Here is a 288,358-nt window from a genome sequence, read left to right as displayed (position 1 = left end):
GTTTTGGAATATGTTCTCCAGTTTGCCAGTCCCGGTGGTGGCGCTAATGCAGTCCTCATAACCTGCATCAGATGTAAATGAGGAAGAAAATTGTGACGAACAGCGCATTTGTTAACACCTAAACGCTGTCCGTAAGATGGCAACTGATCAGTTATTCATGCTTCATATGTCATATGTTAGAAACAGTCACATCTTGCTCTGTTGCTTTTTTCTTTCTTGCACTTTCCTTCCCAGCTCTTGCCTAATTGCATTCCACCTACATATTTTCCTTCTTATAAAACTCCTGCACTCTTCATTACTGTCTTTTTCTGCCGTTTTAACTTTTATCACCGCCTTTCTCCCTCTTTTTTTTCTTACTGAAGAGGAGAGTGCACTTTAAAGAGTAAACGACTGTAACTCTCCAGTGCAGGTTATTGCGGTGGTTATTACCATATGATTATTAGTGATGGACAATTGGCCTCAAAGATGTTTCATTATGAAAGAGCTTGCTGGGCTCTCATTAGCACTCTCATTCTAAGAGCTACTGCTCAAGCCAGCGCTGCTCTGGGGAATTACATTTCGATCACTGAGTCGAGAGTTAACAAGGCAACATTAAAGGAATGCGAAGGTGCAACCACCAAAAAGAAACAAATTAGCAACCTCTAAGAGTGTCAGAGACACGCTAGTCATAGACATGAATAATAATAACTGTGACAGATCTAAGGGCTTTTACATTAACTTACAGTATAGTTTGGTTTATCTGCACAGTCCTTGCTTGGAAAGGATAGCAGGACCTATGATGCTGCAGGCATTTGTTTTTCTTTCTCTATGACAGGAGCATCCATCAAAAATGTAATTTCATTTCTTTTTAGCTCCTGATAAAGTTGCTGACTTGTGCCAGTCCCTCCTATAGGATCAATAGCTGTTTATACAAATAACGTAGGGAAGCACAGCACACCAGTCGCATTGCTGGAGGTGACTCTGTCCAAGGGCAGCAACACGAGTTTACTGTGGCAGCCTTCTGGTAGGCCGTTTACATTCGGTGCTGTGGATACTCTTCTATTAACCACATAAAGCTTGAAGAATTACAAGCTGGTACAAGCGGGCTGACGACAGAGGTTATTACATACACCGACTCAATAATTGAATGCAGTAATTGTTTACACATAAACCCGGCAGAATTACAGGACTTTTAAGGTGTCACCTAAACAATTTATCAGGGTGGTACAAGGCGACTGAGAAAATTACAAGTCAGTTAAACACTTATTGACCTTTACTCTTTGATACTCTCTTTGCATTATGTCACACGTCAGAGCTATCAGTGATGGAGGCTAATTACTTCTGGAATGACAAAATTTCAATCTTTAACATATCACTTATATTCATTACAAAACATCAGAAACAAAGCAAAAAATACTCCGTCATGTGCTAAGAGAATCTACAGTTTCAGCAGCCCAATGTCACAACTTCATCTCATCCTTTCCTTGAATAAAGCCACCTTATTTCTTGCTGTTCAAACAGTGCTATAATTACCACAAATATGTCGCTTTAAAACATTTGAAGAGACAAACAGAGCATAAAAGAGAAATACTTCCAACATGAGAAAAAAACATAAAACAAACAGAGAAAGGCGGGGTGAGGAGAGACAGCGTTTAAAACTGTGAGGTGAAAGCGATGGTGACAGAACAAAAAGAAAAAGGACAAGTAAACAAACCAAAGACTTTACACACGTTACTATAAGCTTTATTTTATCTGCATTATCAAAGCTGCTCTTCAGTGTAAGAGCGACTGTGGGGTTTTGAATAGAAGTCCTATATAGCTCACCTGAGAACACTGAAGTGCCAAACAGCCACTTGGAACTTCAGTGTTCAGTTTTCATTTTTGGGGCATCAAATGTTGGAGGTTTTTTTCTTAATTCTTGTGGAGTTTACATTATTTTAATCAGTATCATTTTCTTCTCTCTTGAAACCATCTGACTAATCGTAATATCTACTGATGCTATCACAATTCCAGCTACTTAGCTATCGTGTTCTACACTGATGGACTGTGAATTGCAGGAACCAAAGTTCTTCTCGGATTCTCAGAGGCAGAACGTTCTTCTTTTTATATTTGCACTACAGAAATTAAAGACCCTTGAAGTTTCAGAAACCTCCTTTTTCTTTAGCTCAAAGGTAAGTACTCACTGACACAAGAAAAAGATTTTATTTTATGGCCCAAATAGGATGTGTTGACCCCTGGCGGTTTTTATTTCCACAAAGTAAGTCATTTTCTTTTTTCTCTAATGTACATCATTCATATAGTAGAATAGACTATTTCTTCATTTATCAGAATCTTCTCCCCTTAGTCAAGAATAGTGAATATTTAACCATTGTAGAGTCAGATCATGCCCCTGTACTTTTAGACCTCGCCTTTTAGACCAATCAGAACGCCCGCCCTGGATATTAGACAGGACTCTCCTGGCAGAGGAGGGTTTCTGTGAAATGATATAAACAAAATAGATGACTTTCTAATTTTTAACCAGAAAGATAATGTTTCACCTTCTCTCTTATGGGAGACACTAAAGGCTGTAATCGAATGAGAAATCATCTCATATTCGTTTAGAAAAAACAAAATTAATCGAATTAGGCAAGAGGAACTAATTAAAACTATTTCTATGGTAGATGCTCAGTACTCTGTCTCTCCCTCTCCTGAGCTTTATAAAAGGAAGCTAGACCTCCAAATACAATATAATTTGCTATCAACCGAAAAAACTGAATGTCTTCTGTTAAAGTCACGAGGTTATGTATATGAGCATGGCGACAAAGCCGGACGTTTATTAGCACATCAACTTAAATGCCGCTCAGCCGCACAACAAATCCCACAAATACGAAAAGATGATGGTGAGTTAACAATTGACCCCGAAGAAATTAAAGAAACTTTCACTGCGTTATATTCAAATCTTTATACATCTGAGATTACAAATGACTGCTCTGATATGGAGCATTTCTTTAGCAATCTTCAGGTTCCTCTTGTAACAGTGGCCCATAGGAATGAAGCTGAACTTCCACTCAATCATGCAGAAGTGACTACTGCACTAAGGGCGATGCAAAATGGCAAGGCACTGGGCCCTGATGGGTATCCTATTGAGTTCTTTAAAAAATTCTCTGACCAACTAACGACAATCTTACTTAATGTGTTTAATGATTCTTTGTCTTGTGGGTCACTTCCACAGACAATGACTGAAGCATCTATTTTCCTCCTGCTGAAATCAGGTAAAGACAGCACAGAGCTTGGTTCATACCGTCCCATCTCACTCCTAAACTATGATGTAAAAATCTTGGCTAAGGCTCTTGCCCTACATCTAGAAAATACAATCCATGACGTAATATCTGCTGACCAAACCGGTTTTATTCCAGGACGTCACTCATTTACGACTCCCGCCAGACTAGACTCTGAATTTGCTCTTTGGCAGAGACGAGACATCCACAATTTTTCTGACATGAACATAGACGGTGTCTTGGCAAGTTTTCAGGATTTGTCACAAAAATTTGACCTCCCTCGGTCCAGCTTATTGAGATACTTTCAAGTTTGCCACTTCCATTCCAGCACTATAACCCCAACTTTCCAAATATAACACCATTTACTGGTGTTGATGATCTGTTGAAACTGACATTTAAGCCTAAAGGTCTTATCTCAAGAATTAGCAATTGTATAGTCTCCTTTAAGAATATAACAATGGCAAAGATCAGAGCGGCCTGGGAGAATGAGCTGGGGGTGGACTTAGAGGAGGAAACCTGGGAGAGCGCTCTTTTAAGAGTAAACAACAGCACTTCTTGTGCCAAATTAAACATCATACAGTTCAAGATTCTTCTCCACATTCATTACTCTAAGACGAGACTGGCCAAAATATGCAAGCTGTGAGAGATGTAGAAATTCTTCTGCAGATTTAACACATATGTTTTGGTCATGTCCAACTTTAAAAGCCTACTGGTCAACGATTTTCAAAACACTGTCTGAGGCATTGAATGTTGAGCTTCAACCCAATGTAGTTATGGGTATATTTGGTGCTATAGACAGAGGACATAGAACATTAAGGAAAAGCTACAATAACATAATTGCTTTCACTACACTGCTTGTGCGCAAAAGGATATTATTGCATTGGAAGTCACAAAAGCCACCCAAAGTGGCAAAATAAAGTATACTCTCAAGGGGTCGAAGGAGAGATTCTTTGCCGTTTGGGATACATTGCTAAAATATTTAGAGAAAATTAAAACCATACCCATGTGATACTCGCTTGGCAGCTACCGTATACCCTTACTGTTGTAATGGCAATTAATTTTGTGTAAACTATTGCCTTTTAAGTGCATATCTTTAAATATGGTGAATTTTGATGTACCTCATTTAATTTTTTTTTTCTTTTTTTTTTTTCTTTCTCTCTGGATTGGTGTCCAATATGTTCTTGGGGTGGGGTACACATATAAAAAGGAGCATTGTGACTTTGTTACATGTATATCTTTGTATTACATTCTTGACGCTCAATAAAAAAATATTAAAAAAGAAAAGAAAAAAGATTTCAGTCTTCTACGTATACAGAGATGGATCTAAATACAGGAATATATTACTGCAGTCCGGCAATCCAGCATGTTAAAAAATATCTGTGTGAACATTTAGCTGTGTTTATGTAATGGAGAAAACACAATGTGATACAGAATCACATGACCATATGTGAAACGTTGTCTGGTGTAACAGCAAAATAGTATGACAGTGTTACACTCATTGGACGGCACTAAACAAAACATAGCAAATCCCTTTTCCACATTCATTTATGTATGGCTTAATAAGGTTTTCTGTCTGTTACCCTGCCACCTCTTTGTCATGATCAAATCAAGGCAATCTCTAAAGTGTTGGAGCTGATGTTAAGAAATGCTAACATTGGCAACGTAAATGGAAAGAAAAGAAAAATTCCTAGGAGGTATGTAGTTTGTAGTATGTAGCAGGGTTTTTCCCTAAGGGAGGACATTTAGATGATCACAGTTAAACATGGCAACAGATTTTCTTGAGACTTGGATCAACAAAATCACCCTTTTTTACTTTTCATTCAAATGTTTTTGCAAGTAGAGAAAAGAAAATCTGTACTATGTGAATATGTCATGAAAACAGCATCCCTACTGTACTGTACGTTCACTTTCCTCATTGCGATCACAATAAACGGTAAAAGTAAAAAGGTAAAGTATGTTTCATTTAAGAGCTGTATTTTCAAGCTTTACTATTCACCACAGCAGTTTGGCACTCCTCTACAAAACCTCCCACATATTTTCTCTGAAATGTTTTCCAGTTCAGCAGATAGAAAACAATTCCACCTGCAAGAGAACTCCATGCCCCCTCTCCCACCTTTACCACAACACCATCATCACCCCCTGCTTCTGTTCTCCTTCCTCCCCCTCTCTCCTTTTCACAGTTCAAGCACATCGGCAAGCTGCTGAGAAACAACCCTGGGGTTTGTGGTTCTCCACTCAATATTTCCTCATCAGAAAAAAATGGCAGACCAACAGAAATGGGATTAAAGCGCAGCGACAGACATTAAGCACTAAGTTGGTTGAGGGACCAAAGAATATATTAATATATTTCCACCTTAAAACTTCAGCCTATTGCCTACCCATCAGGTACAGTAGTATACAAGGGTGCTTATATGTATTTACCCGCTACCTTTCTCCAGAATTTCTATCACAGACTACAAGGATGTGTGATTAATTAATAGCATTGATTGAGTTGAGATTCTTTGCACCTTAGCAAGGTCACGATGCACAGTTGGCACACAACACACTTCTGCGCTTCTGGAGAATCGTGGATGACTCAATATACTGTAAGGGTATAGCAGCTGGGTGAAAACATAATATCACAAGGCAGGGAACACAGGGGGAGAAAAACAGTGTCATGAAGAGAAAACATGCAGCACAAAGCCTGGAAACTTGGACTGACACACAGCACAAGCTCACAGACAACACAAGATGTAGCAAAGAAAAGGAATGCAAAAAGCAACACACAACTGCATATTATACAGCTACACTAATCAGTTCACCTGATAAGTAAGCAAGCATGCTCACATTTTAACAAGGCCTTACAGCAAGAATGCGTATGCACATCTACATTCATAAAACATTAAGCCAGATTTTATTTATTTAATTATTGAACATATTCCTTTTAACAAGAAAGGCATACAGAACCTCGAGGAATTTATGGAGCAGTTTTAAGCTTTGTTGAGGACAATAAAAGAAAGCAAGAGAACAGAACCCGATGAAAGAGAGAGGGCAGCTGAAGCTAAAATGACACATCTAGAGAATTCTTGACTCTGCTCTTCTGGTGCTGTGATAAACCAATTTCACTGTCTTATTCAGCTCTGAGTCCTTATCCAAACCCAGACACTGTGTCTGTAAGGTATTGAACACGCAACACTGAATGAAACCCCATTTTACCCCGTATGTGTCATTTCATATTCCATACAAAGCTACTGATTTTGTTCAGAAGTTAAAGCAACCATGGAAATTGTCTCTCATGCTTTATTGATTCGATAACATGCTAAAAAATGAATAATTAGTTAAGCACACGACATGCACATTAACATGCCAGGCTGCAGCAACACCTTCACGTTAACCTCTTGTCAGTTGCTACATTCTGCATGTAGACCCTTACATAAGAACTGTCTTCAACTGCCGCTGATCGCATAAGTGACCTCGTGCAATGGCTCGATAATTGTACAGGCTGCAGATTGTCTGCTAGGTCCAGTTAGGGAGATGGCGTCCCACTTTCAGTAAGTGATGAGAGTGGGAAAATAGAATGCTTGATTACCCCTGACACCACTCAAACTGCGCTCCTACCAGCGAAGGGCACTGGGGCCCTGTGGTCAAATATAGGACACAATTATGATCTAATTTTGAAGTCTTTGTCTTACCTCTGAAATGATGGACATGTAAATAATTATATACATATATGGTCAGGCTGGAAATGTGAATGAGCCTCTCTGACCTCCAGCACCTGTCCCATCAGCCCCATCATAGCCCGTGGAACATCGCCATTAGCATCGGTGTCATCAATGCTTTTAATCATTATCATTACAGTCAATCATCAATACTCCACAGTCTACATTCCCAACATCATTAGCATTATCTCAAGCCCCGAATGTTAGTTTCCATTTTAGATTATTGTTTCTTCTGTGAATTGGTAAATCACAATTACTCTAACAATAATTATTTACTCTCACTACTTTACTATTCAGATGGAAGTGCTAAACATACAGTGAAGGCCATAACAGCCCTGAACAAAACACTCTCTGGAGGACACACTACTGATGGTTTTTCTAATGTGTAATGAATAAAATACACTGAGTGCTACAGTTGTCCCCGAGGCCATTGAAACCCTCTAAGAAGCCCCGCTTCCTCCCCACTGCTGCAATCTCAGACCCAAAAAGAGACGCATACGTTTTATAACTAACAGCACCTGTCTAAGTCGGTAGCCATGACAATGCATCACCCAAATGAAATTCGCTATAATTGAAAACATTGCCTTTGTTCTGTGAAGCGTAAAGACTCCTGTCAACAAACAATATGCAAACACAAATAAACAGTGCTGTTTCCTGACCCGCAGTGAACACATGAATACGTACAGAGAGACAAGCACGCACAAGAAATGAAAAAGAACCATTACACCCCCGTCCTCTGAAAAAAAAGGAGGAATAGGTCGGACTAGATGTTTTGGGGCTTTAAGCTTTAAGTGCTTTCTGTTCTTTGATATCAAAATGTAATTACCTTTTGAAGCTTTGCCTCCCTCTTTTCACTGATGGATGGTAGAGAAACAGACTCAAATGTGTGTTTCATGTTTTTTTCTTTCTGTACTGACACGCCAATTATCAAGGAAGTTTGTATAAAACCTCAAACACCTGAGCACTTATTCCTACGGAACTGATTTTACCTCCAAACACTTTGATATCTAACATTTTTCTTCAACTTAAAATATAACTGAAACTCCATTATTATATGCAATAACTTCATTCCACTTTAGCTTCACAAAAGTGGCACATCTGCTGCACTTTAGCACTAGATATGAAGCCAAAAAGAAATATCCACTCACAAAGTACTAAAGACATGTTTGTTGTCTGCAGAAATATTTATCTTTCTGTCTTTTTTTAAAATTTATATTTCTATAAAAACTGTGATGAAATATATCTCCAATGCTTTATAGCAAAGATTTAAACTTTTTTAGTGCTGAGCAATTCATGGCTTGTCAGGCTCAGGTTGAATGGGCTGCTTATTGAGCCTGTTAGTTCTATATGAGTTAATGAGTGTTTCATTTTTAATAACACAACATTGCTAAGAATTGCTTAATATCACATTTTAAACTTACAAGATTAGAATTTACAGTACCCAAACACCAAAGCTATTACTCTCATTGCCATAAATCTGCTGCCTTCAAGCTTTTCAATTTTTTTTTAACCAAATTTAAGATATGATAATATTTATTGCTGTTTAATTGCAGTGATTTCTTTGCTTTTTGTTTGCAGACTTTTTAAGGATAATATTTAATGAATGTAAAAACAAAGCATTTGAGAGAGTCTGTTTAAGATTATTGTGAGTTAGGATATAAATTTTAGATTTGAGGCTAAATACTTTAGACTAAATCTAAAGCTGATTCAGTGTAAAAGTTTACAAAGCCTCTTACTTTCCTTGATATCAAATGTGAAATGTGTCCATTTGTCTATTCTTCTCTTCCTCTAAAGCACTGACAGGTTTTTATGAGAAACAGGGAACATGAGATCTCCCCTTTCTCACCCTGTTTGTCGGGGGCAGATCAACCTTGTGCCACAAGAAGATTACTTCTGATTGGTTCACTTCATTTGGTCCCGCTTTTTTTACACAATTTAGTTGGTATTCTGAAGTTCATCCTCATGCATTAGTTTTTAGTTAGTTTAGTTATTTATTTTTCTTTTAAATACACATAACTACCTCATATGTTACACAACTTTTTCTAGCCACACTGGCACACTAGGAATGGCGGTTTCTTTAACAATTTGCTCATTCGCCAAACAGCTCAACTGGAATATTCCAACAACTATGGAAAGGATTGCAACATCTTTGACAGACATTCATCTTCCCCCTCTGTACTCTACTATAGATTTTAGTTCTAGCACCAGCACACATTCAAAAGTTTAATCTATCTAATAAGTTAGCTTAAAATTAGCGTGCTAAGGTTACTTAAAAGCCTAATTAAACCCTCTACCAGCTGCTAGCATGCCTAGCACCAGATCCAAGGAAGTTACTAAGTATAGCAGGTTTCAGTACTCTTTGACTTAAACTCACTTTTACTTAAAGTTAAAAAAAAAAAAAATCAATTTCTAAAACTTTCCAGCATGCATAACTGCAGCTGGTATCAGCATAAGATCTCCACTGGTTCAAAGGTATGACCAATGTGGGCGAATGAATTTATTAAAAAATATGCATTTCAAGTTGACAGATATGAGAGTCCAACTCATAGATGGTGGAGTTTGTGGTGATGCAGATGAAAGGCCACGACACCCCCTTAGGCACAGGAAGAAAAAAAAAGCATTAGGAACTGAGTTTATCCCATCTAGTTTATGATGTTTTCTCTGTTTAAGGGGTGGTTGAACAACAAGGGTAAAGGCCAGGGAAGGTTGATGTCATATGCAACAACAGAGGATAATTTCCTTGATAGTGAAGGCCAAATTTTAATACTTGCAGCACTGTTAAACTATAAACTGTTACGTTTTCATGGTTCTGACAGCTGTGGTTGTAAATACTGTGGAGAGAATATTTTTTGTATAATGCACAAAAACACACAGAGGAACACATCTGAGAATAAAGTAATTAAAAGCATGAAAAAACTGTTTAATAAAAGCACATTCATATAAGAAAACATAGAGCATTTCTGGAGAAATTCTTTCACCTTGGCATGCATTTTATTGGAGCGCTCAAGACTCATGAACAAGATTAGTGAAAAATGAAACGAAAGCAACATTTCCTGCTCATAAAGTGTGTCTGCTGTAATCAGCATTTTGTGAGAGTTTAAACATGAAAGAAGTTCTATGTAGGCTTAATAAGAAGCCACGTAAGAAAAGGTTTTAACCAATCATCAACTGTGTAACTAGTAAAGATAAGCAGATTTAACCAAATGAGTTTTTGACCGACTGAGTTTTTCTTGAGCTTGTGCAAAATAATTACTGCAAGCCAGTGTTTTCCAAGGCTGAACATTTTCTTGTTGTCATAATTAATCACTTAAATGAACTCTTAGAGATTTTCTGGAGCAGAACTAATGGTTACACAACGGGGTTATTGAATTTTCATTCCATTTTAAGACTTGGCATTTCCCCTATTCTGATTAACTGTAATTACAAGATATTCTCATTCATCTACCGTAAAAGCAACAAAGAACAGTGGCAACACTAAGAGATAAGGATCGGAATTATACCATTTAAGGCTAAATGTACCACAGCTTTGGTATAGATTAATCCCTTAATTAACATAATTAATAATTAATGATATTTGATTTCTTTGTACTCATTAAATGAATATCTTTGATTTGACTCCTTCCAATTCTCCATTTTTAAAGGTAATCTATAAATATGGAAATTTGGCAGATTCTTAAAATTGTTTGCGGTGGGTTTTTTATGTTAATATCAGGCAATGTTTATGGTTTCAGCAGAGTCAACCTCTGGTCATTAGGCAAAAAAACTGCCGGAGGCTGCTGGCTGTTGCTGGGTGAAATCAGTTGCAAAAAAGATGCCGAACCAAAAACCTCCTTGTGATTCCTCTTGGTTTTGCATCCCACTTTTGCCAAGTTTCACTGCAGCTCACTGGTTAGTTAGTGAGTGTTTGACTGGGGTTTAGCAATCAATTGCAAAGTTGCCTTTGCTATAGGAACTAGTTACAACCAGCTAATTTTTCTCTAGCGACTGGTAATCGCCAAGAGGTCACCAGCTGGTCTCTAGGCTTGTGTAACTTGGGTCTCACACACAGGTTAAATAACAAACTCAGAACAGATGTGTTTATTATAAGATCGTCTTTGTAAAAGGTTAGGTAGCAGTAGTAAAGGTCTTCAAAAGTAGGAGGAAAAATTGTGGCTTTATTTTATACCGACAGAAAACATATAATTAAAACATATACTTAAAAAAGGTAGACTCGAAGATAAAAATGTTACAAGTGGATTTAGAAAAGAATTTAAGTTAAATGGTTAAATTGTGAATGGGTAAACCCCTTCATATTTGTAGTCAGAAGGGACCAGCAGGATGACAGGACTCAACTTTTAGTGTGGACAACAGCACAGTAGGGATTTTGACAGTTTCAGCCAGCTGTGCGGTACTTATCAACTATTCAATACCAGTCCTTGACAGCCCTACATCCCCTGCACACGAATACAGATAACATACACATAGCACACACAAAACAGCAATCACCTGTAACAACATCTCCTTGAACAGAAAGCAACCCAGTGCTGCAGCAAAACCACATAGCATTTTCTGACTCTTACACCGCATGACTTTTATTTCCCTATATTTCAAGATGCTATAGTGCAGTTACTCACCATGATTTCTCTCACTACAGTCCTCTATTGCTTAAGTTCACAGAAACTTTGTTTTACAGGCCTTTTCCTATGCCAACTTTATGATGAGAACATAATTAAACTCTCAATCAGCATGTTTTAAATGCCACAGAACCACTGACAGTGCCAGGATATTAATGAAATGTGAGCATCTACTATCTAAGAACAGTGACCAACTACTTTAATCGCTTTAATTCCAGTCTGCTGATAGAAAACTACGTACAAACTTCATCCTCAGTCTTTATCCACAAGATCATCTAACAGCTATAACCAACAGACCAGACTTCAAACAACAAGAATTAGTGGTTCTGTAGTGTAGGTGTGGGGCACAGAAATCTACAAAGCTGCTCTTTGCTTTCTGCACTTCCTAAAACGGTAGGATGAAAACAACACTGCCCAAATTAAGACAAAGTGCAAACCTGCCTATAGAGGAAAGATGAGAACTTTGACACTTGAGTTTTTAAAAAAAGAACAGCTCCAGAGAAGCAGGCAGGAAGAACAAGCAGAGAAGCAGAGAGGGCTGGGAGTAAAATGCCTCCAGGACAGAGCCCTTACTCATCATTGCAACACTAAGACAAAAAGCACACGAGTTGGAAAACCGAAGAATGGCAAGATGAGCGGAAGAGGGCACCTCGTGGTCTCCCACACCCATCAGCTAGCAGTGGGAAGCGGGGTTGCATGTGGTTAGTCCAGGGGGACCATCATGCACAGGTCAGATCGATGTATGCCCTTGCTGCAGATCAGAGCTTGACAACTCCCCTTGGTGATGGCATTTCTGAGTGAATAGCAATTTCCCACCTCCACACAAGTGAATAACATCAAAAGTGGTAGAACTCAAAAGCTTTGTTGTAAATGTGGTTGAGCAGAATATAATAATAATAAAAAAGGAAAAAACAACAACAACAAAGAAGTAAATGAACTGCAATTTGTGAATTTGCCTGCTGAGAGAAAATGAGACAAACACACATCACATATTTTCCCAATTTCTAACTTCACAACGCTATCATGTCACACACATGTATTTGCCCATGTCAGGTGGACAATACTGTCACTGCAGTGTACAGTTGTGTGCTTGTGGTTGAACAAGGCTACAAAAATTTGTTTTTGAGCAAGTAACAAACAGTCCTGTATTGTGGCTTGGTACAAAATATCAAAGACATCATAAGTTTGTAATCAACTATTAATCAAATACACACACACACACACTGAACATGGGGAAGAAGTATATAACATTCAAACATAACTAACTTAAAAAATATAACCTTCTGTTCAATCTCTGATTCCAAGGCCACATCTGTTGCTATGTTTAGAGACCACTATGACTCAAATACGACGGCCTTCTCATTTGACAACAGGAAATTCACTTTACAAACAGAAGAACCCCCCACTAATGTCCTGACTTTGAAGTAAAAGGAAGTTTTCTCAGAACTGACTCGGAAAAAACCCCAAAACACAGCATGTGATGCCATCTGTCAGACACATTCAGTCATTGTATAATTATTCTATTACAGCTTAAAGTTCTTCTCTACTTGATGACATTCTTTTGTATCCTGTGTCATCTGAAATTAAACCCTTGTGAGTTTTGAAAAATAATTTTTTTTCACAAAAATTTGCAGTGGATCAATTTATTCATCTTACAGTTTCCAAGCCACCTCTATAGTCTGCATTAAAATTAAATTACACCTAATATTCGATGGAGTAGATGGGGTTGTGCTCACAACTAAGCAATGTGATTATCATAATAGAAATATCTGCTCTCACAGTCATCATACAGGGCTAAGATTTTTTGTTAAACTGTCTGAAACTAAGCAGCAATCCGAAGTAGGTGTGGAAAATATTGCCTCAAAATTGTATCTTAATATTTCAAAGAAATTTGAGATCATGATAGAAAAGACAATACTGAATGTTTTATTGATGACTGCAGCTTGCAGAAAGCAATTCAAACACTGAGCTACTACGACTACCTAATTCATAGTGTGAATCTATTTCCACAAGCTGCCAGCAACAGCAGCATTACAGTGCAATCACAGTGACATGGCATAACAACTTAGATGTAAGAACAAATGTAGTCTGGGTAGTTTTTCTTTGACTTTTAAGTAAAAGTGTAACATCATAACCCAAAAAAGTAACTTAACCGTGTAACACAGCCTTTGTAAAATTATAGTGCAGCAATTAAATTCAATTTTATTTATAGACTGCCAAATCACAACAACAGTTGCCTAAGTGCACTTTATATTGTAAGGTAGGCCCTACAATAAAACATTCAAATCTACATACATTCAATACATTCAAGTCATGGGGCACAGAGTTACTGTGGGTTGAGAGTGAAATTGGGGCGACTGTGGCTCTAAGAGTTGGCAGTTCGTCTTGTAACTGGAAGGTTGCCGGTTTGAGCCCCGGCTCGGACAGTCTCGGTCGTTGTGTCCTTGGGCAAGACACTTCACCTACCGCCTACTGGTGATGGCCAGAGGAGCCGATGGCGCGATATGGCAGCCTCGCTTCTGTCAGTCTGCCCCAGGGCAGCTGTGGCTACAACTGTAGCTTGCCTCCACCAGTGTGTGAATGTGAGAGTGAATGAATAGTGGAAATGTACAGCGCTTTGAGGGCCCCGAAAAGTGCTATATAAATGCAATCCCTTATTATTATTAAATGAATGTGAATTAATATGATTTTCATAGAGAATATATATATCTATAAAAAGACCTTTAGTTCACTTAAATTAAACTCTGATATTTTTTAATGTTAATCACTGATAAAAAAAAAAATGTGGGCTGGAGGCATGAAGTGTTGCTGGCTTCTGAAGAAGCACGTTATTAACTGAAACTTGGATCACCAACAATTATAGTCCATAAAAAGACATGACGGAAATGGCATTAATCTAGCATCAAATACTTTACCCTGAGAATTTCTGGGAAATGATCCGCTAAACTTGACATACATGAATTGAACTATGTCTTATGTGGATTGACAGAACATGAATGCCTTACCATATGGTACAAGGTATAATAGGATGTCTGTAAAGGTTGAAAGAATACAGGACGCCTTGTGAGAAGAAAACATGCCAGGTGGTATTTTAGGCCCAATTATCCATATGTTTGGGACAGGTGACCTTTCCAAAACAGTACAGTGTCTGAATGTCCAGGTAACAACAGCTACCAGCCATCAAAAACAGTTTATTGAAGTGTTTATTCTTAGCCTTTCTCCAAAGGTTAGACTGAGCTGTCGTACTCACTGGCCATCAGATTTCAATTTGTGTCATAAATAGGCCCACAAAGAAAGAAAATGTATCAAAAAAGGCAGTTGGGTCATGAGCTTAAGCAATAATTTCATTACACTCTTTGTATGTCAGAAAAAATATTGACTTATCATCATCTACCCATGATATTTGCAATCCCAGTTTTTTCACTTCTATTCCAAACCAGACTTTTGCGACATTTAATACTGTGGTGGTTCATCTGGGTTACAGTGACAATCACCTCATAATGGGACACCAGTCCTAAAACTGAACAGAGCTACCTGTCATTAAATAGCATATGGCCCCTTTTGGCAAGTAAAATACCATACAACTGAGCTCCAGTATCACAGTACAGTGGCACAGTACAACCTGATAGTTTGGAGATTCTATGTATCTGTAGAGAGACAAACAAGTAGGAAAAAAATCTGAAATTAGAAGCAGCCAAGAATATTAAAATCAGTGCATCTCTAGAAGTACACGTTTTCATTTATTTTCCCCATTTATATATTAATTAGAGCAGGGCGATATGACCAAAAATATTTATCATGATATACATTTGAAAATTTGAGATAACGATATAACTGACGATATAATTGACAATAGACAAATTACTTTACAACTCCACAACTTTATTAGTGCAAAAAAAACCCCATCAATGTATTTTCACTTAAACAAACAGCTGTTTTCTATGTGCATTAAAGCTATATGAAAATGTAACAGTGCAAATGCAAATCCTTTCTGACAGTTTAACCAAAAGGCATTTCCAGTGAAAATTGGCCGACATATCCTCAGCATAATCATGTATAATATCCACAAAACTTAAAAAGAGGTTATACACACACAATACGGTAATATTGTGTTGAAGCGCAGTATGTATCACTCCGCGAGGCTCCTGCCTACAATAGCCGTAATGCTCCGACAATCCATCAAGCGGTGCGGGTTCGTAGCTTAGCAAAGTCGTACTAAAACATTTGACAGATTTTCGAGCGCCGTGTACGACATAAAATCGTTTTGAGGTCAGTAAACACAGCCAGAATTCATACATAAGGCACACGGGATTATAAGGGGCATTGTCGATTTTCAGAAAAATCAAAGGATTTATTTTAAGTGTGCCGTATTTTCCAAAAAACACGGTAATAACGACGGCCTGCTAGCATGCTCTACCAAAAATAGTGCTTTGTTGTTTATCTGATGGACGAAAGCCAAACCAGTTCCACACCACTGAAGTTTTCGCATTTTTACAAACCAATTCTGGTTCTTCCGTTTCTTTTAACGATCCGCTTTCGCCCTCCCCATTCTCCGTCGCCGCCATGCTTTTTCCGCCATGTGCGTATGAAACTGCGCATGCGCCTTTTACCCATATTCTATCGCAATATTTCATTTTCTTATCGTTGCCCAACATTATACCGGTATTACCGTGAACGGTATGATATGGCCCAGCCCTAATGTTAATGATACACAGATGAAGTGATTCCACAACTTGAAATAACAACTGCCTAAAAGCCTAATAGACAAAAACATACATTTACACAAAACTACCTTTCTTTTTTCTACAGCACCAGTTCCACATCTCCAACAGAACAAAAAGATAAAGTGTAAATGACTTTAAATCAGAAGAAAAATGGTTTTAGCAACTGGAATGCATTTGACTGCTTTCAGAACCTCAGTTTCCAATGAAATTAAAATGTGTAGAAAACTCCACTTATAGTTAATACTATAAGTTATGTTTCTATTTAAAGCCTCCCAAGTTTTTATTGAGATTAGCTGGAATTGGTGTCTAGAGAAAAAAAAGGCTGGATCAGCGCATCCTTTAGGCGTAAAATTGTAGAAGGAGATGGAACTGTAAAGCATAGCTAGATAAAACAGCCTATTACATATATCAGTTTCAACAACGACAAAGGATGCCTCAGGGTTAAAATCATAAAGGCACGACACTTTCCCTATCCCAAGCTACAGTAGTTGAGATTCAGAAAAAACTGTTCAGAAAACACAGTTTGTCTTGCTTAATTAAACCATCTGGAATGCAAAGGGAACAAACTTATCACAAGACTGTAAGCATTTATTTTATTTAGCAATTCATAATTTTAAAAGAAATTAAACTTTGAGAAGTCAAACAGTCAAAGAACACTATAAAAACAGCTGGACTTCATTTAATGCCCCTGATCACGTTTCTTTAACTCAGCTTTCAGGTTACACATTCTCTGATGTGCTCACACAGTTTGTTTTTTTTTGTCTTGTGTAAGCTATATGGAGAGAGGGCTAACTTGATCAAAGCTTACCACCTTTGCTGAGCCCTCATTTTTGCATGAATAAGGAAGGGTCACAGGGGTAAAAAGCAGAGATTTTGGAGATTGGTAGCGTACTGTTAGGGTACCAGACTCCCTTCGCCCCAGCCCTCATTTTAGAAACATTGGCTAAAGGTTAATGCTCCACTACCTGTAGAGGAGGGGGAGGGGGAAGAAAATAAAACAGGGAGATCACATCTTTCATGTCTGAAAGATGTGATCTAACAGGACTGGGTCTGGAAGATGAAGCACAAAAAAATGCAATGATGGGAGGAACACTGTCTAGTGATCATCTAAAAAATGTCGCAGTGTTGCACCTTCACACTCGTATTTCTTCTTTTTCTGTTTTTTAAAGGTGTTTAATAAGTCATATCTGATGAATTAGTGGAGTGAATTCTAGTGGGAAAATTTAACCAAACACCATTTATCAACTTTATTATTGGCTATTTATTATTGGCTTTAAGATACATATATGGAATTGTATGAGGCATAAGGTCCTCCAGTTTTAGATTTGCTTATAGTAGATCTGCAAACACAAGCAAAAGCAGAGTCAATTTGGCTTATTAGAGTTAACGGTCCCTTGATTTGCAGACAAATTCCTTTTGATAAACTGCATTCTGGAACATAGGTGTGCACAGGAGTGTGTCCTATTCAAAAATGTATCACACTGATGCACACACAACTCACATTTGTCACCTGCCCTCTCACTGCCCCTATTCTGTTTTCCCACCATGACAGTCAAATCAAATTCAGCCACCTGCTTCACACCTGTTCCTCTTATCCGTAACAGGTTTCTATTAGCTTTGGATGCTGGCTGCCAAGACCACTGACTGCAGACCTTTAACAGTGTGTTGTTTTCTTTTAAATTACCATTAAAACATTTCTGTGTCAGTATGAGCCCTTCTTTCCACCACAGACTGTAAATAAAAGAGAAAATAGCTACAATGATTTAACCCACTGGTTAATAGTTTCACTGTGAAACCTCAAGCTGAGTGTCTTTGCTAAATGGACTGGTACTGATATAGCACTTTTCTACTCAAGGCACTCAAGGCGTTTTCTTACCAGAAACCTCATTCAACCATTCACACATTCATACAAATGCTTTTCTATTCTTAACATTCACACACTGAAGGATACATCAGGGCAACTTAGGACTCAGTATCTTACTCAACACTTCAACAAGCAGAATAGAGGAGTTGGGGATCCACCCACCAATTTTTAATTAGCAGACAACTTGTTTTGCAACTACACCTGGCGAATGAGGGTTAGATTTAACCTACATAATATATAAATTCACATTAAAAAGACATTTAAATTATCTAATTTAAATAGTTATTTTAAATTAGGAATATTATAGGAAATTCTAAATTTCTTTTGGCCAGAACCTCAAAGAAATTCAGAAATTCCTTCACAAATACTGACAAACTTTCTGCAGAACACAGATTTCACTGTAAAATGAGAAAGATGTGTTGTAACCTTGGTTTTATAACAATATATATTTAGAATACAACCAGCTGGTAACCATTTGAGACATGTTCCACACGAGTTGCTCTCATCAGCGCAGCTTGACTGCATTTATAAATTTAACACCAAACATTCGCCAACTGTTCTGTGAATGCTTCCTGTCAGTCTGAGCTGGGCCACAATTACTTGGAGACAGGTTGAATACCATCAACTTATGTAATCACCTTATGATTGAAACTGGTCATCCAGAGGTTGCTTGAGCAACATTTACATCTTCAGTGCCATGATATTAACAATGTCAAAGGCTTTCCAAATATATTTAATGACTAATCCTTAGTGCACTCAGTGGATATGGGCACTAAAGTACTGAAGTCTGGCAAAATTTGTTAATTATCTTTGAAAAAGGACATCAAGTTTTATAGGTAATAAAACTGTCAAGGAACAAACACTGCAATGTGTGGTCAATGATGAAGAAGAATGTCTAATGACTGCCTTGGCTCTGTTCTTTGTTGCTTAATATCAATGCTTCTCCCATAATTCAACAGTAAAGCCTCAATAAAGGAAGTACAATGAGGAAAGAGTCAGTTAGTTCAGAAACAGACTGATTTCCCATCTGGGTTGATAATCATCAGCTACACTGTACTGTGGTTCAAAGCTGAAGGATAACCCCACCAATACAGCAGCCTTAGCTATGTCTGAAAAGAATGACAAATTTGATGTTGAACACCACGCGTTATGCAACATCTGCTTGAATTGCAGAGATATGAAGGCAGACAGGGGAAAGACGGCAGTTGCAGGCATGTTGACTTTATATGTAAAAGTTTCAATTCGCAAGTGCCAGTTTATCGTCTAGGGAATAAATGATGATGATGACAAAGGGTTTTTTTTTTGGAAAACATAATGATGATTGTTTCAGTTCATTTTATTTATGCTAGCATTCACTACCCAGCATTGCTGGTGTCTTATTAATCTGCTTTAAAGTAATGCTACATTTTTAGCAGAAATGTATTTTAAACTGTTCTCTCCAACAAAAAAAGGCAAACAAATTAAATTCAATTATCTGCTAAAGGATGTTGAGTAGAAAGAAAGCACTGAAAATAAAGGACTGTAAAAGGACCCAACACAAAGATGTCTTGTCTTGGGTCTTGGGTGACAATTTGTGTCTGCAACATTATTATTCCAAGAAGACTGTGGTAACTAGAAAAATCGAAGCACCGGTGATTTGTTTGAATACTATTATTTCTATATGACAGGCCTTTTTTAAAAAATTGACAGTGCTCTCCCAGTATAAAAAGTATATGTAACACAATGTTTATTTGCTTCAATTTAGTCATTCTTGTATGACAGGAACAGTGGGTCAGAAAACTCTAATGAGCATATTTTGGTGAACACCCATGTAGGGAATTTGGATGGAACTGGTTCATAATTTATGCCTGAAAGTGCCAAGTGACCACTGTAATGGTGAGTTAGAAAGGATCTTTCTAACTTACATGTCTCTGTGTGTCATTACTGGTTGGCTAGGTTTGTGTGATTGATTGAGCGAATGGTGTGTGTGTGTGTGTGTGTGTGTGTGTGTGTGTGCGTGTGCGTATGCATAGCTGGGCCTGGGTCTGGGGTTTCCTGAGCCTTGGCCCCTGTGATCCCTACCGCCCCCTTTATACCGGGTCTTGGGTGTCGGAAGTCCTGGGACCCTGATCTTGGCTCAAACCAGGGTGGCTGACCTCTAGTGGGGTCGGCTGCCCATTGGCGCTGGTCATCTGGGACTCCCACCTCTTGACTGTAGGCACCCCATCTAGGGCCTCTTTCCTTCTCCTGTTGGGATGGTTTGTTCAGATATTGCTGAGATGTGTGGCCTTAGGTCTCCAGTACTCTTGGGGGCCTGTGAATGGTCTGGTTCTCCTGGGTCCATCTCTGTCTGCCTCTGGCTCCTGGGGGGCATCATTGCGGTTTCCCACCCTCATTTTTACAGTACATTTCGTGACAAAGACACACACTTTACACTCTCTCTCTGTCTGTTTCTCACACTCATACCCACGCACACACACACACACACACCACAAGAAGACTGTGATGTGTGTGGTGTAGGGCTGGGTCATATCATACCGTTCATGGTAATACCGGTACAATGTTAGGCAACGATAAGAAAATAAAATATCGCGATAGAAAATGGGTAAAACGCGCATGCGCAGGGCCTTTGTTTTCATACGCACATGGCCAAAAAAGCATGGCGGCAACGGAGAATGAGAAAGGGGAAAGCGGATCGTTGAGTGAAACTGATGAAATAGAATTGGTTTGTAAAAATGGTGCAACTTTAGTGATGTGGAACTGGTTTGGTGTTTGTCCGTCAGATACCCACCAAAGCACATTTTTTTGTAGAACATGCAAGCGGGCCATCGTTATTGCCGTATTTGTTGGACTCAGTGTTGCCAACTTAGCGACTTTGTCGCTATATTTAGCGAGTTTTCAGAACCCCTTAGCAACTTTTTTTCTAAAAAGCGACTAGCGACAAATCTGGCTACTTTTTCTGGTGTTATTGGAGACTTATTTATGACAATTTTTTTGACGTGAAAGCACGTATTGCTCTTACTCTCAACAAGCAGCGGTGCTTTGGCACGGTGCACCTCACCTGTGCCAAACCGCTCACGGGCGGAGGATAGTCCTCCCCCAGCTGCTATTAGGCAGGAGATGTTCACACCTATGTGTCCAAACTGCAAATGAATCGTGCATGAGCGAAGCCGCTGCCCCCACACTAACTGTAACGCAGTCAGTTCTTCTTTTACTGTTATGCTGTTTTGTGGATCACAAGGTTTAAAACTACTTAATGCCTTAAGTCCAAGCCCGGATAAAGGAGCAGGGTTGGAATTGTGACATTAAAAAAACAATAATTGCTAAAAAAAAATGAAATTTGTATTTCTAAATAAATTCTAAATGCATTTAGGACGTTTTTTACTCACTTTATGTCTCTTGCACGATGTTATTTCTCTCTCCAACAACCTAGGTTACAATTACATTACCAATTATGCAAATTAGGCAATGAGGTTATTTAGCGACTTCTAGCAACTTTTAGGACAGCCAATAGCGATTTTCCTTACTGTCGAGTTGGCAACACTGCGGCATCACTGAGAGTTAAAAACTGTCTAAATTCTTTCATCTTTAATAAAACGATCAGCATTGCTGCTTTACCAGGTGTGACAATTAAGTTTAACATCCAGGCATCCATGAAAACAGAATTTATTACATTTAACAGAGTTAGCAGGAAGTTAGCGGAAGTTAGCTCGCTAGTTTTGCTAGTTACCTAAGCATGATATAGCATGTTCTAACTGAGAGATTTCTGACAAAATTCAAATGTACAGCTCTGCTATCAATTCAACATAAAAGAAGACAGAAAACTAAACAGCAGTGACGTTTGTAGGGTTACGGAAGTTGGGCTAGCTGGTATATAATGATGTGCTACGTGATTGCTTGCGACACAGCTATGTTAGTATAACATAAACAGTGGAGCTGTAGGATGAACGCTAACACTTTTCTATTTGTACTCTGTCCTTTTATTACACCCCCCCCCCCCCCCCCTTCTCTCTCTCCCACCTGTCCTGCCTTATACATCGTTGTCTGTGAAGGTTCTCAGTCATCCAGGTCATCGTAGTCAAAGGAGCTTGCAAAGAAAAGCGTCTGGACTTCTTTAAGTTACTTGAAGAGGCTTCCGAGAGGCTTCTTCAGTTCTACGGAGAACTGAAGAAGCCTCTCGGATGAGAGGTGTATACGTCTTCAAGTAACTTAAAGAAGTCCAGACGCTTTTCTTTGCAAGCTCCTTTGACTTATACATCGTTATACTGTATAACACATATAATGTAATAACTTTAAATAACACAAACAGAAATGAAGAAATTAACAGGACAGACTACAAAAAAGAAAAAAAAGAATGAGTCTTTCAATAGAAACTTACTTAGATGTCCCATTTTAATATAGTTAGTATTTGGCAGTTGCTAAATCCTAACAGCTTAAATATTAACATCACTTTTTCCACTTTTTGCTGGTAAAGACTGTTACTTGACTCATCGAGTAACTTGAATAACTTTATTATCAAAAATCCTCAAATTAATCCACAACTCCATAGCGCTAAGTGATCACCATTGGAACATTAACATTTCCACACATTCGAGATTAAAAGTAGACCTGCTGTAGAAGCATATCTAGGAGCAAACATGTGACTAAAAAGTATTACAAAACTTTTCAGTCCAAAGAATGGCCTCTACTTCTTTTCCTCTTTATTGGTCCTTGACCTTGATGGAAAATGTCATGAGGTGAGTACTCATAAAGAAAAGTGAACTTCAGTGCTCACAGAATCTAAGTGCCACAGATCTAGATACAGCTAATAATGTGACAGGGGATGCTGTTGACTTGGGTCTGCTGTGGTGAAACTACAATGTTCTCTAAACTGTGAAAATAATACATTTTTAACCACAGCTAGTTTTTTTTTTTTTTATAAATACAAAATTAATGTATTAGCTTGTGAAATGAAATCTTTGCCACACTGAGACTACTTGCTCCCACTGTTCACTCTTATATTTGCTTCCTGGCAAAGAGCTGAGCCACTGTAATTCGTGCCTTTTTTAAGGTTTCTGTGACTAAAGTCAATTTTTTAAATAAAAGTCCTAAAGGCTGGCAATACACCAACGGACATAATTATGCAATCTAAGTTTTAATATAGCTCATAAAGCTGATTTAGAAAGGTTTTTTTTAATGTTCTTCATCAAAGGCAACAACTCTATGATAAGCACTGTAATGTTCTGTCATGTTTCGGCTGTGTGGCAGGCAGGAATTGGACCCAAACGCGGGACAGAACTTGAACTCAAAAGCACAGCTTTATTGCTGGAAAGCAGATCACAAACAATACAAAACTAAACTGGGAAAAGCTAATTATAATGTACACCAGGAGACACGGGGAGAATCACACACAGCATGAGGGAGATCGCGACACTGAGGCTACGTCCACACGTACACGGGTATTTTTGAAAACAGAGATTTTCCGTTTTCATTTTTTTTTAAAAATCCCATCCACACGTAAAAGTCAAAAACAAAGGAAAACGCTGCTAGGAACATGCCAAAGCAGCAAGTGGCGCTATATTCCTATCCGTGTAGAAATGTTGGCCAATCAGAAGTCAGCCTGGGTGGGAAAGAGTAAACAAAGATGGCGCATAGCAGAACTGAGTCCTATATGTGGTGGGGCAGTAACTGTATGTGTATATGTAAGCATTTAAACACTACAGAGAGTAAAATTAACAGTAATGTTATTTTGTGTAGGGCCGCCATTGTAGAAATTCATTTGACCGAAACAATAACCTGGCGCACAGTGTGACGTCAAAAAATGCGCACACCTTTGACGCTGCGTTTTCTCAGTTTTTCTCGTCCACGCGTAAACGCAAAAACTGAGTTTTCAAAAATATCCACCCTGGCAGGAGCTTTTAAAAATCTCAGTTTTCAGTGACCGAAAACGTCGTTTACGTGTGGACGAAAAGTGTAAACGCATAGAAAAATCTGCGTTTTCAAAAATACTCAGGTGCGTGTGGACGTAGCCTGACACAGAGAAACACAGGGCTTAAATACACTGGAGAAAAAACGAGGGGAATGAGACACAGAAGGAGAGCACAGCTGGGGAAAATCAGAACTGATGAGACAAGGAAACAAAGTAGGATACACTCACATGAGACACAGACCTTCAAAGTAAAACAGGAAGTAGCACAGACGCAGCCTTGACTAGGGGAGACAGAGCAACTAAGAAACACAGAACAACAACAAAGAGACACAGAGGGCAGCTACTAAATACTCAGAAAACTAAACAGAATACAAGAAAGCCAAACTAAGACGCTAGACTATAGAATAAACTGGGGCAACAAAGAGAACTAAGATCATAATACAAAAACTCAGAGACACAAGAAACTCAAAGCACTGGGTCACCGACCCAGGACCGTGACATGTTCATTGTTCACCTGTGGGTTTATTATTGAAGGCTGAGTGCATAATATCAAGTTAGCCCACGAAACTCAAAACTTAATATTAGTATTTACATTATCTGCACCACTTAACAGTTATGTTCATTTGTCATCATTTGCTTTCATGAACAGTATGATAGTGTGTCACTATGAACTGCAGGGCAGACCATGCCATAAAGGATGGTCCAGTGTTAATAGTTAATAAAGCAGTGAAACACTTTTCCTTACTATTTGTTATAAAAATTGAACAGCTCTTAATATCACTAATATCCCTTCACTCTTATTTTGCTTTGCTATCTTCTCAAGCAAAACTGACTTCACCTTTGAATTGGAGGAATGAGGTGCAAATGCTTTTGAAATCAGTGGCACCTATAGCCACATTAGGCCTGCAACCTCCACCCGTCTCTTGGCTTCCTTCACTAGAAGAACCACAAAATACAATCTTTACAACCTTATACAACCTATTCCTATGTAAATATATTCATTTTACATTATTGTTAATTTTATATGGCAATGGACATGCAGTATTAGGTTATAGCAAATACAGATGTGAGGATGAGTACAAAATATATTCAATTACTCACAGCATTTAGCAATTTATCTCACTTCAATGAAGAATTAGAATAAAGCATATTAAGCACAAAGAGAAGGATTCCTGGGCATTACAGTACTTGCACAGCTTTAACGCCAACAACAAGACTGTCTTGTAAAATATGCATTTCTGTCCATCCCACTTTCAGATATTTCCCAGAAGCAGCTAATGGGCGGCATTAATGAAACAACACAATAGAAAGAACAATGGACATGCAAAAATGCCTTTATCTGTCAGGTTGAAAAGAGAAGAGTGGAAATAATATGAAATGACAGGATGTCAAAGCAGGTTTTTCACCAGCATAATGAAACTTACACTTCTAAGTGTATATTATATTATATTATATTATATTATATTATATTATATTATGCAGTCCAAGAGCTGAATTGGAGTATGCCCAACCTTGGGACAAGATCTTTTTGGAGAAGCAACTGAATTAAACCACAACAGAGGCCGGAGTTACTGAGTCGGCCAACAGGGAATACATAAGACCAAGATGGTTACCAATAAGTCAACCTTCCAAGAAAAACAATAAAGCAAAGGGATCGTCCACCAACAAATCAATCACAGATGGTTGCACAGATGAGTTGCTGTATATATGGGTGGCTGTACCTGGGCAGCCCAACCAAGTAATATCTCTCTGTGTGTCTATAATATACTATATTACATTATATTGAGTGCTGGGCCATATACCAGATGTACCAGTATATTGGTTATGATTTCATTTGTAGTGAGAACTTTTCAGATGTCTCTATACCAGTATACAGGCAAAATGCTTGCCCCGATCGTCCAAGGAGTTTAAATGTATTATTAAATGCATTATATTTATCACAATGCAATTGGGTTACCCAAGTCTGCACATATCATGCAGCTCAACACAAAGGAATCCACTTAGTGCAGTAATTCAAAGTATACTTTGTTACTATAATGTGGTAAACGATAGCTATGGTTATTGATTAGATTAAAGCAGTCACATTAGATTATGGGCTGTATACCATCTAGGTGAAATTGCAAAGAGTGAACAAAATCCCTTTGAGATGGGCTATAACATCACCCACTTCTGTTCTGTCTTGGGAGTGTTCTCCATTAGCCTTGAAAACAAACCCACTGTTCCTGTAGGTTATCATATACCTTGTAGGTCAGCAGAGAGAGCTGAATGTCAGGAGCATATCACTCCACTATGTACGGGATACAACAAACACAGTACTCAGCTGGCAGTGAAGAAACAGACCAAATCCAACCTAAAAGAATACACATACACTTGCACTCAGATGATGAGCTTAAAGCTTAAAAAGATCTTAGATTGTAGGATCTTTTCTAAAGGTCAAAATCATTCTGTGGTTTGTCTCACACTTGCTTGGGGATTCAAATATATTTTCGGCTCAATTTATTTTCAGCCACAACCTGGGTTTACTGTGCAAAACATCTTACATCTTGTGGTGCCAAAAGGGGAAAAAAGGGACGTTTTGTCACATTCACATTCTCGCTTTTATTTTTCTTTGCTGTATTGAATCTGATTGTTGGCATTCATTGGTTGAGACTAGGGAGGCTCGTGTTATCGACTGACTATGGATCAGGACCACTCCAGCCTGTAGGCTATTAGGAGAGCCAGCAGTTCAGACTCCTGCCCCGTCGTTCCTTAATTGGTCCCCTCAGAAGCTTGGCGCACACAAACTTCACAATCACGCTGGAAGATTACACTAAAGAAAAAGAGATTCCCTGTGTGCAAGCTGCTTGGCATCGATTAGCTCATTCGCACTTCTGTTTCTTCAGAATTTCTTTTTTATCTCGTTTCTTTTCACCTAAGATTACAATCAGCTGGTCTGGTCTTTGAGTAAACCATACAAATCGAGATAAAGAGTAGTAGAGAAGACAATGGTTGGAACAAATGGGAGATGACTCAGGACTGCCTACTTGGTAATTGGGTTTTATCTCCTCATTTTATCAGGCCTTGTTTTGGATTACAGCTATACAACACACACATACACAGGAAAAGAGAAGTATACCTAGACATTAGCAAATCTCAAGATAACAAGTGGGAGAATGTGGCCATTGCTGGACTCTCATTATAGTACTTCACAGAAGACAAGCTCGACTGTTTTCTGTTGAAAAATGCAGTTTTTATCCACTGTGGTCTCTAAGTATTGGCTACAGTCAGTAAACACAATGCACAGAAAAAATATCAAGAGAAGATGCTACTGCACAATAGCTCATCTTTTCCATTTCCCCCATTCTAATTCGCGGCATGTCGGTTTCAACCTGACATTTCAATTTCGAATGCTTCTACAATTCTAAAATATGGCTGTTGTCAGTACATGTGTATGCACAGGTTGAAGACCATGACAGGCTGACAATTCCAAGAGTCATTCAGCAGAAACACTGTAGATATCTCACCTTCTAAGACGGAGGGTTTCACATCTATTTCGAATGTGACTTTTGACAACAAAGTTGTCAAAAAGTAATATACGCAAACACAAAGAGGCATTATTGAATATGCAGCCACTTTACAAAACACCTGAATCACCACATTTAATGTGGACAACACAATAAATGTGGTGACATATTTTTTTTAAGTTTTCCAATAGGTTATTGAAAAATCTATATTCAAGCAAACCTCTGTTGGACCTTTATCCCTCTCAGATGATGCAAAACAGTTTAAATATGGAAGTGAGTGCTGCAGGATGATGTGTGTCCATCACCAAGCTATACTGTGGAAAATATCAGGAAACAACAGCATCCATTATTCTAAGAAATTGTAGGATAATAAGGTTATTTTATAATACTTTGGGGAGGACTGTGGGGTTTTATAGGTGAAGGCATACAATAAGATGTTCTTGGTGTCTTGGTAAATGGTAAATGGACTGGTTCTTATATAGCGCTTTTCTACTCTTTCTGAGCACTCAAAGCGCTGTACACAACTTTTACATTCACCCATTCACACCCATTCGCACAAGCACATTTTTCTAAGTGCTTTCTAAGGTAACATTCACACACACATTCATACTCCGATGGATGCATCGGAGAGCAATTTGGGGTTAGTATCTTGCCCAAGGATATTTGGCATGCAGACTAGGGGAAGCCAGGGATCGAACCACCAACCTTCCGATCAGTAGATGACCTGCTCTACCACCTGAGCTACAGCCACCCGCCAGTCTTCAGGGAAATGCTGTGACTTGGTCTTAAATTAATAATAATTATTTAATCTGAGATGCTTTATGCTAAATGCTATATAAAGGCACTGTGGCTTTATACTATATGTTCTGTTTTGTCTTCAGCTTTGGGGCTAAGTTGGTCTAAACCGGCTAAGGTGAAATGAAGCAGAAACTGGTAACACGATTTATTGATTCTGTTGTCTGTGAGCTGAAACAAAAGTAGCTTTTAAACGAATGTAACCACATCGATGCACAGAATAGACGTTATCTGTCTTAATGACAAAGGGGAGTCCTTGGCTGAAGGGGAACCTCATCAAAGTTACACATGCATAACCTTGCAACCACATTGACGGCGCAGAGGAAAACACACACCCTTCATGTATGAATGAACATTTAAGTGGTTCAAGTCATTCACCAATGTAAAGAATTCATATTTTGTTTAAAAATTCTTAATGACTTTCCATTTAAATAATAATCAAACAGCACAAGCTTCACATTTAAATTAATTATAAATATAACATATTCAATATGACCACAGGAGGTCATGTGGCTATGAATTCACTACAAAGACTATGTTACTGTAATGCTATTTGTCCATGGTATGTTGTGAAAACAATTATTATCAAGAAAATAAGAGCAATACTCTTGTTCACAGAACAACACCAACACAAGTGCTACTTTGAATGCTGATGGTTGAAAGAGGAGTGGATAAAGAGCATAAAGAGTGCCATTTTACCTCAGAACAGATGAGGATAATAAGGAGCAAGAACGGACAGTGTCTGCCATGGAAGTCATGAACAGCTGACTAGTATTTTGTATTTATAGTCCATAATTTCATTGTACATGTACAGTGACAATAAAGGCCTATTCTATTCTATTCTATTCTATTCTATTCTTCTAAGACAGTGCTAGTCTAAATGATTTTAGAGCCCATGGTAAGAGTAGGACTAATTTCAAGATCCGTATATAGTCATATATCGTTTGGCTGATGCTTCCCCTTACACATGCATCCCCTTTTACATCTGTGACTATTCTGATTAAACTATTAGCATTTACTTCCATTTTTCCTTTCACTGGGTTCCTCACCGGTTGATATAGATTTGCATTTTTACCTAGCAGCTCATGTTTGCATGCCCTCTGCTTTATATCTATGAAACACAAGAGCAAATGCAGTTATGCATTATCCTGTTTTATGTTTAGTTATTCAGTTATGAATAATCAATGAATTTCCTCAATACCTTTAAGTTAGTGATGGTCACATGGATCTTCAAGGTAACCCTTTTAAGCCACATTTAATAAAGAGTCACAGTCAACTCAACAGCACATTGTGGTAACTTAAACACAGAGCATGAATCTTGCAATGACTGCAAAGAAAGCAAGTTTTTTTCATAAGAAAAAGGCTATGAGGAGTCCTCTTACTTGGTCTGAAGTTTGCTTGAGTGTTGCTGATGATGTGTTTGCTCACTGTTGGGTATAATCCATTCCAAGTATACTGTATTCGCATTACATTTCTCTGTATTGTAGTATTGTAATGCAACGCATTACTGTACTAAACTCAGTAATCATATTACAGTTACAATATGTTATTACTTGTGTTACAAAGATTACAAAAGTAATAACATCAGATTATCTGCCTGAAGTGCAGATAATAACATGCTATCTGCACGTCAGGCAGATAGAATTTAAAAAAAGATAAACAATCCATTTTTCTTCTTGAGCTTTTTGCTACAATATGCTGAGACTTTCAGTATGTCTGCATGGAAGAAGAAAATGGTGGTGCGAACTGGAGATGGACATTACCTTTATTTGTATTGCAAGGACAGGATTGCTATGGTAAAGTGCAAAATTGCATCCAGAACAGAAACAATAGTTTTGGCTTTATGTAGACATCTGTACAGAATGCTAACACAAAGCTAGCAAAGAAGAGTGATGTTATAGTTGAGTGTATTCTAAGCCTGACAGTCAGACATCTTTAATATACAGCTTCATCTGTATTTAATTCTTCTTACATCGCTTTGAAGTCTCCATGGACTGATTTTCAACTGCTTTGTGTTATTGGTTTTGTGTTCATATGTGTCCTAAACAAGATCTTATGCATGTCCCTTTTAGGATAGGGTAATATCAGTGTGTGGGCCTGTCGCCTCAGGTTAATACTGTGGGGTTTTTTTTATTATTTTATTTTTGCTTTTAAATTATTAGGTTTATATTGTTAAAAAGCAATTATGTGGCATTACATTTCAGGTCATTTTACAGAGTTACAGAGTGATGCAAGAGGAATGTAACCAGTTGTGTAACAAAATTACATTTTCCAGTGAGTAATTAAGTAACGTAGAGTGTTACTTTTAAGAAAACTAGCAAGTAATATGTAATTCATCACTTTTTTTGACTAATTACCTCAACACATGTATCGGTTACATGGTTCAAATCATGCTTGTGAATGAAAGGGGTTGTGTCTTTATTTATTTTTTTGTTATTTTTTTGAAACGGTAATGCTGTTACTGTAATATTATCCAAACACATACACAGCAGATAACTGCCAACGTCAATTATGTTGCTTATCTCACAGCTAGCACAGCTGTAAGAGTCTAAGAGGATAGAGAGACATGAACGTCACAGAAGGTTTGGTGAACTCTGAACTTATAATTACTGAAGCTGTGGATAAACCTGCTTTTCATTGCTATAAATAAATAAAAACAAAACAGTAAGCCAAGATAAACAGTTATATAAAAAGCAGATGCAATGAGGCACAGTGTGGTTTTAAATATCTCCTCTACATCCTCCGCTTAGGGTTTCTCTGTATTATTGTAGGGTCTTTACCTTACAATCTAAAGTGGCTTGAGGCAACTGCTGTTGTGATTTGGCACTATATGAATAAAATTGAATTGAATTGAATAGCAGTTTGTGTGCCTCCTGTCTGAACCAATAAAACCTTCTGACCCAATGCATGTCCAAAGATAAACTGCAGACCAACTGCACTTCAACACATTGAAATCGATATTCAAGACAAGATAGCAGCAGTGGATCTGTCTTGAACATATGGATGGATGGAACACAATATGTTCAAAAATGAAAAAAAAAGGAAAGAACAAAGGTATAGGAACAGTCTCAAGTGACTGATGTTAGGGGCAAGTTTGAACCAAGAAAGGGCTTTTTTCTGTAGAGAGATGTTCTCCAGGAGCTCTGGGTTCTCCATCAAAAACACAGGCATCTATTTGAGGATGCAGAGCCATCAAATTAATCAGAAGCTTCATTTATTTTGTTTTATGTTTATTTGATGTTAAATTGTACAAACAACTGACACACGCATACACGTGTTTCGTAAGTCTCGCTACTACACTAATATTGTTATTATTGCTCTGGGAAACAGAGTTAGAGTTGTTTAAAAGCTTAGTTTGCTTAAGAAATAATTATCTCTTACTATTTTGGGAACAGAAGTTACCAATTATAGGTTATCATAGCAATAAGCTGCGATTTTGAGTTGTAGTTGCTATTCATTGTTTGTTTTTTTTTGACTGATGAGACAGCCTGTTTGCACAGTTCACTATAATTTTCGGTTTCATACGCTTTAGATTAGCAATTGTCAAAGAGTGTTTGATAATCTTCTCTTTTGTCACCAGGTATGAAAAACATGAAGGCACAAAGGCAGTTGTCATCCAGCTTTGCGTTTTATTTTATCAATGACAGAGCTTTGTTGGTTTTAAAACATACAGTCACACATGACTTCAGAGAGGTATTATGTCAGCTTCATATGCTCAGAGGGACTCTTAAACCCCATCCTGTTTCTGTGACACTCATAAAAGCACCAAAGGGCCCTTGAGGATGCATATGAATTCAAAAAGGGAACACAAGACATAAGAAATGTGGATGAACCGGTCTGTCTTGCAACGGTCAACCAACTTTTCAAAAAGTACTGTGTTCATAAAAGAGAAGGGACAAAGACAAAACAAAAAACAAGATCCAGAACATTTAAACATAGTTCATCTTAAATGCCATCAGTTTGGAAAAAGCATGGCATTTAAGAACTCTTTCGTCTTGCAAACTTTTTTGTCTACGCAAGTGCATAACTGTGGTTCAGTTGTGCATTACGCAACCTCCCCCACACACCACCACCAACAAAAAAAAGACAAACTTACTGGTCTAAAGCACAACCATTTAATATAATGGGGGGCAAGATATCTTTTGTGAGGAACAAAGGAACCTTAATTGGTTGTGATCCGCAGGTTTATCTCTATGGAATTCCTACAATTTCCTTTTTTTTTGGATACGTTTCCAGTATGTTTCACATCAATCAGTTATGTCATTCATAATATGATAGACTATGGTGAGGGTCCTTTTTAGACTGGGGGGCCTTTCAAAAATTGCTGATGTAATGGTTAAAATCATGATGACTTCTGCATGTAAAAAAAAATGTACACATACCAAACAGACATTCTGTAAACACACACTATACCAGTACTTTATTACCGAGTCATTAAATATGTATTTGCTTCTGATTATGCTTGAAATTATTTTATCATGGAGAGCAGAGATAGGCGCTCGGTGTTACTGACAAACTGATGTGGCAGTTACTGATAACATGAGATACTCAGATATTCTGCACTGTAAACCTCGCGTCTGTGTTTCTCTCTCCCTCTTCTTTTTTCATCTTACATGCCCTGCTCTCTTACGTTACCTCTGCAGTCCTGGCTCCTTCCTCCTTCAGTCAGGTGAGTTGAGAAATGATAGCAGAACCAAAACATTTGTCACAGCTATAAACAACTGAAACTAAATTACACCGAAAGGAATTGCAAGGGAGGAGTGGACAACAAGAAAACGCTGAAGGGTCTGGGTATTTACAAAAACACAAGCACTTTAGAGGAAACAACAGTGCTACCCATAGGTATAAACTGTGAGCTACAAGGGAGAGAAAGAGAAAGAGAGGTTAAGAGAGAGTGTTTGGCATTGAAGTGAATGGTGTACGGTATGAATCTAACATTTGTGCCAGTGCCCTTGAGTTAAACAGTAAGACATTCAATGGTGCATTGTGGATGGGCAGTTATCTCCAAGGCCTCCTTTTCAGTATTATTTCAAAACACGAGGAAGCAATACGCGCTTTTATCGAAGAGTAAGTGTAAAGGTTGTGGATACAAGGCTGAGGGCAAACCTGCAGGAGGGAAGTGAAATAGCAATATTTGGCACCATGTTATTCTTCCCACCTGTGAGCACATAAAACATACATATGGGCATAATGCAGTGGGTTTATGGGAAAACACAAGCTGTATAAGCTATGCTTGAGGATTCGACAGCTATCAGTACCTGTCAGTACTGGGTTTATGTGGTTTAATGGATAAATAGTGGTTTGGCTGACTTTTACAAATCTATTCTTTAGTCTGTCCTCTCTTTTTACTATTACACCACAAAAACTGAGAAGCCGTACAAAATGTAAATAAAAATATACAAAAATGCTTTTCATGCTGTCAAATTTATAAACCTTAATATGTTAAAACAGTAAAAAGAAAAAATATGGCAAATATTTCAGAAAAAATTGGGGTGTCACTCTAGATTAAAATTAATAGGGATTCATTTGTTCTTCTCGGGATCTCTGTGGCTATTGGTGTTTTTGTCCACAGTTCTTTATTCCTGAACCTCTCTGGTCACTGGATAACATAAGTAACAATACTGTTTAATAAATAATGATTATAAAAATATATAAGCTCACAAAAAGCCGGCTAGACACTTAAGTAGACCTCACCAATATATAGCCAAGCAAATATTATCATCTGACATTAACTGTAAAGCAATCCCTCTGTAGCCGCATTTGTAATATGTCCCGTCTGTCCAGCAGAGAGCATTCTGCAACTTTCCTGTTGCATTTGGAGCACCATAAACACAACTAGCAGATGATCAAAATAGGGCAGAGCATAAACTAAATGAGTAAATGCACAACTACACATAACAAATATCAAGGAAATCTGTTCATGTTTTGTGTGTTTAAAAAAAAATCCCAAACAATAAATTGAAATCTTTGCTGAGACAATTAGCGGTCTTTGCACTCTACTGTAGTAATAAGGAAGAGCTCTACACAACCATGGTTGAATTGAATAGATATATAATGTTCCAGCAACCAGTTTATAATATAGTGTTTTTTTATTGTTTTTTATTTTTTATTTTTTGCTTTTTTAGCCAACAAAAAGGACTCTGTTCCAATCAAAGATCTGCAGGAAATATTATATCTAAAAGTTTTCAAAATCCCAGGATCCCATAAAAAAAGAATAGCTATCTTACAGTTAGGGCTTTGTCCAAGCAGCCAAAACACGGTCAATATTTCCACATATTTGATTTTGCAGCTTTCTATATTCCCTGTAGAGAATATTTCTTTTGGCTCTTTGACTGCATGAGCTCAGCTCCTTCGGAATGTGGAGAATAAATGACAGAAGATGGGGTTGATAGGTTGGGGAGAGAAATGGGTTCCCCTTAAATAATGCAGTAGTGAAACTGGGAATATGACCACCATGCGATCTCCAGCAGAATAAAAACAACAGTGGATACTAGCCCAGCTGGGCTCGTGAATTCATATCATGTGTAATGTCAGTTACGTGAAAGCCAGAGCTTGAGCAAGATTCTGGCAGTCATTTTTGTGATAAATTAAACATGGCAGAGATGACTCCATTGCCTTTTATCCACCTCCCCATTTCAATTCCCCTCCCTCTCTGTATCTCTGTTTCTCTCTTAAGTTTTTTCACTTACTCAATGCTCAAGCCCAGATGCATTTTTAGTAGCACAACGAGTTGCATGGTCAACTCACAGAAGCTTGATCAATGAATTTATGAAAGACAACAAACATGCTCCTAATATTATACATATAGCATAAGCTTTTTGTTGCACAAAGGTTATAACAGCACTGTAGTTATCCAACCAACCTGATTAGTCTTGCTTTGGGTTGAGAAGTTACAGTGCAATGCACATTTACGACCCTACCTAATATAGCCCATTTGGACCTGAGATGTTGAGAGATGTTTTAAAAGAAGCTGCTGAATCTTGTCCAATTCATTCCTATCCTTAGGTCATGCTTTTCACAGAAACCTGCCTTTCTGCTGTTTGTTTTTGTTTTAATGTCTTACCTTGTCACACAGTTACAAGAAAAGGTTTGTGAACCCTCTGGAATTATCAGGTTCTTTGATTACTTAAATTTTGTCTGAGCTACATGTTAGCCTAGACAAAATAGGCTTGTAACACAATTGTCAACTATTCCAGTTTTCATTTGTTAGGTAGATATTCATTTTTCACTTTTGGAATTCAATCTTTTTTTTCAATGCAGACTGTGCCAGCTTGTACACCTAACATCCCTCTCCCCCACAGAATCCATCATCACGCTTCAGATCCCATCACTGTTGCCAACTAAACGACTCTGTTACTAGATGTAGCCACTTTTCACAGCCCTTCAGCAAAAATCTATGGACAGTACTGCCATGCAAATGATGGTCTTCTCTCACCGTATGCAGTGATATGAATTCACAAGCTCAGCTAGGCTGGTATCTCTCTCTGTTCTTCTGCTTTGTTAAAAGACTAAGAGAATTGAAAGACTTTAAATGCAAATACAAACTGACTGAACTAATAGTGGCATCAAGATAGTGGTGTTTTACAGGATTGATACAATACTTATCATCATCAGTGTTATCAACAATGCTTTATGTAGTCTTTTTTTAAGAAATACATTAGGTAGAAGTTACATAAAATGATATTTATTTTCCAGAGATGCAGTAATTGCTATTTATTGTTGCTGTTTTTGGCGGCACTCTCAATATATAAAATTAATACTTCACTGAAAACAGATGTTAAATGACAAACTAAATAATATTCCTGAAATAAAAATACTGACTGAATTTTAAAAATAATACACAGGGGTTAGGGGTGCATGAATATGCCCAAAAGGACTATCACAATTACTGAGATCACAATCATGTCATTGTCACTGATACATAATTGATTTTGGTGACATCAACATTTTATTGCAGAGTCCCAACAGCTGTGAGATCCCTCTCTACTTTCCCTGCGTTTTGCATAAAGCACAGGTTTTGCCACAGTGGAAAAAAATATGCACGACGGCATAGCACATCTTTTGTCCATTATGTTATTTGAACAAATATATTTAGCCAAATTGAATGTGATTCCTGTGGTGATTTCAGTGATTTCACTCACCCGCTTCACAGGCTCATTCTGAGTTATACAATTTATGTTAGCAACCACTGTATTGTTTTTCTTTGCTTTCATGCAATCATCATATTGCAAGTTGTGGTGTATTTTCAGATAGCTGAATAAGTTTGTTGTGATGGTTTACAGTGCACACAGCTCTACAGCATTCTTTGCATATGAGTTGTTCTTGGTGAACATCACTTCCCTAAATTTGAAGTCTCTCTAAAGAACTGATGATGATCTGCTTCTAGAGACAAGCTCTTTGCCTTCCCCTGTGACAGACAGCTGATTTTTGTTTTGATGGGCTATAGTATATCAGTGCGGTCAAGTGCACTCAGGAAAGTTCTCGCTGAGTGGTGCAGGGAACAGCTGTGATTGGCACATGTAGACATGGTTATTAGGCAGTGATTTTAGGGAGCACTTGATTGCTTTGTGTTCTACTGGCAGAAAATGCATTTTCAATATCTTTCAATCATGTTCGTTTAATTTTGTGAAGCCAAAATCACAATACTAGCAGTATTAGTAAAAAAGTAGAGGTGCCATTACCAATTATTGATTTAATATTTGAATGTTAGCCTAAATAATACGTTCACAGTAACATGGGAATTTTGTCTCAAAATTGAGACTAACAGAAACTTTTCTTCTGAAAAACTGAAATGAGTTGTTGCCAAACGGTGTACCTACTGATGGGCTGTGAGGCAAGTCCAGACAGGGATACGTTTTTATTGCAAACTGTAAGCTATACACCTACACAAAAAGCTATGAATAGACTGTTTTACTGTAAGTATGGGTGCCCTAAAATAATAATTTAAAGAACTTCTGTCACAGAGAAAACCAGTGTATTTGTAGAGCATTACAGATTAAAGCAATGTGATTGACAGCAAAGAGGTTAACAAGAGGGGAAATGGATCAGTTTCATTTGTATAGCAAACCATACATACCCATCACACCACATGACTGACCACAGAAAAAAGGAGGGGAAAGGCTGTCAGTAGACAGTACTGCTAAAGCTACCTGTCTTATAACTTCCGTTGCACCTGAGTAAATCACCTGTCAGGAGAAGTTGACCACTGCTAATATAGTAAGCAGCAAGCTAAAGCAGAAGTAGGACTGGCCTTTTTCACCAGTGTACTGTAAGCCAGGTTTTAAATACAAAAGCTAAAATCATTAACCTAGCTAGTGCAACTTAATATTTTATTAGCCTGCTGATGTTATTCTATGCATAAGAAAACAGCTAAAAACACAGACAAAAAAATCAATGCTGTGACTTAAAAGTCATGATTATGGATTATTATGGAGGAACTGGTGGAACATCATGTGCAATAAATGCACCTTGAAATTTTGACGCCCACTGGTGTGACAGTAAAAAAGAAAATCCAAAACCACTAATTCAGATGTTATGCATAAAGATTTGACAATCGTGAACCCGTCATTTAAAACTAGGCTACTTCATTATTAATAGCTATACATAAAGTGCATTATGCTATAGCCTAAAGTAATTGCTATACCAATGATTTGCTAATTGGCTGTGTTTAGGTGGTTTTCTATGCTTTATTTAATGCTTTTATATGCTATAGTATGTGTCATTGTTATACTATTTGTATGCATTTATATGCTATTGTATGTTGTCCACTTTGTGCTCTGTAAATCTGTCATATTTATGTGATTTTCATCAAATTGATGCTGTTTTTGTTGGGGAGCAATTTTCAGCCGCAAATATATTCGATGCATCTAGAGTACAGAAATATATATGTAGAGTGCCCATGTTCATTATAATGAAGAACCCACTCCAACCCACTGCAGCCATGTCGCACAGATATGATATTAATTCTTTTTAGACAACAATAGAGCTCTTATTCACAGGGGAATAAGCTTGTTATGGCCACTGACTTTCTTCTGGCCTCCTTTTAAAAGAGATCTCTCTCTTATTATATTTCACGCCTGTCTGCTACGCCCCTCTCTGAGCGCCTGAATCACCCACACCTGAAATCCATCTGATCATCAGTGAAGGTGGATATCAAGCCACAGAACCAGCCTTCCTTGGCACTTGACCACTGAACCTCTTGTTCAAGTGGTGTTGTTTGGCACTGCTGGAATTGTTTTTGATAGTATCTTTGTGCGACCCTGCTCAGCTCACCCTTTGTCTTCCTTACTAGCTGTCAGAAGTGTTTTCCTCAATTAGACTTGATAAGGTTAAAGAAGCTTTGTGGGGGTTATCACTCCCACGGCCTACCTGTCCCCCAAAGCAGTCAACCTAGGAGAAACACTGAACACGTCTGTAATGTTCACTGGTGCTGCTCAACATTTTATCAGCAGCATTTCCTCGCTGAATCCCCCTGCAGGCACGGACTGCAAGGTTCCTCTTTTGGGTTAAGGTCTTTTTTTTTGTTGTCACTTGGTGTTCTCGGCACGTTAAGAATAAAATTGCTTGTTGAATACAAGTGATTTATCCCATCATTGAATGCATTTGGATGACTGTGTTTTAACTTGGCATCTAACTGATAAATAATATCTACTTATAGGGGACTCTCTACACGTATGTGGCTATGGAAGGGAAATTTAGTGTCAACACATGTGAGTAACGTGTCATTTATATTTTATCTTGTGAAAAGTAATCTTGCTTTTACATTATTTAACCAGTTGTGTTTGTGTGTGTGTGTGTGTGTGTGTGTGTGTGTGTGTGTGTGTGTGTGGAGACTGCCTTTCCATAGCACTTAATTTCATGTCTGAATAAAGTATTTGACTGCAGACATCAATATTATTGTATGATATAAATATTTTTAAAGCCCAAGTGAAAGCCATTTCAAATCCGAAAGATATATTACGAAATACGTCCATGCAGCCTTTAAAAAATGTGTAGGGCAGACACAAGCACATTCTCCTTTCATGCACTAACATTATTATTGTTTTTCTATCCAAGCATATTAGGTCAAGCCTTTGAAAAAAATCATGTAACGCTTCACATGGAAATGTAGCCATGGTAGCTGGTTCTATAAATACAATTTACGGTCAGTCTCGAAAGGTTATCTCAAACACATTTCTGCCTTAGTTTAAACCTACTTTTCTTTAAAAGATCGGTAAAACCCGCTGATCCTTACATGCAAAGTTGCCCTTAAGATACTTTGGCTTAATATAATATTTATGCTATGTAAATTTCCAAGTTGAAGCTGATTTCAAAACTTGGGATGCAAAAATAAAAACCTTGGGGCTAGTTAACTAATTGACTTGCAAATGCACCTTTGTTACATATGAGATAAATGGATGTCAATAGGTCAGGATGGATTTGGCGGAAGCAAAAAAGATTCTCTGATTATCTATTCTCCGACCAAAGACAGCATATAACATGTGCATAACCACAGGTTTCATTAGTGTTGTCAGTTAAGTAAAACAGTTTTCTGTATTATCATTAAGTCAATGAACATTCAAATCTGCTGGCTAAATAGAACACGTCACATCATGAGTAACCAGCTTACTGATGATCAGACATTCTGAATCTGGTAGTGACAAATAACTGATAAATTCAGATGTTTACTTTCATGTGATATAATGTCATAAAAGACAGGCCTGTCTTATGTAGGGGAAACACCAAAAACACATGTAATCTAGATCTGACAAAATGTTCAAAGGAGCTGAAGCTGCATCTGTTGTTTATAGCTTTTTGCAGGAGTCTACTTGCAACCTCATAAGGTTAAAAAAAAAAACCCAACCCTCTGATCATCCAGTTGCAGAGAAGTGGACATAAAAATGGCTAGAGCTAGCCCCAAATTGGGTTTTTGAAGTACAGTACTTATTCCCAGTTACACTGTATGCGCACAAATAATGAGCCTTTTACCCTTTTTTTTTTTTTGCATGCCTGTCAACATTCGAACAAAAAGCAGTTACTGTCAGAAGATATGCATGTGCGTGCACAGCCGTCAAAGAATCAACTCAGTCTATTAGCAAGTTTGGGGGGGGGGGGGGGGGGGGTATTTTATTGTTTCAAGTAAAGCAAGAAAAATGAGGAAGCCCACCAAGCTATCAGCTTCTCTAGTTTTACCAGTATGCTATCAACATGGCATCATAATTTGCACATTGCGAAACATAACCCCCCCACCCCCCACCCCCACCTCACCTCACCAGCAATCATAATTAAACAAAATGCCATGATTTAACAAATAATGTTAAGCATTGTCCTGTCTCTCAATTTCAGTACGCCAAAGCATAGGAGTGGAAAACTCCTATGCTCCATTACCATACAATCACCCAGCAAACAACAATGGTGCACATGGGCACCAATGTTAATATATTCAAAAGTATATAATTGCTAGAAAGCCCACTTGAAATGTGAATAATGTGTCATTTATACCATACCTTGTGCATAATTTAGTCACTAAACAGCACGTTTGTATATTATAGACAATATAATCAGTATTTAAAGTGTGAGCAGTTTTATTACAGTCTGTTTTCATTCACAGTGAGTGTCATCATGAGCAACAGAAAGAATGAATGAATGGTAAGCTTTTTGGAGAAGCCTCAGAAGAAGAAAAGTAAGATGAGAGCAGTAAGAAAATGAGTGACAGGACAGGACTATGTCGTGCTGAAGGATATGAGTCGGTGTTCTTGAGGTAAAAGTCACTGCCATTGAATTAAGACATTGTTATTAATTGCTATTAAACCACTTATAACTAGTCCATCACAATACTGACTTTGTCTAAATGAGATGGGTTTAACATTAAAAATATAACAAATTTCCCACGCGTGGGACTAATAAAGGTTATGTTATGTTATCTTATAAATAAAATAAACAAAAAACACGCCGAGACTCTCAAACATTTCTTGAGTGAAATCAAAGTGAACCAGAACCCAGTCATTTTAACTGTACTCCAGAGAGAATATCCTTAAGGAAGCAAATTTAGATTAGTAATAAGCATTTTGTTGCACTAGAAGAAACTGACGTTAAACCTATTAAAGCAGCATTTATAAACAAATCTTAGCCAGTCTGTTGCGCACGACAAAAAAAAAAAGAAGAAAAAACTTGTTCTAATTTAATTTGAATTTATGTGATTTATAAAGGTGTCTGAAGCTTTATTGTTTGTTTGTTTGTCAAGCAAACATAAATTGCTAACACTACCTGGACATGAAAAAAAGATTACTTTAAAAAAAAAAATCCTAAACAAGTAGAGTCAGCATCAGAAACACAGTCTGTCGGGGCACACACCTTTTTATTGAGTTTATTCGGGAGGACTGAGACGCCCCCAAAAGCATTGAGCTCTTCAAAAAGTGTCTCGGTGTTGAGCTTACCTCTCGCTAATGTGGTCGGCGCCTGCGAACCAAGAAGCACAAAGATGAAAAAACTCAGGTAGCATCCTCCCGAGAACTGTCCCATCACTGCTCTGCTTGTCTCCCTCCCCGTCGGGTCTGGGGGCACCGGCCTCGGGTCTCGTGCATTTGTCGTTTGCACGAGACTCCTTTTAACACGTTTCCGTGTCCTGATGAAAACCTCTGTCCAGGTGGGCTAGTACGTGTCCGCCAAAGAGGACCGTCTCCTAACGGAATCGCAGTGCGGAAGGAAGAGATGGAAAGCGGTGCGGAGCTTTCAGCACTCGCCACTCAGCTGCGCGAGAGTGGAATAATTAGACTGAGCGCGCGCGAGCCAACAGCTTTCGCTGTTTCAGAGCGCGAGAGAGGGAGAGAGAGAGAGAGAGAGAGAGAAAAAAAAAGTGAGTACGAGGTCTTGTTGAAACCCCGGTGGACCTGTTAGGGCTTGACAAAACGTGTGCGTGTGTGCACGTGCACACAGACAGTTGTTTGTGCTCGCGCCTGTATTGACCAGATGTAATGACCAATTACCTCTGTCCTGTTTCTGACGTTTCTAGAGGCCTTCGAACCTGTAGTTCTGGACGACAGTGTGGTCATTAAAATCGACACCGGTGTGTTGCATCTCTTGCCAATGGCATTGTCTGGAAAATTACAATTTTCTAATTACTGCCGTTAACATATGACCATATGGTTTACAATTGGTGTCAATTAAGTGGACGTTTTCTCACTTTACTCTCATTCCACCCAAGTTCTATTGGAGTGATAGTTCTCACTTTTCAAAATGACATGTGGAATGGGGCGCGAAATATTTAAGTAATGTAAATAATATACCCGCTCTAATTTTCAGAGAACATTTGCAAAGCATTGCTTTTGATATTGCACTATTACTGAAGCCTTCATCCGTACTGTAAGTAGCCATTTAGCTGGGATATGGTTGTAATGGAAATACTCTGATCCATTTGTAAGCAAAAGTAGTGCTGTTCTCTAAGAAAATACTCCAACTGTGGATCTCGAATTAAACACTACTTAAGTGAAAGTGCATATCATCAGCAAATTCTACAATAAATATAGAAGTACCGACTAATTGGCTTTTGTCAGAGTTGTATTATTTTGTGTTATACAATTACAGAAACATTAGCATTTAAATAGGATTTTAATGGTATAGTTGGCTGAGGTGAAAATAATTCTTGCTATTGGATAGATATTCTCATTAAAGGTTTTTGAAATTTGAATTTGTAAAGTAAGTCATTATAGCTGTCAGATAAATGTAGTGGAGAACAATGTAGGCAATTTCTCATTGAAATGGTTCTGCAGAAGTATAAAGTAGCATGAAATTAAAACAGTAAAGTGCCTCAGAACTTCTCAATTACAATTCTCTAATATGCATAGCTACTTTTCATCACTCTACATTTTATGCAGTTGGGTAGTTTAACTGATATCAGTCCATAATGATTTGATACATCTTCAAAGAATATTTAACTGAGAAGTATGTCTTGAAGTTGTATGTAAGATTAATTTAATGGCATAAGAATACTAAAGTGCAATAAATCCATAAGAAAAGTACTGAAGTAGAAGTATAAAGTAATCAAAAGTTAATATTCATTTATTAAGTTGCCTTAAATTTGTGTCTAAATACAGGATTATATAAAAACCCACATTCGTAAACTACTGCTGGCGTTTACTGAGAATACTGTGAGGATATGGTGATGAGCCTGTCTATTGTCACGAGATGATGGCAGCCTTCTAATCACTTAAAAAAAGTCTAAAATATTCTGTTTCGCAATATCAGTTTCAATTTGTAGCAAATGCTGGGATCTCTCATTCAAACTGTGTATCTGTTTTTATTTAAATCACCACAGGTTGACCTCGGCTGTTACCCTATTGAACCAAAATGTAGTGGCTAATTTCCCCAAGTCATAGCGAGAGGTCAGCCAGTCATGCAAGGTTAACTGCTTGATAATATAAAGAGCTATAAACTGTGCATTAAATATTTGGTGTGGCTTTAAGAGTACCGAGTAATCAGAAAGCCCAAGAAAAAAAAAAGAAACAGAAAAAAGAAAACATAGACAATAGAAATGCTCTAACTGAATGGATATGTCTGGTTTACAGTTTTGAAAACAGCTGTTGTAAAATGACACACTGACTTGCTGCACTGTAACGCTTCCATATAATATGTTGTTGTAATTACTCACTGAGAGATGACAGAAGTGCTAAGATCCTTTTACTGCACTCATAACTGATATGTCTACATGTCCTAAGAAGCTTCTGGTGATTGACAATAAAATAATAACATAACTGGATGTCCCTTGACAGCTCTATAAGGCTTTGAACTGTGCTATATTGTCCCTAAAGTGTTCATAGGAAATAAAGAAGGCTCAATGCTCTTTGTGGGTAATATTATTTTGGGTGGCATTTTCTGACTACTAAAACAACAGCTTTTGTCTACTAAGAGATATCCAGAAGCTATAGATATGGACAGTTTCTGTGTAGTACAGATACGTGTCCCACTGTCAAAAACAGTTAACAGCTCATAACAAAGTAATTAAAAAAACGCAATAAATAATCAAACTGTCTTCCACGATGAAAAGATGCTGTTTTAACTTTCTTTAAAAACATTATTGTTACAATTAGTAATTATTACAGAATTACAAGAGCTTACTATAAATCAAGTAAATATTATCCTCCCCCTGAAGGTAGACAGTATGTAATCTGTCCAGTTTGCTTGTCTGTCTTGTTTGTTACACAGCATCCACAGTTTTCAAGATATAATTTTAATATTTTGTCTGATACCAATAACAGCTCGAGCTGATTTAATTTTGGTGAAAATTGGGTGAGGGTCAAGGTCCATGGCAAATGTGTAAATCATTAAAAACTTTATACTGCCCCATTTTTTTATGGATTGGTTCAAACTACACAACAATATACTGAGCCAGGCCATGGGGGTCCAAGGTCAATTTTGAACTTGAAACATTTTTTTAAGAAACCATAATGAGTAATATATCAAATGAAAGAGTATGGAGAGAGCTGTAGAACATACTCTTTTTTCCCAATGCAACACCCTATGGCATCACAGTGATAACCAGACAATTTTGCAAAATCACACACTGCATGAATATATCTTAAAATCTCAAGTTTTTACAACTTATAGAAGCCAAAGATTTCTGCCAGTTCTGCTCCAGTCATTTGGGTCAAGACAAAAAAATTATATACAGCATTTTAGTATGTAATGCTTAAAGGTCATAGGTCAAAGGTTAGGGTTATAAGAATGAGGAAAAGGCTTTTGTTTTCATTGGATTATTTACAAACTTTAAACCAATATATTTGTCATGGGGGAGACACAGTTTCTTTGTCTGAGTTAACCTTATTATCTTCAGTAAAAATTATATGACTTCACGAAGACACAAAAAGATTATTATTCTACACTAGATTTCCATATTACCAATGCTGACATCAGCACAAATGATCTATGAAAACAATACAGATGTCATTATTGGGGATGCCAATATTACCAATGCTGACACCATGAAACATCAAAGTTTTAGAGTAGCCATTTAGAGTTGTACTCTCTAAGTCTTCTTAAATTATATAAGAAAATGCAAAGTGGACACTTTCATAAGTAAACTGCCTAGTCTTAAAGTACCTATAAAAAATAAGATAATGTTTAGAGAAAATGTACTGTAACTTAAATTGAATGTGTTCTTTTCCATTTGGGTTATGTGAGAGGTTGTTGCACCATCCTGCAAAAGCAATAATGGATAAACATCCATAAGGTCATAAGTAGGTTTTCTGCATATTAAATTCAGTTTGTATTAAGAAACCCCTCACTGTGTTTTGCCTGGGTGTTCTGGTCAGAGCATTTATAGCCTTTAAGCACATCCGCTCACTGAGTGGAATATTTGTTTTCATGGAAGACCTGTATATTAGAAGCAGATTGTTTTCTTGATGGGGCATTTCTTCCTCACTTCTGCAGAGGTATACCACTGTAAGAGATGGTTGAAGGTGCTTTGAGCAGGAGTGTCTGTAGAGAAATGCTTTCAACCTTCAGTCATAACCCTACATGTCCGACATTCCTGAAGCTCAACAGCTCTGCTTGAACCACGCTGTACAATGTGTGAGCCAATACTGAAATAATAGCCTTGACTTTTCAATTCACCACTGCCTTTTGTTGTTTAGAGGCTGTAAGGACGTGGATGGCTAAAAGGTTCAATTATGTTACAAAAGCAAAGGGAGAAAACCAAAGTATTTGGTCTGTTTTTCTATCCAATTCAACAGAAAAGTGCTTAGTATTCATAAATCAGTCACTGCGGTCTATAATGGAAAAGCCGAGATAAAAGCATAGCATTATTTATTGAACAAATCACTCATATGGTGAATGGTTACACTAAATACATTTTGTGCTTTTTTGTTTAGTGCTAAATGTTTATATAGCATTTTGCTCAATCAAAGACAGAATTATTGAATATTTCATTTGAGTGGAAAAAGCAAGTTGCATGTTAAGGTGAATTACTTATCCATATACTGAACAATATATATCAGCAGCATATTGCAAATATAGATGCTAAATAATGCAAATCTAATGTAAAGCCAAAACAACTCAGTTTTGTTTTTTATGGGATTTTCTTATGGTTTCCCCTCATTCGTGAGAGAGAAGCAGGCATGTACAATATCAGAAGATTAGACAGGTACCAGATCGCCTTATATCTGGATACAGTCTCAGGAACAAGTGCATGCTCATAAAGCCCTGTTTGGGCAGCGTAAAGAAGCTGTTATTAATTTTGTGAACAGATGCAAGGGATGAACACACTCAGTGAAGCTGTGTAAAAAGGTATACATTACTGCTATATATGTTGCAGGAAGATGACCAAGAAAATCTGGCCTCCCCTCATAACAACAGTATGATTTTCAACAGGACATGATGGTATGGAAAAAAGAATTGAGACCACCTTATGGTGGATAAATCATGTTCTTCAATGTGAATATATTCCCAAAATGTATGCTACTCCAAACATGTTGGAGTGCCATATAACTGAGGCTGCACTGACATTTTTTAGGGCATTTAAAATTGAACCTACCACTTTAATCACTCGACTAACTGAAAGACTCTGGGTGCTTTTCATTAGTCTAACTGATGCTTCCTCTCGTCTTCTCTCCTCCTGCGACCCGGAAATCGTTCCCTCTGTGCTATGTAGGATTTTCCAGTTCCTTAATTACACTTTGAGGAGACCCGGAGCAAAAAGAGAGGAGCCTTCTGCAGGAGCTTATTAAGTCAAGTAAGTGTTAGTCCCCATTTTTTTCAGAACTATGTGGTGGTTTACTATGTGCCCAGAAAATCATGACACATAACATTAATCCTTATATAAATTAGAAGATTCACAAGAAATGTTAAATGATGGTAAAAATCCCAACAATAAGCATATAGAAAAAAGGTCTGTTAGTTTGAACGTCTACATGATGTTATTGATTGGAAGAGATGCAAAAAAAAAAGGAAGAGACGCAAGTGAAGGAATCAGGAAGACATTTTTGCATAATCAAAGTACCCTTGATATGTGGCAGTGATGTGTGAATTTCTTTCACTAGAAGTATGTTTTTTTGTTCACAAAATAACTGATACGTTACGTTTGTTATGACAAATTTACAGTTTAAGGATTTTCCACTTTTTAAGCTACGGATCAGTTCATAGATTACAGCCTAGTGCCAAATCTGTAGACTAATGTTTGTGTCGATTAATTAAATCATCATTATGCTCAAGAAGCCAGTTTAAAAACTATGAAGCCTTTTCAGAAAGCTAGGCTAAGAGAAATTCAGGGTTATCATCCATCTTTATTATTATACCATGTTGATTTTTCCTGACTTGACTAATGAGCTGACAACACAGCCACACACAGCAAAAGTGTGTAGATGCCATTTGCATTAGAGGATTACGGCGTCATAATTAGTCTTCTTGAAACTAGAGAAAGATTAGGCTTAATAAGGTTTCTAACACCTAAGATATCATTGCTAAAGCTTGATTTAGACTTGTATGTCCTAACGTAACCGTAACCCCTCTTGACCCTACACTTTAACTTTCATTGCATTGACCTGACATGTAATTTTCTCGGGAGGTGCATGTCCGGCTATGTGGAAGGTTTTTAGTTACTTCATAAGCTATGATGTAAATTTCCTGCAGAACTCAGTCCGTTTCATCTCCTGTGGCACAGGAAGGCTAAAATGAGTGAGTGAGTCAACAAGTAGTATACTACGAATAAAATAATCTAGCTGATGCTTGTTTTTTCTTAACATAATGAAGAAATATTAAAGTATCTCACAAGTCTCAAAAAGGCAGATATAAACAATTCAGTGGTCAACATAAAGTGTTTAACCCAAAGTGTAGCCCTTCACAGCAATCACAACATTATTTTATTTGTATATTAATAAAAAAAAAAACCCACAAGCTTCGGTCTTTACATTATATTTCACAAATGTTGCTAATAAAGTGCTCAGTGAGTGTCCGAATATATGAACGCAGAGAACAATAAAAACTCTTATTATTTATATTATTTTTATCAGTCTGGTAAACAGTTCTGTTCTGTTCTATCCACATTAAGTTTTGAAAAATATAACTTTTAAAGTCTGCATTAGTGTTGCATAGCCGACACCTACAGCTTAGAGAACAAAACTTTCTTAAAGTTAATCCTCCCACTCAGCGGCTTTGTGTAGTTTGTTTTATTTTTCAAGTTTTTTTGCCTGAAGGCCAGTGCTGCAAAAAGAAGCAAGGACGTATTGGTTAAATGTTTCTATTGTGTCTTCTTCATAATCACTTTGTGTTTCGAAGGACACGGCGGTCACATTAACCTGCTGCGCATTTGCCGTTTGCTGTCTCAAAACAAATTTCTATCCCTATACTCACCCTTCAGGACAAAAAAGAAATGTCTGGGTTATTTTATTAGTGACAAATATTTACATCAGCTATGTCAACTGTTATTTTATTAAAAAAGGGTCCCCAAGTTTGAGGAAACTATTGACATTTTGGGTTAGATAGTAAGGCTCTTTACACCCTTGCTATATAAATGTAAATGACAGAAACATGATGATTAAAAGTGGTTATCTTTCTCTTTGCAATATTCTTAAGGCTAATTTAAAGCTTGGATGGAATAAAAATTGCTTGGTGAGGCTGGTTTTAACCTCGCTGGTAAGCTGCTGGTTGCTGAATCAAATCCCTGTCAAGATACTGGCATCCCTTCTCTCTAAGGTGGCTTTTTAATATATTATCCAAAACTAAGCACAACTCGGCAAAAGTAAAACAAACAAACACTGATAACAAATTTGTCCCAGTCCATATGCAGCACATGTAGGACAGCCTGCAGAGAAATCTTCACGTCTACTGGGAGAAGAATTCACATTATTTTATGACCAGTTTGCAGATAATATATTTCAATAGGAACTTTTGTTTCAGCAGCACTTGAAACTCATCACCTTGGCAACCAAAAAGCAAAGCTTTGAAATTAATGGCAAGGAGGAGGCAGGATGGATGTAACACAGTTAAAAAAGCTCTTTTCAGCTGCCACCTTATTCACAGCAGGTCCACATGGTTGATTTAGCAGATTTTACCATGGATGCCCTTCCTGATGCAACCCCCAAGGGCTTTGAGCTTCCACCCAGAACTGAAAAAGGGATCTTTTGCATGTTAGCCGAATGTGTAAACCACAACCATTGGAATCAATGGATTTAACACAGGTAAGAACCTTCTTCTTTTTTTTTTTTCAAAAACAAGTCATGCAATTAGCACTGATCTATATTTAGGTTAACCAAGTGAGAGCACAAGTTACAGGTGAACCAGAGCTATACAGGGATTTAGAGAATGACAATAACAAAAACAACATATAGAATCATTTGGGCATCAAGTACGCTTGGGACTGTGTGTGTGTGTGTGTGTGTGTGTTGTTTAAACATCTTTGTGAGGACCAAATAATTGGCATGCCACTATACTTGTAGGGACCAAATGCCAGTCCTCACAAATCTGAAGCCATTTTTGAGGCTCAAAATGTGGTTTTCAGGTTAGTGTTACAATTAGCTTATGGTTAGGTTTAGGGTAATGGTTTAAGTCAGGGTAAGGGGCTACGAAGTATTATGTCAATTTAATGTCTTCACTAACATGTGAAAATGAGTGTGTGTGTGTGTGTTGCCTACCCCTACGTCACAGTTGAGACAAAGACAAAAATCAAACATTGTTCATTGGAAGAACAAAAACTCAAACTTCTTTTTGCCTCTGCCCATAGCTAAATGTGACCTAAGTGCTGGATGATGCTAAACTGCTAGAACATCTAGTCAAAACCCTTCACAATAAGATGCAACATAGTCTACCAGCTATGTGACAAGCTATCAAGGCCAAACAGATAGCTACTGTTAACTTAAGAGGCTGGCATACTATAAATATACATATATGAAGCAGCTGGTCTGCACTTTGTAAAATACCAACAGTATTATGAAAATACATAACAAAAGTTACTTTTTCAAAAGTGAATATATATTTATAAACCCATTTGCTATAAGGCATATGGTGTGATAAAGAGAATAACTCTATTTTAGGTTTGTTATTTAGGTCACTGTGCAGGCCATATGCCAGGCTGTTTAATGTTAACTGTTGCAGCGGTCCTTTCATGGCTATAGCAATTATCACCATGGCAATAGAGGAAGTGAAGTAACAATTGCTGCAGTTACAGTTGCGCACATTTCTTTTTAAACTGTCATTTAAATCATGAAGACTTCTGGTGGGCTGTTTAGATATAGTGGGATTTCATACAGTATGCATGTGTCATACTTAATTGGATGTAGTGTAACTTCATGAAGGTCATTAAGATGTCAAGGATTTTTCTTCCTCAAGAGCAAACAGCACACTTTGACAAGGGCTTAATCAGCTTCCTGAAGATGGATATGTGCACGGTATTCCTCATCACTGTGTAGCTCTTCCTTCTCATACACAATATTATATACAAACGTGGAAATATTTGTATGTAAAATAAACTCTCCACAGTGGACTAGTTCAGCTGCCTGTTTTTTTTTTTGTTTTGTTTTTTTGGCAAGACAAAAAACATTCACTTCAATGCATTGAACATCAAGAGGACGTGCAGTAATCAGAAGGAAAAACAAAAACGCATTTAGCTTATGAGTTTATGACAATGTTTCTTTCACTTTCACACTCTTTTTGATGCTGATGTCTCCCTGAACCTATTTCCTGTAAATGGTAGGATGGTAGTTTAGGAATCAGTCCTGTAGGTATTATGGGATAGACAGTATATGTGGCCATTCAGGTTTTGTTTAGAAAATGAGTTAAATAAAAATAAAGATTGTGTTCTTCCACTGAGTTTAGAGGTACAAACCTTTGTTCTCCTTTTAAGCAAAAACAAGTACATGCCACTTACTAAGAGGCAGGATTCATGTGCACAAGGAGCAGACTCGAGTCTTCTGTGTGCATGAGTGTCTGTGTTTGTGGTAGTGTGTGGTAAATGAAGCAGGACACACCAGAGACAACAAAGAGTCACTGCCCTCAAGCTGTGGGCTCAAACTTTAGAGAGCCATTCCAGTGGCAGTACCAGGGGCCCATGGAGCTAATCAGACCCCTGGGACAAACTTCTCAGGCAACAATTTTTTGTTGTTGATACTTGGAGATTCTCTGTGCAAAAGGACAAAGAGGGATATGACTGAAGGTCTCTTCCTCCCCCTGCTAATCATTCGCCTTTGGCTGGATCTTAGGTCCAGGACAGGGCTGAATTAATTAATTGGTGTATGTGAGAATCTGACTAAAAATTGATTTTTATTGCCAGTAGCTTCTGTGAATTCAGTGTGTTATCAAATGCAACATGCAACTGTATGAAATCCAGACACAGTTAGGCACCTACGTTTTTGAATGATGACATAATGTGGTTAACGAAAGTATCGCAGGATTTCCCAGCTTTTTTGTACATGGCTAATAACGGGATGAAAATCCTTTGCAGCCAATGGCTGTCTGAAGTCTAGAACCCATGGACATCACCAAGTACTATGTTTCCTCCCTTGAGATGGTCTACTAGGCCTTTAGTGCAGTCTCCTTCAGTGATTCTGGGTTTCTCTGCCGGTTTTGTCTTCAGTAAATAAAAAACATGCTCTGTTGGTTTGAGATCAGGTGACTGACTTAAAGATTGGAGAATATCCAATTTCTTTGCCTTGAGAAACTACTGAGTTGCTTTTCCAGTTTGCTTTTAGTGACTATCCTTTTGCAGTATGAAACAGTAAAGCAGCATTTGGCTGAATCTGAGCAGAGCGTTTAGCCCTGTATACTTACTGCTGAAGACATGAATATGCCATAACATTACCTCCATCATATCTGACAGATGATATGTTGATATCTTATGGTTCATATTATGACCTGTCGTCACTTAATTCTGTTACAAGTTGACCTTAGTTTCAAGATACTTTTTCCGAAATTGTGCAGACTCTTTTAGATCATTTCTGGTAGTTTGACTTAGTCTTCCTGTTTTTTTTTAGTATAAAGGTTTGCTTCTTGTTGTAAACACAAAGGCATTGATTTGATTGTAGAGTTTAACAATGACATCCCCACCTCCCTAAGAGCAATTATCTACTTCACTGTCTTCCACGGTTTTCTGGGCTTTCTGGTGTTGTTGATCTGGGCATTGCATTCCGTCTTTTCAAGAATCATCTAAAGTGATGATTTATTTCAGTGTTTCAGTCTTTGGTGACCTCCTTTAGTTACATTAACATCTCTTTAACCCTCTTTTTTAAGATATTGTAGTGAAAAGCTGCCAAATGCAAATTCGCCACTTGGAATCAATTCCAGATCTTTTATCTGCTTAATTTTTCACAGAATAATGAGGAAACAGGTCTCACTCAACCAAGAAACTGATTTTCAGTCAATTGAAAATGGGGGACTATGTATAAAAATAGCCATAATACTAAAACACTTAATGCACTCCTTTTGTTAAACCTTGAATTAAAGTTGAAAAGCTTCTCTCCAATCACTTATTGAATACTTAATTTAGGATACACTGTTGTGATGTACAAATGCAAAATTACAAACCTATGCCATTGTCCAAATACTTACAGAACTTACACAACTGTAAGTGCCTGCTATGTCCAGGAAAGACATTACTAAAAAAAAAATATCTGGAAATTGTCTTTATTCAGTGTTTGTGCTCAGAAATTGCACAACTATACAAAAAGACCCAGGCTCCTGAGACATGGACTTTGAGGGGCGTGTTCCAGCTGAACATGTCAGGGCTGAGGGCACAAGGGCATAAAAAGGCATAAGGGCTTTAAATTGGTCTTTCCAAACTTTTTTTTCCACTCAATTTCTTGGTCTGCATATCTGCAGACATTCTCATCCTTAGGGACTTGTTCATAATAAAATTACTAGCCTTCTATACTGACCCATACTGTATAATGTATGCACAAGAATAGGTTAGGGAATAAAACTGTTCAGAAATGTATCTGTACATGACAGTATGTGGCTATTTGCTGACGTGGTTATTCATAATATGCGGTTATTTATGGCGAGTTTAACCATTAGCTTAGCATTCTTGCAAATGAGACTCTAAAACATTCTGGTGTTGTGTCTCTATAGCTATTTTTTTTCTTTCTTTTTTTTCCTAACGGTAATTCGCCGTTTCCAAGTAATATGTATTGTGATATGACAATATTATGTCCCATTCCTCCCTTTGTTATACAATTTTGAGCCTTTGTGAAGTCACACAGCTGAGATTTCCATTAAGTCTGTGAGGGTTCAGCGATTAGACCTTAGGGTGGAGATTGGGATTGCACTGTGCTCTCAAGCAACAATTTCTACTGTTGACACTTAGAGATTCTTGACACAGAAGGGCACAGTGATATAGTCGATTTCAAGGTCTTTCTCTTCCTTGCTCTTCAACTATATGTGAGTGCCGAGTGAAGCAGTACATCATTATAGAGTATATATGCTAATATATTGCAGTTTTAGCCATAAACTGCTTCTGGAATAAGGCTTAACATTTTATGAATGTAGGTCTAATAGAAAGAAAAGAAAGAAATGCAACGAGGGTAATCAAGTACATGCTGGATATCATATTTAATATTTATCAATATGTAGACCACCGCACTCCCGTATAATTTCATAACAAAGTAATGACCCTGGTAGTGCTGGTTTACATAAACCAAACCCTGATTTTGACACATTTAGTACTGCTGAAATGTAATTTGTCCGTTTTGTAGACGAATTTGTCAGAATAAACTGGGGATATTTAATCTTACATGTTGATTTTATATCATATTGTATTATTATTAATATATTATTGAATTCGATGTGATTTTTGAAGAAATTATTTGAATACTAGTCATGAAAAACAGCTAAGTCTATTTTTCATTAATTGTGCAAATTATCTTATAGATCAAAGCACCCTATCATTTTGATGCAGATATCCTATAAAAAATACTGAATTAATAAAGATTGAAATTAGTCATGAATACGCAATTCAGCCACAAACATGTTGAAATTCCAAAAGCTACGATGCCTGAAAAAGGTACATAATCTCTTAGTTTGTATCACTGTAAGATCACCTCTAAATAAGACGAATATAGCTTAATTTCTATTTGCCTTAAAAGTCGGCATTCAGAAAATTCAAAGTGCACAGTATATCAAGCCCACTGTGAGAGAAAAACCACGTTCTTTCAACAGAGTAATGCTTCTCACTCTAGGATGTGATTGGGAAAAAAATCTATTCAAGTCAGACTGCAGAGATATGTTGCTTCTTATGTTTTATGGAAATCAAATTGACTAACTGAATTCCCGCAAAGCCCCTCCAGTAATCTTGCCCTGAAGCTTCTGACATTCATGCAAAGGTGAAGACAAACTGTCTTTGGTGATTGGTGCAATATTGCCCCAGGGTTTAGAGCTACAGCCAATCAGCATGCTTGAAATATAGGTAGGCTCCAGAGCCAGATTTTTTTTTCTCTGTCAAGTGTCTGTCAAGGTTCACAGGAAGCAAGAGAAGAGTAAATAGAAGAGGTTTAAACCAGAACGTGAATCATGTCCAAATCTTATAATCAATAATTGTCTGTCCTTAGGAGCAGTCTTACAAAATATATCAATATAGTCTATCCATATAAGTACAAATATTAAAAAATGTGTGGTTATTAATGCAGGTCTGTTTGACCATTTCTTTAAGGAGTCGCTACAGTGAATCATCTGCCTCCATCTCACACTGTTCCTATCCTCTTTTGCCACACACTGCATGTCGTCCTTCACTACATCCAAGAATGTTAACTCATTTGTCTCTACCCAACATCAGCATAGTTTCCACCAGCACCCTGCTGGTTAACAGCACTGGCCCAGTCATTGTTAACCCAGGGGCTCCACTGAACTGATATGGAAATCTCATTCTTGATGATCCTCATATGTGATTTGGCACAGACTTTTTGAAGAATGTCTTTCCTGGCAAAACCCTTCCGATTTATCTGGACTTGGGAATAGTGCTAGGAGTACACTGACTTGTGTCCACCCTGTGGCTGGATAATGATAATACAGGTTCATGTAAGGCTATAATGCAGTAAGTGAAACATAGTACTTTATATATTTATATTTAATATTGTGCAATACATGTGTTTTCTTTCAAGTGGTATTAAAGTTAGGACCTTAATTAAATACTTGTATATACCTGTGCTCACTGAGTTCAAATACATCTCAGTAATGAAAGGCTATTTTAAACTACTTTAGTTTGTTTAAGATAATAATGTAATAATGGAAGTACACATGTGCATGTATATGGCAAAACTTGCATCTAAAACTGCTATTTTTTTTAATATTTTTATGATGTTCTTTGTACATTGATGTGCTTTGAACACTGATGTACTTTGATGCACATTGTTAGATTTGGGTAGTTTTAGGTTTAACTTTGTTAGCTGAAGTACTATTAAAGTAGTTTAAAAAATCTGGGAAAACTGCCAACTGTGCTACTGGCAGTGTACATGTTGAAACAGCATGATGATACTCAGAACAAAGTTCAGATTATGTATCACATCCTCTGAGACCAATTATCTGTTTCTCCTTCTTAACCACAAAGCTTTCAATCCGTCTCATTTCAAAACAAGCACAATGAATTGTGTGCGGTTATGATTTAATATGTGTGTCAGCATGTAAGATTCTGTTTTTGAAATGGAAAATCTATAAATGGTGGCAGTAAATTATCAAAGAACAAAATATTCATCATGGTATGCTTCACTCCCTTAAAGTCAGATGAACATGTGACTGTATAGCTTGTTGACTTAACATTTCTACCATCGGTACTTACAACAAAGAACGTGCTATTCACAAAGAGCCTCTGACTCTTCGAAATCACTGAGTGAATCACTGAAGTATGCATACTTCTTGTCTTTGCCATTTTTTGTTGATGTCAACGAGCGAGTCATAATTTAAAAAATGGCTTTCCAACCGGCAGTTTGTAACAATCATTCCTGAGTTGTGAAAAGTTGTGAAAAAGTAAGGCAAGTACATTGCAAGGTCTTAAATTGGTGCTTGACAGCTCAGGTGTTTTGCTTGTCTGCCACTGTGAATTGTACCTCTGGGAGGCCGAATGACACCCTTTACCCTTGTTCCACCATCGACCTTGAGTGGAAAACCAGAGGAAGGATTGGGATTGGCTCTCGCCTAAACTTGAATAGTCATCTGTCCTACTCAATCAGTCAGCCATTCTCACTTAAAAGAAGGGCAAAATGCTGCTTGAAAACATGCTGCGGTAAAACACAGGTGTCAGTGTAGAGAAGCTGATCTGGGTGAAAATACCAGAGAGTAACAAAAAGCCTCTGCCCTTGTTAGACGCACTATCCCTGGAGAGATAAATGGAGGGCCATTTGTTTTGAGCACATGTTGAGATTTGAAGTTATGGTTATGTTGGCCAACAATGACAGTGGGTGATAGGTTTTACAAAGAAGTATTCAGTAATGCAGAGATGAAGGTGGCAATTTAAGACTGAACAAGAATTTATCAGCACAGCAGTGATGTTCAAGTCTGGTCTGTACTCTTTTAAAGCCACATGTCACAGCCACAGTGATGCAGCAGCCTTTACTATTAATATGAATATAAAGCCAATGGTAATAAGACTGGTGGTTATTACACATAACCTACAGGTTTTTTTTTTCACCTGTATAATAAAATTCACCAATAACACGTGCAACTTTAAAGGCACAAATTTTTCGTTTTGCCTTTAAGTCTTTTGTCTTGATTTTACAGCCTGGAAATTATTATTATTTTTTCTATTTAATCTAATCGCTCATGTCCTTTAGAGTCACTTATGTATTAGACGACAGTAGAGACTTTCTTACCCTTGCCTGCACAGAGATCATTCATATTGTATTTGTATTTCTTTCAACAATATAGTAATGCAAATTATCAACATCCATAGCTGGGTAAAGAAAGGCCAAAAACAAATTGCAGAATAAAAGCTAGGCTTTAGCACTCTTAAATGTATTACATTTCAAAGACACTTAATTAGCTGAAACAGGTTTGCCACTTTAATTACTTTAGTTGGGTTTTTTTTTCAACTGAGTGTAAGTAGTTTTATCTAGGAGCAAAAACGCATAAGTATTCTCCAACTGTATGCATGTGATTAAGGTTTGCACAGCTGTAATTGCAACATAGCGACTACCTGGATGGATATGAAACACACCTTCTTGGTTGAAAGTACAAATTACTCTTCAGGTGATGATCAGCAATTCCCTGATAGGTTTATGAAAATAAATATGATATGAAAATATCTAGACTAGTATGAGGGCCCCAAGCCAGTACCCACCCTAGAGGCAGATACACTGCATAACAGCGGGCAATAGACCAGTGTTATCATGGCGGGTTGTGACTCTGATAGTGGGGATACCTTTGATCATGGTCCAATGTCCCAGAGAGGTCAGCGCTAGCCACTGCAGCATGCAGTTGGCTAAATACACCCAGGGAAAAATTTCTGACTGTGTCAAATTTAAAGCCGAGTGTGGTGTGACTACTGACAGACTCTACATCTCCAAACTGAATGCAGAGTGAAATGTTTACTTACCTAAGCAACAATTATGCTTCTGTGAATAAGGGCAAAAGAAAGGTGGAGGTAAAAACATGCCAAACACTGTGTTTGAGATTCCATCAAAAAGGAAATATCTAGCTGAGTTGTGTAAGCAGAGGCCTTGTTTTTATGATGTGTCCTCCTGCTTTTATAATGAGTCACTCTGTAGGCACCTTTTGCCCTAATGACTAAATGTCCACAGGCTTAACAGACATGCTATGGCCTGAAATGGTATGACTATGAATGGGAAAGAGTGTTGATGGCATCAAAACAGGCTTTGTGCTAGGTAAGTCTCTCAGTCTATACGTTCAAGGATAAGATGTGTTTAATAAAGCTTTTTCTATTTCTTGCAAATATCTTTTTTTCTGTTACCTCAGGTCTGGTTGCTCCCTCCATGCTTATTTGGGTAGGTTTAAAACAACAAAAAAAGTTGTAAATGCTTTTGGTCGCATGCTTGTAACCCTTTGTTTAACACTGCTCTTCAATGTGGGTAATTTCCTCAGGCAAAGTCTACAGAAATGCACATGCAAAGCGTGCCTCAAAACGTCTGTCAGCAAGCTGTGCACCTCACAATTTGACATAAGGACAAGAGTAAGCCATCACAGTGTCTCAGCAGGGATGCTCATCAAAGTCCTTGAAGCTACGCGTGTGGACACTGGGAGTGGGCCCAGATGCAACATATCTTGTGGATCTAGGGCTCACAGTTGTTTGTTTGCACATTTCCAGATTTTCCCAACCAGTGTTAATCTCTTTGACTCCTGATGGCCATGGGACATGTGGCTCTGTGTGCAAATAACACTGAATCATAATGATTCACTTCCTTTCTGGAATGATGAGCAGCACAGTAGTCTTCTGTGTGTGCTTGTTGAAAAACTGGAAAAAAAGGAATTAAGGAGTAAAGAATAAAACCAAGACGTCTATTATCTTTTACTTGACATACTCTACTGTGATAATGAAGCTCCTTTAATTTTCTCGCCAAATTGTCACATGTCTAAGGAGTAATTAACATAAATTTCTGCTCATAAACACACTTGGCTTGATCCACATGCTTCCAGCTGAGCACCTGTATGTTTAATTCATTGAGTCTTCTAGATGTCTCAAAAGTCTTTTATTTTTTTCGACTGCAGTTGGTTATACAAAGACAATGATCCCACATTTTCTCAGCAGACTGGAAATATGCAGAACAAAAGCAAGGCTGTCTGGATTTATAAAAGCTTTATCAGAGTCTAAACCACCAGATCCACAAATTAGCAGCTGAATGATGCAGGTGACACATTGTTTTTGATTTCTATGTGTCATTTTCCCTTTAATAGAAAGAAATAAAAACCAGACAGGCAAAGGTAGACATTCACAGAAAATCTTAAATGGAATAATTCACAGCATGAACACACATATAAATGAAACGTCAGCTACAGAAATATTCATTATTAAACTCGCTCTCTGCAAAGTGTGAAGAAGTGCTCATACATGAATAAACAAAATTGTATTAAAATGCTAGCAAAAATGAATATATTATAGATTCTTTAGTTTGGTGAATGACAAAGCACTGCTACTTTTTACTACAGCAAACTGTATGGAATTATCTGCTGTATGATTTATGAAACTAATGACAAATAGATATTTGTTTTACCTAAAAAAAAATATGCTCCTTAATTTGAATATAATTTTATTGTCAGGTAACTGGTAATTACAGTATGTAAGAATCCAATCTGTAATATAATCCCAATTGACAATATATAGCTTCCTAATCAGTCACTCCAAGAAGGCCCAGGGTAAAAAATAATCTTTTTGGTATTAAAGTAAACATAAACAAAGTGATCTAGTAATGCTGGTGTCAAACCACCTCCTTATTAAGAAATAATAATGCATACAGAATAACCTTGAGAAAGCCTAACATGACAATCAGCCAGAGTGATGGATGAACTGAGCCGGATGAGCTGTTGAGGAAGTGCACGGTATAAATGCATTCCCCACCAGCTGAAGTTATTTGCTCTCGCATTCACTCAGTTATACAGTGAGCCAGTACGGGGAGCTGAGTCTTAAATCAATCCATTAGATCCATCCATCATCTCCGTATCTCAGTGGGAGACGAACACTGATGGATCTGCTCACATCGACTGGCATTCCACCTTAAAAATGGGGCTTGCTCCTGTGGCTTGCATATACTCCGGAGTGAACATTGTACTGTGTGTGTGTGGGAGACAGATGGAAAAAGGAGAGAAAGCAGCATGTGTAGTTTTCAAAGTGTGTGCCTCTATCAGTCACTTTTCTACTTAGTCAGAGCAAGAAAAGGTATGATCAAAACAATGCTGACATACTGTTCATACAGCAGTGGAAGCAAATCCCTAATCACTCCTTATCATTATGTTTCTTTGACTTGTTGACAGAGACTACATGACTTTTTGCCAGATCCTGTTAGTATTTCCTTGAAGTGAGAAACTTTTGGCAGGTTGGATTAAGTGCACGTCATTTGCAGTACTGTTTGTGAACAACTCTATTTACAAGCTGAATTTACTCATTCAGACATTTCAGTGTATGGATATTTACCAGCTTCTGTAATATACTGTAGCATTCATGGTTTTTTTGGTATGTGTCAATGTTATTCAACAGCTAAGTGCATTCATCCATCTATTCATCCATCCATCCTTTTCCATTTAGTCGCAATAGTGTGTTTTTCTCTGGAGGATCCTGAGAAGCTTCAGATGTATAGCTGTTTCTGGATCTGCCCCAAGGTGTTCTCCCAGCTGGTTGGGTTCAGTAAACGTCAAAAGAATCAGTGCCAAAACCTTCTTTCCATCTTTTTCAACACACAAGGACCAGTGACATTACAAATGCCCCACCTCATTGGCTTAAGACGGTGTGTATATATAATTTTTTTTTGCACCTAAGCAATGTACAACAAAAGTAGAGCACTACAGCACAAGGCTTGTTTTGTTTTGGGTGTTTTTAGCTTAAAACTACTGCTGCAGCATAATCATAGAGAGAGCTTGGTCAGTGTGCTGCATATGGGTTATCTAGTGAATCACAAATACACAGTACTGACAGTGCAGTGTTTACATGTTGGATTGTTCAGTCAGTTGGTGGGGATGCTCTGACTTTTGAGTTGATCTGGCATTCCAGTTGAATATTGTAAACTTGGAATTTGTAAATCCTGATTTCTGGCTTCAAATTGAACGGACCATCAGACTGATCCAACTTCATACAAACATACAATACGTACAAAAGAAACCTAACTATAGTGATGCGACATTCTGTGGAAGATTTCCTGGTTAGCTGGTACCCACCGCTAACCAAAAAAGGGACTGGTATGTTTATGATGCAGTCCTACTCCATTTGAGCATCATGTTAAATCCAGAATTGAATTCAAAATCCTTCTCCTCACATACAAGGTCTTAAATAATCAGGCCCCATCTTATCTTAATGACCTTGTAGTACCATATCAACCCAACAGAGCACTTTGCTCTTGCACTGCAGGCCTACTTGTTGTTCCTAGAGTATTTAAAAGTAGAATGGGAGACAGAGTCTTTACTTTTCAGGCCCCTCTTCTGTGGAACCAGCTTCCACTTTGGATTTGGTAGACAGACACTATCTCTACTTTCAAGATTAGGCTTAAAACTTTCCTTTTTTGATTAAGCATATAGTTACGGCTGTATCAGGTGACCCTAAATCCTCCCTTAGTTATGCTGCTTTGGGATTCCCGTGATGCACTGAGTATTTATTCTTCAGTCACCTTTCTCACTCACTATGTGTTAATAGACCTCTCTGCATTTAATCATACTTGTTATTAATCTCTGGCTCGCTTCCACAGCATGTCTTTATCCTGTCTTCCTCCCATCTCACCAACCGGTCACAGCAGATTGCCGCCTCTCCCTGAGCCTGGTTCTGCCGAAGGTTTCTTCCGGTTTTTCCTTCCCACTGTCGCCATAGTGCTTGCTCATAGGGGGTCATATGATTGTTGGGTTTTTCTCTGTATGTATCATTGTAGGGTCTACCTTACAATATAAAGCACCTTGAGAAGGCTGTTGTTGTGATTTGGTGCTATATAAATAAAATTGAATTGAATTGAATTTTTCCTCATGAGTTTTGTAAATAAATTATCATATATATATATACCATGGTGTAATTATTGGTGCTTAGGTGTGAATCCTGCCAACCTGTGCTATCCAGAACATTCAAATCCTTCAACATCACTGACTACTGAGATGTAACTTTGATTGCAGTTACTTAATTATTAGTTCCAAATCAACAGTCTAGGGTACTTTATGAAGCTTACTGAACTTTGAACTTGTCTAGATTTCCCATGGATTTTGCTGATTCTAACTCTTAGTTGATTGTTTTATTGTTTTCCTCCATTCAAAGGTGATGCCAGATTATTAAGTTAACTTATATTCACAAAGCTGATAAACAGATCCAACAGAAGTCTCAATATTAATGTTGGTGCTGCCCTTATGAGCCACAGTAACAACTTACAGTAAGTCATGGAAGTCAATACCCTTTACACGGGGTAGCTAAGAAGTATTTAAAAAGGTAAAGTACCAAAATGGACTTGTATGAGAATTGGAGCAAAGCGCTTCTGGCGAATTCTATTTATTTCAGGTCTGCAACCTCCTTGAAGACTTGATTTAAGCTTGACAGAGGGAGTGTGTTTGTGTGTCAGCAAATGCACTGGGTTTACACTTTAAGCATGAGCGCTTTCCCTTTGTCGCTGCAGTATAGGAGTGTTTTGATTGCTTACTACACACCAGCCCCGAGATCCATCATTGTATTTCCTGTCTGTAGCCCTGCATGAGAAAATAATCAGCAGCTATCACCTGTCACTGACTTTAATCTATGCACTGTAGTGAAGTATCAGAAGAAGTACCAAAGATTTAACTTGGACTGACATGTAACTCTAGTATACTGAGTCTGTACAGGGTGTGAATCTACTTGCCATGCTGTCGTAGGCTTTTTTGCCCACACTTTGTGACATTAAAGTCTTGTATTGGAAATGGTTTAAATGTGTTTTCTCCATGTCAATCAGCACTGAATCCCACGTCATGACAAAGCAAAACCAAAATGTAATTTTTCTTTGCCTGACAGCACACTAGTATTCACTGCTGCTATTTCACTAACAAAAACTGAATAGAAGCTACCACTGTAGCCTGCTGAGAGTGTGAAATGGGATGATGAGACAGCAAGTAGTTTTTGGGTACTAGCAGATGCCCAAATACCACCGCTGGTTGAAATCTTCATAAAAAGAATCTTTAAATAATACAAAATAATATAAAGTGAAATTTAGGGACTGTTTTATGTAGATTCCTCAACGAGTCTTGATTCAGTTCACTACCTCATGATTTTCTTTTGCGATTTCATTTGTCTCCAAAAGGTTCATGCACATTTCTTAGGGTTTCAATTTAGGTCCACACGTTTTCCCACCAAGTTTGGTTTTTATAGGTCCCAACCTCTGCATTGGAAGTCAGATATCTCTTTTGAACACTGATTTGTGTATGCAATGACCACTTTAAGAATAAAATCCAGGAACATTTGGTAAGGCTGTTACTTATTTATATGAAATCTGACACCTGAGAGTGGATATAAGGCTAAACACAACAATGAAGTTGAAGTGCAGACTGTACAAAAAGGCTTGCATAGCCACAACAACATTTGGTATTAGTATTTTGAAGCCTCACATTTAGCATTGGATTTGGGTGAGGTTAGCATTAGAGACCACACACTCCATATACTGAAGCCATTACTGAAGTTAGAAGTTGGATCTTCACACAGGCTTTTATAAAGACTTGTATTATTGTAGAGTATACCTCACAATATAAAGCGCCTTGAGGCGACTGTTGTTGTGATTTGGCGCTATATAAATAAAATTGAATTGAATTGAATTATAAAGCCGGACTTACTTTTTTCAACTGAACATTTCCCCCCTGCAGGCCATTGAAATAAAGCAAGTTTAGGGTTTTTCCACAAGATGCTCTGCAGTGACTAACCTTGAAAACTACATAGAAATCTTCTGCTGCACTAAAGGATCCCAGGAACACGAAGACAGAAGAAGGAGTTTAAAAATACAAATTGGCTGGGAAAATTAAACAGTCCTAGAGGAGACTTATACTTTGAGAAACAGTAATTTTCTAAGAATATAGCCTAGACAATGGCAAAGAAACAACTCTGAGAGTGTCCATGAGTGGCCCATCCAGGGCCCTTACTGGAAGCAAACATCTCTGGAGAGACCCTGAAATGGCTTTTCAATGATTGTCCTCATCTAATTTAACAGAAGATATGTAGTTGTTCATGTGTGCAAACCTCATCCTGTCAAGGCAAGGACAGGCAAATCTGGGACTGCTGCCAAGGTGCTTCAACCAAGGACCAACTAAAGGATCTGAATTAATATTATGCTTCAGTTTTTTTTTTTTTTGCTTTGCGAGTATGAGCCATCATATGGCAACTGAATTGAGACTGCATTAATTTAAATGAAATGAAATTAGAGTCTAGACTGCATGCAGCACTTTTCCATCACCAAATAGACTAACCAGAGCTAGATTTAGCAAAATCTGAGCAATTTCTAAATTACATGAATGTTGGGGAGAGGACCCACAGGCAGGACTGAGAGGCATATTTAATGATCAAAAGGTGAGCCATCAATGCCCATGCAAGCAAAAGAATCAAAGGTACACAAAATGTAAATAGGGAAAGTAAAACAGAATATGAAGTAAAAATATATGCACAAAGAATAACGTGAGAATAAATTTATAACTAGGGGAAACCCAGGGATATTTCAAAAAACACAGGGGTGATTGGGGATTAGGTACAGGTGGAAATAAGATCGACGTGAAAACAAGTAGGCAAGGCAGACAATCACAAAGGAGAGAAAGCAGGAAGTTTTAGAAAACTAACTAGGGAGTAAAACAGAAAGTAATCAGAGGGAAGTAACTAACATTAAGACTGACACTAAACATGATGACACAGAAGGGAAGATAACTTAGAAACACAATGAAGCACAATGAAATCAACAAATGTAAGAAGGAAAAGCCACCAAATATACCACATATACTCAGTAGCAGGCTTGTTGTTTCACAAGTGCTCTCTAATGATTGTGGCATGTTTTAACTTTAGTTCAGCACACTGGGAAAATACATACATGTCATTTAAATGAGAATTGGAATCTATGAAAAAGCAGTGCAAAATGTAAATAGTGTATTTTATTTTATTTTATTGTATTTATTTATTTATTTTTTTAGCATTTTACAGCACCTCATTTAATGTCACAAAATGGAAACATGCCACCTGGCTGTGGTGATGGCATAATTCGCAAAGGTTAGTCTATTACTGTATGCTTGATCGGCCTACTGGAACATAAATGTGATCAGCTTAGAAATTCTATTGCTAACCAAAAATAAAATCAAATAAAATCAAATAAAACAAAATAAATTTCTTCAAAAAAGCCTTTCTCTGTCCAGTACTATACACTGCAGATTAAAAGGCTTAAATGGCTCGGTAGTATCAGTGATGTGTGGTGCCTCCTCAGGCTAATTAAGAAATACTTACACTTTAGTATTATATTAAACAAATTAAGATAGCAAATTTTCTGCTAAGGTTCTTCCACATGTCCCGTGGGCTCTATAAAGTTGGCTGCATCAAATGCTGCATTGGTCTCCATGTTACTTAACACTTGTGATGGGGAACTGATGGGGTTAAGTGTTAAACTTCCTCTCCTGATGTACTTTATGAAGGAGCTGGGAAAGGAACCAGCTGTCCTGTGAGCAGTGGAACATCTGCTTTACCAGCTACTGTAAGCACTCAATCTCAAATTAAAACTTCCACTTTTTCTATCATTTAAATCCGAAATATATCGATTTATCAATTCAGGTAACGTGTCTGTGAAGGTTCTCAGTCATCCAGGTCATTGTAGTCAAAGGAGCTTGCAAAGAAAAGCGTCTCGACTTCTTTAAGTTACTTGAAGACGTTTCACCTCTCATCCGAGAAGCTTCTTCAGTTCTAAGGTCAAATGGTGGAGAGTCCCAGATATAAACCTAGTGGGAGTTTCCCCCCACAGAGGGACAAAAGGACCCCCTGATGATCCTCTAATCGCCTGAGCCAAGGTGTGGAACTGGGTGTGGGTCCCAATCAGCCAGAGTTTCGGGTGAGTTCATTGTGAAACCTGGCCCCACCTTATCATGCGAATTCCTGAGGTCAGATGGCCCAGGATGTCAGTGGGCGTTAAGGCGTCTGGGAGAGTTGGTGTCGTAAACCACCGCCTCTGTTCAAAGATGGTCGCTCACAGTGGACATAGATGGCTTCTTTCACTCCTCTTTCAAACCATCTGTCCTCTCTGTCCAAAATGTGAACATTGGCATCCTCGAAAGAGTGTCCTTTATCCTTAAGATGCAGATGGACAGCTGAATCTTGTCCTGTGGAGGTGGCTCTTCTGTGTTGTGCCATGCGCTTGTGAAGTGGCTGTTTGGTCTCTCCAATGTAGAGGTCTGAGCATTCCTCGCTGCACTGTACGGCATACACCACATTGTTAAGTCTGTGTTTTGGCGTTTTGTCTTTCGGGTGAACCAGTTTTTGTCTGAGTGTGTTGCTGGGTCTGAAGTACACCGGGATGTCATGCTTGGAGAAAACCCTCCTGAGTTTCTCTGATACACCGGCTACATAGGGGATGACAATGTTGTTGCGTCTGTCCTTCTTATCCTCCCTCGCTGGTGTCTGATCTTCTTTTCTGTGCCTCTTTGCTGACTTTAAGAATGCCCATTTAGGATAGCCGCACGTTTTGAGTGCTTCCTTTACATGTGTGTGTTCCTTCTTTTAATTCAGGTAACAACACCATTTCGTCATCGCTTGCAGTGCTGCAGCAACATATGACATTATCGCTGTTTGCTTGTAATGCTATTAGAAAAGTAGCTGAGTCCAAGATGTATGATAAGCCAGCTACTTACTATGATAGGAGCTGTACAGTAAGTGACCCACAGAGCTGAAGCTCAGGCTAAGGACGAAAGATAATGATCAGTCAGCACAGAGACCGCTCCCTGTTGCCTCAGCAGATCTACCTTTCATCAGTCTTTGTTGGGCACCAGCTGTAATGGAAAAATTGAATTGGTGCTCGCTTTAAATCAATACATGACACTGGAAACCAGTGCTGCTACCAGGTCCAGTGAGGGCCACATTACTACATGTATATATTTTAAAAAAACAATAATGCAGCAAAATTGTAAAACTTACAGTAAGTGCATAAATTAATGCATGAAATAGCATCTAATACTTATGCTGTCAGCCAATCTATATTAATGGGTGGCTATATTAAAAAGAACTAGTTTTAAAACCTGCAGCGTCAAACCGGTTTAGTGAGTTCAAGCCATGCGCACTAAGTCATTCAGGCATGTCATAACCAATGGCATAGTTTTGAAGAATGTACCAACCTATCACAACAAGCCTTTTGGCAAAAACAGAGATTTCAAACTTCATGTAATTGAAGTAGAAGTACTTTTACATTACTGCAAATGTTACTCAATACTTGTGTTAAAAGTAAAGACTTGTGTTAGTATAAAAGTAGACAATGTATAAATCCACTGATTTCTCAAAGCTTGTCCTAACAACCAACAGCCATGAGACAGCCATCCTCTTTTATGAGGATACCCATCACTCTGAAAATGAAAGCACCTGATGTCCATGAAACAGAAGCAGACTATGTTATGAATGTAGACCATCAGTGGCACTTCACAGAAACAGTGGAGGTTAATTTAAGATCATAAAAACTTTTAAAGACAACACTGGGATTATTAGAATGGTACATTTAAAAGGCGGAGGGAGATTTAGCAGCGTACTGGTCCTTATGTAGTGAAACTTTACCCGCAATGTGCAAAGCCATGTTTAGAGGGATGAAAAGTAAGACCCTCTCCAACTGTCAAGCACGGGGGTGGATCACTTGCTGTATACTTTGTGTTTGTATTTCAGTGGCATACAGAGTATTTCAGTGTTAGAGAGAAAAATAGAGTCAATTAAATTACGGCAAATTCTGAAAGCAAACACGTTCATTTTTGATGAAAAAACACATTAGTTCCACAGTGTACTACCATAAGAGGCACAAGTGGAAATTTTTGAGTTGGCCCTTACTGTCCCCTGACCTAAAAAATCTGTGGGTGCTCTTCAAAAGAACAGTGCATGCAGGACAGCCCGAGAGTCTCACAGGAGCTAAAAAGCTTTTTGCAGAGAGAATTGGTGAAAATCCCCTAAAAGACAACTGAATTTTCTCAGTGGCTTTAAAGAGCATTCCCAAATTGTACTTGAAAAAGGGGATGTACGATGCCCAAACCTCTGCTTTTCTGTTATTATGAGGCTATAAAGTGTGCAAATGCCCAAGTAAGATTGTTTAAAATATATTTCAAAAGAAATATGTCCCCTTTAAGATTACTCCTCATCTTTTACTCTCTCAGCTATTCTCAGAAATTTTGCCCCAAGTGTACAATCGTTTGCATGCCACTGTAATAGTATGCTGGCTTGTTCTTTCCGGCTTCCTTGCATATTGCTCCCTCTTGACTCTATGCATTCAGAGGTCATTCAGCCAGTCCCCTGCTGCTTGGCCTTGTATCTTGCCAAGCTCCACTCTCAGCGTCCTTGGCAATGCACCTTTCCCAGGAGATTGTACCCGCTCACCCAGCTTATATACTGCCAGAGGAGAAGCTGGAATGGGAATGGAAGAGTCAGTGTACCATCAAAATGATTTTGAAGCAGTTATTTTAATGTATTTGAAGGATTTGGCATCTAATAAAAACATAATCTTACAGCTTTTATTTTTGTATGTCATGCTTTTAATTGACCCAATAGCTTTATAGGCCACAAAAAATGCGCATGAAAAGCTTGTATGTTTAAAATTAAAAACGAAGGCCTTCTCTGTGGCAGATTATTTTCTTTAAAAGCAGGACAGTGGATTACATATCTCAATAAGAGTAAAATTATGGGTGTAAAAAAATACCCAGCTGCAACTCAGTGATCTCAGATGTACACAAAACTCTAGACTTATTATAATATATGCGTAATCTTGTAGACATTAGACAGAGTTTAAATGAACAAAGAAGTAAAATACTTCAAAATCACATAAGCTATAGCCTAAATAAGTACATAATGAGAACAGTAAACAAGCTAGAGTCTATTCAAAATTGAATCATAATGGTATGCAGACAGGAATGCCACAGGCTTGAAAGATAATTGTAGATACATGGAAGATTGCCTGCTTCCCAAGGTAAGATATGTGGGTGAGTTGAATTTTTCCTCTCAAGATAGTGGGAGCGAGTGAAAGAGAATCTTCTTTCCTGCGTGTTCATAAATGAGGACAACTTTTTAAAAGTCAAGTGGCAACCTGAGGGGAAAAAAACTGTACTTTACTCAGACTTTCATGCAGCAAGTGCACGTTAGGCTTAAAGCCTTTGAGGATTGTTACAAGTTTTAGACATTTTTATTTAACCCCAAAACACTCCACAGTGCACTGCCTTTACCTTCTCTAATGACTCCCTGTTCGCCCTGCCATTACCTTCTGTTATCAGATAAACTTGGCAGGTCTCAGTGGTAAGTGAGGAATGCTTTGCTCAAACGACCAAAAGGTGCACTAGTGAAACATCTGTTGAGATGGTTTGGAGCTATACTTTGTGTCAGATCATGTCATTGGCAATTATAGCAAATTGCATCAGTACGCTACTGTGCAGTGGCTGATATAAGCTACAGCACTTGACTGCTACAGTGCTTGGAGGCTCCGATGAACATGAACAGCAAGTAATGGCATGATTGGCTGCTGATGGCTAATGCCATAGAATTTCATGGAGGAGACACGTTTCTGGATGAGCTGAGACCATTACCTGGCTTTAGTTTCTCACAGCAGTGCTGCTGGACTCTGGGTAGCAGTTAGCTTTCTAAAAATATATCTGCAATCCCAATAATAAGTGTGGATGGATTTCTAATTAGCTTGAGCTATTGACAGCACAATCTTTTCCTGAATCCAAACCAGTGGTCTTTAGGCCCCAAATTACGGTGGCCCTGAGTGGTCAAACACACTGCAACGTCAGAAAAGAGCAGCAAATAAAAAAAATGGTGCAAAAACACACAAAAGCCAACAAAGGTTGAATAAAAAAAGCTCACAAAACACAGTGAATGTGATTTAGGGGAGACAATAGCATGACTGAACATCAAACATGTATCTACAGTATTATATGATTCATATGATTACAGCACACGTTACCTTGCATCTTTTTCTAAAAACACAACACAAGCGAATCCTCCACAGCTCTTAAGTGCAATCCTTCGCATCTTTCGGTTCCTGTCATTTACGCAGCTCTCCCGTCACATTAGTGTTTCCCGGTGATTTTGTATGTTGAACTTTTACTTTATTCAACTTCTGTTGTGTTTTGTGTGCTTTTGCAGCGATTTTCTATTTGTCAAGTTTCAGTGTGTTTGACCTCTCAGGGCCACTGTACGAAACTTGAAGAATGACGAATGAATGAAGTTTGAAAATAAGACAAATCTGTGTGTGAAAATTTAAGGAATCAAAAAAGGACACCAACAGCAAATCTTCCAAAGGGTAAAATCATCAGCATAACCCCTCCTGACATCTTGCGTTGATTTATTCGCTTTATAAAAGAGGACAACTGTTATAGCTCACCAGGTTGAGCAGGTGACCCATGTGCCAAAAGGCTACCACAGGGGCCTGGGTTTGATTCTGCCCTGTGTTGTGCAGTGCAATGTCCCAAAAATAAATCTAAAAAATAAAAATAAAAGAAGAAAATTGTCTCTCTGCAACTAATAACACCGTAGTGCTGGTATTAAGGTTGTTGGATTGGTTCCCTTATGTGAATTTGCACCGCTACTCATCAACCAGTCATATCACTGCACATAGCTCTAAGCAGCCTGACCTGGTGCAGCATGAAGCTTGTTCACCAGGGGGGGAAATGCTTCCAATTTTTAAGAAATCGTGGTTGAAGTCAAATTCTTCTGACTTACTTCTTTTCAGTTTTGAAGATTTTTTGTAAGCTAATCTAACATTAATCCAGTAAATCGCTTAATTTGTTGACTGCATTATCAAAATAGTTACATTCCTGCTTGGCGCTAGCTTTAGTAATTAGTTGCCTTAACAACTCTGTGTATGGTTAGTGTGACAGACATTTGAATGTTTCACTGGGTGAGACAGATATACGCACAATCATTTTCACAACAAGGGCACCACAAGCAGTGATGTATTTTTATAGAAAATGACTGAGTTACTTTTCATACAGAGATTGTTCCTCAATGATTTGCTGGCCTTAAATTTCATCTCCTATCATCTTGTCATTTCGCCACTGCTCCAACAATGTTTTTATTATTGTTTTCGTATCAATGCAGTCCCTGCTGTCGTGACCTCCCAGTTTGCCTTTGCTTGTTCCACAGCACTGCATTAACCAATGCAGTTTGCCACTGCGCCTGAATTGGTTTAATTAAATCCAGGAGCTTTAACACCGTCATGAATTTCAAAGAGCGAAGGGATACGTGTACACATATGCTGAAAACCTGCACTAGCCTGATCCTGCTAACTAAATGTTTGATCGTCATTGGTATTCAAGCAGCACACACCAGAGGTCCTGAAATTGAATTTTACATTCTTTAATATTGCTATGTTCATCAGCATGCATATTAATCATAAAGTCTGAATCATTGGATGATTTGTCTCTAATGAACTGTACTACACATCTTTTCATCAGCTTTCCTCATTCCTTTTCTCATCTCAGGTGCTCATAAGCTGACATGAGACCACATAATTAATTCACTTAGTGTATAGACGACAAGGCAATCAGTCAATGTGAGAGACACAGTAAGATTAATTCAGCCTTTTTATATTGATGACTGCTAGCTGAATATCGGATACATTAATGAAATTGTTCATAAGCACTGTGGAGGCTACAGTATAATAAATGACCGCAGCACAAGGGAGTGCATATATTATTTCAAAACAGCAGGGAGGAACACATATATGCATACTTTATTGAAACCAAAGCTTGACTTAAAGCTGTGTAGTCTTGCATGCTTCTCCTTCATCACTTCAGTTTTATCCCTCCGCATTCTGAAGTAAAGAAAGAAAAAAAAAAGCAAATTGCTGCTGAGCTGACACCTAGTGAGGCCACACACGGTTATAGTTTTGCTAGCTTACATAACATTTTGCGGCAACCAAAGCAATATAAGGAAAATTGAATTTCATCTGATTGATCTTTGATGCAAGAAAGCACTTCTGTTCATCAAAGCTATATATTGCCCTGTATATGTCACCCTGTAATGTAAACAGAAAGCTGCTGCTGGCATTTTTGGAATTCCATCAAATCCGGGCAGTAGCGAGTGCAATAGGACGTACTGGTTTTCTGCTGTGATAAACAGTAAGGCTTTCGTGATCGGTGGTGAAAGGGGTGTCTGTAGAAAAAAAACAACATTGCCGTTGATATATGATATGTGCTAAGAACCACCATGAATCACCCATGTGATCATATGAAGCTTTCCTGTAAGATCCAGCCTTTGATGTTTGCTCTAATTAATCTACTTCCTGTCTTTGATGTGCCATTTTCATTAAGACCACATATGTTCTTTTCGTTTTCTTATGAAAACTGTTGATACCCTGAGAACGGTATAGGGTCTGTTATTAGTCTTGCCACTAACCCATGTTTGCTTCCTTTTTAATGTAATAGATTATATTAACAGGACGAGTTTTGAGGGAATGGTTATTGTGAACACCTTTCAGTCAGTAAAATATGAATCATTTTTACTATACTTAAACGACTTCAGGCAAGACTGGATAAGCTTACTGTAACTTTAGTTCTCCCTTGACCTTTCCTGTCTGCCATGTTGGTCAACTTGAACTAATGACAATAACTGAAATCTTGCCCCTTGTGGCTTTGATCTCATCTGGAATGTAAACATATGGCATGTTAAGTAATGTGAGTAAGTAATAATGGGCAGAAAATTAGTAAATTGCATAAATACAGAGTTTCAGTTGTTCTTGGATAGATTACCAGTAGTGTGCAAGTATTGAACAACCCATTCATCTTCTAAACAGACTCTCCTTAATCTGCTGCACATCCTTTCTAGCTTGATCTCTCTGTCTAGCCTATTGATAGTATAGAAGTTCATTTCTACTTCTTTATTGCCCAGCCTCACATACAAATCACTGTAAACATTCTCCTTTGAGTTTTACTTCTCACTATACACCAAGCCTCCCAATACTCCTGTCTACTTTCTTAATCTCCCCTAGCTATCTCACTTTTTCTTTGCTAACCTCTTCCTTTGAATACTTTCCTGTGACTCCTTTTTGTACCCTCAGATCTCATTGTCTTCTTTCCTCCGTCCAGAGGATACATCAAATATCTTCTTCTCTCCCTCACAACTTCAGCTGTACTTTCACAATCATCTGGTAACCACTCCCTACCACCTAGAGTCAGTTTCAACTCCTCATGGAATACTGCATAATGTTCTTCCATCTTCAGCTTCCATCATTTAATCCTTCTTTATTTCCAAAGTCATCTGACACACTACAATCTGATGCTTACTAGCTCTATTTTCCCCTACCTTGTAGTCTCCTATCTCTTTCAGCCTGTGACCCTATGTTCCTCAGTTATTGAAGTATGTATTCACTAAAGCCATTTCAATTCTTTCTGCAAGATCCACTATCACCTCCCCTTCTGTGTCCCTCTCCTTACCACCATATATACCAAGCGCCTCCTTATCACCTCTGTTCCCTTTACCTACATCATCCTTGAAGTCCTTTCCAAGCACCACTCCTTACCCCTTAGGAATACTTTCTGCTGCTTAATCAAACTTACTCTAGAATTCTTCTTTGTCTTCTAACTGTCATCTCTTTTGTACGGAGCCCCGCAGGGGACATGGGAGGAAAAAAAAATTAAGACGGACTTTTGCGAGGTCTCGCAAAAGTTTTAGCCGCATTCTTCGAAGCCAACCGGGAGGTCGAGGCACGATGTGCCGGGAGAGCGGTGTTCCTCCCGGCTGTAGTAGGTCTTGCCCTCCCGTTAGCTTCGAGATGGTGGGTGATCTCCGAAAACGTCGGAGCACTTTTGCAAATATATGTGATGTCTTGTAAACCAAGCGGATATCTGACGTTTACACAACTACATTCACGCCTCAAAATATCTTAAAAGTGTATTTTGTGACCCAGAAAGAGTAATATTACAACTAAGTAGCTGCCGCCATTGTTGGAATTTTTTTGGTTGCAAATACAACTTTTGGTTTGCGAGAACCCTTTCGGGATCTCACAAAAGTTTTGCGAGATCTCGCAAAAGTCCGTCTTAATTTTTTTTTCTCCCATGTCCCCTGCGAGGCTCCGTAGGGCTCCGTACTTTTGGGGCATATGCACTGACAGCATTTAACATCACACACCCCGTTTTTCCAGCGTCAAACTCATGATTCTATCTCACACTCCCTTTTCACCTCTACAACACTACTGACATGTTGTTTCTTCAAGTTTACCACTATTCCATTTGGCTTCTTCTCTACACCGGGGTCAAACAGTCTTGTATCCACCCCTTGGCCTTACTTCTTTTTAACTTGATCTCTTGCACACACAATATATCTTCTTTCCGGCTCTCCATCATATGAGCAACATCTCTCACATTATTAGTCGCTATATTTAAAGTCCCTACTCTCACCTCTGCACTCCTGCCTTTTGTTCTCTTTCACTGCTCCCAAACATCCCTTCCATTTCTTCTCTTCCCTTGTCTTAGGCCAGCAGTAGCACAGTTTCCATTGTGGATCAGTTGGGGAACAGGTTAATAATGGCCAGATTAGCAATGACAGTAGGTGGCATTGTTAATCTGGCAGCCAGACTATGGCCAACCAACCCATTTTTATTCTCATCTGAAATTCTTGATGATCTTCATGAGCATGTTTGATTTGGCAAAGAGTTTATGCCAGATGGCATTCCTGACTCAACTCTCCACATTTAGCCAGAGCACTGGCTTGTGGCCTTACTCGTGGCTGGATTGTTACCTCAAAAGACCAAATGCACCTCTCACTGTGTCCAGTCTGTGCCCAGTCTTTGCTGCCCCCCCCCCCCCCCACCCCACACACACTATTATAATTTATATTTAATTGTGTTGTGGTTTGCAGTGTTTTGTGTTGTTTCACTTTAAATTTTCAGCTTTTTCCTTTTACAAATTTAAATAGTTAAAAGTTGAAATGTAAATAGTTGGTTTTTGTATTATATGATTTATTTATTACATTTTATGTGGAGTGAATAAATAAAAGTATATTTACGGTGGCCCCTACAGACAAAGCAGGTACAAACTTCAAAACACGTACGAACTCTGAAGCACATACAAACCCTGAAGCACGTACAAACTCCAAAACACGTACAAAAGACAACAGAAGTGCTCCAGGATGCTAGGCGCAGTGTTGAGCTTTTGTTACCTAGTGGCTACACAAGCCAGCAAGTACCAACGACCGGATTTGGTGTGTGGTAGTAACAGGTTAATGAACTTTTTTTTTTTTTTTTTAATTTTTTTTAAATTATTTGAATATATACGAATGCTTGTGTATAAATACACAAACAATACACATATGCTTTCATGCTTTCAGTTGTGTAATTTAAGTGATCTAGGTAGCTCTGTTTTGGAAGTTCAGCTCATGCTAGAAATGTGTTTTGGCGTTTGTATGTGTTTTGTCTCTAGGGGCCACCGCATATATCTATATATAAACATATATAAATAAAGCCACTTTTTTTTTTACATTAGTAATTCCTTTTGTGCATAATTTTATATTGTTGTTAATAATAAATTATTTAAAGCAACAAAACAACCTGAAGAGCCGGAAATCCCATCACTACAGCTTTAGTGCACCTCAGCATTGATTAACAGATATTCCCTCTCTTGGTGGGTGGATAGCACTGTCTAACAAATCTTTCCAAAATCTGACATGGGTGTTCATTTAAAATTTTATTGACCGTAAAAATGTACATATGAGTCACATCATACATACTGTGTTGTCATTTTGAAAGAGATTACTCCCTACTCTGGGGAGAAATGCTTCATGTTTTCATTTATAATGAACAAAAATTGCATGATTTGCATGACAAATCAAGGCAGCAAAATGCTTCCCACAACATGACACATCCTGCAGCTTTCAGATTCAAGGGTTTATTTTTTCTTGCATTTTTAACTCATTCTTAAATCTTCAGCATAATATGTTGGAATTTGGTCCTAGTGTCATATAGGGTACCTATAGCTTGACATTTTATGTGCAAGACTATATATGAGAACCAAAATGTTCCGGCACAGGGCTCGACCTATAACATTTTGTAGCTAAGCTAATAGTCTGTAGTCTTTGCTTTACTGGGCCCCCTGGTGGGCCAAAAAGGATACTTACAGTGCAGTGCAGTGATAAGAGAAACTAGCTTTGAAATTATTTACAAGTATGTGAAGAGACATATTTATATAACTTTATTTATTTTTATAAAGATTCAATTAAAACTGGTAATCGAAGGTAGTTAGTTTGTGATATTATTCATGACTCTGACCTAAATTGACTGATATATACGCTTTAACACTTTGCATATGAATGGGTAGCATAAGCAGTTTACAGCCATTAATCTGTGTGGTTTATGATTTTTGAATAAGAATTTTAAGAAAATACACTTTCTGTTGTATTTTTTTATTAGAATGAACACTTTTTGATTTGGCCTCATGAAATTTTCCCATTTTTAAGTGGGCAACAGCAGTCTTGACTTTGGGAATGTCTGTTTTATTTTATTTATATTTAAAGCATTACATTATTATGTTATGATATGCAGCAATTTGTAATTTACTTTCAACTAATTTGAGTTTTTTCCTAACTGGGTCCTAAATATGCTAATAGTAACTTTGTATTAACAATAACTAGCAGCTTAGCTTCATGCAAAGAAAGTTTTGATGTTCATCTTTTTAGTTATTCATGTGTGGGTGTGGATGTTAACAATCTTTACACATTATTCAAAAACTCCTGGCAAATGGGATCAAAAATGAACAGTAGTTGTTCTTGGAGTAAGCTCTGTAAAGGGTTAAATTCAATTTTTTTTACCACAGGGAATTTTACTAGCTGTCACTGCATATTACATGGCAGCTGTAAAATTTCCCAGTTATCATATTTTTGCACACTTGATACTATGACAAGTTGTTACTGCGGAAAAACTTCACACAAAGGATTCTGTCTTTTCTGTTTCTCAGTATTACTTATACATCACATATTGTGGCGTCCTGCTGTGTAGGGCTTCAGAACATGAGGAGTGTTTCCTTTGGGATCTGGGAGTTGCAAACGGTTTGTGGCTGGTCAACACCTTGGGCTCTTTGTTGTATCCTTCAAGCTGTTCCTGAACAGTTTTTGTAGTGTGTGAGGCACATTGTTGCTTGGTCTGCAACAATGCCAAGGCTACACATTGCATTTTAATGAGAGATCCAATTCACCTGTCAGTATTTTTTTTTCTTACTGACTTTATAAGTCTTCAGTGTATAAGAAGAGGATAACAAAAATAAGCAGGGATTCATATTGTTTTACTGAAAATGTAATATTTGAAAGAAAGTTACAGTAAAATATTATGAAGATATTATTGACGTAATGTTTTATTATTTGATTTTATTACTGTGGTCAGTAGCTGAACTCGTATGCACGTCTGTGGAAGAGAGAAAATTCAAAAGAAAATAAAATATCCAATCATTGTGATTAGCCTTTATCTTATTGTAGACACAAATAGCAGCATAGCAGTATGATACTTCATATTGAGTAGATTCACAATTTACAGCATCTCTGGGGATTTTTGCTGATCTGAACAATGCAAAACCCTTATAGAGCCAACTACTGTTGACCATATTTATTAATAGAGACTCACCTAATCTACTTGCCTTGAGCTGTTATTTCTCTAATATGTGATGCTATGTGCCAAGTGAAAGATAATGTGGATGATGGCATTGCATGCATGCATGTTTTTTGTGAGTACATATCCCAGCAATATAAACATACATGGACAAACCTTTCTGGGTTAATTGCTGCATTCTTAGTAGTACAGCTATTTCACACAAGAAACTGCAAACATCAGAGTGGTGGTCCTAGCCTGATGCATTTCACAAGATGATGTATGTATAGTTTATGCTCAGAGGCTTCGCTGCATATATTAAGTCACTGGTGTAATATGTGATATGTGCATCTTGTTTTGATGTGTACACTGCGTGATGTTGATGTTAGTCATTAATAAAAAATGGCACCATCTGTTTCCTGCCTGTGCCAATTCTCTGAGCAGGATATCTGTCTACTACAGTACCGAAGTGATGGACAGCTATTCAATAATCAACCTTAGAATAAGCATGTGTTGGCCTGCAGCAGGAAAAGCTTTCTCCCACCATAAGCAGTATATTTACACATTATGTACCTGCAAGATATAGCTGACCTTCATACAGTCAATAGTATAACAGGAGCAGACCTCAACCATACATACACAACTCCGGTCTGCTTGTTTTAACTTCGACTTCAACTCCTTAACACACCCATGAATCGATTGGTCATGATATGCTAAACAGACTGCCTGTGCTGTTGTTTTAGAAGATTGGGGCAGCAGGGTGGGGGAGATATATAGCACTTATCACTATATCAGCAAAGGCATTGCCACAATAATTTTTTTTTTTGAAATAATGTCAAAATTGGTGGCCTTAGTCAAGATAAATGTGTTTATCTCAGCCTTAAAAACACTCAAGTCAAAAAAATGTAAATTAATGATTTATGCATACAATGTGTCCATAATAAGCATTTTTCTCACCAGTGACAGTGTATATATTTTCAATTTTACTCGGTGCAGAAAACATATTTTTCTCAATTGCCTTCACAAAAGATCTGATAAAAATGCAGCCAGAGTCTTGATAAAACTGTTAGTGTTAAACTCTCCATATCATAAAATCTTTTCAAAGATGATGCTGTTTATTTAGTGCTAAATAGTTGATCTTATAAATAAATAGTTAGAGTTTAAAACCAAGTTTCTATGTTTTAAAAGTCCCCCATCTTTTACAGTCGCAACATGGCCTACCTGAAGCTCATGTTATTTATGTGCTCTTGACTGTATTTAAGTGTGCTTTGCTCTCTCTACTCTCCTTACCTTTCCTCTCCTGGACTGTGTGTGTGTGTGTGTGTGTGTGTGTGTGTGTGTGTGTGTGTGTGTGTGTGTGTGTGTGTGTGTGTGTGTGTGTGTGTGTGTGTGTGTGTGTGTGTGTGAGTGGTGAAACAGATGCTCCCACTCACTTAAAGCCCAGCCTAATGACTAAGCAGCTGTAAAGGGTTTCCATGAATTAAATTGTGCATGTATTAGGACACATGTTAGTAAAAACAATGTCATGAAAATAACTAATTGCAGTTCAAAACAAAATATTTTAGGATAACAAAACCCTGTTAAAAACCATGACAACATTTCTGTTCAAGGAGTTAATATCTGGCTTCAGTTCAGGGGAGCGCAAGAGAGCGCTGTTGGAGAAGAGAGTGAGTGTTGACGCTGATTGGTGGTTTGAAGTTGGCACAGAGTCTTTTGGATATTCATTGTCTTGCTTTTTGCATAAGCGAATGAGATCTCAGGAGCATTACTAGGGTGGGGTGGGTGCAGGGGGGAACAGAAGTTTCAAGGCGACACACGTAAAGTGCGGGCAGGCAGGTTGCAAGCAGGTGAGTTCCTTCTTTTGCAGTATTCAAACTCAATGGAGCAGTGGTGGTGGTATGCGCAGACCAGAAGTAAGTAGCGACCTGAACAAACAAGTTTCAAGAACAAGTTTCGAGGTAAGGCTCCATGCAGACTGCACAGTGAAGAGGACAGAAATTGAGTAAACAGACGAATGATTAAGCAAAAACCGCAGAGGCTTAACTGTTACCTTGGTGACAATGACGATCTGGCGAAGAACTGTGGCACAACTCTGCCCTGATACATATCACCTGATTGCTTCATACCAAACATGGGTGGAGCGGGGAATGCCAAGCCAGCCCAGCAACTACACCTGAGAGTGATGACAGAAATTAAAAAAATATAAAAGGCGAAAAGTAAACAAAACCCAGCACAATCTCGTTGAACCATAAGAATGTGATCATAAGCATTCAATATGGAGTGCTCAAAAAAGGTTCAGGTAACATTTGACGATCACAGTATAACTCCAAGTATTTTACACTTCAGGGGTATCAATATGTTTAGCAAGGGGGATAAACCGTTGCGAATCCATTCCACCAGCTTTTGTGGCAACAGGTGCACTGGAGAGCCACAAAATAAATATCCCCAAAAAGGTAATTGTTTTGGGCGTGGTAGCCACAGAACATTACTTTCACTTTATTTGTTTTGATTACTGTCTAGTTTTTCTTTTTGTTAATGTCCTTGTCACTGCTGATAGCATGAAACAGTAATTAGTCCCATTCTACTTGCACGGGAAGTCCAATCCAGTTTGGCACATCACTATGTGACATTGTAAAAACGGTTCACCTTGTCTCTCAGAACAGTCTCAAGAATGCGGAACAGATACTAGAAGATGACTAGAAGAAACTTAATGTGTAACTCCTGCTAAGAAGTTACACATTTCACCATTTCACCATTGCACTCTTGTCCTTTTGTTTCAATAAAAATAAAAAGTTTGTATTTTCCCTCTAAAAAAGCAAAATCAAATCAGCTGATTGTAGCCAATGCTTATTCACCTAGCGTAATTACATAATTTCCTTAACGATTATTAAAGTATTCTGAATCTGTTTCAAATAACTGAAGAACCTTTGCAACACTTTGGGTTCCCGCTGGTGCAAGATAGTGTGTTGGAAGTTCCTGCATAGCAAAGGTATTTATGTCACTGACTGGCCCTCACTCGCCCCAGACCTGACTCTGAGAACATCTGACATCTCTGTGAGGAGATCCTGCAGGACACATCTTGTCTCTCATCAGCAGACATTGTCAAGAGTTCATATAAGCATGTTGGAGACATATATTTTACTGAGTGTTGTTTTATCACTCAACCAAGTGACTTCTTCAGTCTCAGCTGACTGCTGGTTTCCTTGGCCTTATGAACAGTACAGTTGCAGTATGCAAATTATCATGATCGCTAATGTGATTGGAGCCTTTCCCCTGCTCTCTGTGAATGGTTCCCTCTAAATGGTCATGACATTGAGATTAACGTTGTAGCATTTCCTTACCTGGATGCATCAAGACATCAGTGAACCACACTATGACATAAGCTAGACCAGCCTGTAATTTCAATTTGCTTTGAATTTTTGGTATGACTTTTGAATCCAGGCCTCAAAACTTAACCATTGTTTTTGTCCTTTTGTTCTCAGCAAATGACACAATGCATATCAATAAAGATTTTCTCCCCTTATTGTTTTTTGAGTAGTGCATAACTAAACGAATACTTATTACTAAATGTCTATACAGAGGCACATAAAGGACATTTAATGTTCACATCATCCACGTATCCATGTCAGACAGGGTAGAGAAAGGGGCGTATGACTTTTTACTTTCCTCTAGTCTGTATTCCTCCCTCCAGTCTTTATTCCAGGCTAATGACACATGGAGGTTAAGGACCATTAGTCTGCTCTTTGGACTATAGCTGCACCTATTTTAGTGCTACAGCATAGCTTTCTTCAATGGGCCAACCCCACTTTATCACTGCTCACCCAAGACCTTTCCCAGAAGGTCAGGCTTTTCTAATGACTCGTGACTTGAGTCATGAGGAGGAGAAAAAAAGTGAATGGGTAAAATTGCCTGCTGAGAGAGACAGAGCAAGAATGAAAAGAAGGAATGGAAGAAAAAAGAAGGCAAGCAAGGAAAGAGTTTTTGGAGAAGGATATACTGTAGCAACAATTTTATGTCTCGTATGGATTGATGGTTAGACTGATGGTTAGACTGATGGTTAGACTGATGGTTAGACTGATTTAACTGGGGTCCCATTCAGAAAATGTTTTAAATAATCCTAAATAAATATTGACTTGTGACATATTTTATTGTTGACTTACATAAACTCCATCACTGACTACAGAGAGGAAATTGTACATTCAACTCGGGAATTCTTAATCCAGAAATATAAATTAAATATGTTTTGCTCAGTCTAAATCCCTCACCTTTATTAAATCTAGTTGACTTGTGAGTTTATTGCAAATTACTCTTTAATGAGCCAAATGTTTAGTACAATTTGAACTTACTGACCTCCTTAAAGTGTTTTCCCAATGTAGTCTGAGGAATGGACAAAGGGCAATTCTTATAATTCTAAAAAAGTGAGGAATAACGAGTAACACACATAATCTGGCTAAGCTAACAATAACGCCTTTCCATTTTTATAAAACTTTATAAACCACACTCCTGCTGAAATGTAGCAGACCTTGCTACATTTCGATTTCACTGACCAGTGGTTGATTTTTCTTTCTTACAAACATCCCGTAGGGTGTCCACGATACAGCTGAGCCGAGACTCAATTTAATGAGCAGTAAAGTGATTTCACAGCATCAACTCTTCCTATTAGAACAGCATGGTTTAGTTGTAATTGTAAACAAGTAAGCAGGACAAGCAACACTATCTCCATAATTTTGTAATATCTATATAGATATATCTATATAGATATATCTATATAGATATATCTATAGATAGATAGATAGATAGATAGATATGATTGTTTGTGATTTGGTTTTTTATGTTTTATATCATCTTTCGATGAGTGGAAAAAATGGATGCAGTGGTTGATTTGCTTTTGCTTTAGTTGATCTTACTCATTTAATTGTTGCTAAAATTGTATTTGTTGTACAGCCCTACTGTTTCTTTATTTTTATGAAAACATACTGTAAACATATTGTTTATTTGGCTAATTTAAGCTATTGAACCCTGCTTTAGAAAACTGTCACAGATTTAATACTGCCTGTGAAGCTGGATTTAAGAATCATGTTTTTAAAGTTTAAAGTTTTTGGAACATGTTCAGAGCCATCTTGTGCCAGTACAGAGCATGACATCACCGGGTTGGTTAGTTGGTTGCTGCTAATACACTTAGAACAGCTTTTATTAGCTAACTAGTGATAGACCGATAACTCGGTGGAAAACAAGGACACTAAAACTAAAAAGTAGTATAAGGAGGTCCCTTTTTGTACTGCCCCTGGCTGCAACTATGAGTTTAATGTTAACAAAAGGATATACTGTTCACTTTCACTCTCAGGCTCTTAAGGAGTAAGTGGCTCTCCAGTGTTTGCTAGCTCCACCAAAACAGGAGAATCTACCTGTTAGCTATAAAGTTGGGGGTTGTAAAACACCTTACGAATGACTTTTTTCACAGTTTGTCATCGTGTATTAATTAATACTTTCAATTATTTATTAATATGTACTATACAAGAGTAAGTTACAATATTAAAAACAGATGACAAAATGAAGTGAACAGGGTGTGAGACATAGTAGGGAGCTAGCCAACCATCAGCTCTTTGTGTTGATGTGTTGGAGGGGGTTAATATGTTAATATGTCTAATTTAGGTTCTAGAAGTAAGCAGCAAGACAAGAGGCGACAGAGACAGGTGAGCAAGGCACAGACAGGGCGGAGCACAGAAGAAGGTTAAATTATTTATTTCACCATAACTTTATGCATTTTTTTAAATATTAAAAAAAAGCATATTGCAACATTCTACCACTTTTTAAGATAGTGAATCAGTATACGTCTTTATGTTTTAAAATATAATTCATTGATGTTAAAAGATCATCATATGATCATATCATCTGTGCTCTGTTAAAAAGAAAAGCAAAGGAAAAATTGAATCAGTAGAAAAGACACAAAATGTCTCGATAACTTTCTGCTAGTACATTATCTGTTTGTTATAGTAATAATAAATGGTAAAAAGAAAAAGAATAGAAAAAGAATAAAATAAAATGCAATCTTATAAAATCCCTTTATTTTAAAAGTATATATATTTCTGTATCTTTAAGGATTTTTTGTTCTTTTTCCATTTTGGCCTGAGGAGTTGCTTACGAAGGTCCTGTTGCCTTCTCTTTTAAAAGTTTTTCAGACAGGTTTCATAGAGAAGCGATGTCAGGCAGAAACAAAAAACTGAAAGGAATATGTATCCTTACTGAGCCTAAAGAAGCTGGATGGCATAGCTGGGGAGAAGGATGTGTGGTCCTAGCATGCTGCTACCATGAGACAGACCCAGCTAATCAGTGGGAAACTGAAGGATGGATGGAAAACAGGAACTGTTACACAGAAAATAAGTAATGCTGGCCAGGTTTAGCTTATCAGCCACGAGACATTGGACCACAATGTCTCATGGCTGATGCATTTGGGTACAAATGGTTGAACAAATGAAAGATAGATAAGACAAAGAAAAAAAGCGTAAAAGGGAAAAGATACAGTGCCATTGCTGGAATATTACCTTCAGAGGTATAGTATGTAGCAGCTTGATAATGTCAGGCTGTGACTGGAAAGTAATTGCTTTCTAATGAATTTCAGTTTTTCCCTGAAATATCACCTGTTGCCTTTCTGGAAATGATAGCCATTTGATGTGAAGACATGGTTTCACTGAAATAATGCAAAAGTATTGCATACAATTTAAGTAGTCTGTTGTTATGCAGTAAAACAGTAAAAGACTGAAACCACCGACTCAAATTATTTTTCCATTTTACTCCAGCATGCTGCAGTTTTCAAGCATTATCATCCGAACAGTGGGATACGTATAGATAGATGTCTTGAGGGCAAATAAAAATTGTGCATGTTGAGAAAGTTATCATGTCAGTGCAAAAGTTAAGTAAACACCAAAATGTTAAGGCAATATTCACTACTTTTGAAAATAGGTTTAATGACAAAGAGTGAAACAGAGTATGGTCCTGCCATGGTTAGCAGTATGTAGAGCTTTGCTAGCACACATTTTTCAGAAATATGTGAATCTACCAGTACTTGTGTTTATGTTGGTTCTTTAGTGTTCCTAATGCTGCTCATACATGATATACCATATTAAGAACAGTTAAAACTGTCCAGTAAAAAAAAAAATTGTATTTCTTATCATCTATTTTTTTTTTAATCTTGGATATTTCTAAACACTTTGCTGTAGTTACCTTTTCTGCTTAGAACAAGTTTTGAAACAACTAGCTGTCTGCCAGTGTGCTGATGACTGCACACAAACATTATGGCTCTGGATTGGGGCTAAGCTTAGCTTCAAGTCATTTAAAGTTTTAATGTTTGTAATTGTACCACAAATCAGCATTCAGTGCTTGATGAAAAACCTTCAGGTCTAGCAATGTTTTCAGATTTACAAAGGTGATACACTTCTAATTGCTAACTTATTGCATTGCTGCATACCTAAGCTGCTCTGGAACAGGTTGAGGTTGATAGAGAAGATCAGCATGTAGGAGCCCACTGCCTACAGGCTTGTCTTAAACAAATCAGTTCTCTGTAAAATAGTGTTGCCATTCTTGGAAGGGCCCTCATCTCTGTGGGGAGATAGAAAGGGCATCTCACCTACTTCGCATGTTATCAGTCCATTCAGCGAAGTCTTTTTCTTTCCCTGACAAGCATCCATGAAAAGTATAGATCCTTTTTTGTATTTTTGTCTTGTGGCAGTGACCACATTCAAAGCAGTTTTACTGTTATAAGTACTGCTAGAGCTCTTAGCATTAGGATAGACCTTCCACTCTGTAGAGCACTTTTCCTATCACACACTCACACCACTGCTGCTTTGACTCAACAGCTTGTTTTGAATCTTTTTGCATTTTTAAAAAAAATAATATGATAGTTTTCCCTTCCTCTCTAAAATATGTTGCTCTGCAGCTTGTAACCTGTCCCTGTTTGTGATCGACTTGTGACTTCTTTGCTTAAATGCTGCCAGCACCACCTCTCTCATGTGTATGTGCTCATAGCTAAATTTGGCGTATCAAGTTAATAACCAAACCTTCTGTGACAGCTTCGCAGGGTTGCTGATGTTGTGTAAACGGGTAAGAAAATGATTTCTTGGACACTTTGTTAAACCTACTTCACAGTACCCATCGCCAGCCTCTGTACATTGTCGTTAGTTTAACTGCCTCCCTTTGTCCCTTTGTTGGTTTCTCGACAACGTTCTGCACCACCTGTTCCCAATGGCCTAATCACTCTCCCCAGAATATACTCCCCTGTTTCTCTCCATCACTTCCCAGATTGTCTTTGTACTGTGTTATCCAGGTTTTTCACTATTCCCTTGTGTTCCCACAGTGTTGCTGGTATTTTGTTTGAATTCTTACATGTGTACCCCGCCCCCTTGGTTCCCTTTTTGGTGACATCTTGTCTATTTTTGGGTTTTTGCCTCCTACCTGACTGGATTTGTCTATTACAATGACGGCCCTTGTGCATGATGGTTAGGTTTTTTTTTTCTTTTAGCAAGTGTTGCAGCGTGTGCATCTCTGCAGACCCAGCTATGGTTTAATTCCCATAGTCATGTTGTCTGTGTATCAGAAAAGCTATGCAAATGGTGACACACACAGCCCCATAAACTGCACAGTTGCTAGATGCTACAGCTGAAGTTTTTGCTTTGCCCCTATTTGCAGTGTTGATGCTATGCTGTTGGTTATATCATGTTCACTGTACCTCTAGATTTACTGGAAGAATACACATTTTTCTAAAAAAAAAAAAAAGAAAAAGAAAAAGAAAAAAGTCAGACTGCTCATTCAAAACCAGTATACACATACAAAAGTGTCATTTACCCTGTAGCTGCCAAAAATCATTTTAAGACTTTATTCTTTAGTGTAATATAAGAACAATGCAAATATGTTAACAGCTTTTCAAGAAAGTTCATGACACCAAAATTAAAAATTTCTATTAGGTATTAAGTCACTCTTCATTCTGGCCAACCTGGCTGACTTTTAGGGAATTCTGTGTCTTGCAGCAACACAGGTGTTACTCGGGTGGTCCGACTGGAATTGTTTATTTATTTTCTCTTTTCTCATAAACAGCTCTGCAGAGTGAGAATCACTGATGCCTTAAACTCCAAAAATTAAAACCAGCAGTTCATGAAAGCATCAAATTGAAATCTAAAACTCGAAAGGGAGACTTTGAGGTAGCAGTAGAAACAACATGAATTTTCACATGACATTGAGAAGCATTATATTTGAAAAATGGTTATGGGTAAATGAGGAGGATTTTTTCTTCTTTTTTTTTAATGACAAAACTAGCAAAACTTTTTAAGGAAACTTTAAAGCCTTGGAACACCCTGCCTGTCCTTGTGGAGTCATGTTTACAACAACAATGATGATGCTGAAAAGGTTTTTTGTGTGTGGGTGTGCGCATGTACTGAACACACATCATTTTATGCAATGCTTCGGGAGAAAGCTGATTAAAGAGTGAATGAGGAAGCTGATTTCCACCCCACAGCGGGCCAACAATGTGCGGGATTAATCAGGCCCGGCTCCTATCCATGCAGGTTAATTAGGGTTAAATGATAATTAGGACACCATTAAAAAGGCAAACAACCACCGAGGACCCTTAATCCGCACAATGCTGTGCTGTTGCAGTGAGGGTTTGTTTGTGGAGGCCTGTGTGTACAAATGAAAAGGTGTTTTCGTGCATTTTATCGCCGATGTTTGTGTATAAATTGATCAACAAGAATTCGGCCTGCGAATGATTTCACCTGTGAAAATGCACGTGTAATGCATTTGATTTTCTGTGTATCCCTTGCAGTATTTCTGGCTTTTGTGGAGCCATGAACAACGAGTTCAGGTGGAAAAGATCAACGTCACAGTGTAATTCTGCTCAGTAGGTTCTTAAAATATGATATAAAGTATCTTGAAGTCAAAAGTGCATTTAAAATATTGCATGGGGCTCAAATTTAAATTAAAAAAAAAATCTAATGATATTGTTCTTTACACATTATATGAAGTACTACAGCACTGAACTGCTCCTGAAATGCTCACCACTGAGAAAATAGAATTATGGATAATACCCAGAATGCTTAGCTCCACAACTGATGGCATGCAAATGTGTCTGGGATGACCTGGAACATCCTCTTTGTCCCTACTCAGATACAACAATTTGCTCCCATTTTGTGCTTGCAAATGTGACACAAGATGCTGTGGTGAAAAAATTGGAATTGATTGGAGACTTGGCTAAAATGTCTCAGGTTATGACCCCTGAAGCTTAAAAGCATTTTTCTATATTAGTATTCTGCACCTCACACCTCCTACCTCACAGACGATGTAGACTGCAAATAGAATCAACCTGTGTTACTGTCTTTACAGGCTGCTTTTCTTTAAATTACTCTTTTACTATGATATTAATGATAGTATTTGCACCAGAAGAAGTGAACTAAGCTACTTCCCTAATCAAGACAGAGCTCATGTTTGCATATTTTGTGATGAGTTAAAATTGCCGCTCTGAATGTCCTTCTTGCGATTGCCTTCATTGTCCCCCTGTATGCATTTTTTCACATTCATTGCACTTAATGATTAATGTCACCATCGTGCCGCCCGTGGCAGATAGTGGTAGTATTGGCAGTTGTGGTGTGTTAGTCCCCTGTAGGGTCTCCAGATCTCTCGGGCTGGCAACGAACTCTCTCCCTCTGCAGCACTCAGATGTACACTAGGTAAATTTATCAGCGCAAAACACCCTCGGCATGGCTGAGTGAAAGCGGGAGCTTAGCACTGATAGGGTGGTTGTAAAGTAGCTGTGGGCATTTTATTTCAGCGTATTTTTTTATTTTATTTTATTCCTTTCTTGGAAGGTTATATCTGGCGGCCTCCTGTGATCCGACTGCAGCCGGACTGAGTAATTCCTGAGCTGCGATAAGGGCTTGGATAAGCATAATGACGTTTGGAAGTGTGAAGTTTTTGCTCCCTTTAAATGGAGATGGTGATTTTCTCCTCACACCTCTGTGCTTATTTAGAGCCTAGACTATGGCCAGGAATTTCAATAGAGGCTCTTATTCACAGACAGGTTTTTCCTGTATGTGTGTCAGTGTGCGAGTGCATGCGTGCCTGTGTGTGACCTGCATGCGTTTCTGGTTTTACCACCCATAAGGTGCACATCCTTCCTGACAAGAGATGAACAGGCATACCTGTTGTTCTTTGCTGTAGTTGAAGAGTCCTCTTATCTGATTCAGGACTGGAGTATGCATATCTATATATGTTTATGTGTGTCTGTGCATCTGCAAACACATATGTGGCTGAAGGAATCATAATAACAGATATATTACACAACTCTTTTCGTGTTTAAATGCTTTTTTATTTCCAGCGTTAACACTTTACTGTAATATAACTTAAAAATGATACCTTTCCTGGTGTTCTTGGTTACCTCTCACAGCTGGTGATGGGATTTCTAATGTGTATGAAGGATGGATTTCTTCAAGATCGATGTAGCTTCTGAAAAATGAAGCCAATCTGGAAATACTTTAAACCTGTATAGTTTTTTTTTTTTAATGGCCACTGGGGTATGATCCCTCTGATAGCAAGACGCCTTGTCCTGTAGAGGTATATGGGAAAGGTTCAACCCTGACCTCCATAAATGCTTTTCTGGATGACTTTATGATCTTGGTTACTCATTTTGCACCACATTAACTAAACAGCAAATCTGTTTTGTAAATCTTGATCCACACAGAATTTGCTCATTTGTGATTCATAAGTTGTTGGCCAGTGATCATGCACTCTCTGAGTCAAATTCACCCCTTCGTTGTCGCATCTAGTTTTATAACAGGGTCTCAAGAACCTGTGGTTATTTCCATCATTTATAATGTCTATGGGTAAAAAATTAGGTAACTTGGGTTAAATATCTGCAGGTCCAATTCTATGAGTATAGAAAAGCCAACAGCGCTTAGCTCACTTGTGAAAGTTTGGACCACAATCTGAACATGAAAAAAAAAAAAAAGATAAGTGCAGCTATTATATTGTGCAATACAGCCTATTCATGGAATTGTGTTTTCACTGTCATGGAATGCACCAGGAAACGTGGCAGGAAAACACAGACCACACCCACTCTTTTGTTAAACTTTATGCAATTTCTAATTGTACCTCACCATTATAATTTTGTAATCATAGCTAATGATATGCTATGCACTTTGTCTGTTTTCATGGGAAAACATTGCCATTATAGCCTAAATAGTGTTATCTGCTGGGTCTTCAGTTCCTTAAATTCTGGGAGTGCATGAAGACTCACCTTTCCAGCCAACAGAACATTTGGCCTGCTTTACTCATGGGTAAGACGAGGCCATATTCCAATCTGGTCCCTAAATCCTCCCACACCATGACGAGAGTGACCCCAAGTAAAGTTTGCATCTGCAAAGTCAAAGTCACTTAACTTAGGGAGAGGCTAAAAATACATTGGCAAACTCTGGAACACCTTTCACCTTTCTCTTCTTGCTTCCTTCCTCTTCATCCCATAGTGAGACATATGACCACAAAAAGTTCCTTCCATTTAACCTCGTTCCTTGCCAGATGCTGAGCTTGCCCCCAGGTGTAGTCCGTTTCCTGCACCTTTGTCGCAACAATTCTCCTTCAGGTGGTATAGACTCTGAACAGCTTTTACATTCATCTTGGTGTTCAGTTGAGTGGTATCCTCTGGAATTCTGTGGAATTCTGTCAGCTCTCACATGGCTTCTCATTTGGCATTCTCAGCCCATGATCTAATCTTCTAAAGTGCACTGAAAAAATTAATCGGTAATGCTCCTGCATTTATTATTTATCAGAAGGGTTTCTGTTTGGAGTTTTGTTTAACCAATATATTGTATGAATTTTTCCTAAGTAGCCCTTGTAAAAAAAAAAAAATGTAACTCATTGTTTGAAGTGTGTAGAGTGTTGTCCATGTCAGACTCAAATCAGTTGCAACATCTGTGTAACGTTTAAAGTGGACATAATGCACTCCACTAAAGACTAATGTAAACTGTGGAGCCCTCTTATGAACGCTCATAGATTTAAAACTGTCTGTAAGGCTGGATGTAAGAAACAAGTGTTTAAAGTTCAAGTTTATAGAACATGTTTAGTGCCCTTTCCTGCCAGAACAGAATGTGACATCATGTGTTTGGTTGGTTGATTTTGGCTAATACTTACATTAGATTATGTTAGCTAACTAGTGACAAAACCATTAACTCACTGATACAGTTGAAGGGGATCAGTTTTGTTCTGCACCTGGCTGCAGCAATGATTTTTCTGTGAGAAACAAAGGATATACTATCTGTTTATCCTTTCACTGTCTGTCTCTTAAGCAGATTGTTGTTTGGCTAACTGCATTGAAATGGCAAAATCCACCTGTAAACTGTAATGTTAGGGTTTGTAGCACACCTTTTAAATGAGGACAGTAGGGAAGAGAGTCTGATCGAGTCACCAGGTCAACAAGCTTTAAATTAGCCTTTATATATGTAAGGTCATGTCTACTTTAAAGGTAATTGTTTATATTCGAAGTTTTCTGCCGTTGACGCATAATCAAGTAAGGGATTAGCATTACTTATGAAGAAAAGCGACTTTTGCAATGCAAAAAAGCAAAACAAAAGATCCATTTATAAATTTAGGTTTTGATAGGTTTATTGGGGATTTTCCACAGTGTGTGGAGCCTGTTCTACACCTGTCTCTTAATGCAGTGATAGTGCATCATTGTTATAGTGTTATAGTGTGTTAATATGGATCTTTTTCACTCTGTGAGCTGCAACAACGTTGTTTATTTCCCTCCAAGTGACAGCTTTAGCAAAACACTAACCATTAGATTTTCACAGGAGTAGCAGTGGTGTCATTCTCTTCTTCAGTTAGCCTTACGACTAGGGTTGTGGAGGTGTGCTTAGCTTGCTTCTGTGAAATATGAAGTGGAACTCAGAGCATCTTAACAGCTTCAACACTTATCAGCCTGACACAGAGTCATGTGAAAACTTCAATAACGTGCTCTTTGAAATTCTGCTAGCTGACCTGACTGATACAACTGAACTGAGTATTCAGGTAGTAAGCAGCTGTATGCCGACTCTTTATTACTATTATTAATGTTTTGCTTGTTTAGTCAGAACAATAGGAACAGGGAAATATTTGCCAGTAATGACTCGCTTATTAGAGAAAGCAACAAGCTAACCTTTAAATACAAGAGTTACATTATTTGTGAAACAAAGACAGTAATCTGATTAGTTCACAACAAGTTAGAGTTACACTGCTGGTACTGTCTTTGATGAGTGTGTTTAGTAAGTCTGCACTGATGCAGACTTGACTTTGAATGGTTTTATAACCCACTCCCACTTAAGGGTCACTGATTTGAAGCTGCACTTAACCCTTGACATTAAGCTGCAATCAGAGTGGGAGTGTATATGAAGAGGATGCTGGGGTTATATTGGAACTGGGCCTTAAAGTTCACAGTGTGCCTCAGCCAAGAAATTAAAAACAAAACAAAAACAGACTGTAAGAAAGTTGCTCATTCCTTGTTTGAGGGCATTCCAAACTAGCTGCAAGGCAGGCATTATGCAAATATTTCACACAGTGACATAAGTAATAGAAGAAAAGCCTAGACTACACACAATGTGTTTAAGGCAGTTCAGCTGCAGTGTTTTCTGTAAGAGAGTATAACTTGCTTTAGCATGGATTTTGTTACTTTATAGACCTTTCAAACATACACACAAGCTATATAAGAAGCTGAAGGAAAGGAGAAAACTGAACTACAAACTAAACCAAACCAGTTAGTCCATCAGAAGAATATGAATATATACAAAAGAATGAACTTTCTCATCATTCGGGTATTCATTTGAATTAATTACTGAAAACTGTGGCACAGCAGAGATCAAAGACAAATGTGGGGCTTCTGTTTTTGGCACCTTTGCATTTTGCCTATGGAAACCCAATAAATGGCATTTTCTACTTCAAAGTCTTTGGGTGGATGCTGTGTTAGTCTGATGAGTAGAATGCAGCTGCAGCAGCAGTTAGCCATAAAAGCATCAACATGACTCATAAAAGTTTTTTCTAATAGGTAAGTGTATTACAGTCATTCGTACAAACATGCTGTTTACCTAAGTGCAGTGAATCACATTCTGACTGTCATGTTGTGCAGCAATATGACAGTCAGAGACCATAAAAAGTAAATAATATTTGATTACTTCAAGCAGCTATGAGCAAAATAATAGAAGAAGAAGGTAATTGTAGAATACGGATGACTGACATGTGACCTGATAGGAAATACATTAGAGTGGCAACCAGCACCAGGAACATCCAGTGATCAGCTGTTCAGCTTCAAAGCAACGTGTAACAAATGAATCACTACCATTGGGTATACAGCTTAAGAATCACCAGTTAACCTAACCCCATCCATGTCTTTTGGAGGAAGCCAGAGTTCACAGAGAGATCGTGCAAACTCCACACAGAAAGATTCCTGACTTAGAGTCAAACCCCGGACCTTCTTACTGTGATGTGACCGTGCTAACCACCGTGGTGCACCACAATCCATTATTTCCTTAAAAAAACATAAAACAAAAAAAAAATTTGAGAAAGAAACACCCCTTCAATTTAAAGTAGTTTTCTGCCTTGTGCCTTTTTGCAGGGCATTGTGCCTTACTGGAACAGTTGCACAAGAGAAATCACTTGACTTTGATAAAATATGTGGGGCAGTGAAAGAGGAAAAGCAGGGGAGAGGAAACAGAAGCAATTTTATGGTTTAAGTGGGGGGAGGAGAGCTGGAGAACAGCTGAGTGATGTGCACGACTGTGGATGTTTTGCCCCATGTGCACTGATTGAGGTTGAGGTCAAAACACACAGGAATGATTACCAACATGGAAAATAAATCAAACGCCCCTTTCACAGCAACAACTGAGAGTTGCTGGCATTTCGCTCTGTTATTATAATTGCCAGGTCTACTTTAGGTGCACGATCATGCTAAATGATGTTAGGCCTTTAGTGACTCGGAAGCCCCTGGTCAGAGGTAGTGAGTCCTTGCTTGGAATGATACTGAGGAACTTCAAACCATGAATCTGCAACAGGGTGGTGGGGGATACACTAGAAGTGCCAGATATCACTACATGTCTATAAATGAATCCTTTATTGCATCTGCAGCTTACAAAATCCGACCCGTTTCTGCTCATTTTTGTGTAGCCCAGTTAACCTATGCTTGTTAGATTGTTTATTTCAGGATGTGGAGAGGCTTTGGATTTATATTTCATTCATAATAACTACATGAATATTAGATATGCTGTTTTAGAATATATACCATTAAAGATCATATTAAAGATGTGATTTTTTAGATGGTCTTAGTTTGAACCTTTGGGCAGCTGTCATTCATCCCTGTCAACTATTTGTGTTACATGACTTGGGAAGTTAATTGGAGTTGGGGAGGGTTCAAAAGGTTGCTAGAAAACATTGTAGCTACTGACCCTTAGTGGACCTTAATCCTCAGCCTTCTCAGTGAAGGACATGGGGCATTCTCTTCTGTCACACATGAAAGTCAGCTTTTCATTTCGTTGTAATAAGTGAGTAAGTAAGTATGAGTTTCTGATCTTAATCTTGAAGTTTCTGCTGTTCTTGGCAGCGGGTTATTTTTCTTTTTACCTCCTGTAATCTCCGGAAGGACGTTTTGTTTTTGGTAGCACTTCAATGCATGCGTGTCATTCTGTCTGTAAACGAGATAGCTGGAAAAGTTTTGAATTAATTCCGATAAAACTTTGCAGGGGTGTAAGGTGTCGTTACTTAACAATCCATTAAAATTTGGCTTACATCCACCAATGTCTTTATGGTCTTCAGTGATTTGATGGGAGAAAACTGACAAAAAGGCCTTATAAACTACAATTGTTACAAGTGTGCTGTCAGCATATAGAAAGTACAGTGTAAGGATTTAAAAAACCATGTCACATTTGACCCCTGACTTCTCATCAAGGTCAATAGATTGATCTGAAGGTCAAAGTGATAATAATGCTATGGAGAGTTATTTAAAACTATGTTTCTCACTTCCATTGTTTGTACTGACAACATATAGGCATATGGGGAGTGACATATCATGTTAGTTTGGACCTCTGACCTTTTCTTCAAAGTCATATAAGGTCAAATGTTCATAAAATGTCTATTATTATTAACATTTAGGGAATGGTACTGGCATATGGGGATTCAAACTAGCACATTATAGTTTCCATCCAAATATCATGTCACACCTGATCTCTGATTTCACTTTTATATTTCACATCTGCCTTTCTTTCCAGTTGCCAGTATTGCCTAGAGAAAGGGAATGAGCTGCAGTTAGTTAGAAATACAATGCAGTTTAATATATAATAAGCTCAAGTTATTCCTGTCCAGTTATTTACAAATCAATACCTATTATCCATTACCTTTGTATATAATTTTTATATACAAAATACAATATTATTTCCTTTAAAGTAAATACTGCCCAGAGAGTTAGCTGCCTTGGGGTAGGTTTGCATTGTCTGAGTGCTTCCTCTTTTCTGATATAGATTCTTTTTTTTCCTGGAAATTTTGTTGTCGTATGAACCATTTGGCATGGCTCTTTAGAACAAAGCATTGAAGCATTTTCTGCCTTTTCACTAAATTGGACCATAGGTCAAACTGGCTGCATTTGCTGTCTGAATTGGTTTGCTTTGATTCACCTCATTCAGAGCATCCACTCAGAGTGCATTGAATGCCCTGAAGTATTGATTGAATTAGACAAAGAACCCTCATGAGGAGAAAAAAGACAGAATGCAATCATATTCCCATTAGTGGCAGACTGAATGGGAGAAGCGTGTGCTGGCCTTTTCTTCTAGCCTTCCTTGTTCAGCATTAATTACTGTTCATTTCACACATTCTGTTCTTTCTTCCCCACTTTCCTGCAGCCCCCCACCCCACTCATCAGGTTGGTTTCGCTGAGCTACTTTGAATTAAATACTGAATGAGGTGTAAATGGTCAGAATTATTTAATATTGGGCTTCTTGAACCCTTCACTTCAATTTGAAGCAGATTTTAAATTCAAAAGGATGAGATTAATTTGATGGCTGATGTGCACATAAATCAAGCCATGCAGAATAAGAGTGGCTTCAAAAAGCTACTGTAGAGAACTACGATGAGAATTGTGTTCCATGAGTGCTTACGTAAGGCAAGAGAGAATTGCATCCTTTTATTCTGCCAGTGGCACTTTAAGCTTTTGCCTCAGAGCAAACGTCTTTTTGCGTTTTCATCACTGTCACAAACGCTGCAGATTTCACTTAAGCTTCTGTCTTCCCATTTGACTCATATTCCAAATGTTGTAACAGAAGTCTTTGGTTTTCCAGCGTAACCTTGATCAAGCGCTGATGTGCTTGAGATTTATTTAGCTTAGAGTGTTGAGGTGGAAACCTGCCTGGCAAGGACTAAAGGACTGTAAGAAAGTTGCTCATTCCTTGTTTTTAAGGCATTTAAAAAAGAGTCTGTCCACAAATGTGTGGCTTCTATTAAAGAAGAACTTGTGTCCTTCTCTGGCACTGGGGGGGCGGAGGATAGGTTAGATAACCAGGGAATTTTCATTATGCCAAGTTTTATCCATAAAGGGTTTACATACACTGGTATGTTTTGCCAGCAGGAAATAATGATATGCACGCATATTTAGTCTGAATTGTCAGTGCTTTCATGTCCTTGGCTTTTATATATTGCAAAACTAACTGCCAGCTGGCAGCTAGCAAGTACATATATAGAACCTTAAATAGAAATGTTTAGCTTCCTTTAACAATCAGCACGGTGAATGATACCTGATTGTCCCTGTTTACCATTTATTGCAGCTGTACTTACTGTTATTTTAAAGCAAATAAGTGTAATGCAGTTTTGCTAAATTACCACAAAATAAAAATCCACCACTAGGTGGCGATATTTTATTAGAAAGTCTGAGATTAGGCCGCTGCAGTGGAAGGTTCTGGGTTCAGATGTATTTCTGTAAAATTTCTCCCACAGTGGCATCCTTATTATCTAAATGTAAGCATATTTAATATTCGCATACAGAGATGAGTTGGAGAGCAACTTGGGGTTAGTATCCTGCCCAAGGATAATTGACTTGAAGACTAGAGCAGACAGGGATTGAACCACCAACCTTCTAATCAGTAGGTGCCCTGCCACTCCTATGTCTGTGAGGTTCTCTGTCTCGGTGCACCCATCCCGCATCAGAGTATAGCAGGTGGCACTAGCCATGTCACTCTAAATTGGACAAACAGATACAGATCCTACTGTGAGTGGCTCCAGTGAGATTATTGTTTTCACACAATCATGAACTACTCAGATGCTGGTTTAACAAACAGCTTTAAAACCATATATCAAGATCAGTTAGAAAGTAAGACAAACCACACACTGTATACACAGCACAGCCAAAACTAGCTCTCTATAGACATTACTCAAAGGATATAAACTTAAGTAATCTAAACAGAGGCCGAATCATTTCAAACAAAGTACATAAATGGCAGCCTGGTCTCAGACAAAGGAACTGAACTAAACATACCCAGGCACCAGGGCTGGACTGGGACAAAAAATCAGCTCAGTCATTTTGACTAGAGACCTGCCCCCCAGGTATTAAAGCCATAAAGCCTTTGAATGAAAACAAAGGCTGTGGTGACAGTGATGTACACTGTCTTGTTGGTATATGTATGATTTCTATACATTTTACGTCAGATAAAAACTTTGGTTGCAAGATTCAGATGATTATTTAATAAAAGCGAGACATTTTAAATTAGAATAAGAAAGAAAAGTATTTCTTTGTGCCCCCCTCTGCCTGTTAATGCCCTACCCGGCCTCCTGGCAAGACTTTGCTAGACCCGCCCCTGCACAGTTACCAGCTGTCAGCTACAAAGGATCCTGGTGTTATTTGTCTCTCAGAAACAGTTCATAACTCAACTCATTCATGTCACCTAAAAGGTAAACTGTTTGTCCATCATTTGTTCAGCCTTGATGATTCAGTAAGGACATCTCCTGGTTTCATCTTCATGTTTCCCTCTCACAACATATCCAAACCGATATCATGACCAGCAGCTTTTACAGCTGTGACTCCAGCAAACATCAGCTGATACTAGAAATTAATGTTAAATAAATTCTAACAACAGCTGATCAAGCTTAAACGTGCTGCTGTTGTTTAGCGCGGCATCCGCTGGTTTCCTCTTTCTGGCACAAAGTGGGCGATAAACAAACAAGAGAGACGGGACTTCCGTCAGAAAAGTTGATCAGCTGATCATTGATCAGTTTCATGATTGAAGTAGCAACAGGAGAGGGAGGGGGAGAAAATTAGAGAAGAAGCAGCAGCTGTGCGGCGTAAACACAGAATAACTCCAGATTTGTGTCTTTTTCCATCCTAGCTGAAGTACGGGACAAACTGTCGTCTCAAACGAAACGCGTAATATTTTCTCTGAATGCGGGACGATTCCGTTTTTTACAGGACGGTTGGCAACTCTACTAACTAACCTTATGAATAAAATAAGGTTCACTATCAGTAACATCATAGCACCCACCCAGCTGTATAGAAACTGTACGAGTTATTGTAACTCGGGCCGCCTCGGGTCTCTCTTCTTCCGGCCTCCCCGTTCCCTCATCCACCTGCTGGCCTCTGTGGAAGCTCCGCCATAGCCACCACCAAACCACTGAGTTATTTTTATACATCGACCAGCATCTGGCCAATCCACCACCTCTCATTGTTTATGCCGTTACAAAAACAAACAAACAAAAAAAACATCGGCCCATAAAAACGAAAAATCACCACTGGCCCACTGGGCAAAAGGCCAGTCCAGCTATGCCAGGCACTATTTGACCTTATGACCTTCCCTCTCTTCACTGCATTGACAGGTGCATGTCTTCTAACTCTCCTGGTCTCATATACTACATTGAATATTTAAAATGAAATAATAGCGTAGGATAGGAATGTTGTACTTTAGGTTGGGACAGGTAGAATTAGAAAAAACTAAAAAAGATGCAATCTAACATTGCCAGTTTCTGATTTTTTTCACTCAGTGCACTACTCAAAGTTTTCCGTCACGAGCATACGTGTGTGTAAGGCACTAATGATGTGCAACACTCTGATACCACACGATGCTAGGAATGTAACTCAACCAGGCACACTAACTTTCATCAAAGTCTTCAAACATCAACACTGCAGCAGCTATGTACACGACTGTGGTGACTGTTGATCATGGTTACTGTCTGAAAATCTTGCTCCTGACAGGTTGCAAAAACAGAACTCCTGATGGACCGCTGCTTGTTATGGTAATTTTGCAAGCACTCAACTCCATCTATAACCCCTCCTCAACAACTAGAAGACGCTAACGCATCCAGAACAGATTCTTTTTTGACCATCTTTGTGTATCTGTTTTTGTATTTTTGTTTTTAATGAGGTTTACCTTCATTATCATTGCCATGAGGCTTTCCATCTCGGGAATGAAACATCTGCTGTTTGGGCTTTTTGTTTAGCTGACAATTATAGACGCAAAGCTGTTTTGTACAAACATTTCTCATGCTAATCCTTTTACCCATGATCGCACATATATCATTCTTAGTCTATTGGTGCAATATTTTAGTCAGACGCCAAAAATGCCAGTAATAAAATATATGTAAGATTTTATGTTGTTTTCTTTGTTTTTTCTTTTTTTTGTGTGAATTATTTGTCAATCTTCCATAACTTTAACTGTCCGGATGTTTTGTGTGACATTTTTATTGTAAACAACAGCACGATTTGTGACAGACTTTGATAACTGAGGCCTCCATAACAGTAAACTGAGACTTGCATAAGCAAAAGGATGACAGACTTACGATTGCATCATTATTTTGTGCGAGTCGAGAAATGAGAAAAAGCACTAATCTGTGATGTGTCCCGGTTTTACTTTATTTTCTGTAAGACATGCCACTGATGTTTAAATGAAGATGTACAATATGCTAGAAATGAGAAACACTTTCTAAATAATTTAATGTAGTTGTACATTTTTGAAGCCGTGCTATGATGCTGATCTAGATGCATGAGCAACACACACACACACCAAGCGTATCTCACAAAAGCAGTCAATAAGTGATATTGAATTTTGGGGTAGGAAACAATTACTTCTGGAACCTTTGATAAAAAAGAATGTATTTTCTTTTGTCAGTTCATAAGCAAAGATTGTGACCGGCTCATGAATTCACATAGCTTATGCCCAACACAGCACAGGTGGTGTAGGGCAAACAGTCTACACCAGCAAAGAGGTTTTTAGTTAAGAAAACTAAAAACCTCTTCAAATGATGCAATGATGCAAGCATCATTGTCTTGCCTACAGCCTGCTAAGCTAATAATAGTGAATTCCACAAGAGAAGAAAAATAACACACTGGCAAAAAGGAAGATTACTCTTTCCAGCGCTTGAACGTACACTGAGAAACTCAGTAGACAAATGTGTGTCAGGTGGTCTTTAGAAAATGCAACACAAGTCAATTCTCTGAACTTATTTATTCCAATCTGTACTTTAAGTAATTCAGAATTAAAAATATGACTTGCATTTCCACTTTATTAAATGCACCTTGCTAGTACTTTGTTGGACATGTGCTTTGCTTTCTTGCCAGCTACAGATTCATGATGCAAATCTCCAGTTCCGTCACATCTGAAAGGTGCTGTGTTTCACTGAAATCTGGTGAGTGTGTAGGCCATTTGAATACATTGAACTGATGATGATATTCAAACCAGCCTACCTGTTCAAAGTCACTGAAATCACATTTTTATCCTCATTTCGATGCTTGGCTTGAACTTCAGCAGTCATCTTGAACATGTATATAACCCTAAATGCATTGATTTGACTATAAATTTTTTTGTGTCAATGAGCAGCTCAACAGGTGTACATAGTGAAGCGCCCATTGAGTGTACAGAACTCATTTGGAAGCTGAATCACAGTTAAAATGTACAGGGACACTTAGAGGGTGAACAGAGCTACTGTTAGTTTTATTAGTTACACCTGTGTTTAAACCGATATATGGTAAAGTGAGTGCAGTTAAAGCTGTGTGATTAACTGCACGAATAACACAAGCAGTAAGCAGGAAGTGGTCACCATTATGAGACAAATACAGTTAGGGAAAATAGAAAATAAAAACATGATCATGCACAGTAGACAAATAACATGGATTAATACAGTATTGAATTGTGATGTGGTCCTACTGGCGTCATTGATTCGTGTCCTGTAGCTTGCTCTTCCTTTAGCACTTTGCAGATGAATTTTAATCAGAAAAGTTAACATCCAGTTTGAAGCTGTTGTTTCTAACCAGAAATGAGTGGAATTCTTCAAGTGGGGGAGTTCAAGTAACTTGGGTTGCTGATACAAACGCATTTCATGAGCTTTCTTTGAAGGTTTTTTTTTTTTTTAACTTTTGGTGGTGAGGAAGCTCACCCAAGAGATAGAGGTAGGATGAGGAACTCAGTCATTTGGGAGGGGCTCAGAGTAGAGTAGCAGGAGTAGCTGAGGAGGTTCTGGCATTTGTCTACAAAGCCTCCGAGGCACATCTTAGTTGAGGAGTTAGGTTCATGCCCCTGGAGCAGACATAATAGTGAGGCAGCTTTAGAGGGAAGTTTTTTCATCTTTATACTACAGATTCTTTAATTTAATTTAACCTGCAGGTTTTTAATATAGTGGCTTATGCCTAGTGTCTAGCATTTACTGCCATTGTGCTTCTTATTTGGTAATTTATTATTCAAGGTCTATATTACAAGGACAATGTTCTGTCAGGTTCAGACTTTTCTTCCTTTGAGTCTTTAACCCTTTAAAACCGGTTGGAGCAGGCAGGCTCTATTTTTAAATTGCGGTAGCACTGCAACCACATAAGCTAGCGCAATAATCTTTTTTGCATATGAAACCGGAGGAGTTGTACTTACATCTTATGCCATCAGCTTGTCCTAAGTCACAGTTTCCTTCCACATAAAGCTTTGCAAAAACTGCATAAAAAGCGCTTGCAGCAACAAAAACATAATATTCCAGAAACACGCTTTACCGATCCAATCAGCTGTTCATAACACTTCCTATGTTGGAATAGACATCAGAGCAAACTTTCGCATGTCCGCCATTACCTGCCCGAAACCGGACGTGACGTCATTTTTGCGGAAATGTAGTTTTTTACCATCAGGGCCTCAGGAGCCTATACTGGTGTTTATAAAAGTTATGTTTGACTTTATGACTTTCTGTGTCGTTTCTGGGATGCTTAGGACTCATATTGCACTGCTGGAAATAGCTTATTTTGATGCATATGCTGCTTTTTTACAAATTTGCACTATAATATTTATTTTTCGTTTTTCCTGCAGTATATAAAAATTGGTGTATTTCAAAAATAAAACTATGAAGACACTCAAAATAAATTTCCTGTGGTGGGAAACTATTTTGTGCAACTTTTTTGTATTTACAGTTTTGAGAGATTAGCCTCTTAAATTTCTCTAACTAGAAATATATGTTAAAAAGCAAAAACGATTTTCAATTTATTTGTAGTGTATTGCACTTTTTTTTGCAATTTATGTAATTGCTATGCACTTAATGCATACATATTACTAAAATTTGGGCTATAATGGTTGTATTGATGAATAGCAACTTGAAATGCTCCCAAAAATGGCACCACAACATGTAAAAATATAATATAAGCTCTGGCGCACTTGGTTCTATGTTAGGTCTTAAAGGGTTAAGTAACTCCACTAACCACCTCCTATCAGTCACTACCATGACCTGAAAATGTCATATTATAGGAAAATGTGGACCAAGATGCAGACTTCTGAAACAACAAAGAACTAATGCAAACTGAGGGTTCAAAAACACAGAGGTATTAAAGGAGATGGTACAAGACACAGCTAAAACAGATCAAAGAAAAGACGCAAAACTGGGAACAAGTAACAAAAGATGAAAACTACCAAAATAAAACAGAACACAGGAGTCTGGGAATTAATTGTAAACAATAACTATAATTATGAATTTTAAAAGGAGACAGAACTAAAACTGAGAATAAAATCATGGTAAAGAAAACATGAGTAATATGCTAAAATGCAGAACTCAAAATGAGCAGAACAAAGAACAAGCTAAACAGGAAGCAAACACAACAGAACTAAAATAAATAAACAAAACTAAAATGTCAAACTGAAAACGCAGGGTCGAAACACAGGACATAAAAATGTCCAGTGGCACTGTTAGCTGAGTTTTATTGACTAATCATATTTGAGCTGGCTTTCACTGCATGACTATAAACTGTCCCTGTGGAGCACAAAAACCCTAAACTATCATATGATTTATAATCTGCTATATAATCTGTCCTCATACTGCCCCTCTACATGTCTTCCTTCACTACATACCATATCTATACATTACAATGTCTAAATAGAGACAGACAGAGAGACAGAGACTCTGAAGCTGGCTGAACAATATGGCAGGGTCACAGTGTCAATTGCAGTTCATCATAGCTTGTTCAGCATCTCTTTCAGGAGTATTCGCTAAAAAGTACTGATATGAACTCTAGTGAATTCATAAGATAACTGATGAGTAGTTGTAGTTCTCGAGGACATTTGGAACTCTGGCCATTTACAGTCCCATAGTCCATATAAACATGGTATTTCTCCTGGTCACATTGTATTATTACATAAATATGCAATTCTGAAACATTTTTGATTCTGTGTAAAGTAATAAATAAAAATAGAAAGTAATGATTTGTAGATATAATGATTTCAGGATCTGAGGCAGGCTGGGAATTCTTTCTCGCTCTAAGTTTCTCTTTTTCTCTGTTGGGTAGGTGAGTGGATTATCAGGGCCTCCACAGAGTGGAGTGGAGTGAGTGGAGCTGCCCTTATTCCAGGTTTGGTCTCGCACATGTGTAACTCATTTATTCATCAGTGCTGTGTGTCTTCAAAGACAGCTGTCACAGATTGGACTGTTGTCTTCACTGTGGTGGTAAAATGGCTGTGATTATTTGACGTTTGCAAGTTTTACTTAATAACCCTTGTGTCCTGTGTGCTTCCTAGTTTCCTTCCTGGATTTCTTGCCTCACTATCTGATACACCTACCTGCTATCTCATGTGGAGTCTAAGACCCACAGCTTGACTAGTACAGCAGCAGCATTCAGGTTTTGTGATTCTCTTTGCAAACATGGACTTACCTGAAGCTCACCTGCCTGCCCACTCTCCACTGAAGCACTCTCTTCTTTTCCAAACTTCTGCTTGCCTGCCAACTACACTTCTCAAGGTTCAATATTCAGTTTTGACAGGTAAGATCTCGAAGCTTCAAACTGAGGAACTGCATTCCACTACCTCTTCCCCTCTTCACAGGGCCTCTCTGAACACCACTATTGCAGTTAGCCATCACCTGAGAAACCACCTGTCCTTTAGTCGCCCAAATCCTGTTGTAAATTAACCTTACAAACTCTTGCACCTTGATTCTGCTCAGTGGATCTGTTTATCTCAAAAGCATGACAAACAAAAACACATATTTTATTCACAATATAACATAAAAAACATATCAAATGTTTAAAATGACACATTTAGCTATTTCATGAAAAATATGACCTCATTTTGAATCTGATAGTGGCAACAAACGTTTTGATGGGGAAACAAATAGGCTGGAAACATACTTGACGCAACAAAAGATACAGCCAGAGGAGCATTTTGGAAATGTTGTAATCGAGTTACCTGGTAACACATCAGTAACATGATTACGTATTAAAAAGAAATCAAAAGATTCTGGAGAAATCTCTGTGTGCAAAGCACTAGGCTGCAAATCAAAATACCTGTGATCTTTGAGCACTCAAGCAGGGCTGCATGATTGTGTCAAGGAAACTATCTGTGAATACAGTTTGCTGTGCTATTCACACATGCAGGTTTAAACTTTCATGCAGAGAAACCACATGTGGACAAGATCCAGAAAGACTACTGTCTTCTCTGAGCCAAGCTCATTTAAAATAGGCTGACTTATTTTTTGGCCAAAGGAACAAAAATTTGAAATATTTTTTTGAACATATGGATCCTCTGAGCTAAAGAGAAGAACCATCCAACATGTTATCAGTGATCACTTAAAAAAACAGCATGTCTGATGGTATGGGGATGCATTACTGCCTATAGCATTGGCAGCTTGCACATCTGGAAAGATGCTGTCATTGCTGAAAGGTAAACAGGTTGAATCCAATCAATGTTATTCAGTGGAGGCCTAGCATATTTTAACAAGACAACGCTAAATTACATACCAGAACAGATGCTACACAATGGTAAACATGGCCTTTTCCCTTTTTTTCTTTATTTTGAGTCATATTGCAGTCATGAAATTTAGAATTACCTTTTTTTTATAGGTTTAAACATTTAACATATTTTCATGTTCTGTTGTGAATAAAATATGGGGTTATAATCATTAGTTGGAATTGGAGGTATAAATTTTGCTCAAGACAATTCATCCATCCATCCATCCATCCATCTTCTTCCGGTCATCCAGGGCTGGGTCACGGGGGCAGCAGCCCAAGCAGAGAAACCCAGACCTCCCCTTCCCCAGCCACCTCCTCTCCCCAACGTGTCCTGGGTCTGCCCCGGGGCCTCCTCCCGGTGGGACATACCGGAAACACCTCACCCAGGAGGCATCCTTGTCAGATGCCCAAACCACCTCAACTGGCTCCTTTCAATGTGAAGGAGCAGCAGCTCTACTCTCAGCCCCTTCTGAATAGCCAAACTTCTCACCCTAAGGGAGAGGCCAGCCACCCTTCGGAAGAAACACAGTTCCGCAGCTTGTATCCACAATCTTGTTCTTTCAGTCACTACCCACAGCTCGTGACCATAGGTGAGGGTAGGGACATAGATCGCAGAATCACTTGGGGCAGGAACTCGTTCCTGAACCGGAGTGGGCACTACACCCTTTTCCGGCTGAGGACCATGGCCTCAGATTTGGAGGTGCTGATTCTCATTCCAACTGCTTCACACTCGGCTGCGAACCGTTCCAAAGCGAACTGGAGGCCATCACCCGATGAAGCCAACAGAACCACATCATCCGTGAAAAGCAGAGATGAGATTCTGAGACCACCCAGGTGAAAGCCTTCTGCCACTGACTGCGCCTAGAAATTCTGTCCATAAAAATTACGAACAGAATCGGTGACAAAGGGCAGCCCTGGCGGAGCCCATCACCCACCAGGAACGAGTCCGACTTATTGCCGGCTATGCAGACAAAGCTCTTGCAATGGTTGTATAAAGACTGAATGGTCCGTATGGGCCAGACACCCCATACTCCCAGAGCACCCCCCACAGGACACCCCGAGGGACACGGTCGAATGCCTCCTCCAAGTCCACAAAACACATGTAGACTGGTTAGGCAAACTCCCATGCACCCTCAAGTATCCTTGAGAGGATAAAAAGCTGATCCAGTGTTTCACGACCAGGACGAGAACCACATTGTTCCTCCTGTATCCGAGGTTCGACTAACGGACAGACACAGAATGTTTCTGTGCTATAGCTGAAGACACAACTATCTTCACCTTCTTGGTTCAGTGCAAAAAATAAAAAAAAATTAAATCTCGCAGTACTCTTCAGTGTGTGAGAGCTGAGTGCTCTACCCCGATGGACCTTATAATGTGATTTCTCAAATTATAAAAGCTTATAATGTGTCCTCATATTCACTGAGGTCAGTTTAACAAAATAGAGTTTTTCATTTGCTCTGTTTGCTTTCATTAACAGCTTCAGTACTCCACATAATGAGGCCACCTTGAATAGTTTTCAATGCACAGACAATGACTTTGGGTCAGTCTTTTCATTTCAAATGCTTTTTTTTGGTACAAAAGGCTATTTATAGCTTTTCTCTATGTTAAAATACAGGCCACCTAGAACCATAGGAATTATGGAATTTTTTGTGCTGAGAGCTGTCATACTGTGGATACAGTCACATATTTAAATGCATTTGTTTGGACATTTCTCTTTTTATTTTCCTTTTTATGTAGTTTTTCTATTTATGGAAATCATTGTGAATGTACTGTAGCAGTGGTGCCCAAAATTAATTAAAGGCAACACCAAGAAGTTGTTTTATCTCATAGTCATACTGTATTTGTAATGGACTGTTTCTGAATATTTAAACCGATTCCCCCATCAATGGTATGTGCACCTTGCTAAATCTTTAAATTATGCTTTAGATAATCATTTCTCCCTCTCATTTCTCCCAGTCAATCTAGAGATGAACTTCTTTCATCTCTAGATCCACTCATTAATGAAGAGTTTTATTAATTGAAAAACCTCTTGACATGACTCTTTTAGACATCTTGAAAAGCGGTTTTACAGCTTAGTTATTTTAAAAAACGCAATTAAAACTGTTATACTTCTTAGGAAAAGTAAGAAATATAATATAACAGCTTTAATTAGTTTTAAGAAGTGAAAAAGTGGATCATTTGCAAAGGCCAATAGTACGTGGGAACAATTATTATTATTATTATTTTTTTCCAAGAAATGTGTTACAGAGTGCTGCAGTTCTGATCTGAGCTAAATTTGTGCCGTGCTGCTTCCAACACGTTTTTGTTTCTGTGCTATTGTTTTCTATCATCCTCCCCTCAGCGCGCGCATGCGACAGTGATGGCTGACAGTGACGGATTGACATGGACAGATTAAACACTGGCTGTCAGACACTTGCTTTGCTCTGCAGTGGAGCATTTATCCAGAGCTCAGTCTTTCTGCCTCACAGTCAACTCCACAGGTTAGAAAGCATCAAACCTCTAATCGACTTCAGTTAGTGCAGGGACATATTCAAACCATGTTTCATCATTAGAAGGCAGACAGAGATCTGAAAATTAGCTTAATAAAATTAGTTGGATGCAGTTCAGAATGAGGTCATTCTCAGGCCCCGTGTCACCGACTGACAGTCAGTCGACCAGATGTTCAAAGAGAATCGTACATTTATTTTACCTCCAGAACTTTTTTCCTATGAAAAAGTGCTGGGAGAATGCTCCACATGAATAAAAATAAAAGGAAATAGAACTGTATGCGGTGGGCACACATGTAGTCTACAGCGAGGAAGCTTTTACAATTTAAAGGATAACAAGCTGTGCAGTTATCAAAAAATAATGGACCATACTACAGCATGCAGGCAAAGATGAACATTTGAGGAGTGGTAGAAAAATCAGTTAAATGATTGTGTTTCTTTGTCTCCAGGAAAGGAAAGTAGCCTGAAAAGTATACATTATGAGTTTAGATTCTCTCTGCAATGGCACATTATGAATATGAATATGTGTAAAATATATATTCCTACCAGCAAATCAAAGAGAAACTTTGCTGTTGATTTGAAGCACCATTAAAATAGAGAAGATTAATATTATTTTCTAACATCTGTGAAAATGTTGGGGAAAACAGAATTGATTAGCTTAGACTGACATAAAGACTAATAGTAAAAACAGCAGCATATGGTTAAAATGAAAACAAATGAATATTCTCAGTAGTCAGTTGATAATGGCACACTATCTCTCTGGACTTAAATAGTCAGATTCTAGAAATAATTTTGATACCGACACATATCAAATTGCACAATATGGATATACTGTTGCGTGCGGCAATGAAAATGTCCATGTGAAGTATCACACAGCACTCTGTTCATCAGCCAATGCAAAATCTCCCATGGAGTAAATGACTTTCCTAATATATAGCTTCAAGGCAGACTAGAGGAAATTCTGTGGCTAATTCAAGATGCCTGCCAAGCAGCAAAACAATATGGTGAGACATTTGGCTAAGTACAAGGATAATATTGAGCCTTGAAAGTGGCCAACTATTACTAGACACAGTAGCTTCTAGACAGCTTAAACAACCCTAAGCAGTAAGCATTCCCAGCCAGAAGGGAAAGCTGCGATACAGTACCAGTCAAACAAGACTTTTGATTGTTTTAGGCAGCTAAGTGGCTGTGAATGTCATTTTGCTGCTCAATGTACTGTCCCAGAGTGTTTTGCTACCTGCAAATGTCATTGTATTCAGGCTGCTGTTTGCTTTTACACAGGTGTCTGTATGACTGCAAGAGTGACATACAGGCATACGGGTATTTAATAATATGACCACTAGTATGATTTGTAGAGCAAACTGTTAAAATGCTTCTAAAGAGTCAAACTGATTGGCTGTTTTACAATAAAAGTAAACATACTCCTTTTAATTTACATATTAAAAAGATGATGAGAGGAGACCAAAGTGGGGATGTTTGGCCATAATGCACAGCACCACATTTGGCAAAAAACCTGAACACACAATACCGACTGTCAGGCACAGTGGTGGACGGGTGACGATGTGGGTTTGTTTTGCAGCCACAGGACCTGGGCAAATCAGGACCTCAGATGAAATCGGGTCATGTGACAAGATAAACCTGCTAGCAAATCTACAATAGAAAGGCTGAAAAGATAAAAATCAAGGTGCTGCAATGGCATAAAGTCCAAAGCTAAAATGGTGTAGTGATGGGACCTTAAGAGAGCTGTGCATAAATGAATCTACACAAAATGTAATGAACTGAAGAAGAGTAACATTTCTAAAGTTTTGTTTAAATATGTTTACAGACTGACAGGGAGCTCAGGATTTTTTTTATTATTATTTCCAAGATTGCAGATTTTATTATCTATGACATGCTGTGACTTACAGATGCATATGTTTGGTCTTCTTGACGTACGTGTGTGTGTGTGTGTGTGTGTGTGTGTGTGTGACTGAAACTATCAACTCATCAGTATTTGCTGAGGACACAGATTAATAAAGCAGTTGGGTTAGTTTCAGTCCAGGGTATCTGTCAGAAAATTTACAAATCCCAGCTGCTCGGCAGGGGGGTGATTTTGCACTAGCCAGAGAGCAAAAAACATAAAATAAAAAAACAAAAATAAAGCTAAACTGCTTGTTCACTTCTGGCAGGGATGCACTGGTTAAATTAGATTAGATTTATTCTCAATCCTGCTGGTCATAACACAAAATGCAAATTTTAGGCAATTCATTCCTTTTTATGTTATCTGATTATATTAGTTAGAAATTAAATAACTTAATCCCATAACCCTTTCAGTGTCACTAAAGAAAGTTTCTTAGTGATACCACCAAATGTAGTGATTGATAGGCCCAATATATCATTCAGGGCAGGTTAAAGGAAACTTTAGACGCTTTCATGACAACAAATCAATATGCTGGGACACTCAGAACAAGATAATGTACATTAACTTTTAGAAATTATACAGCTGGAAATTCACTACAGATGTTGACAGTTTTGCAGAAAAATAACGTCATAATTAGTATTTTTATTATAAATGTGCAGCCTTGCAGTGGTATGATGTTGACTAGAGGGAATAGCTTTAAAGATAGGGCTCGCAAAAAGACCAGATAGCTGAACACATAGTTCCATCAAAGGAGGAGACACAGAAAATGTAGTTTCCATTATTTTCAGTGTTTTCAACCATGTAATTCTACACCCACATGCATGCAGACTCTCACATTCTTCCACATTCATCTGGCTTTCTTTTTTTTTTAACTCATGCCATTGCACTTAGCTCTTAAATTTTATAAAATGCATTCATATATTCAACTCGCAGAAATGATCATGAGAAATGTGTGAAAGTGCTGCTTATTTATTCAACTTTTAAATAAATAAAGTCAAGGGAGGTGGAAAAAACGTTAATCACAAAATGGCAACGAAGCCATCTCATATAGCAAACATACAGAGCTTCTATTTGTCTAGTTGCTGATGTTTTTCCCTCACATTTTTTTTCTCACATCAATTTAAAACCATGTGTCTTCAAAGGTTTAACAAGTTACAGTATGAGAAAAAGTACGTCTATGTTTGATAAGAGCCAACCCTCATTTGTTTGGACTTTGCTAGAAAGGTGGGGAAAAGGTGCAAACATTTATTGAAACATTGCAAAAATAAATGTAACTAGAGTACGTAAGAAAAAAGATTATACAGTTATAACCAGCCTTGAAAATGTTGTTAAAATTCCCCTTTATTCTTTATTCTTAAACACAGTCAGAAATCTTATAAAAGAGTTCTTGTAATTTCTTCATGTAATTTCTTCATGTAGTCCTTAGAAAGAGTTCTCCAGTTTTCTTGAAGGATAGTCAAAGCTCTTCTTTGAATTCTCTGTCTGCTTCAATAACATTGAGGTCTGAGCTCTGGGGAGGCCAATCCATGACTGATTATGTACCATTGTGTGCTTTTCTATCCCAGTACATTTTAATGTATTGTTTGGGATCATTAACATGCTGAAATATGAAGCCTCTGCCAATCAGAAATCATTATGACTTCCCAGATGGCACTGCCTACTGACAATGATTTGATCAAAAAAAATTTCAGCTTTGGATCAAACCTGTTGGCACTGATTTTTATTCAGTTTCTTGTGTAATGTGGCAAACCTTAGCCTTTTCTCATTGTTTTCCTTTCTTAAGACTGGCTGCTTGACAGCCACCCTTCCACTGAAAGCATTTCTGATGAGGCTTCAGTAAACAGTCGATGGATCAACTGAAGCTTTAGATGTATCTTCTCAGGTCCTGTGCCAGGTCTTTTTTGGATTTCTTTCCTATTTCCAAATTACATGATGTTCCTATACTGTTCACCTGCTGTAGATGGTTTGTTAGACCTGCCACTTCTTCTTTTGTCCTCCTCTTATCCAGTTCACTCAAAAGTTTAAGGATACACAGCAAGCCAAGTTTTTAGCTCTTTGAGAATGACCCTGTTAGTGTATAAATACTAGTTTTTGCCTGTCAAACTGTCTTATCTTTGGCATTATTTATAGATTCGACTAAAGAAATGGGAACAAATGATGTGTTCTTGTAACAGGCTGCTAGCAGCAAAGTACCTGAAGATAAAATTGGTTATTTGCTAAGTTGTCTTTTATGTGTATGCATGCCTTTTTACGCTTTAATAAGTAAATGAAAAATTGAATGATGATAAAAAAAAAACTAAAAAAAAAACATTCCTCTGAAAAAGGTGAGATACAAGGATGGGGCTTGTACCTGATAAACTTTGAAAAACCTTCAGAAAGCCCAGAGAACTATTGCTCAAAACAGCTTTAAAATATACAAGAACGTCTAACTGCATGAAAGCAAAATATAAAGAAAAGTAAATCGAAGTAGTTTGAGACTTTTGCCTAATTCTGTATAAATTAAAAAGAGTTCACTGAAGTCTCTCTATCTTGGTTTATCAAGGCTTTTTTTTAAAAAAAAAAATAAAACATATAAAGTAACAAAATGAGTTCCCTAACGATTAGTTTAAAAGTAAAAACTGTATGAATGTTCAGCCGCCTACAAATGTGCCGTTACACCAACAGTACCTACCTGCAGCTTTTAAGATGCCATACTGTAACATGCATTATCATCATCCTACTCAAAATAGCAATGAGAATGGGCATACTTGTTAGAGCGCATCAACTTACACAGCCAATGCTTGTTTGTCATTTACCTTGTGGGCAGTGCATTTTCATAGGTTCTTTAACACCATTAGAGGAAGACTGTGGGATGTAATGTAGACATGGTTGAATAGCGATATTACAACACTTGTATATTTTGGATTCTGAGTACCACACTAATGTTACAGTGGGAATACTGATTAGCTCAATCCAGGGTTTTAAGCTTGACATTGATGTTATGCTAATGCAGCGCCACTCTCCTGTGCCCAATCACATGGAGCAGTTTCTACCATTAGCCGCCAGTTTCATGTGATCTGTCAATAATGGAGAGCCATTTTATTCAGAGGAAGTGATGGAGGATACCAGGTATAAGCATAGCTGTGAAAATTACACCTATTCCTCTTTGTCTCTTACGTTTGTCTCTCATAACTGCTCCACATAAAGATGCAGGATTACCCTGCAGGACATAACATGATGTTTAACAAAAACGATACATGACCTCTGTATTCTGTACCCAGAACACAAAACAAGATGGATTATGAAACAAGCTCAGGCCTATGAAACATAAATCATCAGCTTGTGTGTTTAATTTTTAAAGTGAAAATGCAGGATTAACCCTGCCTTCACAGTTTTGGTGGTGGTATGTCAATATCATAGAGACAAACAACTCTAATCAGCATGACAGAAGCCTCCCCGAGGTAACCTGAGTGAGCATCACTGTGATTTTTATTTTAAAAATCAATTTATCATGCACGCATGAGGCATCAGCTTAACAAACCCAGCGTTTTAATAAAAGTGGTGGCCTGCTGGCTGGGACATGTTGCTACTTGCATGTCTTTATGGACGGCTGCATGTGTGTCTCTGTGAAAGTGTCTTGATCTGCTATGAAAACAAGACAAGGTTTGAATTTACTTATTACGCATGGGTTTTTATTCAACCAATCGTCTTTCTGACTAAATGACAATGCAAGTATTTTGTGTTGTGAGGATATAATTTTGTTTGATGCTGTAGCTTTTTCTCTTTTTCAGCAAAGTAATTGTACAGCATAATAACTACAAAAAGGAAAAATAAATGAAGCAGCTTTATGATTTTTTTTGTTAAATTGTTGTCAGGATAAATAAATGTTGGCTAAGTAGATCAGTAAATAAAAATGCTAATTGGGGTTATCTTTGGAGTGCTTTCTGCTTTGTGCAAAAACAGCAAGTCAGTGGGATTTTAACTAACCTCCAAGATAAACCTTCAAAGTTCTCTCCTCTGGCCATTTCCATTGCACTAATATGCTGAACCAAGCAACTGATCTAAATGTCTTAATTACTGTGCAACCTGAGATAATGCTTGCATTAGCCTACTTGAGCAGGGATGCACAAATGCAAAGGCACCCACTTATTACGCCTGAATGTTAAAGCAAGGTTAAAACATACCTTAGCGTAAACACCTTTTGTGTATACATGGTGACTGATTATTTCCTGCTTATGTTAGAGTCTGATGCGTGTGTTTATTTATACACGTCCCCTAAAGTCTCAGTGCCGTTGACAGCTGTGAGTATGACTTGTAACGGGCTAGTGAAAAAAGAGCCATTTAGGAAATAGCCTCTCACATCTTATATCCCTCAGGATGCACTGCTTTCCTTTGCAATTATGTATAGATGGACTTACGCTTTAATTATAGTTGGAGATTATTTGCAACTAGGGCAAGGTATCTTGAGAAGCAACCACCGTTTCTTACATAACATAAGAAATGTTATGTTACCTGACTTTATTTTGACATTTTGGGTGACACTAGCTAAATAAAAGTTAGCACAGTCCAAAACTTTGAGGAGATGGCTAAAAAACTGTGCATGGGATTGTTATGGTTTATTTCTCATACTAAGAGAAAGATCTTTAGGACACCCTTAAAGCTGATGCTCAGGCACATTCATTGCTAGATGAGAAGGCAACATGATTTTTTTTTCCAGAAACCGGTAAGGATCTGTTACATTCAGCATGAGCTTTAGTATTGCGAAACAAGTTATTTTTCATCACCCCTGCAATTTAATTAAACTCAGTATAAAGCGCCTATCTCAATTCAAACTGAAGGCAGATTATCATCTGCTCATTTTCAATTGAGGGGTTTTAATCAGAATGTGTACTGTTGCAGTATTTAGGAAACTAGAAATTCGGTAATTAAATGTTGACTTTTCATGTAAACTCTGTGGAAGCGTACAAGGGACTATAAAAAAATGATAATGTAATGCAAATTAAACTCTACAATAGCTTTATAATTTTCCACATGTGTGTTGCTATTATTGTTTGTTTTTTTTTGGGGGGGGGGGGGGGGGGAGTAAAAAGCAAATGTGCTAGAATAATTTACAATTTTATATTCTCATTCTCCATTGGACACCCTATGACACTGACTTGATTAAAAAGTAATCCAGTATTTGGTGGTCAGTATTTAAATGTTAAAGGTAATAATTGACTACTACCAATGAAACATGGCAGCTGACCTGGGACCTCTCTCCATTTACAAAGGACTAAACTGACTAAACATGCACTTTAATTTAGTTAAACATTTTCAATAAAGGTTATTTGTGTCTGTGTGTGTAACTGTGTCAGATTGACATCATATTTATGTCTTTTGCACTGCAGAAACAAGGTCCACTGATCTCCAGGGGTTCAGTTTATGCAGCAGACAACAGAAATGGACCCCACGCTTGCCTTTGTATGTGTGTGTGTTTTGTTTTCTGGGGTTTTTTTTCTGTAGACTTACTTCTCTTTTGAAAAGGCATTTTTGTTTCTAGGTATTCTTTGTGGGCAGGTTAAAATGGGGCACAAACTGTATGCAAAAGATGGATGTAGCCACCACTGTATTATTCACTGAGTGCCAGCAGGAAGCCTAAGCTAATCTGATTGAGGGGTGGACCTGATGCTGCTGGTCACTAGTTTAGCCTCGCTCGTTCAATAATATGAATTAATTTTTTCAACCACAGGAGTCCCCCCCCTTTCTGAACATTAGAAAAATGTAGCTTTAAGCCATTTTTTGCGATCTTCAGGAACTGTTGTCTTCTACTCACAACACATCAGCTCAGTCCTTAGATGTCTAGTAATGTACTCCTGCCAGCTCCAGTACAATGGAACAAAGTGAAAATGTTAGTGAAGAGCATGCAGGTAGCTCACTGCAGATAGCTATGTTCAAAATTCAGGAAAGCAACCATAAATTATTGCAGGTCACACAGTGTTTGCACCCTTATATTTTGCTGTTGTGTTAAGTGAGTGTACTGACTGTATAGGCTTCGTATCTTGTACCTTCGTGTTCTGGGAAGGACCGCCTTTGTTTTAAGAGCTGCCTCAATTCCCCCAGAGATTTTCTTCCATGTCACATGACAGCATTATGTAGTTGCTGCAGTCAGCGGTGCATTCATGATGCAAATCTCCTGCTCCACCACATCTGAAGGGTGCTCTATTGGAATGAAATCTGGTGAGTGTGTTTGCAAAAAGTAAGCACATTGTCATTTTTAGGCAAAACAGCTGGAGATGGTTTAATCTTTGTGACATGGCATGTTATCCTGCTGGAAGCAGCCATCAAAAGATAGTAAACTGGTTAAAAAGTGAAGAACATGCTGAAGAACAAGCAAAAACATTCAGGTAGGCTTTCTGCAGCTCTTGTGCCATTGCCTATCGCGGTTTGGTGTGTTGTGCATTCAGAGACGCTCTTCTGCATCCCTTTGTTGTAACAAGTGGTTATTTCAGGTATTGTTGCCTTCTTATCAGCTTAAAGCAGTGTCGGCTCTCTCAGATCTTTTCCATCAATAAGGAACTTTCACCCAGAGAACTGCTGCTACTGGTCATTTCAGGATTTTCCCACACAATTCTCTGTAAACTCTAGAGATTGTTGTGTGGGAAAATCCCCGTAGATCAGCAGTTTCTTAAAAACTCAGACCAACCTGTTGGGCACCAACAACTATACCACAATAAGTGTCACTTAAATCACTTTTCTTCCCCATTCTGATATGTTAAACTTCAGCAGGTACGTCTACATGCCTTGATGCATTTAGTTGGTGCCGTGTCAATAACCAATTAGATACTTGTATTAACAAGTATGATCAGGTGTACCCAGTAATGGATAGTGGTACAGTTAAACACTACCTGTATATTATAGTTTATATTTAAATTATAGAGTGTGCTTTAGGAAAAAGTTTTACTGATCCAATCCCGTTCTCCACACTTGTGTGTCAAAGACTTTGGGGCACATTCCCTCTAAGTGAGCGAGGATTTGAAGGTGTCAACATGTCTAAATGTTAAGTGCATGGGCTCTGATGTAGATGCATACAATTATACACGCTGTGATTCTAAATATCTGCAGAATTTCTGAAGGGACTTAGCTAGAATTCATATTTAAACTAGTGATGGAATGTATTAATTGTTCTAGTCTCCACAAAATGTACACCACACCAAGCACTGATGGTAGAGAGTTTTTCTGTTACTAACAGCAGCATCTGGTTGCTTACCCTACATTGTTCGTGTAATTTTGATTCAAATCACATGGGCTTCACTTATGTTCATGGCTTCTCTTGCTTTTGCTAGTTTGATCAAAAGAAATAAATAGATTTGAAAAAGCTTTGAAAAATTTTATGCTACAAACAGAGAGTGATCAACAAATAGCTTTTTCGCTCTAATTGCAAAGCTTTGTTTCTAGGTTTGTCGTATTACTCCTTTTCATGCCGTTTTGAGACTTTATGAACTCACACATTCAAGCACTACAGCTGGGCGCACATATGACTTCAATTAAGGCAGTGAAAACTTTAGTGATTAGGCCTTAGGGTGGAGGTTGGGGAGGGAACACTGCCATTAGCTGCTTATTTAACACTGTCTCATTCAGAGTAAAGGTTCAGATCAGAGATAGTTGCATTTTATGTAGTCAATCAGGGGTCTTCTTATTAGCATCAGTTAATTTCTTTGCATCCAGTGCTGGCAACAAGGAGCCTTGTCACACTATAGATTCTAATACAACACCTGTGAAATGACAAAAAGCTGAAAAATTCGCTTTTTATTCTTCAAGATTTGGAGTTAAACATGAGCACTCGTTGTTTTGTTTTGTGTTTTAATGCCTAAGGGATTCAGTATCCTTTTTCAACATGTTTATGCTGAGGTAGTGGTAAAGATCTATCACACAATACAGAAGTTTGCTTGTTTAATGGCAAAATAGTTAGTATATACTGATTCCATCTTTTGAATATCTTCTGGGTCTGTTATGTAAGGTTGATTTGATGTTCAAAGACAACTTTGAAGGAAGTGGTAAAAGGTAAAGAAAGTCTAACTACTGATCTCTTAAATTGCTATCCAGTGAAGAAAAAAACATTTATAAGAACTTTAGGGTTGAAGCACCTCAGCATCTGACAGTTATTGCCTATGTTTACAGTTACAGTGATAGTTATTTCCTATTTCCTCTTTTAGATTAAACACATAAACCCTCATTACTTCACATTTACATTCTTTACTGATGATGCAGGGAAGTCCCACTGATACCTATTTCAGTACACTTGGAAGCCAAAAACATGTTTTACTCCCTTTCTCACTGCAACCCACTGACAGTGAAAATATCAGGAAACAGCACCTTCGGTGAAACGCCAGGCCATTTATTATTCTGCTCTCCGGCTGTGACGGGTCTTTTAATTCCACGAGACCTTTCACTCTGCTTGCAATCAGGCCTCCTTGGTGGGCAGTGTTGGCCTTCTTTGTGGGGTTGCTCTGCAGGTGGAGTCAGATTGTTGTCAGCATCAATAGTCCCACACAAAGCCCACCCATAACATATACATGGCCTCTGAGGTCAGAGAGACACACCCTGGATGAGACAAAATGGAAGGCTCAGCTAGACAGCTGACTCAAGGTCAAGCCTCCGTGGAGCTTTAATATTCTTTTTGAAGTCTTTCTATGACTGGCTGTCTAGAAAAATAACTTAATTTCAGGACTGCTTTTTTTTTATTACTTCACTGCATCTTCTGGTTGTATCTAAAATTTAGATTTAGACACTTCCTCTGTTATATATCTGCACAGATGTTGCTCCCATGGCACATTCCTTATTTTTATGTAGTCAAGTCTCAGTTGAGTATTGTATTTCAAGCCGAACAAATGCTTAACCGTTATAATCTGTTTACAATCCAAAACATCCCAAACCCTCCTAAAGAGCTGACATAGCATACTTAACATTTATTGATCAACTTGATACACAGAGTTTTAACATGCTTTCTGCATGAACATGATATTAAAGTAAATTTAGATTTCCTTTTAGTCTTCTTTGTGCTTGTTAGAGCTTAAAGCTGTAGGTTACCTTTACTGCATTTTTATTTGAGACATCTGACAGTTAATAAATCTGCAGAACTAGCCCAACCAGTTCTCACTCAGATACTTCCAAGGGGTTTGCCATTAAGCAAAGGTATAACTAAGCAGTGGTGATTCTATAGCCTGTTGTGCCTCCCTTACTACCTTCACCATTGTGTTAGCATTTAGTTAGCTTGTTTGGAAACAGCTTTTATCAGTCAACTTGAAAAAAAAAACCCCCATAGTGTTCTGTTAGCTGATTTCCCTGAAATCCCTTCCCTATTCATGTGCTATAAAACAACAGGTAAAACATTACTCCAGAAACTTCAGAGACCATCTTTACTTTGGTAACAATACCAAGTTAGACCTAGCTGACTTCTTTTAGCCTGCTAGCGACACTAACAAATCAACTGGTGGTGTCTTGATTCGGACTCCCAGCCATGGCTAGCCGACCTGGACACACTAGTTATTCAAGTGTATCTCTTCAATACTTAAGGCACTATTTTCAGCATTTAGCTATTAAGTGTTATATTTAATCATCTTTTCTTTCTTCTACTTTCACTCCCACAACGATAACTCCTCTTTGTTTTCATTCAGTGGCTTTAATTGTTGTCATAAGGTTCGCTTCAGGGGAACTCGGTTCTCTCTAAACATCTCTACAAAAACACCACTCGTATAGTTTAAAGTTTTTGAGCCCTATTTGACTCTTGTCTGTTTCCCCAATCAGTTGCTTCCCTTGCAACTGGCAACCGGCTTCAACTACGCATCTGAACTTATTCAGACAGTTTGTGACCAAATCAAAAACCGGTATTTCCAGTAATAGAAACTGATCCATTACCCAAAAGTTTTCCAAGCCTCCTGGTGCATTCCTTAAGAGGCTACCTAGTGCATCAATCATGGAACTGGATGTAGGAATTTCTATTTTCTTTATATCAGTTGCTTCAGTTTATGACTAAGGATTTTTCAGAACAAGTTTGCTAACTTCACTGTGTTCAGACTTGTTATTAGACTAGTCTTTACTTTTTCACCTAATTAGGAGGAAAAAAGGTCATTGTACTGGAGCTTTAAAAGTTTCACTCTGCATAAGGATAAGGACACCTACAGTATTGTATTGTCCCAAGCAACATATGTTATGTTTGTTTTTTGGTGTTGCAGCTGTTACTGGCTAATTTTCCCCTGGTGTTCTGTAAGGTGAAAAAATGTTTCTTAAGCTTCCGATTAAATGTTTAAAATGTTTAGAAGAAAACATATTTAAAGTAACATTGTTGATTTTGCAGCTGTTGTATATTTATATATTCACAAGAAACGAGAAGAAGTTATAGGAAAAGAAGGAAAACTTTATTATCGTCAATAAAAATCTCACTTATTCAAGACAGATTTAATTTGCATCCTTGTCATGAAATACCTGTCATTCAATGAATATTTCCACAAGACTAAGCCTTCTTTTAACTTCCATCAGCATAACAGGCAGTCATTATTATTGATGGCTTGACAGGCACTAAATATCAGCAAAAGGTAAACTGGCAGTTATCTGAAGTGCAGTATTTACTACAATGATGTGTTTGTGAGATGAATGATAATTAGAGGCAGCACTGGAAGCCCCACAGAAAGCAGTGGACGGAAGAATGGAAAGTTTAAAAGAGATGCGCACAGAAGGAGAGGACACTTACCCCTTAACTCGAAACTATGTGGTCTGTAATTGAAAGGATAGTGAGCAAGTCAGCTCTCAATCCCAGTATCTTCTGTCAAAAGGAGCCACACTACAAAGGCTCCCACAGTTCACTCATGCTCACTTCTTCAGTGTCTTTATAACGAGACTGTCCCTCTCTAATACACGTTGGAGCTGTGAAAACAAAGCTCTTATAATTAGATATCGCCAACCCTCATACGATTAGGGTGTGAACGCACCCACATAAGCGCGCCATCACAGAAGTTCTTACCCCCTCCAAGGTAGGAAAAAAAAGTTGCTTTTCTAAATCTTTTTTTAAACCCTCCAATTTAATTTGTGTCACAGAGACCCTTCATCCTAAAAGGACTACTGAAACTGCAAGTACTGAACGCTCAGTACACTTCAGTCTCGCTTGTAAAAGGAATGCTGTGCTTTAAACTGCAAGGATGCAGTTCTTGCAGTGAATAGCCTGATCTGATTGCAGATACCTGTATAGATGCTGTATACCAAATTCCTTTATTTTGCATCATCTTAAGGTAGTAATCTGGACCCAGCACTGTAGTTCACAATGACTGAGTTTAAAAGAAAAAAGCCTTTGAGTAACTTAGTGCTCTTTTTTTTCTTCTTCTTGACTCTTGTGTAATTGTATTTGGCATGTATTTGGTAATTAAAAAAGAAGAAGAAATATGATATTGATTTAAGCATAATGGTAATACTTACAGGACATATACTATATAATACTATATAATACTTAGGGACCCAGATGATTACCTAACACAACAATTCAGGTTCTGGAAGAAGAAAAAACTTAGATAAACCCAAAATAGGTTTAAGACTTTTTCTTTTTGTTTACAGTAGATAGTACACTAGATAATATTGTATTATGTCCAAGGAGCCAGAGCTTCTTGTAATTATAAAGTGGTCTGAGCACTAGCTTTCTGGGCTTTCTGGTGGTATTCAAAAGTTTTTCTTTGGGCATTTGCTGATTCCAAACATTGCCAATGCGGTTAAAGTGCATCTGGCTCGGAAAACACGCAATGGAACACTATCAGTCATGGAATGATAACATAACAAAACAAGCGCCAGCATAAGAAAACAAGCGGTTTGGAATGTGTGAATATCTTTATCCAAAGACAACCTGTCCAGGGTGTAACCCGCCTCTTGTCCTGTGCTAGGCTCTGGCGCCACAATATTTTGTCTCTATCTTCAGGTTTTACACTCTTACATATAAACACGCAGTTACTGTCCCTCCATTTAGAAAGGCAGAGAGCCCAGCATGTGCTCCCGACGAAGGAAAGACCAATTTTGCACTTGTGCAGGTGAAACCAAAGGGAAGATGTGCTTCACCATATTTTCTAGTCTTTGGCTTAGAATGAAGTTGGTTTGGAAACATATTCAACCATGCTTCATCTCCTGCTTTGCGTTTGTGTAGGCGCCACGTGCTAGCAGTGTCCAAGCATTGGGTTTTTTTTCCCCTTTTCATGCCTTGCCCCCCCCCCCCCCCCCCTGCAATGGCTCTGCGCCCGAGGGGCAGCAACAATTTAATCTAAAGTAGAAGAATCTACTTTAAGAATCTTTTCACCAAAATGTATTTATCAGTTTAAAGCAGCACACATCCAACTGACCAAACTCTGGCTCTAAAAAAAAAAAAAAATAGCTTTGCATCTATACCCATTGTCAACAATGTTGCAGATTTAGCTAAAAGGGAATGTAAGACAAGAAACATAGTTTTGAATAGAAGTTTGAGGTCAGTGTAACACACATTCAGTACTAGTGTTCTGGCATATAATGAATCAAATTGTTCTGTACAGCAGCAGGTTTAAAAAGAAAATAAAACCACCTAAATGTTGTGACTCCTGCACTGCAAGAAAGGAATGAATGGCAAGTTCACACAGTGTAAGATCAGTCTGCCTATCTGCTTCATCGCTGCTTTTGTGATGAGTTTGCAAAAAGTTTAGGGTACCAGCTAATAAGCCAGGCAGTAAGTTTTATTTACACATTTAAAGTGAGTTCCAGGCAGGGTAAAAAATCCTTGATTTAAACAGAAACACATATGCCCTTTCAGGCCTGTTAATAAATAGGTGGAGTCCTATGATTTGGTGTCAGACACTGCTCTATAAGCTTTCATATTTGCAAGCTAAATATGCAATATTTAGAATTAGAGAGAAGGAAACTCATTAATCTCCTAACGCTGTTCAGAATGGTGACTAACATTATTAGTCAGATTACACCCTTCGGGGTCTTATGTAGTTCCAACAAAAGGTAATTGAAACAAAACAAGGCAGTGCCGCAAGTAAACCAAATGAAGTCAGAGCAAGTAGGGTCTGAACATCAAAACAAACCTGCAGGTGGTTGGTGTAAAGGAAGTGCAAGAAAGGTACAAGCCATAAAAGATAGACAGATAAGGAAACTTCAAGAAATTCATTTTTTTTAATGAACACAGATCCACTTCTCTATTTTCATTCTCCTCCATTTTATTGTCTCTGAGCAGGGATGTACCCAGAGGAGGAGCAAGGGGTGGCACTGCCCCAGAAACCTGAAATATAATTATATAATTTTATTTTGTACATGAATATTATGTTTTGTACCTTTTATCGTTTACTTTAAAGCTATGTTTACTTTTTCTATTATATAAATCTATTAACACATATCATCACCAGTGTAACTAAATAAAGCTACAGCATTTAGGTGATGCTCAAAGAAATGAATCAGTGATCCAAATGAACGTAACATAATCTCCACCACAACTGTCCACATTCAGTATACTATGAACCTGACTGTCGTCAAGTGAAGACCATGTTATGCTACCATGCCACGTGAAGGAAACACCCCATCAAACAACTTACTCGAGCTCTACTGGAATTATTTACACCATCCAAAGAAGTCAGAATATACAGATTTGTGGAGTGTGGGTAAACTGAATGTAGCTGCAGAGCTCTGGTTGAAAGATTATGCTGATGTCTTCTAACACAGCTTATACTCACCAGCCACTTCATTAGGTTCACATATTTTTCAATGCAAATATCTAATAAGCCAATCACATTTCAGAAACTCTGTCTGCTATAAGTAGATACAGTATTATGCACAGACATAAATGTTGAGTCAAATCAGCAAAGTGCTGCTTTAAACATATATATTAAAGCTTAATGTGTGTAATATATTAGAATGCCATCCATTGCTCCAGTTTCTTCGTGTCCATGTGTGACCTTTTCTTGGGTGTAGTGGTGGGTGAGCTGATATACCAGCTAATAATTGAATACCATCTACAAAGAGAAGTGCAAGAAGAGCAGAGGGAAGAGAAAGAAAGTTCAAAGTTTCTAATAGCACAACCAATAAAGATGCCTGTGTGGATTTCGTTCTATAGTTATGTCGCTGTGGAAATTTTGCTCTGCCTTTGGCCTTTTATGTATCACCATAACTAACCACATTTTTTGTTGTTCTTAAAATCTAAGCCTTTGATCAGTGTTCATTTGACTGCACTTAGGTCTTTCATTTCTACTTGAAGCACAAAATTATTTCCTTCATGCTGTGTGTGACAAAACAAATGTATCAGCTCACTGGAAAAAAATAAAAAGCAAAAGCAAAAGGCAGTCTGACATGAAGCAATACTTGAAAAGTCCCTTGTTTATTTCCATCTAAGGTGGAAGAAACCTTCAAATCAAGCGTTTTTTTACACACCCTATTTTGCTGCAGTTTCTTTTCCCTGGAACTCTGTCACTTTTGTAGGGTTGCTGAGCTAGATGTAGCTTTTTTCCTTTGCACACACAAATACACACACATAAGCACACTTACAGCATTGTAAAATTTATTATTTGTGTACATTGCGAAACTGTCACTACTTGCCTACACATGTTAGCAACTTGATACAAGTTGTTACCTAATTAATAAACTATGTGTAAATAATTACAGAACACAAAGATTTGGTTTGATCCTGGAAGGAGACACAAATCCCTATGGGCTTGTATCAAGAACGGCATCAAGAGTTTAAAAATCTGGATGCCCTGAGCTCCCTGCTGTATGATCCCTTGTGTGAATAAGGGAAGCAAGTTCCTTTAAAAGACTATGTGGTAATATTAACTGTGGTATTCTGCTTTGACTCTTCCAGTATCCATGAGCATTCCTTCACTAAGTCTGCATGGGATTATGCTTTTATAGGTTCACTGATAGGTAGAACATTTTGCAATTAGTAACCTAGAGATTAAACACAGGACAGGAACAATAAGACCAGCCATTTGTGCCCAATTAAATGACGCCTTATCAGTGTGACATGGAGTCCCAATAAAATTTGGCTTGTGGCTCAACTTGTATTTTGTCAGGGGTATATTGTTCCAGATTCCAGGGTAGGCTGAACAGTTGCTAGCTATTGTACTAATTGAATTTAATACAAAAAAGTATAACTAATACAATTAATACAAATACAATAATTATTTCAGAACTTTGCATATGTTGTTGGTATTCATGAAATAGACATGCCATCTAAATTTACAATAACTCTGAAACAAAGATACTTTACCAAGTATCTGGAATTAAGAAACAGACATAATCCATCCATCTATTTATTTTCTTAAATGTGTATCCAGCCAGGGTAAAGCCTATTCCAGGTGACAGTGGGCAAGAGGCAGTAAAACTCATGACCCATCCATTACAGGGCTAACACAGAGTACAGATATGATGGATAATCCAGGATTTGTGGGTTGGTGTTTGACTAAGGTGAAAGCATATACCCCAGCTGCAACAGAAGCATACAAATTTAAATGCTGATTAGTGAAAAAGTTAGAGCATAGTTCACGTCAATGAGAAAGAGGCACAAAGAAAATATAAAAGATCAATGGTGCACTCATGAAAAGTATTGGCATTGGCTACAGTAGACAGTTGTTAGCACTCCAGCAAGGTTCGTTGTATGTTATGACTTCTGTCTTCTCCATGGTAGGGGCTAAACTGAAGGAGTGATTGTGTGGTTGTGTGATTCACAGCTGCCCCCCTGGTGACAGCACATAGCTACATCATGAAAATATTGATCTGCAAAGCTCCGCTAGTACCTATGGACCACCATCTAACCATAGCATGCATTAACCATTCATGCTCAAACCCAGGGTTCAACAACTAAGACAATGCAGGGGTATAAAAATCCAGAAGACAGATGATGATTCATCTTATTAGAGTCTTTCTGATGTTAATAATAATCATATTAACATTATGATAATATATAATATTAATGTTCTTAAAACCTGGATTCAAAATAAGTGACATTTACCCTTTTCTCATCACACAGTGACCACATTATATAAAAACTCTAAAATCAATTGGGAGTTGATTCTCATTCACTGATTTTTTTAAAATGCAGCTGTATTTTGTTTAAACTATTATTTTTAGATCTAAGAATGACTAACATCCAGACCTCTGTCATGTCGTTGCTGGGTACAGTCAAGGCTTTAATTAAATGAAACATTCTCCGCTCTTAAGGAACATGAACACCCAGAGATTATTTTTCACTTTCAGTTTACTTTCTTAGGCACAAACTCTTTCGGTCCATATGCCAATGTATAGGAATTTCTTTTACTTATGTCTTAATCACATTATTTTATTGTATGATGCCTTGGTGCCACTGGATTTAACATGTTCACACCCATACTGTAAGACAAATGGTGGGGGTGTAGTAAGGAAGTTGGGGGAAGCAGACAGCTCCACAGGAAGAGTCTTTTGTCTCTTCGAGGACTCTGGGAGGTAGCAAGGGAGTGTGAACCATAAGGTGTGAAACAGCCGTGTACTGCATTTTGTTCCTGGAGAAGGTATTTAACTGAGAGCCATGCTAGGCTCAGTGAGGTCATGTAGGCTCTCCACAAGGTTGGTTTTCTGTTCTTTGTGTTTGGATTAAAGAATGTTAGCTACTGCTCACCGCTCGTCTGCAGGCTTTATTTAAATGGAAAACTTCCACAACACCAACATGTTACAAAATGGTTTGTATTTGTAAATTGTACACAGGTATGTCATTTAATAAAGTGTAGTGCGTTAAAGAGATGTCTGTGAAGGTTCTCAGTTATCCAGGTCATCGTAGTCAAAGGAGCTTGCAAAGAAAAGCGTCTGGACTTCTTTAAGTTGCTTGAAGACGTTTCACCTCTCATCCGAGAAGCTTCTTCAGATCTAATCTGGGACTGGGACTCCCCACCATTTGACCTTAGAACTGAAGAAGCTTCTCGGATGAGAGGTGAAACGTCTTCAAGCAACTTAAAGAAGTCCAGACGCTTTTCTTTGCAAGCTCCTTTGACTGTGTTAAAGAGAGTGTCTGTTTTTTTGTTGTAATTAGAAGCATAATCCTCATGCTACAGCTACAATATGGCATAATTCGGTAGTCATTTTTTAGGGTGTAAAGCATATTTGTTTGTGGGTTTGATATATTTTTGCTTGATTTTAACATATCAAAAAGATCAGGCCAAATAATACTATTAGTATGACAAGGCCAGATACGATCAGGATTTTACAGTTAAACTCAGTAATGTCCTGCCACAGTGCAGTAAAGCCAATACGCGCTCCTTTTAAGTAACAATAACATGCACATATAGCCACATGGCACAACAGTTGTGACTTCATTATCACTGAATGAAATAAATAAGCGTCCTGTGTTCTTCTTCTAACACATCAGCTGTTACACACAGATTTCAGGTTTACAGACTGTTTGAAGTAACAGAATCCTATGATCCATCAGATACATCAGTACTTTTTTGTTATTAAGATGCCAGTTATTTGCACACAAAAATTAAGTTTTAGTACTCTTGTACAGTGGAAGAGGATATTACAAAGATTTACTTTTTGGCAGGCTATACAAGCTCTCTTCCTCATTGGTGCATTTTAAAGGCTGGTACATCCTCTTTTTTCTCCTCTTATAACTTTATTAGTCTGTCTCCAATAAGACAGAGAGGATTTTCTATCCAGTAAACAATGACTATCATGATGGACTGTTACCAGTGAGTCACACTACAGAAAACAGCTATTAAAGATTGCAACAAAGTGATTTTCTACTTTCTTTTTTGAGAAATATCTCGGTCCACATGAAAAAACAATAAAACAAGATCAGGGGCTGTCAAAAGCAGGACAAAGTAATAGGTAACGTTATAATTTTAACCATATAGAAAAAATGGCCTAACAGAAGCACACATACAAAAATACCATGCACGGTCTGGGGAAAAAAAAGACCTTTTTAAGTTATAAGACAAGACTTCCATTTTCCTGAGTTTGTGAAAATCCTTGGAAGGAATTTTTCATTTTTCAGTGACATAAAAAGCTTTTCACATGCCAAACAGCTTAGAAACAGCTACACTTATCATAATACCTGTGTATAAAAGAACAAGGCCTGTGTGGCCTTTTTTTTCTAACCGTCAGCCTGTGATTGATTATGGTGATATGCTGTATATGTACACCACCTCCTCAGTTTTATGGTGTCTTGATTCATAGAGATGTACCATGCATCCCTGTGTTTTATTACAAATGCAAAGCCTCTGACTCTCTGACTCACCATTGCATTCTTTATGACTTTGTGGGCTTGCCACGACTGACCACTTCCAGAACAGCACTGGTATATAATTCTTTATAAAGTGATAGCAGGTAAACTTCCAATTCACTTTAGTAACCTTTTCTGTTCCAGTACTAATGGTTACCAGATATGATCCTCTTGCCTTTTGATGTGTTTAATGTTCTAACAGATCTGGGGAAAACTAGTTTTTATTACTACCCACTTTAAATATGTAAATTAAAACATGCTCTTTATTTATTGCTGAAGTGAGCAGCACAGTAAAGTAGATGTTGTTGCTGTTTTTAAGAGATATCGTGAATTTGTAAGGGTGCTACCTTCTAAGAGAAATTTGATCTCAATGAGACTTCCCGAATTATTCTTCTTCTTGGTCTTTTAGGGTTGCCACAGCAGATCATCTGTCTCCATCTCACCCTATCCCTAGCATCCTTTTCTGTCACATCAACTCTCTGCATTGTGTCATGATATGCGTGAACAGGAGGGTGGTGTTGTGCGCATAATAAAAAGTGACGGAAAAACCTAAAAGACGGTGTCATGCCTGCTCCCTGAAGTGATATCATAACATGGTGTCAGAAGTGAACTAATAAGGCTATACAAGTGTCGCACACATGGAAGGGCTTAAGCCGCCAGCTGGACTTGATTTGCTGCAGGGGAAAATCTCGGAAAATTGGAGACGGTTTCGGCAAAGGTTCGAGCTGTATCTCGCGGCTACAGGAGGTGCTGGCAAGCCACCCAAGCTACAGTCTTCACTATTTCTTCACATTGCTGGAGAGGAGGCAGTTGAAGTGTACAATACCTTCACGTTTGCGGAAAATAGTGATGAGCATAAGCTAATGAAAATAATATAGAAATCTGAGGAATACTGTGACCCAAAGAAGAACATAACCTATGAAAGATACAAGTTTTTCACGTGTGTGCAAGGGGATATGCCAATTAGCCAGCACATCATGGAGCTAAAGCTAAGGGCCAAGTCATGTGAATTTGGACAATTGCAAGAATTCCTCATCAGAGATCGAGTAGTGTGTGGAATTACATTGGATGCAATGAGAGACAGGCTGTTAAGAGAAGATGATATTACTCTCGAAAAAGTAGTTCAGCTTTGCATTGCAGCTGAAACCACTAAAGCTCAAATCAAGCAAATGCATGAGGAGGATCCCAATGTTCAAGTCTCTGCTCATGAAAGTAAACACGTAGATGTAGTGAAGCATAAGCAGACATGCAAAAAAGACAGACAAAGTAAGATGAAACTGAACGACAAAGACCAAGCAAGCATGTTTAATTGCGAACGATGTGGGACTAAGCATGCATCACGCCAATGCCCTGCTTATGGCAAACAGTGCAAGAACTGCGGGAAAATGAATCACTTTGCCAGAATGTGTAGATCGAGAAAAGTGTACACTGTCGCCGATGAAGCCACGGATTAGCAGGCAAGTCTGTTCATTGGGGCTGTAAATGTAAAAACACAGACACAGGCAGATGAATGGACTGTAGAAATAAAAGTGGGCCACAAACCTGTCAAACTCAAACTTGATACTGGTGCACAAACCAATGTGGTTCCATACAGTCTACTACGAAGAATAGGAAATAAGCAAATACTTAAACCCACAAATGTCAGGTTGTCAAGAGAAAAGAAAAGTTTTGTTTTGGAGTTCATTGTCGTAAAATAAGAAACCAAGCCAATTCTGAAAATTCAAACGTGAAGAAATGGGATTCATCAAGACAGTGATGGCACTGAATAAAAGTGATGAAATGGACATCTTCAAAGAATTTGCTGATGTGTTTGAGGGCATAGGTTGCCTGGAGGGAGAACACACCATTCAAATTAAAGAGAGTGTGGCACCAAAAGTTCATACACCTAGAAAAATCCCTGTCTTGAGAGAAAAACTCAAAGTAGACAGAATGGAAAAAATGGAGGTGATTGCAAAACTTTAAGAGCCCACCCAGTGGGTGAATCCAATTGTCATTGTGGAAAAGGCTACTGGACGACTGAGAGTCTGCCTAGATCAGGGGTAGGCAACTCCAGGCCTCGAGTGCCGGTGTCCTGCAGGTTTTAGATCTTACCCTGGGTCAACACAACTGGATCAAATGATTAGTTCGTTACCAGTTCTCTGGAGAACTTCAAGACATGTTGAAGAGGTAATTTAGCCATTTGAATCAGCTGTGTTGGATCAAGGACACATTTAAAACCTGCAGGACACCGGCACTCGAGGCCTGGAGTTGCCTACCCCTGGCCTAGATCCATGTGATCTCAATACAGCAGTCATGAGAGAGCACTACCAGTTCAGGGCTTGCAAAATTTCAAAATCCCTGGTAGCCCTTCGGGCAGGGACTCTTCAGTTTTTGGTAGCCCAAAATAAATTTAAGTAGCCCGAATAAAAAAGAGAGCAATTTTTTGATTGATGTTTTGTTTCCTGTTTTGTTTCCTTTACAATATTATAAAGGAAACAAAACATTAATCAAAAAATTGTTGAAACACAAATTACAACATTGTATAAAAATTACAATCATCAACTCAAATACTTGGTTCTAATTGAACAGAAATTTCTATGAACTTGTAAGAACTGTGTAGAACATGAATCAGTCTGTGTCAGATCCTGAATTTGAAATTTCCACTGAAGTCACAGGTAAGAGGCAAGTGGAACCAAGATCTAGGCCATTTGCTTTTTGAAGTTTGCAAAGACTGCTAAATTGTGCCAGTGGTAGTTCACTCTTTGCAACATAGTACGCCGTTTTAAACTGATTTTCAGGTTTATTTTTAATATGTTATTTGCAATTGGTGTTTGTTCTGGGAAAGATATTGCAGACTGAGCAATAATGCATTTCTTGCATTTCTCGCATTTCTCATGGGTTCTAATGGGGGCCTTTCTTAAAATGACTGGTCCCAGTAACAAAGGCGCTTGTCGACTCGGAAATCGAGGGAAAACCAACAACACACCCGGCAGAACATTATGTTATTTACACGGGTGCACATAAGTGGTCCGCATGTGCGCAGTCGCTGTCAAAATAAAAGACGCGCACCAGATAAGAAGTTGCAGCGCGCGTTTGCGTCCATATAAAAAGCACTGTTTTTGTCCGCTAGAGTGGGATTTTCACGGCACATTCTGCACCACATTTCTGTGTGTTCATCATTTGTTTGAAGCCAGCTCACCTCCTGCAACCACTTTTCCGAGAATACGCGCTTCTTTTGTGGTTCTGACTCCTTCTGACATTTCTTTGGAGGTGGAGGAACACCAAAGTAATTGCTTAAAGGAGCTTCTTCGACATCTTTAAGAGTTCTAAACAAATGTCTTTCCTCCTCCAGAAAATCTTATGTACACAAACACGCATTACAACTTCTTATCTGGTGCGCGTCTTTTATTTTGACAGCGAATACGCACCTGCGGACCACTTATGTGCAGCCCTGGTTATTTAGCTCGTCATATTGCAGCCACAGAAATTCTTTTGTCCATGAAACCATAAAGCTGCACTTTCTTTTTGCCTTATAGTCTGATTTGTCATAACTTTTCCGTTTTGTGGTAAGCTTTTCTTTGGCTGTCACTTCTTCACCCTGACCTGTCTTATTTGGCTCAGCAGAACTAAAATATATATCCTGCTGCTTTTACACAGGCACTCACATAAAGCTCAGTGATTCTCTGCGCGATCAACCTCTCACATGTTTAAGCTTGCTGCTGGAGATTTCACTTGTCATGTTTGCATAGTAAGCTAACGATTGATAAGACGATGTGAGAGGAATTGGTGCGCAAATTGTCGTCACTCACCAATCAGTGCTGTCGCTCTTTATACACAGTTTGCGCGATTGCAAAGTGAAAGCAAAAAAGAAGCGCAAATTCAAACGCGATTTCAATATGTCACATATTAACAGTGGCTCACCGATGCCAATGACATAATTACCCAGCTACATTTCCGAAAGAATGCAAAAGCATTGACATATATTTTTCCTTCCTATGATAGCCCGACGGGCAGGGCAGAGATAGATTCTGGTAGCCCGACTGGAAAAATCGCTAGCCCCGGGACGTCGGGCTAGCGATTTTGCGAGCCCTGCAGTTGCCAACAGTTGAAGAGATAACGAGTCAACTGTCAAAGGCCAGATACTTCACTGTACTGGACGCAAGCTCAGGACTTTGGCAACTTAAATTGGTTGAAGCCAGCTCTCGTCTCTGTACATTCAACACACCTTTTGGTCATTCCAGAAAGACCCTGGCAGAAGATAGGTGTGGACCTATTCACCTTTGACCAGCAGGAATACCTCCTCTTAGTGGATTACTATTCCAAGTTCATTGAGGCTGAGTGGCTGAAGTCAGACACAAGAAGTGCAACAGTCATCACTCATCTTAAGCCACAATTTGCCAAACACGGAATTCCTGAAACAGTGATTTCAGACAACGGACCACAGTTCAGCTCCCGTGAATTCCAAGACTTTGCAAAAGAGTTGAAGTTTTGTCACAACACAACAAGCCCCCACAATGCACAGTCAAACATGATGGCAGAGAGAGGAGTACAAACAGTGAAACTCTTGTTAAAAAAGGAAAAAGCCGAGAGGAAAGACCCTTATCTGTCGTTAATGAATCCGAGTACACCGTCGGAGGACATTGGAGCGTCACCAGCCCAGCTGCTAATGGGTCGACGCATAAGGACAAGACTTCCAACAACATCACAAAGATTGAAACCCCAAATGGTCACTAAGACAGTGCAGCAGTTGTTGGAAACAAGACAACAGAAACAGAGAGAATACTTTAACCAAGGAACCAGAGTACTTCAGCAACTGCAGGTTGGTGACACTGTCAGAATGTGGCAACACGGTGTATAGAATCAAGCCCAGGTGACAGGTTTATCTGAACATCCAAGATCTTATGCCGTTCAGGTGCCTAATGGACAGACGTATAGGAGGAACAGGTTCCTAAGGCGGTCAAGAGACAATGAAAACGTGACACAGCAAAACATTGCTTGTTTTTTATTGTCCCTGTGTGATAAAACACAGGGACAATGTGAGATGGACATGCAAAGTAAAAATGTCACTCCCACTGAGTTTCCAGGTTCCCCACCCAAAACAGCGAGTGGACGTATTGTTTCCAAGCCCAGAAGGCTTATAGAGAAATGAACATTATGTTTGAACCTAAGGAAGAAAAAAAAACATGGGGAAAAAAATTGTGTTCACCAGAGATGGGCAGTAACGCGTAATCCGATTACTTTTTTCAAGTAACGAGTAAAGTAAGGGATTATTATTGCAAAAAAGGTAATTAGATTACTGTTACTTTCCTGTAAGCATGCTGCATTACTGCATTACTAAAACGGTGATTTTTTTGCGAGAGTGTCTCATGACAATGATGTAAGCGAGTGCGACGTTCGTGGCAACAGCTGTGTGCAGATCAACAATGGATAATATAACGAGTGCGGGAGAGAGTATGAGCGTGCAGCGTTTAAAGCGTGGAAGTACTGACCTTACTTTGAGTTTGATTCCTTAAAAAGTGACAAAAACATTAGCGTTCGCTGTTCACTGCGTGGGAAGAAAACTTATTTTTACAGCGAAAAAACCCCCTAAACTTCCGAGCAAGCACCGACAGTACGCTGCCACGGGAATGTGAAACTCCAGGATCCTTCCACTGACCGCTACGACACACCTGCACCAGGGCAAACCTCCGCCTGCCCTACTCCTGCTATACAGGTGAAAATAGAGCAACAGGACTGCTGAGTCTTTGATTTTATTTATTTTCTGCTGTGTTTTACGTGCATTTATTTGTAAGAGTGAGTGTAAACACAAAAAACTATTTTATTTTATGTGCTGGAATGTGCAGAAAATAGGTTTAAATGTTAAACAAATTTCTTCCAGTCAGAGAATGTTGTATATAATTTAATTTTTGCTTGATGCATAAAGTTAAAAGATTAAAACTAATAAAACTTGTTTCAAAACGAGAATTTTTCATTTGATTACATTTTATATGATGGATTATGCAGAAAAAACAGAATTGGGCTGAAAGATCTATTGTTTTATTATCTATTCAGGTTGTAAATTATTTTTTAAAAAAGTAACTAAGTAACTAATTACTTTTGAAAATAAGTGATCAGTAAGGTAATGGGATTACTTTTGGGGGGAAGTAATCAGTATTTAGTTACTGATTACTTTTTTCAAGTAACTTGACCAACACTGGTGTTCACAAGAGAGAAATGTGAGTATGGCAAGAAGCATTTTTTTCTTTCTTTCCTTTTTTCCCACGGGTCACGGGCCTTGGGTCTTGTTGTGAGTTACTTTGTTGTTTACACCTGTTGTTCGAAAAAAAAAAAAAAAGTGAGATTTAAGATTTGCTCCATCTGGCCCCTAGCTAGAATGACATCATCATAACAGATGGTTTAAAAATGAGTTATGATGGTCAGCACCTTTTCATGTGTGTTTAGTCACCTGTTTCTTATGGATGCGACTGTATTGTTACCCCAATTAGGCAAGCCCTTAGAGACAGATTACCAAAAATAGAAAAAGACTGATATCTGTTCAAATGAAAAGCTTGAAGAATTACTTTATTGGTGTGGTTGGTGGAAAGAACATTCCCATGAGATTCACTAACACACAGATAGTGGGATTGTTATATAAACCTTGTAATGTCTCAGGTGGTTACCATTGTGAGAATTTTTAGTTTGAAAGAACGCCAAGGACAATAAAGGTTAGAGCTATTTATTCAAAATAATACTCCTACAGCTGTTTCACAGATATGTGTATACACACATGCACATGCTCAGGTTAAGTTGTTGAACCAGTGATGTCTATCAGCGCTCAATTACCATCGCTGAAAAAAAAAGCATATTCTGCATGAAAATATCAGTAATGACATTTTTGAAGCCCGGAGAAGAATATCAATGCATCAGATCTTACAAAGGCTTAAACTTCAGAGACGGGTGTTTGACATTTGGACTCCCTCTTTGGCATGACCTTTGCAGCAGTTCACCAAACATATCTAGTGTCAATCTAACCGTTTGCCTCTGAAATTTGAATTCACATTCCTGCTGACTAGCGTGACTGGGAGGAAGCAGCAGAGCAGACAGCAGTGTTTTATAAAGGATGTGACAGCAGAACAAATGCAAGGCTCATCAGTGTAAAAAGTGCAACTGTAGATATAGTAAGGTCTGATGTTATGAAATGGTACTCCAGAGGAAAATTGAATTTTTCCTAAACATTGGTGTCTGTCATGTGTTGATAATGAGGAAGAAACTACAGGCAGAAATGAAAGAAAAAAATGATATATAAGATCAGAAAAAGATAGATCCATCCATCTATTTGTATATGTATATGTATTAAATATTATATGCTATATTCCACTGGTTACTCAATGTTGAATGACTGTTGTAGTGCAGGAAAAGTAACATGAAATGTTGAGCCACAGCTCCACTGTGTGGTGAAATAATAAACCTCCTGTAGTTTTAACTATGCCTTGACAAGACTCCTAAAGAGTAAGCAAAACCTCTGAGAGAGAAAAAAGGTTGAGGTGGATAACAAGCTTCACTTTGCACTTCAGCTAAACTAAACTGTTTGTTAAAGAAGTTCAGAAGAAAAGAACATTTAGCCTGATGTTCACATCACTTTCAAATCAACTTCTATCCAAACAAACATCTTTCTTACAGAGCTATTTACCTTCAGATAAAATCATATTGCATTCTTGGGGAACAGGTTTGTTTGGGGTTATTCCAGCAGCCAAATGCATTGGTGGATGCTCAGACAGGTTAAATACCCATCTTCACAAAATCTTACACAATGCCTCATTGTCTTCATATCACCATTCAATATGACTTTTAGTTGGCATATGTCACCTCAGTTGCCTGTGCAATGTGATAGTTCTGTTGCATCATCATGAGAGGCTATTAAAAAACATGTTTTCATTCCTTAAGTGTACAACAAGTTCTTCAAATGGAATATTGCTGCGCCAAAACCACTGAGTAACTATGTGTTGCGTGCACCTGATTATAATCCTGTTTTATTGTCACACGCAATCATAACTCAGAAAATTCCATTTGTCACACCTCTTTCGGCCCAGAGTGGCAGTAAACAACAGCATGAACGTCTCGTTTTGTTTTTGTTTTGTTTTTTTATTTTAATGATTCATTTTAATATGTCAGATCTTCTTAAATCTAACTCATTTGAATAACTCATTTTGACAGTAGGGACATGTGTTTTTAAGTCCTTTGCTGCACACCAACATTCCAGCTGTACTGTGCATAGTTATTTTACAGTATTCCAGTTATCCGCAGGTCTTGCCAATATTCTGAAAATGCACCAGGAAGTAAGTCTCTCAGTAAATCAAAAATTCAAGTACACAGTTAAAACGTCGTTAGAAAATGAATACCTTTCATAACTTTCTACTAAGTAACACCAAAAGGAAAACAAAAACCGAAAGTGGTTTCATGTTACAACTGTCTCAATTTCCATGAGATTATACACACATAAAAACAAGATTTGCACTCGATGAGTTCAACTAGTTCAACTTCTCCCCTCACCCACGGCCAGTGTATAGCTGCCCCTCAGTGAACCTGGTTATGCCACATGTTTCTTCCACTTTAAAGGGAGATTTCTCTCTCACTTTTGCCAAGTGCTTGCTCATAGGGTGTCATCTGAATGTTGGAATTTTCTCTCTATTTTTGTAGGGCCTTCACCTTACAATATCAAGTGCACTGAGGTGACTGCTGTTGAGATTTGGCAACATGTAAATAAAATTTAATTAATTTGAATTGAGATATCCACATTTTACAACACCAACACAAATCAAGTCCCAAAAGGTTGTTCATCTTGATGTAGTGTTTTCTGAAAACGCTACATCCAAATGAACAGAATCAACATTTTGGGATTTACTTACCTGGATGATTGAGCATGCATCAAGACATTTAAAAATCATGCAGAAAATGCACAAGCCCAATTCTGAAAAAGCTGAAATGACATGTAAAATCTAAAAAAGAAACCAACCAGATTGCAATGATTTGCAAATCTCTGGGCCCATATTTTATTCACAAAAAAAATATATATACAATTTTTAAACTGAAAATGTTTTAATTTGATCGCAGCAATACATTTCAAAAATGTTTTCCACTCTGTAGCATTCCCTCTTCTTTAGACAACATCTGGGAACTGAGGAGGAAGTTGCTGGACTTTTGGCAGAGTCCAAAAGTCCAAAAGTTGCTGGACTTTTGGCAGAGGAAAGTTGCCCCAGTCTCCCCATCCATTCCAATGTATAGAACTCTGGGTGTTCTTTGTCATATTATTTTCCTTGAGATTGGCCAAACTTGGTGAAAGGTCTAGAGAGTATGCCAGCCAGTTGAGCAACCACACAACAAAGAAACTGTGATGTTCTAATACACATTTCGGTTGTGCTTGTACTACCCCACATGCACCCATACACATTTAAAAATGACAGCTATGCACTGTGACAAGTGTCATCTTTATTACAGGTCAAACAGTTCAGGACACAATGAAAAACTGATAAGAGCAGGTTAAGAGGACGAAAATGACGCAATCATGACACAGTAATATTTGAACATTGCTTGCACTAATGCAGGCATGCTTAAAGCATCATTGTTTTATGTGAGAACTTTTGTTTGGGAAAAAAAAGTTTCTCAGTAGAGCTGCAATTAGGTCAGCAGGTTATCGTTCCATTAGACACTGGGAAACTTTAGCTTTAGCAATCATCACACCGCTCAGGGGTATCATATGAAGTTCTGCTTCAGCCAGAGACATTGTCAGAGGAACAGGTAATAGAGATATGGAAAGTACGTAAAGACTGCATCAGCAAGATCTAATATACCAAGTTACTACATTGTTTTGTTTCTTAGTTCATTCTTGATTCTGCAGTTCATTTCAATTGCATTAGAGCTCTGAAGCTTTAAACGGGAAGATCTAAGGGGTATATTATGAAGCATGATGATGAATGGACTAGTGAGAAATGCTGAGCTTGAAGTCAGATGTTTCCATTTTGCGAGGGGGCTCCCTTTTTACTCGGCTGAATGCAGTTCAATTCAGTTTTGTTTATGCTAAACCTATTCACAATAGTCAAACTGCAGGTCTCTCAATATTAGAGAGAAAACACCAACAATCAGACAATTGCCTTTGAGGAAGCACTTGGCGTCAGTGGGAAGGAAAAACTTCCTGTTAACAGGAAGAAACCTCCAGCTGAACTAGGCTCAGGGAGAGGCAGCCATCTGGAACTGGTTGGGGGGAATGAGGGGAAAGAAAAAAGAAAAACAGGAGCATAGGGAGACTGGACAAAAAAAAGGAGACAATTTAATGACATGTAGTAGGACTATATAAGCACATGCAGAGTGAAAAGATGAGAGTGGATCATGGAAAGTTCTCCAGCGGCCTAGTCCTATTGCAGCATAACTAAGAGACAATTCAGGGTCACCTGATCCAGCCCTAACTGCAAGCTTTATCACTAAGCAAGTTTTAAGTCTATAATCTTAAAAGTAGAGAGGGTGACTGCCTTCTGACTCAAAAGTAAATGGTCTGTATTTGTACAGCGCTTTACTTGGTCCTAAGGACCCCAAAGCGCTTTACACTATACACAATCATCCACCCATTCACACACACATTCACACACTGGTGATGGCAAGCTACATTGTAGCCACAGCCGCCCTGGGGTGCACTGACAGAGGCGAGAAAAGGACACAAATAACCCGAGGTAAGTAGTTTAACTGGAGATGGGCCAATAACTGAAAGCTCTCTTCCCTTTGTAGAGAAATTCCACAAGTAAGGCTGAACTACAAAACACTGTACCAGGATGATGTGGTCCTATGAGGTCTCATAAATATGGTGGGGCATGATTATTCAAGATCTTGCATGGGAGGAGAAGGAAGTTCAATTCAATCCTAAATTTGACAACAAGGCAGTGAAGAGAAGCTGATATGTGAGAATTATGGCCTCTCTTTCTAGTCTCAATACTCCTAGTGTTGTGTTTTGGATCAGGTAACTATTAGGGCATCCTGACAATATGACATTGCAAAAATCCACACTAGAAGTAATGATTGCTCTTACTGCTCACCGAAATTCTTCAAATAAACTATTCCTCTGTAAGTAATTCAAACCACTCTTTCTGGGGGGGGGGGGGGGGGGGGGGGGGGGGGGGGGATGAATATTGTATGAATATTTAGGTGATGGTTTAATTACAGAAACCTTGAAAGCCTCTTAACAAAGATAAAGTGATGATCATATTTAAAATCAGTAGTTTAAAGGAAATAATGACTTTAACTTAGCCCATAGAGATCAATATGAGAAAAGTCCAAATAAATATAGGATGCCTTATGATTACTCTGTGTGATGACAAACTCCAGTGGTTACATTTATTTATAACTACATTTGTTAAGTCATTACTACTTTGAACTAAGGAAATTCAAGTTTCAACAGAGCTGTGGTTCTTTGTCAGCTTGGTTGCACTGCTGAAAACAAGCCTCAGGTTATTTCTGTTCTATATGTCTTTCATATTAGTGGAATGCTATTTACCTCCAGCCTATATGCTCTTTGCTTTAAGGTATATTATATTAGTGGTTCAAACTTGTCGGATAGGTTACTCTTTTTCAGAGGAGCCTGTTGTTCCTCTATGTTGTCATACGCAGTGAGCACGCTGCACTATATGCTATATACTGGACCCTAACCAGATCAAGGATGTGATTACAACAGTTAGTACCCTCATTTACAGTTTAAGAGAAGTCACATTAATCTAACAGTCAAATTAAAGCACCTTTAAGGCTGTTGTTTTCAGCATCTACATGAATGTTACAGTTACTATAATTATTTTATCTGAATTGAGCACAAAATCATAGAACCAGTCAAGAAAAACATCATTATAACAAAAAACTAAAACAGTTTTTTGTCTTTTTCCAAAAAGGATGCAAAAGGCTGCCAAAGTCTTTGGGTGACTATTAACTTAGACTAATCTAGAAAGACTGCTGCCACTCCTCCTCATAAGCCTGTGCTTTGAGGGCTTTGACAGTCAGTATGTCTCGAAGGAGTTTATTCGATTCAGTAAAAGGACTAGATGTTGTAGTCCAGGGGTGTCAAACTCAAATACACAGTGGGCCAAAATTCAAAACTGGAAAAAAGTCGCGGGCTAACGTTAATATTTATTGAAAGATATTTATTCCTCCAGATATAAGAATGAATCTTTTCTTATGGACTCAAACACGTTTTGCTGAAAAACTGAATATGGAACAAGCAAAGCTTAATACTAAACAATATATATATTAGCTGTATAATACCAGTAGGCCAGCTCTAAAAGTAATTTTGTATGGCTTCGCGGGCCAAATATAATTAGGCTGCCGGCGGGCACGCCGGTGCAGCCCCCTCTAGTTTCTGCCCGGTGGCTACTGGGTGACCCCTCGCCTGGGTATCCTCAGCCCTTCCCATGAAGGTGGCACGGATGCCCCTCCGGTGGTCCTCCTTGGGCTCTTGCACTCTGGGACCTCTGGATGTCTGGGGCCTGGATCTCCTCCATGCCTGCTTCATGCCCTGAGGGACAGGGCTATGGCTCTCTACATCCTCTTGCAGACCATTACATGGGGAAACCATTTGAATACAAGCGCGCCGATCCACACAGGTGTGCACACAGGTGTTCACTGTTTGTAGACTTAAATCACACCTTTCTTGGCTGCTACTTCAAAGCACATTGTGCGCTGTCTGTCCTGCGTGCTGCACAACAACATTCAATATTTAGTATTTACTGCTGTTTACACTTAGGTAGATTAATGCAATGGTGTTGTGTATAGTATGTTGCTTTGTTTTGTTTTGTTTTTTTTTGCTTGTTTTCTATTCTTTTTCTCTCAACAGGTGATCCCGGAGATATTTTTTTTCCCCCCTTTCTCAATGTCCCTCTCCCCTTCTGTTTTTCTTTTCCTTCCTCTTTCTTTCTCCCTTTCCTATCCCTCACTCATGTCTGTCCCGTCTGTAACAACTGAAAATAAAATAAATAATAAAAACAAAGGTCGATCAAATGGACCAATACGGCAATGCCATGATGATCCATTTGGCAAAATAAATCCATTGGGTATCCTTGTTGGTCTTCAGACAACAATTCTGACGGCTAAAGAACCAAATGGGACAGGCAAAAAAAAACAAAAAAAAACAAAAAACAAAAAAACAAATATAATTAGGCTGCGGGCCAAACTTGGCCCGCAGGCCAGAGTTTGACACCTATGTTGTAGTCCCTACTAACTATTCAGGTTTCTGTAAGCCAAAGTACTAAATCAATATGTGAATTAATTACAAAACCACTTACTAACATAGACGTAGAAGATAACAGATGTAGAAGCCTACATAGAAGATCTCCGTGGTAACTTATGATGAACAAATAATGTGATGCGGAGCAGGTTTTGTTCAGAGTTTGAGTTTAAATCTATTAGAAATTCTTACAGTATACATGCAAGATCTGGGCTATCAACACCTACGCCCTGCCCGCGATCAGGTACCCTGCTGGGATAATAAGCTGGCTAAAGGAGGAGATAGTTGTCATGCGGCGGCTGTGTGAAGGCAAGAGAGGACCCAAATGCACGGCTCTAGACACACGGGGGTGAACTCAAAGGCAGGTCTTTATTAACAGGAACATAAGAAGACATACAAAACTATACTGGGAGAAACTAAAGCTGAGGCGCTGGGAAGACACGGGAAATGCACACAACCTAGAGGGACGACGCAACACGGAACAAAGGGACACTCTGACATAAATACACAGAAGGTAATGAGGGAAGTGGGAACACACGGGGAACACAGCTGAGGACAATTACTCATGACCGAGCGGGGAGGACACGAAACTGAAAATACTGACACCGAGATGTGGACCTTAAACACAACACAGTACACAGAGATGAGCGCAGACAGAGAGAGTCAGAGAACAAGGATGAATACACGAGGGGATGAGGAGAACACAGAACACAAAGGACGGGAACACGGTACCAGAACAAACACCACAATAAAAGCATGGACACAGGGGGAATCCAAATACCAAACCAAACAATCCAATGAACATAAGGAACAAAATACAAAACCACAGGAAAACTGAGAACACTGGGTCAAAATGACCCAGGACCATGACAATAGTAGCCACTGACATCAAGACAATGAAGCTCCTGACCATCCATGGAGGGTTTCACTCCAAATCCAGCACCCTGGGGCTGTACGCTAAGGAAGGAGACCGGGGACTGGTGAGTGTCAGTACCACAGTCCAGAATGAGACAACAAATATCAACAAATATGTCAGGAAGATGGCCCCAACATGTGTTCAGTGAATACCTCACACAGCAGAAACCCAAGAAAGAGGAGGAAGAGGACGAACCATCATGGAAGGACAGGCCCCTGCACATTATGTACCTCCGGCAGATAAGAGGAGGTGGCTGATATCCAGAAATCCTACCAGTGGCTGGACAAAGCTGGACTGAATGACAGCACAGAGGCACTAATCATGGCAGCACAAGAACAAGCTCTGAGTACAAGATCCATAGAGGCTGGCGTCTACCACACCAGGCAAGACCCCAGGTGCAGGCTGTGTAAAGATGCCCCTGAGACTGAGCACTTTACCTCGGCTTCAAGATCCTTTTGCACCAGCATGTGGCAATTTCAGAGTTGCAAGAGTTGTTTTTCTTGCAATACAATGATTCAACACTGGTTGACACAATCATTTCCCCTGACAAAAAACCCCAAGCATTCCTTCCGCGCTAGCCAGATCTGGACAAGATCAACACAAGAGGCAATAAGATGTTGTACTATGTAAAAGGTGATAGAGACACGTTTTTTACTGATACAGTATCACTGATACTGATACACTGATACATATCTATGATATGTCAGATTACATGGAAGCTATTTTAAGAAGACATGAACAAAAGTGTTCTGTGCTGGCTTGCCTTTTTAATGTTCCTCGGGCACAAAGTTTAAAATCACAACTTGACTGAATTAAGATTCAGCAACTGTGGAGCGCATTTCGATAGCAATGGCATAGATTTTGTAAAATAGCAAAAAGCATAAAAGGTACCTGCACAAGGCCAACTAGCCTTTTAATTTCTTTTTTAAAAAAGGTATGGAGGTGAATAATTACCTGATTTCTTCTTTTCTTTCAGTGACAAATAAACTTTTCTGAAACACTGATTCGAGAACAAATTGTTTACAATCACATCTGAATCTGCTTAAGGACATTACCCATTTTATAGCAAGGAGGAAACGTTGCTTAATCGGTCATGGAGTGTATGGCAAGTGAAGAAGAAATACTCCACCCTAGCACAAATCTAAAATCTTCCTTATGTCAGTTTTGAACATCTCTGCAGTCTGCTGATTGTGCAATAAGAAACCTTATAAGGTTTAGTTCCCACAGAGGGAACAAACTCAGGTTTGGCCTGCTTGTAAATGGAGCCTGAATTTGTTCGCTTTGCTGGTTTCTGTTTGTCAGTCTGCGTTAACTGAAGAGAGACTCAGCTTTTTTCTATAGTTTCTTATTACACAAGCAAGGTAACTGGTTTATCTAGATCTTCTTCTGGCATGGTAAGTGGTATGCCATACAGATATGGGCCAGGCCTGGCACTGTTTATGTGATGGCATGCCACATCTGGCCCGATTGTGGTTTGGTGTATGTGGCCCACGCTCATAGAAAACAGGTCTTCTGCTAATCTGGCATCAAGCTGGCCCTTCTGACTGATTGGTGTCATGGCAGGGTGTATGTCAACCAGATGTGGGCCAGGTCTGGCAATGATGGCACTATTTATGTTTCTATTTTCCTATTTTAGTTTGAAGACCCAAATGCCATGTTGCAATTCCATACTCCTATCGTGGCCAACGTTTCAAATGCAAGTTTGACAGGTTTGTGAGTGTACACTTTATCCAAAACCTAGTGACGGTTTACTCATGTTTACCACTGGGTGGACGTAGCTCAGGAGGTCAAGCAGGTCACCTACTGATCGGAAGGTTAGTGGTTCGATCCCTGGCTCATTCAGTCTGCTTGCTAAGAGTGTGAATGTGTATGAATGTAGTTAGGAAGCACTCAGTTTAGAGAAAGTGTATAATTGGGTAAATGTGGCATGTTGTATTGAGTGAGAGTAGGAAAGTTCTATATACAAATCAGTCCATTCACTGTCTGAATAGAGTTTTGTCATGTTACTTTTGCACTATTATGTTCCGGCACATGTTTTTATTACATGGCTTGATTAAGGTACACATTAGGCACATTAGGTTTCAGCTCTGGGGCCCAGCACAGGGCCAGCAGTGTGTCTGCAACTGGCCTTGTGCTGGCCCATGTGTGGGCCACCTCTGGCAAACCAGATCTGGGCCACCAAAGGGTCGTCATTCTTTGCGGTATGTGGGCCATGTGTAAGCACATTGTTTGGGCCAGATCCGGGCCATACCAATTTTGCTATGTGGGTGTGGTTACTGATGCCTCACAGCAAGTAGACCCTGGGTTCAAATCTATGATATCACTGGAGCATTTCTGCGTGGAGTTTGCGTGCTGTCCCTGTGGTGCTTGCTCCCACACTCCAAAGATGTGCAGTTACTAGGGTTGGTGGTTCTAAACTGGCCATAATTAATGCATATTTTTTCTGTTAAATAGTCTAATAAAATGGCTTACTGTACCTTTAAAGTTTTGTATGTGGGAAAACAGGAAGGAAAGCAAGGAAATATGCAAGCGTATAAAATAACAAAGGTATCAGTAGTACTGTTTCAAAACAAGAGAATGTTTAGATACAATAAACAGGCTGGGGAGAAGAAGGATGACCTGTCAGCTTATGTGTCATTTGTGAACTTTAAATTAAAGGTAACTTGTAAGCTTTACTGCATATGTGGCCAGTCTCTATTCACATACATAAAACATGATTAGGCAAAATGGTGACATCCATATTGGCCACTGTATTCAAGACACCAAGGCAACATGGTGGCTTTCACAAACTGGTGCCCACTCCTGTGTATTTTGAATGTATTGTAAGTTAATGAGATCGTATTAATTTGTTGGCAAATGTAATTGTGCAGTATTCTTTTTCTTCTATCAAATAACCTTAAAAATACACAAATCAATACATATTCTTTTTCAAAAACAACTCACTGTACGAGGTTGGTGCCGTAAAAAAAAAGAGGCTAAATCACCTAGAAAGTTGATTCTATTCATCTACTCAGTGTTTCAGTGGGAGAAACGTTTCATCATTCATCCAAGTGACTTCTTCAGTCTCAAGCACCACTGAATGACAATGGGCCATGAGGTCAGTTTCATGATCATTAATATGCAAATTATCATTACCACTGATCAATGATCATGAGTACCAAAGCTGGTAGTTTAATAGTAGTCCCATCTACTTCTGTCCTGCAAGAAGTTATTAACTTAAACCAAGTGGGTGGCGCAGCCCACTGGTGGGGTAAAGAGTTCTGACAGGTGGGGCGCAAGTTACCTGGCAGAAAGGTCATGCGGAACTAATGTTTAAAATTGGAATCACTTTTATGGTGGAAAAATTGAATTTGTGGCAATTACGTTAACACAGTTACATTAATAATATGCGCATCCGCTGAAAAGCTGCAGCTTTGTGTGTAAGTCGACAGCCGTAATAAAGAAGTGTACTGAAAAGTGCAAACATGGTCGGGTCTGTCATGCATCATTTACAGTGGTGCAGAAACGTAGGATTGGGGCACTAAAGACCCGACCACATGTTCGGACTTTTCAGTACACTTCTTTATTGCAGCTGTCGACTTACACACGCGGTTGCAGCTTTTCGGCTACAACCTAAACGCATCATCAACAACAACAACAGCAGGACCTAGTTCATTCTATTTTAAACTCTCACTAAATTAAATATATTTTTTAAATCTCTGTTCACGAGTTTCTAGATTTCTTTTTTTTATAAGACTAAAACTGACTTTATTTTTCCATGTCTGCCAATGTTCATATTCTGTTTAACTTGTTCCATTTTTGCAGAAGTGGTGCAGTCTAATGAAGCAGTCTAGTGACAAAAGTTACAAATAGTTGTTTGAAATCAAAGATGTTTGTTTAAAACAAAAATTACTCAAGGATTCATTGTGGATTCATTGTGAATGAATGTATCTAAATAAAGTTGCAGCCAGGCTTTTCTGTCATTGTTTTGTTTAGATGGGGCGTGAAAATATTTCTTCGTGCCATGTGGGGAATGATGTAAAAAGTTTGAGAACCACTGACTTAAACAGTGTGTGTACTTTTTTCCAGAATTGGCTGCAGCAACTGTAGTACTTTTAAATTGCTGATATTTATTGGCTCTTCTTGTGGAGAAATGCATGCTTAGATCTGTTCATTGTAACTGGTTATGTGTCGCCAACAACACCTATTACTCACTGGTGTGGTAGCATGTAGATTAGTGGTTCTGGTTTTGTTTCATTATGCAAATATACTTTTCATGAGGTTGGGGAAACCTGCAGTGAGAAGACTCTGAAAAAGTCACTTGGATGAGTGAAATGTGAAATGTTTCTCGCACTGAAAATACTACATTTAAATGAAGAGAATCAGCTTTCCTTGCCTGATTGATTTAGCATGCATGATGGGGCTAAAACAGTTTTACACATCATAAGGAAACATTTAAGCAACACTTTCATTTAATAGTATCTGATCTATTTCTATTCTAATAGGAGAACCTATTAACTTACACAGTGCATGTTCTTTTTTCTAGAATTGGCTATAGCAACTGTAGTACTTTTATATTGCTAATTTATTGGCTATTGTGGAGAAATGCATGCCTGGACCTGTACATGTTTGCAATTGGTCATGTGTCGCCAACAACTCCTATTATATTCGTGTGCACACCTCCTACTTTATTAGAGCAAGCCTAAATTCCAGATGAGTTACCAGCTAACCAACATCTTACTCACTGTTGTGTCAGTATGCAAATTTGCAATCAGTTGAGGGAGGTGTGGCAGATTTGAGGCCTGAGACACTGGTTGCTTTCTTTCATTTGTATTTTCAAAATATTGCAGGAGATGAGCCAATGGCAAAAATATGGAGGCAAAATATTCTAGGAGAAAGTGAGCCTTTTTACCTAAAAAAAAGTCCAATGAGGTAAATACGTAGAAATCCAACAGTTTGATGGTCCTGGACGCAACAGGAAGTTAAAAAACGAAAGAATAACTCATGCTAAACAAAACAGAAACAGATAGTAGGAGAAAGATAAGACAGAAAGACTATAATAATAATGTCAATTACAATTATTTATACCAATAATAATAATATCACATGAAATAAAACTCAATGTATACTAGAAAGACAAGTCTAAGACCTGCTAAATAAAAACTTGATGCACTGTATACAGTAACTGGGTTTAATGTAAAGATAAGATGTAGTTTTCAGTAAACATATTCTTCTCTGCTAAAGTTGTTGGAGTCTTGTGCTTGAAAAATAAGAATTATTATTTTTTAAAACTATTTTTGTTATTTTTTGTTGTGTTCTCAGTTATGTTGTTACTTTGCTTTGTTAAAATTCCTGCTTGACAAAAAAATGAAATGAGTCATTGAGTATTTGCTGAGTAGGGATCATTTTATCCTCTTAAATATGTGCTGTACAAATTCGCACCCTTTCAGAATGAGTTGCATTTTAGCTCTATGTTGTGAAACCCCGAAAGGAGTGAAAATGTCAGGATTCATTTGGGTCTGTTCCCATGACCACCCTACACATTATTCAATCTCTTGCAGGTTCATGTAATAAAACATTACATGAACATTACATTTTTTGGTAACACAGATGCCACAATGCCACGCATTACTGTATTAAATCCAGTAAGTACATTAAAGTTATAATTATGTTATTACTTGCTTTACAAAGGCTCTTCCTCTCAGTGGCGTGTCTAGAAAATTTTTGTTGGGGGGGCCAGGTGGGGGCACAGATTTGGAGAACGGTGGCAGATGTAATTGGCAGATAATGTTAAAAACAATTCTACCAACCATTAACCATAATTCAATAACCCTATAAACCTAATAACCGAATGCGCTTTTAACTGTTATTAGAATGAGATTTTAACCACTACGGTGCAAAGTTTTTAGATACTGCGTTGATAAAGTACAAGAGATGCAATCAGTCAGTGTTTATTCAGCAGTCAAGGACAGCAATATTTGCAAAGTATTTTTACTGACATATAGTGCACATATGTTTTGGGCAAAAACATTTTTGAATATTAAAATACGAACATTTTTAACATACAATTGGCAAATTAGCCAATTGTATGGCTAATTAGCCAATTGTATGGCAAATTACAAGTGGCCATATCCTAGAAACATATGGCCAATGCAAAACTTTATCTGCCTGTTAAAAAAAGAAGATAATCTTCTCACAAACTGGTGTTTGATTTTGAAACAGGAAAAAAGTGGGGAAACAAATGAAAAGACTAACATTTGAATAAAACCTGAAAGCAAGTAAATACTTTATATGCTGCTTTATGGTAAACTTTGGTCATATTGATGTATAAAGAACAACACTGGCTGATGATGAAATACAGTCAGCTGGCATGGTGACACTGCCAGTATTAACCTGCAGGGCTGGACTGGGACAAAAAATTGGGCATTTTCACTACAGACCGGCCGACTAGGTATTAAAGCCATAAAGCCTTTGAATGAAAACAGACGCTGTTGTGACAGTGATGTACACTGTCTTTTTGGTATATGTATGATTTCTATACATTTTACGTCAGATAAAAACTTTGTTCGCAAGATTCAGATAATTATTTAATAAAAGCTAAATACTTTAAATGAGAATAAGAAAGAAAAGTATTTCTTTGTGCCCCCCTCTCCCTGTTAATGCCCTACCTGGCCCCCTGGCAACACTTTGCTAGATCCGCCCCCGCACAGCTATCAGCTAGTGATGGGTCGTTCGCGAACGAAATGGCTCTTAGAGCCGACTCTTTGAAGTGAACGACGCGAGCCGGCTCCTTATTGGGAGCCGTGAGGTTTTTTTTTTTCTTTCTCTCACCCTCTCTCTCGCCCTTTTTTCCGCTAAACTCGCGCGCGGCCTGTACCGGCAGAGGGGGGAGGGGCGTTAGTTACACTCGCAGTAGCACAGGATCAGAGCCAGAGAGAAAGAGAGCGAGGGACAACAACGTCACATTAGAAAGGTATAGCAATCATCCACTATTTTCAGTTGCAGATGATAAAGGATTCAGAAATCATGCAGGCCCATATGACAGAGAATGTGCATCTTCTTTTTGTTTTAATATTTTAATTTATATTTAATTGTGTTGTGGTTTGCAGTGTTTTGTGTTGTTTCACGTTAAATTTGTTTAAAAGGAAAAAGCTGAAAATTTAAATAGTTAAAAGTTTGAAATGTAAATAGTTGTTCTTTGTATTATATGATTTATTTATTACATTTTATGTGGAGTGAATAAATAAAGTATATTTATGGTGGACCTTAGAGACAAAGCACGTACAAACTCCAAAACACGTAAAAACTCCAAAATGCGTAAAAACTCAGACGCACCTACAAACCCCGAAGCATGTACAAACTCCAAAACACGTAAAAACTCAGAAGCACGTACAAACTCAGAATCACGTACAAAAGACAACAGAAGTGCTCCAGGATGCTGGGCGCAGTGTTGAGCTTTTGTTACCTAGTGGCTACACAAGCCAGGAAGTATCAACAACCGGATTTGGTGTGTGGTAGTAACAGGTAAATGAATTTTTTTTTTAATTATTTGAATAAATATGAGTGCTTGTCTATAAATACACAAACAATACACATATGCTTTCAATTGTGTAATTTAAGTGATCTGGGTAGCTCTGTTTTGGAAGTTCAGTTCATGCTAGAAATGTGTTTTGGAGTTTGTACGTGCTTTTTGGAGTTTGTATATGCTTTAGAGTTTGTACGTGCTTTGTCTCTAGGGGCCATATATAAACAACCACTTTTTTTAACATTAGTAATTCCTTTTCTGCATAATTTTATATTATTGTTAATGATTAAATAATTAAAGCAACAAAACAACCTGAAGAGCCGGTTCGGAGCCGAAAGAGCCGGCTCTTTTTAGTGAGCCGAGCCGAAAGAGCCGGATCTCTAAAAAGAGCCGGAAATCCCATCACTACTATCAGCTGTCAGCTACTTAGAAAAGGATCCTGGTGTTATTTGTCTCTCAGAAACAGTTCATAACTTCCCTTCAACTCATTCATGTCACCTAAAAGGTAAACCTGTTTCTCCAGCACCTGTTCAGCTCGGATGATTCAGTAAGGACATCTCCTGGTTTCATCTTCATGTTTCCCTCTCACGACATATCCAAACCGACATCATGACCAGCAGCTTTACAGCTGTGGCTCCAGCAAACATCAGCTGATACTAGAAAGTAATATTAAATAAATTCTAACAACAGCTGTTCAAGCTTAAACGTGCTGCTGTTGTTTAGCGTGACATCCGCTGGTTTCCTGTTTCTGGCGCAAAGTGGGCAATAAATACACAAGAGACAAAAGCCGATCAGCTGATCATTGATCAGTTTTCATGACTGAAGTAGCAACAGAAGGGGGGGGGGGGGTGAGAGAAGAGGCAGCTGTGCAGCGTAAAAACAGAATAACTCCAGCTTTGTGTCTTTTTCCATTCTAGCTAAAGTACGGGACAAACTGCGTCTCTTCTCAGCTCAATACCAAACGCGTAATATTTTCTTTGAATGAGGGACCATTCCATTTTTAAGGAGCCGTTGGCAATTCTACTAACTAACCTTATGAATAAAATAAAGTTCACTATCAGTAACATCATAGCAACCGAACAGCTGTATAGAAACGTTATGCTAGCTCACGCAGTAGGAGTTATTTTAACTGACTGTAAAAAGTCAGCACAACGAAAATAAACTCCACCTAAACTTGGTTTATATCTGACCCAGATAGACTGTAGGTCATAACTTCTTACCTGAAGTTCAGTTCACCTGACACTCGGACCGGCGGCTTCCTCGGGTCTCTGCTCCTCCTGCCTCCCCTTCCCTCATCCACCTGTTGCCTCTGTGGAAGCTCCGCCATAGCCACCACCAAAAAACTTTTTACAAATCGGCCAGCATCTGGCCAATCCACCACCTCTCATTGTTCATGCCGTTACAAAAATAAATAAATAAATAAGTCATCAGCCCACCGTGCAAATGTCCGATGGCTAGTCCAGCTATGTTAACTTGTTAATCTTTCGCTAAAAAAATGTTTTCTGCGGTGCTGTCTTTTGTGCTTGGCTGTCCTACCTTTGCTAACATGATGCTCATGGTGCAGAAGCCGGTGCTGCATTCACTTACCCTCGGATATCTGAGCTTCACTGTGAAACCATAATCGTACATTTGATATTTCATTAAATTTTATTGTTTTAGCTTCGGGGTGGCACCTGGGGTGGCCAGTCTGGTTGGGGGGGTGGCCTGTGCCCCCCCAGGCCACCCCGCTGGACACGCCACTGCTTCCTCTGCACCTTAGGCAGATAGAGGAAGACAAAAGAGAGTGACAAAATCTGCAGCATCAGAATCTGTGAGATGCTTTCAGCACTGACGAACGTGTACGTACTATATACGTGCCGTCAGGTGAACGATCCACACTTTGTGTTCACATCTTTGTGCAGAATCCATTTACCTGCTTTCATTTGCTGTTTTAACTGTTTGGTGGTTGTTGAATTTTTTTTTATTTTTTTTTTATTTTTTTTTTGGAGCTTTGACCTGAGATTCTGGCGTTTCTGGCAAAATACCTTTATATTTAAAAATTGATTCAAGATTCAACAAATCAATATCCCATTATTCAAGCTTGAATCAAAAAACAAATTTTTTAAACCCACCCCTAGTTCTGAGGAGTAGAAATTTAGCCAGTATTTTTTACTGTATGAAAGGACAAGCGCTTGTTGGTGAAACGCGAACTCCACCCAGCACAGAAATAGTTGTATTGTGCTGCTAACACATTGTCTCTTTACCAATGTGTTAGCCAATGTGTTTGCCATTGGCTCAGAGCACATGCTAACACGAAGCTAGCGAAGAAATCAGAATGATGGTAAAGCCAGTGCATGCAGACCCCAGCCCAGCAAAGGCAGCGATGGGGAGTCAGGCTTGCAGCGCTTTAGCTTTCATTTCTATCTTTATATGTTTCTACAACAGTTGAATCACTATGGCAATCGCATTAAAGTCTCTTTGGACTGGTTTCATCGTTGCATTGTGTTGTTGGCTTTGTGTTCATACTTAAAAACTAAAAGAAACATCATCTGTTATCATTAGGATAGGGATTTGTGTTGGTATATAGACTGTAAGGTTTACATTGTTAATTGGCAGTTATGTGTAACAGCCCCAGGTGGTAACCGACATTGGTTACCAGTTGTTAATTATAAATAGAACCCTTTTGTGCGTTATTCTGTCAATAGTTAAAAAAGCTTTGAATGAATTCTAATAAAACTTTGTAAGGGTGTAGACAGGGCTCATGTTAACAACCCTTTAAAATATGGCTTACATCCATGTGGGTCTTCAAGGTGAACTCAATGGTTTATTGTGCAACAACTAACAAAAAGCCTTATAACTTTGATTTTGAAACTATGATTCTTACAAATGTGTGTGTCTTATCTACATATAAAAAGCACTGCATAAAGATTTTAAAAATGATGTCACATCTGACGTCTGGCCTCTCCTTTAACATCAATAGATTGATCTGAAGATGTAAGTGATAACAATGATATATAGAGCTATTTAAAACTATGTTTCTTGTTTGTATTGACAACATATGGGCATTTAGAGAATGATATATGGGGATTCTAAATATTACATTATAGTTTGCATCCAAATGCCATGCCACATCTAATCTGTGATTGTACTTTTACATCTGCCTTTCTTTCAAGTTGACCCAAAATGCTTTGTATCTACAACAAAAGTGTCAAGAGAAAGAGAACGAGCTGGTGAGAAGTTAGAAATATACCAATCAAAATATAGTGCTATATAATAACCTCAAGTTATTCATGTCCAGTTTTTACTCCTTCATAATGATGTAATCAAAGTAAACATCTGTCATGCTACCATCACCTGTTTTTTACTGCACTACAACCATCTTAAAATGCATTTAAAAATAGCCATTAAAACAAAACAAATACATACAAAATACAATTCTATCCTATTATAAGTAAATACTAAAGTTTGAGGTACTTTGGCAGGAGCTTTGCACTGTTTGAGTGCTTCTTTTTGTTATTATTATTATTGAGGAAAGAAGACAAAAACCCTAAAGTTGAGCCTTTAAAGTGTAAAGACACGTCCAACCTTTATATACAAAATATAAAGTGAAATAAATCATGCACATGAAATGCAGAGAGAAATGGATATTGGCCAACACCTTGAGATCTCGCTTAACTGCATTTACAGTTGAACGATTGTTCTGTGGAATCATTCTTTTAGATCTGCCAGATAATCATCTGTGGAGTATCTCCAACTGACCTTCTTTTTCTTTTACCTATCTTGACATGCCCTGGCAAAAAAAAATAAAAAAATAATTTACAGGTTGTGTTTTTAAGGGAAGCCACTGTTAATTAAATTAACGGTGTAATCATAACCTACTGTTCTTGCTGGAACAAGACAATATGAATATGTCCTCAGAATCATGCAGCTGAAGCAATATCTCTTGAAAAAATGCCAGTTGTTGGCTTTAAAGATATAGGTCATCTTTTTTTCTTGAATTCTTGTCCAATTTGTCTTTTTATAAACACGTTCTAATAGCTGTCAGACACCAAGGACCTTATACAACGGAGGAGATATGTAATATTTAAGGCTCTTTCTGTCATGGTCCCTGTGCCTGCCCGGCCAGCCCAGTGTGGCCACAAGTGTTTGTTGTTTTACTCTCTCTCTGCTCCCCTCGCCTTGCTCTCTCTCTCTCACTCTCTCCTACCTATCTGCCTGGGCGGAGCTCTGATTGGGCTCCCACGTGTAGCCGCTAAACTGGTGGACCTAACTCTTAACCACCACGTCCGTATATATACAAGCGGAAAAGGGAGTGAGTGGGTCAGCGCTCGGAGAACAGAAACTAAGCCAGCTTTAAACACACCATTTATTTTTAGGGTAAAACACAGTCAGAACCCCCAAATACAGGCTAAAATCCCCGCTACACAATAAAAATAATGTTCGCAACCCGCTAAAAGCCCTGCCGGCAGGAATAACTATACACTAAAAACCAAAACTAAATAAATGGTTTTTTTGTATGATAAAAACTTCCCCCCAGAGTCCTATATTCCCTCTTGTCCAGCCACACACATGCGGGCAAATGTTCCTTAGATGGAGAAGAGACAGGAGAGGAACTCCTCTTCCGGGATGGTAAAACTCGCCAGCAGCCGGCCAGGGAGGAGGCTCCTATCTCCGCCTGACGGTACGCGGCCGTGTAGTCCAGCCGCTCTCCGCACCTGCACACGGCTTCCCTCGCAGCCCCGCCCTGAAACAACAGACACGGGCCAGCAACGTTGTCGGCGCAGCCGCTGTTATCCTCCCCCGGCAAAGCTACGCCTAGCGCCCAACAGTGGGAAAGCGATACTCACAAATGCAGGCAGAGGCGTCCCCCTGCCCTACTGTGGATTTCACGCGTTGCCTCCCACTGTTGCTATTTCGGTCGTCTGGACTGGATCGCCGGGTTATGCTGGCCGATCGTCGGATATCTCGTGACGTCCCACAGGCAGGCCGGTCTTTCTTCACAGGTGCTGGGCTGCACACGTTTTGTTTCCTGCTGCTCGCTTCTCGTGTGTCTCTCCTCTCTCCTCTTTGTGCTCACCATTTCCCTTAAGTCCGTTTGGTGGCTGATAGGCCACCTCGGGAAACGCCCCCACCTCACAGGTGCCTACAATTGTCCGCTTAATACACAGTGGAAAAAATACTACACAACAACACCAAACACGCACTATAAATATGGGGATAAAATCATGCAATAAAAATCTCAATAAAAACATGCAATATCACTATTACAATAAAAACATGCAAATAAAATCGACACTAAACAAAATATAAAAACACAATTTTCCACTGTGTGACATCCCCCCACATTTTACCTGTGACAGTCCCTGTCACACTAGTCAAGCGAGCGGGTGGCTGACCAAAATTAGGCCTCGTCGAGCGGCGCACCTCTGACAACTCTCCCGGCCGCTGGGCTGGAGCGCTAGGCGCAACACCATAAAATGGAGGCTCAACTAGCATCTCTCCTTCACGGCTGACTCCCTGCCTCTCTGAGTGGTAGTCTGCTGCAGGAGTAATGCACAACTTTAGTGCATTCCGATGGAGGACCTTCTCCCCCCCCCCTTTCTCCGGCTGCACCCTATACACTACACCTGTATTGCCAACCTCTTCCACTACCACATAGGGCTCTGAGCTCCAACCTGGGTGCAACTTGCCTTGTCCCTGCCTATTCCTGTCCCTTATCCAAACTCTCTCGCCTGGCACCAATGGCAGGGCCCGCGCACTTCGGTCATAAGCCCTCTTGTTTTGGGTGGCTGCTGCCTTCATCTTCTTCCTAGCCATCTCATAGGCAAAAGATAGTTTCTGGTGATGGTCCTTAACCCACCCTCCCAGGTCGTGGCATGGGGAGTCCCGCTCGACACCTAGGTTTAAATCCACCGGCTGTCTCAAATGCCGCCCAAACATCAGGTACGACGGCGCATACCCTGTGGCACTATGAACAGTATTATTGTATGCTTGTAAGAGCTCTGGGAGATATTCTGGCCACCTCTGTTGTCTCTCTGACTCTAGGGACCGAAGCATGTGCAGCAATGTCTGGTTCATCCTCTCAACCCCACCATTTCCAGCCGGATGGTATGGGGTGGTCTTGCTTTTCGTAATGCCATAGCACTTACACAGCTGGTACATCAGGGCAGACTCAAAACTTCCACCTCTATCTGAGTGTAGCCTGGTCGGGCAACCGAAGGTCTGAATCACGTGAGCCCAAAGAGCATGCACCGCAGTCTGAGCAGTCTGGTCTTTGGTAGGAACTGCCCAGGCGTACCGTGTGAAAAGATCAGTCATCACCAGAATATTCTGGTACCTGTCTGTGGGCCTCCCCAATGTAAGAAAGTCCAGGGCCACAACCTCAAGGGGATACGACACAGTAATGGGATGCAAAGGGGCTCTAGGCCTATTTCTATCTCGCAGGCTACACGCAGCGCACCCTAGCTGGAATTCACGCACCTCCTCTTCCATGCTGGGCCAATAAAAGAAGCGACGTATCCTGGACAGTGTCTTTTCCCCTCCCGCATGCGCCGCTGCCTCATGATACTTCTCCCACACCTCCTTGTGTCTCTCTGCAGGACATAGGATCTGAAGGTACATTTCGTTAGTGTTAGGGTCCCTTACCTCTCTGCACAGAGTACCCTCACAAACCTGCAGCCTTCTCCATTGCTGTAATAACTTCTGTACAGGGCTAGGTAGGGCTCTCCTCGTTGGTGCATCAGGGGGAATTCCCTCTTCCACATACTCCCTCAGGATGCGCAGATCCATGTCCTTCTCCTGCGCCTCCTTCCAGTCATTCATCTGCGGCACCAGCCCCTGTGAATCCAGACGTGGAGCACTCGTGGTGTTTATGTAGGCTGTTTGACAGTCTGTGGGAAACCTAGAGAGAGCATCAGCATTAGCATTCTCTTTTCCAGCCCTGTACTTAACCTCGAAGTCGAAGGATGCCAGCTGTGCCACCCAGCGTTGCTCTGTTGCCCCAAGTCTAGCATTCTGTAAGTGGGCCACGGGATTGTTGTCGGTATACACGACAAACTTGGCACCTGTCAAGTAATCCTTGAACTTCTCAGTGATGGCCCATTTTAGAGCTAAAAGTTCCAGTTTGAAGGAACTATAGTTTTTGTCATTTCGCTCGGTGGGGTGTAGGCTCCTGCTGGCATATGCAATCACCCGTTCCTTGCCATCTTGCACCTGAGCTAACACAGCACCTAAGCCTTGATTACTGGCATCAGTATAAAGTGCAAAGGGCTCCAGGAAATCTGCATAAGCCAGGGGCTCGGTAAGAGCACGTTTCAAACTGTTGAAGGCTTCCTGACATTCAGCAGACCACTGGACCTGCATGCTTGACCTGCTAGAAATTCCCACAAGCAGAGCATTTAAAGGTCGAGCCAACCTCGCAAACCCTGGGACGAATCGCCTGTAATAACCTGCCAGGCCAAGGAAGGTTCTGACCTGACAGGTGGTAGAGGGAACAGGCCAGTTCTGGACAGCTTGGATTTTCTCAGGGTCTGGTCTTACCCCTTGTTGGTCGACAAGATGCCCCAGGAACTTCACCTGACGGTGAAACAGCTTACATTTGTCCAGCCTCAGCTTCAGCCCATGTTGCCACAGCTTCTGCAGGACATTCTCCAACTGCTGTAGATGAGTAGAGAAGTCAGGTGAGTAGATTATTATATCATCCAGATATACCAAAACAGATTCAGAAAGGTGACTACTTAGACACCGCTGCATCAGGCGCTGGAAGGTGGCAGGGGCATTACAGAGTCCAAAAGGCATGCGATCAAACTCAAACAAACCCAGAGGAGTGGTAAATGCAGTTTTCTCCCGATCCTTAGGATCCATTTCCACTTGCCAGTATCCACTGGCAAGATCTAGTGTGGAAAACCACTCAGCTCTGGTCAGACATGTTAAAGTCTCTTCAATTCGGGGGAGTGGGTACGCATCTTTATGAGTCACTGTGTTTAATTTCCTGTAATCTACACAAAATCGCCAACTGCCATCCTTTTTCCTCACCAACACAATGGGGGCTGCCCAGGGACTGCTGCTCTCCCGAATGACACCTTTTTTCAGCATATCTGCTAGAAGTATCTTAATCTCTTTGTACATCAGTGGTGGTAAAGGGCGATACTTTTGTTTAATGGGTGGTGCATCACCTGTGTGGATCTGGTGTTGGACCAAATCAGTTCTTCCGTAATCCTCCTCATTCACAGCAAACACCTTTCGCCACCTCTGCAGCAGGGTCTGGAGCTCGGCCTTCTGCTGGGGGGTCAAGTCTATGCTGTTAATCAGTTGACTCACCTCCTCTTCAGGGATCACAGGCTCTTCGGGCCCAGCGGCTTCAACTACGCCCACCTCGATCACACCATCGGATCCCATTGTCAGGCTAAGGTCACTGTCCGACTCCACATCCTACTCCTCCACCTGATACAACTGGCCCATTTTCTGGTAGCGTCCTATAGTCACTTCGTATGGATTAGGGTTACAGACCCGGATAGGGAGCCTCCCTCCTTTGACTACTGACAGGGTTCGGGCCACCCCCCAGGGTCCAGCATCAGGCAATGCCTCCACTAGTGCCAAGTGTTCTGTCCCACCCTTGCCTTTACACGTCCGGCCCCAGACCATCACTTCACAGTTTGGGGGCACCTTGATTCCCCTGCGGCTAGCAGGTCGAACATAGCCTAGGAAGCCATCAGTCTTGGTGGTGACAGTCTGTTGGCAGACGGCAAATGCCTCTTTCCATGCTCTGCGGGACTTCAGCTTTTGAGGGTGAAAAGCAGACTTGCCTTTGGCAAAAACATCATTCCAGCATGCACTAATAACATTCATACCAATAATTAAAGGGTGCGTGGAACAGTCATTTCTCACAACCACAACCCCTTTTCCTGGTATCTCCACCCCTTCCACCTCAAAATCCATAACCGCATAGCCTGAGTATGGTATCTCAAGTCCATTGGCTGCCTTTAAGGCGAACAACAGAGGTGTGTCAGTTTTATTCACTTCGGGGAAATGGAGATCCATTACCTGCTGCTGCACCAGTGTAATCTGAGAGCCTGTGTCTAATAATGCCGTCATTTTAACTCCTCCCATACACACCTCAATAAGTGGACATTCTCCCACAAAATCTGTACTGGCCCCCTGATTGTTTGGAATGTCCCTTGTCCCCACCGCCTGGGCCTCAGCAGTGGGGTTTATTAGTTTAAAGGTGGTTGCTGGTCTAGTGTGCTCGGACAGAATCTAGCAATATGCCCAGGTTGTTTACAACGATGGCAAATGGGTTCTCCCTCTCGGGTCCAGTTATTAGCATACCCAGAACGTTTTGGCTTAAACCTCGATTTATTAAAAGCTGAGCCGGCTGGGCTTTGCTGTGGCAAGAGCGGTTTAATTTCATTAACAACATCTTTGACAAGATCTCGCATTTGACCCAACAGCATCTGTTCCTGTAAACACTTTTCAGTAGGTGCTTGATTTGGATTGCGCTGTTGTAGCCTGCAGTGCAACTCCCTCAACCTTAAGGTAAAGGACTTTACCGACTCATTTGGTTTTTGTATACAGCTAAAAAACTGCGACCTCAGCACCGCTAGGGAGGTATTGTCACCATATAGAGAATCTAGATATGTGAATATTTTCCTAATCTGGTCTCTATCTCTTTCTTCTAACACGCTTACTTGACGCTTTGCCTCACCGCTTAAAGCCCCAATTAAAATTTCTACTTTCCGGGCCTCAGCTATTTCTTGAGCATTCAATAAACCATGTATTTGTTCTTTCCAGTCTCCATATGAAAGATCTGCTTCAGGACCCTTGTATTTTGGTACCCAAGGGGCACCCGGATACACTGGCATCATCATCTCTATATCTGCACTCCAGGCGCTGAACACTGCTCCCCAAACTTGTATCCTGTCGACAAACGCCAAAATTATGTAGCCGCTAAACTGGTGGACCTAACTCTTAACCACCACGTCCGTATATATACAAGCGGAAAAGGGAGTGAGTGGGTCAGCACTCGGAGAACAGAAACTAAGCCAGCTTTAAACACACCATTTATTTTTAGGGTAAAACACAGTCAGAACCCCCAAATACAGGCTAAAATCCCCGCTACACAATAAAAATAATGTTCGCAACCCGCTAAAAGCCCTGCCGGCAGGAATAACTATACACTAAAAACCAAAACTAAATAAATGGTTTTTTTGTATGATAAAAACTTCCCCCCAGAGTCCTATATTCCCTCTTGTCCAGCCACACACATGCGGGCAAATGTTCCTTAGATGGAGAAGAGACAGGAGAGGAACTCCTCTTCCGGGATGGTAAAACTCGCCAGCAGCCGGCCAGGGAGGAGGCTCCTATCTCCGCCTGACGGTACGCGGCCGTGTAGTCCAGTCGCTCTCCGCACCTGCACACGGCTTCCCTCGCAGCCCCGCCCTGAAACAACAGACACGGGCCAGCAACGTTGTCGGCGCAGCCGCTGTTATCCTCCCCCGGCAAAGCTACGCCTAGCGCCCAACAGTGGGAAAGCGATACTCACAAATGCAGGCAGAGGCGTCCCCCTGCCCTACTGTGGATTTCACGCGTTGCCTCCCACTGTTGCTATTTCGGTCGTCTGGACTGGATCGCCGGGTTATGCTGGCCGATCGTCGGATATCTCGTGACGTCCCACAGGCAGGCCGGTCTTTCTTCACAGGTGCTGGGCTGCACACGTTTTGTTTCCTGCTGCTCGCTTCTCGTGTGTCTCTCCTCTCTCCTCTTTGTGCTCACCATTTCCCTTAAGTCCGTTTGGTGGCTGATAGGCCACCTCGGGAAACGCCCCCACATCACAGGTGCCTACAATTGTCCGCTTAATACACAGTGGAAAAAATACTACACAACAACACCAAACACGCACTATAAATATGGGTGTTGCGGGAATTGCTGTCTTGTGTGTGACTGGGTGCAGTAAGGAGTGTATGTGATGTGTGTGTGAGCATGCGCGTGAAGGAAACGCGGGGAGCGAAAGAGGGAAAAGAGAGAGTGAGTGTGTCATGGGTAGAGAGGGCGACCGGGAGCAGCGTTCTAACGGGCTACAGCCTATGCAGGGTGTTTTCGAAGTGTGCAGTACTGTTATTAAAGCCTCATCTCTTCAGTACTCTCCGGTGCCTCGGCTGATTTCTGTCTGCCTCACTACTCCACGAAAGTGGAGGGAGTTAACCCCGAAGGAGGACAAACTTCGGCCCTGGAGGAAGCATCTCCCCTCGCGTCTCCCGACCACGGTCAGGGGACTGATGGCGAGGAAAGGTTAACACTGGCGACCACGAAGGGACCCTCTCACGTTGTTAAAGGAGTGGTGAGCACTGAGAAAAACCGACAGGCTAAAGCGGCTAACGATAAAGCCGAGTGACCGTAATTACAAGTGCATTAGCCCGTAGCTAAGCTAACTCGCGATGGCCGCTGCTCGCCATTCTCGTGAAAACTACGGACTTGAGACCAATTACTCCAACCCGTTCATATCGCTGACCAGTGTCTCCGAGGGTGCCGCGAGCATTAGGGAAGCTAACAGAGACAGAGCTGTGGCTGAATGTGAACATATGAACCCATTCCTGTGTGCCGAAAGTTGTGCTAACACACACGCTAATGGAGAGGGCGTATTCGCGCCGCCCGGTGGTCCGGCCCGGCCGCAGTTTTCCCGCACGAATCCCTTCGTTGACGCTGAATGCCGCAGCTACGGCCGTGAGAGAAACACAGGCAGCAGCATGAACTATTATCCAGCTCCTACTCCCCAAACGAAAATCCACTATCCAGACTCAAACCCATTTTCCTCCGCTCACATGGACAGTTTTGTACACAGCACACCGGCTCAATTTAACGCAATGTTAAATACACCCATGCAATGTATGCCTTTCAGTAGCCTTAATGAAGCCATAAGCTATGGGCAAACCACTGCACAGCATAAACCCCGCTCGAAACCAGGCAAGACCCGCTGTGTGCCCCGTCAGCCCCCATCTGACAGTGAAGAGGACGGTGACCCTAGAGAGAGAGTCCCCACCCTACATCCGGGCCAATATGACGGCACCACACCGTGGAAGGAATTTCTGCACAGGTTTGAGAGCTGCGCTGAAGCCAACTATTGGTCAGAAAAAACAATGACAACTCAGCTTAAATTCTGCCTAGTTGGAGCAGCAGGGGCTATTATCCACAGAAATCCCCGCTCATCCAAATGGGATTACCGCCGCCTGGTTGACGAACTGGAAACTGCATATGGCCCTTCTTCTGACCATGCAGCTGCTGTTGCTGTAGAACTGAGGCAGCGAGTGCGTAAACCTGGTGAGGCCCTGCATGTTTTCAGAGATGACATTTATGGAAAAGTGGCTGTTGCATATGGTGATAGAGCAGAGATTGAACAAGACTCCATAGCTGTTGAAGTTTTCACCAACGGGCTGGGTGATGCAGAAATAGTACAGAAGTTGCTAGAGAGGCACCCAGCCACACTTGCCTGTGCATACGAAATAGCCCACCGACATGAAACCACTAAAAGGGCTGCGTCTTATGTAACCAGTGCCATGCAGCAAGGAGCCCGTAACGCAGCTGAACGCCGGCCCCGAGCTGCCGTCGTCAGAGAAAAAGACAAAGATGAGAATGTTGCTGAGCATGCACCTGCAGCTAGCCCCACGCCGAATCGTTTTGTCCCACACACACCCTCAACAACACCGAACAATCACAGAAACTTTAAAAGGAGTGGGATTCGCTGTCATAACTGTCAAGGTTGGGGCCATGTCCAAAAACAGTGCCCTTCTCCTCACAAAACCACCAAGGCCTTAACATTGAACAGTAGCCCTTGGGACAGCCCAAAACCCACCGTGCTCCACCTTAAGTGCCAAAGCCAAGAAATGAGTATCCCCATGCGCCTCTACGAAGTGGAGGTAAGTGCTGTTTTGGACAGTGGGGCCCGGAGGAGCGTGCTGCCACTGCCCTACTACAACTCCATCCACCCAGATGTGAGGCCACCACTACAGCCCTCAGTTGTTGAGACCTTACTTGGTGTGGGACCTGGGGACGTGCCGGTGCTAGGTGAAGCCCAGATACCTGTCAATATCAACAATCGACAGGTGAATGTTGATTTCCTGGTGGCAGATATAGAAGGAAATGAGGTGCTGCTTGGGCATCCCTTCCTCACTCAAGCTGAAGCACGTCTTGATTTCGGCAAACGCCGCATCATCCTGTTCGGTGAAGAGGTGCTCTACTACCAAACCGAAGCCAGTACAAAGTCACACGCAGTGAGAATAGCTAGAACTGTGGTGGTGGAACCGGGGCAAGAATATATGGTGAAAAGCAATGTGCATCCTGGTGCAGCAGCTCGAGGTGACATGATGCTTAGTCCCACCAAAGGTTTTGTTGAGAGGCACAAAGTACTTATCGCCAGAGTCCTAGTCAACGCACAGCCTTCTAAAGCTGTCCCACTTCGCCTTTTTAACCTCGGCAATAAAGCAGTAACAATTAAGGCGGGATCCATTGCCGGGCTCCTCCAGCCAGCTGAGGCCGTGGAACCCTCCGTGGTCTCCCCAGCTGCAGACTCTCTGACCAGCCCTCCTGTGGTTCCTCAGCACCTGGAGGAGCTCTATGCCCAGAGCTCCACAGACCTAAATGACTATGAACAGCTCCAACTTAAACGCTTGCTTTGCACTTATGGACATGTGTTTTCTACAGGGCCTGCTGACCTGGGCCGAACCAGCCTTGTGCAGCATGACATCATAACCCGTCCTGGTGCCCCAGTCAAACAAAATCCACGAAGAATGGCAGGGGAAAAGCAGCAAAATGCTGATCAGCAGATCTACGACAGCCTGCGGTCTCGCCCAACGCAGCTGCAGCAGCTGGGCCTCGCCTATCGTTATGGTGCGTAAGAAAGATGGGACATACCGCCTCTGCATTGACTACAGGGCTCTCAACGACCGCACCATAACAGACGCCTACCCGCTGCCCCGCATCCAGGACACGCTGGACACACTCTCAACTGCCAGATGGTTCAGCACATTAGACCTCGCCTCAGGCTACTGGCAGGTTGAGCTGACGCCTAGAGCACGCAGGGCCGCCGCTTTCTGCACTAGGACAGGCCTCTTTGAGTGGAACGTCATGCCATTTGGACTATGCAATGCCCCGGCAACGTTCCAGCGGCTGATGGACCGCGTCCTGGCTGGCATGCAGTGGGAGACCTGCCTGGTCTACTTGGACGACATCATCGTGCTGGCTAAGGACGTGTCGGGGATGCTGCAACAGCTTGGCCAGGTATTCTATAGACTTCAACAAGCTAACTTGAAACTGAAACCTGCCAAATGCTGCCTCTTTCGCCGCGAAGTTGCTTATCTTGGCCATGTGGTATCCGAGCACGGTGTGGCTACCGACCCCAGCAAAGTTCAAAAAGTTCAGATGTGGCCCACACCTACATCCATCCAGGAGGTCAGACGCTTCATCGGCCTGGCCTCATATTATCGCCGGTTCGTGAAAGATTTTGCCTCTATAGCCGAACCCCTACACAACCTGACCAAGAAGAACGCACATTTTCAGTGGCATGCTGAGCACCAAGCAGCTTTCGACAAGCTGAAGTGTTGACCCACCTCTGCCCCTGTTCTCGGCTATCCACTTGACCATGGAGAAATGACACTAGACACTGATGCCAGCGACACTGGCATCGGCGCGGTGCTGTCACAGATGCAACAGGGCGTGGAGCGTGTGCTGGCATATAGCAGTCGTAAGCTATCAAGAACTGAACAAAACTACTGCACCACACGACGTGAACTACTAGCCGTCGTGGATTTCACGTCCCATTTTCGCCAGTACCTCCTTGGACGGCCTTTCAAAGTGCGCACAGACCACAGCAGCCTGCGGTGGCTAACAAAAATGAAAGAGCCAGAGGGACAGTTAGCTCGATGGCTCGAGAAGCTTGCCGAGTACGACTTTGAGATCATCCACCGCCCAGGTCGAGTGCACACCAATGCTGATAGCCTCTCCAGAAGACCCTGTCGCCAGTCCTGTCCATGCAGAGTGCAGGACCCTCCCAAACATCTCGGGGGGACCAGTCATCAGGCAGTCCAATGCGAGTTGGACTCTGACACCAGCTCCCTGTTGCTGAGTCCGGTGAGGGTGGAGGGACAACCGGCTACTACAGCGGTGTGTCTAGTGGGGGTAAGTCATAACACCACTACACCAGAAACAAAGACTTTAGACCAAACTGCTCTTACAAAGTCAGACATTTTATGTCAAAACGCTCCTACCAACACAGACATCTCAGAACAGACAATTCACACTAGAACAGACATATCACACCAGAACATTTCCACTAATACACACACTGTAAAGCTGACTGAGAAAGTATATGTGGCTAAAACCCTTGATACTGCTTCTCTGTTTCACGGCTGGACCATGGGGGAGCTGAGCCAAGCCCAGGACGCTGATGCAGACATTGCACCCATACGCGCCTGGATGGAGGCCAGCAGTGAGCGCCCCCCATGGACTATTGTTTCACCATGCAGCCCAGCCACTAAGACATACTGGGCTCAATGGAAACGGCTCTACTTCAGAGATGGAGTTCTGGTCCGTCGCTTCTACTGCCTTGACGAGACCCAGTTCTATCCACAAATCGTACTGCCACTCAAGCTACAACCACTTGGACCACTGAATGAGACGGAGCGCAGAAACCGATATGTGCTTGTGATACAAGACTACTTTACAAAGTGGACTGAAGCCTTTCCTATCCCAGATGAACGGGCTGCAACCGTTGCCGAGGTCGTTGCATCTGAGTGGGTGTGCCGCTACAGGATACCTCAAGCACTGCACAGTGACCAGGGGCGCAATTTTGAATCTGATGTGTTCCAGGGGGTGTGCAGTTTGTTTGGCATAGACAAGACTCATACAACGCCATTCCGACCCCAGTCAGATGGCCAGGTTGAACGTTTCAATGCCACTCTCCAGAAGATCCTGGCCTCCACAGCAGAGCGTTGCCATTGGGACTGGGACCTGATGATCCCGTACGCTGTCATGGCCTACAGGGCGACCAAACACAGTGCTACAGGTTTCACCCCAAACTTCATGATGTTTGGCCGAGAACTGAGTGAGCCAGTGGACCTTGTCGCAGGTCTACCTCCTGATCCAGACAACCAACCATCAGCTCCAGAGTATGTGCAGCAAATGCGTGAGTGGCTGGAGCTGGCCCACCTCATCGCCAGGGAAGCCCTGGGTGAGTCAGTCAAGCGCGCAAAAAGGCAATATGACAAGAACTGTTGCCACACACAGTATAAGACTGGAGATCCTGTGTGGTATCTCATCAAAGGAACACGTCACATCAAGAACAAGGTCAGAAAGTTCCTCCCATCGTATGAAGGACCATTCTTTGTCCTGGGGCAATTGGATGACCTAGTTTATCGGATCCAGAAGAACCCAAGGTCTAAAGTGAAAGTTGTCCACCATGACCAGCTAAAGCATTATCGCTGCCGCGAGCCCCTGGACAATACCTGGGTCCTTGATCAAGCTCATCAGTGGTCCCCTACAGAGGTCCCACCACCAGCTTTAGAGGATGACCCAGCAGACCGTGATCTGGGTCTGCACAGTCTGTTCTCTACTGCAACTGGCAATGGCCCCAGCTCCTCTCAGCCATCTGTCTCAGTTGTAGCTGATCCCGCTCCGGTTGTGGTTATCCCATCATCCCCTCCCCATGTAGACCATGAGAATGGTGGGGGTGTGGTGGGTGAGCCAGACCACCTGGGCCAGCAGTTTCAGCGACCAACTCGTCGGCGCAGAGCTCCACACCGGTATGGAGTGTGGATCACTTAGCTTGGTTTACTTACCATAGACAGTTCCAAGTAGGACTGAAGATTCAGTTCAAGTTTAAATCGTTTCAGCCTTCTACATTGTTAGCTACAATGGTGTAAGAGAGACCTATATTTTTCATTGTTCCAGTGTTTACATTTTTTTAAAAAAAGTGAGTTATCGGGGTTATCTACATGCACTTATCCATTTGTATTTGTGCCTTCCTAGATGCTAGGATAAGTTAGTTATTCCCGGTCGCCATGTAATAGTTACAATTGTGTAATTTCTTTTCTACTTAACAACACTTGCAATGCTTTATTTTGCACATGTATGTACACCTTACTTAAGTCAATGTCTTTGTCACTGAAGTGAATTAGTTGATACTAAACCTCACCTTATATGCGGTAATGGCTAACACTTTTATCTCCTGTGGGCTCCAAGTGGTAAAGGGGATTGTGTACCAGTTTTATGCATTACAATGCTGGAGTGGAATTATTGTTTAATTGCCATCCAGAGTGGGGGTAGTGTTGCGGGAATTGCTGTCTTGTGTGTGACTGGGTGCAGTAAGGAGTGTATGTGATGTGTGTGTGAGCATGCGCGTGAAGGAAACGCGGGGAGCGAAAGAGGGAAAAGAGAGAGTGAGTGTGTCATGGGTAGAGAGGGCGACCGGGAGCAGCGTTCTAACGGGCTACAGCCTATGCAGGGTGTTTTCGAAGTGTGCAGTACTGTTATTAAAGCCTCATCTCTTCAGTACTCTCCGGTGCCTCGGCTGATTTCTGTCTGCCTCACTACTCCACGAAAGTGGAGGGAGTTAACCCCGAAGGAGGACAAACTTCGGCCCTGGAGGAAGCATCTCCCCTCGCGTCTCCCGACCACGGTCAGGGGACTGATGGCGAGGAAAGGTTAACATGGGGATAAAATCATGCAATAAAAATATCAATAAAAACATGCAATATCACTATTACAATAAAAACATGCAAATAAAATCGACACTAAACAAAATATAAAAACACAATTTTCCACTGTGTGACACACGCACCTGCAGCTGATCTCCGGTAATTTGCAGCTCTTCTTAAGGCAGGGGCTCTGAGCTACTTATCGCTGGAATATTGAGTAACTCTCGTTATTATTGCCTGGCTTCATTGCGATTCTGTTGTTCCCGTTCTTGCCTTCAACTTACCCTCGTTTGTGTTAATAGCTTTACCTGGATCAGCCCTTTTGTGACCCCTGGACGCCGTGAGTGTGAGTGGGCTGCTTGTGTGGAGATTGTTTGGACAAGGAGCGGAGCAAGTGCGAAGAAGTGTGTTTCCCCAGCCTATTGTTCCCCGGAACCCTGGTGTTTCCCCCCCTTCACATGTACATATCGCACCAGTGTGATTAATAAAGTATTGTTGCTTTCTCAGTCTGCGCCTGAGTCCGTTCCACCACCGTGACACTTTCAAGATAGAGTTGGACATTAATTGCTTGAAACTGAAATAAAAAGTAGCGGACAAAATAAACCACAGAAATTAATGTACACAAAAGGTTTATTAATCTCTTTGGGATGGGCATAATAAGGCTGCTGCAATTATAGCAAGGATTATGGCCCAGACTGGATTCACAGTAGCACCACCTACATGACTAAAAAGAAAAGCAAGCCTTGCTATGTCATCACCATCTTGAAATACCTCCAGGCCCTCATCAAGTTATTTTGAATGTGTTAGAATGTTAACTTTAATTTCAGTGGTCAATGAGGCATAACAACAGCATGTATGGAGTCTATACATTTAAAATATTGTGGCTGGGCGTGGTTTACGGTGCTGCTGCAGGGGAGATGGACGCACCTGCACGGGTTCTGCAATCTCACCTCGCTGGCATAAAAGGCTGTGCTGTCTGTCTGTGGGTTGTTGTAGGTGATGTATGTGGCTGAGCTGGATAGCTGCAGCCGCGAATTGTGTGTAAAGCAAGCGAGTGCAAAATAAAGATGCTGAAAAGCATGCAAACATTGTCAGGTCTGCTGAAGTATTATTACAAATATATATATATATATATTTATGAAGCGCCTTGAGGCGACTTTTGTTGTGATTTGGCGCTATATAAATAAAATTGAATTGAATTGAATATAGATATATAGATAGATAAAGGACCTCAGATGTACACGAACTCCTACATACATGCATACACCTGCAATTTGCCTGTTTTGTGTCTCTGGAATGAGTACACTGTTGACAAATCCCTAGTCTGTGAAGCACAATTTCAACAAATAATATTCTGAAGAGGAACTCAAGAGGATTAAAACTTTCACCCATATTCCTTCTTCCAGAATTGCATCGTTATTTCATTTGTGCATTGTGAAAGTGCAGTGTTTTGATAAGGGCAGTCACCACACCCCAACGCTGAACAACGCACAAAGACTGGGAGGCGTCATTGCAGACAGATGATATAATGCTGCATTCCTCTGTGCAAATTCTGAGAAGACATTCGTTATACCTTGTGGTATTCATGCTACATATTTGATTTTAAAGCTCCACCCTTGAGTCCAGTGGTCAATATCCATTTTTTACATTCACCTACATCTTTAGTTTCTTTAGGACTTTTTTCTCATCTTTTTTCTATTTCAAATAAGATTCATTTTAAGAAAAACTCTCGGAAATACTTACTACTTTAAAAATATTTATGTTAAGCATATTCTGAATCATATCCAACACCTGCTGTTGATCAATTTATCATGTTCACACTTACTTTAATACTCCCACAGAGTAAATAGAAGCCCGAGGGAATTTCTTTTTTTTTTTTTTGTCAACTCAACCGGTTTAGACTACTTCGCCAAATTTCACAACACCAAATATAAAATGATGTGTTGAAATAGTATTTGGAAACCCTCCAGAAGTCTCTCATGTTCACTTATGTAGGGATACTGAAAAAAAATGAAAGGGACACTTTTTAATTTCAGGACAGCATTGAGTCAGTTCAACTTCTGGAACACTGATCTGGCCAGTTAAGTAATAGAGGGGGTTGTTAATCAGTTTCAGTTGCTTTGGTGTTAATGAAATTCACAACAGGTGCGCTAGAGGGCCAACAATGAGACAGTTCCCAAAAGCCGGAATGGTTTTACAGATGGAGGTCACTGAAGTTTTTTTCCTCTTCATCTTTTTGGGCTGTTTCTTCAGTAGTTTTGTATTTGGCTACGGTCAGTGTCACTACTAGTAGCATGAAGCGATGCCTGGACCCTACAGAGGTTGCACAGGTAGTCCAACTCCTCCAAGATGCCACATCAATATGTTGTATTACAGGGTTTGTAAGAGCGCTGGACAAGGACTGTAGAGGGTACTTAACCCATTTGCTCCTTTGTGCAACAGGGAACAGAATGAGCTCTGTCAGAGCAAAAAAAAAAAAAAAATCTGATGAGCAGAACGGTGGGGTGAATCTCTCTGACAAAACAATCAAAAACAGTCTCCATGAGGGTGGCCTGAGAGCCCATTTCTTCTGCCGGGCACTGTGCTCACTGCCGGCCACCATGAAGTCTAACTGGCATTTACCACAGAATACCAGAATTGGCAGGTTCACCACTGGTGCCCTGTGCTTTTCACAGATGAGAGCAGGTTCTCCCTGAGCACATGTGACAGACCTGAAAGGGTCTGGTGAAGTCATGGAGAACGTTATGCTGTCTGTAACATTGTTCAGGATGACTGGGTTGGTGGTGTGATCTGTGATTGTCTAGAGATTGTTTGGCTTTGTAAGCATTTTTTATTTGGAGATTATGTCTCCATAATGGGATGGGCATAATGAGGCTGCTGCAATCAGAGGCATATCCACGGAGCGACGCACAGAGCTGATTTCAAATTGAAATCCTTGAAGCCACTGTCAGTCTTTTTGTTGGGGCAGTGGGTGCTTTAAATTTACACCACTAATGAGCCCCCACACTCATCTGGCTTATATCCAACCCATCTGGGACACTATGTTTCAGTCCATCTGATGTTGCACCTCAGATTGTCCAGGACCTTAGTGATGTCCTGGACAGACCTGGGAGGAGATCCCATGGGACACCATCATCGTCTCATTAGGAGCATGCACAAACACTATCAGACATGCATACAAGGCACGTGGGGGCTAGAAAAACTACTGAGTACTATGCAGTGATATTTTTGCAAAATGGACTAGCCTGCTGCATCTTTTTTTTATACCCCCCCCCCCCCACACCACCGTTTTTTGTCTTTGGTTTTTTTTTGGGTTTTTTACTTTAAATTATTAATTTAGTTTCTTTAAATTTTTTTGAGCAGTGTGTTATTGTTCAGGGATTTCCAATAATTTCCCCTGGTTTCCTCATTATTCTACCAATATGTGAGGCATTTGACAGGAGTACACGGTTTTCGGGCGCATGCTAAAGAGCAAGTTGAACTGGTTTGACGATAGGAATCTCAGCACAAAGACGTTAGAGTAAACACCCTCACTGCTAGTTTCTCACATTGTCCCACAGACACTGGAGATAAGTTCATGACTGACACGACAACAGACTAGCAGCAGCGATCTTTGTTTCAAATCATCTGGAGCGAGTACAAACCACTATATTCGAGTAGTAGTAGACAGCTTTTTCTCTGGTCTATTTGGCCAATGAAATAATCTTACCTATCCTTGTTCTCTTAATGGAAACACAGGTGAGTAACAATATTTCTGATAGAATCCTAAAAATAGTCACCGTATAACTGCATTTACTTGATCATTAAAAAAATCATTTTAAAAAGTATTCATCATTTAGTATTTCTCAGTCTCTAGTCACCTTTGTTGTAGAGCTGTTGTGTAGTTGTCAGAGAAAACAATTTTTCACACAAATAACACACAAATAACAAAAGTTCACAGCATAAAATATTTTCTCCTGTTAACTGCATTTCCAGGTACAAGTGAACATGGCACACAATGAATTCAAAGAGGAGCGAACCAAAGAACTGGTGGAGGAGATCACAGAGGAACAATTTCTCAAAGATCTCTACCTTTTTATGAAGAAGAGAGAAACACCAATAGAAAGGATCCCACATCTGGGCTTCAAACAAAGTAAATATTATCTATTACAGCACATTTGGATTCACAGCTCAAGAATGTGTTAATTCACTGTTGTTTAATGTGAGAAAAAAATGATGTCCAAACACTTTAGAAAGTATGTTATATTCTCATTAAAAATATTTTTAATATTTCAAAAAGAAAATGCGTCTGTACAACATGTTTTGATGGAGAACCTACCAATAAATCAGTAGTAGCGACAAGAGTAAAGGAAACATCTGTAAAACTTTGCTTGATTTGCAATTTGCTTCTCTTTGCTTGTAGATGTTTGTAGATGTAACTTTGGGTTAAATTTTGAGCTAGTAATCAAGATATAAATATTTGTTAAATTATTCATCAGGTCATTGAATAAAGACGAATTATTACAATTATCGAATCCAGTTTCTTTAAAATTCATCCATCATGAATGCCTTTTCTTTAAATGCTATGAAGATGCCATGAAGAACATGTTCTTCTTGCTACAGTTTCTTCATTCTGTTTTAAAACAAGTGCTAAAGCAAACCACTGCTATTAGCTTCAGCTCCGAGAAACTGTGATATTTAGTTCTCAGTTATTAAATGTTTTGTGAAAGTAATTTTTTGAAAGGGTTTCTAGTGAAATTAATATTCCTAAATTTGCAACTGTGTCAATTTTATTTTAACATGTATGTCTCTCCTTTTTTCAGTTGATTTATTTGTCATGTTCAAAACTGTCAATGACTTGGGCGGCTACCACCAGGTAATAATCTAATAATCTCGTTATTATGAGAATAATTTTGATGATCATGATGGCTATTATTATTATCATTAATAATAATAATAATAATAATAGTAATATTGTCATTGTAATAGTAAGTTAGTATTATAGTATAGTAGTTTTATATTAAAGGTATTTTCAATTAAGCTTGCAGTAAAAATAATATTGCTAAGATGTCAAAACTCACAGTCACACTTTTGTATTACTCTAGGTGACTGCTCAGCAACTGTGGAAACAGGTTTACAATACACTTGGTGGAAACCCTCGAAGTACAAGCGCAGCCACCTGCACCCGCAGACACTACGAGAAGTAAGTTCCAATTATGCCCGTCCGTCCATCTGGCTGTGAATGGGTGTTGTATTGTCTTTATCTGATCCTTTTTTTTTATTTGTGTAGGCTGCTGCTGCCCTATGAATGCCACGTGAAAGGCATTTCCATCAGGTCCATGCTGCCTCATCATCAGCCAAAGCCATTCCACTTTGTTGCCGGCTACAGTGAAGAAGAAGACGACGGTGTCCAGAGACCAGCGAAACGTAGGCTGGTATCCGTACCAGTGTATCAGGTTGGTATTGTTTTTTACTGACATACACACAAAAAAAATTATAACAAAATTGATTTATTGCTTTGCATTGATTAAAATTATAGAAATATTATTTATTAAATTAAATGAAAAATTATTCCATATTGAACAATTTACTCTTGTTGCTATTTAGAAAACCTTTCATTGTTAGTTAAATATTTTATCTTTAAAACACAATAAATAAATCCTTACATTGAAGGAAATTTATGGGGTTTTTTTTGTTTTGTTTTTTTGAAGAATGGGTTACATAGGAAGTTAAGAACCTCATGGATTGTACTGAAAATATGTAACAGGTGCCAAAGCCTTGTTAAAGTGAAGGCATAAAGAAAATAATGAACAACTATCAGGCTAACAGCAACACCGTGTAATTTTTATCAAGCAGGAATGAGAGTGGAATTACTTTCTTATGTAGCTCCATAACTCCTCTTCAAACACCTGATGAACCGTTGTGTTTCTCCAGCAGAACCCTCATAACCTCCAGACAGACCAACACGGAAATCTCTTCCCTCTGTCTGTCCACTACCCTCCCTACTATCAGTCAAGCCCCACAGTTCTGCCTCCCTACATCCCTATGCCCCCCTCAATATTGGCCACACAACACCCCCCTGCTCCCAAGCCCCAATTCTCTTACAGTCAACCTTGTGTAAACTCAACAGAGAGGGTGAAGGAACCATTAGAGCACTTGCGTTACCTGGCTGAGCGGTACAAGACCTCATCCGGACTGGCTGAGCCCCTGAACCTCAGCATTAAATCATCAGCCCGGGACATCAGCAACAACCCTGTTTCATCATTTGCTCCACCCTCAGCCAGCAAGAACCCAAAGTTTTTGAACAAACCATCCACACTATATGCCCATCATCATACTGGGGCCCCGACAAATGAAGGCTCTGAGACACAAGATGGGGAGTCAAGTGATGGAGTTGCACCCTCTCCTTATACCATGAAAGCACAGGAGGAACAAGTTATTGATGTCGATATTACGGCACCCTCAAGCAGCCCCATATATGACTCTGCTCTGCCACTGGGAACAGAGGCTGCTGCAGTGGCACAAAAACCCTGTTCTCCAAACACAGACCTTGCACTCACGCCAAAAGAAGAGACAAAAGTGATTCCAGAAGTGATGGGGCTCAATCTTAGCCAAATACTGTCCAGTCTCCCTCAAGAGAAGGATGGCAAAATGGAAATTGAGTTACCCCTGTCAGTGTTTCATAAATTGCTCAAGATGTGCAAGTCCTCAGCAATGATGCATGAAAGTAAGGTTCCTCAGCCTACTCAGGAAGGACACCCTGCAGAAAGGAATTGGCCTAACGCAAACACTTTCCCTACCAACCTGACATTTCACACAAATCCCCAACGCCAGAGTTGTGCTGACGATCTAACATTCAGAAATGTGCCAAACCTCAGTCACAACAATAAAATCCAAAACCAATTCATGAGTTACAAGCCTTTGCCTTCAGGTGCCATTTTGAAAAATGCAGTAAACCAGGATGTCTTGTCAGTTGATCAGCAGGATATTAATAAGTCATACAACTCCAAGTCACCCAATTTCTGGGGTGCCCATAAGAGAGAGACCCAGTCATCCATTGAAGTGGAGAGCGACCCTAGTCCCCCCAGGACTCAGCCAGACTTTGCTTATAAATTCTACGCAGGTGTCCAGGGAGGGAAGCAGCAGGCAGAGACGGAGCCTTCAGCTATGCTCATGGTCAATTCCAGCTCTGCTCCTCTCTTTCAGCTCACCACTGAAGAAGTCATGAAGCTGAAAAAAATCATCTCAAACTCATTGTAGAGACCAGTTAAGACAATACCACAAACACACCAACACCATGTTAAAGCTGGCTAATGCTCATATTATAGCTCTATATTTTGAATATACTTCAGGTTAATTTCCAATCAATTTGTATCAGCTGAACACAAAAAAGGAATACAAGCAACGATTCAAATCTGCTTGATTTAAAGATAATCTGCACTATTTTTGTTCTGCACTGAAATGTTGATTGCATTTAACACTTCAGTCGCATTGTTGTGCAATCTTGTTTAAAGCACAGGAAGTAGATTATTTTTTCTATTTGTTAATAGTTGGGTTTTTTACACCAGTTATATTGTGAAATTAATCTGTTGAAACAATAAATTCTTTTTGTAAACCTTTCCCATCTGGAGACAGTTTTATTTTTGTAAGCTATAACTGCAACGCTCTACACATTTACATGTAGTGAACACTATTTTATCCTTTCATTTTGTGAATCATTTCTCTTAATCCTCTTTTTTCACTTGTTTTTAAAGCATGATGCTATATCTGAACTTTACTATCCAAATGTGACATTTACTTGTTCCTTTTTTTTTAACATTTTCGTAGTTGCAGTAGAATAAAAGACGTGTTTTCACTTTAGTGAAAAGAAGATACGTCAGTTGTCCTTTAGTGAGCATTGTTTTTATTTATGTAATTACTACTCTTTGATTGAAAGCGTGGAATTTTAAGGTGTGACAGCCACATTGAGAAAGAAGCGACACTCCCACTGCAGTAAACTTAGACGTTAATTTATTACGTGCAAATTTCTAATTAACATCACAAAAGTGCTGCGAAATCTATTATGATTAAATTCTTTTTTATTTTTTTTATTTTTTTAAATAGTGCTTTAAACCATTAACAGTGGGAACAATACTGAGTAGATCAAAGTTGATCCTACTGTTTCCTGGGTTTGTTTTGTTTTTTTCTTTTATTTCCCCTAAATGCATTTTTGACATTTCAAAATGCTTGAAAAAAAAAAACCCAACGGTGCCTGAGAGACATGTAACATGTTCAGACAGGAATTTGACTGTCACTACACAGCACAATATTGCTTAACCCGGGCCTTTGTATGGGTAGTCAAAGTTTTAAAATAATCATATAATACTCGTGTGTTGTCTATCCATTTATCCATTTTCTTCCAATTACCCAGGGTCAGAGACTAGCCCAGCTGTCATAGGCCAAGAGGCAGAGTACACCCTGGACAGGTTGATCAAAAATAGCTTTTTTCTTACGTAAAATCTGTTGACAGGAGTACTAGCCCAGGAAACCCTCGAGCCAAATATAATTTAGTGCTTCCATGTTACACATATTCTATTTAAAGAGGGGAACGCAGTGTGCTTCACATCCTCAAACGTGTGCACTGGCATCAAGGACAAACTAAGTTATCTCAAAAGTTCACTTTCAGATTCATAATTTATAAGGAAATTTGTATTAATTCAAGCTTAATTAATTATTAATCAATTTTAGCTTTACATTTACAAATTGTTTCAAAGTCCTTTATGATAACATACAGAGCTCAACAAATTTATTAGACCACCATCCAGTTCATGTCACAATTGCCATAAATAAACATTACCAAAATAATGTCTTATCTCTAATTGTTATCTACCAGTATGCTCAAGCTCTGTAATTATAATAATAAAATATAATATATATAAATATATATAATAAATAATATATATATATATATATATATATATATATATATATATATATATATATATTATAATAAAAATTATATTTTTTAATAATAAAATGTAATTGTTGTTGTCATCCATGAATTTTCAAGTTTCTTTTTTCACAAAGCAAGGCGAAAACAAAATACTAAAACACAATACTTAACATAAGATAAGATTTTAGCATGACGTGAGGATTCTGTGCATCCTTGGCATCTCCAGATACCAGATTAGATTAGCGCTAATCGCTTATTGCATTCTCACACGTCCTCTTTAGCATTAAGGCACACCCAGTGACAAACTTCTGAGAAACCCTTCTCTGATTCCTACCTGCTTTCTCCACGAATAGTAATAACCTTTTTCTCGTTCCACAGGATGTTGACTGGAAGTGTAGAGTTTTATATGCTTCCAAGAGGTGTGGCCAAAACAAGCATAACATCAGTGAAAATATTTGTAGACAATGCAAGGTGTGCTCTTGATTTACGATAAAAAGATTTTCTTCCTAGAGTATTTGCCTTATGCCAGACTACTTCTGCTATTTTCTATAATAGCACGATGCTTTTGTTAATCCACATTAGTACAACTAAAATTTAAAGCATGTGTTCCTGTGTAACAATAAAACCAGGCGAAAATATAAATGCACCTGTTGCTGCACATGATACTCAAATTAGCGAGACATGATTTTATCCCAGTGGGTGCCTAATGGATGTTTTCATGTTTATCACAGTAAGTAAAGATAAGGGGGCAAGGTAAATGGAATCAAAATTAGAGTGGAATCTCATTATATCACCTCGACTCCAAAAATTGCTAGCTATTGTTGTTGGATAAACAGTTTGGATTCATTCAGGAGTAGCATAAAAAAGTAAGCACAGTTGAGTAATTCTGGTGACCTTCCAAATCATGAAAGACCGCCAATTATCATGTCCTTCTCCAACTCCTTGACTGGGCAAGGTAACCAGAATTGGGCTGCTGAGAAGTGTGTTTCGCTCTTTCCCAGTGTCCTTGGCAGGGTGATCAATAACTGTAAAAAATGGGACAACACAAAAAAAAGAATCAATCAAAGAATCAAAGAAAACAAAACAGTAGCTTAAAATGTTATCAAATGCACCTTATCTCTGTTGGGTAATATAGGTGTCTGGATGATAGATTGACATGAAAAATCATCCTCCCTCTCCCTCACCCATTAATATTTCCATTATGTACCAAAGCATCACACCCTCTTGGCAGCTGAAGTGATTTCAACAAATGGGTCTCGAAACCACAACTCCAACTGCAAGTTTCTTATCTGATGATCTGCTGGTATGAGGATATGGTTGCTTCACTTACAAGAATAAGCGCACGTTATTTGCTAGATTACTGTCACAAGGATGTCAGTTTGTCTTGTTTTCCAAGTAAGTCCAAGTGGGGTTTTTTTTTTTTTTTTTGGGGGGGGGGGGGGGGGTTGTGTGTGTGTTTGTCTGTTACATTTTTGGTATAGTTTGTGTGCATGTCATTCTGTTTGTAAGAACAATAGTTCAAGAAGATTTGAACGAATTCTGATCAAACTGATCATTTTGATGAAAAATGACAATAACTTTTCATATTAAAGAGAACATGTCGCCATGGCGTACTTTTTGAGTATAGTTGAAAATTTTTGAATTTTATGTACATTGACTGTGAAGGTTCTCAGTCATCCAGGTCATTGTAGTCAAAGGATCTTGCAACGAAAAGCGTCTGGACTTCTTTAAGTTGCTTGAAGACGTTTCACCTCTCATCCGAGAAGCTTCTTCAGTTCTAAGGTCAAATGGTGGGGAGTCCCAGTCCCAGATTAGATCTGAAGAAGCTTCTCGGATGAGAGGTGAAACGTCTTCAAGCAACTTAAAGAAGTCCAGACGCTTTTCTTTGCAAGCTCCTTTGACTTTATGTACATTGCAGTAATAAATATTATATATTATAACCACATAAAAATGTAGCAATTTGAGCGCATGTGCAGTGTTCCTGAATATCTATTATTCTGGGAAACAAAAATAAACTTATGTTCAAATGTTTCTCATTTAATATGTATTACAAAAATCCAAATTAATTATTTTAAACAATGACATGAATGTTACATATTTACGATACGCCACAAAATAAATTTAAGAAATAATAATTCTGCTCAAGTATATTAAAATGAGTTTCAGTGGTGCAAATAAAAAATGCCTGCACTTTGCACATGTTTATACTGCAAACTTCTTAAAGTATCTGTTAAAGAACAAAGAAGAATAAATTAATATATAGAAAATACCATGCTATTTGTTTAAAAGTAAACACAGAGTGTTTGGTGGAGGTCCATGCTTTTTTGTGTTTTGTTATTTAAAAAAGATAGATCTACCTTATACGTATATTACCTAACTGATTAAATTGTTATGCAACCTCATTAGGTGCAGAATATTTCAGAATGGCAGAATTTGTCTTTGGCCATTTAAAGGCCTCGAGTCCAAAATTGTATTATTTTTTGAGGTGTGAGTTTATTTTATATTCTCTCTGCCAAGCATCTTTCTCTTAATGCAAAGTTGGAAATCTGTCAGGTAGTTTTATATCCTCTATCCCACAGCTATGCAAAGTATGTTTATGCATGCAGTGTAACAGTCTGACTCACTAGTGGAATTCTGTTAAAAGAAACACGGTTGAACCACAAACACAAAGTATTTGAAAACTAAACAAAGCCAGCACTGTGAAAGCCTGTCTAGTTGTCGTCTCCGGTTGTCAACCTGTTCTCTGAGACATCTTTTGACTGATCTCTGGCCTAGCCCTGTACACAAATCATCACACCCCTGAACACAGTATGTTGCTTTTGACAAGGTCTATTATGTGCATACTTGAACTTGTAAGTTTTGTTTGCTAAGAAGTTAAATTACCAGCTAGTGTTTGAAAAACACTGTCCAGATTACAAAAGAGAATGCTTGTATGACTTTAAGAGGTATTTATCTTGCTTAAGCGTGACCTGCATTTCTGTGTTAATTCCTGTCCCTGCTGACCTCGATGAGCGCATGAAAGACACAATTGTGACCTTCTGTATGCCACTAAACTTTTGCACGCTTTGTCTATGTGCATGTTTGCTTTAATCTTCAGTACAGTATGAAAACCACAGCTTTCATTTTAATTATTCTTACAGTAATATATTATTCCCAACTCGAAGAGTTCAAAAAATCCAAGACAGTTGCCAATCTTCCCAGGAGCAGACATCCCAGCAAATTCACCACAAGGTCAGACTGTGCAATGCTCAGAACACAAGAGCTACATCTCAGGCTCTACAGGCCTCAGTTAGCATGTTAAATGTTTAAGTTAATGACAGTAAAGTGAGACAAAGACTTGTTTGGAAACTTTCTTCTCGTGCATTGCATTTAACCAAAGCGCAGTACAGCTGGAACAATGTCCTTTAGAAAGATGACAGAGAAAGACACAACTGTGGCCTGCTATACACAACTTTGTGCATGCTTTTTATAAGACAGAGAATAAACTTGACACTCAAATAGGTTTAATGTGCAACTTGTGACTGTAAGTTTCCGCTTACAGTTAGGTATATTGTTAGCTATATTGTAGCCGCATCTGGCCCACAAAATATACCTAAGTCCTGGGCCTTGCCTACGGAAAACTTACCAGGGTCATAACAAATATTAATTGCAAAGTGTAATGTTTCATTGCTTGTAGTTATGAGGTAAGCTGTGCTGGAATGTCATAATACAACAAGTGAGTGTGGTGGTGAGCATTAGGAGTGGATTTACTATTTAACATGACTAAAGAGAAAGCAAATCCTGCTGGCAAATACCTACAGGTGTATTTGGCAGGCTTTAAAAACACTGCACGCACAGAGGTGTAGAAAACCTACCTTTCCTTGTAGTATGTAGAGAGCAAAGAGCGGATATCAGTAGATAAATCTGGAACCTCAGTTTGCTTTCTGGGCGAGGAGGGTGTTGCTGAAAATATTGAGGAAAGAAAAAAAATAGAAGGAACAAAGGAAACAATCATTTGAAATTTTTCAGTTGTAAAACTCTTGACTGATTATCTTAACTCAATTTCTTACTGGAGATGTTTCAAACTGATAAGTAGTCAACTAGAAGGAACTAAAAGACTGAACAGCATTTTCTTTTCCTTTTAGAGACATTTTCTTCCTGTGTGACTTGTTTTAGTGATAGGGACGTAGTTTCGAAGAGAACATTTTGTTATTTAATCACACCCGTATTTAAGATGCTTCATTTATAACATGTTGTCATTTGGTCAGACTGACATGTTTGTCAGCAGGTGTCTGAGATAATGCAGCTATTCACGTCAACAGTATCTGGTTTGTTCTTTTGTGTCATTGTTCCGTAGTATTATTTGTCTTTTAGATCCTGCTATTTACTCAAACTCGTTTGTCAAGGTGTTACTCCAGCTTTTTACAGGTGAAGACTGTCTGAATTCCTGTTATGGAGAGACAGACAAAAAAACCTGTTCCCTAGTGCGTAGTCTACAGCACATCAATCACACTTCTTCTATTTTAGGCAGCCATGTAATCCACCTAATTATGTGTCTGTATATAAAAGATAGAAGTAATCTCACAGTCTGTAAAATGAAGTCAAAGTCTCTTAAACGTGTACGCTTTCTAATTACCAGCACAGGGCGACTCCTCTGGTTGCAAAAAAGAGATGAATGAATAGATTTCTATGTGTAAATGATTCTCTTCTTACTTGATTTAAATCCATTAACACCTTCTATAGTCACAGTCTTATTCAATATAGTATGAGCATTTTGTAAATCCCAAAAGGTTGATTCTGTTCATCTGGAGAAAGCTTTTTCAGTGGGAGAAACATATTGTCACTCATCCAAGTGACCAACCTTATAAAGTGCACAATGACTGAAACTAGCACCACTGAATGAACAATGTGCTGGGAGGTCAGTTCCTTGATGCAAATTCTCATGACCATTGATTAACAACTACTGATCAAAGTCCATTGATCAAAGACCATTGATCAATGGCCACGAGTACCATTCACAGAGACGTCGCTACTAGGGGTGGGTTTCAATAATCTATTTATTGATTAAAATTGATTTTAGCTTTAATAAAGCGATATTGGTTCATTAAAATCCTGCATCGATTTTTAAATATACATGTATTTTGCCATAAACGGCAGAATCTCAGGTTAAAGCTCAGAAAACTATTTCAAACACCACCAAACAGCTAAAACAGCAAACCAGAACAGGTAAATGGATTCTGCAAAAAGGTAGACACAAAGCGCGGTCCCGCCGACGCATCAGAATCAGTGAGATGTCAGCTTTCTCACCCTACAAGTCAAGTTAAATGGACGCAGACACGCTGTCGGGTCTGAGAGCCGAAAGCTCACTCATTTTGTTGCGTCGGCGGGTCTGCACTTTGTCTTTTTTTTTTTGTGCTAGATTCTGAAACTGCAGGTTTTGTCTCTATCCAACCAAAATTGACTGAACCAGCAGCAAAAGAAGATCCTAAGCTTCACATTTCGCCTCACATAAACATCGTCATGAATTCCCTCTTGTTTTTGCTGTTTTGCTTCCACCACAATAAAATCACACTTCCTGCACAGCTCTCTCTCTCTCTCTCTCTCTCTCTCAGTGTACCTTAAGAACAGTTTCCCATACAAAAAAACAAATTTTTCTGCATTATTTGCTTGCTTATTACCAGTGATGGGAATAACAGCGTTACAAGTAACGGCATTACTAACGGCGTTACTTTTTTTAGTAACGAGTAATCTAACTAATTACTATTCCTATCGTTACAACGCCGTTACCGTTACTAACAAGTAAATGCGGTCGCATTACTATTCTTCAACAAACAGATGGTTGAAGCTGTGTTCAGCTTACTGCACCTTATATCAGTTGCATGGAAGTAGCTGTTAGTCAGTAAGTGACAGAAATTATTGTTTTGGAGTGGCACAAATAATTTGTGTGGCATCTTATTGAATGCAGAACACCTGATTGTTTTGTAAATAGTTTGAAATGGTTATAAAAAAAAAGGGGGGGGGGGGGGGGGGGGTAAAAGGTAAATGGCTGCAAATAACTTTGTTGTTTGCAAAACCTGTGAATAGGATTTTAAAATTGACAATTTATATTTTCATTTAAAGTTATGAAATATGATTCAATAAACATGGTTGTGGTTGTTACAGCAAAAAATAGAACTTTTTCTACTCAGATTTTATGTTTTTTGTCTGATTTTAGATCAATTGTGTTAATACAGTATGTCAGAAAACTGTAAATTCAGACACGCGAGGTTGTGCTGAAAAGAATGATACCAAACAAGGCAAAGTAAATAGTTTTTAAATGGTAAATGGCCTCTATATGTATAGCGCTTTACTTAGTCCCTAAGGACCCCAAAGCGCTTTACACTACATTCAGTCATTCACCCATTCACACACTGATGATGGCAAGCTACATTGTAGCCACAACTGCCCTGGGGCGCACTTAAAGGTGAACTGTAGAGGGGAAAATCAAAAGAAGTCAAAAATGGACAATTATAACATTTTTTTTTTTAAAGTAATGCAATAGTTAATTTTTTAAGTAATTAATTACTTTTAGAATCTAGTAACTCAGTTACTACCTCTTTTTTTGAAGAAGTAACTAGTAACTATAATAAATTGCTTTTTCAAAGTAACTTGCTCCACACTGCTTATTACCCACTACTCTACTGTTGTGTACAGCGCTGTTGGCCGCTGGTTTTTTAAATGACTTCGGACAAGAAAGCCTAATTTCTGCGGTTCAATACCAAAGAAATGTAAACTTTTTAAAATGATCACAAATCTATGGAGCCCCGCAAGGGACTCCACACTTCCTTTCTTTGCTTTTAATGCTTCACCATACCAAGACATTTGGACAACTTCATGCTCCCAACTTTGTGGGAGCAGTTTGGGGATGGCCCCTTCTTCCTACATGACTGCGCACCAGTGCACAAAGAAAGGTTATAGCTGGAAAGGGGTGGACTGATATTATAATAAACCCTATGGATTAAGAATCATATTCATAGGCGTGTAACGACAGACAAGTGAATACTTTTGACAATATAGTGTAGGTGTTATATGCCAGTGGCATTAGGTTTGGGCTGAGCTACAAAGCTTATTTGTTTTGCATCACTCTTATGCAACATCATTGTTTTTTTTAACCTCAAACAACCCTCTGAATATGCTCTTCACAAACAGTAGCAAACCAAAGTCAGAAGTAGATCAGATTGGAGTGGATCCTCAACTCTAGCTAGTCGCAACAACAATATCAACGCTAGCGATATTAGAGACAAATATTTCACTTGTAAGTTGGCAACAAACCAAACACTGGTAAGGAACAGTGCATACTTAATTCATACGTCAGGGTGTAGAAATGTAAGTATAAATGCTTATAGAGCTCAGCATCTGAGGATGTGCAACCAGGCAACACCAGATCATGCTACTGCTAAATTCCTCTTATGCCACGTGGTCAAACAAATTCAGTAAATGTAGCTTCAATCTGTTTTTGATATTAAGTCAAAGTGAAAAAGTCTGTTTTAAAGTCAATTTAAAGTAAACATTCAATGATAAAAATTAAAGCTGTCAGATGTAGAAATTAAAGTCAGTTACTTTTTTGTTGTCGTTGTTTAACCAGGAAGTGAAACACTTGAGAATGAGACTGTCCTTGGCCAAGTCAGGCAAACCAAATGACTGGTAAGATAGTTCAAGGTTTTAGTTGAACACCATCTCTGGGGCTTCGGCATAAGCTGGCATCACTCAGTCATTGCGCATGTTACTCTACCTATTTCATGGTATAGAGATCCCTGCTTCGTCATTACTGATTTCCTGGAGCTCGGCATTTGTATCTTCATGAGGTTGTCACAACACTGTTTCCAATGGCCTGCAAAAATAATAATACAAATATTATACAATTATGTAGCAGATGAATAGAAAAAAATTCAATCCAAAATTGACATCAGCAATTATCTTGTCAAATTATTTTGAAATTAGCTGGCAAGCATGTTTGTTATTGCCCTGAATGGGTGTTTAAAAGCATATCAGTAGTATGATTGTTTGCATTGGCAAAAAAGCAATATTTCAGTATTGACCAATATTAAACCAGATTTACACTGTACAGTAATTTTAAGTATTCTTGAGCAATGAAAGACATTCCCATCTGATGACACGGTCTTGATTTACCTGCTGGACAAGAGGCAGCGCAGACTGAAGCCACTAAAAAAACAAAAACTCTCAAAACTGCAAGGCATCACCAATCAAGCTTATCTAGACAAAGAGGCCTTTTTTTCCTGACAGTGTTGCACTCAGATTTGGCTTGTGTGCACACTGTCTGTATGCAATTAGAATTAAAAAAGCTTATGCTTATTTTCCCTATTTAACATTATTTATTATGTTCATGATTGTGTAACATAACATAAGAGATCTAATATGTAATTTAATCACAATTACATATTAGATGTACAAGGTGCTCTGTCGTTGCATCTGTTTTTTGCACGTTGCAGCCCACATGATGGTTCTCTGAATACTTTCTTTCAAAACTCGATAAAATTTATAAATAAATCCACACTGACAAACAAGAACTCCCTTGTTCACATCAACAAGTGACATAATGTCACATTCTCCTACTCACAATATCACTGCAGCAACATGTTCTGCAGTTGCCTTATTAAAAGAAGATTACAATGAAGATTAACAGTAATAGCCCTGACGTATGAAGAATCTATTTTTATTTAGAGACACACCTTTTTTAATGATCATGATTTCTACATGCATGACCTTTCCAAAGAAAGACAGACAGGACTCTCCCTGTGTATGTGGGATTAGTCAAATAAATGTGCTAATGACCCTCCCTGCTTGGTTAATCTGTGAACAAGGCCACATGGACACCTCTAGAAAGAACCTGGGTGACTCCAGGCCTCGTCATTTAATCCAATTAAGCCTTAGACACATCTCATGAAAAATCACCTGATCGTGTGTGGAGTTCAATGTGACATCTCTGTTTTGGCTTCTAATATATGCAGAACAATTTAGTTGTCTTTTAAATTTAAGTATAGGTTATTGAGTGTACACTGATGGCAGTCTAAATTGAAACAATACAACAAGTATGTGAACTGTTAACTACTTCCTCCTTCTACTGAAGTGTGAAGAGTCACATACCAAACGGTGTCTATAAACTCAGCTAGCGCACTCACTTTGCACGTGAGCAAAACCCTTTCAGTTTGACACCAGGAAGAGAGACAAGATAAATCGGAGGGTAATGTCAAGAAGGGCATTTGGTGTAAAATCTATCCCGATTCACTGTGGGGACCCGTTTGGGAAATACAAGCGTAATGCGTTAAACATCTCACGATGTACAATATTACAAATACACGTCAGCTGGTCTCTTGACTTTCTATAATGTCACCTGCAGCATTGTGGATACAGGTGGAACGATATGTTGATGGAGTAGATAACCCTTACATTCGTCCCCGTGTATAGATAAATATGTTATTGCATTGATGATATGTAGCCTCCATCCATTCATAAGAATGGAGACTGAGTTTGATTCAATTTCACTTTGTTTGTCTAGCTCTATTGTATTAAAACACAGGTGTGACTGCAACTATGTTAATCTGTATTTTCTTTGTCAGTCATGCAAAGGAATATGCGGAGGTGGCATACTGTTTGTGTTGCATTCTTACTGTATGAATCTGCAAACCTTGTAATGTGTTAGTTAACCACCAGCTTAAATGCAGAGGCCTGGCTTTGCCTTGAAGCAGCCATTTAGTCTTTCTCCCAGCTTTCCTGTCTTCTCACCATTGTTCTATCAAAATAAAAGCTAAAAAGCACCGCCCAAAAATAAGAATGAAGTGAGAACGAAGCTAATTATGAGCCGGTACTTGATTTCCACGCTGCTACTTTCTGATTTGATGTTCTTTTTGTGCTCCTGGAACCTTATCAAAAACAAGATTGTGCATCTTAGAATAATATTTTTACGTTTTGGCAAAGGCCTGCTAGGAACTAGGCATGAAAACCTACAACATTCTCAGTAATCAGGGCTCAACACGATACTGCAAGCAACTATCTTATCTTATGTATGCAGACTGAAAAGAAAAGTGGGGAAACAACTACCGTGGCTCCGCCCAAAGACGATAAAAGTTAACGAAATCCTATCGTCACTTTTTCCGAACATCCAATTGAAACTGGACGTTTTTACAGCCGAGATACACGTGAATGCTAATAAACTGTGATATGTGATATGAGGTTATTTCACCTACCGGTTGCACCTTCTTTGTTTAATGAAGATAGAAATGCTGTCTTTTTGTTTTTAATCTCCTTATGTTTTGAAAAAGCATCATAAAAATTCCAAAATTGCAACAGAACAACAAATTGTGTGATCAGTTTCAGATGTCTATGGGCTTGTGAACTGTGCTGCACATGTGCTTTTTGGTACACGCACACCTCCAAAACATTTCATTACAATCATCCTGTAAGTTTGATATCGTATTTTGGGGGATTATGCAAGCTTGGCAGAAGTGTGACCTTTCTTTGTTCAAAGAGTGTTCACACTTGTTGGTTTAGTTTTGTGCACATCCTGTTCTTGTATAAACGTACTCATAATTTCGTTGAAGTAAAAACTGGACAGACCAAACCTCCCTGTAACGTCTCCCTTGCAAATCCAGCGTCATTCTGTGTAAAGATTGTGTAAGAAGTTCTGCTAGTAGGTCATGCCAGGGATTTGACTGTCAGTGCTTGTAAAGCCCAAAGAACTTAAAAAAAAAAAAAAACAAGCAAAAGAAACAAAGAGTTCGTTCAGGCCTCACTCATGCTATGGATGTGCTGACAGAGGGCCTTCCTCCAGTGCTGTGTGTCTTCAAGTGTGTATGTGGTAAGCACGTAAGTTATGTCCTCCCCTTGACGTTGTGTATTGATGTATATTTTCTGGCAATTGGCAGGATCTCTGTCAGACATACAGACAACGGTATCCTGGGAGGAAAAACAAAGAATAACTTTTGATTTTATTATGAAAAAGTACAAAATGAGAGCTTTCCTGGAGGTATGCAAACAGCTGAGACACTGCAGGTAGTCTCAACGCTACAGCTGATCTACTGAAATACCTTTTGTATTACCTAAATGGCTACATCACAGGCAACAAACTGCTCGTCGCTGCATTCCATACTGCATTAAAAAAGCTGAATGGTCATTGTTAACTAATAGAGAGAAATTCCATGGTATGTTTCCATGATGCTCACCTGCAAAAGCTGCCAAGCTTCATGTTGTAGGTATGCTGCTCTGAGCATACCCACAACATGAAGTCACCATTTAACTGTATCATATGTTAAAATTGAGCTGCTCAAAAACAAGACTCCCTGAAAATCTCACACTTAAAGAGAAAATCTATACTCAAGTGTTCAGATATTCTTAAGTTGAACTTTGTCTGTCTTGTGGTGAGTCTATCCTTGCAACAGTGGTAATTCTGATACACCAACATCTTTTTAAAAAGAGCTCGTAATCTCAGTGTTGTTCCCTGCCTAAACAGAAAATTATTTTTGGTTTTAAAAGGGTAGAAATAAGAGGGGATTCAAGGAGATGATTTTTTTAATCTCTAGCTTTGAACATACATGACTAATTTTATTAGAGCTATCTATATAATAATTTAAAAAAAGCTGTTTTGAACTGCGCAAAATATTTCAGTCTCCTCACCCTTACAACACTTTTCCTCTCCACTAAATAATTCGTCAGTGCACTCTAGTGGCCTTGGTGTGTAATTATAATCAACACTGGCAAAATGCTAAATGAATCACTGCCTTTATTCATCAGACTTTGCTTGTTTAGAACCAACCTTTGTGATTGGAATCTCAAGCAAGGGATTGTCCTCAGACTCCAGGTCTTCTTGACTTTGATAACAGAGAAGGGCTTGCCTCTTGAGGACACCATAGACAGTTTCAGAATAATTACAGTCCTCTTCTGAGCTGAGCTGAGCAAGAGCAGTGAGAAAAGTCATAATGTGAACAATAATGATAAATGAATAACAGTACTGAACAATTTAAAAAAAGGTTCTGTCACCTTGATTTTGATTTGGCCACTTATCACTGGCTGAATCATGCACAGAGGCTGAGCAGCTAAGCAACAACACATACTTCCGTACAAAGGCAACCAGAATGGATTATCCTCTGGCAAAACATTAAAAAGGATTAGGAATTTTAAAAAGATTCCTTATTTATGTATATTTAGATTTTAAGGAGGAGAGAGGACAGGAAAGGACAGGACAGGAGACTCACCTGTCGCTGAAAGTGATAAATCGTGCGTTTTGAAACCTTCCCGGACATGCTCAATTCTCAGGGTTGTGTGAGCCAAAAGGTTGTACTTAGGTCCCCTTGAGAAAGACAGAACTTTGCACAATCATTCTTTTTTTTTGTTGTTGCTTTTTTTTTTCCAAGCAACACCATAAAATGTTTCCTTGTAGTGTCATGCTCACAGTGTCAACAGGTCAGGTGATAATGTTGGTGGCACGCTTCCAGATCTTACATCTCCACTGGAAATGGATCCGCAAACAGCTGCAGACTCGAATGCAGTACGGATCTTTTTCCCAGAGGAGCATCCCAAAGAGCCCCCCAGACGGCTCACTCTCCAGGATCCTATGGCCCCAGGGGAGAATTCATCGACCAAGCAACTGCTGTACAGCTCAACACGAAGCTGAAACCCTGGACTTACCTCGTTGCTGCTCACACAGAGAAAATGCATTTACTTTTTTTTTTTTCAACAAAAGCTTGCAAATGTGTTTTTAAAGAGGATGAGAAAGCAGAAACTTAGCTTTCAAACTGAAATAAAAAACACTTGACTCACAATATTATAGTGTCTTCAAAACAGATGTCAGTTAATGTCCTGTCTACCATCACCAGGTCAGTGTCGTGGATCTCTGTGCCACACTGGATCAGGCAGAACACGGCACAGCGATGTAGTTCTGAAAGTAAGAACTTTAGGTAAATTAAAGTTTAAACACTTGATATATATTGGGAATGAAGAATCTTTTGTGTATTTAGCCAGTATATAGGGATTTAGTGCACATAGTGTAAACCAAAAAATGCACCAGATGCTATCACATGCTCTTTTTTTTTTTTACATTTTGACTTACCTCCTTTGTTTTTGAAGTACTCTGAGTCTTTCCACATGAGGGGGATTCGCAGGTCTTGAGAGTGCACATCATGGTGTTAGAAATGTAAAATGCTAGTTGAAGTACTTTTAGAAATCTTTTAAAACACACCTGAAAGTGCTACTTTTCCTGTACATGGCACCAGATCGTCAGATGGCCTGCAGTAAATTACGTAGTATGTCAATCAACCACTCAGAATAAGGTTAGGTTTGGGGTTGGGGTCCATTTAAACAGTCAGCTTAACTGAACTCTAATTGCAGGCTAGAGCCATGGATTTTTGCACAAACATGATTTGTTTCTATTCTATGATACAAGTGTATATTTACATCATCCTCAGTATATAGTTCAATTATCTGACCTGCATCCCACACTTTGTAGGATTTGTACTTTCCTCATCCTCTGTAGTTGGCTGAGCAAGGCCAGGATGCGGGTATTGCAGGTTAGGAGGCTCTTGGAGGCCTCCAGGGCCTGCTCTCTTTGGGAACATGCTGCCAGTAGCTTGCAAGCTCCTTCACGCATGCGTACCTCCCTCTCAATGTGCTGAAGCACTGCAGTATCCTGCCACAGATTTGTGTAAAAGAAAAGACAATGATATCAGAATTCAAAGGGCATTGTCAAAGATTTTGTGCTATTGACTTTAATTACCAGCTGTTACATAAGAGCTCAGAAGATGTTGGTGCATCACTTTAATCCTTGGATATATGAGCAGTGCCAAGGTTCTTGTTAAAGGTTTGTGTTAACAAGGATGTTTTTGAGAAGTATAAATATAGTAGTGTGTCCATGTGCAGCAGATTGAATTCCTTCAAGGAATTCTTTATGCTCAATCCACTTAGAAGCATATTTCCTAATGAGCTTTTCTCTGTTTGAGAGTACTGGTTTATTACTCCACAATGTGGGCATTACAATATAAAGATCTAAAGTGCACGTGAGTAGACACACATCAGGTAGCATGACTATCAACAGTAAATTTCCAATCATTATGTACTTATTGCTGTTAACTATCAGACCTGTTTGACAAAGAACTCTTATTCGCACTCCTCTGAAGTGATTAACAAGTCATCATTTGAGGTGAAGTACAGCTTTAGTGATCAGAGGACTGTTGCATAATTCGGTTATGTTTTCTGAGCCTAAGCTTTGTTGGTATGTGTAATTCACTATGAACAGAGCTCAAATAATTAAACAAACTCTAGTTTTACAGTTGTTTTTCTCCCAGATCTAGAAATATGTTTTAGTAATTTTTCTTTCACATATAGTACAGTGGCAAATGTGTGCATGGAAAATGGGAAATAGGTTAAGCAATTAATTGAAACTTGCAAACATTAATTGAAATATATTATAAAGGCAAAATCATAGTTTGTGTTATTCTATTGAGCTTGAAAGCCAGTATTTGGTATGACCACTTTTATCCTTGATCACAGCCTCGGTTCTCTTAGACAAGCGTTCTTGTAATGTCTTTGTCTTCAGGAATAGCTCTCTTGAAGAACAATCAAAGCTTTTCTTTGGATGTGGGCTGCTTTTTGTTCTGTTCTGTATCAAGATGATCCCACACTGCTTCAAGGATCTTGAAGTCTGGGTTCAGAGGAGGCCAATCCATGACTGACAGCATATCATTATTTGTTTTTGTAAACTAAACTAAACTAAAAATGTCAATAAAAATGTCAATGTCACAGGCCAGTTTTTGCGTTGTTTGGCATAGCTACGGCTTCTCTTCCTGTATTCTCTTCCTTAAGAATTGGTGATTCTTACTCTTTATTTCTGATTAAGTTTCAGTGAGCAGTAGATGGGTCATCTGAAGGGCCACCTGCATGTCTCAGGTCCTGTGTCAAGTCTTTGCTTTATTTTATTCCCCCTTTCTTAATGAATGCTGTTTTCTGCTGTAGATAGTTTTTAGGCCTGCAACATATTCTTTTATGCTCAGCTGGTCCAGTTTCCTCAATTTTTTTGAGGTCACACTTCACACCATGCTAGCTAAATAGTTTTGGCATTCTGATGTTTTTGCAACAAGGTGCTAAAAATACCATTTAAAATTGTTATTTTTTTTTTTTTTTTGATAAGCTGTCTGTTATGCATGGACATCATTCCTTGTTCAGATATTTACAGATCTATGAAGTTAACAATTAAGGTTACATTTTACACCTAGATTTTTAGATATCATCAAAAGTAATGTATCAAATCACTATTTACATTAATCTAAAAGTCAGTCAATATTAAAATAATATGGTTTTACTAACCTGCGTATTATTATTCATCTTCCTTGTGTGCAGGAGGTAAGAGGACTGTTCCACCACCGCTGAGTCAGGAAGTACACTGAGCGAACTGGATAATCTCATAGCTGAGTGAAACGGCGTTAAGAGTGGACCTGCAGACGGAGCAGTCAGTTGCTCAACAGAGAGATCAAAACAGTCTTAAGCCTCCCTACAAGAGCTTGCAGCATGAGGGATTAAAGTCTCAAACGTTTTAGTCTTTTAGCCATCAGCTCCAGCATAAGTACCACGAACACCTAAATATAGAGCAATTAAAACACGGACAAACCATAAAATATAAGATAACTATTTTTGTTCAGAACAATGATACCGTTAGGGAACAACAATAAACAAGGGAACATTGTAAATATGCATCCAGTATCCAAAACTACATGACATATTTGGCAACATGTTATAGATTATCATGAAATTAATGGCGACACTCAAAATAAACCAGGGCTTGTCAATTAAACACATTTTCATGCTCATTTTTGGCTACCTTTGTGGCAAACTAGGAAGAATTACTGCATAGCAATGAGGTGATCCTGAAGTAGTGTGCAGGGCTTCACTCTTATTAAAATTTACAAAGAACTGGTAAGTAACGGTGAAGCGGTACTTGAGTAATGAGAACTAATCAGCAGCACATGTTCGGGTAACATATAATACATGATTAGCAGTTTTAATGCCACCATTATATACTTGGGTTTAGCAACTTGTCATTATCTAGTTAGTACAAGGTGCCTGGATCAGCAGTTGTAAGGGAAGTGATGCTCAACATGTTAGCTTACAGTTAGGTCCTTACTCATTCTTAAGCATCTTTGTTATTATTTGCTTTTTTGTTTCATCAGCAGGCTGTAAACCCATTTTCAATAGCAAACCAGCATGCATGTACATTAAAACAAGACAAATCTAGGTGTAATACTTTTTATTCAGATGTTACAGAATTACATCTTTCACTTTCAGTGAGCCAATGTAACCCTTAGGGTAGAAAACACAATGTGTTTGTATGAAACAAGAAGTCAAACGGTGCATAACTGTGTGGTACAGTCAGTGACTACTATTTCAACACTATATATAAACATATTAACATACAGCAGAAACTCTTTGATTATTATGTTTTGAATGGCTTCCTTTTTTTTAAAACAGAATTTCTGTCTTTATTTTTCACATATGTTACATTTCTAAAGTACACAGAAGAGACAAAAAAGGCTTTACATTGAAATGTACAACTGTACATGGTCTTAATCTACCGAACTGTGTTTTTCTTCCTGAGGTCAAAGTTATCTGAAAATTAATCAAGAACGGACAAAAAAATATATAAAAAAAAAAAAGAAGTTGCTACCATGTACAATATTTACAAATTCACAGTTGTATCAAAAAGAAGAAAAAAAAAATAGGTAAGACATCTGAGGTTTGAAGTATTTTTTATGAAAAATTCAGCAAAAGCTGCCACCACTTCAGTCAAACTATGAGTCACAAATGTTTTGTTATCCATTTGTACAGTGCTTTAATATTTAAACTAACTGAGGTTTAAAATGTTATTTCAACAAACTGATACTCTAGTAAATGTTTCCAAATGTGAAACTGTATTTATCAGTATGGTGAATAAAGAATTAAAACTAAAAGCAAAAACAACAACAACAAATTTTCAGTTATAAATTATTATTTACACAAATAAAAATTTGAAAAGCCAACAAATTCCACTTCTTAATCCAACTACGTAGGTGGCTTCTACCCCTCATCCACTTCTGTGAAAATGTTGGTTAAGAAGTACTGAGACACACTGGTGGGCTCCTCTTCAAGAGCACAGCTGTCCACACAGTCATCCTGCTAAGAAGGAACAAAACAAAGAGCACATCTCCATGTGAGCGTGTATGAACTACACTGAATGAAAAACAGCTTCAATCCACCTGTACCTTTCTTACCTCTGTGCACTGTGAAGTGCTAGGATCTGGGCTCCTGGGACTTTGATCACAGGTCTCTCTGATGATCACTGCTGTTTGTGTTAGCAGTGTAATCGATGCTGGACGGGTTTCTTTTAGTGGCTGTGTCAAACTTTGTGTGGAAGGGACATCATGTGATGTGGAGGCTACAGGCTCTGGCAAAGATTGTTGTCCTTCAGTCAATGGAGTTTTAAGCTTAGATCGCTTGGAAACTGGTTTGCTAGGTGGAAGATTTTGTGCAGGACTGGTTTTCTTTGTTACAGAAAGCGAGGAAAGAGAGCCTTTGGGTTTTCTGTTAGATATTAGAAAAAATTAAACATTTCTCAATAATTGATAGAAGCCAATGTGAAATCAGAGCAAATTTTTCAAAATGAAACCGTTCTTCACCCACCTCACACACCTCTGTGAAGTTTGAGCTTCCATCTCAATCTCCTCATCACGGCTGCAGCTTCCCCTTTGAGCTTCCGTGACAGCATCACTGGCTTTTGGCTCCTGGGTGGTGTTTGTTTGGGTAGGCGCTGACTCCGCTGCTTTCACTGACTTGGTCTTGCTGGTTTGTTTTCTCCTCGCTGCATTAGGTTTAACTTGCAGTTTGGCTGGTTGAAAGATTCATACAGGGTGAAAAAGCAACATTTAATGTTCACATTTAAAAAATGTTCACACATTTTTTGAAGTGCATTTGGTGAGTATGTATTTATCCTCTGCATACCTCTTCTTCCAATACTTGTTTGTCTCTGCTTGTTAAGTGCTGCTTCAGGCTCATTATTGTCCACTGCATCTGGAAACTTTGGTGGATTGTCCGTAGTATGTTCTGCTCAATTAAAGCACAAAATTAAAGTTACACAGCATGAATCAGCATGACAATCAGTAGCTTGAAAGTGACAGAATAATGCAGTCACTCTACCCTGTGGATCCACTGTTTTCTGGATGTTATGATCCTGATGGATGGAAAAACACAGCATGTGAAACAGATAAAAAAAAAAAAAATCACATTCTGAACGCCAACAGTTCTTCTTTACAGCTTTACTTACAATCAGTGTAGATGGGTCCAGCACAGTCTCTTCCACACCGATGAGGCCTGTCACACTCTTTATCTCTTTGAACATGGGCATGGGGACATTAGACAGAGACCCCTCTCCTGCCGCTGCCACACTCTCTCCAGAAACACCGCTAAAGGATGAAGTAAGGCACAGAATTAGACACCAAACTAAACAGACTACATGCTTGCTCACACAGCTAGTTGATTAAAAGCAGACACAAACCTTGGTTGAGGTATTGATGACTCTGTTACAGAAAGACAAGAGGGGTTCTCAGTTGCACTGTTCACCACCTCCCCTGATGAGGACAACGGGATCTCAGTCAGAGAGAGGATGAAAAACGGTTCGTCGGGATCTGAAGGCACCTTCTCTGGCAGCACTGAAATTTAAAAAAGAAAAAACAAATAAATAAATAAACAAATCAAGAAGAACATTAAAGTTTACACAAAATTTAAGTGATATGACTGGAACATAATATATGATTGACTTACTCTCTTGAAATATTGGAAAACTTTGGATGTCGTTTGTACTTAATGTTGATGTATTCTAGGATTAGGAGAATTAGAGAAACATTTAAGGAAACTCAACTACTGACTACCAGAGAATACCTCTAACTACCCCTGTTAGGATTGGATATATAATATTAACTTATATTAATTAGCAAGTCTTGACACAACATTAACAGATTTGATTGCAAAGCTTGTAAAAGGATTAAAGACCAGACAAAACAGAGTCATTATTGAGCTTACCTGGGTAGAAGACACTTGGTTCACAGGAACCAGAGGGACTTCAGAATTACTTGAATGATGGTCATGTTCACTTTGTTGTTCATTAACTTGTGCCAAACATCCAAGAGGAGAGCTGGGATCATTTGGATGGGGATCCTTACTGTCTAAGGTGCCCAGTGCTTTCTCCGAGTCTACAGGTTGAGATGTTACTGAACAGACTTCTACATTTATTGAACAATGTCCTGATGTTAGGTTTTTCTCTGGCAATTTCACAGATTTCTGTGCATCATTATTGTCCCCGGGGTCTTGTGCTGGTGCTATATTTGAGATTGTATCAACATGTTCTGCAGATTTACTGATATCAGCTGGCTGTAGTTTTGTCTGTGTAATTCTAGAGGATGATCCCAAATTAGGTTTCGGTTTGACTTTGGGAAACCGCCGCAATCTTTGTGGGATATTTTGTTCCAAGCTCACTGAGCTTGACATTGGGCCACATACAGCATCTGTCTTTTCCCTCTCTGATGAAGATATTTCCTCTCGGCATTTATTAGAAGAGCCAGATTCCAGTGATGGTTCAGAAACTGAATAAGCATCAGGACTTTTAAATTCATTTGATTTTTCTGGAGAGGTAGGACTGCAAGATGGCTGGGCTTCTGCATCTTTCATTCTGTAGTCACTTGATTCAGACACACAAGTCTGGCTACAGGATTTTTCCACAACCTGCGTGTGTATAACAGGGTCTTTTGTGGATTGCGAGTTTGACTGCATAGTTCTTGGTGTTTGTTGCAGGTTTGGTTTGGGTTTGATTTTTTGCAATCGACTCCTCAACTGAGAAGCAGATTCAGCTTCACTCTTTTCTTGATTAAGCGGTGACTCTTGAACAGGTGCAACAAGAACAGCCTGGTGGACGCTGCTCTTTTGGAGTGAGGCTGATTCTGCATCACCTGCTTCCCCAGCTTGTGAGACTGTGACTGCTGAGTCAGGTGCTACCACATTTTTACAACTACTCACAGATGTGGTAATACAAGGCATGTTTTTTTCTGGATCAGATGCTGACTTTGTCTCACTGCTGACCTGATCCCTGCTGGGTTCAAATTGTGATGCAGAGAGGTTCACGTTTTCTGAGGCACTCTGATCTGAAGTTGCTGCACCCAAGTCTAGTCTAACATTTGTTAAACTAGACTCCTCATTTGTTAATAGCTCCTCTGAGAATGTAGATGTAGAAACTATATTTATTGATGGTTTTAAAACTGAAGCAAGGTCAGTGTTTTCACTCAGTTTTTCAGAGGACAGGGTGCATACTGGTTGTGGTTCCACCTTTGCTGTTGTTTTTTCAGGTGATCTCATGTTTGAAGTTGGGCTTAAGTCCTTCTCTAAAGCCGGTTTTACAGTTTGAGGTTTACACCTTGAAATTCTTGAGGACTGTGCTAAATTTGGTTTAGGTTTGACCTTTTGCATTCGACTCCTTCTAGATGGTGAAGGAGTTGTGTCTTTGTTCACTTCTTTTTGCCTGACAGGTAAATCTTCTGGATGTGAAACACATGAAGGAGGTTTCTCGGCGCTCTCTTGACCTGGTTCTGATTCTGTGCATGGCTCCTGTTCAACTTTTGAGATCGCCAAGTCTGATGTTGCTGAATTATTGAAAACACTCTTGGCTGTTTCAACACAGGACTGAACTTTTTCCTCTGTGGGCTCAGATGACGACTTTGTGTCATTAGTGACTTGATTCCCTTTGAGATCAAACTCAGATTCCAAGTTCTGGCATTGTGAGGGACCGCAACCCGTTATTACTGCACCTAAGTCCGGTCTACCATCTTTGGTTGTTGGTAAAAGAACATCTACACTTTCTACATGTTTTTCAGGAGAAGCGGAGCATGATGATCGTGGTTGTTCATCCTCTGTGGTTAAGCATCTTGATTGTTTGCGAGATTTGGGGTCTTGCGTTGGGATGGGGTCTCTCTCTTCAGGCTGCTTTGTGGTTTGTGGTTTAGATCGTGCAGTTCTTGATGTCTGTAGCAGATTTGGCTTGGGTTTGAATTTTGGTAATCGAGCCTTTCTCAACTGAAATGTAGATGCTTCACCCTGAACTTCACCCTCTTTTTGAATTACTGGTAGCACAGGAGGCTGGTCACTACCTTCTTGGACTGGGGCTGAATCTACATTAGCCCCTTGTCCAACTTGCGACACTGTAACTGCGGAGTGAGTTGTCACCACCTTATCACAACTACTCTTAGTAGCTTCAACATGGGATGTCATTTTTTCAAGAGTGAACTCAGAAGTTGACCCCGTGTCACTGCTAGGTTGCTTGCCATGTTCAAACTGGGATTCAGAGTTCTGGTTTTCCTGGGTACTCTGTTGTGATTCAGCATCTGGCTTTTTCTCCTTATTTGTGGACAGTTCATCTGGGGGTGTAGGAGCAGAGCCTAAATTCAATAACGGTTTTACTGAATCAAGGTCTGGGCTTTGAACCTGCTCTTCAGACGTGGTGCATGACGGGTCTGAAATTGAGCCTCTCTCTTCAACCTGTATTGTGATTTGAGGTTTAGACCTTACAGTCCTTGAGGTCTGTGACAGGTTTGGTTTAGGTTTGACTTTTTGCAATCGACTCCTTCTAGATTGGCAAGTATTTGAGACTTCACTTTCTCCTTTTTCAGTGACAGATAATTCTCCTGCGTGTGTTTCACCCGTAGGTTTATCACTGCTCTCCTTGGCTGGGGACACAATTGAACATAACTCCTCTTCAACCTCTGTGATGAGTGAGTCAGAGTTTGGCGGATCCTTAAAACCAGTCTCAAAAGGTTCAACATGGGAAGTAAGTTTTTCATCTGTGGGCTCAGATAATGACTTTGTCTCTCTTGTGGCCTGATCTCTATGTGGTTCAAATGTAGATTCAGAAAAGCTGTGACTCTGGAACTGGATTTCTGCAGCTGATTCAACCCCAACAATATCTGGTTGACTTTCAGATGGCTTTGCTGTTAGTTTAACTTCAGTAGAGGAAATGTCAGCTTTTAGCAATGCTGGAGAACAATCTTTAATGTTAGCAGACTCTGTGTGGCTTTCTTCAGCTGTCCTTGCTGCAGATATATCTGGTTGGGATTTGGATTGTACAGTCCTGGAGACTCGGCTAAGGTTAGGTTTAGGTTTTATTTTGGAAAAGTGACCTCTCTTAGTTTGTAGAGTATTTTTGTTTGAACTCTCTGGATGTGGCTCATCACTGGTTTTAACTGCCATTTCATCACTGACTGTTTTGCTAACTTGTTGTTCCACAGTGGCCACAGTCTCCGATGTCTGTGTGACATCATGATCAAATGTAGACACGGAAGGAGTGGCACTTTCCTCCTGTACAGCAACATCGGAAACAAGCTCTGTTTCTAGGTGGGTGGTTTCATTCACATCAGCTGATGCCGTCCCTGCAGTTAAATATAATGGCACATTTTACATTGACTGTTGCTCAGTCTAACAACAAATGAAACTGTCCATTATAAGGACTCTTTTCTGTCTTTCTAACCTGTTACATGATCTCGTATGTCTACTTGATTCTGTTCCGACTGAGAGACGTGACTCAGGTTTCCGATGGTCAGCAGGGTTTGAGCAGCCTCGTTGTAGCTCTGATCTTCAGATACTGAAATAAAAAGACAAACAAAAAATATGAACTTTAAATCTAAAACTATATATAAAATTCATAAGCAAATAATCATAAAACATCTTCAACATACCTTCTGCATGTTCTGAAGAAATAAATTCTATGACATCCTGCAAAGCAAACACACATATAAATAACACCAAAAGCTCTCCTTTCTATTCACAAAAGCTGTTTTACAAAAACATGAAGTACAGTACACTGCTTCATTTACAATATCTTTTCTACATCTGTACACATCTGTACAGATATGTACATCTACAGTTAACTGTATAGCAAATAAAGATGACATTTTAGGCACCTTTCTAATCTTATTGATCACTGAACTGGTTTACTACAAACCACATTGTTATTTATGCATGTTATAATTTTCATCGATCAGGCATAACATTATAACCACAGGCCTAATATTGTGTTAATCCTGCTTTTGCTGCTAAAACAGCCCTGGTCTGTCGAGGCTTGGACTCCAATAGAACCCCTCTAGCTGTGCTGTGGTATCTGGCACCAAGATATTAGCAACTTTTAAGTCCTATAAGTTGCAAGGTGGGGCTGTCCATGGATCAGACTTGTTTGTCCAGTACATTCCACAGCTGCTCAATTGGACTGCAGTCTGGGGAATCTGGGAGTCAGTCAACACCTCAAACTCCTTGTTGTGCTCCTCGAACGATTCCTGAACCATTTTAGTTTTGTGGCGGGGCGCATTATCATTCCAAATGAGGCCAAATGAGGGTGGTCTGAAACAGTGCTTAGGTAGGTGGTGCATGACAAAGTGACATCCATATGGTTGGCAGGACGCAAGGTCACACTGCCACTGGCGGCTTGCCTTCTCCCCATAGCACATCCTGGTGTTCCCTAAGTAAGAGGCGCAAATGCACCCAACCACGTGACATTAAAAAAAACGTGATTATTTGGACCAGGCCACCTTCTTCTATCAATGCTCCATGGTCCAGTTCTGATGCTCAAGTGGCACTTTCGGTGAAGGACAGGGGTCAGTATGTGAACCCTGGCTTGTCTGTGGTATGCACCTCCATACACTGTGATGCACTGTTTGTTCTGACACCTTTCAATCAGAACCAGCATTAACTTGTTGATATAGATACTCTAGCTCATCTGTCGGATCGGACCACACAAGCCAGCCCTGATGCACGTTCCCCACATGCAGCAGTGAGCCTATCAGGACCCTGTCGCTGGTTCACCATTCTTCCTTCATTGACAGATACCGCAGACCGAGAAAGTCCCAAAAGAGTCTTGTCAAACTCAAATCCTTTTACATTTTGCCCTCAATTTTTTTTAACTTTGAGGACAAAATGTTCACTTACTGCTTAACATAACTCACCCAGTAACAGGTGCAATGATGAGATAATGAATGTTATTTACTTCACCTGTCTGTGGCCACAATGTTTTGCCTGATTGCTGTGTAAGTAATTCAACCACATACTGAATACATGTATTCAAAACAAAAATGGAAAGACACTGCAGAAAAAAAATAAAAGGTTGAACTTACTCAGTTTTGATCCTTTAATAATAGATAAAATTGTGTTTTCAAGATTAGTGCTCTGGAATGATAATCATTAACCCCAGATCTGTTATTGGGGTTAATGATTTAATTCTTAAGCATAGGTCACTTACAATCAACAGGTCCAACTGATGTTCACATGGTTCAGCTGACCCTGTCTCATGTTGTGCCTGCTCACAAGCAGAATCGGGGCAAAGTGCATCTTGGGAAATGCCCAAAACATCAGGCATAGTGGCCAAGATATCAAGCTACAGGTGGCATAGGAGGAGTCAGAGGAAGATTGGAATGTAAAACCATGCGCAAATAAAAAGTAAAGCAAAACATAAAAATGTTTGTCATGGGAATTATTTCAAAATAAAAAGAATGATTGGTGTTTTAGTGAGGCATGTGATGGAGAAAATGTTTATCATACCTCAGCAATTGTCTCATCCACTTCTTTAATCTCAGGACGAGGAGTGTGCAGGCCGGCAGGCACAAACACAGGTGCACTGCTGTCTTTACTGGGGCTACCTGCGAGTTCCACCTCCTCCACTTCTTCATCCTGCCATTGATGACTGTCCTCGTCACTAAATTCTGTCTGAGAAGCCGTGAGAGTGACAAGTTTACACCTTTTGGATTTTGGGGCCAAATCATGCTGTGGTAGGATTCTCTTCTTGGCTGCCTGTTTGGATTTTGGCTTAGCAGCAGATGCAGTGGACCCAGCTGCTGAGGCTGGTGTAGTTTCAGATGCAGAGGAGTGTACTTCATCTTTAGCTGGATACGTCAGGGGCTTGATGGGTTTAGGCACTCTACCACATCTACAAAACAAAATGAAACACTAATAAAGACACTTTATTCATGATCAATAGGAATATTGTTCTTAAATCTATCAGCCCACCAGACAATGTTAGATGACAAGAAACCCTGTATTAACAGTATTGATAATTACAAAAAACATTTTCATATGTTTCTGTAATGGTGAATCCATCAGTATGTGTAAACTCTTTAATCAAAGTCATTTTTTAAATGTCAGGGAATAATTTTTATTGTAATTCATCAATTTTCAAAATTACCATCTTTACAAAAATGCTGAAAAAAATAGTAAAGCACATTATTATTTTTTTATTAAGATGTCAAATTACAGCTATTTGCTTGCTTCGTGAACAGAAACATTTGTTTGATTGAATTAATTGATTAATTGTTTTGATTAATTGCTAATTTCTCAAAAAAGTCTAGTGTGCCGGCTGAAATCTGGGAATACAAACATGAATTCAGTTTGAAATCCTTCACTCCTGGACAAATATGCTGAACAAATATTTAATTTTTAGTTTTAAGAAAGTTTATGAAAGATTTCTAAAATATTTGTGTTTTCTTATTTTTATGAAAGGTGGTCTAACAAATTTGTTAAGCGCTGGATACAGTGGATACAGTGTTTTTCAGTAAATTAAATTCATGTACCTGGTAGGTCTTGGAGGTTTAACGATGGCATCCTCCTCCTCCCCTTCTGAGGAAATATCATCACCGACTGGCTCCCTGCTGCCTTGGCTTAAAGATGATGGATCTTTATTTACCTACAGTAAGTTTCAGTAAAGCAAAGCCAGTATTCATAAAAAGGTTTCAAGGCTTATAAACAGAAAATGAAATAACCTTATTACAAGTTCAATCACTTACACTCTCATCTTCTTCATCCAATGAAGTACTTTTAGTTGTCGTACAAGGTGAAGGCTTTTTACTCCATTTGCGGCCTAAAGGCAGTAGTGGTTTTGATGCTCTGCCTCGTGAGAGTTTAGCTGGCTTGATTGCAGTGTCCTTAGCTGTATTTGCATTTCGAGTTTTCTCTGACCTAAACATTTGAAAGAAACTGATTTTAATCGCAGAGATATGTACAAAAAAAATAATATTCACAGCAATATGATTTTAGTGTCATTACGTGTCTGAGTCTTTGTGGTTGTCAGGAAGCTCTGCCTCAGGTTCTTCACATACGCCGTCCTCATCTGAGAATTTAAAAGCAAAATAAAAATGGCGTGGCACTTTAACAAAAGCCAAGAAAACATGGGGAAACGAGTACTGATTTGGAAAAAAAAAGTTATTACCCTTAAACAGTTAGACAAAAGGTAGTCACCACGAAATCACCACATACCTACATGTTTTGTAACAACAAAACCGCTCACAGTCCCTGTACCTTGCTCAGTGCTCACTCGTTTGGTTCTCTTGTCATTTGGTTCCTCATCCAGAGCAATTTGTCTGTTCTTTCTTTTGCCTCTTTTTGTCTTAGCGTCAGAAACAGGAATTTCTCCATCATTACAGAGATCCTCATTCTCTTTCTCCCCTTCCTCTTCCTCCTCTTCCAACCCCAGGACCTCTTTCCCATCCTCATCCTCCTCATCTTCCTCCTCCACATCACTCAGTTTCCTTCCCGATTTTTTGGCTGTAGAAGGAATAAGAGCACATAGACTTTTGAATTGGGAAAAGCTAAAGGAGAATTCCCAAATATTCACACACAACCTACAATGATCACACGAGAAAAGAAATCACGTTGACGTATCTTACCTTTTGTCTTTCTCTTGCCCTTTTGGGACGGTTTCTTCTCAGCCACTGATCTCAGTTTCTTCTTACTTCTCTGATATTCCAAAATCTTTTCTAACAGCTTAGAGAAGTACTCTATGTCCAGTTTGCGCCTCTCTCCTACAAAACAATCATCAGCCAACTTAAATTAAATTTAAGAATGTACACACAGAACGTTAATCATTTGGTTATTTTGATTCCAAAACGTTTGGCAACTGTGTAAAATGTGAAGGAAAAAAAAGGGAAAAAACATACAATACTGTGAAAACTTTGGATTCTATAATTAACTAAACAAAAACACAGAACTTTGTGCGCGTGTGTATTTCCCACTATGCTGCATAATCTCCTCTCTCTCTAGTTATGTTACTAATTAATATTATATTACTTTTGATGCTTCTCCGGGTTCTTTTTTTGAAATTTGATATATTGTCTTTTTACCGTTTTCAATTAAATATGACCTTTAAATGACATACGTGAATAATTACATTCGAAAATTATTACTAAATACTTACTGATAGCTTTGTCAATCCTCCAAACATTCTCTCGTTCTTCTTTCTTGAATTTGTTCTGAAAGATCAAATTCAAAATTGCAGTTTTGTGTATTTAGTTCAACTTTAAACTCTTTCTTCTTATCATGCACATTTGTACTTATCGCTGACCTTTATCTCTGATCGAGCTCTGTGTGGAAACAGTTGACAAATCATAGAAAAATCTGTCCCCACCATGCTAACTGCCAGGAAGAACATGTCTGTCTCTGATGAAAACAAATTTAAGAAGAAAAGTCACAAAAAAGGCATCAAAACAAAATAATAAAAACACTTAATATGTTACCATATATGTGGCTTATCTTACCTGATAAGCCACTGCATTATAACCATTCACATGTGAAGTGCACAGCATCGACTGTGTGGTTATAATGTTGTAATTTTCTGCATTCAATTAGACACATGCCACACTCTTAACTATTACTGCAGACTGTATATAAAAGATGGCTTCAGGACCTGAAAAGACGAGTCAGTGCAGACGAGCCTTTACCTGCAATATTTCTAATAGCAAGTAAATTAAAATGTCTTTACTGCTGCTCTCTTGTTCTTTGTTTTATGGTCCCCATTGGTCAGAAAGGAGGATACAACAAGCTATAGTTTAGTGCAGGCAAACTTGTAATTAACCAGTCATTACTAGGGATGGGTACCGGTGTCCGGTGCCATGATGGCACCGGTTCTGACATAAACGGTAGTAACCAGACCGAAAAGCAGGCGCACATTTCGGTGCTTTTTTTTTCCTGGGCCAATTCTAGAATTCTAGCCAATCATTTTACGTTTCCGAGAATAGTAGGCGGGGCCAGGTACGTACGTTCTTTTAGAGCATAGCTACAGATTAAAAATGCTCAAGGCGAAGCAGTCAAAAGTCTGGCTGTACTTCACAGCAAAATAAGCAAACTCAGCAGCCTGCAACAACTACTTTAAGCTGATACTGTGATACTGTCAAAGGAGGTAACACCTCAAATCTGATGAAACACCTGGCAACCCATAGCGTTTTTTTTTTAAAGCCGAGAAATGCGCCGTGTTTGATAGCTTGCTGCGAGACCTCACACCCTGCACATCTACTGCGGGTGTGGTGCCTGTTATCGGACCCGGAGTTAGCAACATCCCCCAAAAACCCTAAGAGGAGAGTCCTGGCCCCTAGCCCTGTCAGTGTAGCAGAAATGATGAGGATGATGATGCAGCAGCAGCCGTTCTTCTCTGCGTGAGTAGCTTAATGTTGTTCGTGTGTAATTTACGTTGAGTAGGCTAACCACGTTATTACATTAATGCATGTAAGGTGAACTAGCAAACACCGTCGTAGTTACATGCAGCTGTCTTCTTGTTTGATGGCAGATACTCCCTTCACCCTGGCCAAAAAGACTAAAATGACCAAAGAAAAATTGGAAAACAACTAAAAATGAGAGGTTTTGTGTTTTTTCCATTGTTTAAGCACTGCTTCCAGCCAAGAGTGAGACCATATATGTCCTATAGCTGAAGAAAAGGCTAACATTGTTATCTTTGTACAAAAACAACCAGCTGAACATGAGAGGTTTTTGGACCAATTTTGTGTTCTCCATTCTTTAACCCTTTAAGACCTACCATAGAACCAAGTCCGCCAGAGCTTATATTATATTTTTACATGCTGTAGTGCCATTTTTGGGAGTATTTCAAGTTGATTTACATCAATACAACCATTATAGTCCAAATTTTAATAATATGTATGCATTAAGTGCATAGTAATTACATAAATTGCGAAAAAGTGCAATAAACTACAAAGAAATTGAAAATCGTTTTTGTTTTTTTAACATATATTTCTAGTTAGAGAAATTTAAGAGGCTTATTCCTCAAAACTGTAAATACAAAAAAGTTGCACAAACTAGTTTCCCACCACAGGAAATTTATTTTAAGTGTCTTCATAGTTTTATTTTTGAAATACACCAATTTTCATATACTGCAGGAAAAACGAAAATAAATCTTATGATGCAAATTTGCAAAAAAACAGCATATGCATCAAAATAAACTATTTCCAGCAGTGCAATATGAGTCCTAAGCATCCCAGAAACGACACAGAAAGTCATAAAGTCAAAGATAACTTTTAAAAACACAAGTATAGGCTCCTGAGGCCCCGATGGTAAAGAACTACATTTCCGCAAAATGACGTCACTTCCGGTTTTAGGCAGGTCATGGCGGACATGCGATAGTTCACGTTGATGGAATAGGAAGTGTTACAAACAGCTGATTGGATCGGTAAAGCGTTTTTCTGGAATATTATGTTTTTGTTGCTGCAAGCGCTTTTTATGCAGTTTTTGCAAAGCTTTATGTGGAAGGAAACAGTGACCTAGGACAAGCTGATGGCATAAGATGTAAGTACAACTCCTCCGGTTTCATATGCAAAAAAAAATATTGCGCTAGCTTATGTGGTTGCAGTGCTACCGGGATTTAAAAATAGTTATGCAAAATGGAGCGTGTCCGCTCCGACCGGCTTTAAAGGGTTAAGCACCAGTTTGAGCACCGTTTAAGCACCGGCACCGTTTCAAAAGTACCGGTTTGGCACCGGTATCGGATAAAACCTAAACAATACCCATCCCTAGTCATTACCATAGAAATGTGGCATGTCTCGGATTAACTTTGCCTATCACATTTGGTGAAAATGCTCTGCATGAGGATTTCAAAACAGGACTTTGCTAATCACCAAATTATATACAGTATCTATGTTGCAACAGTCCCTGATAGCAATAGCCTCCTCAGAAGAACAATGCTGCCTGCAACACAACAAAAACTGCTCAAGCAGCTGTCAAGGAAATAACAAAGAGCACAAGGAATTGATCCAACCTAAGAACTCCTGAGATCCCAATCTGATAAAGTATCCGTGGGATGGGGAAACAAGACCCATCACACAACTCACGGATTTGCTTCCAATGTCTCGTTCTTTTGCTCTGCAAGGCCAGTGCTGCTTTGCATAAGGTTACTTTAATATTGTGGCTGTCTCACCTTCGCTGGTCCAGCGTTTTGCATGGTTCAGTTTCCTGAAACTTGAGTAAGTTGTAGTGGAGCCTCGTTCAAAGATGGGGTCTCGATTCTCTGCTGGGTTTGGCCCTTTGGCTCGCTGGACTTCCACAGTTAAGCTGAGAGATAAGATGAAAGGGTTTTATTTAGCCTATAAATGGTTCAAACATTCGACAATATCATAATAGGAAAGCAATTATTTTATATGGATGGGGCAAAATAATAAAAATAATAATGCATACTTTATTAATCCCCTGTAGGGCGATTGCTCTCTGCATTTAACCCATTGACTCAGTGAAGCAGTGAGCAGCCACCAATCCATCACAACGGTACTTTGCTCAGGGGTACCTCAGGGTAGCAGTTCAGTGGATTCGAACCCCCGACCTTCCAATCATGGCACGACCACTTTACCTAATGAGCTATCCCTGCCCGGGGATACAGATCAAATGGTCTACAAATCTCTACTGACCTCTCTTCGTCAATGATCAGTGAGCCATCTTCTGCAACTTTGACTTGAGGAACCATAAGTGCTTCTTCCTGCTCTTCCTCTGCCTCCTCTGCTTCTTCCTCTGTGTTGCCCATGGTATTAGGGGGGATTTCAGGTTCCTGTGCCTGCTCTGGAGACCTTCAAACATTAAAAAAGAAGAAGAAAGAAAATAAAGAAAAATTAATTTATTACAAGCAACTGGTATACAAACTTTCTACACATTCTGAAACGTGTAGCAAGCCACAGCTTTTGTAAGACAAACTCTTTAAAATGCACTGCTGCCTCCACAATTAAGTGCGCCAAAAAGTTCAAACACTTAAACCAAGTTCTCTGTTGTATCAGATGTGCAGTCACTTTGCAGTGATTCAAACAGACTGTGAATTAACACGTTAAAAGAATGTTTGGCTTGGGACAAACTCAATTCTAGTGTTCAACTTTGTTTTGTTTGATTTTTTTTCATAATACTTTTTGTGATGAAAAACTGTGTTTATGACTCTTTCTTTGAGGAACAACAGATGATCAGCAATTGCACACAGTGAGAACATGATTCATGTGTGTCCTTCTGCAGCATTAAAAAAACATAACTTAAATATTATAAGAAAATTTGACAAAAAAGCATGTCAAACATTGAAGTAATTTCCATTTGAATTACAGGCTTAACATAGACAAACCATTAAAAAAATGATTTAAAGAATATGACAGGACAAACATACGCTTCTCTTCCTGGTGAAGGTGGGAGCACAGTCTCATTCTCTTGAGTCAATTCTTCTACACCAGATCTGGAAGAATTTCAAAATTCAGTTTTCTCAAGTAAAATCAGTGTTCATCAATATAAAACATCATAAGTGAAATATATGGTACATGGACTGGACTGTTCTACAGGAGCGCACTTCATGCAATCTCATTCACCCATTTCCACACACATTCATAAAAGCACATTTTTGCATCTAAGTGCTTTCCACCTAACATTAACACCGATGAACACATCGGAAGCAACTTGTAGCTGCTTGCCAAGGATACTTTGGCGTGCACAACGGAGCAGTCGAGCATCAAACCACCAACCTTCTGAATAGTAGACAGTGTGCCTCCTGCCTGCCTCCTGAACAATGGCCTCCCCCACACTTTAACATCACATAATTACATGAGTTTCACAACTTTGCAAGATACTCACGTCATTGGGTTAGACGTTGGAAGATAATGGATAAGATCCCGCATGGTCATTTTGGCAGGATCTAAATTAAATACCTTCGAAACGGCCTTAGCTTTCTTAAGTTTCTGCAGAATCAAATGACATCATACCTTTCAGTTAACAAATCATGATAAAGCTAACAGTTTATATCTAATTAATACATTATTTAACTCAGAAAGCTGAGAAAAGGTGGCTAAAAATGCTTAGTTAATGACAAGGACTCACTTTTTCTTTGCGTCTCTCCTCTCTAAGCAAATCTCTGAGCTTCTGAGCCTTCACAAGCCTTTGTACGTCTGATGGGTCATTTAGAAGTCTACTCAGGGAGAGTGCCGATGGTGTCAGTGAAGGCACAGTCTTTGATGATGCAAGTGTTTTGGCTTTCTCTGATAGTTCAGTAGATTCTTTGTCTGGTATGGAGGGTCTATCTGGTGGTCTGGGATGAGCTTCCTTAACTTGTCTGTCTGAAATGTTCTCTGACTGTTTGCTACTGTCTGCTGGAAGATGGGTTTGTTCTACTGACTGTACAGCTGAGGAAACAGCTGAAGGTTCTGAAGCGTCCAAAGAAATGGAGGTGGGTTTAGGTTGAATTTTAGGCAGCTTGCTGTCTTCTGAAGGCCTGCGTCGCCTTGGAGACTGGAGTCCCTTTGGAGTTGCTGTTGTTCCCGTTTGACTGGATGCTTTTGCCTTGTCAATGCCCGCACCAGAGCAATCAACAGATGTTTGAGAGACTGCTTTGATGGGAGACTTTGGTGTCCGAGAGAGAGCGGAGGGGCGGCCAGGGGCCACTTTAGGCTTAACAGAAAACCGTTTCCTTCTTTGGACAGCCGCTGAAGAGCTGGTACCATCCACATTTTGCTCACTGCCATCCCTAAACGGTAGCAAGAAAAGTTATTGTTGTCAAACATAACAAATAGTCTTAAGGCTTCTAAAATAATTCAAAGACACTTTACTTTAAACTCACCCTGAAGCTGCAGCTTTTTCTGACAGGGTAATGTCGGACTTATCCGTCAGAGCACTAGCATTGTTGCTGTCCCCGACCTCTCTCGGGGCCTCACTGGCCTCCTGATTTGCTGGAGTTGCTTCCGGAGGTGCTGATGCTGATCGCCCTGCTGTACTTACATTGGGACGCACACTAAATCTTGACCGACGGAACATTTTGACCTGAAAGCAAAGCTGCATCAGTACTGAACAAATAGCCATGACATCAATCTGCAAATGAAATACTGCTAAACTCCCTCTGACGCCCTAATACGCCATCAAAATTTATTCAGGTATTGTAAAGGTGCGCTGAAAATCAACCAAGAAAAGATGCCCTTACAGTCACAGGTGGGGATCTTTTTCTGCACCAAATCTCGTCTTTACATAAAGCTTTTCAATAAATTATTTTCTAAATAGAAATGAACACATAAACATCTCTCCATGGATGGAATTTGACACTAATATGCATTTGCTTTGTCTCAGTGTTGACAAAAAGCAGCTTACTCTACTGCGGCTTAGGCATATTCCGCCTACAAAACAATAAACTTCACCTGCACAAAAAGTATTTAAATGATCTCTTCTTTTACTGAAAAATGCAAAACTCAGCTACTTTGTTGACAGGGCTGGTGACGTCGACAGTCGAGAGGCCGTTAAGTTTGATGACAAACGCTTTAAAATCACTCGGAAACACCGCCAGACGTGGAATGAGCCAACAAACACAACTTAAACCAGGGAAAATTACGCAAAATGCAATCTTAATGGTGGAGAAAGATTGGGAAAGTGCACAAGCTGGACTCAAACTCGGGTAAAAACAGTTTTAAGCGTGACGCTCTGCATGCGTTGGGTCGCCCTTTTCATGAAGTTTTGAAGCTAAGACCGCTTCACTGATATTTTTATCGCGTCCACATCTTTTACTTTACTTGTATTAACGTACCTGGCTAAGAATATGTCGTTTTGTGGAAGAAATAAGCCTTCATTTACCGACGAGGAGTGGTAAGTAGCGGACCCAAAGCACACGCTAATCCGCCATGTTTTAGTGACGTAATATTTTCCTGAGTGAAGGGAGTTATGGGAAATGGAGTTGGGTTCAAAAGAGTTGGATGAGGTAAGACCGCGATCTCTGTAAGCAATCCTGTCTGCACTTTACTAATAATAGTAATAACAACAACAACAACAACAAAGAAAAAATAAAAAAAGCTTTAGTGTAAAGTATAAAATATGTCTGTATAAAATGTAAGTGTAAGAAAATATGTGATTTTAAATTGTGCCTGCCTTCCCTCCACCATGTTTTATCTCCTGAAAATAACCCATTTCTTTTCATTTCTTTGACAAACAAACTAATATACATATTTAAGTAGCACGGAAATATTTGATTTTTTATGGTGGTTTATCAGGTTATGTTTACATGTAAATGTAGTCTTTAAAAAAGAAACCAAGATTCCAGAGTACTAACTATTACATAACTATAACTATTAACTGGTTTAGCTGTCTATTAACTGTCGCCTTTTTTTTCAGTACCACCATACATCCAGTGGCGGTCCTGGCCTGTTTGGCACCCTGGGCGAACACTCCCTCTGCCCCCCCCCCCCCCCCCCCCTCCCATACACACACACACATTATGAAGAGAGAGAGAGTATGCATGCAAACGGCTACCAAACAGCCATCATAATTCGTCATACAATGAGAACAGGACAAATCAGCAATTGACAATGACTAAATAATATTAAAATCTGTATCATAACGTATTGTTTGGAGTTTGGAGTAGTCTGTTACTGTTACTATTTTTACCAATTCTTCTTGGAGCAACTGTAACCCACATACTTTCCTTAGGGATTAATAAAGTATTCTGATTCTGATTGTTTCAGGATGACCTGCCATTATCCAGTGACACATCTGCTTACCTGTATCTTTTGTTTTTCCTCCTCTTCTTTTCTCTTTTTTTCTAAACTGAGCACCTGATGGCTTTGAACTGTTCTTGTCCATCTTGGTTTTAATTTTGCATTCCAGTATGAACACCCATCCCCCAACTCGAGGATCACCACAACATAACCTAATAGACCTACACCTTAGTTCATAGATTCACTTTGTCTAGAGTTTATTTCTGGGATTTCACACAACCCAGTATTCAAATTATGAATACATAATGGGCTTGGATTTACAGCATTATGAATGAAATGTGCTCTATTTGGAAGCAGCTCCCTCACCTTTCGATGTGTTGTGTGTGAGACTTTAAATCATCAAACTGTAAATTATACATTTTAAATTGTTATTGATCCCTTTACCCCTGGTCCTAAAGTGTATATTTATTTTCTTACATATATTGTTTGTTTACTTGCACTGCTGTAACTGGAGCCTCGTCGTCTCGTCTCTCTGTATACTGGACTGTATGTAGCGGAGATTACAATAAAGTTTACTTTGACTTCAGCACCGAGCAGGCGCACCGAGGGCTCTCGCGCTCACTTTGAACGTATAGAATTTCGAAAAAAAAAAAAACCATTGGTGCACATTATAAGTCTGTATCATAATGTCTGGTGTTTTTGTGTTTGTTGGTTTGTTTTTATTCTGTTTTATTTTGGGGGTGGGTTATTAGACGCTGCTCCAGCCAGCCAGTGAATCCCCCGCCGCCCCGCTCTCTCCTCTCTGTGCCGCACGCAGCAGGCGCACCTCGCAAACGGAGGGCGCCCTTACTCCCAGCAGATGGGCAATAGAAAACCGATCGGTGCCTATGCCATTCACAATATGCGCTGGCATGACGTCGGGGCAGCATGAGTACGAGCAATTTTTTTTTTTTTTTTTTTTTTGCTTTGCATGCTTGACCCTAAGTATTTAAACTCATCTACCTTCACTACCTCCCCTCCTTGGAGCTTCACCTTCTGACTTTCATTCTATACCTCCACCCAGGAAGGTTAAATTAAAGTGGAAAGAAAATAGAAGGAGTGACATAATTAGGAGGGGAGAGCTTCAGAGATTCAGGTAAAGCAATGGCTACTTTGACCATGAGTCATTAGTGCTAATAGCTAAAGTGTAGCTTTAGCTTTAGCCACGTGGACCAAAAATGTCAGGGCCATTTTTTTTGTCTCAGTCCAGCCCTGCCTCCATCTCTCCCTTCCACCTGCAATCAATATAGAGCACAATGTCGTCTGCAAACATTATAGTCCACAGAAACTCCTGCCTGAACTCATCTCTCAGCCTGTCCATCACCACTGCAAACAAGAAGGGGCTCAGAGTGGATCCCTAATTTAATACCCCCAACTTTGAATGCATCTGTCACTCCAGCAGCACACCTCACCTCCGTCTTGCTGTCCTCATACATCTCCTGCACCAAGTTCCCTTCACTTCCTTATGTAGAAGTGAAACACCACAGTGCTTTCTCTAGACCTACAAGGACACAGTGCAACATCTTCTGACCTTCACTATCAACACTCTGAAAGCTGTAACTCTCTTTTTCAGCATACCACTGCTTGCTGATCGTCAACTCTCTTTTTAATAATTCTTTTCCACAGCTTTATTTTATGACCTATTAACGTTACCTTCTGTAGATGCTACAGCTCTGCACATCACACTTTTTCAAAAGTTAAAACTTGTACCAGTACACTTCCTCTCACTCTTCAGGATTGTGTAAAAACAATTTATTCAATGAGTCCACAGTTCTCTCAAATTGGCATCTCTTTACTTCCACAGGTAGGTCATCTGGACTACCTGCCTTTCAAATCTTCATCCACTTCATAGCTGCCCTCACGTACTCCCCACTAATCTTCTGTACTTCCTGTCTTCCTCCCATTTTCTTTGTTTATCTGTGCCTCAAAGTACTCTTCTAAATCTTCTCTCGTTACTGGTTAGTGCATTTACATTGCTACCCTAATCCCCCTAACCCGCTGCAAATCCTCTCCAGCTCAATCTCTGCCTAGCCAGTCAATTCAAGTCCTTTCACTCCTTTTTAAGTGTCCAACCTTACATGCAAGTCATTATGAATATTTCTACTCCTTTCTTTGCTGTACACCTAGTACAGGAGTACCTAGTCCGAATACCCTTGTCTACTTTCTTCATCTACCTGACTCCCTTTTTCTTTGTCAACCTCTTCTTTTGAATACTTTCCTGTACTTCCTCACTGCACCACTAAGTTTTCTTGTTCTCTTTCCAGAGAATACATCAAACACCTTCTTGGCAGTTTCCTTCACGCCTACTCCATTTTTCTTCCCATCTACCATGGTAGAACAGTTTGAATCCACCTCTAATACTCCTGGCTTTGCCTTCCATCTTGGTGCTTCCTAACACACCCGGCCAACAGTAGCACAGTTTCCACTAACACACAGCTAGCTAACAGTACCAGATTGAGTCACTGTTAACCCAGGCCATTACTGATCTAGTATGAAAATGTCCTTCCTGATGTTTGCTTTGGCAATGACTTCATGCTGGATTCCCTAGCTGATGCAGGCCTCACCAATTATCTGGGCTTGGGACTGGGACGCTGGCACTAAGAGTACACTGGCTTGTGGCCCCCTTGTGGCTGGGAGAGAAGCAAAAACCTGAGCTTGCACTGTTATTTTGGTTAGATGACCAACATCATTCTGCCCCTCATCGGGTTTGCTGGTTTTTGAGATACCAATTTGTGCTGCTCTTGACAGAATTCTGGTTAATATTCAGTGGTTCGCACTGTTAATAGATCACCCTGCGACTGTGGTATTACAGTAATTTGCCCCGCTTAGAAAATCTATCCTAAAAACAAAAAAAACAAAAAACAAAAAACAAAACAAAACCCACACATACTTTATTTTACCATAGTCACCAGTGCAACTTTCATCCTCATTTAGGATTTCTATGACTGCAGTAAAATTCTTTCATCCCTCACTTTTTCCAGCTGACACAAGACCAAGTGATAGGTAGAAAAAAAATCAATAGATGAAACTTAATGGCAAGAATTCACAGGGTAACTGAATGCACCTTAAGCAGACCTTTGACTGGCGATAGGATCAGTGGATTCCAGATCTAAGATGCAAAAGAACTGCACAGCTCTGCCTGATGAATGTAGATGTTCCCCTATTAATACAGGAAATATGCCTTGCAAAACAGGAAATACCAGCAAGTGGCAGAAATGTATCAAAGTTACCTATAGATATAATTTCAGTTTGTTAAAAAGGATGTTTTAAAAACTATTATCAGAACCAAAGGGGAAAAAAATACATTTGCCAAATACCTTGCAACTTGATAAATGATTCATTTTATTTCCTTAACAAAGACAGCATCAGCAATGAACCACTTTGGACATCCTCTCTCACACAGCACATCTCTTTCTTCAGCAGATTTTGACATAACATTTACTTTGTAGATCAGTGGTCGTCAAAAATGAGGGAACTACTGATTGGAAAGGGAAGAACCCCCCCCCCAGAAAACGAAACACCATCAGAGGTGGAGATCTAATAGAAGGGTGGGTCTAGGATAATAGTTCATTTCCGGATTGTCATGCACCGAGCAGCTTCTCCCAAACATGATGGTAGTGGAAATCTTCATTTGTTCCATTTACTCCAACTATGGGGACAAATGAGAAAAACTGTGACAAATGTCTTCACTCTAAATGAAATCAGAGGAGCATCATAAAAACATGAACTTACTTATGGACAAAGTTGTGGTCAAGCAAAAGGATTTCCAAAAGGATCCTCAAAGGCAGCTGTTGAACCAGAGCTCTGACCGACAGATGTATTCTGTTAAAAAAAATTGAGGGGAAAAAAAAAAAAAAATAAGTATAACAATATCCTTGTTATCAAAAGGATTATTGGGATTAGGATGATAAAGTAAAAGGTGGTCATAAATAAAACTCTGTACCATAGCTACAGGTGGCACTCCAAATGGACTGGAGTCAGGGGCTCCAAATGCTTTGTCAAACATGTCCTGACCAAGTTCTGATCCCTGGGGTGGTGCTGAACTGTTTTGGATGGGAGCAGAGGAGAAGGCAACATCCAAGAGCCCTGGAACTGGAGCAGCAGCTGGAGCAGCAGCTGGTTTAGAGGCATCTAAATTTGCACATTACAAACACAGGACAGTTACCAACAGGTCACAGTCATCAGATTATGACATAAGCCATTTCAGCTAGTTTAGCATTACCAATTGACGGCATCTTATTGATTTCAAAGTCATCGTGATCTGCAGCATCCTGCACGAGGCCCACTTTAGTGGAGAAGTATTGATCAAATGCCCCCGGTTGTTTACCACTGGAAGCTGGATCTGGCCCTGCTGCAAGCTCTCCTTTCCTGGCTGGGATGGCAGGAGGCTTGGCGAGCTGGAAGTCCTTGAACATGTCTTTCCCAGTCTTCTTCTCTTTCTCTCCGAGGGGATCCAAAGCTGTGAAGGCACTGTTCTCTACTTTTGGAGGGCCCTGTTTAGCAGGTGCTCTTGGAGGGGGGCGTGATGGACCCTGTGGATCACCCATACCTGGGAATGCATTAGGCTGGAAAGGATTGGTAGAGGCAGGTTGACCCCAAGAAAGGTGGGGTGGAGAGAGAGGAGCGGCAGCAAACTGTGGTGGCATCTGCTGACCCCAACCTGTTGGTGGTATGGGTAGACCACCAAAGGCAGATGGCTGTGGGAAGGCGGGCCTGGGCCCTGGAACTGTCCCTCCTGGCATGGGGAACATGTTGGGTGCAGCACTGGAGGCTCCCCACATGGTTACAGCAGGGACATTTGTGGTAGCTGGTGGACCCAACTGGAGATTCCCTAAATATATCAAAAAGAAGAAAAAAAAAAAAAGTTTACAGACACAAAACAGTTTTGTTTTTTTAAAGCGAAAAACAAAAACACAAAACAAAGAGATGTGTGTGAAATACAAATTCCCCCTCTTGTGTATTACCCAGAGCAGCTATGGCAGAGGGAGCAGAGTTTGCTGGTGTACTGTTGAAGAGGTCTGGAGCAGATGACCCCTCAGACTGACTGGAAGCAGCGAACAGTTCTGCTCCAAACAGATCACTTGATGTAGACTAGTCACAAAACAAATAAATAAAATGAATAATGCAACACATTTTGTTAGCAAGTCACAACTATGTGGCAGTTAAGATTTAACAAATGCTTAAGAGAAACTAATAATTAACTATAGTTAAGCATACGATTGCATGCTTTGCCACTTACCCCTGCTCTTTTCACTGAAGCGTGAACATTAGGAAAATAGATTATGAGCAGCTGATTGTTAAAGTCATTCATTCAAGCCAGTTTGAGAAGCATGCGAACACCAGTGCATGCATAAAGAAAAGTTATCCAAACAACAAGACCATGACCAGAGTTCCAAAATTAAAGTCCCTAACCCAGTGCATTCTCAGTGCCTTATCCTGTCGGACACCAAAAGCTCAAGACAGGAGATGTTAGCTCCAAATGTGTAGTAAACCTTTTTTATTAAAACGCATAACACATGCAAGCCTACTACCATTGGCGTAGCCGTGTTATTTCACCTTTGCGCTCCTTCGACCTCGTCCAGACTTAGAGTTGTGCGGAGGCGGGCTTATGAGAACTGAATCCTTGCTATGAGTCACTGGCAGCTCTGGGCGATGGGTCATTTCATTAGAGACAGGGGAAGTTTTCAAAGAGTCAAAAAATGGATTTTTGTTCGAGAGAACTTGTCCAGATTCATTTCCATCCATCATGGTAGTCGTGTTTCCCTGAGTTATTTTACCCCCCAGCGGCCACTGTCCGTTACTGAGCGCGAGGATCATGGTTTCCCTGGATAACCCATTTATTTGCTGAATGAGATGTTCAGAGTCTCCATTTAAACCACCATTAATAATTGTCTTACTAGTGCTTCCAACAGTGCCGTTTAGGTGATTGGTGGTGGTGTTGACGGGAATCTGTGCATTATCAGCTGCCAATAGAGTGGGTGATTTAGAAAGGGGGTCATCTCTGAAAGGGTCACTGTCTGGGGTTGGGAAATAGCCAAAAGTTGAGGAAAATGGATTCTCTGTCTGGGGATATGCCCTATAGTCAGGGGCACAGGAAGTTACAAAGGAATTTCCCTTTATGCAATTTTGATTGCTGTCAACTTCAGCAGAAAAGTCCAGTAAGAGAATATCATTAGAGTCCTGGTTAACACGAAAGGGGACAGTGAGAAAAAGAGAAAAGGATAAATCATTTCTGCAGAAGGGAGGTAATGATGTGTTAACAAGATGAACAATGAATCACATGGTGTGAAAAAGGAATGCCTTTTTAAAACTGCTACTTGCAGATTATGAAGAGTCACTGTCAATTTAATGCTGACAACTTGAATGTCTAGGGGCCACTTCTAGCTTGCTTACTGTAATCCTACTTGCTCTGAACAACAAGTTAGACTACAAGTCAAAGCCAGTGCTTGCTACTTACCCATAAATTCAGGTTAATAAGACATTTCAGCAGCACCGACGTAAAAGATTTGCCACAACTCTAAGTCTAACAGATTCTACTTGTAGCAGTTTTAAAGTTAACGACAACAACGAGACTAGTAAAACACAAAGCATAAACTCAATTCCTAAAAGACTTCATAGATTCTTAAATTGAACAGAATCTGATGACTTCACAAGTCTTTTCAGAATGGAGTTCTCAGAGGGCATTGAGATTTTACTATAGTCATTTTTCTTACAGATACATTCATTACATAAGATAGTGATAATAATTAGCAGGTACACAATTGTGTAAATACAGTAATAATACACTTCACCAATTACAATTCCCATATTAAAAGAAATATTTACCATCATGATGCGACACTTACATTTGGAGCCTGAATGTCTGGAGGGGTTGACATATCTCCAAAAAGGTCATGCTGCTCTACTGGCTGGATGTGAAAATGAAACAGAAACATGACATTTAAGAAGAAAAAAAAAAGCACTCCAACATTTCATTCACTGTTAAGATGGACACATCATTACAGTAACTCTTACTTGAGCTGATTTTACGTCATTGCCCATAGATAGCAAGGCATTTCCATTCTAGAGACAGAAAGTAAAAATGTACAAAAATAAATTTAAAAAAAAAAAAAAAAAAGTCAGTAACTGCTTTAAGAAAAAAAACAAAAAAACTACTTAATTTCTTACCTCCACTACATCACTGCCATTTTCAACCTGTAAACAGAGGCATACTGTTAACGAACAGACTTTCCATTGAAATGACGCATTCATCACTAAAATGAAAAATGGCTGAGGATGTGATTCACTGAAAGAACACAGAGAGGCAGTGTTGACTTTCAAGCGGTACATACAGTGTGTACCCTGTCAGCACTCCCAGAGGACCACATGAAAGTGTTTTTCTTTCACAAAGAAAATGCTGCCATTCACTTGGAGAAACATTTTTCCAGTCTGAAGTTAAATGCTTCTGCTTCCATTACCTTCTGTGTTCCCTCGGCCTCTTTCTTCCTCAGGTTGAAGATGACTTGGAATAGATCCTTCAAATCGATTACCAGTGGCTCTGCCTGTATGGAAACAAACACCAAAAATCTTTGGAAATTGTAATCAGTTTGTCTTTGGTGCCTGCGGCCGTACCACTTAAAGAAGTTATCAAAAGAAGGTAGGCTCAAATGTTAAAATCTCCAGCTTCTCAGTAAAAAAAAAAAAAATATATATATATATATATTTTTTTTTTTTTTTTTAACAACTACATACAAAAAAAAAAGTTACTTAAGTAAACCTTTTACCTTCATGACAACCATAAAGGGGTGAACTGCCGTTTTATGACATCAAGTTATACATTATTAGACACATGGCTGATTGACAGTTACATCCCAACTAGGTAGCGAGCTGTTAAGCTTTCCCCTGAGCAAATTTGAGTCATCAACTTGACCTCTCAACCACGCTTTAAGGTTGTCTAAAACAAGATGACGTGTATACTGACCAAAATATGCTTTAGTTTACGTAAGTAAAATTCTACTATTTTATTTGCTTGCTAGCATTAGCTAGCAAACAAATATGTTTGGATGAATAAGCACTCTACAGTTCATACAAACATGGCCGCTTCTGTCTATAATGTTAAAACTCAGGTTTGACAGGCAAAGTTCACAAGCCAGTGGGTGGCACTGTAGTGCCTAGGCTTCTTATTAAAATGGAGAGTCTATGGCAGGGATGGCATTTTATATCATGGGCCACATAACAGCAACCTTTAATTTTAAGTGATACGGACCAGTGAAATTCCCCTTTCTGTCAGTGTACAGACTACATTTAATCCCTCATATCTTAATGTAAGAAAAAACGAAGTGCAATTATAACAAGTTTATGGTGTTTGACACTATAAGGAAATGCTACTGTAGTAAATGATAGAAATCCATCAGGATGATTCTTTGGGCCCAAATTGTAATAAATTAATGTGTAAAATTACAGAAAGTGTTCTGGTAGCTCATTGCCTTGACTGTCCTACAATCATAAAACAAAAAACAAAGTCTGTGTGTATTTGCAGAAAATGTACCATTTTTTTCTATGGTGGATCCGCTTTAAAAAGCAAAAACAATTCTTTAGTTAGAATTAGGAAAAAAGGAACTTTCCTGTCATTTAATTGTTTATCTAGTACCTAATTACTTTGGCTTGGTATGAATGAATGTATGTGTGGTCATTATCTGGAAGGAGAAAAAAAACAAAACAAAAATGTAAAACTTGTGAAAAACAAAGTCTATGCTCTACTTCACATTTTCCAACCTGTCCAATGGACCAGATTGAGACACTTTGTCTATGGCAGTTCTGTGCGTTACCTGTTGTGCAGTCTTTATGGCAAAGAACTGATGCTGTCCTTCAGCTCCACACACATATCCAAAAGCCCTGTTATCCGTTACATCTCTGGCAATGAAGGAGATCTTATTCACCACATGCTCGTGTTCAATCACCTGAGAAATGTGGACAAGGATTTTCGGTTTTGTTTGCTTGGTTTTTTTGGGGGGGTTTTAAGCACTGCAAATAAATCCTGGGAAGTCCAGATTATATTACAACAGTAATCAGAACTCACGCCCGATTTCTCATCAATGATCTTTATGCCCGACATGGAAATGTTGACCCAGATCCTCTGCTTGTGCTTGCCTTGCGACCGAGCAGCTGCTGCCATACCCTGGAGAGAGAAATTAAATAAATAAATACTACTCTATTAAGGGCAAATGATACCCACCAAACAGATGTATATACACCAAAGCTCTACTTAACAGCTTTAAGAAACAGTTTTGATATTTTCTCCATGAAAATCAGCGATAGAAGAAAAGAGTTCCTGATCCCATGTTGTACCTTAAGTTTCATCATGGAATCTTGGCACATCTTGTCTCCACGAGCCTCTGGAACATCGTCAATGCCGATCAGTTTGGCCTTGTACCTGACACCATCCCCTTGAAACCTGCCCAGCAGGTATTCATCTGTCTTCTCTGTTACTGGATTAAAAAGACAAAGAAAGTAGTAAAATTATAAACTCTGCCACATCTTAATAGCTGATGAAAGCAGTATCGGCACCATTTTCTCCTCCACTCACCTTTCTTTTTCTCTTTCCTGAATGGGACTTTGGATGCCTGTGTTATAGGAGAGTTGGGAGGGGTGTTGGAGGTTGAGACTGTAGAGGTGAGGCTGGGATCGGCAGAAGATGCGTGCGCTCGGTCTACCTCTGCAGACATGGTGTGGTGTCAGTCTTTGGACAAGTGGGCAATCAGAGGTAAAGCAGCTCCGTATTCAGGGGCAATGAGGTCGTCCAAGCATATGACTTAACACCCACACATGCTTCTCTTGGCGTTGCTCTGAGAAAGAAAAGGTGAAGTTGGACACCAAGTGCGTGTTGAGAAAGGGAAAGAAAGATGATAAGTTAAATAAAGCACACTACAGTCTTTTCTGGTAAACTCGTTTAGTGAGGGAAAAAAAAAAAAAAAAAAAAAAAGGTGGGGGGGGGGGGGGGGAGACTTGCACTGTTCTACAGTCTGCCACTGAAACAATTTTTTCCACATCATAAGCAATTATTGTATTTAACAACACACAGTAAACATTTACAACGAGAGGGACACATAGGGGAAGCATAAAACACATGACCAATAAAATAGGCAGCTCATAAGAAGGCATGAGACACTTCAACACTGCTTTAAAAGCATGCTGTGTCAGTTGATTGGCTCAATAAAGAAGTAAACTGTCCTAAAGCTTAAGAAAGAGACATCTTGGCATATCTATCATAATACCAGTCAACTCTGAGTTAGCAGTATTAGCTGGTAAACTGCTTTAGAGAATATTAACATATAGAAAACATGTCTTTTTTAAAAAATAAAATAAAGTTTTTCTTCCATGCTACATGAAATCAATGAATTCCTTTACATGGTATTGTCACAAGTGTGTGCATTTCCTACAAGAGGCACAAACAACATCACAAAGGATTATAGATGAAGCCACAGCATCACCTTATTCTTATCATGTTAGATGTACCAAACTGCTGTTACTTGGAACACACCCAATATCACTTAGACACATGAGTTAAAAAGGTGTGCAACTCATGTGTTTTCTGACAAAAAAAAAAAAAAAAAAAAGGAACACAAAGAAATGAGAAAGAACACCCCCCTCAAAAAAAACCAAACGATTCCTGCTCTATACGTGTAGAACGTACATACCTTTAGGTCCAGCTCCAGAGGCTACACTGGCTAGAATATCAGAGTAAAAAGCCTGTGAGTACCGTAGGACAGTCCAAAGGTTGAAAACAAGCAAAGGTTGAGCAATTACCTGAAGTTAATCTTACGCTAGAAAAGCAAAAGATCTCGTGATGTTGAGCTAAGCAAGAACAAACGGAAATTGGAGCCTTTAACAGGAGTTTACCTACACAGTTCTGACTTTCAAGGAAAAGTTACACTTGACCTTCGGATACTCCAGAATAACAAGGAATAAACCATCTGCAAGACAAGCGAAAACAGAGCTGCACCGTGAGATCACGCAAAAAACGTAAAGAACAATATCTACTCTAAAAATAACTGCCTAGGCTCAAACCAGTTAACCAGACAACTGTCCAAAAGCCATAAAGGAAGTGAGAGGTATTCAAGATAAGATAAGAGAACTTTATCTAGCTTTGTGGCAGCTTTTACTCTTTTTTTTGCCTAACACCTGACCACAACAGAGACAGACAGAAAATAAAAATTCTGTAAATTATCATTTTATTTCCCCTCAAAAGTGTGTGTGTGTATATATCTAATCAAGTTAATTTTGATACCATGAGAGATGTCCCACAGGTGCTACTGCACAAACAATAAAAAACCAGAACAAAACTCTTCATCTGCCTGTACCAGTTTTGGAGGCAGAGAAACAAGCGCAGTAAGCCCTTGTTTGCTTGGTTCACCATGCTGTCATGCAAGTTACCACAAATCACACTGACAGACATGTTGTTTGGGCTGCACTGCTCGGAAGCATAGAACGAGCCAACCCTTAACACTTGCTGCACAACACATTAAGCCTTCACGAGCATGACACATGATTGCACTTGTGCACTAACAAGAGTGGTGTCATAGTCCCAGTACCTGGCAGTTAGTCTTATAAAAAGGGTAAAATGTCAGCAGTTGATTGAAGATTTAAGTTAAAGGATTACATTTTAACAGCTCTTTAACAGCCACAAAAACTGGCAGATAAGTAGGGGGGGGGGGGGGGGGGGGGGAATGTGTAGCATCCAGCCATGTCACAACACAAACACTCGGCCTCAGACAGCAAGCATAAATTTATGTTTGTCAGCAGAATCACAGCACTGCAAAAGGCAGAAATGTCACAATCCTGGCCCCGTCAGGAAACGTAAACTGCTGCACATCTGGAGGAAATCAGGGAATGACTCAGTCTGCAAGTGTATGAGATGGTGAAATACCACAGGCCCACTGTGAACACACGGCACTGAACACAGAACACTTTCATACTAAAGGGTTCTGCACTCAAACACAGGCGTGACACAGGAGTGATAGAAGGTACAGAATTGTGAATGCTTAATAAAAATTATGTGAAATATCTCAAGATTCAAATACAATTTTCCAAGTCAGGGTTAAAGCTTAAAGAAATTGAGTTCACAAAGAAACCTAGGGATAGTGTTGGACTCCCAATAGAGACGGAAAAAAGAATCTCAAAGTAGGCAGCAGAGGGGGAAAAAAAATCATTATGACGAAGTTTTCTTCCAAATTTGGAACATTTAAAGTAAGACAGTTCAGCCTTTGACTAAAACTGAACTTTGGCTTTGCCTGCCTTTAGCTTTTATTAAGCTTATAAAACATTTCAGGCTAGCATTCCTGTAAATACCCGCAGCTTTTTAAACGACAACCTGTAGGATAGTCCTCTTGCGGAATCTTAATTCATGCAGGGATGTGAAAACAAAGTTAAACACCACACTTACCTACCTGTGTTTGGAAACGCGCAGTAATACGCCTTCTGGGAAAGAGAGCGGGTTTTTCTCTACCGTGATGCCTCCGCGATTCGGCTGCGAAATGAGTTGAATCAAACACAGCTTGGCAAAAACGAGCGAGAGTGTGATGTTTTCCGCCGACTGCCTTGGACAGAACGGAGAGACTGCTGCAAACTCCTCGTTTAACCCTTGACTGACTGACAGGGCTAACTCGCTGCAGATTTCAATTGGTAGGGGGGCGGGCTCTTTACACGCAGGCCAACAAAATATCGCCATCGGCTATAGTAAGTGGGTCATAAAAATGAAGTGCGTGATGTACAGTATGTATGTATGCGTGCGTGTATTTATATCAAATTTGCTTACCCAGACGTGGATTTTTGTTTTCTTTGGAAAAAACAACGACACAAACTTTTGAATAATTTTTTTTAAAAAAATGCCAGAAAGAGGCAATTAATGTAGTATTTATTTATTTATTCAGTCATTCATTTCAACTTAATGCTACACCTATAGTCTACATGCATGTCACAGGTAGCAGTGGTGCAGGAATTAGTCAGATTCGAAACAAATAATGTGTAAAGTAAATATGTTGGCCTAAGATTGAGCAGGAACAACTTGAAAATCTTGCTTTTATAAATTGAGGCATAAAACTGATATTTTTTTATGTGTTTTTCTGTACATTTGTATTTGGTTAAGGTTGAGCTATTTCCTAAGTGAAACTGCTGTTAAAACATGGTGGAAGAAGCCTGTGGGCTACAGCTGCCATTCATTAGTGAATTTCTTGCATTGCCCCTCCCATAGCCACTGACGTCACTGTTTTCATTCATGGACCATCTATTTTTGGTAGAAATATGTGGGACCTATTCTAGATTTGGGACTGGCACTGGTGGATTGTGCTTATACCAGCTATTATACAATGTTTTGAGAAGCTGGTCCAGCAATACACTGTGCATTTGGAAAGTATTCACAATGCTTCACTTGTTCTACATTTTGTCAGGTTACAATATTATTCCAGAATGCATGAAAAAAATGTTTACCTCAAAATTCTAAACACAGTACCCCATAATGAGAACGTGAAAAGGTTTTTGCAGATTTATTAAAAAAAAAAAAATAGAGTTCAGGCGCTTCCTGTTTCAACTGTTCAGATGTTTCTACAACTTGATTGGAGTCCACCTGTGGTAAATTCAGTTGATTGGACATAATTTGGAAAGGTGCACCTTCTAAATATCAGGTCCCATAGTTGACAGCGCATGTCAGAGCACAACCCAAGTCATGAAGTACAAGAATTTGTGTGTAGACGTCTGAGACAGGGTTGTATCAAGGCACAGATCTGGGAAAGGGTACAGGAACATTTCAGTAGCCTTTCCCACTGTGCTCACTGGGACCTTAATTGAAGATCCCAGTAAGCACAATGGCTTCCATCATTTGTAAATGGGACAAGATTTGGTGAAGACTCAATGGTTGCGCTGACAGAGCTCCAGTGTTGCTCTCTGGAAAGAGGAGAACCTTCCAGAAGGATAACCATTGCTCCACCACTCCACCAATCAGGCCTGTATGGTAGAGTGACCAGACAGAAGCCACTTCTCAGTACAAGGGACATGACAGCCCAAAGGACTCTCAGACCATGAGAAACAAAATTCTCTGGTCTGATGAAACATAGATTGAACTCTTTGCCCTAAATGCCGACTGAAACCAGGCACTGCTCAGCACCTGGCCAGTACCATTCCTGCAGGAAAGCATGGGGTGGCAGCATCATGCTGTGGGGATGTTTTTTGGCAGCAGAGACTCTGAGACTAGTCAGGGTTGAGGGAAAGGTAAATGGAGCAATGTATAGAGAATTGCTAATAACCTGCTCCAGAGCACTATACACCTTGGACTGGGGCTCCCCCTCTCACAGTACAACGGCCCTAAGCACACAGGCAAGATAACAAAGAGTGGTTTTGGGACCACTCTGTGAATGTCCATGATTGGCCCAGCCAGAGCCCAGAATGAAACCTGATTGAACATCCCTGGGGAGATCCAAAACTGGCTGTGCTTGAGGGTAATTGCTCCCAAACCTTTTTTCACTTTGTCATTGTGGGGGTTTTGTGTGTAGAATTGAGGTGAAAAATGAATTAAAGTCATCCTGGAATAAGGCTGTAAAATGACAAAATGTAGAACAAGTGATTTGCTGTGGATATTTTCCATATGCAATGCACCCTATACCCTATACCCATTTTTGATTAATATCAGTTTGAGATAACAGATCTTCATAGGACACCAGAGAATGTTTACTACATTAGCAGTTTTAGGGTTTTTGCTGATCAACTGATTCTTAATTCAAGAATATTCATGTTGTGTGCTCATCCTGAGCTCTACTCGGGCTGCCTTTAGAGCCTCCTATTTTGCAAACTCTATAAATCTGACTGCACCTCTGAAAGTGCTATCATCACGGTCATGGATGGTACGTTGATGGTGGGGCTCTTCTCAAAGAAAGGTGAGACAGAATTTGCGAGGCTGGCTAGTTGGTGCTTAAAGAATAATCCAGATCTGACACCTCTAAGCCCAAAGAACTCCTCACAGACTATAGGAGGGCAATATCACCAGTGTTTGTTACCATTCAGTGGATCAACAATGCCATCATGGTAGTCAGGAATGCTCAGCAGCAACTCTGTCCTCTGAGAATTCTTTGAAAGACCCAATAAACTAAAAAAAACAAAACAAAACAAAAACACAGGTTTTCTTCTGCTGACGTTCCTTTCAGAGCATTCTGAAGGTTGCATCTCTGCATAGTTAACCAGCTGCACCTCAGGAGAAACAGGAGAGTTCTCAGAGGGTCATTTACACTGTCAAAAATGTTTCAACTGACCACTTCCCCTCTTGAGACATCTACAGCCCCCACTGCCTCAACAGACTCATCCAACTCAGTATAACAACTCTTTGAACTGATGCCATCTGTATCTAAACAGAGGATGTATCGGAACAGGAACAAACACAATTCAAAACAGATTTTATCATTATATATATTACTATATATATGTATTACTGTTTACTCTTACCTATACATGGGTTCATTTGTGTATGTACAGTTAGATCCATAAACATTTGGACAGACAACGTTTTTCTGTACATTACTACAATGAATTTTAAATGAAACAACTCAGATGCAGTTTAAGTGCAGACTTTCAGCTTTAATTCAGTGGGTTGGACAAAAAGATTGCATAAAAATGTGAGTAACTAAAGCATTTTTAACACAATCCCTTCATTTCAGGTGCTCAAAACTAATTAGACAAATTAAATAACTGAAAATAAAATGTTCATTTCTGATACTTGGTTGAAAACCCTTTACTGACAATGACAGCCTGAAGTCTTGAACTTGTGAATATCACCAGATGCTGGTTTTCCTCTTTAATACTCTGTCAGGCATTTACTGCAGCAGCTTTCAGTTGCTGTTTGTTTGTGGGCCCTTATCTGTCTGAGGTTCAGTCTTTAACGAGTGAAGTGCATGCTCAGTTGGGTTAAGATCAGGTGACTAACTTGGCCATTCAAGAATATTCCTGTCTCTAAATGTTCAGAAGACTAAGAGATGGTTGTTAACTCCAGGAAGAGCTCAATGGCCCACACCCCACTGCACATCAACGGGTCAACAGTATGAAGTTCCTGGGTGTGCACATATCAGATGACCTCTCCTGGAACCTGAACACCACCACCATCATGCAGAAAGCCCAACAACGACTTCACTTTCTTAGGAAAGTGAAGAAGGCCAGTCTCCCTCCTCCCATCCTCCCATCATTTTACCAGGGAACCATTGAGAGCGTCCTCTGCTGCTACATCACTATCTGGTACGGGGACTGCACATTTGCTGAAAAGAAGCCTCTGCAGCGGATAGTGAGGACAGCAGAGAGAATCATTGGAGGCCCTCTCCCAACTCTACGACAAACACATTATCCAACGTGCAAACAGCATATCGAAGGACACTTTCCACCCCTCACATTGGAAAGTGAGGGGTGGCAGACGGCTTTCCATCTGGCAGACGGTTTCGCAGCATCAAAACCGTAACGGCCCGACACTGCGAGAGCTTCTTCCCCCAAGCAGTCAGATCCCTCAACTCACTACCACCAAAGGACTGACAAACACTTTTACAAAGACCTTACAATACACTACTCACCAAAAGACTCAAAAACAACACAAACTTCCACAAATGCACTACAAACTCGACCTAGGAATAATATGCTTATTTTGCATACTCAGACACATAGTTACTGAACACATCTACATTATACAATATTTGCACATTTTGCATCTTGCACATGTCTTCGTCCTGTCTTATCTACAATATCTTGACCATAACTTGAACCTGGTATACAATAACTACTGCACAATCATCTCATTTTACTGTAATTGCACATGACCACTTCGTATTGTCTCTGTCCTCTCTTTGTTTATTGTACATAGATATAGTTAGTAGTAGTACATTTTTATTGCTTAATTTTACCCAAATTTAACGAGTTAATATTTATTTGTAATTTCTAGTTTTATATCTCTTGGAGATATATTTTTATATTCTTATAAATGGCCCATGGGGGCTTGGGGTGAAACGGCATTTGACAATAAAGACCTTGAATCTTGAATCTTGAACTGTATCAAGAATATTCCACTTCTTTGTTTTTATAAACTCCTGAGTTGCTTTGGCTTTATGTTTTGGTTTATCACCAATCTGTATTATGCAAACTGTAAATATAATGAAAAGGAAAGGTATTACAGCCTAGATTTAAAATGATGTAATGAAATGCGTGGTTCCAAGAAAACAACTTGCCCAGTTACAAAAATTAACCCTGCCTCACAGTTGGTACAAGTAGTCGGACAGTTGGCGTTACACTTCACCTAGCAGATATGAGCTGAGCATTTACTGTATGCAAAATTAGCATTTGCTTCACTTTAAACTGTTGGGTGAGTCATGCTGACTAAATAACACTAAAAAATCCAAGGTGAGTTGACTGAAGATTTTCTAGTTCTATCAGACAGTGAATTATGTTGAATGTTCTTGAATTTTGTAATTAAATCTCTTTCTGAGTAGTGTGCATCACAGCATCACAGCTTATTTAAAGCTGTACTTTCATCATTAGTATTTTTCCCCCAAACATGTGACATGAAACAGAACAGATTTCTTATTGCTAAGCTAAGCTACATCAACCATTGATCTCCGCCACTGTCGGTCTACAGTACATACTGACTATTGAATTTAAAAATTAATAATAATACAGGATATAAGAGCTGCATACACTATATGGACGCTGATCATCGTATTATTAAATGGAGGAATGAGAGGGAACTGGGGAACGTCAGCCAGAGTGGCAAAGCTCAACTGTTGCTAACGCAGCAAAATTTCTAAAAGTGCAGGCCTAACATTTTCTCTGCTATGCACTAATCTCACCACAATTACAGTAAGCTGAAGGTTGAAAATGGGTCACAAACTTCCTTTGTCTGTTTTGCTTTTGATGCCATATGGTGATTTAGCCATGTAATAACCGTTTTTACATTTGCTGCTTTTAAGTGGCAGGTGTGGCGTTCCCAGGAGGAAAATATTCAAGTAACATAGAAAGTGTGTTTGTTTCATGTTTGCAGAGGCATCAATAGATGTTTGTTTGGGATAATTAAAAGATGGAGTGTATGTATAAGCAGAGATGGGTTCAATTACACAGACCAAGGACTCCAATTTATTCAGCAGAAGCAAGCTGTTGGGAAAGGAAAGCAAGTATGTGTAATTATTACAGAACTAATAAATGCCAGCTTTGACATCCGCAGTGACATGAGTAGTGATGTCAATGTGGTTCTCAATTGAGAAATGGTTAGTTTCACTTCTGCAAATGTGTTTTATTTTCTTCATTTCATTTCATGTTATTTATTTTTTAATTAATGTGAACTAATTAATGTGAATTAATGTGAACCTGATAATGAAATAGAAATTATAGGAAGTGATGGCAGTATAAACAGCAGGTTAACAGCCCAGTGCTGGTACCATGCTGCAGAACTGCAAATATTAGCCAACTGAAACCCCCCTGTTTTTATAATCAGTTGAAGAAACTGCCACATATTTTCTGATTTCACATTTTTTCCAGTGCGAAAGATACTGCTTTTCTTTTGCTTGATATGATCGTTGACACATTTGAGTTTTGCAAAAAACAAAACAAGACAGTTTTTATATTTTCCTTTCAGTTTTATCCAGTGAAAATGATTGACTCATTAAAAAGTAAATAAAATAGTTTTGCAATGATAATAATTTTTAGTTTCTATTTATCCCCCAATTGCATTCATTGTAAATGTAAAATAAAAAGGAGACACAATCTCGATATACCTCAGCAAATTCACCAAATTCTGCATGAGGACTTCAAACCTGATACGGTGCAGATTTCTGAAAAAGTGCAAGCATGATGTGTTGTTGATGTTAACAGACGTACAGTATAGTGTGTTTTGTGGGTTTAGAGCTGAGAAATGAGAGAGAAAAGGACAGAGGAAGGATGTCTTTCCTGACTCTGTATCCTGTGTTCTGCTGACGGAGGCTGGTTTTTAGGAGATGAGCCCCACGGAAGCCAGATTACTGTCTCGCTGAGAGTCTGTTTTCCCCTTTGGTCACCAACCGCTGGAATGGTCTTTTTCTGAACCTCTTATTAAACACTTTGATGTTATCAGATATTTGCTTTTATTTGCAGATCATCTGGAAAGAATATGCATGTGACAACATGCTGTATTCAGACGGATGTTGGTAGTGTCTATTATTATGTATGGTCAGTTGTTTTGTGTTTTTTCTTCCATGCATATCAGTACAAGAATCATGTTTTCCTGCCATGACGTGTCTTTCCAAATCAGAACCACTGTCCAGTGACTTATGATAAAAGATATGGTTCCTTGTTCTTCTAAATGTTACTCATTGTCAGTTGAGGTCAGCGGCACACCCAGTGCTACTAGCACTTGCACACAGAAGTACATGTTTGACGCTACTGTCTGTACTAAAAAACTACATTTTTTTTAAGAAACTCGTTGCAAAAAAAGGAAAAAAAACGAGTACAGATGGCAAAAGTCAGCACTGGCACATTCGAGCCTTTATTTCACGATAGAATGCTGACAGAGAAAGTCTAATGGGAAGTGTCCTTCCCTTAGTTTATGACAGGAAGGCCACAATCCAAACATCAAGCATTTTAGGGCGTGAATCCTGGAACTGCCTGCCACCACAGCCAGAACCAAAGATAGCCACTTATCTCCAAGCCATAATTGAGGTAGATTTTTTTTTTTTGTCTATGTCCCCCTTTGTTCTTTAACCCTCAAGTGTCTTTAGCAGCTAGTTCTTAAAGAACAACACACAGCAGTGGGGCAAATGGCAGTGCAGGAAGCACCATCATGGTATTCTGATAAATACGATGACAGCATTCTACTGGTAGTAGAGCGACTGTGTAGTATGCAGTTCCACAAGTGTTTCCACACAGTTTCAGCCCCCCCTCAAAAAACAGGAAGTCTTTCTAGTCAGGAGATTTGCCAAGCACCTTAACTACCCTCTGGTTTCCTGGGAAAGCAGGGAGGAAACTGTGGAACCTCATAAAAGTGGTGACTTCAGCACATATTTGTGCCTCTCCATTAGGCTACGACCACACTGCCCCTAGAATACCCCAGCTTTGTTTGCAGATACAAGGAAAGAACCAGCACAGGGCAGCCCCCAAGTTAAAGATCAGTGTTACTCCTTCAGAGCAACAAAAGCAAAAACTTGTCAGCCCTTCACCTCCCAGCAGTTTATAAACGTTCTCTCTGCTCTGTTAATAATAATTGCCCTGATTGTGACTAATCAACTTTTCAAACTTTTATTGCAGTTTAATTATTGCTTAGCCTACATTTAAAGACTACTTTCAGCATTCTTCACTGAGAACTAATCTATTTTGCCTTAAAAAAAATTATACAAACTGCACTCCCTCCACTTGAAGAACAAAGTTCGGCAGACTCAGCAAAAGTCTCCCCGATCACATGACGGATTGGGTGCAACAGTTCAAACCTCACTGTGCATTGTGCAAGACTTTATTTATTTTTAAAGGTATATTTAACAAAGAAAATAGATACTCGAAAACTACTTGAATTCATGTGTATGCATTACACATTGCTTTCCAAACTCTACAACTGCAGAGTAAACAATGTTCCTTCCACCTAAACCCAAAAACAGTGACTGAGTGAAACAAGAGGACAAAACTAACACTGGCGTTATCTGTTCAGCGTTGCCATCTTGTGGACAAAGAGCTCTACTTCAGCACACCAACTATACTAAATTCAACCTTTTTTCAGCAGTGGGACTGAATGAAAATTCATTTTCATATTTAGTGTTGTCATTCCATTTCCCAATCTTGGACGATGACCTAAATGTACCGTGGATGCATCATGCCAATGTATTACAACAGTCAAGAACTGAGTCTTTAAATATTTGTTCTGCTTTGCTGCTGACTTGTTTGCCTAGTTGCGTAATCCTGGAAACATGAACATGAACAAATGGTCTTAAAAAAATGTCTCAAAAGAAGAAATCTGAAAATAAACAGAAAAAAGAATAAATATTATTTCTAAATGTGTGTATCTGCTTAAAACCCAGTGCTTAGGATCATTTGCACCTTCCCATAGTTTTAAAAACCATTTCTATATTTAGATTTTTATATTTTTGTTGTATATTAGGCTAAAGATGAAATACGTGATTCTTAATAAATCCATATATTTTCAATTAGATCAAATTGTGATTAAATTGTTTGTTAAAAAATATCCAAATATCCATTGAGTGTAGCCCTTGTTCGTCCAAATAAATTTAATAGGGTGTCCAATTTGCACTTTTATCATTTCAATGTATATTTTTCATTTGTTATATTTTGGTGGCATTTAGCAGGAAGTTGTAATACTTAGAAACACAATCTTTCTCTGTTATTATAGTAAATCATGGCTTTCTTTACCAACACACTAGCTCATAGCTAATCAAACAAATGAATGTAATGTAAACAATAACCGCTTTCTACAGATTATTAAAGGAGAGGATTTATTACTCACTTTTATAGTAGTTATTGTGTTTTTGTTGGTGCTTTGCTCGCATTGTGAAGAATAAAGATTGAGGCTGTCTGAGTAAGATGTTTATATGCAGACAAACACTGTAAACTCAGCTTTGGGAGTTTCCGAGCACTGAATTGATTTTTGCTGCACCTGAAATCCAAATTATTGACTGTGACAACAACAAAAACACAGTCCTTTTGCAGATGGATAATCATTAACAAGGTGGTAGCTTAAAGGACTAAAGGAGGACAGGCACGGTATCATTTGTGCTGTCAAAGGTTTATGATGAGGCTTGAAATCGCTCTCCAGTTGGCCCTCGCTGGCCTCTGTCTAGCTCTGGCACTTCTTGGGGAAGGCATGTATGTATATTTCCTACTTCACTTACACAACATTAAGGATGTTTGTTTAATCATTTACTATTATTATTTAGAGAGTTTATTGTGTCTAATTTGTGTATTTTAGGGCTAATCCTGATCCGCCAGCTGTGGACTGTGCATGGAGTCGTTGGTCAGGGTGGAGTTCTTGTGATCCTTGCACAAAAACCAGAGTGAGTCAATTAGGATTTTGGTCAGTGTCAGAGACTGTGAACTTTAGTGCCCAAGCTAGAATGCTTTTAACTTTTTAAGTCTATAATAATAAATAATCAGACTAAACAGGTTGAAGTAGTGGTCTACTACCTATGCACAGTGCGGCTCACAGCCAATCTTCTTTTGCAGTGTTGCTCTCTGTCTTTATCTTTAATGTGACACTATGTATTATCCTCAGAGGCGTTCTCGAAGTATAGAAGCATTTGGCCAATTTGGAGGTAGAGCCTGCCAGGAATCGATAGGAGACAGGGAGCTCTGTGTACCTGATGGTCAATGCGAGCTACCGCCTCCCCGTGCGTGCTCAGACACAGAGTTCCAGTGCGAGTCAGGTACCACAGTATTAGTGCCTCAGTCTTTATCACTTTGTTTTTGGGGAGCAGTATCATGCAATTCTCTGTCTCTACACAGGGTCTTGCATTAAAAAGAGATTAATGTGCAACGGAGACTATGACTGTGAAGATGGATCAGATGAAGACTGTGAGACAGAGCGTAAACCCTGTGGCTCAGCAGTCCTTGACAGCAATGAGCAAGGCAGGACAGCAGGATATGGGTAAGTTCTTAAAGAGCTCAATCAGTGGGAAATAAAGAGTCACTATAAATTAGCATGACAGTAAAATGAATACTTGGTAGAAAGAGTAAATCATTTACATTGGGGAGACACATAAACATCTATTGGTGATAATGTTTACAGAAAACCAGCTTCCTAGCAGAGTTGGCATTTTAAATGTGAGCTGCTTTTAAACAAAAAATTCACAGATTTTGTTTCTTAATATTTTTAACAATAGCTGGTCTGTTATGAAATTTTCACCAAAAGACTGATGAACACCTTAATTTCACTGATAGGTCTCATAAATGAGGCAGGAAACAACCCTACAAAAAGATATCAGCTTATAAAAATGCAGAATCTTCAGGCAAGGGATGGACTTTTTTGTACTGGGAGCTTGCTGTGCGTACTTCATTTGGTGCCACTAACCAACCATGCTTGGCCAGGCTTGAACTTTATCCTATTAAACAGACAATTAATCTTTTTATGGCTTTTTATATTTAACTGAAATCATAAAGGATGACCACCTCACATAAGAGGAAATCTTTGTTTGAATGGAAGTACTGGCTATTTTACCCAGAGTCTAAGCCATTTAACCTGGATCTTACGACTTTAACGTCCTGTTTAATGGATAGATAGAGTGCACGAGTGGTACCAGTCTTTTCACCTGACTCTCACAAAGAAGGAGAATGAGGATGCCTTCTATAATATTAAAACTCTTGAACTGGGATAACACTGTAAAAGTCTTAAAGTGGCCTCTATGTTCATCCACCAGAATCAACATCTTGGGTACAGATCCTCGAATGAACCCGTTCAACAATGATTACTTCAACGGGAGATGTGATCGAGTGAGGAATCCAAACACGGGGACGTTTGACAGGCTGCCCTGGAACATCGGCGTGCTTAACTATGAGGTTAACCATGGCAACAAAAAGAATTTCAGTATTATAAACTGATCGTGAACACATGTAAAGGATTTTGTTTTGCCACCCAATACTGATATATGTATTCTGTTGTTTCAGACGTTAGTGGAGGAAACAGCTTCGAAAGAACTCTTTGAAAACACTCACAGCCTTCTGCGTGAAATCCTCACTGAGATGACGGTCAACATTGATGCTGGTCTTTCTTTCAAATTCACCCCAACTGAGGTGTCTTTGTCGAATACTTCTCTAAATGTTAAACTAGAGAATCAGTATGAGAAGAAAACAATGATTAAAACGGTCACCGAAAACACCAAAATTAAGGTAAATATCCTCTAATAATTTCACAGAATCTAATGTACAACCCAGAATAATCAATATTCTATGGACAAGCTGCATCTCTATTTTTTTTGACCCCACAAACTTAGAACAACACCTTTATGCGGGTGAAGGGCAAAGTTCAACTGAGCACCTACAGGATGCGCTCCCGTGAGCTCCAAGTAGCAGATGAATTCCTGGTGCATGTCAAATCTTTACCTTTGCAATACGAGAAGGGAATTTATTTTGCCTTCCTGGAAGACTATGGAACCCATTACACAAAAAATGGGAAAACCGGCGGTGAATACGAATTGATCTATGTCCTCGACCATGACACCATTAAGCAAAGAAGTATGTCTATTTGAAATAATTCTTTTCTGCTATGAAGCTTCTTCAGCCTTATGGTGTGTTGATTAAATACAAGTGATAAGCACTAATTATCTATACTATATTGTTCTTGCAGATATGACGCAGAGAGAAGTTCAAGAGTGCGTCACATTAGGCATCGAAGGAGGCCTCAGTGCCATACATACGACGGACAGTATAAGCGGACACTATAAGCCTAAAAATTGTGATAATAAATCAGAAAAGGACGAAGGTTTGCATTCCCTGTTTTTCCATGTTAAATGAACAAAGCTAGCATGCTTGATGATTCTGACTAAATTCCCAACCACTTTCCACAGTTTAAGTGTATTTTGGTGTTTTACTTCAACAAGTCCGGAAAAAAGAAAAAGAAGAAAGGAATGCTGTATGCATGAAACTTAACTGTATTAAAACAGTAAAGTTCAAATCCAAAGTTAAAGTCTAAAACTGAATTTGGAGCGAGTCACTGCACTGATTATGAAAAGTCACTAATGTTTCCTTTTCTGTTGCCACACAGGTAAGGCTGAAGGAAAAGCTATGGTGGATGAGGTGATGACATCAGTCAAGGGAGGTACCCTACTAAGTGCTGTTAGTATGAGGGCTAAACTAAATAGGGATGGAGTGATGGACCTTGCAACATATCAGGAATGGGCCCGGACCATCACAGAGGCCCCTGCATTGCTCCACAGTCAGGTACGAATAAAGGTCACAGCAAGGCGAGAGCAAGTTAAACTGAAATACACATACTGTATAAATGTATGTGTTTATGCGGGAGTTACGTTCTAACCCGCAGTAAGTGAAATCCGCGAAGTAGCCAACTTTATTTTTTACAATTGTTATAGATGTTTCAAGGCTGTAAAACCTCTCACTACACACTTTATACACTTTTCTCAGAAAGGCATTAACATTTTCACACTTTTCTCTCTTGTTTAAACTCTCAAAGTTCAAACCCTTGTAGAAAAATAAGTCCAGTATATGAAACCAAAGACACCCGCAGTACAGCACTTCAGAGTCCCACTGCTAGTGATCGAAGATTTATGTAAATTTGACAAGCTGAACGCATTCTGCACTGTACAGGACACACGGCACGAGATTGACTGACCATGGTCTACAGCCAATCAGGATGCAGAACACAATGCGCTGTAAACAAAACAAAACAAAAGAAAAGTGTGCAAAATTGCACACAAAACAGCGAGGCGCCGAAGGTGAACTGCGTTATAGCGAGGGACCACTGTAATGCCTACATTCTGGGTATTTTACCAGAAAGGATACACAAATTATACAAATGCTTAAAGGTAGGCCTAGTGGAAAAAGGGGGTAACAAGTCAGGTTTTTACATGAAACAACAATAAATATGCAGTAAGTATATAGTATAAGGTAAAATAAAAGAATAATGGACTAATACAATTCATCATGCACACCAACATAATGAATATTAAATCGATTTCATTAAAAGCTCCTTTGGCCGTAGTATAAAGTGTTACCAAAATCTCTTAAGGGATTGCTATTGCAGAAATTTGATCTAATGACTGTAATCAAACCAGACTTTTATATTATCTAGGGATATCATCAGTGTCTTCACTAAACTGGTGACATTACCTAACTCAATGAATCAGCACAGCATTTATGCAGGTAGCTTCTACTACACATATGTCATTTACTTTTCTTCTGGTGCACTCACATGGTTTAAACTTTCTCAACTGCGAATTGCTGTGAAACTTTATACATAAATGTCATCCTTAAAATGAACTGCCATACTCCCGACTCTACACTTTCCCTTTAGTGAATCTTATGTAGACAACAATGTAGTGAGCTCATAGAATTGTTCAATGCCACTGAACAGTTGCATGTTTACTAAAAAACTTAACACAGACATGTGTTTTGTTACACCTCTGACTTAATGGATTACTGACTACCTGACAGGCACACTGCAGTATGTGTGACTGAGCAGTGCTCAGTGTGAGTTGATTATATGTACTACAGAATCTCCACAGAGGACTGTACTGTCTCCATTTCTGTTCACCTTGTACACCTCAGACTCAAGATACAACTGCGGGGTCATGCCACCTACAGAAATACCCTGACAGTTCTCCAGTGGTTGGATATTATTAGCAGCTGGCGAGAGGAACAGTGCAGTGGGTGATTGTGCAGAGTGGTCTGGGAGGAATCGTTTTCTTCTGAATGTAAATAAGGCGAGAGAAATGGTAATTGACTTTAGATGCATCAGCAGCTACATCCTCCATGTCTATTCTGTTAGAGGATCAGAATCAGAATACCTTATTAATCCCTAAGAAAATTATGTGTTGATGTGGAGAAGGAGAACAAGTACCTCGGTGTCCACATCATCAACAGGTTCAGATGGAAGACCAAGAAAGTGATGAAGAAGCTATTTTTTTTTTTTTTTAAACTGAGATCCTCGAGTGTGTGCAGCCTTAATTGGAGCTTTTCTATCAGTCATAGTTTTGACTTTGCAAAGGCAAAGGCTCAAAGTTTAAAGGCTACTTTGTGTTCAACACTCACTGCTAAATATTAGCATGCTAACACAACAAATTACGATAAATATGAAATGAAAAAATGTTAATATATTCTAACAAAACTCATTCTAATATATTTTCTAATGTATTCTAACATATTGCATATATTTTGTTGTTTATGGCAGCCAGAGCCCATCCACATGTTAATTCCACTGGAAATCCCAGGCGCTAGCTCCAGGATATCAAACTTGAAGCGGGCTATAGCAGAGTATGTGGCAGAATATAACGTATGCAAGTGCAGGCCCTGTCAAAATGGAGGCACTCTTGCTCTGCTGGATGGAAAGTGTATCTGTCTGTGCTCGCAATTGTTTGAAGGCGCCGCTTGCCAGACTTACAAGCGTGATAGAAATAGTGTCCAAGGTAAGCCTAAACAGTTCTTTTCTCAATGCAACCCTACTTCAACAAAAGTTGGGATGCTAAGTAAATGCTAAATGATGATGATTTGCAAATTTCATAAACCCATATTTTAGTCCCAGAATGTAGATAAGATTTAAAAAAAGAAAACTGAGGCAGAAACTGGAACACAATATTGGATGCCTCAGCTCTTTAGACAATCAGGCGGCCCTGAAACATAGTTTTCTGCACCATCTACAAATGCAGATTAAAGCTCTTTTGTGCACAATAGATGCCATATGTGAATATGATCCAGAAACACTGCGGTCTTCTTTGGGCCAAAGATTACTTCAAATGGACTGAGACAAATCGGAAAAGTGTTCTGTGATCAAATTAATTGATATTTGAAATTCCTTATGGAAAACATGGATGCCACATCATCCTGTCCCAACTTTTTTGAGATTTGAGATTCAAAACAAGTTAATATTTTTCCATGAAATAGCAAAATTTCAGTTTAAACATTTTATATGTTTTCTATGTTCTATTGTGAATAAAATATGGGTTTATGAGATCTGCAAATAACTGGATTCTGGTTTATTTACATTTTACACAGCGTCCCAGCTTTCTTTTTGGAATTGGGATCGTAAATCTCATCATTCTAACAAGGCCTCGCTCATGTTGCTTTAAGTAATTTTCCCTGCATTTGTTAATTTGAAAAATGTGTGCCAGGTACAAGACCGGCTGTTGTTCATGAAGGTAACTGGTCTTGCTGGTCTGCCTGGTCCAACTGCAGTGGAGGGAAACGCACCAGGACACGTGGCTGTAACACAGATGGTATCCCTGGAGCTGCGTGCAGAGGAGACAGAAACAGTGAAGAGTACTGCTAATAGCAAAAGAACTAAATTAGAGAGTTTCTTTCTTATCCTCTCTGATACATATATGGCACAAACAAAATCTTAAGGCATATTTTTGACATGTCGAGGTGTAAAAAACATGTTATCGGGATCTAAATTAAACATTTAGGTTCAAATGGTCTTTGTCTTTCTCTCTAACAGTGTGCATCTTTCAGCTTTGCTTCACTCAGATAGTGTTGGCTGAATTATATTAATGTGCTAATAGCTCATCTTTAAAGGCATGTGGCCACATTCCATCTGGCTGTACCGTGCAAATAAGAACCAGATGAGTAGAAGGCAACTGGGTGGAAAGAAAACTGACAACTGAGGACAAATAGAGACTGTCAGTGGACAGAAACGAGAGATTTGGAGGTGCTGGACATACAGCAAACATAAAGGATGACATATTTCCATCCTACTTTGTTTATATCTTTGAAATCTTAAAGGATCATAATGTATTAGAATAGAATAGAATAGAATAGAATAGAATAGAGTAGAGTAGAGTAGAATAGAATAGAATAGAATTCAACTTTATTGTCATTGCACATGTCACAGGTACAGGGCAACGAAATGCAGTTTGCATCCATCCAGAAGTGCTTTAGCCATGATATAGATATATTACAATATATATCTATATCATAAATATGGAACTTGAAATAAATGTAATTCTTGTGTTTAATACTGTTTATGAGTGCCAATGAAAATTAAAAATACACCTTGTATGCTGCCATTCCTGGAGAATACACAATCCATTGTGGATTTTGGATCAAAACTTTACTCATTTTACTTATATGCCTGCAACTCGGTATGCAGCATGTTCTATACGTACATGTTTGAGAGGAGAACGCTGCATTTTCCTGAAAAAAGTACATAGCATGTGTAGTTTACAAATTGTGTGTAGTTTGGATTTACAAATCCAAATCAGAGAAAAAATGTCAATGAAATGTGTTTTGGTTTCCGTATCCTGTCCAGGACATATGAAAAGCATCAATCTTATTGCCAATAATATTACAAACACCTGTGCTTTTTATAACGTGAGAAGTCACAAGTTCAGTGCTGTAATATACAGTGCCCAACCTCTTTTTCACTGTTTTCCTTCCTTTTGTGAAATAATGGCACTGGAGTGGGAGGTTTTTCCAACATTGTGCTGCAGAAGGCCTCATCTTTGACATACTGTGGTGAAGTAATTTGTATGTATTACTTTTTCCAATATCAGATTTCTGGGAGTATCACTTGCTGTCATTACTTAAAGAGTAAGTTAAAAGTCCAAAAGATTGTGTGTTTGTGTGAGTGTGCATATGTGTACATTTCTGTGTGAGTAAATGGGTGTGTGTCTACTTGAAGGTTGTGTGTGGGGGAATGAATGCATACTTGAGAAATAACCATGGGGGGTGGTGGCCCCTGGCCTTTAGGATGTCAGCATAATGGAGTAAAACTTTGGGACCGTATTGAGCTCCAGGGAAACTCCATTCACTGCAGTCAGCAACCCAGCCTCAAGCCATTATCTTAGTGGAAAACGTTTTGTTCTTACCTCCGTCCTTAGCAGCACCATTTGCAGAAAATAATGAACTCCTCTTCATCAATAGACTGCCCAGTTCTCTCTTTCTTTTTAACAAATATTAAACACATACTACATGCTGAATCACACGGGGCCGTGTGAAAATTTGCAGTCTAAGAACTCGTTTGGATAACTTAATAGTTTAAATTCTACAATGTTGTAGTCATTTTTTTTGTAGAGGGACAATATTCATGCATATTTAAACTGCATACTGCATATTTTCATATACATCTGTATTTGATGTGCTATGACTGTGATAAATACTAAATAATAATATGCTTTTCCTTAATCAAATAGTGTATGATAGCGGTCCTCAACCTTTTTTGCGCCACAAACCGCTTTATGTCCGACAATATTTTCACGGACCAGCCTTTAAGGTGTCGCGGATAAATACAACAAAATAAAACCAGTACCGGTACAAAAAAGAGAAGATTTATTCATAACACGTGGGAAAAGACCCAGTGAAACTGAGTTAACAATAAAAATGATTAAAAAACATAACCATAAAAACTGATAAAAACCCTGAAAACCATAAATTTTCACACCCGAGCCTCAACTCTTGCGACCCGGTACCAAACGACTCATGGACCGGTACCGGTCTGTGCCCTGGGGGTTGGGGACCGCTGGTCTGTGAAGTATCTGGTTATTCACAAATGGGGGAAAATAAGATTTGGGGTCACTTAAATAAAATACACTTCACTCTGATCAAGTATGAATAACTACATATAACATGCAAGTTATTCTACTTGATAAAAATTCAACTTAAATCAGAAAGTTCTTCACTTTGCTTGTTTCTCCAAAGCTGCAGAACAAATGCTCAGTTTCCATTTCTGTGGCATTGTTTTTGAATCTCACAAACATTTGCTTTCTGTGAGGAACAGGTAACAAAAAGCCCGAAGAATAGTGTGAAACTACCCCGCCTCGCACTCTTAAATGACTAACACAGTTGGAGTCGCCCCCACCCCTCTTCCCTGGGTCACTAAATGCATTGAAATTTTAGAGGGCTGCTACGGCAGATTACTTCACACAGCTGTCCCAGCACCGTGGAAATGAAGTTATACCCCTTGTCAGCGAGGTTTTGTGTTCCCTCTCTAACTCCTTGAGAACTTGCTCTTCAGCAGGACTGCAGGAGGGAACCGGGGGGAGAGAACCAAAGGACAATTCCTCTCCGGCTATCCACGAGAACCTGATCTGATTGGTTGAATAAATATTCCCTCTTTGCATCATAATTCAGAGAGGCTAGAAAACCCCTGACATTCAACGCCCTCTCCCAGTCCAGTCCCTTCCCCCATTAACCCTGAATCATAAATCAACCCCCTCCTCCACCTTCCCAACCTCTCTAAAGCTTCGGGTACTCCCTTCCTCAGGCTCATCTCGTAACCTCTTCTTGTTGTGGGTCACTGGGGTTTATTCACTTTACATTGTTGTTGCAGTAAGTTTGTTTACTTTTGATCACAGCTAAAGGCTTGCCCATATCTAAAGAGGCATTTAGAAACTGTGAAATCACACAATCATCCTCCCACAAAATATAAATCAATAAATTCAAGTAATTTCATTTGAGTTTTATTGTCACTTTTTGGCAATTTGTATGCAATTCACAAAAAATGAAACTATCCTTTGCTACAATAGATTCTCCCAAATCTGTTGCTGCTATGCGATCTATAGTTTAGGGTTATGCTACATTAATACTCAAACTGAACATGTTGATTTTTTGCAGGTGTAAACTTTGATCTTACAGAGCTACAACAAATGGTTCTAGTTATTATTATCCTTTTTCAGATTAATCATTTACATGTGTTTAATGAGACTGAAGGGATGTCTAATGTCTAACCAAGTAAGATGCCTCGCTCACTGTTTGAGAGTCTGCATGGATTTCAAAATAAAAGGGAGAACAGTGGTAGTTTCTGCTGCTTTTGCTTACCTTTTCCTTTTTGTTTACCTCTGTTTATTCCACCTTTGGCTTTCTTATACATAACAACTTGTTGCCCTCGAAACTTCTTTTTCTTTCTTTACTTTCTTACTTTCTTTGTTTCGTCCCTTTTAACTTCATTTCTGTGGGTTCACCTCAAGCAAACTAGAGCATAATTGAATTAAAGCAGTTCTCCAAGACTGCGAGTATCCAAATAAGCTCAGCAGAAAAAAGTCAGGCTGGCGACTGAGCTGCTTTAGAAGTCCAGTGGTACTGTAACAGGAAATGACTTATTTTATTGCCACTGAGCTAAGAAACAGGTTGGGACATCAAAATAAACCACGGGATTGGGCCAAATACGTTGAATTCAAATAATATATTTCATAGTTTAGATGTTCTTTTTTTCTTTTTAGCCAATAACATTTGAAGCATAAAAATAACAAAATGATAAGAAGTTGCATATGAACGACCGTGGACTGCCTGAATATTGTCTGCAAAGTAAACAATAAAAGTAATAAAAATGTGCCTGTCTGCTTTGACACGGCATATTCTAGAGGTCGAATGATTTGAGGTGGGCCAGAGGGGAGGATGGCCGAGCAACAGTTTGAGTTATGATGAGGCAATTTTAATGAGGTTGTGCTCCGTGCACGAAAAAAAGCCCCTGTTGACTCTTTTCTGTTTCAGCACAGGGAATGAAACACTACTTTCCCATTTTTCTTTGGTACCAAAAGTTAATTGAAAACATTTCAGGGCAATGTATTGTCAGGGGCCCCCGTATGACTCTCATCCCTTCATTATCCCAAACAATAATAAAAAGGCATTACAATTATTAATGGTTGGATTGGAGGCCTGCTCTCTTAAAGTGCCAGTACCAGCCTTTTTCTTTTCATAACAAAGACCCAGAAAGGCCCCTTCTGTATAACTTTTTTTTTTTTTTTAACAGTTACGACCTTTCTAGGATTTATTATTTGGGTTGTTCTGTTTACAGCTATCAATTAACAGCTGATGATTTCCACAGTGTAGTCAGTGTACAAAACTGAAGGAATTTATCCTCCCAGCCTCTGATAGAAGTTGGAGACAATGACTATATACTTCTATATACTTATTTATAAGTAAACCAAAACAGATGAAGAACTGTTAACAGAGCGTCAGCAGGAATTAGACTGAGCCATTAAGCTAAACTCTCTCACATAACCCCTCTCTCTTCTTCTGAGGTAGCTGCCTCTTCGTGCTCCCCCCACTCCCAAACACTAGGACAGAGTGAATGAAGTGCAGCTCGTATTGTGCCAGAGCACCATTGTGTGTGTGTGTGTGTGTGTTGGGGGTTGGGGGGGGGGGGGGGGGGGGGGGTTGTCTCTGCATAATAGAGGTGCCACTTGACTTTTCTTTCATCAATGGGCCCATCTCGTTTTCTTTAAAAGCAAAATGGCTGCCATTATTGGTTTCAAAACACCAGAAGGACGGGACACTGGCTGTTTCGGTATACTGAGCTGACTGACTCATTGCATGAGTCACAGGCATGTAGACAGACAGCATGTGTCACTGCTATCACTGATTAAACATAGTTGTCACAAACAATTCAATGACTCTTGGCAACATCATTGCAACACAGTACAGGATATGGATTTTTACAGGTTATTATGATACCACTGACCTTTTAATCTGGGTTAAGTTAGCTCTAGATTTTGCTGAGAGGTACTGACACTTAATATTGCAACTCAGGTATGGTTTTAATAGCAAAAAAATACCAGTGGTGTAAATGCAGACCAACGAATGAATGAAATGATTACTTGCAACATTGAAGAATGAAAACCATAAATTGTGTTATTTTATGTTATAAAATAAAACAAAATACTGTGAATAAACCACTTCAGCATTCTCCTCTGATGAATACACACAACGCCAAAACTATGCTTTTATGCAATCAGAACGGCTCCCAACAAACATTGTTTACATCAGCGCTGTAACTTGCACTATTATATCAACCGATTCGCACTATAACTCTTATCTGTATTTAATTTTATTCAATTTAATAACGGTACGGTACTCTGTTTTTGGTAACCATTGTCCTTGATGTAAATGTGTAAAAATTGTATATGTTTCTGATCTGTGTCTTGTGTACTGTTTGTTTGTACATGTGTCTTTCTTGCTGCTGTTACACCCAAATTTCCCCTTGTGGGACAATTAAAGGATTATTCTATTCTATATACTAGAGAAATACACACAGAAGTCCAAAGACAAAAATAGTTTTAAAAATGCTATTTATTTAATGTGCATGTACATTCAAAGGTCTGTGTTCATAATGGGCACTTAATATCTTCATTCACCCAAACACAGACATGTTGTCTTATAATCAGTGTGCCTTTGTTAAGACTTTGGACAAACACACGGGGTGAAAATAAACAAACCGACAGAATACTTCTCCACAAATCCCAAGGAGGAGGGTTTTGGCCTTCTGCAGTCTGTTTGAGTTTGGAATTAACACTTTATACCTTAAGCAAACACCATGTTTTCAAGGTCAAGAGATTCTTTACACAGATTCATTATCCGCCTTGGGATTTAAACACATTTTAGTGGTTTTAATCAACTTTTGGTTTTTTTTTTTTTTTTTAAGTGAAAGTGTTGTAGAGCTTTCACAGTCTTGCTTGTGAATAAAAATGACCTTGAGGCATAAATGCTTTCTTTTTTTTGTTTTGGATTTTAATGAAGCACATTTCCTTCCTCTGTGGTGATAATGCAGTACAGGACTTTCTTTTAGATACAGTGCAAAATCTCATGTTCACTCTCTATATATAACACCCAAACAAATATTTAGACAATTTTTTTTTTTTACAATATACTATATACTAATTTATGTATACCAACATACAAAAATAGCTTCCTTTAAAAGTATAAGATGTTTTTTTTTTATGTGTAATTGAAATATAACTACTATCTGATCCACAACAGTGACTGACAAACGTCATAAGCCTTGTTTTTAAATACATTGTTGTAGACATGAAGTAGAAGGTTTTGGTTGAGTTTTAAAATAGAATGTTCTGATTAGAAGAACACAAATTTTTAGTTTGGTCTCTGTTTCTGGTGTCCATTCCCACGGGTTAGGCTCCTGTCTGGTTTAACTGTCCCCGAGAGTAGGCAACTTTTCCCACTCTTTTCAGATCATTTTGGCTAAAACCAGAATGGTAGTCAGAGTATTGAACACAGCAGTCTGAAAATGTGCGGTGTCACTTGAGTTTTCCACATATGGCTCATCCTCCAGATCCATATAATCATTCTCAGTGTCCTCCTCGGAGTCTGAGAAGCCGCTTCCCGCGTACCTGTCACTGGAGTCGGAGCAGAAAGTTTTCATGCTGACTTTGATGTACTCACATATGTTCCTTTCGGGGCCGTCGCACACACAGGTGTCCAACTGCTGCGCTTTAGGTATGGAACGCATGTTGGCTATCACTTTGCGACAAGCATCTGAGCACCTTTCTCCACCGAAAAGTTTGCGGCAGTGATATAAATAATCCCCCATGGCAGAGCTGCAGTGCGGGTCCATTTCACACTGCAGCCGGGCCTCGGTGCAGCCCATGGTGCTAGTCCGCGGCAGGCACGGCTCGATGGTCCGTTTGGTGTTTCTGCAGTTCGGGTCCTGGGCGCAGTCGCAGTCCTCCAGAGCCGGGCCGCTCCGGGTTGAATTGAGCTGAATCAAAGAGGACACGCAGTGACTGGGGCACTTTTTGCGTTCCCCGCTCAAAACAGACGCGCAGGCATAGATGTATTGATTGTAGGCGTATTGGCACTCTGGCTCTGCATGACACTTCAGGATGGCTTTCCAGCAGACCAGTCGGTGGTTGTGGTTGGGAGATCCGACACAGAGACCGAGGATTACGATCAACACGCCGTATATAAAAACCGCTGTTCGCTCCATCAATGTGGCACGACTTCCCATTTCCTCCGAGAATGAATCTTAGAAAAGCGTTACTCCATCCTGTCGCATCAACAGTTCAGAGAGCTACTCCCTGATGATTTTAGATCACGTCACAAGTCGGTGACCTGAAGTTAGCGGTGCGCCACAAAGTAGGCACAACAAGCGCATCACGTTAAGATCCTAAAAGTTCCAAAATCCATAACAAAGTTCCACTTTCCCCCTCTTCCGTCCGTGCGGTTCCTCTCTAGCGGCCTCACGTTTGCATCTGTCGTTCACAAAAAAAGGTTTTGGTGAAGTTTACAAGGGGAAAAAAGAAAAGAAAAAAGAAAGACCCACAGCTTGTTTATTCCACATGCAACTGGGAACACTCGATCCTAAAGTCACTCTTTTCACTATTAATCCACATCCACTCCAGCTGCAACCGCTTTGAAATGCGGGCTGTGTAGTTGTGGGGTGACTAGGTTCCGCAGGGACCGCGTCCCATTGGTCCGATAAACTGTTATGATTTGCTCGTCACACGCGGTCGTGACGCAGACCGCTGAAGACCGTAATTGATGTATGTGTAGGAAACTTTTACACGTTTGTCATCTCATTGTGATGAAATGAGTGCTGTGCAATACTGCAAATTTTGGAATGATACAAAGTAAATACGTTCTGAGTTTTAAACTATAAAGACAGCCTTCTTAGGGAAGATCAGCCTGTCGTGATTTAAATAGAGATCAATCTTGGACAATAGAAACAAAGTATAGATACTATCGCGCTAGTATCTATCTGATACCAGAGTTGGTATCGATACTATTCATGTTTGGATCCACCTCTAGTGAAAATTCTTATAAAGGTAAATATTTGCCCATTTGTGTTTTAGGACACCACACGTTGCAGTTATTATTATTATTCTGTACCAATGTCTTGCTTTGCACAAATTAGAATTTAAAACATGCATAATTCACAGTCATTCAAAATTGCTCATCCCTGCAATGAGACTTGGGTACAATGAAGCAGAATGTCTTTGGAAAACATCGGAGTTCTGCAGCCTCCCTGCAGGCATCAACAACAGCTGCTAAAACACATGCAGCGCTCCTGTCTTACACTTTCCATCATAAAACTAGCATGGAGTCCATATGATACACCATACCCAAGAGTTCTGTACTAACACATTCACACGCATTAGTAATAACATTACAGCTCAGAGATTTTAGAGCTATGGTTTCCACATATGAAGCTGGGAAAGTACCAGATGCCTCCACAGCAAAAAAAGTAAAAGAAAAAAATTAGATATGGCTCTTTTTGTTTCAACAGTCCATCCTGTGCAAGTGTAAGCAAGTAGCTGTGCAAAATCTAGTTCTTTACCATTTGGTAAAGGGTATTTCCTATTTCCTAACAATAACACTTAGCAAGGAAAAAGAGGGATTAAAAACTGCAGGCACATGCAATGTAAACAAACATTAAGCGTGCAGGCTCCACAAATAAGAAGAGAATAGATCTGTTGGGGACCAGGAGAACAAAGTGTAGGGAAAGAAGCCACGTCTGACCTCGTCACTTCACCAAACGATGACCACAAAGATCTGGCAGCTCTCGATTCTTGGACCCCCCGATTCCAATTAGAGAGATTAGGAAAGGAGTCAAGACAAGTGCAGAATAGTTTCTTAGCCAAACAACCCAAACACCCTCCTTCAGCCTCATCCAGCTGGCATTCCAGAGCAACAGGCTGACTACAGACTCAATTTAGAGCAACATCAAAGTGGAGGTTAGAGAAAGCTCAAATGGTGAACTGCTCAAGGATTCCCATTAACTACAAAGAAACTGACATCATCCAGGACTGCTTAGGCAAAACACGGCCCTTAGCAGAAATCGAAATGCTGCAGACCAACAATACTCTATGTGTTTGTTTGTTTGTTCCTTATGTTCAAAGTTCTCAGAAATACAAAGCTGCTACAAATGGTTTTTTGAGCGTAAATTCAAGAAAAAAGCCTGATCACACTTGTGTTTCACTTCTTTAAAAGGAGTTCATAATGCACAGCAGAACCCAACTCCCATTCGTGTTGGATTACAGCCAGTTAGGAACAACAGCCAGATTCAGTGGAGCCAGCCGCTCTGTATGATGGACGAGGCAAATGCTCTCCCCCAAACTGTACCTCCTAAATTACTCCAATAGATCACTTACATTTTCTGCTTTTATACCAAAACTTCTCACGTTGCTCTGATGGAAATACAAGGCCAGCGTCTTGCATGGTCTTGTCCTACTTTTCATTCTGTTCATTTTATTTCAAACGAGTATCCCCAGATCCTGGACATGCAGTAGTTCAGGGGGATTTGTATGTAATAGTGTTTCCAGAACTGGAATGCGGTTCCCCAGAGTAGATTTGTAAATACACATGCAGAGACAGACATGTTCCTCAGTTTGTCTCCACTGCTGTCAGAAGTCATTACACACAAGCTGAACTGCCAGAACAATTAACTGGACTTTGTATTCAAGTGCTTCCAAGTCCTGAGAGAGGCAGCAAGAGAAGTGGGGGGCAGAAAAGGAGTCAGTATTAAGAAGCTGCCAAATGTTTTGCTGCCAACATTTTTTCATTTTTGCTCTGCCTCTGGAAAGTTCTCAGATGTCTGTCTCATATACGCTGCATTCAGAGGTTCTTACACAAAAGACAGGAATTATACAGTTTTGTGAAAACAAGAAAACAGCTTCGTCTTGATGGTGGATAGTTTTACATGCATATGCAGTATAAGTGTCATCTCAAATTAGGGTGAAAACACAGCAAGTCATTTGGTTTTGCAGGTCTGCATCTGCAAGATTACACGAGAGGGATCACATCTCAGGGATCGCAGTAATTTTAGCTTTGCTAACAGAATGGGAACAAGGTCGGCACACAATGAAAGAAACCAAAAAAAAAAACCCAACGATTGTGGCATAGTATCAGAGATATTATAAGAACTTTGGATCCAGTGCCATGAAAACGATGGTTCCCAGAGGATTAAAGGATTGAAAGTCTTGTTTTTAGGCTAATTTTGTTGAAGAATTCTGGGTTATGTTAAATTAATCTTAACTTTGATTACTTCCTGCCTTTTCTGTCACCCATAGAATGTAAACAAAATTTATGGACACAGTCACCATTATGTCACACACTAGTTTTGGCCTACTGCTTTGAAACTGGACTTGACTGTATGTGTCCAAGAGTCAAGCAAACACCTAACGCTGGTCCCAGAACCTCCCATTATTAACTTTGATATGAACTGGGATTCATACTGAAAAAGGTTAGCAAAATAATCTACAGCCCTCCTTGGAGAAAGAGGTGGGAAAAAAAACATTGGGTGTATCTCACTGAGAAGCCATGTACACTACACACCCATATAGCAGCAACTTGTCAATCACAGGGGAACCACAGATGTAAGCATACTCTGCTTTATCATTTTTTAAGTTTAAATACAACCACAATGTACAAAATAAAAAATCCTGCTCTAATGAAGAAGACCTGAAAATAGTAAGTAGAACCATGATTTCACTAGGAATATGCTCAGAGAGGCAATAAATCAAGTTAAAAGCAGAAAGATTTGATCATTGACTTTTGTACATTTCAACTTCTTTTCACAAGGAGAGTTACCCCTGCTGGCCATAAGAGAGAGCGGAGGTTTAATGGAGGTTTGATTTGACCTCACATTTCTGACCAGGAAGGGCGACCATGAACGTTAAATAAATGAATTTCAGTCATTTTTAGAAACTTGTTGTTAATTATAATCAAAGACCTCTTAGTTAGTTAGTTAGTTAGTTGTTGATATTAAGGGAGTTTTTCCTTTCCAGTGCTTGCTCATGGGGCTTTGTCTGATTGCTGGGGTTTTCTCTTCATTATTTTAAGGTCTTTACTGTACAATATAAAGTGCCTTGTGACAACTGTTGATATGATTTTGCACCGTGTACACATATTTGAATTGAAACAAATTTAATTTTTGCTTATCAAAGCTCTCAGTCATGTAGGCCTAGAAACTGGTCAGCAACCGCTTGTCAGTCTCCGGTTACTAGAAAAAAAGGTCTACTCCCCAACCCTTTTTGCAAGCAGTTGCTGGAGGTTACTGGCTGTCACCATGTGAAATCATTCACATAAAAGGTATTGCACCAAAAGGCTCCTTGTCATTGCTATGATTTCTAGCTGACTGCCAAAGTCAACCTTCAAAATTCTCTACCCCTGAGTGAATGGGACTTTAGCAATAGATTTCACAGCAAATTTCCAACCAGTTGGGGAATACACAAAGACGGATGACTGCCTGGGGGACTGGGGGCCCAAGATGATTCTGTTGGTAAACTTGTACTAGATTTCATCCTAACATAATGAATTAGCATTAGAGAAACCCATTGCAATGCCTACTCTGTGTACTCACAGACCTGTCTGCATGATTGTAGATAGTTTTATATATGTAGGCATGTTGATATATATGCTTGCAGAATATTGTTTCTCTTTTCATATTGTCCAGACTCCAGCACACCCCCTGTTCTTATCACACCAGATATTTTTTAGGATCGTACCACATTTCTGTGATTTATTGCACCCCTGTGTGGGAAGCGGTGCACCACAGCAGGAAAAAAGATTTGACTGACTTTGAACTCAAAGACGAGAACAAAACTACAAGTTCAAACGCAGGTCATCCTGGTGTGTGATGTGAGGAATAACAGATTTGTTTTGCTGTTCTGGTTTCCCATCAGCAAGACTTTAAAAATTCCTTTGGCTTGCTTTATGGAACACACACAGGGAGTGCGCCAACATTACAAAAGACTTGTGTTCTGTGTTCCTCTTGACAATTTTGGAAGAAATCAAATGGGCCCTCTTAAACTGATTGGAACAGAGAGTTAAGCTTCAGATAGAGCAGTAGACACTCATTTTGCCATCACAAAGTGGCATCAATGACGGAAATGCACTCAAGAGTCGGTCAAGCGGCGGCTTTCGCCTCCCTCCGATGGTGCATCTGGAAGAAGACACCCTCACCACTCTCATCACCAAAATCCACCTGTACCGCACACTGGTATTGCCCATTCTTCTCTATGGATCTGAGACCTGTTTCATTCTCAAGCATGACCTCAACAAGCTCGAGGTCTTCCGAATGTGCTGTTTGCATCAGATTCTCCGAGTGTCCCTCTGTGACCGTCTCAGCAACACCACGATACGTAGTCGATGTCACCAGCAGCCTTCAATGGAGGAGCTGATCCAGAAGCCGACAACTCTCACAAATTAAAAAGAAGTCGTGAATTCTGCCGGGCTGTGAGAAGGATGCAGAACAGCCAGTTTTGATTCTGTACATGTAAGCCTTTCCATCTGGCATCTTGCCAGTGACAGGCACGTTTAAACTCAGTCTTTCAGGCGTAGCTGCTGTTTCAGGAGACCGAAGACAAGATGTGGCCTATCCTAACATTTGCCTGAGTAATCACAATGATGTTCAGAATTAAAGACACTGTATGAGTGGCATGGGCCATTGTTCCCAGAAGATTCTGGCAGAGTATTTTTGGAACGCTGGGGCTAGACATAGTAAATATATACTGGCTGGTTTCTGAGATCCTGCTGAGTGTCAGCAGTTTCTGTTGTACAACTCAATTTGACAAAGTTTTATATGGTGTAGACCAAGACATGCACAATAAGTGTTAGGACAGTGAGACATACAAAAACATCTAAAAATGTACAATTATTTTTGTTACAATACATACTAACCCTACAAGGAGAAGAAATACAGACTCCAGTTAATGAAGACGTTGTGGTCAGAGCTCAGATGAGGCTATCTTCAGTGACAGTAACCACATGCATGCCTTTAATCCAAACACACCACCCTTTTTAAGGCGCAGCACTGGTGGTGGTCTGGCTCAATTGTCCTCATCCATGACACCACAGAATAAATCACGAGCATTTGTGGAGACTCTTTTTTCTGCTTCTGTATACAAATGCTGCAAAAGACCTTGGTACTCAATTTGAACCACCTCAAATAATAAAAAAAAGAGACACCAACCTTTCTGCAGAATCATTTCAAGGACAAGCAAGCAGGATAATGTTTTTTCCTGATGTACTGATCCATGTCAACTATTTTCCTGCCATTAAGTAGTCATTATGTATATACTCTATATCTCTTATGTGTTTTTGGTCATGCTGTGCTCATGAGCATTAATATTTCCTAGTGAAATAGTGGCCAAAACATTTTCTGGCAGCTTACACAAGAGAAAAGCAATAGTTACAAAAAAAAAAAGCTTTGGGTGGATTACCGGAGTGGGTATTTTATTGTACTACAGTCACTCGGATGTCAGACTGAAGCTTTTGGCTTTTAGATGTGGGAACATGAAATGGGGTCTCATGTGTAGTGACCATGGAAACTCCAAGAAAACAAAGTATTTGATGAATGAAGTACTGGGTACAAATATGGATTCTTACTGGATGGGTGATTAAGTATTTGCAGTGACAGCTCCAGTCAGGGTGGTCTGGGAACACAGAGTTTGTTTAATTTAAACATGGGCTCTCTGGGTCTGTGTGCTGTCACTGTGCAGAGAAAAGCTTTGCCAGTCAGATGGCAGGTCTAATATCTAGCATCATGGAAGAAGTTTTAAAACGCTTTTATGTTTTCTTTCTTTGTGTTGCACAACCAGATGGAAATAATATTTCAAAAACTATTACAAAAGGTCAGTAGTGTGCTGTTTTAGCATGCTAAGATCTAAAGATAAACCCTACTTTATCGATGCAAGTGCTTTATCTTAATTTTTTTCTCATCTGTGGACCACATTTGATTACAACCAGTCAGTCCTGTGCATTTCTGACTGGATAGAGTAGCTATCATTGCTTCACTCTGGTCATGCTACTCTGCAGGGACATAAACTGGAGAAGCTGCTGTTTTTGTGATTGTCGGCACAAGCAAAACTGATGTGGGATTGAGGGGGAAGGATGTTGATTTTATTGAGTAAGCTGTCAGCACCGCAGATGCACCACGGACACACAACTATAGCACTCTTCATCAGAGTGTAAGATAAACAGAGCCTGTCTGGACATAGGCTGGATGTCAGTCAGATAGTGAAGTGACTCCAAAAGCAGACGGCAGCTAGTGGCCCGCTGTGGTTAAGGAGGGAAAAAGATCTAAAAAAAATCTAACGGGAAAAAAAAATTGAAATCAGAAATGTCAGTGACACCTGATTTAAATTTAAATTTTCTTCTAACATTGCTGTTTCAACAATCTGTTAATGTGGTATTTTTTTTTGTCTGATAGCTCTTTTTTGGGAAACAAATTTCTTTAAAACACAGTAATTCACACATTTTAAATACTTGTTCCAAACATACTCTAATCATTCAGACTAAATAAGACTGTTATCTTGTGTTATACATGAGCGAACACAAACAGTACGCACACACACACACACACACACACACACACACACACACACACACACACACACACACACACACACACAGTAGCCAGGGGAAAATGAACAGGCTGAGTTTTGCTTTTCCTGCAGAATCTAAATATTGACTCTGTAACCTATAATCATACACAGTCTGAACAAAATTGAAATAAACAAGAGTGCCTGAAATGTGTAAGTGTTAGGCGGTCTCATGGGCACCGAGGCCCTTGAATGCTGACACTGACAAACGCACATTAAAAAGGAAGTGGTTTAGATTTCAGAGAAAAGCAGACAGTATGGATTCCACCCAGCATACTAGGGCTACATAAATTATTCTGCATTCTGTATACAAAAGAGCTCCTTCAAAAGCACCGGGCCTTCAGCTTCTGATCAAACATCTGCTTTAAGTTGACAACAGTTAGCTTTTATGAGTCACATACAATTTTCTCACATCTTATTTATTTTTTAATTTAAGTAATAATAATTCCATTATGCTCTCAGGGGAGCTTTAGACTTCACAGTAAATTTCCAAGTGACATAAGCAGCCATCGATGCACGCAACCGTGTTATTATTGTGTTGCGACAGTGTTCAGTTCATTCAGATGTATTCCAGACATGCTTATTTTTATTTTCCGTGATGGAAGCTACTGTAGGCTATAATTCAGCCTGTATATGCTGACTTTGTAGTCGCTGTTGTTCTACACATAGCAGTGACTGCTTTTCTAAATAAACTTGATTGATTGAATGAGGCATTTTCTGCTGGATCTTTTTGTTTTTCTCTGTGAGTCTTTATGGCTCATTAGTGCTGTGGCAAAGCTCAAAGATTTCTGGCACTGCTGAAGCCTGTCAGCATGTTGCTGCTGCCAAAGATCATCAGGAGTAAGCAAAGAACCACAAAGGCTGAAAGAAATGAAACGTGCTCAGCATTATGGATGAATAATGGAAGGGTCTGTACAGACTGCTGTTGTTCTCAAGTGTGCCTCTGCTAGCTGGAGCTAGAAGCTAGGTAACTTAGCTTAGCATAAAGAGAGGAAACCTGTTCAAATGTGTCAAATTCTTCCCCATTCATTGCTAAAGCTCACTTTTTAAAACAGAAGTTTTCATTTGAGGTCAGTGCCAGTGGCCAGTTACTTTAGCTCAGCGTAAAAAGGGGAAACCGGGACAAACAGCTAACCTGGGTCTCAACATCGGTTGCCTCAAGGTGCTTTATGTTGTAAGGTAGACCCTACAATAATGGACTAACTGAACACCATTTAACCTGGGGGTTAGGGATCCTGGGGATATTTTGTGCCATTCTGTTTGTTTATTTTCAGGCTATTTTGGTTGTGCTGAATGAATATATCTGGTATTTCCCAGAGGATATTGTTATTTTTTATTATTTTTTGTGGCATATCTCTAAGCTACGCAAAAACCGCCACATTTTATCCTAAGGCCAAAAATATTTCAAAATACAATTTTTGATCCCACGTTTATTTTGACATCAACTAATGCATTTCTTTATGTTAAGATTTTATTTTGGACTACTGGCCTTCAATCTAATTTTTGGGGATTTTTCCACCAGGTGGCACTATTTTTTACATTCAAACATTCCATTCGAAGTGTGTGTGTGTGTGTGTGTGTGTGTGTGTGTGTGTGTGTGTGTGTGTGTGTGTGTGTGTGCAACATCAACCTTTGAGTCTTTTCTCTTAAAAGGCCACAGTCTGTGTTATAAACTAATTCAATAATTTAAAAAACAACCTTTCAGAGCTTCAAAGATATCTCAGCAGCAAGAACCAAAACAAAATTGGACTTTATTTTGGTAATGAGCAGTAGTGCACTCATGCACTCATTTTGGAGATGGCAAGACTACAGCACACAGGAGGCTCTGGAAATGATCGTGCACTATGAGTGTGATGATGAAGAAAGAGATCAGCTGGAATCCAACTCTGACACATCTCTATATTTTGGTCATTAGCATATTTTGGTCTCCCACAAAGACTGCAGCGCTACGTCCCAGCAGCCAGAGGTTTGATTCTGGGCCCTACACACGTAACCACCAGCTATGCACTGCTGCCGATGGATGAAATCCTGGCCAAGGCAAACCTGGATGGGAAACACTTAGAGGCTCATGTGGACACAGAGGAACTGCAGGCTTATGTAAGGATGCTCATTTTGGACTGTGTCTACAGGTCAAAAAATGAATCAATTCAAATCTGCAGGGTGCTGCTGCAAGCCCCTTTCTTCAGCCAATGTAAGGGCAGTGTGACTTTTGCACGGATGAAAAAGAAAAGACCTGGCAGCACCTTCTGGGACGCTTACTTGCAAAGACCACGGTGTGTCCATTTGCAGCCGCTGCTCCACCTCAGCTGGAGTCCACAAACTATAATTAATATTTGATATTTATATTTCAGGCTGAAGTAGTTTTAAAATGACTGTGTCATTTAAAGTGGAAAAATATTACTGTGTGATATTTTTACAGCATTTCTGGGAAGTTGCCATTTTTTGTCCTTCGGCTAAAAAGGGTCAGGATTTTTAAGGATCATCTGAGGTTTAAACATCACAGCCTCCATGAGTATTGTTGCTAAACATACCCATTCCTTTATGAACAAAGTGCACCCATCTTCTAATGACTTGAGTTCCAGTAAGAGTATACATGTGAGAAAGCTCAAATCATCTGCTTTCTTGAACACGACAGTGAGTTCACTCTACTGAAGTGGTCTTCAGAGTCTAATATGCTCTGTTGGATCTCAATACAATAAATGTATGCCACAAAGAATGAAGGCAGTTCTGAAGCTAAAAGGGACTCCAACCTGGTGCCAGCAGCAAGTAATCAGTGACATCAAAAAGATCCCAAATTAGTCCAGAAAACCTCATTAAAAACTTTCTTCACAAGTAATCTTTTTTTAAACTGAAAGTTCTTCTGATAACCTTTATCCTAAGATGGAACATTTCTATCGTCACAGGAGTGGTCTCTTCCAGAATGATTTATCTTAAATTTCTCGTCTGTATTTTTGCTTTGGTTTGTTTAAACATTTGATCAACTCCTCTCCTCACTGATTTATAGGTATTTAGACAGCTGGGAAGTAATTGGATAATTTTCCTTTTCCTGGAAAGTCTGGACTTCAGTTTTAAAGTTCCATTAGTTAGAGTTAAGATGTAATGAAATGGGTTGATTGCTTAGCATTTTTAGCAGTGGTATCAAAGGAAACCATTGTTCTTATGTATAAATGACACAAGCTGCTCAAATTCAGGAAAAGTCAGAGCTCATAAAGAAGCAGACTGCTTGCATTCCTAGCATGGTTACGCAAACCTGGGTGGAGAGCGTGAAAAAGAGCACGCTCTGCCCATGCTACCATCACTGAGCACATTTTTAAGCAAAAATCTTGATGTACTGGACTTCTTTCTCATGTAAATATGTGTAAGTGTCCACTCCAGAATATTGGGCTTGTTCAGTAAACTGATAACGTTATCATATTTGAGGCTGTGTGTGGGATTCAGCAGTTCTTTCTCTTTCAGATCTGAAATGTGACCTTTGTCCCTATAGGAAAAAATGTTGTTTTTACATGAAGACATACCTAACAACCCATATGCACATACTGGACTTTGGAAACTCAGTAAGAAGAACGTGGAAAACCATTTTGTTTTTATTTAAAAAATACAGGGTAACGCTCCACAAATAACACCCTTTAACAGGACAGAATCAGCACAGTACGAGTTCATAGATCCACTGAAGCCCCTGGTTTCTTCATCAGTGCAACAGAGCGACCGAGAAAAATGCAGTGAATGTGCTGACTGAGCCTCTGGATTGTGTTGTCATTGCTGATTTAGGCTGCTCACCACCACATTTGACCTGCTAAAATTGGGAAAAAAATGTAGTTATTGTCCTACATGTTACATCCTTTCATAAGTACACAAAGCAAAATCACACAAGTACCTCATTTGTTGTGGTTTTTGTAGATGGCAATGTATTCCTGCACATCATCAGGGGATCCCAGGACCACGGGTACTCTCTGGTGGATACTCGTGGGCTTGATGTCTAAAACGTTCATGGCTCCAGTAGTGGCCATGCCTCCTGCCTGCTCTATGATGAAGGCCATGGGGTTGCATTCATAAAGCAGCCTCAGCTGAAAAGCAAAACAAAACAGTAGTGACATGATAAGAATATGAGGTATCAGAAAATCTTCCTCTTTTATTTTTTAAATGACCATTTCTAGAAGCTCCACTTCCTCACCTTGCCCTTGGGGCTCTTGACATTAGCGGGATATAAAAAGATTCCTCCGTACACCAAAGTACGATGAACATCTGCCACCATTGATCCAATATATCGACTGCCATATGGGGCAGAGCCATCCTGAAAACAAATAAATGTAGAAGTTATGCTTAGATTAACTTCATATTACTCCTCAATGCAGCATTAGAGATCGACCTTTATGGTGGTCAATTCCACATTAGGATTCTCATTTATTTATTTGATTGGATTTACCTTTGGGAATTTCTTCTTTTGTAGGTACTCGGTCACATCTGGATAGAAGTGTTGTGCATATCCTTCATTCAGACTGTAGATTTTTCCCTTTTTCTTTATCTTCACATCTTGGTCCACCAAGATGAACTCGCCAATTGCCTGGAGAACAGAGAAAAAAATGCAGAGAAAAATCCACATTAATGATATTATTAGTCTCCCCCCCCCCCCCCCCCCCAAAAAAATAAAAAAATAAAAAATCACTACTGTCTTATATACAGTCAGGTGACAGTTTTGACAAGATCTATTAACTTACAGGGTCGAGCATGAAACAGTTGACTCCCTGACCAGTGGACAAGACCATCATGGTGGCACTGCCGTACAGGGCATAACCAGCTGCTACAATGTTTCTTCCTGGCTGCAGAGCATCCTGCTCAGATGGCTCCCCATCTGTGGTCTATGTGGAAAGATATCAAAAACTTTAAAGTTATTATTGGAACCACAGGCTTTCACATATTGCTAGGACAGGTAAGGACAAAGACACCTTACTGGCAGCGGTATAAACATATTCCCTCTTGTTATTTAGTTCTCAGTTAACCCTGGGACAGCAATGTGTGTTGATCTGGTACTGAATTGGCTGTTATGTTTATGGTATGTCAGCATACTGAGTACATTTAATTCTCTGGTGACCAATTATTTCTCTGCAAAGATAAATGTCATTCGAATTGTTGTTAGTTCACTCAGGGCTGATCGGGACACCGCTCTACAGTGTTGAACAACAACAAGCCGATGTGCTTGGAATCTGCATGCACTACCAGCATCACTGACCTTTTTGTAGATGGCGAATATTGTTCCTATGGAGACAAGACAGTCGATGTTGGAGGAGCCATCGAGTGGATCAAAGCAAACAATGTATTTTCCCTGTCAGGTGAGAAGAGGATTTTTTTTTATTCTCAAAGTAAAATAACACACATTAGACCTATTCAGACATAAATATACATCTATAGGTGTGAGTCCACATACGCTGTTGTCCGGTTCCACAATGATGGCCTTCTCATCTTCTTCTGAGACCAGCACACAGGAGGTGAAGGAAGACTTGATCATGTTGATGACTAGGTCATTGGACAGGACATCCAGCTTCTTTACTTGGTCCCCTGTCACGTTGGTGCTCCCAGCAATGCCATATCTTCAAAGCACAAATACAAACTATTCACTCTGTAGCTATTTAAGAACTCAATAAAATAAATATGATAACAATATTCTATTATAATCTATTATCTGCTTGTCCTCTGCCCCAGGTGGATTTGTGCACACTGTGTGCAAGGTTTACCTTTGGCCTGGGGTTAAGTTAAAACTGCTTGGATTGCATGCTGCAGTGCATGTAGCTACACTAAAGCCAAATATCAGAAGATAATTAAACTGTACAGTATATTCAGTAAGAAAAATAAATAACCACTGGTTGCAGGGCTAAACGGTGAAAACTTCCTGAATATTCAGAAGCATCTGGGGTGTTTTTTGCTACCTTTCAGAGTGTGAATAAAAAAAGAATGTAGTACTCACAGGTTAGCAATCCCAGCCTTTCTGACAGCAGTGGAAATGGCTTTGACAGCTGTGCAGATGGAGTTGAGCAGGTTTGTCAGTTCGCCTGTTCCTTGGGCCTTTCTGCCTTCCTCCAGAACAAACCTGGTGAGGGTCTGCACATTGGTATCAAAAGCTCCTTTGTCAGACATCTTGCTGTCAGGCGTGGGACTGAGACCTAATGCCCTGAGTGAAACAGGTAAGTGTTTCACCGAAGTTTAAAAAGGGTGGACTGTAGATAGGGGTAGGGGCCGGGGTGTGCAACTCTTCTAACCAATCACAAGTGTCCTTTCTGATGCTGGTTGGATCACTTCTGTGACTGTGGGTTTGAAGAGCAAAGTTCAAAGATAGTGAACATTTTAGTTTTAAAGTAACCAGATTAAATCAGTCTTAACTCAGTCATTTAATCCCTGATAAGTTTTTTTTTTTATCAGTATGCACAACTCAATATTTTTAAAGTGGATTTCAGTCTCAGTGCAATTTGATTTTGTTTAACTGCATTCATTTCACTGAAGTACGTAACTGCACTCAGATCTTTTAATAGAAACAAGCTTTTCAGCACCAAGCTCATTTCATTTACAGATGCTCTTTTAAACCGACCGTGTATTGTCTGTAGTTTTGCTCCTGTCAGTTTGTGAGATTTAATAGACTTCTGTTACTCAGAAACCTTCAGATCATTATAGAAAATCTGGTGAACACCTTACACCGGATCAACGAACTCAGCACTTTCAAGCATGTAAACATGTTTTCCCTGCGTGATCCTGAAGAGGTGCAAAGTTCAAATGATAGGACTCATTGTACGGGGCAATCTTACCTGACTTTATGTTCTGTGTTAATTTTCCATGGGTTAATACAACTATGTACGAGAAAATAAACAGTCACGTTTATTCACATGAACTGGTGGAGTGTGTCAGTGTGTCTCTGCATGCAGATAATTAGGTTATGGTAGTCTCTGTCTGTGAAATCATCAAACTTTTTAAAAAAGTTAAAGGACTCCACACGATCAATGGTGCTGCTTGAGTTGAGCTTACATAAAACGAGTTAGAGAGTTGTTTCACAAACCAAAGTTAAACTTTGGACTTAAAAGATAGCAGGTAGGATAAAAACCTCCAGTGTAATGTAATGTGAGGTGGGTAGTAACATGCTGCAAGCATGCTTTCAAGTCAATAAATGATTTAAAAAAAGCAAACACAAAAAAAAAAAGTTTCAGAGAGACTTTTTAAGGCTAGCGTGTGAGAAAACTATGCAGCAGGCGCTAGACACCTTGTCCGTAAGCATCAGTCAGTTAATCCATTTGGGGGATATTTTTCGCGTGGGAATACCTCAAAAACGCCGCAGGAACAACTTTGGACTCAAAGTGTATTAGAGTGCAGGATGTATTGCTGCACTATGTCCACATGATGTCGCAGTTCAGCTTGAAAATGTGGAATGTCTGGTAAGAGATATATTCCTTAAGAGCTCTCTGGTGCTCCGAATCGATTAAACTTTCAGCACTATTAAAACAGCTCTACAAACAGCACCACCCTGCAGGATGTAAGAGTGACTTATTTTTAGCAGGTGCCATTATCCTAAGCCTACAGTTAAATATATGGAAACTACATAAAGATGACTGTTTAACTTTATCTCCCGGTTATGTCACTGGAAAAAAATAATAACTCAGGTAATTGGTTCGGTAATTACTACCCCTGAAACCAGATTCTGAGACCGAAATGATGTGGTGTTTATGCTGTGTAATCGAGTCAACAGAAGAAAGCGCCTCATCAATATTTTAATGACTGATTCCCGTGAGCATCTGCTGTGCGCGTCGACAGCTCTGCGCGCATGCGCGGTATGCATCTCACAGATGCAGAGGAAAAGTTCGTCTAATATCGAAAAAATAATGAGAAAGAAGAAAAGGGGGGAAAGCGGTCTTGTTAGCGTCTAAAATACACGTTTAAAAAAAAACACGTGCCAACTGATAAGGTAAGCTGTTAATAATATTCATAATATTTAACTGCATCACACGAGCATGTTGTATATGTCCACATCTTCTCCGAATGCACAGGTGATTTATTTCTTCTCATGTTAAGCAAACAGAGGCTAACTTTTTATAACATGACGGAATAAAACGTTCAATTTGAAGCAAGGAAGGAGGAAGGGCTGCAGTTATCTGTCAATTTATAAAAAGTTCAAATATTAATATTAGTTATATATTTGTCATACAAAGTTTTACCCTTTATTAATCATTTCTTGGCACTTTAGTCAGTGAGATTTGTATGGAGGCCCTGAGAGGTCAAACGCACTGTAATTGAAGAAAACACCAGCAAATGAAAAAATGCTGCAAAAAGGCACAAAACCCAACGGAATCTCTATAAAACACAAGGGAAAATGCCACAAAAGCTAAAAAAAACAGACAAACAAACAACAAAAAACAGTGAAACAAAACAGACATGTTTTTTGGGAAACAGTTGTGGAAGTGACCAGCTTTGTAAATAGCTAATAGCAGAAATGTAACTACAGTACTATGTGACTCATGCAATTAAAGCACACATTACTTTGCTCCCTCACATCACTGATAAACCGCTGCTTCTTTGAAGTGTGACAATGCAATCCTTCATGTTCTGTTTTCTGTATTTTGTGTGCGTTTGTAGTAGAGATGGACTGATCCGATATTACGTATCGGTATCGGTCCTATACTGACCTAAATTACTGGATCGGATATCGGAGAGAAATAAAAAATGTAATCCGATCCGAAGTATCACAAAATCAGAGAAGTATCCCAGAGAAGTAAAGCAAGTGTGTAAGTTCATCCCTGAATGTTTGCATAGTGTTTCCATGTTAAGCTTAACAACTGATTCATTGAGCCACAGCTGGACTGGCCATCTGAGTTCCATATTGAGGCGAAAAGGAAGCGATTTGTCTGACTTCAGTTAGAATTAAAAAATAGACACAAAGCTGGAGTTATTCTGTCTTTGCTGCATCTACTTCACTCGTTCTCTCCCTTTCCTCTCCTGTTATGACTTCAAACATGAAACTGATCACTGATCAATGATCAGCTGATCGGCTTTTCTGCCGCAAGTCCCATCTCTCGTCTTTGTTTTTGGCCCACTTTGCGCTAGCAAGAGGAGACCAGCGGATAAACAACAGCAGCACGTTTAAGCGTGATAAGCTGTTGTTAGAATTTATTTAATATTACTTTCTAGTATCAGCTGATGTTTGCTGGAGCCACAGCCGTAAAAGCTGCTGGTCATGGTATCCGTTTGGATATGTGGTGAGAGGGAAACATGAAGATGAAACCAGGAGATGTCCTTACTGAATCATCAGAGCTGAACTGGTGATAGAGAAACAGGTTTACCTTTTAGGTGACATGAATGAGTTGAAGGGAAGTTATGAACTATTTCTGAGAGACAAATAACACCAGGATCCTTTTTCTACGTAGCTGAGGGCTGGTAACTGTGCAGGGGCGGGTATAGCAAAGTTTTGTCGGGGGCCAGGTTGGGCATTAACAGGGAAAGGGGGGCACAAAGAAATATTTTTCTTTGTTATGTCATTTAAAAACTTTGAATAAATAATTATCTGAATCTTACAAAAAAAGTGGTCATCTAATTAAATGTATTCAATTCAATTCAATTTTATCTATAGTGTAAATGTATAGAATCCATTATTGTATATAGTAACTAATAAGTCTAATATACACACTAGTAAGCTATAGTACTTTTTCCTTTGGGAAGGTACCATCTGTGCAGTCTGTAATTCTGCTGAAGAAAGATATTGAATCTATTTAATTACTGTAGAAAAATAATTGATTTCTGTGTATTTGTTTTACACTTGCATTAAATTAAAGTTGATTACATCGATTAAGGGCGGGGGGTGGTTCCCTAATATTTTTGCTGGGAGTTGGCAACCCTATTAGTTAGGTAGGTAAGTACTCTTTAAAATACCAGAACAGGATGGTGTAGGCTTAAATTTATTAGATTGATCAGTGTTGCTGAACTATAAAATGTTTTGGGTGGAGTGTATTTTGTGCATATAGGTATAACAGAATAGCTTCAGTCTCTTGTTTTTTAAAACTTGAGAATGAACTTATACAAAATGCAGCAAGATATTTATAAAAAACTGTTTTATTGATTACAAAATACGCTACATCGGATTCATACCGGTATCGGCAGATATCCAAATTTATGATATTGGAATCGGTATCGGACATTTAAAAAGTGGTATCGTGCCATCTCTAGTTTATAGGGCTTTTCCTTTTTGCTGGTGTCTGCAGTCCCCTATCCAAACCTACCTGCTCCTGTGTGAAAAAGTAATTGGCCCTGCTGTTAAATCACGAGTTAACTGTGATTGATAACATTTTTTGGATAGCACTAGCCTCACCCGGGCCTGATTACTGTCAGACCTGTTGAATCAGGAAGTGACTTAATTAGAATCTGTCTGAAAAAATGAAATATGCTAAAGGATCTTAAAAATCCACACATCATGCTACAATTTAAAGGAACAAGAATAGATGAGAAGCAGAGTCATTGATATCTATCAGTTGGGCAAGGGTTATAAAGCCATTTCTAATGCCGTGGGACTCCAGCAAACCACAATGAGAGCCATTATCCAAAAATAGAGAAAATTTTCAACAGTGGTGAACCTTGGCAGGAGTGGCAGGGCTACCAAAATTACTCCAAAAGTGCAATGACAACTCAACCTGGAGGTCACAAAAGAACTGAAAACTGCACGCCTCACTTCCCTTACTTAAGGTAAGCGTTCATGAGTCAACAATAGGAAAGAGTCTGGGTAAAAAGGGTTTCTATGGGAGAGATCCAAGGAGAAAACCACTGCTGACTAAAAGGAACACAAAGGTTCATATCACATTTCTCAATTTTTTTTTGCAAGACTTTTGAGAAAGTATTCGGTGGACTGATGAGACAAAAGCTGAACTTTTTGGAAGGGTTGTCTCCTGTTACATATTTTGTAAAAATAATACAGCATTTCATGAAAAGAACATCATACCAGCAGTCAGACATGGTGGTGGTAGTGTGATGATCTGGGGCCATGAATTCTGCTCTCTACCACAAAATCCTGAAGGAGAATGTCCGCCCATCATCGATTTGTGCCATGATGCTGATGCACACTGAGGTTATGCAGCAGGACTAGTCAAAGTCTGGACTTAAATCCAATTGAGATGCTTTAATGGGATGTTCATGGTAAAACAAAAAACAAACAAAAAAAAACCTCTAGTGTGACAGAATTTAAACAACTCTGCATGGAAGAGTAGGCCAGAATCCCTCCACAATCCTCCACAGTCATGTGAAAGAGTCATTGCCACTTATCACAAATGCTTGATTGCAGTTCCTGCTGCCAAGGGTGCCACAACCAGTTATGACGATCCCTTCATTCTACAGCTAGAGGTGGATCTTTCTCTACCACGTGGCTTCTCATTGGATAACACTAAAAGACTGAGAAGTCCAGCAACCTCAGATTAGCCACAGATGAGTCAAGTCAGATGAACCAGCTGTAGAGATAAAGCCCTGTGATGGAACAGGCTGTTACAGAGGCCCACAAACACTTGAATCAGCAGATGATTAGTCAACCTTAACTCCAGCCAGAGAAAACTGTAATTTATTTCATAGTAATACCATTTTCATTGGTTCTGCAAAATAAACAGTATTTTTCAGATTGTTTATGTCTCAGTAGTATGCAAATAGCAACTTGTCTGTGTTTTTGATGTGTAGTTTGGATTGACTTTATACACACCAATTTACTTACACATTTGCTGGGCTTCACATTAGTTTTGACTCTTTCGGGGTATCAAGTTCTAAAAAATGTAGAAAAATGCAGACAGCTTACAAAAAAGATATCAAGTTGTTAAATCCTCCTTATCCAACTCCACTTGGCTTGCTCCTCACATAAGTCATTATTTTATGCATGTTAATTATAAATGCTATATAAGATTAGATTATATTAGAGTAGATTGTTGTATTATATATATATATATATTAGATATAGATTTCAGTAATTCTTTAAACTGACTTTCTATGAAGGGAGAACAAGAGAGGAAGCCTTCTCAAAACACCAGCATGCTGAGAACAGAAAGGTGCTTATCAATGAAAATGTGATAGGGGATAGCATTGCAATGACAGTGTGTTGAGGCTAAGCCCCATCCTCCTGTAGTTGTGCAGAAATAACTATAATGTCTCAGTATTGCATTTCCTTTATGCAAGCACTGTAATGTTAGCTGTTATCGACTGTCAGACCTGGGATGAGAGAGAGAAGGAGCTCATACGAATGAGACAGCAACACCAAGGTTCAAAGTTAATTTGATGTGTTTTTCTTTTATTTGCAGACTTATTCAAAGTTTAGACTGAATGAAAAAGGAATTAAATCATTATTGAGATATTCTGAAACACGTTCAAGGTTTTTAAGTCCTGAGGAATATGTCAGGTAATGATAACTGATATAATTACCACTAACCTAAATGCTATAGAGTCACAAAAATGTTGTAATTTGTACATGCTTCTGGAAGTAATGCATGAAATGTACTTTTTGATAATAGGGGTTGTATGATGGAATTTATTGCAATTCCAGCTTAATGCATTTAACATTTACTATTTAAATATAGTTATAGGTTAGAATTGTGTTGTCCTAGGTATTTTCGTTGCTTTTATATTCAGTGGCTAAAATACTTGGAATATGTTTGTGGTTGAGAAGTCCTGCCAAGAGAATGGTTGGGCATTTACAGGGAGAGTTGCAGAGTAATTATAGAGTGGGCTCAGTCTATGTAGAGAGAGACATACCATTGGGAGAGAAGTAACTACTGAAAAAAGTGTCTGCAGGATTGGTAGACACTCCTCTCTCCCTCCTCCCCTTGTGGGACAGGCTCAGAGAGATTAGAGTCAGAAACATTTTGAAGTGAAGGAAGGCTTGAGACTCAGAGAAATGGTCACTGATCAACACAATAAGGTAAGGAAAGAAAAGGGAAGAGTATATAGCCTAAAGCCTTCAAGATTTTACTGTGTATTCATGATGATTCATGATGATTAAATGTTATTTAAAACTTAAATTTACAACAACTTCTTATTTTCTGTAAGATTTATTTATTGTATTTTTTAAAAAGATTTTCCACCTTTCTGCATAATGTTTGGTTTTGATTTTTGCTGTTTTATTTTTATTCTTTTGCTTCTCTGACTACTCTTTTCAGGGAGGAAGATTAAAGTACAGCTGTCCAACTATTTAACAGGCCAAAGCACTGGTTCCCTAACCACCTTGAAATTGATTACAGTTATCAGTCTGAAGTGGACTGCATCCAGCGTGTGGACAGTTTCTGAGACGCCGCCACCATTAAGCGACTAAGCCTAAAAAGGAGGCCCAGGGTGGCCGGCAGTAATGTGGACAAAACGCAGAGTGGCATTTCATCTAGTCAGTGGTATTCTGCAGAGTCCTTGTCATCATCTAGTGGTGATGATTCAAAACTACTGGGCATGTCCTCTGCAGCTCGAGGTAGACCACCTCTTCCTCCACCACATGGTTCCTTGTTGGATAATAATAAAAGAAATGAAAGTCTGGGAACCTCTCAGATACTAACTGAGCCAAAGCCTCAGCCAGCTGCACGATCTCTCTTCCAAAGTCAAAGCCCTGTGATGGAGAGGGCCTTTCTGGAGACCCACAAACCCTTGAATCAGGAGGTGACAAGACAGTCTCCACCCCAGCCCTATCCCCGTCGACGACTGGCCAGCTTCGGAGGTATGAGCTCCCCTGGGTCACTCTCACCTTTCACTGGCCTGGGTGCATATAATCAGAACAATAATGGCAATAAGCCTACTGGCACTGGACCCGAGGTCCACCTCGGCTCATCCCTGGGCAGTAGAGGCAGCACAGGCTGTCTGAGAGTAAGCCCACAGAGCTCAGGTAGAACAACTCCAGTTACCAGTCTTGGCCCCATGCACCTGCAACATGTCCGTGACCAAATGGTGGTTGCGCTACAAAGACTGAAAGAGTTAGAGGAGCAAGTGAAAATCATCCCAATCCTCCAGGTAAAGATCTCAGTCCTTCAGGAGGAAAAGAGGCAACTAAGCTGTCAGCTCAAGGACTTGATTGAGAGAGAGAACGTCAATGATGTAACCTGGAACAGCCCGCATAGCATTGAAGGGTCTGAAATTGAGATCAACAGAAATACCAAAAAAGATCTTGAAGTTAAAAGTAGCTGCACAGATCTGAAGGAGGTTGGACAATTGACCAAAGACATGCAAGAACTGGAAAGGTCTATCAAAGTGGGACAGTTGGGAACATTGCATGAAAAATGTAACCCTCTTCATGACAAAACATTTAAGTCAGTCGCTGTGGGAACTGACAACAATATGGATGTCATCTCGTCTAAGCCACCAAAAGAAAACAAATATGCATACATTGAGCAGGTAGAGATGAGGTCCATTGCAACAGAAGTATCTGAAGTCAGTCTGGGAATTTACACAGAACAGGAGGCAGAGCTTGATGCCCAAGAATTAATAAACAGTGCCTTAAAGGAGAGAATTTGTCAATTAGAAATAGAGTTGAAAGAATCAGCTCTGGAGACAGAGTTGATTCGTCTGAAACTGGAACTTCAGGCTGCAGGAGCCAGGAACCGGGTTGACAAGGCCTGCTGTGCCAGACCGTCCACTGTAAGCATAGGCTCAGATGCAAGGCCACACACCAAAAGCCAGGGAGTGGGTAATCACACAGAGCTCAGAGATGCTTCCACAGGCGAGGAAAAGAAGGTAAAAACTGTAGGAGTATCCTGTGCACCTATGATGAGGAGTATTTGCACAGGACTGGATGTACCCATGAGCCTCTGGGAGGTCAGGGAGCGAGTGGAGACCAGCGACAAGGCTGTGGAAATGCACGTTTTTACAAACACACAAGGAGTTGGGACAGAGATAAGGGTATGTGATGCAGAAAGCAACACAGAGGCACCACTGGCAAAACTGAGGTCCAAGAAAGAGTATTGTTCAGTGGCTTGTGGGGATTGTTCTGTCGATGTGACCATTTGCGAGGCAAAGGAAGCAGTTTCACAGTGTATGACTACAGATCGAGTCAGAGGAGTTGAGCTTGGAATCATGGTATCACCCCAAACAGCATCGCAGCGTACCAACACTGTATGTAGTTCAGTGTCTCGCTTTACCAACACCAAGCACGCCTTCAGCACTGACTCCAGCACGAATACGCTCCTCAGCACCCAAGACAAGCACACCAACACTACTCACACTTCAACTAGGACAGTATCTGTAGGCAATAGGGTCCGAGACGTCAGATGCACCACAGAGACCCGAACAATCGGTGTAGGAACTGCAAATGCAGTAGAAAGTATTTCAAAGCAAACACCAGAAGCGGTCACCAGAGTAACTCGAGACACTGGAGTTGGATTCACAGACATTAATGAGAATTTCCTAGTTGGACTGAAAACTCGAAATATGGCATCCGGACCGTCTCATCTACCTGACCCTGTCAAAACAAAGAGTGTTGGTGTAGGGGAAGGGCGGATAAGGGATTTTTCAGTTTCATCCAGGACACCTGGACAGAATTTCCAGAAATCTGCACAGTTACAGTGGGACCATGAGCTGAACCATTACATCGAGAAGTTGCAGAGGCTCCTCAGCATGGAGCATGGGGACCTGCTCACAGAGGACTGTCCTGATCATAACAGTGGCCAAGGAGATCCCAGCTCCTTGGCACCTATGGCACAAGGAGGGACAGACATCCACATGTTCAGTTCTCATCCAGCAGGTAACACAGCAAACCAAAAACATTGATTCATAAAACATTTGCAAAGCTGATACCAAATTTCCTGGTAATTTATTACTATACATTACATTATCTACACAAAGTAGGTAATGCAATTAACAGTTTTTTCAAATCTGCAATGTTATGTTTATACGTTTCTGTCTACTATTATCTTGCTTTCATGCAGCAAACAAAGACTCTCAGTCCCAGTCTCAACTTTCACTTGTCTCCTCTAAGTGTGACAAAGCAAATGCAGGCCTGTGTCAGCAGAGCAGTAATGATTCAGAGGTGAAAAGAATGATTAAAATGATAGAACAGCAGACGTCCTCTGGTTTACAAGGTAATATTTTTATTTATTTATGTTTAGTTATAAATCCAAATCCTTTTTTTCATGAGATATTTAGTAAATATCCAGTTAGTAGGAATTTTGTCTCAGTGAAAGAAATTTAAAAATCTTTTAGTATAAAAATATTTTATTTTGAAGCCACTCCCGGCGCCCAGTTTAAACTTGAACTAGGTTCAGGGGAAGTGGCCTTTTTGAGGGATGCATTTGCGATGTGTGGAATGATATCTGGTTTTGGAAGACGTTGTGTGCCACATAGCACTTTGTGGCTTAAGATCTAAAATTGAACTGCTTTGTGGGAGGAGCTGGTGCAAAAGAATGCTTTCTCTTTTCCACCGAGGCTTTTAGATGTGAACGAATGCATAAAGAATCGTGTGTTTTCATATACTCTGAACGTGACCTAGCTAGCCTTGTAACTGTTTTGCTATACATGCATTTAATACAACATACTGTGTGATTTGTGTTAAGAATAAAAGTGCTTTGTGCTCATTTCTAGACAGGTCAGATAATGCTGGTAAGCCAAGGAATGTAATAAAGAAACAGAATGGTAACCAGTGCTGTAGTAGCAACAGGCAGAGTATGAAGTTTCTGGGTGTGACTACAGGGTAGGTGTCTAATGTCTAAACAAATGTTTTATTTCTGAAATGATGGATGTGGTATGTTCATAGATATTAAGCTCTTGTTTTATTGTCCTTAGGCTGGACCCAGTGTCGAATTATGAGCATGATGATGTAGACAGAAAGATAAAAAGAACATTTAGGGAATCTCCTCAAGATGTTGCCCAATCACGAAAGGAAAAAGACAACAAGGGATCAAAAGGAGCTGCGAGAGTGTATACACAGCAGAGGTAATCTGGGAGAAGTCTAAAAGGGTTCAAAGCCAATAAAACTGCAGCAATAAAAAGCTTCGCAACAGCTGTCTGCATTACTGTGGGAGTCCTTTCAAATCTGAACTGACATCTAGTAACCAATAGAATTTGGTTATTTTCAGGCGTAGGATGAGCGAACGGATGTTTTTTGCTTGTCAAGCCTTAAAGACGCACCTGAGTGATGACACAGCTTTATCCAACAGGGAAATGGTATGTTTTGTTTTACTATATTCAGTATGAGAGCCACTGAAAGTCACCACAGGCCTTGTTTGTCCGTACGTGTTTTGATTACCATGGGTGTGGAGAGATGCTGAGCCATGGTGGTTGAAAGTATGTCGTTTCTAAAGAAGTATCCTTGCCATTGATATGAAAAGAATTCCTCAGTAGAAGAATTTTTAGCTATATCATTTGCTTCAATTTGAGAATGTTTTTCTTTCTAAGTGAAATAGACTACTCACTTTCACAGTAAAATGCAAAATAGGTAAGAAGAAGTGGAATTCAAAGGAATTATATCAGCAAGGTAACTCTTGACAGCTTCCATTGTGAAAGCTGAAACACTAAAAAGAATAACAAGAACTCTCGACATGCCTTTTTATGTTTGAAATAATGACAGATCCCTCTTCTTTTATGATGTCTTTTATAGAATTGTTGCTTTATGCTGTTTGTCTGTCTTCTTTCATTCACATCCCTGTAATTATGGGAAGATTGTGTCTATTCAGTCCTGATTGCTCTACTAAACTAATTTATGGCAAGAAGTATGTGTTTAAAAAAAGAAGTGCTGTTTTTGCATATATAATGCATCCTTTTTTCCTCTTGCAGCAGGACTGTCTGCACACACTCCAGCAAGAGTGGTTCTCTGTGTCCAGCCACAAGTCAGCATCTCCTGAAACTGTAGAGGACTACTTATCTACGTTTCAGGCCATTTCACCTTCAGTATTGCAGTACATAGTTAATATGGCTGACGGCAATGGAAACACAGCTCTACACTACAGTGTTTCTCACTCGAACTTTGGCATTGTGAAGAAATTGCTTAATCCAGGTACATCACCACACCACACCAAGTACATATTTTTTTCTCTGTCCCTCTATGTCACCAGAATTAAGTTTATTTCTTTGCAGTCTGGACATGCTTAAAACAAGATTACAGACAAATTATGTTGCCAGGGCTTTTTTTAACTTCTACAAAATGCCGCAAGAGTTGTCCTTTTAATTTGAATCCCCCAGCAAATCAGAGAAACAAGCAAGTTCACAGTTTTTTAGGGCGGAAACGCCTTGTGTAATTCAGCTGTACCGCTCAGAAGCCCATGTATAATCTGGTTTTGTCATATCATATGAACATCTTGGTATTCTTTCTAATAGCCACTAGGTGGCGAAAATACCAGCAGCAAGTGAATTCTGTGTGTGGTAAGATACAAAGTGCTCCTGTCAAAAACTGGAAAATATTGATAAAAAAGAAGACCCTGGTTTCTTAAACCAGCATGGGCAATAGATTACATTTTTGACTGCTGGGTAGCTGATAAATGAGACGGGGTTTTTTTTGGAAAAGCTTGGAAAATACGATTTTTTTTTTAAATAAGAAATTATGTGCTGGAGATTGCCTTTTGAAAATCATAATGGCTTGTTTCAACCATTTTTCCAGCTGTGAATGAGTATAAAGGGATCGAAAGGCAGAAACACTATTCTGGACAGTCACTTAATTATTTAGTTTGTCAGGACAGTTTGATATTTGCACTGGGTGCCCGACTGAACAGCTTCTGTGTATGTATATCACTCAGAATATATATCTCTAAGCGCCAGCCTTTTTCTGTGAATCTATATTGCATAACAGTTTTGTCATTTTTAGTCACTCACCACAAAAGCTTATCTGGAACAGGTCTTCCTTACAAAATAAAACTTGGCATTTGTGTGATTAAAACAAGTGTGAATTGTTATCAGTACAAAATAATATACATTTGTCTTCGTCTTGCTTGTTTCTTCCACTGCCATCCATTTGACCGCCAATCACTACAGAGGTGTGCAACGTGAATCAGCAGAATTCAGCAGGTTACACACCCATCATGCTTGCTGCACTTGCTGCTGTGGATAATCCAGACAACATGAAAGTAGTCGAGCAGCTCTTCACTAAAGGAGATGTCAACGCCAAGGCCAGCCAGGTCAGTATGTTCTCAGGGTGTGGGTGAGGAGTGGTTAGCTGGCTCTCACATTACACTATAGTTTAAGTTTTTTACAAACTAGTTTTACAATTTTTAAAAAATTGCTGCAGCTCTCATGGCTTTCATTCAATGTGGGTATTGTCAAAATGATTTAATGCATCACTCAATCTACTCTCCTATGTGATGATAAAACATAGGAGGAACTGTGTGCAACTATTTTATTTTAAAGCAACTTTCCTTATGAGATGTCTCTGATTTTACTCTTAATAATTTTTGGAGTTTATTTTATGTAGACAGATAAATGTAACTGCTTGCATAAATATAAATACAATGAAAACAGTCTTTCCTTTGTCTTTAGCTGCTTAAAAAAAATCCTGCAGATATCACAGCACTGCCAAACAAACGCCTGATTATGTGCGTCAGAATTCCTCACAAAGTTGAGATCTGCAACTTGTCATTTTTACTGGATATGCACGTCTGAGGAAATACTACATCCGAGGCTTGTTGGCTTAGCAACCGATGGCGCAGCTGCTGTGATATGCTGATACAGAGGAGCGGCCACACTCCTACGCGAAAAGATCAGTCCTAAGCCGACTTCCATTCACTGCATGAATCACAAGCTAGAATCTGCAATGCACGTTTAACCTTTTATGTTTGATTACATTTCCTGTGTCCGAAAGAAGAGAGAACAAACCACGAGACTGAGAATATTTTGCAAATAATTAAATTTAATGTAAACTTTCAAAAAGATGAAAATATTCATCCAGTGGCTACATTTGTGTTGTGTAGTTGAAATTCAGTGAATCAATATAAGAAAGAATAAATAACTGAACTAGCTTCACAGTCCCGCTCATTTTTTTCCTTTCCCCAGTCGTCTACTGACTGTATCTTTATATTTGGAGATGTGTGACTCAGTATTACTTGCCCTGTTTCTTCCTGTGTTTGACTCCTGCCTTCTGCTGCCCAGGCCGGTCAGACGGCTCTGATGCTCGCTGTGAGCCATGGCAGGATGGACATGGTGCAGGCACTCCTGGCACAAGGGGCGGAGGTCAATCTCCAGGATGATGAGGGCTCCACGGCGCTGATGTGTGCAAGCGAGCATGGCCACGCTGACATTGTTAAACTACTGCTGGCACAGCCGGAGTGCGATGCCACCCTGACTGACAGTGTATGTGAGTCATTGCCTCTACTTTGCAGCTTCTGTGAGCCCGGTGGCCTCAAGCTGTGAAGCAGAAGCGCTCTTACTTTGTTTTAGATATTATATTACAAAAGCAGAGAGTAACCATTTGTTACAGAAGACACATTCAGTGTGTCAGGAGAAAACAAAAGGGATAGAAATGGTATGTAATTAATTATACCGAGGCTCTTTTATTTTCTGTCTGTTATTGTGCGATAAACAACAGAAGCTCTTGTGGTGTATTTTGTGCGTAAACAGGATGAAAGCACAGCCATGTCCATCGCATTAGAGGCAGGACACAATGACATTGCAGTGCTTCTTTATGCTCATGCCAACTTCTCCAAAGGACACGCAGGGGTATGTGCGTCAATTTTTACATTAACACACAATATAAATGTGTTTGTGCATCTTTTTTTACATTGTATGCATTTTGGTGTGTGGTGTTTCTTATCAGGCAACTGGTCGTCACAGTGGCAGGTCTCTTTCTTCTTCCAGTGATAGACACGTCTTTGAATGATGGGATCCCCCAAACTCTGATTTGATGCTACAGGAAACTTATTTTCAGATGATTCGATATCAAAGCCCACATTGTGAATAACTTTGTCAGTTTCAATCTTATCAAGAGAATTCAGTTGAATATTTATCTGTCATAATTGAGCAGTTGACAATGCTTTTCATTATCTAGTAGCACGGTATGCATACATGTGTATAAGATAACACTGGTAATTTCATATTTCATACAACTGAATGTGTATTACAGTAAATTTAATATAGTACATGTGTGTATATTTAAGGAGAGCGTGCAAAATTATCCAAAGTCCCCAAGTTAAGATGCACTTCAGATGGGATGCTGTGTTAAATGAAAATAAAAGTAGATTGCAATGATTTGCAAATCATTTCAACCCATGTTTTTATTGAAGGTGGAACATAGAACACATGTCAAACCTTTTATTCTTATTTTTAAATCAGGTTATTTTGAATTTGATGGGCAGAACATATCTAAAAACTTTGGCACAGGCCATGTTTAACACTGCGGGGCATCCCCTCGTCTTTTAGCAACACTCTGTAACATCTCTTTGTAACATCTGGGAACTGAGGAGACCGTTGCTGGACCCTTTGGTAGAGGAGAATTGTCTCATTCCTATCTGATAGGCGATTGTAACTGCTCAACAGTTGTGTGTTGTCTTTGTTGTACTTTTTGTTTCAGCATCCAAACTCTTCTATGAAGCCATGCTGCTGCTATAGATGGAGTAGCATGGTCTCAGCATATGAAGTATGCTAAGATAGCAAAGACATTGCATATTTTCCTCTAAAACCTGTACATACCTTTCAGCACTGATGGTGCCTTTTCAGAAGTGCCAGCTGCCGTTTCATAGATACTAATGTCAAAATACCATCAGAGATTCAGGCTTTTGAGCTGCGTGCTGATAACAAACCAGACGATCCTTCTGATCTTTAGTCTGGAGGATGCAGCATTTATGTTTTCCAAAAAATCTGACCACAGAACAGCTTTCTACTTTGCCTCAGTTCTCTTAGAATGAGCTTTGACCAGAGAAGACAGCTGCAATTCTGGATTATGTTCACATAGGGGTTCTTTTTTTTTGCATGATAGAGCTTTAACCTGCGTTTGTGGATGGGACGGTGAATTGTGTTCACACACAGTGATTTCTGGAAGTGTTCCTGAGCCCATTCAGTGATTTCCATAACAGATCCAAACAAATCCAAATAGTGGCTGTTTTCAGTGCCCGAGGGCCTGAAAATCACAGGCATCCACTATTGGATTTTCAGACTTGTTCCTTTCTGCACAGAGATTTCTACAGATTGCAGGAATCCTTTTACATTATGTACTGTAGATGATGAGTAAGTCTTCACAGTGATAAATATCATTATGAAATTGTTCCATAATTTGTATCTTGTAGATACTGCCCATCTTCACTTCTGAGAAACTCTGCGTCTCTAAGCTGCACTTTTTTTACCCAATTGTGTTACTGACAAATTCTCAGTTAACCTTTTGTTCTTCCAGCGGTTTCTTTTTAGTATCTCTACATTTCTGACCTCTTGTTGCCCATTCCTAACTTCTTTGAGTTATGTTGCTCCATTAAATTAAAATTTAAATAGTACATTTTATTTAAACATTTGGTTTATTTTTTTATGTACTATTGTGAAAAGTTATTGGTTTAAGAGATTTGCAAATCATAGCTTTTTTATTTATTTGTTTATTTTTTATATGGCATCCCAGCAGTTTTGGAATTGGGTTTTACTTAGTGCTAAGGTGAAATTTTGTACTATTTTTATATCTCATATTATTTGTAAAGTCACAGGGCTCAAATGCGCTGGGATAAAAGTAACAAAAATTACAAAGTGCAAAATCTTGACCCAGCCCTTCGTACTTAAAGGATCTGTACCTCAGAAAATATCCATGATGCCATAGTAAAGTTTTGCATGGCTTCATTAAATATACTAAAGTTATTGACACCATACTGTGTACATTACTATAACTTACAGGAATATAGATGCATGGCAACATAGTTTACTATTTTAAATTCATAAGGATTATAGATTATGTTGAAATGCACGATTACTTGCTGTTTACTGTAAATGTCAAAATACTCTTTTTGTTCATGATTCTAAAAAAAATTAAACCCAAGTGGCCTTTTTATTTATATGTTTTGTAATCTTTAAAAACTGTTTATTTTTTTTGTCAAAGCTTTTACTTTATGCTATGTAAACAGGGTAAGAAGATGCAGCATAAACTACTACGTATCTGTAGCACATCTTTTTCTACCAATCATGGACAAAATGTACAAATAAATATCGGCAATGTAATAAATAAATAAATACAGTCTGACAGATGACAAGATTAGTCTCATGTTTGTTTAATAGTAAGGAATTTTAAGGTAGCACGTTATTGTCTTATATGTGTTACACATTTGCTGAAGGAAAGGAAAAATGGAGCCTCTGATAATGTTTTTAGTCACACACAAAAGAAGGGTCACGTGAGCTCTGTCATTGTGTAAGAGATTTTTCAACCAGCTGGTGGATTCAAACCCAGTACCTTCTTTGCTGTGAGACAGCAGTGCTTACCACTGTTCCACCTGAAGTATCTCAACCGTTTAAAAAATAAAATCAGCTGAGCCTTCAGCCAGGCACAAACACTTCTTTCCTTTTTTGGTTTGGCAGGCACTAATTTTTCTTCATCCTGACACTCAGCTCTCTTTTCTCCTCTTACACAGAAACTACCCACCATTCTCACCTCGTTTCTACCACCTCACCAGGTATTGCCCCCAGTGTTCATCCTGTCCCTTCTCAGTTGACTATGATGTCTATCAGTAAAGTACCATTGCCTTTTTTCCCCTATAAGCAAGATTATGTAGACCTTTTTCAAAAAATGACTATTAATGACTGAATTATTAGGTGAGTTTGTGACCTTAGACTGCAAAACCTGGCCTTGATAACTCATCAGAGTAGTCTTGCCTCTCTTGGCATTTGTACTACTGGAAATTAAAAGCGAATTTCAGCTTTGAATGAGCTGTAAATCATTTATCAACCATTCAGAATAACCTGTGCCCTACAGTTCTCACCATTTTAATTAATATTCCCCACGAGCTTCATTGGTGTGAGAAGAGAGAGCGTGTAGTGATAATTCAATTCTGCAGCAGTCCTGCAGCTCAGAGATTATCATTGTTTTATTTTACGCTACAGCACTATTGGTGAGTGAACATGTGACAAGTTATAAAATAAAAGAAAGGACAGATTAAGGGGTATCTCATTTTTTTTCAACCTTTTTTTTAACCATTTACGAAGTACGATGTTTTCATCAGTGAAACATGCGATCTCACAGTCAGTTTGTTGTATTTCCTTTTCCTTTTGTTTTCTTCATCTACTCATGTGATTTATATTTTGCCCATTTCCAGAGCTTTTTTTTTTAAAGCAGTGCTTGGGTGCACAAGACAGAAAGCTTCCATGAAAAGACAGATTATAAAATTATGTTGTTCGGCTTCCCGCTGCACTCGTTTCCCCAGTGTACCACTTTGTCTCCAATTCCTGAGAGCTTGTGTGACTGAGAGCACTCTGAATCATTTCCCAGCAACAGCAATAAAACACAATGATATACAAGGTCCACCATCAAAATTTGCTGTTGCCATGGTAACAGTCAGCAGTTTTCAGCAAGTGATTCTTGGGAACATTAGTCTGGAAAGATATCTCTATTTCACCGAGGTTAGCTAATCCGTTCATTTAATTTCCCCGTTTGTTTAAGCCGAAATGTCACCGCTACCATGTTATTTAGTAGAATAGATGCTGATGTAAGCAATCTTGAAAGCAAAACAAAACTGTTTTGTAAAACCCTAATGAATGTCATATGAAGCTGGCATGCAAGGACATTCAGCAGTCACAGTTTCGTGCCAGTGGAGCCCTTTGTACACTGACACATGCCATCAAAAGATATGGATGTTCCTGTCAGAAGGGTACATGTGTCTTCAGTACAATATGTTGCATGTGACATGTATGGACTTCTACATTAGATGGTTCGTGATTTATTATTTCATGGTGCAGACCATCCTTGTGTATATGGTTGGGTTCCTGGGTTATTACTGTGCAGCTCAATATGTCATAATAAGGCTCACATTTAAATCAGGTTACATATTGGGTGATAAAAATACTGTAAGAGTTAGTAATTATTAGTTTTGTGCCATATCATAAAACTGAGACTTAAAAGGTTTTGAAAAACAGTCGCTGCAACAATGTCTGTGAAACATTCTTGATGTTTTGGGCCATTTGTCAATTTGGGACCAAGATCCAACAAACCACAAACACTAAATTAACTAATAAATGCATTTGTTGGATTTGGAAAAGACAGTGCAGAAACTTTGATTTACTGTGGACAAGTCAAATCGAATAAGTTAAATCAAATGTGGCACCATGTACTGGGTTTTATGCTGACCGCACATTCAGAGCCATTGGTCATGTGCTTCTCTTACTGGTTTATTGAAGTGGGTGGGAGTTGTTTGGCAAAGGTGATGTCACATATTTCCCTGAATCAGTTTGATATAAAACAGCTATAATCAACATTTTCACGATAAACCGATCAAACTCAGATATATGTATATATATTTTATGTGTGTGTGTGCGTGCGTGTGTGCGTGTGTGTGTTCTTCCATTGTTGAATGATTGTGTCCATTGTGGTCTTCTGCTGCTGCTGGCCATTTACTTCTAGGATCAATGTGATGTGCTTTCAGAGATGCTCTTCTGCCATCTTTCTTATAAGCAGTGATTATTCGAGTTGTTATTGCTTTCCTGTCAGTTCAAATCAGTCTGGCTTTTCTCCTCTGAACTCTGGCATCAACAAAACACTTTCACCCCAGAACTATTTCCCCCTCTCTCTCTCTTTTCGTTTTTTTTCCTTTTTTTGGACCATTTGCTAATCCCTAGAGATTGTTGTGTGGGAAAATCCCAGTAAATCAGCAGTTTCTGAAATACTCCTACCAGCCCATCAGACACCAACAACCATACCACATTCAAAGACACTTAAATCACACTTTCTCATTCTGATGCTCAGTTTGAACCTCAGCAGATCGCCTTGGGCATGCTTACGTGCCCAAATGCACTGAGTTGCTGTCATATGATTGGCTCGCCAGATATTCGTGTTAGGGCGCATAAGAGTAGGTGTACCTAATAAAGTGGACGAATATAGGAGTGTATACCGTAGTAGGGTAGCATGGCATGACAAATGGTCTGTAACTCGTGCATTATGATTTTCTCTCACTGAATTCCATTCAGCTGAGATCCTCCACTTCACAAGTATTTCCACTGGACAAAACGATGTTGCTTTTTGTTTTTTGCATATGTTTTTCTGTGCTGTTACATGTGCTGTTATCCAGCAGCAGCCTTTTTGGTTTGTTTTTTTGTGCACATGTTAGGAAGAAAACTCTAATTGCTTTACAGAAACCACATGGCTTTGAATACTTGCCTAAAGTAGAAAAACTCCCTTTTTTGTTTTTTTTCTGCAATTGCTGCAGCTCAGCGACTCGGACTTTGCAGAGAACTTTTTTTCTTCTTTCCTTGCTGTCTCGGCTGAGGAATTAAGTGTAATCTGAGTCAATATTTATGCATTAATCACCCTGCTGGAATTCCGAGGCGGCTGCACATTCAAACGTGCTCTCGAGTGAACTCATGAATGTCCGTGCTGCTTTCAGGCTTGGACTCCTGGTTCCAGCAGGAGTTTCTTGCTTGCCTTAGTTGATAACGAACAGCACGATCCCTCCAAAATACAGTGCAGATTTTTTTTAAAAGAAATAATAACAATAAAAGGACCCGACAACTTTAACAGAGGGGTAGGAAGAGAGAGAGAGAGAGAGGGAGAGAGAGAGAGAGAGAGAGAGAGGAAAGAAAAAAATAATAACGTCTGGCAACAGTCGATATTAAAAACATGCAGAGGGAGACAAGCTCGGGGCCTTCCAGAGTCAGGAAAAAGACTTCGGAGAGCTGCAGACGGGAGATGGGTATGGCATTTGTATTTTCCCCCTGCCCAATGATTTGTATATGAAAACATAGCGCTTTTATTCTCCCCCCTTCTGGGCTCTGCTTCTGAGTGATCAGCTGATGAAGAGACTAGCAGCTCGCCGCTATGCTGGCTTGCTAATTCTCTCCCCCACAGCTGCAGCCGATCCCGATAACCAGCCTGCAGATTGCAGTCAGGTAAATATCCTCCTCCATGTCTTTTCTTCACAGGCTCAGGATTCAGCCAGGGTACATCGCATGGGAAGAGAGGAAGAGATGGATAAAATGTGTGTGTATGTGTGTGTGTGTGTGTGTGCGCGCGCACGCCAAGGAAAGAGAGAGAGTGTATGCGTGTGTGCGCGCGCGTGTGAGTAAGAGGCAGGGAGAGCGAGTGTGTAGGTGTGTGTTGTAACAGATGAGAGGGAATCTTTGCCAGATTAGTCAGGGAAGAGGCAGGCTTGTTAGGAGATAGCACAGGCATGGAGCATCACATGCACACTCTGACACCCTTCCACTCCACATGCACAGTCAATCAGGCAGCTCTCAGCTGTGTTATACATCTTTGAGGATTACCCTCTATCCCTCCAGTATTCCGCTGGAACGATTGCTTCCCCTTAGAGGGAGTAGCGGGGCTTTTCAAAGCCTACATTTGAGCCCCGAACAATGATGAGCAGGATTTCTATTGTTGTCTCTAGTGCTGTTGTCTCCTCTAAGTCAGCTTTCTGCTATGTCTTTTTTATGGTTGGAAGTGCAGGCATGTATCTTCAGTCCTGGTTTTTTTTTATTGTTTGTTTGTTTTTTAAGGGGGGGGGGGGGGGTTATTGTTATTGTTTTTCCATTTTTTCTAATTCTGCATGGCACCGTTCACTGCTCCTCGGATCAGTGTGTGTTAAATATCTCAAGTTTGCGTCCTTGAGAGATCAGCAGGCGTGCTGTATTATATGATGTGAAGGCTGATGTGTGTACTGTATGATCCTGTATTATTGATGCATCAATATTCTGTTCAGATTGGACAGCATGCCCTCTCTACCCCCCCCTCCAGCTGCTGCTGCTGCTGCAAGAGCTGCTTGTGCTGCATGCACACTCACTCTTGTTTCTGGCCTCTAATTGCCTTTGTGGAAAACACAGTGGTCGCTGCATAATCGAAAAGGAGCGGATGAAACGGTTGAACATAACTCGGGATGCAGCACGCACCCTTGTCAAACACCACACACCTAAAATAATGATTCCGGCTCTCTCTTTTTTCTCTCTGTCTTGCATGCACGAGGCTGAGTGCAAAGCAGCAAAATATAGATTCATATTTATGGCACAATGGCATTTTTAGACTGTGCTTTGGCAGAAAAGGGCTTCCTCGAATCCATTCCGACTCGTCGTGCATTAAAAAAATAAGCATCCCCTCGATAATCATCTCACATCAAAGCCCACAGATCAAATAATCTGTCCTAAATTTGCAGAGACGGCACTGGGTTGCTTCAGTCCATGTAAATTCAGATGCTATTGTAATAAATAAATGAGTCCTGATTCATTTGAATACAAAACCATGCTCTGTAATTCCAAATGCCTGAATTCCAGCTGCTAATTAGATGGAGACTTAGAGTGCTTTAATTTGGAGGTTTTAAATTTAGAATCTGCAGTTTGTCGTCTTAAGCGCTTCAGGTTTGCGTCTGGGAAAAACACGTACTGTGCGTTTTCCCGAGAGCTTTGACATGAAAATCAAAGAGGCCAAGTTAGAATAAACCGAACAAAATAGAAGTTTTGAAATGAACTCTTTCCTCCCATTCTCTAGCAAATATTCTCTCTCCTCCTCACAGTCTTTGTGTCGCTGAAGTAGGAACTAAACAAAAAGAAAATACATGTGCATTTACATGATTTCCCCACCCACAGCTCGAGGCAAGAGAGAACGGTTCTCTAGAGGACATGGAGGAGGACATCAGTCTGAAGAAGCGTAAAGGTGATCATCAAGCAGTGAAAGGCCTGAAGGCTGGGCAAGAAACTGGCGAGAAAGTCAAAAGGAAGCGAGGGCGCCCACCAGCTGAGAAACTCCCTCCAAATCCACCTGAACTCACCAGAACACTGAACACACTGGTGGATATGGTCATGAACTACAAAGATGGGTGAGGGATGTGAAAGACGTTTGGGCTGTGTCAAAACAGTCACTATTTTTAGATCTCTTTTTAATTAAAAAAAATTAATATAATGTTTTATTTGATAATATTAAACTTTTGATGAGCATGATCTCAGTCATACTGATTGATTTTAGTTTTTTTCCATGTAATCTATATTCATTATGCATAAATTTAAATATTTCAAGCTTTTTTGATTTTATTTTGACTATTATGGCTTATACTGCATCAGTGTGGTACGACATGGAGGTGATCAGCTTGGGGCACTGCTGAGGTGCGACTGAAGCCCGGGTAGCTTTGACAGCAGCCTGTATTTTGGGGTTAGGTGGTTCTCATCTTCTGTTTGACGAAACCTCATGTATTCTACGAGCAATTGGGAAATAGATTTGGGCCTGTGCTGCCAAGTCCTCCTGGAAAAGGAAAACCAGATCCCCTTCAAGCTTATGAGTAGATGGAAGCATGAAGTGGTGTAAAAATCTCCTGGTAGACACCTGTGTTGACTTTAGCCTTGATAAAATACAGCAGACAGACTGCAAACTTTGCACTAGACACCTTGGATTCAGTGGCTTTTCACGCTTTCTCCAGACTCTAGGGCCTCAATTTCCAAATTAAATGCGGCATTTACTTTCATCTGAAAAGATGACCGTGGGCCACTGAGCTCAGCAGTTGGCCGATGTCAAGAGTGCAACAGTTGTAGCAGCCCCTTTCCTGAAGAAAGTCTTTGCATAGTGGCTCTGACTCTCTTTGTGAAGCTCTCCCAAGTTCTTGTATAAACTTTTCCATTAATATACTTTAGTACAGCACTTTGTATACAGCAACCCCTTTTCACTAAACACCTTCTGTGGCTTACCTACCTTGTGGAGGGTGTTGATGATTGCCCTCTGACAACTGTGAAGTCAGCAATCCTTCCTGTGACTGTGGCATTATGTACTGAATTCAAATGAGACATACACGCTATTTAAACTCTAAGAAAAAGATTCTGTTAATCTAAGGTACTGGATTTCCGATTTCCGTGAGCTATAAGCCATGATCATCAAAATGAGAACAAAAAAGGCTTGAAATATTTCACTTGTGACAAATAGAGAACACATGTAGATTCTAAAATTACATTTGTTGAGATGGTCTTGTAGTTATAGCAATTCCTACAAAACTGTACACCTGATTACAGCTCAAAGGGGACCTGTTATACCCTATTAGACAAATTTTTGTATAATGAAGTCAGTATATGTGTAAGTAATCCCAAAGGCTAAAGCTCAGGGTTCAGTATAAACACACTCAGAGTTTTCAGCTCTTTGTGTTTGTATGGTGTCAAAGCGAGGGGATGTCCCTGATGCAGTCATTTCAGGCACTCAGCTCCAAACGTAGGCCCAGTGGCCCCCACCCACCTGCTGTTCAAACCTTCTGTTTGCGAGGAACAGCCAGCCAGAACAAAGCTGGTTCAAAGGAAGCGGCCAAAATAGTTTAGTTCATACAGTGAATAAACTGTGGTACTGCACCAGGGTCTAGGATGAAGCTACTGTAGCTGAATTCAAGACTAAAAATACGGAATTAGAAATGACCGTAGTAGGTCCCCTTTAAAGCTGATTGATTAAGGGATTCTTTTGATATTATCATTATTATTAAAAGTATTATATTTAAGTAAATTGGTCTATCCAGGGCCAACAGCACTGTAGTGCAATGGTTAGTTCTGTTGCCTCAGCAAGAAGCTAGCCGGACCTTTCTGTATGATGCATGATCTTTGCATTGCAGAAAATGGATGGATGGATGGATTGTGCAGTGGGATATTTTAACAAGAGGGTTTTTTAGCCTAGCGACTCAGTGAGGAACCAGAACACTTATTTCTCTCACCCCCTGCTGCTGGATTGAAGCAGAAGTCAAAAATTTCAGCTTTAAACATTTTATGAGTCTAACCTAATACCTCAAAAGGCTTTCAGGGAAACCTGCCTTAAAAATCCCAGTGCAGCTACTTACTTTGTCAAGTTTTGAATGCTGAACATTGAATCAATCAGCAGTTTATTTTGGGATTGTGCCTCCTTCATAATTTAGTCATGAAAAGACATTGTATGTAAGTGTGGACTGCAGGAAAACATTATCAGGAATAAGAAAACAAAATGTCTTACAGATATTGACAGAATAATTAAACATTTTTCCTATTGTCACGAGATTAAAAGAAACATTGTGTTTCTAGGTTGGGACGGCAGATCAGTAAAGGCTTTGTGCAGCTTCCCTCTAAGAAGGAGGTACCTGAGTACTACGAACTGATCCGAAAGCCCGTGGACTTCAGAAGGATCAGGGTTTGTGTCACTGAATACCCTCACAACTCCGACACAATACAGATTTCACTGTTACCTTTTCTACGAAGATAGAATTGAATGAAAAGTGGGTGAACCATAATACATCAATGGCAAGTGGGAGTCTGTATTCAGTATTCAAAACCTTCATTCAGTAAACAGTGATTAAGAGGACTTAACTAGAGCTTAGGTATACTATATAATACAAATATGTCAATGTATTTTAAATACACATGGGTTGAACAGAAAGAGCCTTAGTATTTTTATGCTTAACAGAGTCCACAAAACTAGAACTTTTTCATTTATCGCCATTGTAAGACCTAAATGCTAGCATGTTTCTATTAAGCTGATGGTTTAGCACGTAGGTTTACCATGTTCCCCCCATCATCCTTACAGTCAGACTGTAGAAAAGACAGCATGTGGTGTAAAATAGTTGTTGTTTTTTTAAATTAATGTAATACACACATAAAAACAACCAACAAAGGCCAACTACACATTAAAGTTAAAGTCAGTTGATTTTTGAGGATTAGAAAAAACAAATGTTGTACACATAAATATACTAAACCAAACACAAACATGCTCATTTATACCCAATGTTGTTGCAATTACTTATTATCAACAGATTAGTGCCTCCAATAAGCTGACAATAAGTTGACTTAACAACAACAGCTGGGTATAAGCTAACCTTATGCCAGCTAATGTTAGGCTCGAATGTCCCAAAAATCAAACATTGCCTCTGACAAACAGTTTGATTTCATTCTCGCAGCGTAGGAGAATTTATTCACTAAGTGTCCAAGTCCGGCAATGTTACATCCACTTCAAAGAAACTCGTACTTACTTTTTTTTTTTTCTTTTTTTTCTTTTTTTTCTTTTTTTTCTTTTTTTTTTCCCTCGTACTTACAATGGCTAACAGCAGCTAACAGAGGCTAACAACAGCAAAAACAGCAGCACTTAGCGACAGAAAAGTTCAGGATTTTCTCAACAACTCACCTCAGTATCACCGTCATTGGACAGAAGTTTGCTTAACTGAGTCATATTGGACTCCTTTTGTAAAGCTTTACACCCTCCTCCAAATTTAATTGTAATTTAATTGTAGGATGTAGGCTGACACCCTACACTCCGTACAGATGGCGACCAGACTTGTTTGTCCTACAACAGCCACCATAGCTAGATTTATGCACTTGGGAGAGGTAAGAAAACATAATTCAGTTGACTGCAATGTGCAATCTACTGACATCTAGTGGTGAGATTTTATACACTGCACTAACTTCAGAATATCACTGCCAGCCAAAATGTAGTTTCAGCACCAAACTTCCCATAAAGTCACAACCTGTTGTGTCTACATTCTGGCTTTGCTGCAAAAAGATTAACAGTAGTCATGTGACATGTGACGGTGCTGGTAGCTATTTTGTTACCTTCTCCGTTTGTTTGAGGTCTTAATGCTAAGATGACTGACAAGTCTAATTTCTTATTTAGTGTACAGACTTGAAGTGAGTGAGGTTTTTTTTCTCATTTAACTCTCAGCAAAAAACTGAATAAGTGTGTTTTAGAAAAGTTCAGGAGACAATCAAGTACCTTTGTATTTTTGTCATTTTTTAAAAAATGAAATAATGAACCAAATAATTTTATAGTTTTATTGTTGTTGTTATTTGTCTGTTTTTATTACTGTATTTCATAGGAACGTGTTCGCAATCACAAGTACAGAAGTGTGGGAGATCTGGAGAAGGACATTTTCCTTCTGTGTCACAATGCTCAGACTTATAATCTGGAGGGATCACAGGTGAAGGGATCTCAGGAGGAATTCTTTCATTCACAAGCAGCAAAATAGTTTTTCTCCACAGTTCCTGTTATAAAAACTCTGATCGCGTGTGTATGTGTGTGTGTGTGTCTGTGTTTGTGTGTGTAAATCACTGCAGATCTATGAGGATTCTATTGTCATTAAGTCTGTTTTTGAGAGTGCGAGACAGAGAATCGTCACAGACGAAGAACAGAAAGAGACGGTTAGCGCCAGTCACAGCAATAATGGCGGTGGAGCTGAAGACCAGTTTGTTCCATCAGCAGGTGAGGGCTGTGTTTTAATAACTAGGGTGAATGGAGAAAAAGGAGTAACATTTTTGTTTGTCTGCAGTAGTGTTTTGCATTAGACTTATCATATATTTCTTTCCCTTTTTATAACCAGTGAAACCATTACCAGTTCAGATCAAGAAGGGGGCTAAGGAGCAGAGAAGCAGAAATACTATGGCCAAGAGGGTTCATAGTGATTTAGACAGCGATGAGGATCTAGAAGATAACACCACAAAAGATGAAGGTTGAACTAAAAGACCCTGCTCTTTTTGTATTCGTGTCCATGTCTATTCTCTGCCACATCCCTTTTCATTGGTTTCTTTATGTTGTTGTGTTTTTTTAATTAAAAGAAAGCTCTTTGAAAGTAACCGTGAAAGGACTCCTCAATGTGAAGCACTTATAAAACAGTGCTTTTTTTTAGATGACTCACATCACTCAAACACATCTTGCTGCACAGTGCTGTTCTTCTCATTTAGCTGGTCTTTTATAAGAATTATGATTTACGTTTTATCTGCTTTAGTCCCCGTGATAGCTTCTGCAGATATAATGTAAAGCACCAGTTTCATTGACTGTTTTTAATCAATATATTTGATTGTATGAAATGCCTTCATATGTCTTTGGAGCATGATATGTATCTCTGTCCTGAAGCTGGCTCCTCCAGAGGAAAACCTGCTGATGATGATGTATTCAGGGTCAGGGCATCGAAGCACACAGGAAGGTCTGTTTAATGAATCGGAGATGAGCAAATTAGATTTGTTTAAAGTCTCTGAATGTGATTTTTAGAGTGGATACAAGTAAAAAGATATGTGACAAATACTGGTAGTATGCCTTTTGTCTGTTTCTGATACTTGATGGAATAAGTTTGGATCTAACCAGGGGTACTTAAGTCAAACATTTGTATCCCTTGTGCTACAGTATATTCACATATTGTACAGTTTGTGTGAAAAATAACAAAATTTCTTTTCATTTACTCTCCTACTATTTGGGGAGGATGAAAGACATCATTGTTAAGACAATCCCTCAAAAACCTGTATCAGTTAAACACTTGCAAAATAAATTTTACCAAAAAGCCCCACTGGTTGGAATCGATTATTTTTAACCCGGTGAGCAGAACGAGATGTTAAAATGTTTATGTATTTGAACTGTGTATAAAGAATCTGCCAATAGATGGTGCAAGAGAACTGTTTGTCTGGATCTTTGTCTATACAGAGACAGAATTCATTAAAATATACATTGTACAATATCATGTAGCAATTTAAACAGTATAAGAAATAAATGCAAAGAAATGTGATATATGCTAAGTTTATATTTACATGTAGTGCAATTTAATGTTATTATTATAGCGCCAAAGATGCTTTATATTATTAGGTAAAGAGCTTACAATAGCGTACAGTAATATAGAGAAAACCCTAAAAACCAAATTTTGCACTTTTTCATCAATAGTTTCTTTAGAATTGTGAGATGGACAGTGGATTTATGACTGGCATGCACAAATTGCACAAGCTCTTAGCTCTCTTGCCATATGTGTTCATGGAAGCAGGTACAGCTGACGGTAAATTGTGATCAACAGCTCTAGCATATGCTTTAGTCATGTTCTCCAGTGTTACAGCAGTTACATATGGGCCCATCTGTGGCAGTGTCACAGCCTATCATGTGCCCACCCAGTTGCCCATCTTGAAGACGTTCAATTCGTGTTATTTAGAAAAGATAAACAGCAAACAAACATAAATAGCATAGAAGCCTTCACTGATTTATATGTTGAAATTTACCCTAGAAAGAATTTCAAGGCTTTAGACGCAAAGCTGGGAGCTCTCATGCAGGAAGTTGGACTGATGCAGGCTCATATCTGTTGAATAAACCAAAGAAAAATTAAAGTTAAACAGCTACTCACTGCTCACTAAGCTCAATGATCAACTCCATATGTTTTCATGTAACCCATAAACAAACAGAAAACAAAAAGTAGTGCTTTTCTGTGTCGTATTAC

General features: G+C 39.3%; 10 protein-coding genes and 1 pseudogene across 22 annotated transcripts in view; 4 read left to right on the top strand and 7 right to left on the bottom strand.

Annotated features, from left to right (window-relative positions):
• Positions 1 to 42,053, bottom strand: part of LOC102790292 (netrin receptor UNC5D-like) — a 204,851-nt gene extending 162,798 nt beyond the window's left edge. For both annotated transcript variants that reach the window (XM_087843880.1, XM_006796863.2), the window contains exon 1: positions 41,736 to 42,053. In XM_087843880.1, coding sequence (XP_087700006.1) covers positions 41,736 to 41,820 — 85 coding nt within the window. In that variant the 5' untranslated portion in view covers positions 41,821 to 42,053. The remainder of the gene's footprint in view (positions 1 to 41,735) is intronic.
• Positions 42,054 to 156,983: 114,930 nt separating this feature from the next.
• On the bottom strand, positions 156,984 to 158,125 carry LOC148102224 (uncharacterized; annotated as a pseudogene).
• Positions 158,126 to 170,267: 12,142 nt separating this feature from the next.
• On the top strand, positions 170,268 to 174,109 carry arid6 (AT-rich interaction domain 6). Its single transcript, XM_006796917.3, has 6 exons — positions 170,268 to 170,436; positions 170,674 to 170,830; positions 171,501 to 171,553; positions 171,783 to 171,880; positions 171,968 to 172,133; positions 172,612 to 174,109. The coding sequence occupies exons 1-6, from the start codon at positions 170,425 to 170,427 to the stop codon at positions 173,935 to 173,937; spliced, it is 1,812 nt and encodes a 603-aa protein (XP_006796980.3). The 5' UTR covers positions 170,268 to 170,424; the 3' UTR covers positions 173,938 to 174,109.
• Positions 174,110 to 176,289: 2,180 nt separating this feature from the next.
• LOC102790001 (rhotekin-like) lies at positions 176,290 to 191,038 on the bottom strand. The gene is made up of 13 exons (XM_087844505.1): positions 190,940 to 191,038; positions 189,067 to 189,266; positions 188,820 to 188,866; positions 188,691 to 188,744; positions 188,402 to 188,519; positions 188,034 to 188,276; positions 187,837 to 187,931; positions 187,622 to 187,728; positions 187,398 to 187,532; positions 186,379 to 186,541; positions 183,360 to 183,458; positions 179,464 to 179,551; positions 176,290 to 176,634 (listed from the first exon to the last, which is right to left on the bottom strand). Exons 1-13 carry the CDS (start codon positions 191,036 to 191,038, stop codon positions 176,628 to 176,630), a joined length of 1,455 nt encoding a protein of 484 aa, XP_087700631.1. The 3' UTR covers positions 176,290 to 176,627.
• Positions 191,039 to 191,865: 827 nt separating this feature from the next.
• Positions 191,866 to 209,585, bottom strand: zgc:162472 (uncharacterized). Of its 6 annotated transcripts, XM_087843874.1 has the most exons (28): positions 209,478 to 209,585; positions 208,527 to 208,726; positions 207,791 to 208,433; positions 207,548 to 207,651; positions 207,090 to 207,155; positions 206,359 to 206,514; positions 205,875 to 206,008; positions 203,019 to 203,113; positions 202,872 to 202,926; positions 202,443 to 202,479; positions 202,345 to 202,373; positions 201,977 to 202,222; positions 201,725 to 201,788; positions 201,466 to 201,637; positions 201,253 to 201,365; positions 200,228 to 200,612; positions 199,929 to 200,063; positions 198,376 to 198,412; positions 198,168 to 198,281; positions 194,681 to 198,069; positions 194,423 to 194,477; positions 194,157 to 194,310; positions 193,926 to 194,064; positions 193,799 to 193,832; positions 193,604 to 193,705; positions 193,286 to 193,490; positions 192,877 to 193,186; positions 191,866 to 192,781 (listed from the first exon to the last, which is right to left on the bottom strand). In XM_087843874.1, the coding sequence occupies exons 2-28, from the start codon at positions 208,718 to 208,720 to the stop codon at positions 192,683 to 192,685; spliced, it is 7,266 nt and encodes a 2,421-aa protein (XP_087700000.1). In that variant the 5' UTR covers positions 208,721 to 208,726; positions 209,478 to 209,585; the 3' UTR covers positions 191,866 to 192,682. The 6 variants fall into 6 exon arrangements, with proteins under 6 accessions (XP_087700000.1, XP_087699997.1, XP_087699999.1 ...); XM_087843871.1 differs by having other exon boundaries at positions 202,345 to 202,479; XM_087843873.1 differs by having other exon boundaries at positions 191,866 to 192,778; positions 202,345 to 202,479.
• Positions 209,586 to 213,734: 4,149 nt separating this feature from the next.
• On the bottom strand, positions 213,735 to 223,032 carry dab2 (DAB adaptor protein 2). 6 transcript variants are annotated; one of them, XM_087843866.1, is made up of 15 exons: positions 222,842 to 223,032; positions 219,986 to 220,244; positions 219,748 to 219,887; positions 219,479 to 219,577; positions 219,228 to 219,359; positions 217,878 to 217,961; positions 217,588 to 217,614; positions 217,435 to 217,482; positions 217,266 to 217,328; positions 215,977 to 216,600; positions 215,385 to 215,511; positions 214,643 to 215,251; positions 214,364 to 214,551; positions 214,153 to 214,242; positions 213,735 to 214,069 (listed from the first exon to the last, which is right to left on the bottom strand). In XM_087843866.1, exons 2-14 carry the CDS (start codon positions 220,122 to 220,124, stop codon positions 214,171 to 214,173), a joined length of 2,352 nt encoding a protein of 783 aa, XP_087699992.1. In that variant the 5' UTR covers positions 220,125 to 220,244; positions 222,842 to 223,032; the 3' UTR covers positions 213,735 to 214,069; positions 214,153 to 214,170. The 6 variants fall into 6 exon arrangements, with proteins under 6 accessions (XP_087699992.1, XP_087699991.1, XP_087699995.1 ...); XM_087843865.1 differs by having other exon boundaries at positions 222,846 to 223,032; XM_087843869.1 differs by having other exon boundaries at positions 214,748 to 215,251; positions 222,846 to 223,032.
• Positions 223,033 to 232,128: 9,096 nt separating this feature from the next.
• On the top strand, positions 232,129 to 239,111 carry c9 (complement C9). The gene is made up of 11 exons (XM_006796860.3): positions 232,129 to 232,248; positions 232,352 to 232,436; positions 232,655 to 232,805; positions 232,885 to 233,026; positions 233,796 to 233,934; positions 234,043 to 234,264; positions 234,369 to 234,609; positions 234,722 to 234,856; positions 235,139 to 235,314; positions 237,281 to 237,515; positions 238,218 to 239,111. Exons 1-11 carry the CDS (start codon positions 232,172 to 232,174, stop codon positions 238,373 to 238,375), a joined length of 1,761 nt encoding a protein of 586 aa, XP_006796923.2. The 5' UTR covers positions 232,129 to 232,171; the 3' UTR covers positions 238,376 to 239,111.
• Positions 239,112 to 244,114: 5,003 nt separating this feature from the next.
• Positions 244,115 to 246,195, bottom strand: gas1b (growth arrest-specific 1b). Its single transcript, XM_006796859.3, has one exon. The coding sequence runs from the start codon at positions 245,780 to 245,782 to the stop codon at positions 245,003 to 245,005; it is 780 nt and encodes a 259-aa protein (XP_006796922.2). The 5' UTR covers positions 245,783 to 246,195; the 3' UTR covers positions 244,115 to 245,002.
• Positions 246,196 to 256,712: 10,517 nt separating this feature from the next.
• On the bottom strand, positions 256,713 to 259,354 carry fbp1b (fructose-1,6-bisphosphatase 1b). Of its 2 annotated transcripts, none has more exons than XM_006796858.3 (8): positions 259,117 to 259,354; positions 258,580 to 258,742; positions 258,385 to 258,477; positions 257,873 to 258,013; positions 257,581 to 257,718; positions 257,329 to 257,448; positions 257,032 to 257,221; positions 256,713 to 256,947 (listed from the first exon to the last, which is right to left on the bottom strand). In XM_006796858.3, exons 1-7 carry the CDS (start codon positions 259,284 to 259,286, stop codon positions 257,033 to 257,035), a joined length of 1,014 nt encoding a protein of 337 aa, XP_006796921.1. In that variant the 5' UTR covers positions 259,287 to 259,354; the 3' UTR covers positions 256,713 to 256,947; position 257,032. The 2 variants fall into 2 exon arrangements, with proteins under 2 accessions (XP_006796921.1, XP_006796920.1); XM_006796857.3 differs by having other exon boundaries at positions 256,713 to 256,950; positions 259,117 to 259,353.
• Positions 259,355 to 266,441: 7,087 nt separating this feature from the next.
• On the top strand, positions 266,442 to 275,915 carry LOC102788348 (KN motif and ankyrin repeat domain-containing protein 1-like). The gene is made up of 10 exons (XM_006796856.3): positions 266,442 to 268,860; positions 269,045 to 269,197; positions 269,697 to 269,805; positions 269,898 to 270,047; positions 270,191 to 270,278; positions 270,888 to 271,107; positions 272,079 to 272,221; positions 273,189 to 273,389; positions 273,657 to 273,755; positions 273,853 to 275,915. Exons 1-10 carry the CDS (start codon positions 266,583 to 266,585, stop codon positions 273,913 to 273,915), a joined length of 3,504 nt encoding a protein of 1,167 aa, XP_006796919.2. The 5' UTR covers positions 266,442 to 266,582; the 3' UTR covers positions 273,916 to 275,915.
• A 3,731-nt stretch (positions 275,916 to 279,646) lies between these two features.
• Positions 279,647 to 287,445, top strand: LOC102788068 (SWI/SNF-related matrix-associated actin-dependent regulator of chromatin subfamily A member 2). Its single transcript, XM_087844504.1, has 6 exons — positions 279,647 to 280,094; positions 281,781 to 282,010; positions 284,208 to 284,313; positions 285,989 to 286,090; positions 286,227 to 286,371; positions 286,490 to 287,445. The coding sequence occupies exons 1-6, from the start codon at positions 279,999 to 280,001 to the stop codon at positions 286,621 to 286,623; spliced, it is 813 nt and encodes a 270-aa protein (XP_087700630.1). The 5' UTR covers positions 279,647 to 279,998; the 3' UTR covers positions 286,624 to 287,445.
• Positions 287,446 to 288,358: the final 913 nt, after the last annotated feature.

Source organism: Neolamprologus brichardi, chromosome 7, assembly GCF_056152115.1.
Source record: "Neolamprologus brichardi isolate AB-2024 chromosome 7, ASM5615211v1, whole genome shotgun sequence".
Lineage (NCBI taxonomy): Eukaryota > Metazoa > Chordata > Actinopteri > Cichliformes > Cichlidae > Neolamprologus > Neolamprologus brichardi.
The sequence above is the reverse complement of the archived record's forward strand: the minus strand, read 5'-3'. Positions and strand labels throughout refer to the sequence as shown.

Excerpts from the sequence above, each read along its gene's own strand:
- dab2 (XM_087843866.1), bottom strand. The coding sequence starts at position 220,124 with ATGTCTGCAGAGGTAGACCGAGCGCACGCATCTTCTGCCGATCCCAGC. Across the intron at positions 219,578-219,747 it reads ATTCCATGATGAAACTTAAG|GGTATGGCAGCAGCTGCTCG; the intron begins GTACAACATGGG and ends TTCTCTCTCCAG. Across the intron at positions 217,962-219,227 it reads CCATAAAGACTGCACAACAG|GCAGAGCCACTGGTAATCGA; the intron begins GTAACGCACAGA and ends GTTTCCATACAG.
- LOC102790001 (XM_087844505.1), bottom strand. The coding sequence starts at position 191,038 with ATGAGATTATCCAGTTCGCTCAGTGTACTTCCTGACTCAGCGGTGGTG. Across the intron at positions 189,267-190,939 it reads AGATGAATAATAATACGCAG|GATACTGCAGTGCTTCAGCA; the intron begins GTTAGTAAAACC and ends AATCTGTGGCAG. Across the intron at positions 186,542-187,397 it reads TTGAGATTCCAATCACAAAG|GATACCGTTGTCTGTATGTC; the intron begins GTTGGTTCTAAA and ends TTTTCCTCCCAG.
- LOC102788068 (XM_087844504.1), top strand. The coding sequence starts at position 279,999 with ATGAAGAGACTAGCAGCTCGCCGCTATGCTGGCTTGCTAATTCTCTCC. Across the intron at positions 282,011-284,207 it reads GTCATGAACTACAAAGATGG|GTTGGGACGGCAGATCAGTA; the intron begins GTGAGGGATGTG and ends TTGTGTTTCTAG. Across the intron at positions 286,091-286,226 it reads ATAATCTGGAGGGATCACAG|ATCTATGAGGATTCTATTGT; the intron begins GTGAAGGGATCT and ends AAATCACTGCAG.
- gas1b (XM_006796859.3), bottom strand. The coding sequence starts at position 245,782 with ATGGGAAGTCGTGCCACATTGATGGAGCGAACAGCGGTTTTTATATAC.
- LOC102788348 (XM_006796856.3), top strand. The coding sequence starts at position 266,583 with ATGTCCTCTGCAGCTCGAGGTAGACCACCTCTTCCTCCACCACATGGT. Across the intron at positions 270,048-270,190 it reads AGAGTGTATACACAGCAGAG|GCGTAGGATGAGCGAACGGA; the intron begins GTAATCTGGGAG and ends GGTTATTTTCAG. Across the intron at positions 273,390-273,656 it reads ATGCCACCCTGACTGACAGT|GATGAAAGCACAGCCATGTC; the intron begins GTATGTGAGTCA and ends GTGCGTAAACAG.
- zgc:162472 (XM_087843876.1), bottom strand. The coding sequence starts at position 208,765 with ATGGCTATTTGTTCAGTACTGATGCAGCTTTGCTTTCAGGTCAAAATG. Across the intron at positions 206,009-206,358 it reads CTGATCATTGACGAAGAGAG|CTTAACTGTGGAAGTCCAGC; the intron begins GTCAGTAGAGAT and ends CTTATCTCTCAG. Across the intron at positions 194,065-194,156 it reads TCATCAATACCTCAACCAAG|CGGTGTTTCTGGAGAGAGTG; the intron begins GTTTGTGTCTGC and ends TTCATCCTTTAG.
- arid6 (XM_006796917.3), top strand. Across the intron at positions 171,881-171,967 it reads ACCCGCAGACACTACGAGAA|GCTGCTGCTGCCCTATGAAT; the intron begins GTAAGTTCCAAT and ends TTATTTGTGTAG. Across the intron at positions 172,134-172,611 it reads TATCCGTACCAGTGTATCAG|CAGAACCCTCATAACCTCCA; the intron begins GTTGGTATTGTT and ends GTGTTTCTCCAG.
- fbp1b (XM_006796858.3), bottom strand. The coding sequence starts at position 259,286 with ATGTCTGACAAAGGAGCTTTTGATACCAATGTGCAGACCCTCACCAGG. Across the intron at positions 257,449-257,580 it reads AAAAGAAGAAATTCCCAAAG|GATGGCTCTGCCCCATATGG; the intron begins GTAAATCCAATC and ends ATTTGTTTTCAG. Across the intron at positions 257,222-257,328 it reads TCAAGAGCCCCAAGGGCAAG|CTGAGGCTGCTTTATGAATG; the intron begins GTGAGGAAGTGG and ends TTTGCTTTTCAG.
- c9 (XM_006796860.3), top strand. The coding sequence starts at position 232,172 with ATGATGAGGCTTGAAATCGCTCTCCAGTTGGCCCTCGCTGGCCTCTGT. Across the intron at positions 232,249-232,351 it reads GCACTTCTTGGGGAAGGCAT|GGCTAATCCTGATCCGCCAG; the intron begins GTATGTATATTT and ends TGTGTATTTTAG. Across the intron at positions 233,027-233,795 it reads GGCAGGACAGCAGGATATGG|AATCAACATCTTGGGTACAG; the intron begins GTAAGTTCTTAA and ends TTCATCCACCAG.